The sequence below is a fragment of the Petromyzon marinus genome, chromosome 2 (genome assembly GCF_048934315.1).
Source record: "Petromyzon marinus isolate PM22_M1 ecotype Great Lakes invasive population chromosome 2, UKy_Petmar_22M1.pri1.0, whole genome shotgun sequence".
In the NCBI taxonomy this organism is placed as follows: domain Eukaryota; kingdom Metazoa; phylum Chordata; class Hyperoartia; order Petromyzontiformes; family Petromyzontidae; genus Petromyzon; species Petromyzon marinus.
In genome coordinates, this window is record NC_133668.1 from 20,572,802 (window position 1) to 20,861,159 (window position 288,358).

At 42.8% G+C, this 288,358-nt stretch overlaps 3 protein-coding genes and 1 long non-coding RNA gene across 13 annotated transcripts; 3 read left to right on the top strand and 1 right to left on the bottom strand.

The window, feature by feature from the left end:
- Nucleotides 1–2,469: 2,469 nt before the first annotated feature.
- Nucleotides 2,470–41,365, top strand: LOC116950837 (uncharacterized). The gene is made up of 4 exons (XR_012945844.1): nt 2,470–5,081; nt 30,518–30,633; nt 39,218–39,365; nt 40,328–41,365. It is a non-coding gene; the product is annotated as an uncharacterized LOC116950837 (long non-coding RNA).
- A 247-nt stretch (nt 41,366–41,612) lies between these two features.
- LOC116945242 (catenin beta-1) lies at nt 41,613–66,449 on the top strand. Its single transcript, XM_032959583.2, has 17 exons — nt 41,613–41,783; nt 48,891–48,948; nt 49,900–50,124; nt 51,008–51,261; nt 52,334–52,572; nt 53,439–53,640; nt 54,744–54,888; nt 55,097–55,200; nt 56,328–56,462; nt 56,990–57,193; nt 57,534–57,689; nt 58,677–58,796; nt 59,759–59,909; nt 62,611–62,732; nt 63,397–63,457; nt 63,857–64,077; nt 65,849–66,449. Exons 2-16 carry the CDS (start codon nt 48,936–48,938, stop codon nt 64,057–64,059), a joined length of 2,334 nt encoding a protein of 777 aa, XP_032815474.1. The 5' UTR covers nt 41,613–41,783; nt 48,891–48,935; the 3' UTR covers nt 64,060–64,077; nt 65,849–66,449.
- Nucleotides 66,450–68,594: 2,145 nt separating this feature from the next.
- Nucleotides 68,595–155,135, bottom strand: ULK4 (unc-51 like kinase 4). 4 transcript variants are annotated; one of them, XM_032959493.2, is made up of 38 exons: nt 155,045–155,135; nt 149,129–149,215; nt 148,087–148,233; nt 147,541–147,640; nt 143,630–143,769; nt 142,822–142,957; nt 140,890–140,991; nt 140,146–140,229; nt 139,527–139,602; nt 138,895–138,987; nt 138,681–138,796; nt 137,806–137,875; nt 134,038–134,167; nt 133,307–133,393; nt 132,191–132,251; nt 130,250–130,428; nt 129,089–129,135; nt 127,959–128,037; nt 126,870–126,977; nt 124,989–125,072; nt 122,090–122,251; nt 120,052–120,234; nt 119,239–119,366; nt 118,629–118,765; nt 117,339–117,460; nt 116,275–116,331; nt 115,438–115,489; nt 112,648–112,742; nt 111,789–111,840; nt 110,910–111,051; nt 108,525–108,617; nt 103,010–103,058; nt 85,077–85,182; nt 84,783–84,943; nt 83,498–83,596; nt 80,394–80,582; nt 71,903–71,991; nt 68,595–70,749 (listed from the first exon to the last, which is right to left on the bottom strand). In XM_032959493.2, exons 2-38 carry the CDS (start codon nt 149,210–149,212, stop codon nt 70,689–70,691), a joined length of 3,900 nt encoding a protein of 1,299 aa, XP_032815384.2. In that variant the 5' UTR covers nt 149,213–149,215; nt 155,045–155,135; the 3' UTR covers nt 68,595–70,688. The 4 variants fall into 4 exon arrangements, with proteins under 4 accessions (XP_032815384.2, XP_075927427.1, XP_075927426.1 ...); XM_076071312.1 differs by lacking the exons at nt 68,595–70,749; nt 71,903–71,991 and adding an exon at nt 76,659–78,816 and having other exon boundaries at nt 139,527–139,599; XM_076071311.1 differs by lacking the exons at nt 68,595–70,749; nt 71,903–71,991 and adding an exon at nt 76,659–78,816.
- On the top strand, nt 154,895–227,323 carry TRAK1 (trafficking kinesin protein 1). 7 transcript variants are annotated; one of them, XM_076071345.1, is made up of 19 exons: nt 187,853–187,997; nt 197,283–197,536; nt 198,452–198,655; nt 210,189–210,265; nt 210,926–211,042; nt 211,483–211,589; nt 212,215–212,329; nt 212,617–212,695; nt 214,275–214,405; nt 215,010–215,084; nt 216,172–216,312; nt 216,493–216,560; nt 217,245–217,532; nt 217,903–218,216; nt 220,012–220,176; nt 220,658–220,759; nt 221,722–221,827; nt 222,606–222,691; nt 224,248–224,384. In XM_076071345.1, the coding sequence occupies exons 1-18, from the start codon at nt 187,978–187,980 to the stop codon at nt 222,673–222,675; spliced, it is 2,433 nt and encodes an 810-aa protein (XP_075927460.1). In that variant the 5' UTR covers nt 187,853–187,977; the 3' UTR covers nt 222,676–222,691; nt 224,248–224,384. The 7 variants fall into 7 exon arrangements, with proteins under 7 accessions (XP_032815440.2, XP_032815430.2, XP_075927439.1 ...); XM_032959549.2 differs by lacking the exons at nt 187,853–187,997; nt 222,606–222,691 and adding an exon at nt 154,895–155,172 and having other exon boundaries at nt 224,248–227,323; XM_032959539.2 differs by lacking the exons at nt 187,853–187,997; nt 222,606–222,691 and adding an exon at nt 155,076–155,184 and having other exon boundaries at nt 224,248–227,323.
- Nucleotides 227,324–288,358: the final 61,035 nt, after the last annotated feature.

Below are 288,358 nucleotides of genomic sequence, written 5' to 3' on the forward strand. Positions count from 1 at the left end.
TGATCATTGCAGGTTCAATAAACATTTGTTACATCTTTTTGTGAATGAATGTCCCGTGGATAGACAGGTCCGCATCAAAGGAATGTGGAATTTATACCACCGGCCTAGAATTGCTAACAAAAGTAAGCACCACCCAACACCCAACTGAGCAAACATGCACTTTGAGATTGAACTACAATTGCATTTGTAAATAAATGCGGTAAGTTTGACCAGTACAACAGTGAATATTTAATGAGATGGGGGAGGGGGGACAATGTTAGACCACCCATCAACGCAGCTCCATTTCAAACAAAAGGTTCAACCATTCCGGCCCATATACCAAAATGCGCACCGACATTCCTAATTGTCAGTCTCGCTTGCGAAAGATAGCTTGTGACTAAGCCTGCATTCTGCACCCTACCGAGGTACCAGCATCCACGAGCTCTTTGGTTTTGCAAACATGAGCACGCCACACACAGGGCCACCGTGTCTGAAAACGTCTCGTGTTTCTGGGCCCTGCATGACATGGGTGGTATTCTGGTGACAGCTCCACTGTACTCTCACCCGAACACAACTGCAACACTTGCACCGTAGCAGAATTGGTGACCAAATTCGAAGATACAATTGTGACCCCGTGGATTTCGCTGCCATTTTCACAGAGCTGGATTTTTTTAAGTCCCTGCCAAGCAAATGAGGAAGTTTCACCGATAACTCAAGATTGCTAATATAGAAGAGCCCTGTCCAATACCTGTTGGATAGTCAAGAAACTCTGATGTTTCATTTTGAGACTTGTCCAAGCCAGTTATATGCTAAGAAACTTAACCCTAACATCAACAAAAATCAATAACCGTTTGAGTGCTATTACTAAATCCATTACAGTTAACACAGATCAATTATCTATGGTTCAACTAGTTAACAAGTAACCAATGTACATTGACCAAAGGTTTATTAACGTTACACCAATTACCAAAGGGTCAGGACTTATTTCTAAACCTGTCTCAAAACATCCGACTGGCCAGGTTGTGCTTTGGTTAATCTGTGGTTCAAAATCAAGAGGTCATAAGTTTAAAACCCAGTCAGGAGGTCGCCATTCTTTCTTGGGTTGATAAGATATTACTTTGTTGGAAACCGACAATGGTCCCCATGTTATAAATGTAGACTTTATACCACTGACTAAAGACGAACATCACTGTGACACCAGGCCAGGTTGTAATACAGTGATAATAAAAGTCCTTTATTCAGGGAATCCTCACTTAGGCTCCAGGCTATTCTAGAGGAGAATCCTGCATTGAGATGTTTTGAACATTCCATATTGATTGACATCATGACTGAGGTGACCATGTGACTCAGGGGTAAGATCACTGAGTCACCTAGCAGCTGCCCGTGATTGAACCATGTTCTTACTTTTATGAAGTTGATGGTTTCAGCCGAGTCACCATTAAGGCTTAAAATAATCCACCGTGTTACATTTTTACTTTTCACTTCATTGGGTTTGTTCTAGCTTCTGAGAATAGCAAATAAAATAGGATTTAAACATGATCAGCATGTGGCAAACACCTTAACAGCAAGGGCGCATGATAAATCGCAGTGTCCCGAGTGTAATACGAGGCAATTTGATGGGATGTCGTAGGCAGTGCGATGGCACCTTTTTCAGGCTGTTCTCTAACGCAGGCTGATGGAAATCTTTGCACGTTTCCCCCGGATGTTTACGTAACTAAGGACGTGACGCCGATAGTACAATTGGAATAAACTCGTGAATTTGTTTTAAAATAAAACATAGGCGGAGGTCAAGAAGTCAAAGGTAACAGCGGAGAAATGGCACCGAAAGCGGATGTGTACCGGTAGTTGGTGTCACACATACAGCCTTTGCTGAACAGTTCCTGAACGGCCTCTCACAAGCCGATGCCAGTGTACCGCTCTGCTTACTGGCTACAGAAACATAAAAAGTGACAGCATCACGCGGTAAAGTGGATAACATTATGGTGGTGGGTGGGGGGGTGGGCAGGCTTGGCGGTGGTGGGTGGAGGTGCTGATAGCAGGGCTGCAGGCTTGGAAGCTGCCCTCAGGTGTCACAATACCAGCTGAATGAAACACTGTTTCAACTGTTGTGTGCCAGTCATGGTGGCGCATGCCTGTAATCCAAAACGATACATGTGGGGCTTGTGGGTCACAAGAGGATCGCCGTGTGAGAAAGACACCCACCTGGAGAACAGTATCGTAACAATAAAAAAAAACATGATGGTGATTTAAAAGGGTGGTTTTGAGTGATGCCCCCTTGAGTGCGTGGTTCTTCTCTGTGTAGCCTGGTATCCATCCACCAAATAAAAAAAATACACATCAGAAACATGGACTTTGAAAAAAAAAGGAAGAAAGGAAAATGAGTGTAGCAGAAATTTGTTTTTTATTAATTATTGTTTGGAGAAAAAACTCAAAGGGGCTGAGGAAATTGTAGAAAAAAATAAGGAAGAGCATGATTGAAATGTAATGAACACATCAAAATAATGGGAAACAGTAGGTTGCCAAAATAGGTTGTCAATTGGAAATACATGGGAAAAGAACGAGGGGCCATTAAAGAAAAAGATAGAGTGAAATGTTAAGAAAGGATATGGAAGAGGTGGCCTGGTGGCTCAGAGGTCAGAGCGGTGAGCCGGCACCACGGAGACACTGGGTTTGATCCAAGCTTCAGCTGCCTTTAATTAAACATGGCTCTCAAGCGTAGTGAGTTGATGGTCTCAACCCGGTCACCAATGACTGATCGCAAAAAATCCCATAACATTACATTTACGCACTTCATTTGGCAAAATTACAGCTCTGTGAATTAAAATATTTGTCTGAAGGTCACGTGCCAAACAGTGCTCTCGTATGGGGCAGCGAGTGTGAGGGTCAAGCCGTCTATTTTGTGGACTATGTCACGTGAAGGGATCTCGGAGGTAGATGCGTGCCCCAAAATCTAAGGATTCTTATAGCACGAAGGCATGCACTGCTATGCAAGATAAACGATTGGATACATTGTCTTTATGGCACGATGGCGATAGCGCTATCGGGACAAAATTGGGGGGAAATTATTAGATTTTTTTTATTTTGCAGAAGGACGCGATAGAGAAACGTAGTTGAGAGTGATGGAGGAAGAGGGGAGATGAGAGGATAACAGAATGTGGAAAAGCTTTGTACAATCACCGACCTAGCTACACACTGCAGCGACGCATGATGATGATAATAATAAGATGTACAAATATCCTTCCTTAAAAAGTATTTTGAAAACATCCTAATTCTACATATGTAATGTAGATTTGTTGAATTAATTCTCCCAGTGCCAGAATATCTGAATCTCAATTCACATTGATTCCAGAATCTAATTGTCAACTCTCACCTACTTTACCTTACTACATCTCTCTTTTTTGCTCACCTCTTTGCAATAAAAACCTAGGTCCTCTACTTGGAAACTGCGATTAATATATATAACATTTAAGCACCCGTTCATCAAAACAATTTTATTATTATTTTTATACAGGAAAACCACGTTGAGTCCAAGGACTCATTTTTTAGGAAGGTCCTGCATCAGATGCTTATTTTTGAGTGCTGACACATGCCAGGCGAAAACCGGAGCACACGGAGAGAGAATCCACGTGCATGAGGGGGAAATACTCTAGCCACCGTACAAATGGAAAAAGATGGCAATCCATCCACTTGCTAGACCGCCTTCTCCTGGCCAGCGAGGATATTGCACCTCGACAACCCACGGCATGGTTGTTTCACCACGTGTGTGCAATCCACCAGCCCTCGTCTCCACAGCACTGGACAAACAGGCGTGCGCCACCACTGAAAGTGTACAATAACAACAACAACAACCGCTATTCGCCACGAAGTGGCAGTGACGTCACCACGGCGCTTGTGCCAGGCTATGTGCACGTTAAGCCCGCTGGCAGGAGGCCACGGGACAGAACCAGGTGCCATTGGTTCACTGACTGAGATGCCTGGCCTATGCACCACCTGTGCCCCCTATTTTGCCAACTTGTTGTGTACAATGGGCAGTGTCACAAACGCGAGCTCTTCACCTCCCCGCTCATGTTTAGGACGATCCCAGCCGACAGTTCTTCTGGCACGTGTTGGTTCATGAAGTATCTCCTGTGAATTGGCCGCCCACAGTGAATGTGGCTCCTTACCAACCACACACAAGGCTTCTGCTGTGCTATGGTCACTGCATTTATTATTACACTGCTGGACGAACGACACTGACAATCATTGATTGCAATTAGGGTTAGGGTCTCTATGCAGGCATAAAGTAAAGCAAAAGTTTTAAAAAAATGTGTATGCCCAGTCAGCTGAGCATTGGCCGGTACTCATAATCAACAGTAGTTTTAGCCAGTGGTGGAAGTTCCGCATTTCTATGGTAGAGACCAAACTCCCCCTTGGGGAAAGCACGGTCGTATTTAACATTAAACCTTCCGATTGTGTCAAATAATTATACCTATAAAGCAAAGTTGACTCAATGTCTGAGTTATAAAGGTCTACTATGATATATCTTATTTAACTTTTAAAACATATAAATGATAGACAATTAAAAGAGGAAATCATTGCATTGACAGCGAAGGTCAAAATGAGGACAGTATCAGACTAGCGTTATTGTTCTCACTAGAACATTTACAAATGCAATACGGCGCCGTCATTCGTAACGTTAAATCAACGTGCAGTAACAAGCCTCATGCCAGTTTGAAGAACGTAATCATGAATTGAATCAATCGGACCGTTGTGTGACTTTGAATGACTGAATATGGTGATTTAAAGACGTAAATAAATCAGTAATCACAGCCTGATTGGACTGTATAATGGATCCGCAATGAGACACTGATTACTTTTCACAAATAACGCTCCCGGCCAGCACTCCCAGTCTGTGCGGCCGAACAGGAGAGTCTCTGTCCCGCGACTTGTGGCGTTGCAGCGAGCGTTGGCGTGCGACGTTCTCTATTCGTGTGTCGGAGGATGCGGTGGGGGAGGGGTCAGAGCACCGCTGTGTCTGCGGCGTGTGTGTGTGTGGGAGGCTTGCGAGCTTCATCAAAGGACTTCTCGCCAGGAAGCGCGGCTCTGTCAGCATCCAGAGTCAGGTAACGGACACAACTCCCCCACCGTGCAGGTGGTGGCGTCTCATCGGCGGCTCCCCACCCCCCTCCAGCCCTCCCCGTACGTGGTGTGACGCCCAAGTCTCTCCGTGCTATCAGCGGAGCGTGCTGTTGTCAATGGGAGTGGTGCAGGGTACGGCGGGGGGGGGTGGTGTCAGGGCCGGATTAAGATTTTGTAGACACCCTGGGCTACAGGTACTGTAAAGGCCCCCAGTCATATTTTCAAAAGGAAAACAACAAAAAAAGAAAATTTATTTTTACAAGGCTAGCAAGAAATAACATTCAGCATTCACAAATGAAATAACTTTTCACTTAAACCCCTGGAGGTCCTCCAGCTGGTGGAGGCCACTGAGCTGCAGCCCCTAAAGTCCATGCCTTAATCCGGCCCTGGGGGGGGGGGGGGGGGGGCAGGAGGCGGTAGCGTAGTGGGTTAGCGCTAGGGCTGAACGATTTGGGGAAAATATCTCATTGTGATTTTTCTGACAAACATTGCGATTTGATCTGCGATTAAAAGTTTTTAAGTTAAGCTTCAGTTCAATGTTCACTTTGTAATACATTTAAAGCACGTGATGGAGCATTACCACGTGATACCATCAAAATATGAACTGTTCTATATATTCTAATGCAAGGATGAGAACTTAAAATATATTAATTGCTTCCAACATGTATTTTTTTAAATTTAATTGAAATAGAACAATCAAACATAGAACAAGTGTTACGTTAAATAAAAAAAAGTTATAATAATAAAAAATCAAACAATTCCAATAAGAAAGTAATAGCACTCTTCAAATCGTAAAAATATCACAGCCTTTGCGATTTGCTAATCACATTTTTCCAAATTGAGATTTCGATTTGAAATCGATTAATCGTTCAGCCCTATTTTATATTCTTAGTTCTTTTATTTCAGGAATATTTTGATGTTTTTTTTTTCCTGGATTTTCTGTTTGCACAGTCACATGATCACTTTAAGATGTTTTTCTTGTTCGTGTTTTTGTTTTTTGTTTGTTGCGGTTGCACCCGATTCAAGAGCCGAATGGCTCACGGGGCTATACCTAATAAATGGAACTATGGAACTATGGTAAAGTCACGTTATGCCGCGCTGCGAGACCCGGCGACCCGAGTTCGATTCCCGCTCGCGGTCACCGGCAGCAGCCTCAAATCAGTAACCATCTCGTTTTGCGGTGTGTACGCATCGAGGGAGACAAAGGCGGCCGGGCGTGGTTGCTGACCCAGCCACCCCCTCGCGTGCCGCGCTGGTCATCTTGCTCGCTAAACAGGACTTGCCCCCAAACGTCTATTTTCAGGGTGCACAGGGGGGATCGTTGTCTCTGAGATCAACACACTTCAATCCCGGTGGACCTAGGTTTGATTCCCCGCAATGCCCCATCGAGAGTGGTATCGAAAGTGTCGACCCAGCTGTTGATGCAAGCAACAGGAAAAAACAAACCCCCACAACTCACGTCTCTTGTTATTTACATCGGCCTTTTAACAGAACCATATAAGATCCCTGGTTTTTTTTGGGGGGGGGGAGGAGGGGGGTGACCACAGGGGTAGTTATATGCCTAAAATTTCTTGTAAAATACCCTCCACCACCTGACAATATCTTCACGTACGCAAAGGAATAAATTATACGTGCCAATTAATAGGCTGAGCGCGTTACGTGCGAAGTGTTTAACAAGCATTGGGAGCGTGCAGCGTGGAACGAACATCATTTGAATGCGGGGGGGGGGGGGGTCTCGAGGACTGGCTTTTGGATATCCTGGCAATAATAGCATCTCGTTATGGGCAAGGGTGCTTCTTCAAAGCGGAGAGGAGGCAGCCCCAGACGTTGCTGCGTTACAGTTTGGGGGGACCAACAATCTGGCTGCACTTTCTGCTCAGAATGTTGCTTTGTGCAACGCATTCCACGACTACAGCGTCTCGCTTTGTTACGTACTAGCTTTCCTACCCCGCGCGGCCGCCTTTGTCTCCCCAGTGGCGATGTTCACACACCACAGCAGTTACTCGTTTGAGGCTGAGTAGACCTAGGGGAGGCCCAGGACCGGTTCAAATAATCGTCACTGGTGGTGGCCGTGAGCGGGAATGGAACTCGGGTCGCCGGGTTCGTAGCGCAGCGCGTTAACGACTACACTACAATGCGTTACGCTTCCACACACACACAGACAACAACCGCCATTCGCCACTAAGTGGCGGTGACGTCACCACGACGCTTGTGCCAGGCTATGTGCACCCTGAGGCCACGTGAAGTGTCGAACACCCGCTGGCAGGAGGTCACGGGGCAGACCCAGGTGCCACGGGTCGACTGACTGAGATGACTGGCTGGTGCACCACCTGTGCCCTCTACTGTGCCAACCTGCTGTGCTTTAGCCACCCGGGGCTCCGCTCGTTGTTCTGAGCGTCGCTCCTCCGCCATCCGTTGTTGTTGGAGGGCGACTGCCTCCAACTGCCCAGTAGCATCCTTCACGAGCCTCCTCCACAGAGGCCGATCTTGACACCGCTGGTACCAGTCATCGGCAAGTCCACTCAGCTCCACGTCCTCCTGTACCACATCACTCCATCTCTTCTCTAGCCCGTGCCGCGCCCGCTTAGCCCCCTCAATCCGGCCAAACAAAAGCTGTTTCGGCATGCGGTGGCTGGGCATGCGGGCTACATGACCCAGCCATCGCAGCCTTGGCTGCCGGAGGAGCTCACCGATGGGACCCTGCCCAGATCTTTCAAGGATTTGTGAGCTCCTCACACAATCCAGTCTGGTTAAACCCAGGATGGATCGTAGGCAGGCCAGCCTAAATGTTTCTAACCGGCGAAGATGTTCCATTAGGGGGGTCCACGTTTCGCAAGCGTAGAGGAGGGAATGACCGTGGCCGAGAAGACCTGAAACTTAGTGCGGAGCGACAGACCAGGTAGCTTCCACACAGCGTTACGCAACCGATGAAAAGATATTGCCGCTCGACTGATTCGGAGTGAGACCTCTGCTGTTAAACTGGAGCCAGTCATAAGCACACTGCCCAGGTATGGGAAATTTTCCACTCTCTCCACAACTGCCCTATCACCGATTGGGAGTTGTGGGGGTGGAGTGTCCGATGGTACAAAATACCCAGGCAGGTGCTTAGTTTTGGTGGGGCTGATGGTAAGGCCCCACCTCTTAGTGGCACGCTCCAGTCTCAGCAGCAGCAGCGTCTCCAACTCCTCCTCTGAATGAGCAGCTATTACCAAATCATCGGCATATATAACATGGTTGAGCAATAGGGAGCCATCCCTTGACCGCACCCGGGCATAGATCAACCTCCCATTATATCTGTACCAAATGTTGATTCCCCCCGTACAGCTATTGAAGGCTTCACGAACTACGTGGTCAAAATTGTTCAATAATGTGGGAGCCAGAGGACATCCCTGTCGCACCCCAAGGTGTACAGGGAATGGCTCTGACTCCCGGCCACGTAGTTTTACCCGGGCCCGCTCACCATCATGAAGGTCCTTAATGATCGTGAGCAGAGGGTCAGGGACTCTAAAAGCACGAAGAACAACCCAGAGCCCAGGACTACTGATGGTATCATAGGCCTTGACCAGGTCAATAAAGCAGAGATGTAGGTCTTGTTGGAATTTCCTACACCTCTGCTGTAGCAGACGGACAGAAAATATGGCATCTGTGCAGGACCGCCCTTTCCTGAAACCGCATTGGGGCTCCGCAAGCCTCTCCTCAGCGTGTCTGGCGAGGCGATGTTGAATAATCCTTGCCAGGACCTTTCCCGGCACACTGAGGAGTGAGATGCCCCTGTAGTTGTTACAGTCTGTGCGGTCCCCCTTCTTAAAGAGGGGGACCACCAGGGCATCCTTCCAATCCTGCGGAACCCGTCCAGTGGTACAGACACACACACACAGACACACGCACACACAGACACACACACAGACACATACACAGCGCGCTAACCACTACAATGCGTTACGCTTCCACATGCGCGGGTCACGTGACAGATTTGACGTCACAGCTCACTTGCCATGCAAAATATATAAATGAATTATTGAGCTCCCCCCCCCCCCCCAAATAAAAGTGCATTTTTATAATTTTTCCATGGTGTACAGTCTGGAAAGTACCCACATGGCAAATTTCCAGTTTGTTGCATGTCGGGAAGTAGGCTAAACATTTTGAACAGACACACATATTCACAACTTTGCCTTATATATGGAGATAACGCCATACAGTGTTACGGACAGTGTCGGTGGGGGTTTGTGTGTGTTCTGCCTGTACTATACTACTGTCAACGCCGCCCCTTTGAATGTTTTATTCAGCCTTAAATGAGCACCTGGTGTAGAGTGTGTTGACATCGGCACTTGGGAGACAAAGGTGGCCAGGAGTGGTTCTGACCATACCATCCTTGTGTGCCACGCCATAGTTATAGAGTAGTAAGGTCTTTATCAGTTTGCACGGTAAGGGGGTACAGCTGGTGGTGCATCTGCCGGTCATCTCAGTCAGCCAACCCATGGGACCTGCTGGGTCTGTCCCGAGACCTCCTGTCGGCGAGACTTCGACACTCCACGTGGCCTCAAAGTGCACCTGGCCTGGCACAGGTGCCGTGGTGACGTCACTGCCACTTCGTGGCGAATAGATATTTGTGTATGTGGCCGTGAATTGCATACTTAGTAACGTGACTTTACCAACATTCTAACGAAGAACGAGGCACTTGTTAACTTTGTTGGGCTTTTTTTTCCTTTACTTTACGATCATTGGATATATTGAGGATGCAGAAGCGTAATACGAGTAGGATATTGGTCGATCTAATAACAGTCAATCCATGTTTGGCGAAATAAGAAGCATGCCAGGAATGTGGTCAAATTTAAACACAAATATCAGCCAATACAGGCACGTCAGAAACGTCGTTCACAGTGATCGTGGTGACGTTTTTCACTAAAAGTAATTGTATTTTGTGATTGTTTGATATTACGTATTTTTGTTCGGTACTCGGAGATGATTGTGGTGATTGTTCAACCCCCGAGCACATTTTCCATATGGGCGCTACTTGGTGGTAAGTCAGCACTGGTCGTCCTATATACAGAAAGATCTAGACCCTGTCACAGGAATGTGGAGTCTCCACCATTGACTGAGGACCTCGCTGAAGGTAACCATCACTCGACGCTCAGCAGGGCACACGGAACCTGTAAATACATCGTTTGAACGGATTTATTTGTTTTATTTTTTCAGATGTCTTTTGAAAAGCATTTTAAAAAACCATAATAGAGGTGTTTTTTGGCTTAGATCGCGTAAATATATCAATGTGTCGTTAAAACCCGCCACCACCCGACACAGCCAACTAGTAAGGGTTGTCACGTAAACAGAACGCGCCGATTCGTTTCTAGTACAGCACACAGGTGTGTTGGAGAGCCAAGCCACAAAATTTACAAACTGAGTACGACGTTTCGCCAGTAATTACAACTAGCTTAATCAGGCGACAGCCAGATTTGTGGAGAAGTCTAACTGTTTCGTTCCTTATATGTAATTACTGGCGAAACGTCGTACTCAGATTGTAAATGTTGTGGCTTGGCGCTCCAACACACCGGTGTGCTGTACTAGTGACGAATTGGCACGTTCTGTTTACGTGATAACCCTTACTAGTTGGCTGTGTCGGGTGGTGGCGGGTTTTAACGACACATTTAAATATTTACGCGATCTAACCCAAAAAAAACTCTATTATGGATGATATTGGTCGCAAAAGCCTTCTCCGTGTTAAACATTTTAATGAAGGCAAGATTCAAACAAAACAACAGATACCTGAACTTCTTTTATCGTCTGTCTTTTAACTTTTATTATTTTTGAAATGAGACTGCAACTGATTACCATTTGTGAGTAGGATGACCACATAATACGCCCAAAGACTTTTAAAACTGTAAATAAATGCCATTGCCATGTGTTATATGGCATATTTGATCATATTTTAAGGTGACCGATGTTAATTCCCTTGAAAGAATAGAACTTTAATAATAACAACACTTCTAAAAAAATCTATTTTGAAGATTTCTGTGTTTGCATTTTGCTGTATTTTTCATTGCCAGGGGATTTATGCTGTCTTCATGTCACAAACTTGAGACTTAGCACAAGCAGATGTGGAGGCACTGGCAATTGAACAGAGCAATGCAGACATTGTTTATATCAGCTGCCCATATGCGTTTGTAAATGGCTTAACCATCACTCAAAATAATGCAAACCCCGCACGCTGTGAACATCTGGAATAAAAGCAGTAACAACTGTTCGCAGTAGTTTCATATGACTGCACGAGCCATGATTTAGAATTAGCCCCATGTGTTCGTATAATTTACAAGCAGTGCTGAGGAGTAATGTGTAACAGGTACCATGTGATTGTAATCAGATTATGAAATACCGAAACTGGGAAATCTGCTGTTACTCCATTCTTTCGGATGTAATCAAATTACTCAACTTGTACAGTTGGATTACATGTTATGATTACTCTTATTTTAAATATTAGAAAACCAATTAACAAAAAACTATTCAAATGGATGAAGGAAATTGCACAGTCGGCAATCTGAGTTGTTGGGAAGACAGTAGCAGCAGACTCTGCATTCAGATTGCACAAGATAACCAACACCGGTGACGTGGTAGTATGTCCCTTGTTTCATAACAACACAATGTGTAAAATTTTGATTTAAAGCTTTCGTGACTGCAGGGATTCATATTCTTGGTTCTTTCGGTAAAGTCACGTAGAAGGGAAACAATAAAATAAAAAATATATAAAACAATAAAATTATCACGACGTTTCGACTGCAACACAAGCAATCATCATCAGGTGTGAAAACCACAGCAAGAAAAATTGAAAAAAGTGGCGGTTTTTTTAACGTTAGCACCACGGAGAGCGATTTGGCAGTTATTCAGTTGGACGAGTCCATCTATGTTCGGAAAAGAGGAGGGGGGGAGACGAAAATAATGGATGCGGTCTGAAAGCCACCGTAAGCGTGAACAATCAATTAAGACCCGAAATGGTTTATCAAATCCTTCCAATGATTGCTAAGCCAGAATCCATCTTCTCGGTTGAAATTGTCTCTGTGTTTGTATATGTGGATAGCCTCATGAACGAATCTCTCATGGTAGCCAGATGACTTGCAAAGAACCTCTGTCTTGGAGAAGTCAATGTCATATGAGCCTACTGAATTATAACAGTGATCTGCCACGGCCGAGGTGTTGGTCCTACCGTGTTTTAGGTCTGCTTTGTGTTCATGAATGCGGTCCAAGACATGTCGTTTGGTTTCTCCAATGTAACTACTACCACAGAGGCAACTTAGTTTGTAGACACCAGGGTACTGTATGTCCGGAATCACATCTTTTACAGACGGAACCAGATCACGGATTTTATGTAATGTGTTGAATCGGACCTGGATCTTGTGTTTATTCAAGATTTTGGAGATCTTTTTTGTGATCCCCGCAATGTAGGGTAAAGTGATGGTTTTGAAAGGCTCCTCAAGAGAGTCCTTCTTCATGGTTGGAGTGATAGCTTTGCGGATTGTGTAGTCGGAGTAACCATTAGCCTTAAGAGCTTGGTGTACCTGCTTGAGTTCACTGGCTATGTGTTCCTGGTCGGATATGCATTGGGCTCTATGGTGCAGAGTCTTGATGAGGGAATTCTTCTGGGATGGATGGTGGTGGGAAATCGGTTTCAGGTAAGCATCCGTATGGGTAGCTTTCCTGTAGACAGAGTGGCTCATTGAACCATCAGGTCTCTTTTTTATTAGGACATCCAAAAAAGGTAGCTTGCCATATTTTTCGACTTCTATGGTAAATCTGATGGCTGGGTGTATGGAATTGATGTGGTCGAGGAATTGGTCTAGAGCAGGCCGATTCGTCACAATGTGTGTTTAATACGAAGGAATTTGTCAAAAAGAAAATGTACAAAAATCTGGTAACATTCTATTAAATAAAAATAATAATTACCAATAACGCGATTAATTTGCGTTACTTTTACAACGTCAAGTTATCAGTAATTCGATTGCTTTGAAAAGTAACCCTCCAAACACTGCACATAAACGACATCGTCGTCCACTAAGGTACATATGCTTACACTGTTTAGTTGATCCTATTTTCCTGCCATCAATTAACAGTATTAAATGCAAATTGTTTATTTGCACAAACCACCTACATGTTTAGCAAATGTGTGCTATTTAAACCCACTAACAACGCTGAAGGTTATTGCACTCTGTTCTTGAACGAAAAAAAACACGTGATGCCCACACACGGACTACTCTATAACAGCATTTGCACAGATAAGTTGCAAATACTGGTTATTGTCAGATATATAATATGCATTGATATTCTGCCGTGTACACACTGGATTATACATGTGCAGTCCATATTAATTCAAAGTACGTATTGTGCAGTATTTAACGTTTTTTACGAAATATAGAATATTGGCCAGGCAGCTCTGTGGTTGGAGCGCATGGCTATCGGCTGGAAGGTTGCGAATTTAAATCCCTGTCATGGGTCGACTTTCCCCATCATTTCTCCAATATGGATATAAATAGTACCGATTTTTCGGGAAGTGAAATATGGTCAACTTATGCAAAGACTGGCCCCCACTCCAGAAATGTTAAATGTCCAGCAGTGTCTCAGGGCTACAAGCAGAGCTATGCACTGGCCAATGTGTATGGATACAATCTTACATGGTCTAATTTAAAAGGCCGCATCAATTGGACCCCCGAGGCTCAGAGCGTAAAGATTCTTCATAAAATGCCAAAGAATTGGCAGAACAGTCATTTTTTTGTGCGGAACTAAAGTTGAATTTATTGTGTTCCTGCCTGGACTGTGCAGAGTGGAGGAGTGGCATGTAACACGCATAATGCCATCGCTGTGTTCGCTGGGACCATCAAAGTATGGCCGGGCTGAATTAACCATGTCCTTTGTGGTATGATTGGGTCTTAAAAGCTGTCAAGCATGCACCACAGATTGTGAATGTCCAGCTGGGTAGCGCCGTGAATGTAGTGCTCGACTTGCATTCGGAAATATGTGAAGTCAATTTTAGTTGGGGGGGGGGGGAGGATTAACCCAGCTTGTTATCCCTTCATCAATACATTGAGGCACCACTTTGTGGGAAGTCAGCAGCAACTGGCCCCTGAAGAACCTGGGCCCGACTTTAGGAATGTTCACTCGCCACAAAGTGTTACTTATTTTTTTTATTAACCCCAGAATGATAAGTTGGCCCTTGACTGACCAAGATAGGGATCAATGTTCCTTCAACTGTAGATCGAGCATACTAACCACATCACCGCACGGCTAGATACAGCGATTCTCCAGTTTGCATATCAAAGTCGTTCTGCTACATAACCTGCAGTGCAACATTATTAGTATAAAGACCCAACATACACTGTAAATGTCACCCAAACAATGGTTACGTAACGTTCTTTGCAATTAGCGTTTGATTAATTAATTCGCTTCACAAGCTAATGAACCGGTCAATGCACTATGGCATGCAAGTATTTGGCAATTGCCAAGGCAGTCCTCAGTGACCCACGGTAACAGTAAATCCACGCCTGAGTTGCAGAGCGGAGATGTGTGGGTGACTCGCAGGGCTAATACTAAGCACTGAGCCGGCATCAATGCAACACTGGGTTTGAATCTGGGTTTCACCCGCTCGCAATTAAACTCGATTGTTAAGTGTAGGGAATTGATGGTTGCAAGTGCGATCGCGAATGATCGTGCACAAAAAAATAATAATACACATGGCTTTTCACGCTTTTCAGTTCTCAAACTCTAAAACGTGGCTTTTACTGTCATGTAATGAGCACTCTTTTCTGGTTAAATGTCTAATGTCCCGAGCGTGGATACAGCAACTCTGACACAAGGTGGTACACCGCTCACTATAAGCGTATCAAATGTAAATGTCTTCAACCTCATGCCATGACACCGATAGCACATTTGCCATGTATGTATGTATATTGAACTTCTTTCGCACCATACGTAGCCAACCGTGCTAATCGGTGTGCCATGAGGTTTACAACAAAAAAAACGACAGGACAGCCTCTTGGTGTGCTTTTGTGCCCGTATCAAGCACGCAAACAAAGCACCGCGCCAGAAAATCTGTCCTGAGCTCTGCGTGTCGTAAACAAACCCTCGCATTCCGCCACACAAGTCTCACGCTCATCGATTCGTATCACCGTCACGGAAATCGTAGTTTGTTGCTGTGCTTTGTGACGCGTATGCTCACGCTGCAGTGCAGATAGGCTTAAGTGGCGTGCAGATTCTGATCCAGGCAGAACAAATTTAAAGATGCATTTTCAGGAGTTGTACTACTGGCAGTTGACTCAGATCACCATCGTTATTCCTTCATGATTGAACAAATTAAGACCATATTGTGAGAATTCAACAATGGCTGTCGTACGGAAAGACTGGCTCCCCAAAATACGAATGCAGAAGAAGAGCTACTGACTCAGAATAGCCAAAGGCAATGAGCACTTCCATAACACGAACTCGAGCAGGGAGACACTTCGACTTATTTTCTGAGACATTGCTTGAATTATTGGGCTGTTGAGTGCTCAGTGTTCCCACCATTGGCATGCTGTGTGCAATTGCATGCGAGAGTTCAGTTATTTGACTATATAAAAAAAAAACATTGACAATGTACAAAAAGATCTCTTCCACAACCTTCAGCACCTTTCCGTGACCACCATATCTTCCCCTTACATCCAATGAGATATCCATGCAGCTCTGTTGCATGAACAAATGCTGCCGGCATGGACAGAGTACACACCCGAATTCCTGAAAAATCTGGGAACCAAGGTACGAAAATGGTTGTCAAAAAATATATTTGCTGTTATCCGTCGGATGGGGAAGGCACCATCAAGCTGGTGAGAGGCCGCGGTAAAGGCTGTCCTCAAACCCGGCAAACCTTCGAAGTGAGCTGCCAACTCCAGGCCGATATTTACGTAACGTGGAACTTCTTTCTCACCCGCACGCACGTAGCCAACCATGCCAATTGGAGGTGCTCCTCTCCACTCCATACAAACTTATGGGGAGGGCATTACTCTCCCGCCTTGCACCACGCATCGAGGAAGCCCTCCCCAACAATCACAACATCACTCCTGTGGCCCTCAACTGGCTCACCAACCTCCGCATCAACATAAACAATTGATAGTCACCCTACGGTGTGATAAGTAGAACATCAGCTCTGTGAACCATCTGGCGTGAATGTCAAGTCAGTGCATGTCCATGCTCATACAGATATTGGGTAAATCTTGACTTTAAGCTTTCGTGACTGCAGGAATTCATATTCTTTGGGTCTTTCGGTGAAGCCACGTAGATAAAAACAATAATAAAAAAATATCACGACGTTTCGATCGCGGCACAAGCAATTGGCAGATTTGGTCCAGTTGTGAAATTTTGAAGCTACGAGGGTGAAGACCAGTATGCCTTCAAGCCACCATTATTGATTGCTACCGAGGTGTGCTTATTTGTAGCAAATCTCTATTAGAGAGGAAGGGATGAGTCGAACCCTGACTGGGACGTTACCTGTGACCTGATGGTTGAGTCGACCAGTATAATCATAGCGCCACTCGGCCAGATTTACCTGCCGTGATGTGGTTGCTAAGAAAACCTCTGACCTAATTCTCAAGAACAGCCGATAGTGTGCATGTGCGTGTGTCATCGAGCAAATCTAAAAATTGTCAAAAATCACAAACAATGAAATTGCAGAAATATTACGCACTGTACGTATGGCTATGGCGTGGATAAGAGACCACGTGTTCCTGCTCGCAACATAGATCAATCTCACTCGGTTAAATACAGGGTATCGCAAAGGAGAGTGCCTTAGATATCCCAGACGATTGGGCGATCGTTACCTGTGTGCGGTTTCAGGAAGATAGCGGTTGGTTTATTTCCAACTCACGCACAGCAGCCACGCATGTGCCAAGATGAGGCAAAGCAAGTAGAGCTCAGTTTATACTCATATAAGTGCTCACTTACGGCGATGTGTGACGTTCAGCAGAGATCCGTGCGCACACCAATGGATCTGGCGTTCATTGAAACGATTCAATCAAGGCGTCGCTCAAGTGCCAAATTATCCTCGTAGCAAAAGTAGCTACATATGTAGTAGCTAGGGGCCCCGCACTTTCAAGGGCCCCGCGCTAAATGCTTTCAAGCTGTCAATTCCGGTTCAGTGATTGTGCACTTGCTCTATTACTATAGTACTATACTGTCTTCAACTTTTATGAACGACTGGGTGTTTAAGGTTAGCGATTTGTCGTATTATCTGGCTGTATAGAAAATGAAAAAGTACAATTACTTTACTATGCAAGTTAAACATTTGTGCGTTTTAATATTTACGTGTTTTTTTTTAAATTTAGGGTATCTTTATAACATATGCTACAGGCCCCGCACGAGCTTAATTCGGCACTGCTCCACTGCACTGGTGGTGCTCAACAAGTAGGGCAGAAATTCAACGTCCCAAGGCGCTGTTTATCCATACACATGACCACTAAAGCGAGCATTAGGCATAACCATGTGGAATACCGTTGTGATGGGGTTGTAACGATGATGAAAATAGTCATCGTGATGGTTATAATAATGATAGGTGGTAATTATGCTGGGAAGAGTGCTTGCCTCCCGCTCGAAATATTGTAAGTTGAATATCCCTCACGAGGGTAAATTCTGCCATCAACCCACATGGGTTGATGGCAATTTGTGGGAAGCGCAGAATGTGTCTTATCGACAGGTCTGGCCCCTGCCATAGCAGTGTAGAATTTCCACCATTGACTGATGGCCATCAACAGAGAATGATCACTGCCCCCTTGCCCGTTTAGGCACGGTACCAGTTGGATTTCACTTTGAATACTGGATACAACATTTGGAAACCACTTGTTTTCCAACCACGGAATGGAGCTAATTTAAAATTACGCACAAATTAACGAGAACAAGAATAGAGATCGTGAAATGTGCTCTGTCATGTTGCAGCCAGCATGGCTACGACAAACCGCCCGCGTGTTTATGTTTGCGATCACGCAAGGCCCCGCATTACGTGCAACCGTGAGCCTTGGATGCCCTTCGTTCACCCCCGGAGACGCGCGCACACACACAAGACAAAGATCTTCCGTATAGCCTTAACAAACAGTTGGGGCAAGTACTGTTAGCGAGCACCTATCAAGGTCGGAACGGCAGAAGAGAGAGGGGGGGGGGAGTGCTCAGCACCATGCCCGACCGTCTTTGTCTCCCTAGTGGCGGTGTTTACACACCGCACCAGGTACTCGTTTGAGGCTGAGTTTACCAAAGGGAGGCCCAGGACCGTGTTCAGATAATCGCCACTGGTGTTGGCCGTGAGTGGGAATAGAACGTGGGTCGCCAGGTTCGTAGCACAGCGTAGCGCTAACCGCTACCCCACCGCTCCCCACTGAGCTCATCGCAAGCACGCTCGTTGTCGCAAACAGCAGGGTGTGCACACCGCACACAAGCGCAGCTGCAAGTATGTCAACATGCATGCGCAAGTGTGAGCGAGCACACCTGGGTGTGCACATTCACAGGTACACGTCAATGCGCACGCTGGACACTCGCGTGAGCATGTGTGTGGATGCACACACAAGCACGAGCATACCTGGATGTGCACGCACCGACCACCTGATGTTGCACGCACACACTCCGCCACTCGGCGGGGAATGAGCAGGTGTCTTCGGTCAAATCTAAGTGCGTCTCTGCTGCAGAAGAGCGTTAGGTGGAACTCGTCACCGCAAGAGGTCCCAAACCAGCGGTGGAAACTCCGCATCCCTGTTGCAGTGGCAGTAATGTTTAACTGCACCAATACTCGCATTTACCATATCATGTTGTGAGTATGCATTCATCTAGCCCAGGCAGCGGTGTTGGTGAGGAGCGATTGACTCGCAAATTTGAAGGTTGCGAATTCAAATCTCAGTTGGCAGTCAAGATGGCCCATTATCATCTCTGTGGGTTTGATTATTATTTCATGAGAAGTCGAAAGTCATTGTTCAATAGATAGATTGTCCCCCGCCCGCCCGCTCCTCATAATAATGTAGAATTTACATCACTGGCTGAGGGCCATCAATGTCGATGAGAGTGTCCTATGCTAGTGTAATGAGCGACTTCTGAGACACAACGTGTAGAGGGCTTCTTATTTATTTCTCACACTTGGGCACAAACACTGGGCGAGATATAGAAACACATTTACATAGCTACACATAGCCGACCTTTCTACACAGTCCCATCATCGGCGTCTAACTACATAGCTGGCTGACTAAGGTAGCAATGACGACGATGGGAGCCGTGCAGGGAATCGGCCATGCGGCCGGACGATGAAGAGAGATGATGGCGAGCAGCGACGCAGCCAGGACCCACGACCCCGCGACAGCCCCGAACCTTCGGTTACATCTCCCCTATATACTTCCCGGTATGGCCAGGCCCCGCCTCCAGCCACGCCCCGCCTCCAGCCACGCCCCCTTCTAGAACCTGCGAGCAGGTTCCTGGAGCTTCCCGACCTTTAACCCAGGTACGCCCCCCTTCTAGTTGGTTATTATATAACGCGCCCATACCCGTGATTATAATCACGGGTATCCTGGCCAACAGGTGGCACCCTGTCATTACACTAGTACAAGCAGGGAAAGAATTTTCACTTTTTCACTGCAGTTACCAACGTCTCTCTTGCATAACAATAGGTGCTGGCGAGTCTACAGGTTGGCCCAAGACTCGGGACAAAGAGGGTTATTTCATTTAAAAAAAAAGTTTTTATAACTCAACGCGAGCCCAATACAAAGCGCCGGTTACCAAACGAATGGGGGGGAACAGAAATTCCGGGAAGTGCAGCCCCGAGTTCGACGTGACAGAGCCCAGTGAAAGGAGGATAATTGGGCTCATTGCGCCGCCCAGGTGGGGGCATGGGGAGCCTGGTATATTGGAGGTCGTGGGTTTCATCCCGACCCTGACACCTGTATAATTGGAGTTTGCGTGTTCTCCCCGTGGTTGCGTGGATTTTTATCCGGGTCCTCCGGGTTTTCCCTCCACATTTAGAAAGCATTCGTTGAGAGTATTTGGCTGCTATACATTTCCACATGATGGGCTACTTGCATTATGAGACCTCCTTTGCCAGAAACAAGATATAGGAATAGGTTTTACCCTTTTAACTGGCACAAAAACTGACACCTTTATTCAAGGCATCATGTTTGCAATAACCACAACACAAGCAGTCAAAATGCAAACAAAAGGGTAAAACCTATTCCTATATCTTGTTTCTGTCAAAGGAGGTCTCATAATGTAAATGCTCACCCCGAGCCCTCAATACTCTGATAGCGCGCTGTTTTTGAGTTGTACGCCTTTTGGCATCTTCTGGTCCAACACCAATGGAGACTAGGCTCTAAGAAAAGCTGTCTCGGGTGTGGACCAATCAAATTCAAGGACAGTGCATATTATTATCAGAGTTGTCTTTTTTGTTTGCATTTTGACTGCTTGTGCTGTGGTTATTGCAAACATGATGCCTTGAATAAAGGTGTCAGTTTTTGTGCCAGTTAAAAGGGTAAAACCTATTCCTATGAGCTAATTGGTTCAGTTATAATTTTGGATAGCCATGTCGCTTCTGAAAAACAGCTATTTGGCTCAGTGAGCCTTACCTGGTGAAATAAAAATAGTAGTAATCGTAAATATGGGGAGGGGAAAAGAGAAGGGGGAAAGGTAACGAACATTCTGAGGGGAAAGAAAGGGACAGGGGGAGGGGGGGTTATTTCATTCATTTAAACGCTGCCGTTAAAGCATTGTGATTGTATATTCTTTAAGGTAATATTCCATCGATTGTCTTAAATAATACAGATTTTTTTTCGTTCTCCTTTTCAGATGGCGTTTAAAAATGGAAAGAAAATTGATGAGAGACGACCAAGTTAAATTCGTTCTTTTTATGCATGCTAAAGAAGACGGCTGTAATGTTTAAAACAAAGTCCAAATTCAATTTCAAACGATAACTCATGCGTGCATTCATATAAATGGAAGTCAGTTTGAACATTTTTTTAAGCAAATTAAATAACTGTACATTATTTGTTAAAATAAATATAATAACCATATGCGTCAGTTTCAAAGACAATATATTATCACTTGCTAGGTTATGATGGTCGGAGATGCATCGAGCTCTATGGTGTAGAGTTTTGATGAGGGAATTCTTCTGGGATGGATGGTGGTTGGAGTCAGGTTTTAGGTAGGCATCCATATGGGTGGCTTCCCTGTAGACAGTGTCCCATTGAGTCAGCTGGTCTCTTTTCGATTAAAACATCCAAAAATGGTAGTTTGCCATCCTTTTCGACCTCCATGGTGAATTTTATGGCTGGGTGTATGGAATTTATGTGGTTGAGGAATTGGTTCAGAGCTGGTCGGCCATGTGGCCAGATGACAATTGTGTCATCTACGTACCTCTTCCACAAGGACGGACGTAATGTGGATGCCTGGATGGCGTCTGTCTCAAAAAGAAAATTTCCATGAAAACATTGGCTTACAACCGGAGATAAGGGAGACACCATAGAGCTCGATGCATATCCGACCATCATCACTAAGCCAGTGAACTGAAACATATGCACCGAGCTCTCAAGATGAATGGATATTGGGACCACACAATCCGTAAAGCTACCACCCCAACCGTTGGGAAAGAACTATCTGAGGACCCAATCAAAACCATCACCTTGCCATACATAGCAGGGGTCACCAAAAAGATTTCCAAAATCTTGAGCCAACACGAGATCCAGGCTCGATTTAACACAGTACATAAAATTCGTGATCTGATCCCATCTGTGAAGGATGTGATGCCTGACATACAATACCCTGGCGTCTACAAACTAAGCTGTGTCTGCGGCAGTAGTTACATTGGGGAAACTAAGTGACATGTCTTGGACCGTATTCGTGAGCATGAAGCAAATTTGAAACACGGTAGGACCAACATGTTGGCCGTGGCTGATCATTGTTTTATGCGGTTGGCTCACACGACATAGATTTCTCTAAGATGAAGGTACTTTGCAAGCCCACTGGCTATCAACAAAGATTCGTTCATGAAGCCATCCATATATATAGACACAGCCACAATTTCAACCGAGAGGATGGGTACAAACCCAGCAATCATTGGAAAGACATCACCAACCAAGTCATAACTGGCTGTGATGTTCCCATTCTGCCACCTTCCGATGTTATTTTTTTTTCCTTGCCCGTGGCTTCGGCTCTCCAATTGCACATTAACAGGTTGAATGTGGCCAACTCCGGACACCGACCTCTACGTCGCGGCGGCTCTGCGATCTTACATCTACATGCTAATGTATCACATTAACATCACTAGCCCCGCCCACTTCATTTATGACCCGAGGACGACACCAAATTTTAAACCTATAAAACAGTCTGCATTCAGCAGCTTTCCGACCTCTTTCCTCCTGATGACGATCGCTTGTGTTGTGATCGAAACGTCGTAGTTTTTTTGGTTTATTTTATATGTATTATCTTTATTAATTTGTACCTATTTACGTGACTTTACCGAAAAAGACCCATAGAATATGAATTCCTGCAGTCACGAAAGCTTTAAGTCAAGAATAATCTGGATTAAATGTAATACTTGAAAATAAAGATAAGGGGGGCATACACGGATGCGAATTACCGATAAGTAACATAACGAGCGCCAGCGTTACATAACCATGAACGTTTGCATTAAAACACTGTGTAAATGCAAGGATGTTGTGTATTTGTATGATTATGGATTGTCTGTGTGTTGTCTTTGCATACAATATGTACATCCTCTCACGTGTCGTGTGCCAGAGTGCTGTCAAAGTTTCAAGCTGCTCAAACAAAAGTGTCTCCCTGCCCTGCGCTTGTGGAAACTCCACATTCACATGCCAGCCAGGGCGACCACTGCAACCTCGTGTCATCTCAATGTTATACAGTGCTGTACTGTCATTGTCGCGACAACGTATTACAGAAACGAGCACATTTCCTGGTTTTGTGAATTTCGAGAACGGCTCAAAAAATAAAACCCTCGCTAATTTTTTTAACCGAAATAATGTGCGTGCCTGAGCAGACTTCTCTTGCATCTGCCGATAAGCGGCCCTGCGGCTTTGCATCACGAGCGCTGTACTTGTGACAGCAGGTGTTGCACGATGCCGCACGCACACAAAGCGTTTGCACCGTGTAATCTTGTGCACTATTTGTGCAGGTGTCCGCTCTTGTGCGCGTTTCTGCACACGGGCACACTCTTGTTTTGTAGCGTAATGAGCAAACAGTATAGATTATGTATGCGTTGATGGAATGTGGTCGTTTCGGAGCTGCGTGCGCCTAATTGGATGCAAAGTTCACATTCTCTCTCCTTTGTGAGCTGAGCAATTTGCAATTCAGTTGTACGGCTCTGGCACACCTATTTCTGTTAAATTGGCGCCATAGAAAAGTGAATTATGGTGGAGGAATGCGCAATAAGATCCATCCCAGGAGGTGTGGGTGGGTAAGACACGGTCAAGGACGAGACTTAGCAGTGAATCTTTTCATCAGTAATATGTCAGACCTCAGTTGGCACATGGCGTGCTATCCACAGTTATCCAAAAGTCCGAAGTTAAAGTCTCCCCATGCTCAATTGAGCAATGGGATAAAACACACCCTGCAGTACTCTTATAAAGATCTAGCCAAGTCACTTTGTGAAACAGAAACCATCTCCGTGCTCGAGTGACTATTGGTTGGCACTCATTCCCAATGGCTGCCCTGAATCATTCCCCTGGTCAGGGCCAGTCTCCATAGGATGATCACCGTTACCGTCCCATTTTGCAGTACTTTGTCAACAGTAGAGGGATGATGGACTGATCCGACCTCTAAACAGAATTTGAACTCAATAGATTCAAATGTTAAGATGTCACAGTGACAAACAATTCTGGCACAGATGATCGAGCAGTGCTACAGAAATTGCAATAAGTTGCCACAAATTGTGATGGCTTTAGTTGTGACTTGCTGGAGATGAGTGAATGTCATTTTAATTCTTGGGATTTCCAGCTCTGTGTGACAGGTGAAACTGTAATACTGCAAACAAATGCATCACATCCGTATGTTATGCTTGAACCACCGGACTTATTTGTCGCCAACATTTCTGCATGCTCAGTAAATAAGTGCTGACTGTGGGGCTAACTGATTTTCATTCAGTGAGATTGAATGCCATGACCAGTAGGTGTTGAATGTGTAGGGCATGCATATCTGCACTACACTCATGGCAGCAAGCATCTCATTCAGAAGCGGGATGTCAGCTGGCAAGGACAGAGTAACCAGGGGAAGGGCAGGCAGGCTGCTTAGTATTGTGTACATGTAAGAATCATACAAATTGCAATATTAACAAAATTTCATGGACATCAATGACCGTAACTCTGAGATGCAGCCTTAATCTTAGCCTCACTCAAAAGCAAGGTGAAAGAGGTGGGTGCTCTTAAGCTCAAACTTCAGTGTAGATTGAATGCTGTAGATGTAAAGCGAGATGGCGTTCCAGATCGAGGGGGTTGGCACGTAGAAACGACACCAGGCAGTGACGGTCTTGGTTCTTAGTGTGTAGAGAAGAGATTGTGAGATGCATCAATTAACATTGATTCTTATACTCACCATACTTGCGGCAAATCAGGTATGTGCTACAATATACCACAATGTTAAATAAAACGCTCTATTATTGATACGGGTTGTGATCCTCTATCATGACAATCCATGGTATTGGGATGGGGACAAATCATTTATGGGTCGAAGAATATGGAGGGGAAATAGAACTCAGCATTGTAAAGATCAGCTGCAGTCACATTTGTAATTACACTGGGTAGCCCTGTCTTTTAATGACATCATATACACACTTATTTGTAAGGGCTTTTTTATTTGTATTGGGTCGTATTTGATTGGTCTAAGTCTTGTGACGTCCGAATGAAAGGCACTTTAGAAGTGAAAATTACTTTTCTTAATATTGTGTGGTCTCATTCAGTTCATATTTCTTTTTTTCATACAATCGTTACCGAGGTATTTTCATGTTTGGTTGAGTGTGATGGCAATGGTGGAGTCTGTAATCAAATAGTTTAGAAGTGGAGTTGTTGGATTACCTAGCAATAGCACCATCATACATATGCTATCCACCTGAAGGGCACTGAGGTACCTGTAAAAAGCAATAAAGCAAGTCGGTTTACTCTCCAATTTAAGTCACATTCATTAAGCTCTGGCTTGCTTGAGCTCCAGAGAAAGTTTCCACATCAACTTCTGCTAGTGCTGTCCTGAGCCCTTGCCCTACACTTAAACTTAATGCTTTCCCCAAGCAGAACTAAATATGTGTGTGGTATGTGTTACCTGAACTCAATAGATGGTGCCCAGAACTGCACAGACAAAACACTGCAATTTTATGGGTAATCTTGGAATTCAATAAGGAATCACTAGAAGAAGACTTGCACTGTACTCTCAAAACCCAATGGCTTATCATGCAACTTGATTAGATAAACACTACAGTGCAGGATGCAGCGAGACTTTTAACGTTAAAAGAAAACAACAACAACAACACACAATGGTTATCACGGCAAATTGCGGCCAGACTAATTGCTGTGGGCTCATTATCTTTTACTAGTGGAGTGTAATTGCCTGTTCTGTTTACTCACAAGGGATCAAAGCTTTGGCACTGCATTTGTCCTCTCGCGGTCTGAACGGATGGCTTGTGTGTGCGATCAGCAGCCGTCAAGGCGATTGTGGCACACTTCAGTGAGCAAGGGTTTCAATCTGGGCGACACATTTAATGCCCTCATGCATTGTGGTCAAATAATTTTCAGTGTTTTGAGAAGGTGACTTGAACGTGTAATGTAACGTAATTCCATCTTTGTCAGTTTTACTTTACTGATATGATAATGCTGAGTTGCTTTCATGATCGAAATAACAGCAACGTGAGGCACGTACTGCTTCTTCTCCTTCGGCATATTAACCAATTGACACAATTTGGGGTCATGATTACATTGGGAAATTCATATTTTTGCTTTTCTTTTACTATCACGTTTGTATTCCTTTGCATTTTCTTGACATCTTTGTTGAGTTTTGTCTGCCCCATTCACCTAAATGTAACATTCGCTTGTAATTTGCTGACGGAATTGAGAATAAAACATACATTCTTAAATGTATAATTATATGCCTGCATGGTATGCATACAAACCCATTTTAATCCATATTTCACTAAATGCCTAACCACAATACTATAATTATAGGCATGTAGGCTATGGCTGGTGCTGTCCTTGTATTAACCCAAGCAACTGACTCAATCATTTGTCTTTTTAAATTGTTTTGGAATAACTTGCAAATACATAAATAAACAAAATAATTATGAAACGGAATGAACCAATATCTGGTGAAAATAAAGTCATAATACAAGATTACACATCATTCGCCCAACCCCCAATAACACTGACAATTCGTCATGTGTGGTTATTTGTTCACCATATTCAAAAGCCAAGGCATGTTTATTACGTGGAACCTGGTTTGTTGGAATATTAACGAGCGTTGTAGATTTGGTGAGGGAATCACTAAAAAGGAATTGCTTAATACGTCACCGAAAACATAAAAGAACCTTGTTATCTTCATTATTAACACTACTCTCGAACAAAATATGGATTTTAAATACCCAATTGTCTTGAAGCTTATCATTGCTCTCAATGCAATGAATTGTAAAGAGTCATCTGGCAGTCCTTTTTCTACTCTGAATATATGTCATCACCCGAAATGTTCGCCTATTACTGTCTATAATTTTTGTTTCTCTCGACATACTGACACTATTAGTCAGTATGTATGTGTATATATATTGAACTTGTTTTGCACCATATATAGCCAACCGTGATAATCGGAGGTGTGGTAGAAGGACAATAAACTAAACACAAAAAAACTGGACAATGTCCCTTTTCATAAGATTTTTGGGGGGAAATGTTTTTTCCATGTCTATATCACCAACAGTGAGGAAACTTGCCAAGGAGAAGTGGATCTACCATTTCATCAAGATGCTAATCTAATGCTGTACTAATATTGCATGCACCGGTGTACATTTACCAGACATCCCAAGAAGAACTCTCATGGAAATGAGACTTGAGACGCTTATCTGGTTAAACAAAGTCAAAAGAGCATTGTGCTGGTGCTCATCTTCATGGATGGCTGAGCCAGTGGTTGAAATCTTTCAAAATTCCTATGGTGGGGGGCAAATTTCTCCAAAGTATTTCCACTTTGACTCACCACTTTAAGGTTGATGGGCTGAGGCAGTAGCTCTGAACCAGCATTTGCAATATCAACCTTCTGCTTGTGAGTCAAGCACTCCGATCATATGCCACCAAGCCAGTTGAATAAAGGACTAAAAAGTTGTAAACTGAGTGTACCAGCCTGCAATAGATTAATGTGTCCGTCCGTCCGTCCGTCTCCTTTCAATACTTTAACGAAGTGAAATCTCGTGCTGTTGGGGTGTAAAAATAAAATTGCGCAAAATTCCAATGTTCCTACCAGCCCACCCTGCAGGGACCTGTCATAATGTTGTATACCATTGAACACATTTACTGCATTCGGCCACATGCAGCCTGTTTACAAAGATATAATTTGCCCAGAGTACAGCGCATAGGATCAGTTGCTTAATCTGCAAGAGAAACATGGTCTCGTTCAGAATGAAATGTTCATCTTGATGTCTCCTGTGGAGAACAGCAGCCTGGAAAAAAAATGTTCACATTACTCTGCCGAGTTGCATTCAACTGCAGCAGACAGATCACACTATCCCAGCAAGAGCTCTGGCTTTAACGGCATGGATTGGGAACGTTTATGAATGATTTTAGCGCATGTAGCACCTGCCGTATTCGTTTCGCCACTTATTTCTCACAACTTGCTTTTGAGGCAAAGAAATAACCAGCTGAGGCAGATGAGCCTTGGAGGAAAATGTAAGCGTGACTTATTAATTCACTCATGGGAAGCTTGAGTTACGGGAAATGAAATTAGCACTGTGTGATTATAACGAATGGCAGCATAATAGATACGTAACTCACTCCACCGCGATCTCCACAACCTAGGTTTGATTCCTGGTCATGATAATTATCGACCAGCCAACACTGAATATTAGCAAACTAGTATAGATCTGTGCTATGAAGAAGGGCCATTGCAGAAATAATCACCTATGTTATATATTGTTTTTTTTTATTTTAAGGCCACAGTTTTATTGATGAACGTGAGGGTGTGCTTGAGGTTCACTCGGCCTAAAATTAATGAATAAGTAGTATGGTCATTACCAGCAGCACTTGTGGGCAGACACGTTTGTGACTAATCAGATGAACCTAATCTGTGCGGTTCAGGGCCTTAATAGGTAGATGCTCATTAATGCTATACGGGAGATCTCGGTCTGTTTTGGTATTGGGGAGGGGTGATGGTTAACGCACACATTTTTGCAACCTATATTGAATTTGTGGTCTTGCACACTGATGCCAATTTGACAGCTATATGCACTGGGGGCCTCCCTGAGGTCCATTCAGCCCAGATAAGTATATGATGTAGGTATATCAGTAAACACGATTTAATGGAGACGAGGATACGGTTTTCATGCCATGCTAGGCACATTAACAGCACTCGCCTGAACGGGTTTTACGGACTATAATTGCAATCTTTCTGAATATGTGTGTGCAGACTGTGCACGCGTTTGTGCGCGTGCTTTTGTTACGTATTTGTGTAATCTTGTGGATGTATCCGCATGCATTTTATGTGAGTGTGCTTGAAAATGTATGTGGATGTGCATCAATATGTGCAGCTTGTGTCTTGTGTGCACCTGAGTCAAGAGTTCATACAAGTGCACAAGTGTGGGTGTGTGTTCAGTGTGAGCGTGCTTGTGTGTACGTACATACAGGATGGGATGCATTGGCTGAATACAAATTACTTTCAGATTGCAGTCACTGGAAAACACAGCTGCAATAAAAATGCATAAAATAACCTGTGGATGTGTTGCCGCAATGCCTATCATTTAAGGTGGAATTTTAGAAAAGAGCAAATCTGATTTCAGTATGAAACGCAAAAGCATTTATATTATATATCCTGCTAATCGACTTTTTTAAAAATTACATCTGACATTAAGGCTGTGGTAAGCCACGTAATGCGTTATTATTTCACAGCCAATGTCCAGATCAAGAAGTGATCACGCCACACCGATGTCACCACGCCACACCGATGTCACCACGATGTCACCATGCCACACCGATGTCACCATGCCACACCGATGCCACCACGCCACACCGATGCCACCACGACACACCGATGCCACCACGCCACACCAATGTCACCACGCCACACCGATGTCACCACGCCACACCGATGTCACCACGCCACACCGATGTCACCACGCCACACCGATGTCACCACGTCACACCGATGCAACTACACAACATCATTCCTTCCATGATTCTTCCAGATCCTACAACACTTGTACAGCTGACACCCAATCAACCACGGCCTGCTCGTTTTCGTCGTGTTACCGCTCCCTCGCATCGAGACTGTCCCACGGTCACTGATTTCTGAGTGCCACTCAATTTTTCACCTCATTAATCTGCCTGTAAACAAAAACACACCGGTAATTGTGTCGTGACGTTAAGGATGTCGCTATGGTGTTAGCGTCCAGGCACTGTCTCGAGAGTGCTGCTGTGCGTCTGGAACCTCTCCCTGGGGCCAGAGTGAGTACGGCATGCGAGCGGGCCCTAGGGGGCATAGTCCTGGTGGCGGCCTGAGAGAGGGCAAGTCAGGACATGGTCGTCTGGGTGAACCCGAGAGGGCACGTGACCGGGACAGGGTAGTGAGAGGGGCCCGAAGGGGGCTTGAGGGACAGGTGATGCTCGGTTGAGATCCTTCGGGAAAGGTCTCGAAGGGGGCGTGGTCGAAGGCGGAGCGAGGCCACGCTCAGGGGCATAAAGGGGCAGTCCCGAGGGCGTTCTTGGTTGTTCTCTGGAATCAACCGTCGGTGCTATGTCTCTCCGATCTTCGGTCTCCGCTCGGCATCGTAGGTCAGTCAGGACATTTCTGGATGACCCGGTTATGCAGTTACCCTGTTAGGGTCTAGTGTGTGTACGTGTAATAAACGTGTTGCCTCCAAGTCAAGTGTGTGCCTCCGTGTTCAACACTACAATTGCAATTCCTTGCAGTAATCATGAAGACTGACTCAGTGGAAACAGACCGGATTAATGTATCAAGTGAAGGATTAATATGTTTTGTGTTAAGAAAATGAATTTTTGATGTTATCCCTTTAAAAAGCAAATACGATGATTGGGTAGCTTAGGAGGTTCATAAAGGCCACATCAGAGACAGTGAGATGAAACCACAGCTACAGGTTTTTGGGTGTAGCGAGCGTGATGGTCTCATCACAGTCACTGACGATTGCGTAATCAAATTTGGCTTTTGTTTAATTCTACTTATTCTTCTTCTTCCATGCGTTTGTCCCGCTGAGGTGGGGTCCGCTGTCCTTGTCAACCTTCTCCACGCTGCCCTGGCCTGCGAAATCTCTCGTTCCGCTCCTCGGGCCACCAAGTCCAATCTACTTCACGACAGAAAATCAAGATACTTGTACGTACTATGTGACTGACGCGCCGAGAACAGCAACAACATTGCCGTCTGGTGTTGGGTGAGAAAGCATTGAAGTAACTAGAGAAGTCATTCAGTGTTGCCATCTTCCAGGGTCATCCCCTGACATTGCTGCAAAAAGTTCACGTCATGGCATTACTCTGAAAGCACAATTGAACATAATTGTACATCTCTTTGTGTCTGAATTACAGTTGACTGTGTTTATTTCAATCAATTTGGGAAATATATTATTGGGAAATATATTATAATAAAATGTATGCCTGTTCTTCACTCTGTGTATATTAACTGTCATTGGACTTTATTTCTAATTTACAACCGTTTGTAATTGCACACCTACACTGAACACGAATGTTGCAAAACAGAGTCACACACTCCCTGCTGTCTGTACGTCCTCGCGCGCCAATCGGTGCATTACTTCTTAACATTTCACATGAATCGGCTACCGGTTCTTGACTTTTAGAACTGTAATCAATAATATAAACGGTTCCCAGTTTAACAACCCTAGTTCTATAAAGCCAAACACAAGGTGCGGTTCAAAACATGCCTTGTCACCTTGTCACCCCACTGCTGATGCTTACATACTGTACCAGGCCACCTCGGTCTTAAATAATTACCCGGTACAGAATGTACAGCATATACCACTTACATTTACCAAATGCCACCAGTGTGCATCATTATCAGGAGTCGAATCCAGGCTTCCAGGATCCTTGCAGTGCTCAAACCACTGCACGCCCCCGCTTCACAAATATCACGAAGACACACACACGAAATAAAATGTATGTCCCTCAAACTGTGACAAAATAAACCTCCACAACCCTTTGTTTTCGTTTTGAAGCTCTGGATGTTGGTAAGCCTTTGCTGTGTTTTCACTAGAATCGTTTAAAGGGGGACGTTTGTCGTCGTGGCCCCAGGCTTATGCAAGCCCCACAGGGGTCTGATACTTAAAAAAATAAACAAAGGGATGTGCTACATTTTTGACTTAAAGCTTTCGTGACTGCAGGGATTCATATTCTTGGTTCTTTCGGTAAAGTCACCACCACGTAGAAGGGAATTTTTTAAAAAAAGTTTTTTTTTCTTGCTGTGGTTTTCACACCTGATGACGATTGCTTGTGTTGCAGTCGAAACGTCGTGAGAATTTTATTGTTTTATATTTTTTATTATTTTATTGTTTCCCTTTCTACGTGGTGACTTTACCGAAAGAACCAAGAATAGGATGTGCTTACAATTCCTACCCACAATGCTGAGCTGGGAGCAGAGGACACGGATCACTCCACAAATAAGCCAGTGCATTTTCATTGTGGTGCTTTTCTGGCAATGACCCCAACAACATTGCAACCAGCTGGTGCTTTGAGTGAATGTGCACAGGTAATTGTGTGCATAGAAGCCGCAGCGAGTGGTAGCGTAACGGCTTCGTGCACTGCGCTACTAACTTTGGCGACTGATTTCAATTCCCAGTCACGGCGAACATCAGTGGCGAATATCTGAACTGGTTTTTTGCCACTCAACATTGAGTGAGTATTCTTTGGGTCTTTCGGTAAAGCCACGTAGATAGAAAAATAATAAAATCAATAGAACATAAGATATATTTTTCTTGCCTCAGCAGCTCTCCCGCTATATTTTTCACCTGGTGACGATTGCTCGTGTTGCGATCGAAACGTCGTGATATTGTTATTATTTTATTAATTTTTATTAGTTTTCTATCTACGTGGCTTGACCGAAAGACCCAAAGAATGTGAATTCCTGCAGTCACGAAAGCTTTAAGTAAAGAATTACGTGAGTACCTGCTGTGAGGTGCAAACATCAGAACTGGGGAGATAAATGCGGCCACGCGGGTATTGTGTATTGTGCCAGTCTTAATAGCTGCTCGTCCATAGCATTTCCGAAACAGGCTGTAAAAAGGGTTATATGGAAGATATTTGTTTTCGTACTGTATAAAACTGTGGGTTGTGGTAGTGTAATGGTTAGCACATTTCGCTCCAATCTCAGCAAACCTGGGTTTGACTCCTAACCATAGATACAATCAGTATTATCCGAACTTATCCAGGAATGAGTAAGATTTAAATGAGTACCTGGTGCCGAATGAACATCAGCCACTGCAACTGTTTAAATCGGTTATCGAGAATGAGCTTTTGACATTTCTACATTGAAAAACATCTTTAATGGGTTACATTTAAATTTCAAAATTATATTGTCTTAATTTTATTGTAAAAAAAATGTAAGCGCATATTGTACAAGGGAAAATAATACGTGTGGGAATTTGTATACGTGTGTACTGGGTTCTACGGAGGCACACACACGAATTTTGTGGCAACACGTTTATTACACGGCCCCAACAGGGTAACTACATGAACGTACACTGGTTAACTAGACCACAACGGGGTAACTACATAACCGGGTCAGTCAGTAACACACTGCCTGACCCACGATGCCGAGCGTAAAGACCGAGGATCGAGGATTGAAGAGACGTAGCACCGACGGGTTCCATTCCAACAGACAGCCCGGATCGGCTCTCGGGACTTCCCTTTTATGCTCCTGAGCGTGGGCTCGCCCCACCTTTGGCCACGCCCCCTTCTGGATCTCACCAGAAGGGGCGTGGCCTCGTTCCGCATTCGGCCACGCCCTCTTCTGCATCTTACCAGAAGGTTCTCGACCGAGCATCACGTGTCTCTCAAGCCCCCTTTTGGCCCCCCTCGTTACCCATTTCCAATCACGTGCCCTCTCGGGTTCACACAGACTGTCACGTCGTTACTTGCCCTCTCTCTGACCGTCACCAGAACCATGCCCCCTAGGGCCCGCTTCCATGCCATACCTACTCTGGTGCCAGAGAGAGGCTCGAGACGCACAGTTCCATTCTTGTGACAGTAGCCGGCGCTAAACGCCACAGTGACTCCATTTACATCACTACACGTGTATATTTAAAACAAAACCACATTTATTTCAACTAAATTGTTCTTCGTAGATAACGGCAAGGACACATCGTAATCTGCTCTGAATCTCCAACAAAAGTATTGCCACACACTTTATTGCAGAATTAATTGGAAGCAATGCAAAGCATGCTTGTAACATCCTTCAAAGACCCATCGTATGAAAACCCATGTGCATGAAGGCCGAATTGTAATCATGTCAACCAATGACCAGCCTAAGATTATTTTGCGAGTCCCTGGCTTTTTGAAATTTCGGCTGAAAAATCTCAGGATGCGACTGAAGAATCTCAGTCATGCAGGCTCAGTATGGCCATGACCCACTGCCATTCATGCCAACGCACTTTGCCTTAATTTCCTCCCTTGTGCCAGACCTCACATTTATTACACAGTTGAAATTCAACCTCCAAGGTCGTCTCTTATCGTATCTCACCATGTGACTTCAGTTCTTCCCCGTGGAAGGCAAGCGTAACAGCACTATATTCTTTTGGTCACAATTAACCACTCCATTGGTTTATTTCCATCAAACAAAATAAGTAGATGAAGCGCTAAATATGTGTTTAATTGCTGAAATCATATAACATGCAATGGATTTACCGATTTATCATTAACCACCATCATTTATCCACTGCTGGATGAAGGCTTACCATAGCTGTTTTTATAATTGACTATCTTCTTATAAAACACTTAATCTAGCTTCTGCACATGAGCTGAATTCATTGCTCCATGGTGGATGGCCTCTGGGACATTTCCCCGCATTTGATTGCGACTGGTGTTATTCTACATTAGTATATCCCTCTAAATAAGCGCATTGATTTTATAATTAAAAGCAGGGTCACTGTGAAATTCATCCCCCAGATAACAAATATTCTGAGGAAAAAAACACAGCCTATTGAAGACTATTATAATTTGTGATTTGAATTTGAACACATTCTTTCATGAATACATTACTGTGTGCTTTTCTGCAGGGCACACACACACGCGACGTCCATGCGTAGAACAAATAAATAAATGTTGTCTATGTTGACATGAGTTCATCGAGTGCTACAATAGCATGATTATTTTTCAATGGACAGGAAGCAAGTGATAACAGAACATTTGGAAAACCTTCATGTTATTATGGGAAAGGTGACTGGTTTTAAGTTAAACAAAACTGAGTTTATTTTTAATCATATTTTACATAAACACGACTCCATATAAAATCCCCAAATAAAAAAAAACCACACAATTTAAAAACAATTAATTTGGCCAGGTAGTCCTGTGGTTGGAACACTCGACTGACAATCGAAGGGTTACATTTTAAAACCACTCTGGGGACGATTTGTGGGAACCCTGCAGTGATTGTCCAATGGAATAACTGCCCCCTGGAATGGGAATGTGGAATGTCCGGCACTCATTCATGGCTGTAATTGTAGATGACCACCGCATCATGCTCATCGTGCACGCACTTTGACTCAGAATCAATCCATACTTCATTTTACTCCTTGAAAAATTGTTCAAAACCACAATATACTCTCTATAGTATGTGCATATTGGTATGTGTATTAAACGTCATATAACATTCATAAAATCGTATTCCAATTCGAAAACAGTGTGGATAACATTCACGGCGTGATGCATGATTCTTCTTTGCCAAAGAATATGAGAGCAGCGTGACCTCTAGTTACAGTGTTCTGAGCTGTGCTCATAAGGGTGTGCAAAATGAAATGAGTGCTGTGTCACCCCACCTACACTGAGTTTCACTGGCAGCCCTGGAGCACTGCATGGAAGAGGGGTGGGTTTGGGTGGGATTGCCTATATTACACGTATCTGTGTGCTTGTTATTTACAGAGGTTTGGGAAATGACCTTAATTACTTTTGTAAAAACGGAGTAAATGGACTTCCAATTAAAACCAATTACCACTCCACATTAAATTACAACTACGCACTTACTACTTTGTGGGAAATCAACAATGGTTGTCCTGTAAGTAACTTTCCCATTACTTCGTACATATGAATGTACGATGTAGGCTCAAACTTGCTTAGTTTCAGAGATCTGGTGAGATCGGTGCATTCATGATGATTTGATCATGATGAGGGCCAGTATCTTCAAAGATAAAATCATGAATTGGTTTCTGCAAAGTGGCACTAATTTGATGGGCTCAGAGGGATGATGAGCTGGCTGAGCTAATCCCATACCAGGCAGGAATTGAACCCATGGCCAAGTGTGAGTGAAGCACTCTGGCAGAGTATCACCTGACCAGATATTGTTATCATGACCATAACCATATGATTCTATATTATGCCTTGCCCAGCTTTCATCGTAATAACACCTCCGATTAACACGGTTGGCTAGGTATGATGCGAAATAAATTCAACATGCATACAACAATTGTAATTTAGAGCACTTTGCTGATCCACTGCTGGATGAGCAGTTTCCCAGGATAGCTTTGGATCTCATTCGTTACCAGGAACATACAATTCCTCCAACCAGCTTAGGGCGGCCCCCACTGCAATGCTCCATGATTGTTCGAGCAGGCAGACACTTTGATTTTTAATTGAACGTAACGGATATCAATAATGCAACTAATACCAGCGCACGATTTATTTAGAACTACTGTAATGTCACACAATTTATGTACAATATTATCCAAAATGATGAGCCCATGAAACGAACAAAAAGTGGTGATGCTCATGTGTAAACTGAACACCAGATGGATTGCCTGGGATGCTAATGGATGCAGTGCTTATCTGTGAAAGTGGGAAAGTCTCAGACTTTCTGAATTACAATTCTGCAATCGTTCTGTTCGTATGTAAGGCGTTTCCCTGGACACATAGCTGAGATGCAACACCTCGTTTTGCAGTGTGGCGAATTAGCCAGGCATGGGGTCACAGATAAGCATTGTAGCCAAAACACGGATATGGCGCTGTGCCGTAAATAACGTGGATTCAGGTGCAGACGCCTATTGCTGAGAAAGACGTGTGAGGCCATTATAGCATAGAATTATGATGTATTTGAGACACAGTGGCAAAGAGGTTTTAGTCTATTACATGATATATTTATCTCATTGTCAGTGTTGTTGCCAATTTTTACATGTTATTCTTGAGTTTATTTTACAGATGGACATTCTACAAATGTGCATATTTGAATAGTATACACGAGTTGTCAATATTCTATCCCATTGATACTGTTTTTCGACTACAATACTTATCTAACAATCGGAAAGTTGGGAGTTCTTATCTTGGTTGCCGGTCCACCTCTGCCATTATCCCTCCATTGCAGGTAAAATGAGTACTGCTTTATAGAAATCCTACAGTGCTTGTCCTATGTCATGATGGCTACAATTGGCTCACTTAACGCCAAATTTAATTAGCAACACTCCGCACTCCTTTGAACATGACGGCATGTTGACCTTTGACTTATGTTCCCAAAATACACATTAAAATAAATATATATTTGTGGCTTTAATAGAATTTGCCCTCTCGCAGCAAGGAATTAAGCTGCAAGGCGCATTATGAGAACTAATGTCCGTATCGTTACTTTCATCAGCTCACAAGTGGCTTTTAAGTTATGTTTAATTGCCAGTTCTTTTATTAGGGCCATGGCAGTGGCGATGTTAATCGAGGTGCCTTGCAGCGACATGAACCAGGGCTGTCTCCCATGACATTTTGCCAGGACAAGCCTTGCAGGCTTCTCTCCTTCATTCTCACACTGACAAATGTGTTGCTGGTTCAGCTTATTACTCAAAGTTTAACACTGATCTTAAAAGGCTTATAGTTCAGGAAGTCACATCTTTTTTTAGCTCAGAATTAAGAAATTACTTTAACGTTTGAAAAAGAAAATAAGTAAGTCAATGATGTAGAAAACATGTACTTTAAAAAGCATTTGTAGTGCACTTTGAAAAGGCATAAGTTGAGGTTCAATAGGCAATGCTCACCCTCATTGACGGTCCTAATCCAGTGTTGAGAATTACAGCTTTCAGCGATATGGGGCAGTCTCTCCAGGATGCAGCTTCTTACAAATTGGTACTTATTTGATCAACCCTGGAGTGATGATAGGTCGAGTCAACCCCAGAGTGGGATTTCAACTTGTGATCTTGACAATGTTAAAGCACAGCACCAAGTGGTCGGTAAACAAACTAAAAAAAAAATCTGTATTGCAAATTGTATTATAACAAGTGTACTTTGGTAGGGACAATCACTCACGAAGACTCCGAATACGAACACAAGGATGTTGGACTCTATCACCAGCAGAAACACCATTTTTTGAGAGCATAGCAGAGGAAGGAAGGGCGTAGTGGGAGAGAGTGGCCGCAGAAGTTTACCTTACTCAAACATAAATTGTCTTATGGTTGTTATTGTTTGTCTTGCATCACACTGGGATTTTTGCACACAGCGTTGTAATACGGTGTTTTTTTTTTTCTGGAAGATTTGCTGGTTTATCCCAGGATGTTTCTGTTGCGCGTCGTCGCTTTAAGATGTTTCTCTGTTCATATTTTGTTTGTTGCGGTTGCACCCGGCTCAAGAGCCGCATGGCTCACAGGGCTACACCCAATAAATTAAACTTGAAAACTTGAAAGCTCAGGTAGTGTGCACAGTGCATAAAACAAATCACATGTTGCAATGTGCATCCTTTAGTCTCCTCAACAGCGTTACTTGCACCTGCAATCTAGTCGTTACACGAAAAAGTAGGCCACATTCTTCGTTAAATGTGTGTGGAATCTCAGTCAAATGTGCGATATAGGAAATGTGCGATATAGGAACAGGTCCCTGCAGGGTGGGCTGGTAGGAACATTGGAATTTTGCGCAATTTTATGACATTGTTACTTCCAAATGTTGGGTGCAATAAGATATATCAAGTCTCTGCGCTGTCTATTGCTGATTTTACACCCAACAGCACGAGATTTCACTTCGTTAAAGTATTGAAAGGGGACGGACGGACGGACACATTAATCTATTGCAGGCTGGTACACTCAGTTTACAACTTCGTTCCTACCAGTATGAGGTCTGTACAGTATTGGGTGCTGTATTTTATATTTGGTTCTGATTGGTTATTTCTGAATTCATGTTCATTATTGTATTAGTCACATAGGTCACGATCTTATGGGATTATTTCAACAGACTTGCGTTAAATTTCGGTGGTGCTTGGCTCCTCTAGAAGAAGACTGGCTCCTGTTGAATTCCTATCACTGGGTCAGAGCTGCCAATGGAATTGAGTACCACTACACACTCGTTAAGGCACCATTACTTGTTCTATGTTATTGATATTTCAATCCTGGGAACTTAGAGAGAATGTTGTTCGAAAGGTGCAAGAATTAATCAAACACCAACATTTCCATTTATAAGACTAGAATGTCAGGAAGATTCGTGGATTATGTTATAAGTAGGCAATTGCGTCTCATTTTACTACATTACTCCTTAATGGGCAGGTGTGTTCATTCATCCTTTAAATTGCCTTCGGAGTGTTTTGGTCCAGATTGCATTGAAGTTGCAATATGTGGCTGCAGGGTGTTTCTACATATCATGGCCTCATTAAGGGCACGTGCAATTTTCAACATCACTTTAAAAGAGTAATAATGTGTGTGTTAATGCAGTACTGTGCAGTATGAAAAATGAAATCAAATGTAGGTTTTACGCGGGACGGTTTCATGTGTATTACTTTTCAGTGGCTTGCGAAACGTCGTTGGAGAGAGCGATGTTGAAACAATTACATCATGGAAGAGGAGAGAATGTAAACGAGAAGAAATACAATCTCACAGCCCTTGTGGCAGGAGCTGCCAAAAACAAGGGGGGAAAGGCAAACATCCTATGCAGGTTTGTGCGCATGTACAGACAGCCCCTTGTGAATCCATTGCTGGATGAGGACCTTCGTATGCCATGAGGGTAGGTTGAAGGATGTAGGAGCGCACGAGTACAGTACAACAATGGATTTTGCTGGCACTGCCCTCTGCTGCCCACCACACGGTCATTATAGCCTATGACACTATTTTTCATGGTGACCAATACAAGTGATACCTACTCTGATTAGCTTTTGAGATATGAATTAGAAATTGAGCACATTCCAGGTGATTTGGCCATCAATCCCTAAAAAAGGGTCTTGAGATTGAATTATGCTTTCTCGGTTAAACATAAATAACTGGTCTATCTGACGATGTGCTGCTGTGGTTATGGTGTCTCACAAAATGCATGAGTTCACATCATAGTGGAGGTTAACTCATCGCATCATCCCTCCAAGGCCAAGGAAATGAGAGAAGCCTACAATAGTCATCATGCACCATAAATAATGCGGAATTTCCAAAATATAGGCTCAAAGCTACGAGCGGATATGAGTGGCATCCCAATATTAGATCTAGCAGTTTATACATGTTGACTTACCTAAGACTTTGATTTCACCAGCAGTAGCTTTTGCACAAATCCATGCATTTAATCGTGCATGTGAAAAATAACATTTTGTTTATTTAAGCAAATTGCTGTGTATGCAAATGCGTGAACAGTTCTACATGTAGGCAATGGGCAACAGCCAAAATGGTCATATGAGACAGACAAAAAAAAAGTGAAACAGTGCACAATAAAGGTAGTAAAATTTTTTTTTAATCTGACTACAAAATACATCTCTGGATCGAATCGTGGTCCCGAGTTGTGAAAATTGATCTAACCACCTTGGGGCGTGAATAATGACAACCTCAGTGGCTTCTTGTTCGTCTTAGTTCAAGTGCGGGCATCTTGCCTGGTGTGCTCGGTTCCACGTGCGCTCTCACGGTTCACTCCCACGCCAGGTGAGCCTGTGGGCCTTTGTGACGCACCGAGCCTCATCACTGCCGCCCGCCGCCTCCTCCTCCGCGTGCCCCACCAACACAAGGGAAGGCGACACCACCACCAACCACCACCAATGACCTCCACTGATTAAAAAAAAATGAACCACACCTCAAACTGCGCTAAAGGCGTCCACTTTTGCACCCACCGCCAAAATAAATAACTAATAAATTTGTACTAACAAGTCATATTGTTCTAGATTTGAAGCTTTCGTGACTGCAAGGATCCATACTCTTTGGTTCTATTCGGTAAAGTCACGTAGGTAAAAAAAATAAAACAACAAAAATCACTGTTGTTTTACCTACGTGACTTTACCGAATAGAACCAAAGAATAAGTCATATTGTGCATCTCATATGTTAATAATGTAAGTGGGATTTTTCAAGGTTTTTTTTTGGGCAGTAGAATTGACACTTTCTGAGCCAACTCCAGAGCGCGCTAATAATCATCGATAAAGGCCGCTTGTGTTGTGGCCAAAACGTCGTGATTTTTGTTGCTTTATTTTTTTTACCTAGAACCATGGACCCTTGCAGTCACGAAAGCTTCAAATCTAGAATCATAGCAAAGTCTCTTATCGGGTTTGTTGCAAACGCCGAGTGCGGTCACCCGCAAGCAAGCACGGTGGTTCTTCGTGAGTTGTGAGTGTTGCGTTTGATGTCTCATCACTTTATTTTAAAACTATCATTTGTATTTCTAAGAAAGCTGTTCAAGGTGTGGAACATACTGTGGCTGAAACGTAGCGCAAGCTTTTTTTTTTTAAACATGAGATGAATGAACGGGAACACGAAAGATCGTTTAACGAATGTTTGCTTACCGAGAGACAGATTTGCGGAACGTATCTCCGTCGTTAAGCGAGACACGCCTGGGAAAAATGCAATAAAACTCATCACATTCGCCCTTGAAACTACAGCTTGGTATATAATAGGCGACGTTTCGTGCAATGGCCCCTTTTCGCGGCACATAAATAGAGAAACCTGAAGGCTTGAGCGGACAATAAGGGTCGGAGACTTGCGCGAATCGTGTAAAAGTATAAAGTTTAAAACGCAAAGGGGGGTGGGGGGGTGGGGAGTAGTAACATCCCTTTGTAAAGCATAGCCTGCATAGGCGCACGCGTTTGGATCTCGTAGTCTGCATTAGCAGCCCAGTGGGAGAGTGGAGGAGGGTGGGAAGGGCGAGTTGTGAGGGTGGGGGTGCACTACTTTTCTCGGCGCCGCGCGGCGCACGGATACACTCGCCGCGGTGCTCCGCCCCCCCCGCCCGCCGCCGCCGCCGTCGTTACCCGCTGCCGCCATTTCGCCTCGGGCTCGTAGACCGAGGCGGCTTCCAGCTGCTGCTGCTGTCTCGTCGTCCTCATCCTCATCCTCCTCATCCTTCTTCTTCCATAGCCACCACCACTACCGCCACCGCAACATTCCCTCACGGTCAGTGTCTTCCCTTCAGACACACAGACAGACATTGTCCACAGCCGGAGTCGAACCGTGGCAGCGTGTGAGCGAGTCGAGTGGAGACTTTGGTCGTGAGGCGTTGAGGCGACGTTAAAACGAAGACGTTCGTGTAATGATGTTATTATCGATGTTACATGTCTCGCTAACCAGTCGCTCGCGTCGTTCCTTGTCGGATAAACTGGTCGTCGTTGGTGGGTAACTCTTGTGTGTTTTGTTACGATAGGGACTCGCAAACTTTTAACTCTCTTAGGGATGTCGCTATTGTGTTGTGTGTGTTGTGTGTGTTGTTGTTTTTACATTCCCAGTCCTTTAAAAGTTTGAAATCCACTGCGTTCTGTCATTACGGTGCTAATTGTACCGTTGTGGATGAGTTCCTATCGTTGCACGTGAAACTGCATTTGCGTTGAGGGAATGCGTGTGTGGTGGTGTCCTGTGATGGCAAGTGATGTTACACTACCGCCTTTTAAACTACACACGGGTCAACGTTGTTCGCGTTACTTGTAATGCAATGGTGATGTGTGTGCGTTTTGTGTAATTGTTTATCGATTGCTTTGGTTTAATAGATGTATCATTAACTCATTACTCGTGTGATTACCACCACAAGTTAAGCATAACTTATCATTTCGATAGCAAGTGCTGTTATTAGATCGCATTTTAAATGCGAGGCGCTTAAAAGTTGTATTGGGCGCACGGTTATATTTTTTTATACTGCACAATTGTGTACGCCACGCGTTGCACACACCATGTAGAGTGTCTATGGGTAAATGTTTATAAGGCAATGTGTATGTGTATTGTCTTGGGTTCATTGTGGCTGCTGGCTGGTGAGGAGAGAGGGGCTCGCTCGCTCGTGTTCAATATCAACATTCGGAGCAAAGCAACGCACGCCTCTAGGGGAACATAATCGTTGGTTCTTTCGGTAAAGTCACGTAATTATAGGGGAACCCCTACTGAGTGAGTCTCGTACCGACTGTTTGTCTCATAAAACTCCAGGTGTAGGGGAAAAGGGTGCTTTGCAAAGTTTGGCTGAGACATTTGAGTGGTGGTGGTGGTGGCTCTAAGGAGGTGGAAAGTCAAAAGTAACGAGGCTCTTCCACGCGTGTCTTTTTTAACTAGTTATTTTTTTTTGTGCATCTAATTTTGGGTTATATGCTCTTGTTGACCTGCACACGTTTGTACATGCGGGCTTGAATTAACGCGTGTTACACACGATGTGTTGTTACATGGCTGTTGCACATGTGCTTTGGGAGCACGGTGTTAAGGGAGATAGATGGGTTATGATCTCAGTGACTTGGGTTAGATTTGTATCGTTGGTGCACAACAGCATTGGCATTTTGAATCTGATGGCCTTGACGAGATAAACTCGGACATCAATGTACTATCTGGGCTGGTTTGAGATGGAATAGAGTGAATCACGTTAATAGGTTCTCGCTAACAGCATTTATTCCAACAATTTACAAGGTGAAATGGGTGATGTACATTTACACGTTATAAGTATATTTCTCAAAACAAAAACAGTACCGTATGTGTACATTAATGCTCCTATTGTTGGGCTTAAACGAGCACTTGCACAGGCGTTGTAAGGTTTTATTTGTGGTGCTCCTAATTAGGCTTGCATTAAAGCATTGGTTTAGGCCCGGTCTTTAAATGCTTAAAGACTAATCCAGTGTTGACGTTAAGGGGGACAAGCCAACAAGGTTTACAAAAAAAGAGATGTCTAAGCTGCAGTCGTGAGCGCACCCCAGATTTCTGATCGGTGTTTCTTTCCGAATAACCCATTTGTAATAGTTTCACATGCTTTAGCTACTTTCATGTGAGAGGAATTTAGTATCGTTTAGTTCTTTGTTCAAATTAAAATACATTTCTAGGTGGTAGTACTACTGTAATATACATGCATTATTGTCTTGCTTGGCAATATTCATTTAGTGGCCACCAATTGTATTACTGTACGTTACATCTTCTCAGAGTTATGCTAACTTTTGGTAGGCTCTACATGTGAAGCTTAATCTATGTTATTATTAAACATATGTTTAATATGGCAAGTGAAGTTGTACTTTACGCAGTGGTCAACAAGTTATGGTAAAAATATATTTGCACAGAGTGGTTGGTATTTTGCTGACTGTCATGTTTTCTAACAAGCTATTAAAAGTGCATACTATTTGAGGATAAAAGTACTACTACATATATTATATACCCAGGAAAATAGTAATTTCCTTAAAGCCCACAAGTGATAATTGAATGCTATTTTTGCATCCGTTTTTACTTCTTCACCAAATCAGTGTTGGCGTAATGAACTGCAATTGTAGCTTGGTAATCAAGTGCTATTTGTATATGTAAATAAAGATACAATGTAATTATTAAGTATGATTCGTGTACTTGGATCAAAACGCACCTTTACCCCCCAATACTTGTGCTGCTGAAATGCACAACTTAATGAAACATTCGCTCAGAAAGAACCAAGGAGTATGGACCCCTGCAGTCACGAAAACTTCAAATCTAGATTTTATTCGCTCAGAAGTTTGGCTTCCAGCATCAGGTATGTGGCTTGCAAATGTTCGTACCAGCTTCAGTGGAACTTGAAAATAAACCAACAGGGTGGACGTCAATGAATGGATCATCTGGACCATCGTTTTACAATATATATTTTTTGTAAAGAAAAAGGCAAAACACTGGACCAGTTTTTGTTTGTCTTTAGTCTCTTTAGTAGTGTTCAGTTAAAGAAATGCTCTTGGGGTTCTAGGCAAGAGCCGTTCGTAAACACATAGGGCCCGAAGTCATATTCAGCAGAGTACAGGAGATATCGTATTAATGAGTCTTAAATGTTTTTTTGTTCCTGCATGCATAGGCAGGTTTAAATTATAACTGGTCTGAAATTGTTACGCCTTTTGGCGTTGTTGCTGATTCAGGTTTCTGGCATTTATTCATCATTGCCGAACACGTCAAACCCCTTGTCACTGTGTTTTAGTTCAGTGTGTTGCTGTTGCTGAAAGAGCTGAACATTCTTACATCCCCCACAGCCTATGGGAAATTAAACTGCACTCGTGGGTTATGACGAAAGTAAACCATTGGGAAAGAATGAGATGAGTAAGACGCGGTTAGGCAGTCTTTGTTTGGTGTGCTGTGAAAACGAACCTGTGAATAAGGGGGTTACTTATGTTTGTATGTTGAACTTCTTTCGCACCGTACGTATCCATGAGCAGGTTTCCCTATACTATTATAGTATCTAGTTTGTGTGTAACTGCTTATGTGTTTTTGGGAGCAGTTGTTTGCATTCCCCAAACAATTCTGGCCTGCTGCATGTATTCCTTGTCATGAATAACACAAGTAAAATGTGTTATTTGAACCTTTGAAGGGCCTCTCCTGGGTCAACTCAGTCTTAAGTAAATATCTGCGATGGAGGGCAAGGTGGATGTGGGTGTGTGTTCTGACCACCGAGTAAATACCTAGTGGGGAGCGGTGGAGTAGTGGTTAGCGTGCTGCGCTATGAACCCGGCGACACGAGTTCGACTCCCGCTTACGACCAACACCAGTGACGATTATCTGAACCGGTCCTGGGCCTCCCCTAGGTCGACTCTGCCTCAAATGAGTACCTGGTGCGGTGCGTAAACATTGCCACGAGGGAGACAAAGGCGGCCTGGTGTGGTGCTAGCCACCCACCATCCATAAATTCCAAGCAGACCGTCATAAGTGTGCGCTAACGGCACTTGCCCCAAAAGTCTGTTAATGCGATACCGTCGGATCTTTGTCTTTTTTTATTGTTTCTGGCCACACCACCCTGTGCTTAAACGAGCGTTAATAGGCGCTCGCTCACAGCACTTTGCCCCCTACAGTTTATAACGCCGAATAGTGGATCATTGTTGTGTTTGCTAAGTAGCGTTGAGTCAGAACTGTGCAGACAAGTGTTACTTGGATGGCGATGAAGTCATTGGTGGGAGTGGTGTGTCCAGACTTCCTAAGCCATCTCCCATCCCCCGCCCTCACTTCATTGCCATGTGAAGGGAGCGCCGTATCTGCGTTGTTCCGAATAAGGAGGGCTGTTGTGTGGATGGTGTGGCGCGGAGGTGGGGGGGTTGAAGGTTACTGAAGGGGCCGTGTGGTATGGGGGGCGGGCAAACGTTGTATTCAGTGCAACGTTTGACCATTGGCTCTTACAAAATCTCAGGCGTGTTTTTGTTGCATTTCATTCTGCAATGTTTGAAGTTTGAAAATCGTCACCTGGATTAGTGAGCAATAATGCGCTGTCTGTTTCCGGAACCGTTCATGGGATATGCATTTGGGAATGCGGGGGATGGTAAAGTAACTTTACCAACGCTAATGCTTTGGTATTGTAGAAGCAACTTGTTTTTCTTGGTAACTGTTGCCATTTGATTGTATATTTAACAATCGCATTCAGGATAATGGTACCTTGTGTCTTACATTGTTTTTTTATTGTATGGTTAAAATTAATAAAATTTGCCTCTTCAAACAAACATGGGGGTGGCACTTACCTCCTTTGGCTGCCCTAAAACTATGGCGGTGTTAAGTCTGTATAGGACAGCCGCAAATATTCACGTATTTTGTCGACCAAGGAAAGATAGGTTGAGTTCACTCCCGATTCGGATTTGAGCTTGTCCTATGGTTAAAGCCTATACGAGCTGCTTTTAGAATCGGCCATTGTGCACATTCCTGTTAAAGATGTAATGGGTCTATCTTGATTTGAAGGTTTCGTGACTGCGGGAATTCATGCTCTTTGGTTCTTTCGGTAAAGTCTCACGCAGGTATAAAATAAACCTACGTGACTTTACCGAAAGAACCAAAGAGTATGTAATGGGTCTATGAGCCATTAAACAACACGTGCTGTGCCGATCAACTGGACTCGCTTGTCTCCTTCCAGGCCGCTTTGTAGCAGGCTCTTTTCAGGGGCACTATGAAATTTGTTGGAATGTGACGCTGTTTGTCAGATAAATTGCTTACAGATGTAGGCCCTTGCCTGAAAAAAAAAGTGTTTTATGGGCTAGCGTTATATGAAGGTTGTATGCCGCTAAGCAGAACAACTTTTGGGGATAAGATTTAATGGGCACTTGAATCGGCAGTGAGCACTACTTTTCCTGGCCACCATCATGCTGCATTTTAGCATTTTGAGGTTCTACGTTGTACCTGTTTAAACATGAACCTCTTCACTGTTCTCGGTGGCCTGGAATTGTAACAGTAATTATTTAGCCTGGAAAGAATGATGTGAATTTCAAGACTTTCAGGAGAGTCCTGCATTAGGTTGTTTGTAACATTTGTAAGCAGTATTTTGCAATTGCAAGGCAAACAAAGTACCTATCGAAAACCAATACGTAACAATAGAATAAACGTCCGCAATCCAAGCTCTTTCCTGCCATATCCTGGTGACTTGCAGCCCAGCTGGTTGGGAGTATCGCAGCATATGATTTATGATCAGCTAACTTTAGAATCCAAAAATCTAGATTTCATGCATGTGCCCACCATGCCTGATTTTAACCATATTGTGGAAATGTTTATATTTGTTCGAGTTGCAATTGCATGTTATGTTTATAATTTGAATTTAGGGACTACAGTACCTTTTGGAAGAGGCCTAGTACCGACTGCCACAAAAGTATATGTGTAGGTGCCTAATATCCAGTTATTTTTTTTAAGACTGTTTGTACTATTGTTGTAAATGCACTCCACGCTGTTTGGGTGCCAGTATTCATGTGTTTTCATGAAATAACACAATGATTATCACATAGGTGTCCTGGGTTCTAATGTGAACAGCCACGTGATTAAACTAAGCTTAGTTAGTGGTAACATGTAATTTTCGATTTAAAGCTTTCGTGACTGCAGGGATTCATCTTCTTGGTTCTTTCGGTAAAGTCACGTAGAATGGGGATAAAATAATAATGAAAATAAAATAAAAAATAATTCTCACGACGTTTCGGAGGCAACACAAGCCTCCGTATTCAGGTGGGACAGTCACAGCAAGTCACGTTTACCGCGCACCTGAAGACGGAGGCTTATAGTTGCCTCCGAAACGTCGTGAGAATTTTTATTTTATTTTTATTATTTTATCCCCATTCTACGTGACTTTACCGAAACAACCAAGAAGATGGTAACATGTAATTAAATGCATAAAAGCATCTTGTTAGGATTACAGGGCAATAGAGTTGTGTATTTATGTTCTCTATGTTTTGGTGGGAGGATGATGCAGTGGTAACATTTACCGCGCACCAAGAAACCCTGAGTTTGATTCCCGACTTGGGCACCTTTCTGCATGGAGTTTGTATGGTCTCCCCTGCTCTGCATGGGTTTTCTTACATTGAGCAATACACATACAATATAACTTGTATTGGCCAAACATAACAATGCAACACATTTAACTTCAAATTACTCGTTTGGATTACACATAGCAATATTGTCCTACTCCTGAAAAAAACTTGTCCAGGACCCTCCTGAATACGTCTTGGGACTATTGAGAGGCTTTCCTAGATAAAAACAATACAATAAAGATTAATAATCCTTCATTCACAAAATTGAATGCAAGATATATAAACACTGCTTAAACCTTTTACAACAGGTGTTAAAAGGCCCACGTTTTGAGCACCTGAAAGTAAATGCCGTATTGCTCAGAAAAATTTCCAAGTAACTTTTTCAACACTTTAGAAGTTTGCTTAGTTGCAAAGTGTCCGTGAGTGTTTCTGGGGCAGTTGCAGTGGTCAAGTGTGCATATTCACTTTTTCCTGCAGGGGATTTTCCTACGGTGGTTGTGAATGGGCCCCGACTTACCACATCCTCAAGAGCTAACCTGGCGCTGTGCCCCACCAATTTTCGGCTTCTTAAAAACAGAATTGGCTGAACTTTTGAAAACAAAAAAACAAGGCACGCCGAATCTAGGTCATTGGTGTTGAGTGAATTAACTGTTTCAGTATTTCAGATAAAAAAAAGGGAGGGGGTTAGTTAGTATTCTGATTAGCCACCGTGTCGCTCCCTCTGCTTTAAGCACTAAGCTGTTGGGTACATTTGTCGATGGGATTTGTGGATGTTGTACTTGCAATGAGGGCATTCGTTAAGTGTCCATGCTCAACAAAATGACTTCTCTTGTTGCAGGAACTTTTCAAATAATCTTTGGTGACAAGGAACTTTCAACGAAAGATGTCCTTACACGGTAAGAGTTTTCTCAGATACACTGAATGTAACTGTGCATATGTATAGTGATCATCAATTTTATTTCATGATTTTAATGTAAATACATTGTGAATATTGTTCACAATGCCTTTTACTTCGCACGCACAAGAGTAGCTATTGTGATGCTTTTTCGTTTTTTTTACTTAACTGTTTCACATCCAAGTAAATGTTCCAGGATCTGAAATAGTCTTTTCTTTGTTCAAAGTAAAGTCTCTCAAACATTTGTATTTTTGTTCACATCCTATGTAATGCTTACTGATGTTAGTCAGACTAACATTAAAGTCCCTTTTTTTAATCCATTTTAAGGTTGAACTTTATAAAACCTGTTGTTTGCACCAGCAGTCTTAAGCTGGTATCTCTTTAAAATCCAAAATACACTTTAGAATAGATTATCAGGAGCACGGGTTTGGAAACCCAGTTTTAAAGAAAATTATATGATGGGGAGTAGGTATGGGAGTGAGCAGTGGTGTAAATATGAGTGAAGGGCAGAGGTGGGTACATTATTACAAGTTTGCTGTCACCCAAAGTAGGAATATGAATAAATAATTTGCCATGTACATGGTGTTTAGTGAGTTATCGTTAATTGAAAGTCTAAATTGGTCATCCTATGAAGAGACTGGCTCGCACCACATAATTGTGGAGTTTCTGTGATTGGCCTATGGGTGTGCCACTGGTTACAAGTGTCATCCAAACTAATTTTTGGTTGGAGACACTGTCAGCAAAATTTACATTTATAGAAAATGGCTGATATACATTGGTTTGTACAATTAACCTCATTGTAGGTTATGGAGACAAAGCAACTTTTCATTAAATTGTGCACAAAACCTTGCAATTACCGATTGATTCATGTCATGGCCTGTGGTCCAGAGTGATATTTGTTGGGGAGTGTATGTGCCAGAGAGAACCACACACCGAAGTGTCACTTTTGCAGCCGACCTGATGGAGTTGGACATGGCGGTGGATCCTGACCGTAAGGTCCAGGTGAGCCAGTGGCAGCAGCAGTCCTACCTGGACTCTGGCATCCACTCCGGGGCAGTCACACGCACTCAGTCACTGAACGGCAAGCACCTGGAGGACGAGCAAGCCGACTCGGCACTGGGCTTTGAGTGGGAGCAGGGCTTCCAGCACCAGGGCTTCAATGCCAGACAGGTTGCCGGTGAGTACAACGATCGCTCCGTAAGCATGGCGTCTTTCCTCTCTTATTTCTCCATCTACCCGGCTTCCCCCAAGTTATAGTTTTACTCACAGGCCTCAATATCAGTTCACGATAAAGCTGTCCCATATTCTTAACTTAGTCTTTGTTTGTACTTCCATGGTTCTGATTGTATGCAGATGATGTGCCTCACAGCCAAACTGACTTAGCTGGAAACTTGGGATTCAACATAAACACCCAAAACTGATTCTTCAGGAGATTTTGCATAGTAGTGAGAGAGACTTCCCAGATCCTCTTGCATGACTGCCTTGTTAGATTCTTTGGATTATTTTTTGTCCCTTATAACAGCGTGAAATATCTTTGCTGTTGTCGTATGTATTTCCCGTGAAATATTTCAGCATTATACCCTGGCAATGCAAGCCAAACAACAGATGCCTTTGTCTTCTGTAAATGTGTCCCTGGCCTGCTGTGTATCATGGCAACCACTTATCAAAAGGAAAAGTGTCTCCATGCTCAAACAAGTGTGTGGGGCAGCGCTCCTCTCCATTGACAGCCCTGAGCCAGTGAGCGGGGATCAGTCATCTCATAGCACAACCACAGTTTACTTCCCATAGTGTTACATATACCAACCTGAGAGGGATGATACTGATAGACTTGTTTATACTTCAACTGAGATATGAACTCTCAAACTTCCAATTGTTAGTAAAGAACTCGAACCACAGCTGTCACCCAGCCTCGCTTTTGCCTTTACAAACTATTAAACGAGCCAAGCTGAAATGCTAGCGCAGTCTTCTTGATCACAATGGCTATGGTTGTTCTCTGCGTGTGCACAGCTGCTTCTGCGTCATGGTTTAACACTCGCTCTTCTTCCCTCCACCCTGCTCAGAGGTGGAGACATCGTATGCGGCGACGCGTGCCCACCGCGTGCGCGGTGCGCTGTTCCCCGAGACGCTGGAGGAAGGTGTGCAGGTGATGCCCACGCAGTTCGACGGGAACCACCCAACCAACGTGCAGCGCCTCGCCGAACCCGCCCAGATGCTCAAGAGCGCCGTCGTCAATCTCATCAACTACCAGGACGACGCCGACTTGGCGACACGCGCCATCCCTGAGCTCACCAAGCTGCTCAACGATGAGGACCAGGCACGTGAGGGGTGACAGGGAAAAGCTGATAATGCACAGTAAGACCTCTTAAGGATTTGCGATTAGACTGGCAATCTTGTGCTTATTAGTCACGCATTAAATTAAGATAGTATGAGGTGGTACGGATAAAAAAAAGTGCAGATGAGCCAATTCGAATGGATTCTTGAATTGACTTGTAATCGATAATTGATTGCAGCAATTATTTAAAAGTGGGGGTGGTTGAATTATTTCATGCCTGTGGTCAGCACATCGCCACTTTGTGCCAGTGATTACTCCCCTGGACTCGTGGTTATTTTCTGGCAATAGGATTTTTTGTCCAAATCTTGGTCAAGAAGAACAAATTTATTGGAGATTGTGATACTTGATTATCAGGAGACTTTTTTTTGTATAGGTAACAACTATGCAAATACATTGTGCAATTAAGTTATCTTTTGGAAAATTATTAAATCTCATATTTTCATTGACTTCTAATTTTTAAACTCAGAATTAATATTTTGATGTGCCACTGGTCAATATTGTAAACAGCACAATAGAAGTAAGGTTTGTATTTCATGTGTTGAAGTTAAAGTCAGCCAATGAGCCTGGAGTGACCGCGTAGCACTATTGGTCTTAATTTCACATTCTCAGGTGTTGGCCAGGTTTTCCATGGGATAACCACTGTTGATTTCCCACAGAGTGGTACTTATTTTATTGACAATGACGGAAAAAATCATCATTTCTGACCCCAGGCAGCAATTTTAACTCGTGTATTACCAATTGTCAGCCAAGCCCACTAACTATTGTGCCACGGAGCTGGCATTTATAATGAGTGCCCTTTATTTATCTCAGAACACCTTTCTGATGCTCAGGACTTTTTCTCAGGGGGGTCATAGTTTGGGATGTTTGGCCAATTTCTTTATAAGGAGTGTTTTACATGGGGAGGGTGGAAACTGTAGATGAGCAACATACGTGAGGAATAACACTCACACAAGTCTCTTCATTCTCTTGGCCACCAACATGTACCCCAGCTGCACTTGGAGAAATGTGCACTCATTGCTTGTTATACTTACTTTTTTCTCCCTTGTCTCGTCAGGTGGTGGTGGGCCAGGCAGCCATGATGGTGCACCAGCTGACGCAGAAGGACGCGGCGCGTCTCTCCATCATCAACTCGCCGCCGCTCGTGGCTGCACTCGTGCGCGCCATGCAGAACACAGGCGACGTAGACACGGCGCGCCACACTGCTGGCACACTGCACAGCCTCTCCCACCACCAGCAGGGCCTGCTCACCATCTTCAAGTCTGGTGGCATCCCTGCCCTTGTCAAGATGCTCAGGTGTGGCCTGCTATGCTACGGTATCGGCTGTCTAGTAATAACGCTGGTTTGTTTTATGTTGCGTGTGTTAAGCCTGAACTTCTGAGCTATACGTCGAGCAACCGGTACATGCGGTGGGCATCTGAACGGGGCAAAAGTTGATGCGTGAGAAATGCGGATTTAATTTATATTTTTAAAGGTTCTTTGCCCTGTCCCTTGTGTGAAAAGCCTTTGAAAAATCCTACCAGAGTTACTATTGGTCAGTATGTGTGATCTTGGTGTGCTGAGCATATTGTTTGTTGTGGAACTAATGCAGGAAGGACGAAGGGGGCAAGGCATTTTAATGTCATCGCTTTTATGACATTGCTCTATTGTGCATTGAAAGATAAACCACATTGTGCCTGGCTGAGCATGCAACTGCTTGCACAGTCTCTAGCAAGGACATCTTAAGCATTGTACACCGATTCTGGTGTCCACACCAGATATTCGAGTGCCTTCGGTGAATTGTATGTATGTTGAACTTCTTTTACACTGTACGTTGCCAACCATGCTAATCGTAAGACGTACATAAAATCATCACTTGAGTCCTGCATTTAAATATTTTGCCAGTTTTTGTTCATTGCATATGTTCTCACATATACATCTTCAAACCCACATGCATATAATAGATGACTCAAAATCTATACAGACAGGTTCAGAGCTCACTAACTGTATACTTCCACCTCGCAGCTACGCCGGTTGAAGATTTTCTTAAAAGATAATGCCGATCTCTGTATTTATTGTCCACGAAAGCTGCTTTCAAAACACCCGTGTAAAAATTTGCACGATCACTCAGATCGTTGTATCTGGGCTTTAGCTTGAGGCGTCCGCGTGTGTTGCCCCTGCAGCTCTCCCGTGGAATCGGTTGTGTTCTATGCCATCACCACCCTGCACAACTTGCTGCTGCACCAAGAGGGCAGCAAAATGGCCGTGCGCCTGGCTGGTGGCCTGCAGAAGATGGTGGCGCTGCTGAACCGCACCAACGTCAAGTTCCTGGCCATCACCACGGACTGCCTTCAGATCCTTGCCTACGGCAACCAGGAGAGTAAGGTTCGTTGGAGAGCAAGTGGAAGTAGTCCAGGGCTGTTTGAGTTGTGCGAGGCCATGTAACTGAAATTGTTAAGAATAAATAGCGACATGTAGCCTAATACAAAGACCTAAATATATGTCGACATTTATAGAATTGTGGAATCCCTTTATATATACGTGAAGCCTTTGTCTCCAAACGCAATTTCAGGAAAATCTTGCTTTCGGAAGTTTTTTCTTGTTTTTTTGCATGCGGAAGAAAGTCAAGAGTTCCTAGAGAAAGCACACACATTAAACGATTGATATCTTTATATCCTGATTTTAGATTGTACGTTTTCATCTGCTTAGAGTAGTTAAGTGAGGTGGAGCTGTTGTGGAGTGCTTTACTCGCATTCGGAATGTCGTGAGTTCGAATCCTGGTTTTTTTGACTCGTAATTCTCTGGGTCAATAACGTTCATGTCGCGCATATCGTTTTACTGTCCATAGAGCACTTGAATAATAATTAGGTGTGAGATAAACATTTGATGAGTAGTCAATTTAGTCTTTCATTTTTCTCGGGCTAATTAAATAAATACCTTTTTGTGGTGAGTCAAGAGTGGTTGTCCTATGGAAGGGTTGCCCCTACCACAGAGGAAGTGTGATATTTGCACCATTGGCTTAGGCCCCAACCGCAGATGAGTATACAGTCATTGACTTACAAACACAATTCGTTCCTGGGGCCCGTTCGTAAGTCCAACGGTTCGTAAGTAGGAACACAGTAATCTACTGTATTTAAATGTCCACACACACAAACAGTCACTCCTGGCACGAGGCTAACTCGTTACATCTCGCAGAGGATCACTCGGCGAAACAAATTAGTTCCACGGTTCAATTTGCAAGTGAGAGGTCGCATTTTAAATCAATGTATTTTTCAATGTAAAAAACAAATATTTCATCGAAGCTGGTTCACAAATGCGGGTGTTCGTAAGTCGAGGACTGCCTGCACATCATAACACTTGTTTGAGAGTGGAGATTCTTAGACCTAAATAAGTTGTGAATAGACATGTAGCTATTTTTTTTAAAGAGTTCTTGTCATGCAGGACTTTTCAGATTCAAATGTTCGATTTGTGTCTCGCAACACCCGCAGCTCATCATCCTGGCGAGCGGCGGTCCTGCGGCGCTGGTGCAGATCATGCGCACGTACAACTATGAGAAGCTGCTTTGGACCACGTCACGTGTGATCAAGGTCCTCTCGGTGTGTTCCAGCAACAAGCCAGCCATCGTCGAGGCTGGTGAGTTGGTTCGTACTCATGATGTGGCTTCATAAAGTGGTCTCTGCTAATAGCACTTGCACTATGATGTATGAGCGTATATGCTTTCTGTTTATGAATTTGTGTGTCCATGTTTGTGGGTTTGTTTGCATATGTGTGTTGAGTTGCGTGTGACTATATGTATCTGAGAGAGGACATTTGTCTTTGTGTATGTGTGATGGGTGTGCAGGAGGCATGCAGGCTTTGGCTCTGCACCTGTCCCATCCAAGCCAGCGCCTGGTCCAGAACTCCCTGTGGACTCTTCGCAACCTTTCCGATGCTGCTACTAAGCAGGTATTATTCGACCTTTACAGATGTCTGGTCCAAAGTGAACTCCTTACGAATTAAGTAATTGGAAACGTTCGTTTTACATTTTGCTTTGGCAACTGAGAGTAACCTAGGTATAATTGGTACTGTGCTGCAAGCAAACGCTGATGTTTGGTTGGTTAGCAAGCATGGGATAATTATAGATTCTGGATTTGAAGCCATGGCGTAAAATTGTTTCCGGATAATCACCACTGCATTTTTGAGTGGAAATACCGATTTAAAGAATCTAAATAATACATGGATTTGCCTCCATGGAAACAATATACAAATTCATATTCTTAGTTTTTTCGGTAAAGTCACGTTGAAGGGAAACAACAAAATAATAAAATATATATAAAACAATAAAAAATTCTCACGACGTTTCGACCATAACTCAAACGGTCGTCTTCAGGTGTGTTGGTCCGCACAATCACATTTATTTATTTATTTAATAAATAAATGCGCCGTTTAAAAATAAATTTACGCGAACCAACACACCTGAAGACGACAGTTTGAGTTATGGTCGAAACGTCGTGAGAAATTTTTTATTGTTTTATATATATTTTATTATTTTGTTGTTTCCCTTCAACGTGACTTTACTGAAAAAACTAAGAATATGAATTACTGCAGTCACGAAAGCTTTAAATCAAAATATACAAATTGTTGAATAAAATGGTTTTTCGCCACATGACCAATCATCACCCAACAGTGGCTGTACTCAAATTCAAAAGTACACTTTACTTTGCTTGGTATATAGGCCTAAATGGGTAGAATTAGGGTAGGAATATGATATGGGTATGATAGGAGTGGGGGAGTGCTATGGTTGAGGTTGGAGAGGAGTACGGTTGGGGTTGAGTTGAGAGTATAAAAAATTAGGGTTAATATAGGTAGAGTGTGGGTAGGGTAGCATAGGGATATAAGGTAAGTTCAGGATTGGGGTAATGGTAGGCTAATATTGTAGGGTAGGATAGTGCATAAATTCAGGAGGTGCCTTACAGTGAGCACCAAACAGCTTTGACCTATTCTGGGATGATTCTCAACAGCAGTGATAGTTGTGGTGCACCTGGAGCTTGTGGGCTGGTGCCTCCCCTAAGCAGGCATGTTGCGTTCGCCAGGACAACATGGATGGGCTGCTTCAGATGTTGGTCCAGGCGCTGGACTCCAGTGACCTGAATGTGGTGACATGTGCTGCGGGCATCCTCTCCAATCTTACCTGCAATAACTACAAGAACAAGCTCATGGCCTGCCAGGTGAGACAATGCCCCTATTGCCCTGCTGACCCTGCACTCATGCAACTCCTGCCCATTTGCTGTTTGCTATACAGTTGATGCCATTTAAGTGTGTTCAGTCTTAACTACCAGGTTTAAAAAAAATACATCTACTGTGTTGTTGGTTTCATGTTTGTACAATTACTTAGCAGTAACTCTTGATTCTCAATTGGAAGGACACATCTCATATCCCAGCTGGAGGTTGACTCCGACCTATTATCCCTGTGAGGTTGATAAAATTTGTACTTCTGTGGGAAGTCGGCTCTGATTATTTCCATGTCCACTACCATGGAAGTGTGGCTTTCAATTGCTTCCTTCCAGCTGCAACAGATATTACTGCTACCCCCAATACTTGTTGATCAGATATTTTTTTTATCTTTTATATGCATATACATAACTTAATCAAATAGCAAAAGCCTGGAGTGCCTGCACTTCAGTGTGCAGATCATATGGCCACAGTTCATCCATTGACCCAATGACATAATTGAAACAACATAACTGTGTTTCAGATGGGTGGCATCGAGGTGCTGGTGAAGACCCTGATGCAGGCTGGCGACCGTGAGGACATCACAGAACCGGCTGTCTGTGCTCTGCGCCACCTCACCAGCCGCCACCCCGAGGCCGAGATGGCCCAGAATGCCGTGCGCCTGCACTATGGGCTACCTGTTGTGGTGAAGCTGCTGCAGCCGCCCTCACACTGGCCACTCATCAAGGTGATTGGTGCTCGCCCTGTTTGTTCAATCACCCTCTTATAGACTGTTATCGTCATCTTCAGTAAGAACCCATTGAGGGAAACATTTCTCCTTTAGAAGACTGTAAAAAATATAAAATGAGTGCCAATTTGGAAGAGGTTGTGTGTTTGGGAAAACTTACTGACACGATAACTATGTGGAATTAACATAACTTGCTCCAAGCTACCATTGAACAGCAGTGCTGCTTGATTATAGGCATTGTGACTTCACTTTCGAGGAAAGTAATAATGCCTTGATAATTTTCAGCCAAGCGGGTGGAGCTGTTAACATTGTGCTTGGTGTTTGCTGCTGTCTTATGCAGGCCGACGTGGGGCTCATACGCAACTTGGCGCTGTGCCCTGCCAACCACGCGCCCCTGCGTGAGCAGGGCGTGCTGGAGCGGCTGGTTCAGCTGCTGGTGCGGGCGCACCAGGACACGCAGCGTCATACCATGGGAACCATGCAGCAGTCGCAGCCGGTAGTGGGGGCACCCCACACAAATACGCACTACACGTCCTCCCTGTGTGCAGCTGTGTGAATTAAAAACTCATAAACGTGTTGCCTAGTAATAATATGGTGATTCATGCCTGTACTTTACGGACTTGGTTCGGGGATGACACAGGGATGGAACCATCATATGGGAAGAGATACTCGGCACACAGTGCAGTGATGCGTCTCTAGAAAGTAGTACGGAAAATAGGTCTATGATGAATGTTTACATAATATATTCCTATGTTTGTGGAGATTTATTCTCTGGGCATTCTGGTATCCTTGAACAAGGAAAATACTCAAGGAATTAACCAATTGTCCGAAGGCCACTCATCGTCCAATTCTTAACTCAATGAGGCTATCCTGAATAAATGCAAATGATTACTGGATTTACATTGCTCATATATTGTAGACTATTGATATCTTACCAGTTTAGGGCTTATATTAAGTGCATTGATTAATGTATATCTCTATAAAACATAATTGTAAAAGTTAAACATTGAAAATCTATTCAAGTGCTTTACATTAGCACGTGTAATTTTCCAACAGCTGGACAGTCCTATTGCCAAGAATGTTTACATTGTGGTGACATGGGGTAGTGCCCTCTTTAAGCATTACAGATTTGCCACTGCTGAATTATAAGGTTGTGTGTGCCCATCTTTGTGCATGAGCAGTAGTCCAATTGTAGTGCACTGCTATGAACCCGCTTCCCGAGTTTAAATCCTAGCCATGGTTTTTCTCGTTATTGGCACTGAATCTGTTCTGGGTTGCCTGTGAGTTAACTTGCACTTAAATTATTACTTTGGTATGCTGTGTTAAACAGCACTGGGAAGCCAAAGCAACTGTACACTGTATTGGCTACACCAGCTCCTTGTGGACCATGCCAGTTTTACTGTGCCTCTTATGGTATTTGTCCTAAGAACTGTGACATTTAATGGGGGATTATCTTCTTTGTATGTGTGTGTTCGTGGTATAGGATGGCATCCGTATGGAGGAAATAGTGGAGGGTTGCACTGGTGCTCTGCAGATCCTGGCACGAGATGCTGCCAACCGTGAAGTTATCTACAGCCTCAATGTCATCCCCGTTTTTGTGCAGGTGTGCCACTGGCAATGATTCCGTTGTTGCAAAACACTTTGCTGTTTGTGTTAACCTGTCACCTTTGGTTTAAATAAATAGGACATGTGCGGACTAATTATGAAAATGATCCAAACATTTAACACATGATGAAGATGCATGAATTAGTAGTAGGATGACTAATGGGGTTAAGCCATCTCTGTAATTCTAAGTTTAATTTCTCTGCTCGTTCAAGGTAAAACAGACTTTTGTTTGCAATGATGATTGATTCAGCCCATACAGCAATGTATCTACATTAATGTGTATTTAAAAGTTGCACTTCTGTTTTAACTCTAGGTGTCACAATTAAAAGGTCATAGACGCATAAATCAACTTGCCATATTCCTCCAGAGATGATAAAATGGATACCACTTTGTGGGAAGTCAACGATGGTCATTCTGTGTAGACACTGGTTCCCCAATAAGATTGAAATTTCGAACAGTGGTTCTGGAATGGCAACAGTGATCACCATCAATTGACGATAATTTGAGGAGCAAGTCATGTTGCACTTTTTAAAATCGCATGTTGGAGTTTAATCCTTATTTTAATAGATAAGCCGCAAATTCAAACGCTCATACTCGTGAAAAAGGTGCAATTGAGGTGAAAGATTGATTTCAGAGAGCAGAATTATATCGGTCATGTCATGTTTCAGGATCGTTCAACATAATCTGTCCAGATATAGGAGGCCTACCTGAAATAGAATTATTGAGAACTGTAATCTGTATGATCCCTCAATATCCAAATGCTATGCAAATGCTATACAAATGTAATACACAACACTGCACATGTACAAACACTGTCATTGAATCTACTTTGCCCATGATAATGTCCAACAGATGTCGTCGTTACCCACGTAGGGTGGGTGACTTGACTGCTTATGTATACCTTTTTCATTAATGCACAATGTTAATCTTGAGATGGTGCCACATCCCTCTTCGCTGCAGCTGCTGTACTCGAACAACGAGAATGTGCAGCGCGTGGCGACAGGGGTGCTGTGCGAGATGGCGCAGGACAAGGAGGCGGCCGATGCCATCGAGCGGGAGGGCGCGACGCCCGTCCTCACCGAGCTACTGCACTCGCGCAACGAGGGCGTAGGTGAGATCCACAGCGTCTGCTGCAGCTGGAGCTATATCAACAGTGATGATGCCAACGGCAGCAACAGCTGCCAGGCAATTGGTGCTTTGAGGTCACCAGGAGTGGATGGCAAGTGATAGAGGGACAGACGCAGGCAATGTGCTTTGGAGAGGTGAAGTCTCTCAAACGGGCAGGAAGTAGGAAAAAACACTGGTGTCATGGGTTAACAGACTTATGTGAATGGCATATGTACAGTGAGGGAAAAAAAGTATTTGATCCCCTGCTGATTTTGTACGTTTGCCCACTGACAAAATAAATTATCAGTCTATAATATTGATGGTAGGTTTATTTGAACAGTGAGAGACAGAATAACAACAACAAAATCCAGAAAAACGCATGTCACAAATGTTATAAGTTGATTTGCATTTTAATGAGGGAAATATGTATTTGACCCCTCTTAATCAGAAAGATTTCTGGCTCCCAGGTGTCTTTTATACAGGTAACGAGCTGAGATTAGGAGCACACTCTTAAAAGGAGTGCTCCTAATCTCAGCGTGTTACCTGTATAAAAGACACTTGTCCACAGAAGCAATCAATCAATCAGATTCCAAACTCTCCACCATGGCCAAGACCAAAGAGCTCTCCAAGGATGTCAGGGACAAGTTTGTAGACCTACACAAGGCTGGAATGGGCTACAAGACCATTGCAAGATCTCACCTCGTGGAGTTGCAATAATCATGAGAACGGTGAGGAATCAGCCCAGAACTACACGGGAGGATCTTGTCAATGATCTCAAGGCAGCTGGGACCATAGTCACCAAGAAAACAATTGGTAACACACTATGCCGTGAAGGACTGAAATCCTGCAGTGCCCGCAAGGTCCCCCTGCTCAAGAAAGCACATATACATGCCCATCTGAAGTTTGCCAATGAACATCTGAATGATTCAGAGGACAACTGGGTGAAAGTGTTGTGGTTAGATGAGACCAAAATGGAGCTCTTTGGCATTAACTCAACTCGCCGTGTTAGGAGGAGGAATGCTGCCTATGACTCCAAGAACACCATGCCAATCGTCAAAAATGGAGGTGGAAACATTATACTTTGGGGGTGTTTTTGTGCTAAGGGACAGGACAACTTCACCGCATCAAAGAGACGATGGATGGGGCCATGTACCGTCAAATCTTGGGTGAGAACCTCCTTCCCTCAGCCAGGGCATTGAAAATGGGTCGTGGATGGGTATTCCAGCATGACAATGACCCAGAACACACGGCTAAGGCAACAAAGGATCGGCTCAAGAAGAAGCACATGAAGGTCTTGGAGTGGCCTAGCCAGTCTCCAGACCTTAATCCCATAGAAAATCTCTGGAGGGAGCTGAAGGTTCGAGTTGCCAAATGTCAGCCTCGAAACCTTAATGACTTGGAGAAGATCTGCAAAGAGGAGTGGGATAAAATCTCTCCTGATATGTGTGCAAACCTGGTGGCCAACTACAAGAAACGTCTGACCTCTGTGATTGCCAACAAGGGTTTTGCCACCAAGTACTAAGTCATGTTTTGCAGAGGGGTCAAATACTTATTTCCCTCATTAAAATTCCAATCAATTTATAATATTTTTGACATGCGTTTTTCTGGATTTTGTTGTTATTCTGTCTCTTACTGTTCAAATAAACCTACCATTATATAGGTAACAAGCTGAGATTAGGAGCACTCCCTTTAAGAGTGTGCTCCTAATCTCAGCTCGTTACCTGTATAAAAGACACCCTGGGAGCTAGAAATCTTTCTGATTGAGAGGGGGTCAAATTCTTATTTCCTTCATTAAAATACAAATCAAATTAGAACATTTTTGACATGCGTTTTTCTGGATTTTTTTGTTATTCTGTCTCTCACTGTTCAAATAATACTACTATTAAAATTATAGACTGATCATTTATTTGTCAGTGGGCAAACGTACAAAATCAGCAGGGGATCAAATACTTTTTTCCCTCACTGTAGTCCACTAGCTGCACCTCCCAAGTGTTACATTTGTGAAATTGGACATTGGGCTGTTCTATACTCTAACCCTACAATACATTACAATACCGTACCTGAACACCAGCAACAGCACGCAGACAAAATTATCTTTTGTAACCTGTTCACTAAACGAATGTTGAACACGTCATGACATGCCCGTACCACACCCCATCCTTAATCACTGGAGGTTTCGTGTGTGAAATCCAAGAGTGGGTTTGCACTCCATCTCTGGTAGCTTAATGGCCTTGCCTCCACCTTACCCTGAGAAGTAACAGTGATGGTTATTGAGATGTCGGTGAGGAAGACCTCATGGCTACTGGGATAAGCTGTGAACAACTCTGCCTTGAGGCACATTGCACAGTTATTATGTTATAATTTAGGATGGCATCATTGAGTTGGCGGAATACCAGTAGTTGAAAGTCTACAATTATAAGACCCGTAGCCATCTCTTAATAGGAATGTCCACTGTCGATTTGTCAACAAGTACTACTCATTGAGTTCACAAGGAAGATGATGTTGACCCCATACGAGGTATTGAACTTGTGGCCATCCAGTTTGAATATCCACTGACTGGATATCTATATTGCCTGCTAGAAACATGTATTGCCTAACACAGGTTACCTCCTTTGTACTGTGAATGGGCATCTCACATGACTGCTCCATGTCTGCATGAGTCATCAACCCTTTTTATGCTTCTGTCCTGTGCTATGTGCCCACAGCGACATATGCAGCAGCTGTGCTGTTCCGCCTGTCGGAGGACAAACCCCAGGACTTCCGTAAGCGCCTGTCAGTGGAACTCACAAGCTCTCTGTTCCGCCATGACCCAAATTCCTGGCACGAGGTAAGGGGGGAGCCTCTCTTTCTATACTCCACTTTTATACCATAGGGTGATGCAGCGCTGAATATCTTGCTGGGTTATGATAGCATTTTAACGGTTTTGTGAGCGCTGGCTGTGTGGCTTGGGGGTCTGAGACATGAGAGTCATACCCATGGTAACCACAAGATCTGTCATGCTCTCTAGAAAAATATTTATACTAGAGGAATCCGATGAGCTATAATGCTGTTTTTTTACATATGTCCAGTAGATATTCCAAATAATGATGGTTAAGTAGTTATAATAAATAAACTTCCTCGGGCCTGTATCATCACCATGAAATAAAAGTTTGATTCACCAGCCAGTATGCTTTCCAGACTACTGTATTCTAGTAGCATTTAAGTAGGCTAGACCTGGATACTGTTCCAAATGTTGTGGAGTTGCCTGGTGATATCGGCAAGAGCCCTCAATTGACACCATGGAGCTGTTAAACATAATATTGCAAAAGTGGATGGATTCATGCACATCGTGAATTATGGGAAGAAAAGTCAATTTAAAAAAATGTTTTCGATTAATTGTCCGAAATAGTTTTTGGTGGTGAGGTGTTGGGTCTGAACCAGTAAGAGCATTCTGGTCATGGACAAATTGCCCTAGTGTTTTATGCCTATGTTTGGTAATGGTTTCTGTTCAGGGAGGTGACATGCAGATGGACATGCTTCCTCCTGGAGACCCGATGGCCTATCATCCAGAAGGTATGTGGCTGTGCTCTGTAGGGGAATGTGTGCATGGTTTATGTTATTTGAAATAGTGTATCCTTGGAGCTCTATGACTAGCACAATAAACTCAGGTTGAGAGAGCTCAAATCCATTAATAAAATGAGTAATCTTTCTTAGGGGTTCTATAGAAAGACTTGCCTCTCCAATGGAGATGTGGCATGAACATTTTTCTCTTCCAAAAAAATACTACTATTACTGCTTTGGAGGGACAGTGTTCACCTGAATTAAACCATAATCAGGATTTTGAGTCAAACGCCCTGAATAAAGAATATTATGAATAACAAAAAATTCAATTGCAATTATACTAATTTGCTGGCTGTAAATTAATGAGTCTTCTCCCCGTTCTCTCTGCCCTCCTAAATGGCCCGTGTGTAGATACTGGCTTCGGGCCATACCACTTGAGCCCTGGTTTTGGGGGTGCGGAACTGTCAGGTGTGGAACCCATGCTGGAGCACGCAGTTGCTGACTTTGGGGTGGAACCTCTGCCAGACCTGAGGCACCACACTCAGGACTTGAACTTCGGGCTCCCTCCACCCCCTGACAACAGCCAGCTTTCCTGGTTCGATACGGACCTCTAGCCTGAGCAAGCAGAGGTGGTAAGTGCTGCATTACATATCCTGCCACTTTTATTGGGAATAGGTCATGGTTTATTTCTCCCAATACAACCATTAATAACATTTGTATTTTGTAAAGCAGCTAAATTCAATCAAATTTTCAATAGTCAGGGTGCTCTGGTATCCTCGCATATAAAGCACTTGAAAAGAGTACATGGCCAGACATCTGAAATTGCAGACGACATGAGGGTTTTCCAGATGGAGGTCATGATATACTAGTGCAAAGCCCGTTGAGATTTAGGAGGTATTTAATGTACTTTGAAGTTTATTCACCTCTGAAATGTCATGAATTAAATTTACTGAAAATTATTCATTATAATTGCATAATAAAACAATTATAATATATACATAGTCCACCTGTTAAGAGGCCACCACCTGCTCAATTGAGATCCTGTGTATCCACGATAATACATAACTAGAACAGAACCAAGCTGTTTCTGAAACAGCTTTGCTCAAATATTGTTTTCAAGTGTGGCCCTTTGAGCTTAGTCCCTTCCCATCTTCCTCTTATGGAATATCTTTTAGTACTATCTTATGAATATAATTGTCTGGTTTCAAATACAAATTTGGGCCTTATTGATATTGTTTAATTCATGTCACTGATCCATCGTAGTTACTTAGAACCCCTTATATATTTGCACTCAAGCCTAACCTGTATGGCTTTGTCATGTGTTATATTATGCTTACCTGACACAATAAGCATTATTATGCTACCTGTCAATTATTGTACCTGTGCTGTTGTTCCTATCCCCGTTATTTTTTTCGAGAGGCTGTTTAATATATTTTGCCTTGGTTCTCAGTTGCAACTTGTTCTGATGGGGGATTGGTAGGGTGTGACAATGAAGCCTTGGACCTATAAGTGACTGTTGGTAAACAGTAAGCTACTGAAGGAAGTCATGGTTGCTTCTTCAATGCACTGCTCAAATCCTTGAGTTCACTGTTTCTTGAGCAACAGCTAATACAATTCATTTTTGTGCTCCAGAATAGAGTACTGCTCCCAAATTTCGGGCTGCAAATACTAAATTCTGATATAATCTAAAGTAGTTCCTATTAAGCAGCCTTGTATGACATTAACTATTTACAATTACCAACAAATTCCTGCAGGACAGTAATCTGTGTTGCCCTCATGGTTAAGCAGAGGTCGAAGGAAGTCTGAGGGTTCACTGGATGTGGAAGTTTGAATAGATATTCATGGGTTTTAAGAATTTATTTTATGTTTACAGTAAACTTAAAATAATTGTGAACAAATTTAGAAGAACATATGGCTTTAAAATTGCTGCGCGTATTTGCATTCTATATCTACAGCTTAACCCTTTCCCGTTCCGAGATGTCTGCAAGTTGCAGGGTGTGGGTCCTGTTCACCTCTGAATCTCGGAACGCGGAAGCGGTTAGCGTTAATTTTATTTAGAGGCGTTGCACCGTTGTTTTTAAAGACATAGTACTCACTGCAGAGAACTCTTAACGACACGACCGCGCTGCGCCAAACTGTGCCACACACCCTCCCGCATGGCCTTATGGGAGCCTTAGTATGTGTTCTGACCTGAAGACGTCCCGATAAAGTTATTTTATATTTCGTTTTTCTTACGATTCCATTGGGAAAAGGTTGTATCCATTTTGAAAGCATTATGGCTTGCCCTGAATTCTGGCTTGAATCTGGCTTTTAGAGGTTTTACTGAAGATGTAAGCCATTCATCAGCAACTTTAAAAGTCCTTTTGATGCCATGGTCTAATCATGAATGCATTTTGTTTGTAGGAAACTCAAAAGAAGGCCCTTAAGAAACTGTTGCCGATGAAGGAACAAAGCAAGTGAACTGAAGGGTGCGGAGGCAATGAGTTGGGAAGAAGTCGAAGGAAGTGCCTGATATTCAAGAAATGATTGTTTCGGACAATTTTGTACAATGGTGTACTTTGGCTGAAATGGAGGCGGTAAAAGGGAAGAGGGTTGGCCTTCTTACATGGTGGCTATTTCAATGATATACTGTAAGCTTTTAATTAAGACTAGTTTATTATGTAGCTCGTGTTTTTTAACTGGTTATTTTCCTTGTATTTTTAGGTCATAAAGACTTTAGTGTAATTTTGTATTACATTTGAATAAAATATCTTTGTAGCATTAACATACACACAAGTAAAATGAACAATTCTTATAGAAATCGATATTCATGGACTTTTTTGTTCCTTTTTACTTATGACGCTTGGTTTTTAGGTGTAGAGGTGCCAAAATAATAATCTTTTGCATGACCTTTTTTTAAAACAATTCTCTGTATAACTGCAGTTGGTTTGACACTAATTGATGAACATTTTTTTGTAAAACGAGCATTCCAGTATTAAACAATAAAGAATAGTCGTAGCTCTGACATGCTGTATCTCTTGTGATCTTATCTGATGTGGATTTGTCAAACGAAGTGTGCTTTTGCAAGGCTTGTCTGGGACCATGTCTTTCTTGATGGTGGCCTCCAGCCATTGTCATTGTATAATTGTCACCTTTAAAATATATTTCAAAAGTCAGGTGCTTGAGGCAGCAACTTCAAAGTTAACTTTGAAATTTGACTCTTGGCCATGCTTAATTCTAGAAAGTAAAAAATTGCGCCTTGTGGGTAAATTTGGTTTTTTTAATGTGGTTTTGTGTTTGCATTGCTACTGTTCAGTAAACGTCTTGGTTGTGGCCTAGCCTTACTTTGTGATTCCATCGTTATTCCGTGATGATCATGTATCTTGGTTATAGGTGTGTTAACATTTATACATTTAACAAGTACTGTTTGCAGTCAAAGCGGTGAGAAATATTTTATTCGTGTAAGGTGTGGTAAAACTAGATTAGCGACCACTTATTACCATGTCATGATGTTTAAGATATGTTAAATGCCATTGGTGGGAAAATGTCTTCGTATTTTGTTCAATGCCAATCTGCCACATTGGCAGAATGATTTTCAGGTAAAATGTTGAGAGGTTTATTGCATTCAACTGACTGATTTTACATCACTTAAGTCATTCGCAATGATATGCATCTGCTGTAGCATTTCATTTTAACTTTATAATTTTGTTGAACTTAACATGTTTTTAATCCTTACTGGGTAATACTGTAGGAGTTTTCAACTCAAAAATTAGGTTGAGTTAAAATCCTCCATTTGGAGGTCAGCTCAGTCATATCATCCCACTGAGGTAGTGGGAAGACAAGTGGTTGTCCTATAGTAAAACTGGCTTCCTATAATTGCAATATGGAATTTACTGCCTTGGCCTCTAACAAATTACCACCACTGCACATATTTGTATATGGAGACACTGACAATATAGTATTAATACTGCCTTGCACAGCTGTTAAATGACATGAGCTTATCAGTCGCCTATTTCAAAGTCCCCTTAATTGCTGTGTCAATTTCAAATGCCACAATGCATATAAATATATACACTATCGTGCCGTGTAACTTATGTTAGGAGTATTGGATGTTTAACTATATTAAAACAATGTAGGGCAGTTTAACCAATTGACCTGGATTTCAATGTCACGTCCACAATTGTTTACGGCTGGATTAAGTTGACAGCAAATTTGTAGATGCAGCACTTGCTCCTTTGAAGCTGCTAACCCCTGTTAAAGCCCTGTAGCAACCAGGTGTGTTTTCACGAACCTTGCCATATAAGGACTCTTGCTTGATCTGAAGCTAATGTGGTTTGAGCTCAGGCCAAAAGCTAAAATTGCAGCAATGAAAGCTGGGCCCAGCCCCTTATGGAAGAACTGGTTTGCTCCAAGGTGAGAAGCCAACTGTAACCAATGTTTACACTTGCTGGTCGTCACTGTTGCTGTTTTAACACCGTTGCACAGCATTAAGTGACTGCTGCATGTCTTAGGACAGCTGACAACTGAGCAGCTGACAAAACTCGCGATACTGTGTGATCATCATAGTCTATTAACGAGCAATGCCCACCTGTTGATGGCATATCCACATGTTTCCATAATATTAGACATTGGGCTCCAGCAATTCACCTTGACACAGTGTCAGACATAATGAGAACATTAAGGAAGCCTTGTATGCTGACCGAAAAACCTTGTTACATTACAATCTTTTCAATAGTGGGAGTTAGCCTCAAAAGGATGTCTGCTGTTAAGTTTGTACAAAATTACATTGATTTTTACGGCTAAAGAGCAGTGGTTCTTAATCTGGGGTGCACACCCCCCCTGGGAGTGCGAGATGCCCTGTCCGGGGGTGTGAGACATGCCAGCTTTATTAGAAGGTAAATCGTCAACAAATTAAGCACGACTACTTTTTTAATTAAACCTATGTATTAACATACTTTGTTTTTTACGATTGAGAACCAAAGGGGTGCAAGGCTGCACTAAAGGTTAACAACCACTGCTATAGAGGAATCTCGGTCTGGGTTAATCCTGGAATGGGATGTCAACTTGCAACCTACTGACGGTTAAGTGCTCTGCCACAACAAATTCTGGCAGAATTTAATATTGCTCGTGTAAGCAGTGCATATAATCTAATCAAGAAGTCTTGAAAAAATAGTGGGAAAGTTTGGATTTATTTTGGCGACGGACAACAGGCTCAAATACAAACTTCATCTGGCATTCAGAAGTGTAAAACAAAGCCCATAGTGACTCCCATGGGGTCCTCCACAACACAGCTGATGTAACAACTGATGCTCTGTCATCTGAATGTTTTTAATTTCTAGCCCTGTCCCTCGAAGGTTTTTTTTTATTATGCAACATTGACAGGACACGTATAGTTGGACTTTCATTCCACAAAAATGGGCTGTTCACCATGGCAAATAAAGCCAGCGTTGACTCAATCGAGGCCACATCTGCTCGTGAGGGTGACCACTGGTGCCAAGGATGGCTGCCGAGCACGGTGTGGGGATGCGAGGTGAGTAATGTCTCTTTAAAAGCAAACGATGCCTGCTGTTTTTCGTGTCCTGTCTGTGGGGATGCCATGGCAGAATGCTCCCCACGATACCAAGAAGAGGGAGCGTGAAGGCCCCAGGAAGGCAGTGGCAAAATGGTGGCCCGCACAGACCAACGGTTTAAAATGTTGGTCATCTGATTAACAGCATGTATTTTTTTTATAACACGAACTAAACCATGGTGGCTTTTTATTATGCAGCCATTGTTCAAGGGGCTGAAACTAACTTCTTCCATCTTCACGTGACTGCAGGAATTCATATTCTTTGGGTCTTTCGGTAAAGCCACGTAGATAGATCTTCCATTGACATGCTAACCTCTCACAATACAATGGCCACTTCCGCAGCTTCGTCGTCGTGGAGGTGGCTCTCCGATTTACCCGATCTTACATTTACATGCAAATTTCATCACTAGCCCCGCCCACTTCGCTTGTGACCCTTGGGCTACACCCATCTCAAACCTTTATAACATCCTGCCTCAGCAGGTCTCCCGCTGTTTTTTTCACCTGATGACGATTGCTTGTATTGCGATCAAAACGTTATATTTTTATTATTTTTTCTATCTACGTGGCTTTACCGAAACACCCAAAGAATATGAATTCCTGCAGTCACGAAAGCTTTAAGTCAAGATTTAACCGCCTCTACTGGGAGAGTTTCCACGACTATTAGATCTTTTAACAAACTTGGAGACAAGAAGGCTCATCTGATCGAGTCGCTCGATCAGATGCCACGTCACTAAGGTAATACCGATCGCCTTTACACTGACATCTGCTGCTGTCACTTCTTCTAATGCTAAATGGATCTTGTTCAGGGCTGGCCTAGCCCTGACCTCCATTTAGAGAGAATAAGATTGCTCCGATTTAAACGAGACAATCTTGATTTGAAGCTTTCGTGACTGCAGGAATTAATACTCTTTGGTTCTTTCGGTAAAGTCACGTAGATAGAAAATTAATAGATCACGACGTTTCGATCGCAACACAAGCAACCATCATCAGGTGGGAAAAACAGCAGGAGGACTGCTGATGCAAACATCAGCAGTTCTCGTGATCTATTAATTTTCTATCTACGTGACTTTACCGAAAGAACCAAAGAGTTTGAACTGGACAATTTAGACAAGACTCTCTTGCAATCACACTTAACATTGACGGACATTTTTTCTTATTTTACGTGGCTTTACCGAAAGACCAAAGAATATAACTTCTTCCATTTGATAACAGCAAGCTGAAACCCGTATCTGAAACGAGATTTTAAACCTAAGTTTGGGTGGTGCCACTGGCTCTCGAACATGGCCATTGAGACCATTGAGTGATTTTGCCACCTCTGGGTTTTGTTGATATCTTTGTGCTTTTACTTGTCGACCATATCGCAATTTATTTTCAAAATGGAGAAAAAATTGCTGTACTGTGAACAGGATCCATGCTGTTCATGGGCTTCCTCAAAAATAGGTCTATAAACAACGATTTTCAAATTTCATACTAATTTAGAGGTATCATTGGATCCAAACTCATTTATTTTGTAATGTAATGCAACAATGCAGGGCAACATCGTAAAACAAAGACACTTTGTATTCACATAATTTACTTACATGATTGACTATTAAGATAATTTTTTCTCTCCCAAAACTAAGTAATTTAACTTTAAAAAAGTATTTACATAAGGCACACTTTGAGATGGAAGAAGTATATTCTTCAGTCACGTTTTCACAGGATGTGCTGCAGAATCTCAGAAGCCAGGGATGCCACGGTCACATCTGCAGTAGAACTGAAAAAATACATAATGTTCAACATACATTCATCCAGCACATCTTCCATAGACTTTTCGCAAAATATGAAAATGTTAACACCTACATCTGCAGTGTAAGACAAGGTGGACTCTCAACCAATTAGAGTTCGTGAAAAGTCCGTGTTAGTCTGCTCAAATTAAGGGTAGTCATCTCCGTTGACAGCCCTGAGACATTTGTAGACATTTTACATTGCCATACCCATACCCAGTATTTTCCATAGGATAACCACTTTTGACCTCCCACAACGTGGTACGTATCAACCCGGATAATTTACGGAGCCAACCCCTTGAGATTTCAACATGTGACATCTGATTCTAGAGTTGAGGATTCTGACCACAGCGCCACCTGACTAGTACAACTTGTGAATAATGTGCGTGCATTGTGTTTTTCTCATGCTAGATGGGCACAAGGCCAAACAAGGCCAAACAAAGCCACTGAGTCAGACGTAAAGCCAGACAGTAGTTGGCTATAGGAATAACCCAGACTGGTTCGTCTTGTTTTTGCACATTTCCTCAAAAAGTCTAACACTCACAAATGACTGTAAGATGCTTCATAACATATGACCCCAAGTGAGTAATAATGGTTACTCACGCATACATATGAGTTTATACATGTTTGCGCTGTACAAATTTGCTGTGTGCTATGAATCGTAATTATGCAGGTATTACGAGGAAATACATGTAATAGAATTGACTTTTCATCTCGGAAAATTTCTCTTTCCCAATATGTTAATGGCCATAAGTACAATTGCAGAACCAAAGCTTATCATTACTGCACAAGTCAATAGCCAAAGTGTCTCCCTGCTTAAAACGGAGTGATGTCCATCTTCATGGTGGAAATATAACATTCAAGATAACCACCTACGATACCCATATAGGAGCGTCATATGGAATTTGCAACATTGGTCGTGTACAACTATTGTTGTTTCTAATCTAGATAACACACGTGTGTGTTTCAGATAACACACGTGTGTGTTTCAGACAACACACGTGTGTGTTATTTGAAACTATTTAAATAAAATGGCATAAATATAGATTTGAGCCAGGAATCTCAGTGCTGTTGGCTTGGTACTCTGACATAGCCATTATCGGCTCCATTGTTAAGCCAATGTTAAGCTTGGCTTCATCTCACCTGGCAGTGATGGCCAGCTGCTGTAGCGCTGAGGTGAGAACATCGCCGTGCAGCCTCACGCTCTGGGTGTGCTTCTCATCGGCAGTCACCTGCTCACACAAAGCGGCAGATATATTGATTGTACACTGGTGCTTTTTGCTGCGGTTTTTCTTCGTGGACTCGGTGATGATATGTCAATGCCAATATCAAAGTGTCTTCCTCTTTATTTTGTTGTTGTTTTCTCTTTAGTTCATTGCCGTGCTTGATTTTATTTTTATAATTTCGAGGCTATCTTGGTCTCTTGACTTCTCACCTGGTTAAACAAAACAAACTCAAGTGATCTCCCTGCTCAAACAAACCTTTGGGGTGGCATTCTTCTCTGAGAACCCATGAGCCAATGGTCAAAATTCTTTACAAGAACCATTTTACTCAAAAGACAACTGTTGCTGAACTCCCACAGAGTGATACTCAATTCAATGACTCAACTGTCTATCACATATAAAACATCACTCAAATACGTGTGTCAGGAATGGAAATGAGTTATTGTTATTGCACTGTATGGGCATGTATGGATACATTCTAAATATCCTGCTATATTAGCACTTTTCTGTGTTACCAAATATATTTTTTTAAGTGGCTGAAATCTGAATTTGAATCAGGAATTTCAATGCCAGTACATACAGATCTATTAGAGGCCTAGATGGGGCAGGCAATGGGCTATAGAACACCGATTTGTGGGATGGTTAGCATCTGCCATAACACAGCGCTGGAGGTTCAGTTTTAACCAGAGTAATAGCACAGGAAATGGACAGCTATTCAGTGTCTTTCCGATTATTACGGTTGGCTACGTACGATACGAAAGAAGTTCAACTGACAATGCAATCTGGCCGTGGAGCCGTGGCGCAGTGGTTAGCACATAGCACTATGAACCCGGGGACCTGAGTTTGACTCTTGGCCACGGTGGTATCTTAACTGGTACTGGGCCCCTTTCACTAACCAGCACTGACCAGACTAGTGAAGTATGGTCAAGTAACCCGCACGATCGACATGTTGTAGTGAGGCCGTCATCCAGCAGTGGAGTGATAAAAGGGCTGTGAATTATTATGGATTGGTCTACCTTCTTCACCAAGGTGTGTAAACATCCATCTGTCAGCATCTACAGTTAATTTGACACAAAATACAAGCTTGGTTGCACGTAGCCCAACGTTTAATGAGGATTCCTGGAATTACCAGCTGGGTTTCTAAGTCTCTTAGCCGTTTGTGCCGACACACCCATCATAAATTACTGAATCCTTAATTACATTTGCCAGTGAGCAATGACGCAAAGAGATGTTTGCATTGTTTCAATGACCCCTGAGACAATAACAAATATTTTCTCTGGCCACTAGGTCAGTCATCAAACAAATAACTTTTAATGATTGCAATTTCATAATTTTCACGACTGGTACTTAGAAGTGTCCAGTATTTAGGAAAACAAATAACGTGAGGTGTTTTATGCAATTTTTTTTATCTAGTTTCCAAAATGGTAAATTAATTATTTGCACCTCGAAAAAAATTGTTAAGGCTTCATGCACTGATGGGTTCGTCGAATATTTCAAAAGTAACTGCACAATGCCAGGTTGTTGTCAAAGAGAGCTAATGTTGATGTTGGTGACACCATTCCCCATGGAGCCTCTGACTTGATTATGTCGGTGTCTACCTGATCAAATTAATATTGGGGAGTCGGTCGCGGAAATGCTACGTTCCCTACAATAACTATCATCATAAAAGCTATGTTCAATCTACTGATGGATGAAAGCCTCCCCAAGCTGGTACCATTACTCTGCTTGAAACACTGTCAACATTCCACAAAAAGTACAAATTTGATCAAGTCTGGAGGGATAATGGATGATGTCCCTGATTCGAATTTGTACTCAACATATTCTGATGAAGAGTCAAGAATCTAACCCAGGCAAACCTTTGCAAGCTGGGAAGTGACTGAGAATTGTTTTCACCCATCACAAAAACATATCCATATTTTAAGCATGATATCTCAGCCAGACAGCATGCGGTTTTCCTACAATGGGCGTGTCCTGCTTTTTGTACATTGTTTTGATATGCTGATGCTTTGAGATGTTATATAAGTCCAAATATTACGTACATACAAATTTTATTAAACAAAAATTAACTAGCCACAATGGGAACGAAACAACATTTTCATTTATAAATGCCATTGATAGTGAATAATTGCAATTGGACCTTATTGAGTTATCATATATCACACACATACTCCAGAATCCAGATGCATTATTATACCAGTCACTACTGAATTTATATGTTTCAGTTTTTTGGGGCGCCATGGTGGCGAGATGTTAACTACCTCGTCTGGTATACAGGAGGTCGTGGGTTCGATCCCAACCCTGATGCATGTATATTTGGAGTTTGCATGTTGTCCCTGTAGTCACATGGACTTTTCCCTCCACATTTAGAATCAATATGCGTTGGGAGTATTTGGCTGCTATACATTTCCACACGATAAGCCACTTCCTTGAGCTATTATTTGTGGCCAGGTCGCTTTTTAAAAGAGCTACATAGCTAGTGGGCCATACCTGCTAAACTAAAATTAGTTTAGCTAGTTTAGTATAATCTGCATACTATAATTATATTTCTTATATGGATGTTTATATAATTTCTACCACTGGCCAAGAGAAATGGGTGCCACCCACTGCTCGTTTCGGTAGGCAAACTGAGTTGGATACTTTTTTGTTACCCTGGGATTCATTTGCAGAGTAGATGAGATATTTCATTATCAATTATGTGGCCTTACCAATATATACATTATGAAGTCAAACAAAGTTTCAAAGAAGCACAAAATTAAATTAAATCTTGGTGCCAAAATGTAACGTAGACTAGGGGCCTGTGTTTATACTACAGCTGTGTCTCCCATTGTGTGGCTGCTAAACTTTTCCTGATGTGCAGAAGTTCCAGCCACTAACCCACCCCCGGGAACACAATGTTATTATATATACCTAAAAATTATGCTGTGTAAATTCCCTTCAAAAGGACCGCTACACACCACAGGACTGCCTGAACATGTGCATTCACGCAAATAAGTAGCCACATGTGCTTGCACGTACACAGTCACGTGCTCAAAAGTGAATTCACATGCTTGTACACAGATACATGTGTGTGCATAAACATGAATGCCAAAGAACATACGCAGGAGCTGTGCCAACATGTGGCTGTCTGCTGCTCACCCCATAATTAGCAGGCAGCTTCCCGGGGGGCGGGAGGGGTCCTGCCTAATTTCGGAATATTACAAATAATACCTGACCTTTTCCTACTTCCCTACCCTAACAAAATGCCATGCACACAGTACATGACATGCTTGGCACCATCATCGAGCTAAAGGAGTGAATGTTGGCTGGGTAAGAGAGGTGCTCCTCGTAAAGTCTTGGAATGTTAAGAATTCCAACACTGGTGCAATCAAATATAAGCACACCTGCACATCTCACGCTTGTGTTCGAAACACGAATGCAGTCCAACGCTCATGAGCTTTATAGAGCATATAACCTCTGATTAGCATGGTTGGCTATGTACGATGCGAAATAAGTTACGTAACATACAGTGAGGGAAAAAAAGTATTTGATCCCCCACTGATTTTGTATGTTTGCCCACTGACAAAGAAATGATTAGTGTAGTATTTTAATGGTAGGTTTATTTGAACAGTGAGAGATAGAATAACAAAAAAATCCAGAAAAACGCATGTCAAAAATGTTATAAATTGATTTCCATTTTAATGAGGGAAATAAGTATTTGACTCCCTCTCAATCAGAAAGATTGCTGGCTCCCAGGTGTCTTTTATACAGGTAACGAGCTGAGATTAGGAGCACACTTTTAAAGAAAGTGCTCCTAATCTCAGCGTGTTACCTGTATAAAAGACACCTGTCCACAGAAGCAATCAATCAATCAGATTCCAAACTCTCCACCATGGCCAAGACCAAAGAGTTGTCCAAGGATGTCAGGGACAAGATTGTAGACATACACAAGGCTGAAATGGGCTACAAGACCATTGCCAAGCAGCTTGGTGAGAAGGTGACAACAGTTGGTGCGATTTTTCGCAAATGGAAGAAACACAAAAGAACTGTCTCTCCCTCGGCCTGGGGCTCCATGCAAGATCTCACCTCGTGGAGTTGCAATGATCATGAGAACGGTGAGGAATCAGCCCAGAACTACACGGGAGGATCGTGTCAGTGATCTCCAGGCAGCTGGGACCATAGTCACCAATAAAACAATTGGTAACACACTATGCCGTGAAGGACTGAAATCCTGCAGCACCCGCAAGGTCCCCCTGCTCAAGAAAGCACATATACATGCCCGTCTGAAGTTTGCCAATGAACATCTGAATGATTCAGAGGACAACTGGGTGAAAGTGTTTTGGTCAGATGAGACCAAAATTAAGCTCTTTGGCATCAACTCAACTCGCCGTGTTTGGAGGAGGAATGCTGCCTATGACCCCAAGAACATCATCCCCACCATTAAACATGGAGGTGGAAACATTATGCTTTGGAGGTGTTTTTCTGCTAAGGGGACAGGACAACTTCACCGCATCAAAGGGACGATGGACGGGGCCATGTACCGTCAAATCTTGGGTGAGAACCTCCTTCCCTCAGCCAGGGCATTGAAAATGGGTCGTGGATGGGTATTCCAGCATGACAATGACCCAAAACACACGGCCAAGGCAACAAAGGAGTGGCTCAAGAAGAAGCACATTAAGGTCCTGGAGTGGCCTAGCCAGTCTACAGACCTTAATCCCATATAAAATCTGTGGAGGTAGCTGAAGGATCGAGTTGCCAAACGTCAGCCTCGAAACCTTAACGACTTGGAGAAAATCTGCAGAGGAGTGGGACAAAATCCCTCCTGAGATGTGTGCAAACCTGGTGGCCAACTACAAGAAACGTCTGACCTCTGTGATTGCCAACAAGGGTTTTGCCACCAAGTACTAAGTCATGTTTTGCAGAGGGGTCAAATACTTATTTCCCTCATTAAAATGCAAATCAATTTATAACATTTTTGACATGCGTTTTTCTGGATTTTGTTGTTGTTATTCTGTCTCTCACTGTTCAAATAAACCTACCATTAAAATTATAGACTGACCATTTCTTTGTCAGTGGGCAAACGTACAAAATCAGCAGAGGATCAAATACTTTTTTCCCTCACTGTAGCTCCACACTCAAACAAGATTCAGACAATGTTCTTCTCCACTGGCAGCCCTGAGATGTGGAGAACAATTCCAAATTCCATTGGCAAAGACCAGTCTCCATAAAACAATGACGACTGACTTCCCTTATAATGGTGGACAGAACACATGTTTGTATATTGGCCCCGTTGCTCTGTTTGGGTCTACATTCACAGACAATGAGGCTGATGTGGAGGCAGTATCATGCCAGGTTCGTTCATAACATTACACATACAATCCCCAAGCAGTGCTACATACAATCCGAAATGTTAAGAATATTGTGTTGCCACACTGCAAAATATCACCCATTTCGCCAAATGGGCTGGCAGGGAATGTGCTGTTAGTTGGCACTTGGCATGGCGATCTTGGCACAAAGAGGTGACTGTGTGGCCAGAACCATGCATGCTCGGCTAACTTGGTCTCAGAATTGCTGATGCTGACCACACTGCACCAGGTACTTGTTTCAGGTGTAATCATTCCAGGTGCAGACATAAGTTGTCTCTCATGTTGTTCACGGACGAAAATTTAAGCAAGTATGAAGAGATATTAGCAGATTTTGCTATAACTACACAGTTGCTCCCTCTCCTATTCTTCCCCACACAAACACAAAGATCCCCCGTATAGCCTTAACAAACTGTAAGGGCAAGTGCTGTTAGCATGCACTTATGAAGGCTGGCATGGCACATGAGGGAGTAGGTGGCCAGCACCATGCCCAACCGCCTTTGTCTCCCTAGTGGCGATGTTTACACACCGCCCAGGACCCGTTCAGATAAGTCACTGCTGTTGACGGTGAGCTGGAATCGTAGTGCTAACCACTACACTACCGCTCCGCCCACACACACAGAGCCTCGCACACTTAACACACTTAAAGGACCACCATGGCTAGAAACAAACTCCCTTCTTCAATTGCATTGTGCAAAGAAAATGTTGGGTCACGAATTATGTTCGCACCAAAAGAAACACATTTCAAAAACATGCTGCCATACCGTTGTAAGCTGTTTTCTAAAAAGAAAGGGTGTGCAGAGGCAATAGCAGCAGGTGATGGCTATTTATCACATGTAGCGACCAGTGACGTGTGGTGAGGTCAATGGCTGGGGAGGCACTGGCTAGTGTCAGAGCCAGATTCACGCACTGAGGGGGGCGTGGCCTCACTGAGGGGGGCGTGGCCTCACTGAGGGGGGCGTGTTAGACACGTCCCCCTCAGTGAGGCAGATGTGATAGCTGCCTCCCCTGGTGCTTTTTCATTGCAGTTTCATGACGAGACCAGCGAGCCTAAATATCTGTATACACATACGTGAAATAAGTTACCTGGAGTATGGAAGGCGAGGACATGAAATGAAGGGGTCTACAAACATTACATTGGTGACACACTGAGATAGTAACAGGCACGCGCTTATTGCCCGCGCTCCATCCAGTTACTGAGGGGTTGCGCAATCAGAGGGGAGGCTGAGCTCGTCGCTGCCTCACCTCTCGTCTCTCCCTGTATTTGCAGCGGAGCTCTGCACATTTGGCGATTTTGACTATAAACATTTCTTGGAATCGTAGAGAAATGACATTTATAACAGATCAGTGGAAAAATCTTAATATTTATTTGATTATTCTTTTTTTTACTTTCCGTAACAGCTATTTTCATTGGAGTATGACAGGTGAGGCTCTGCCTCCCCTGCCTCCCCTGCCCGCACGTCCCTGGTAGTGACCCCATCCACTCCACGAGGTGCTTGGGGAGGGGAAGGAATGAAGACTTTCTTTGGTATTTTTTTTTCATACAACATCTTACTCCTAAGTGGGATGTGTTAACATTTTAAGCAATTCATATATGTAAACATGCAAAAAAGCTACCAAAACGGTCAATTTGTCCTTTACAAATAGTCAAAGTAACAAACAAAGTGAATGTTTTAAGTAGCCGGTGTTCATCTTTGTTGGCAGCACTCAGACAGTGGTGTAAATTAAACATTTAAATGGTGCAAACCGTTCTCCCCATAGAAAACCCTTTGTGATTCATTCAAAGTGGTCCTAATTGTATCTATACAAGGGAAATAATGGGTTTAATGAACTTCTAACCAAGATTTAAAATCGCAACAAGAATTGCAACATTTTCAATGCTTTTGAAATTCATTTTGTATCTTAATATGTATGAAATGCTCTTGGTATATTTTATTTGACCATAATTAGTATAAAATCTAGCATCTACATATCACGTACCCTCCTGGTTGGTATTGTAAAACAATTAAAATGTTTTTCCTCACGTTTGAAGAACCAATCATTGTAGAGAAAGGAAACATTTCACTTAAACTGCTTTACGTATTTGGTAACAGGACACTCATAAAAAAAGTAATGTCTCTGTTACAAGACTTCCAGGATAAACTTGAATTCATACAGATGTAAATTAATAAACACATGTACTAAGACACCAACACATGTTTTGTCACCACCATAAATGCTGTACTCTGGTGAAACAATAAAATACAAAGACAATGCAATGCCCTACGTGTAGATATACTAAACATAGGTACTAGTTAACGTTGACACCCATAAAACAATCGCAGCTCTTTTTTTTTTTATTCCTGATCTCTATACAGTATTTCATTAAAAAAAAAATTGCACAAACAGCAAATGGTCACATCTTGTCAAGTGCCTCAGAAGATCGCAACACACAAGCGACAACTGCTTATGCAGTCACTTCCACCTTTCTCGCCAGGTGCTATACGGCGCTTCTTTGCACCCTTATGAAGCAATGGTGGACAACCTACGGCCTGCAGGCTACATACGGTCCATGGAGCCCCTCCTGGTGGCCTGGTCTAAGCGTTGTCCATGGTGATGCGTGGGGTCATGATTAGCGCACAAACACGGTATCAAGCTTGCAGCCTACTGAGGTGAAGGAGGGCCGCTCAGGTGGCTCATGAACTCGTCTAGGTTGCCCATCGCTGCTATAAAGCACGTGTTTTTTTTGTGTGTGTGTCAACCAACAACAAAAATGTAACCATATATTTTTTTATCATGGTACATTAGATCAGTGGATACACTACTCCCATTGGTTGCTACAGCTGAGGCCATCAACTCACTTCACATGAGAAACCAGTTAAATCGTGGGTGGTTGAAACCTGAATTCAGGCCTTTGATCTCAGCCGAGCTTGCTCAATCGCTTTCACATGGCCATTGCAAGTACGATGAACCACCTCTTGGTTGCTTTTCTGTATGGTAAAAGATTGTGGGTCAGCTTTAAGCTCCTGGTGCTACAGCCTAGCTTCGACATAACTTAGGCTGCTGGGCCCTGCAGCATACTCTGCCACTCACCAGCCTCTTGATGATGCGCAGGAGCAGCTTCTGCTGTTTGGGGTGTGGAGCGGTGGCTTGCAGAGCGGTGGCGAGGTGTGCGGCGCTCTCGGGACCCGTGCAGTCGGCATCCTCCGCACCGTACAGCTGCACTACCAGCGACAGGCAGCTCAGAGCGCGCTCCCCCACCTCACTCTCCTCCACGCACAGCTGGCAAAGACAAACAGGGGTGGAAGCATGTAGTTTTTGTTTTTGTATGTGTCTCTAAAGTGGGGTGCGGTAGTTTGGCAGTTAACGCGCTGCGCCCCGCTCATGGACAACACCAGTGGCGATTATCGGAATCGGTCCTAAGCCTCCCCTAGGTCGACTCAGTAGGGGGTACAGGTGGTGCATCTGCCAGTCATTTTAGTAGGTTTGACACTTCACGTGGCCTTAAAGTGCAAATAGCCTGAGACAAGCGCCATGGTGACATCACCACCACTTTGACGAATGGCGATTGTTGTGTATTTGTGGAGAGTGGTAGTGCAACAGTTAGCGCGCTGCACTACGAAACTGGCCACACCAGTTCGATTCCCGCTCATGGCCAACACCAGTGACGATTATCTGAATCGGTCCTGGGCTTCTCCTAGGTCGACTCAGCCTCAAATGAGTACCGAGTGCAGTGTGTAACCATCGCTGCTAGAGAGACAAAGGCAGCCGGGCGTGGTGCTGGCCACCTACCCCCTCGTGTGCTGTGGCAGCTTTCATAGGTGCTCGCTAACAGCACTTGCCCCAACAGTCTCTTGTAAGGCTATACAGGGGATCTTTGTCTTTGTTGTAAAGTGGAGGCACAGTGGTTCACAAGCTGAAATTAGGACCCCCTGTGACCTCGGTAAATTTCCTGGCTATGCATAACCTGTTCTAATTCACTCTGAGTTAAGTTGACTCAGTATGATGTTTCAACATCACTGTTGGGAAGAATAAGGCCAAACTACCATCTGAAGTGCACTGCACTTATAATCACCATGACCTGGATTAAATTTGTGGTTGTTAACAGCTGGGCATTAAATTAAAAGTCACCAGAATCACATTACAGTGAGTGAACTACTGATGTGTTGTGCATGGTAGTATAGTGGTTAGTGAGGTTAGATTCACAACCATGAAACTCACTGCTGGAAACTGGTATTTTAACCTCGTCTAGTCTAATAGTAACATGGCCATGAAAGTTTTTGCAGGCGATTCATATCAGTATGGAGGTAAGCCCACAGTGGAATAATGCAATAGATTTCGGGAAAAATATGGTAATACTGCAAGTGGTCAGAAGCACAATGCCAGCAGGAGATTAATAGTGTGTGAATGGCAGGATACTCGTTAGAATAAGCTGCTTTCATTATTTAAGTACTAAATATGCAGGGAATCTTGCTTCTATCAATTGATTATGGTCCTGCCTATTATTCACAACAGCATGTTCTGATTAGTGATACATTGTTTACATGAGGTCCAACGCATAGTTTGTCAATAAAATGGAATATCTTTGCAGTATGCAGTTACGTGAGATGGGTATGATGCACCATATTCAATGGTGTAATTGCGCAGTGTGTTGTGAATAGCACAAAGCTACAAGTAAAAAATAGAGTGCTCTACAATATATTTCAATATTCATGCAATATTATGCAGTTTAGAGTTATGAATGAAATGTACTGCTATGCAATGCATAGCAATGCAAGTTGTGCATTGTTATGGGGCAAAGTATGGTATTGTGCAGTGTGCTTATTTAATTACATATTGTACATCAAAACCTTGTCCATTACGAATTTGACTATTCGCGCAAAAGTTATCGAAGTACAGTTGGCCAATCGCGCCCCTGTGGCTCGACCTGTATGCACTGTAACTACACTGCTCGCTCTGATGCTGCCGCGGAAGAACACACAAGCTGTCTTGTCTCCTGTAAAAACCCATTGTGGATTCCAGCCTCCACTAAGGAAGTAAGTTTCAGCCGCAAGATTTTTCTTACTTTATCAATGCCCTTATTGGTTACTTTGCAAATGGCCCCTTAAAGAAAATGAAGTGGAAGTAAATCTAGTGATACAAAATCAGAGGAAGGTGATGTTTCTGAGCGAGTTGAATGACTAGATAGACTTGCTGCATCAATAACCTCGTCTTTATTTTCAGGTTTACTTTTACGCATACGTGTCCAGTACACGTTATTCATTCTTTACGTGTACAAGTTATATTTAACAAGATACAAAATATTAATCATATTTCCATTTAAATACTTCCGGTTTCATGTTTGGGTTGATGTAGGGTAGCATAAAACAAAAGGAGGGGGTGTTGTATGACGAACCGTGAACCAAACCCTATTATTCCCCATTTGCCTTCGATTTTGCAGATCGTGGATTTGCCGATTGCGGCTATTTTCAAGAACGTAACCCCTGCGATGGGCGAGGGTTTGGTGTATGCTATAGTTTGTGCCTTACAATGACAGTGTCATGCTGTTGACGTGGACACGGAATGTTGAGGTCATGGACTGCTCTCAACAGTGGCAGCGTGCTCAGGATAGGCTCGCGGGGCAGCATCTCATGGGGACCGCTATGCTCCAGCCAGGGGCAAGCAACTAATGATGACAGTCATGCTGTGCTCCACTATGTACCATATGCAGTGTATTTAAAACATAGTACATTTATGTGCAGCGTGCTGCATGAGATTGCCTACGCCAAATGAAAAGAAAACCAATACATTCGTCAATTGACTATGCCAAATGGAAATTTTGCCATTAAAAAATGTCTGCAGTTAATTACCAAATTGCAGTATTCTGTGAAGTGGATGTTAAATGCCCTGTTACATCAGACTCTACCGCATCAAACTTTGCAAAAGTAGGCCACTGTATGTTGTTGTCTTGGCCAAAAATTACAAAATGACCTGACAAAAGATTGAAAAAAAAAACTTTTCTTACATAACTAAGGTCATTTGGCTCTCTAATGAAAACAGAGACAAGTAATGAATTTCGCTCGACTGTCACCTGATTTGAGGACATCAATGATTCAATAATATTGGTGCGTGCTGCACTGCGATGCAGTGCATATACAATGCAAGCCGGCTTATTGTTATGAAATGTAGAGCGTGCTTGAAGGAGGCGCTGCACACACCAGCTGTATGAAGGTGCAGGTCAGCTGAGTGAATGGCTTGTTCACAAGTAGCATGTCCTCCGCAACCTGCGTGCTGCGTGAATCCCCCAACTTCTGTTGCTGTGGAGACACGTGACACACACGTAGATTTACACACACACATAGCAACATAAATAACCTGCTAAGCCTGCAACAGACTGCTGGGACAAGTGTTCTTGGTGAGTCCCGATTAAAGCAGCAACAGCGTATGCGAGGTTGGTGTGACTACAAGAATGGATGCCTAGCCATCTTTGCTAATATTTTAGGCAATACACCAGGTATTAATGTTAAGGCTCAACCAAACTACAGGAGAAACCTTGCCACTAATGTTGTACATGCCCAGGAATTACACACAGGCCATCATGATCACAGTGCAGCGAAAACCACTACACAAATTTTGCCCATTAACACCAAATACAATGATCTCCCATTCAGCCCTATAGATCATAGGGGAGAGTGGTGCTTCTGAATGCCTACGAAGGCTGGCATGCCAAAAGAGGGAGTAGGTGGCCAGCACAACATAGACAAAGATCCCCTGTGTAGCCTTAACAGATTGTTGAGGCAAAGGCTGTTAGTGAGCACCTATGAAGGTCGGCATGGCACACGAGGGGGTGGGTGGCCAGCAACACATCCAGCCACCTTTGCCTCCCTTGTGGCGATGATTACACACCACACCAGGTACTCATTTCATGATGAATTGTTCTTGGGGAGGCCCAGGACCGGTTCAGACAATCGTCACAGGTGTTGGTCACCGGATGCAAAGCGTTAGTCTGCTAACTACTGTACTACACACACAAAGATCCAAACATCCCCCATATAGCCTTAACAGACTGTAGGGGCAAGTGCTGTTAGCGAGCACCTATGAAGGCCGGAACGGTACACGAGGGGGTGGGTGGCCAGCACCACGCCCGACCGCCTTTGTCTCCCTAGTGGCAATGTTTACACACCGCACCAGGTACTCATTTGAGGCTGAGTCGACCTAGGGGAGGCCCGGGACCGGTTCAGATAATCGTCACTGGTGTTGGCCGTGAGCGGGAATCGAACCCGGGTCGCCAGGTTCATAGCGCAGCGCGCTAACCGCTACACACACTTAAGCACACACATACACATCATTCCCATTAGGCTTATTACTGCTTGCATTTAAATAATTCCTCAAGCCTGACTGACATCAAATGCCTCGAGTGCACCATGACTGCTGATTGAGCACGGGGCTCTTGTTGCGGAGAGTGCACCGGTGGTGCTTGAGCAATGGGGAGGGGGCTGGCACCTGCAGCGCACGCCGCACCATATCCGCCGTGCGTCTCAGCAGCTCTTGCAGCATCTCCAGCAGTACAAACAGCAGCGGAGAGGCCGGCCTGCTGGTGCTCTCCCCCTCCAGTACCAGCACACCGGCGTCCATGCACGCAGGCACCAAGCGCTCCACCAGGCCTGACGGTGGGGGCGGTTACGGCAAAGCCATCGGCAGGCTGCGGGTGGTGAAGCGCGGCAGGTGGTGGCTCAGTGGGACCGACGAAATCTGTGGTTAAGAGCAGTAACAATCTGGTGTGCAGTTTTAGCCTACCTTGCTGATAGAGTGCGGTCATGTTGGTGTCCTTATTGGCAACCAGATTGCCCAATAAGCACACCACGTTGTACATGCTGCTTCCCAGCATGCTCTCCTGGTGCTCCTGCAGCAGTGAGCAATGACAAAAGTCAACTGCGTGTTTAATGATGTTGAAGAAGCAAACGGTACAGATGAAGATGCTTTGACACGACATGAAGAGGGGATACAAGAGAAGGGGAGGTGACCAGGTGACTCAACTGGCTCAAAATACGCATGAGCCATCACCGATGCTGAGTTCCTGTGTTCAAATGCAGGTCTCACCAATATGTGATTAAACCAGGTTCTTTCATATAGTAAGATTATGGTCTCAGTAGTCATTTTCATATGTAGATGAAAACGCTGAATTAAAGGTTGTATGAAACGCATTTAGGTGATAACTTAAATGAGAAACACGTTCCCATTTTTGCAAAGGAAATGTTTACTCTGGTAGCAAATATGTTATTGTTCATGACCTGCATATTTTTAAACGGCTAATTATCATTTTGCTTAGTACACGGTTGAACATCCACCTTCTCTCCACGTGTTTAACATTACGTTAACTCTGATCAATGTGTGGAATACATTACACCTTATTAGCATCGCCAGAACCTCAAAGTGTGCGATGATGATGTAAAAATATAATTAATGTATGACAAGAGGACATTTCGTACCAAGGAAAATGCTAAAAAGTGAATAATTACTGAACAGTGAATAATAATGACTGACACAGCAGAAAATCTTCAATTCCAAACACCTGTTTAAGGTCCAATTCACATTCCACAGAGATAATGCAGACTGTGTATCTGTAGAGCAGGGGCATTTAATTAAATTGAATGAACTTTTGTTTCAAATATACTTCACGGGATTGGAAGTTTAACTGTGCACACAAAAATAAACGTTGGCTGTATCCATTGGTGCTTAAAATTCCTCAATGCCTTGACAATAGTGTAACCCACGCTACCACATTACCTGCAGATTAGGGATGGCCATAATCGGGGAACGCGCAATTTGTGGCAGTACTTGAAACTCGTAATTTAAAATGTGCGAAAAAATATCTAATTTAAAAACAAAACAAAATTCCACGCTCTGCGTTAACATGTTTTTTTATAGCTACTTATCGCCATTCAGCAGGGCCAATTTTCTGCTGTGGACTGCATAAACATAGCTCTAAATGCATTAATAGGCAGAACTGCGGATGGATCAACACAGCAGGGGTCCTGAGACAATCCCTGCTTCATGAATTCTGAACGGCAAGCAAGGTACTTATCTGCTCACAGCAGACAGCTGCAATAGCTGGGCTCGCATAAGTGCAGATGAGCTACAGTGAGGGAAAAAAGTATTTGATCCCCTGCTGATTTTGTACGTTTGCCCACTGACAAAGAAATGATCAGTCAATAATTTTAATGGTAGGTTTATTTGAACAGTGACAGACAGAATAGCAACAACAAAATCCAGAAAAACGCATGTCAAAAATGTTATGAATTGATTTGCATTTTAATGAGGGAAATAAGTATTTGACCCCTCTACAAAACATGACTTGGTGGCAAAACCCTTGTTGGCAATCACAGAGGTCAGACGTTTCTTGTAGTTGGCCAACAGGTTTGCACACATCTCAGGAGGGATTTTGTCCCACTCCTCTTTGCAGACCTTCTCCAAGTCATTAAGGTTTCGAGGCTGACGTTTGGCAACTCGAACCTTCAGCTCCCTCCACAGATTTTCTATGGGATTAAGGTCTGGAGACTGGCTAGGCCACTCCAGAACCTTAATGTGCTTCTTCTTGAGCCATTGCTTTGTTGCCTTGGCCGTGTATTTTGGGTCATTGTCATGCTGGAATACCCATCTACGACCCATTTTCAATGCCCTGGCTGAGGGAAGGAGGTTCTCACCCAAGATTTGACGGTACATGGCTCCGTCCATCGTCCTTTTGATGCGGTGAAGTTGTCCTGTCCCCTTAGCAGAAAAACACCCCCAAAGCATAATGTTTCCACCTCCATGTTTGACGGTGGGGATGGTGTTCTTGGGGTCATAGGCAGCATTCCTCCTCCTCCAAACACGGCGAGTTGAGTTGATGTCAAAGCTTCATTTTGGTCTCATCTGACCACAACACTTTCAGCAAGTTGTCCTCTGAATCATTCAGATGTTCAGTGGCAAACTTCAGACGGGCATGTATGTGCTTTCTTGAGCAGGGGGACCTTGCGGGCGCTGCAGGATTTCAGTCCTTCACGGTGTAGTCTGTTACCAATTGTTTTCTTGGTGACTATGGTCCCAGCTGCCTTGAGATCATTGACAAGATCCTCCCGTGTAGTTCGGGGCTGATTCCTCACCGTTCTCATGATCATTGTAACTCCACGAGGTGAGATCTTGCATGGAGACCCAGACCGAGGGAGATTGACAGTTCTTTCGTGTTTCTTCCATTTGCGAATAATCGCACCAACTGTTGTCACCTTCTCACCAAGCTGCTTGGCAATGGCCTTGTAGCCCATTCCAGCCTTGTGTAGGTCTACACTCTTGTCCCTGACATCCTTGGAGAGCTCTTTTGTCTTGGCCATGGTGGAGAGTTTGGAATCTCATTGATTGATTGCTTCTGTGGACAGGTGTCTTTTATACAGGTAACAAGCTGAGATTAGGAGCACTCCCTTTAAGAGTGTGCTCCTAATCTCAGCTCGTTACCTGTATAAAAGACACTTGGGAGCCAGAAATCTTTCTGATTGAGAGGGGGTCAAATACTTATTTCCCTCATTAAAATGCAAATCAATTTTTTACATTTTTGACATGCGTTTTTATGGATTTTTTTAGTTGTTATTCTGTCTCTCACTGTTCAAATAAACCTACCATTAAAATTATAGATTGATCATTTCTTTGGCACTGGGCAAACGTACAAAATCAGCAGGGGATCAAATACTTTTTTCCCTCACTGTAAGCGCTTATGCATTGGCCCTGTGTGCAATGCCTTCGACTGCACTATTTGCATCTAAGATATGTGTCAAGCTACATACATTTATATTTGATCAAGCATATACTTTTTTCAAATTTTCTTGCTGTGGTTTTCACACCTGATGATGATTGCTTGTGTTGCAGTCGAAACGCCGTGAGAATTTTATTGTTTCCCTTCTACGTGACTTTACCGAAAGAACCAAGAATATGAATCCCTACAATCACGAAAGCTTTAAATCAAAATTAAAGCATATACTGTTGGGTCCCTGTAAATGCTAGCAGGAAATAGACAAAGCAAAAAGATTGAAAGTATTGTTTTTTCCAGATTTTCTGGAGTACTGGAAAAAGGTGTACAATGTAGGTTTAAATGCTTGCAGAATTACCAGTGGTTGAACTGGTCATGTCTGTTTCCTCAATACAAGCCTATATGTATAAAAAACAGATATGAATGTGAGAAGTCCCAGGAAGAAGGGAAATTAAATTATACATTGTTTCCAGATATAAAATAGAATATCCCAATGTGCTATCAGTGTCCAGACACGTAGTATTTATTTTCAATTTCCAAAACATTTAATAAGCTGGAGCCACACCTGATGAACCAAGATTGGAATTATAATACCTTCAGTCAATTACTTCAAAGACCTGCCTTCTATCACCACAAGACTGAGCTCATCAGCTCTGCTAATGGCTGGTTTGCTATGTCTGTCTGGCAAATCAATCTTTATTGCTGGATTTGACTAAATTTATTTAAAAATAAAGTATTTCTGTATGTTCATTTGTAGCATAAGTTGACCATCAAATATGTATATACTCCGTAGCCAACCATGCTAATTGCACCTCCGATTCGCACGGTTGGCTATGTACCATGTGAAAGAAGTTCAACATACACACATACATATAAAAATCTGCTTTTAATTCAAGTTGGAACCTGAACATCAATGCCAAGGCTTGTGAGGTAAATTTTACATAAACTAAAACAGTATTAATGTAGACATGATAAACGGATAGCTAATGTAAAGCAGCAGAGGAATAATTTGTACATTTGTGTACAGGTATACATTTGTACACTTGGGGGCATGATGACCTGGGGGCTAAGTACAGAAAATATTCGTAAAAGCCACCAGGTTGCCAAACTGTGTAGGCTGCCAAACGGTGTAGGTGAAAATGCAGAGTATTTGGTCACGCCTTCTTGAGATCTAAAAAATGGGCGTACGTCAGTGGTTGCTAGGGATTATGTCATCACTCCAACTATACCAGCCAATCAGCTGCCAGGAAAACAACCCTGCCGCAACATGACCACAGTGAAGTCCCCATGCACTCCATGCATTTATCCGACCTGTGGCTTTACATTGTTTTTAAAAAGTCATTTAGGTGTAATGTTGTGGTCATTTATTTGTGTGAATGTAGATGAGTGTGTGCAATTGTTTGAGTATGTTGCTTTGCGTGATAACTTCTTTATGTGCAGCCTTACTAGGTGCTCATGAAGAGTGTTAAAAGGCTATATATATGGTGGATCTTTGTCCTTATTTATGAAAGTGTGTGTGCATGGGGAGAGTATTTATATGTGATTGTGCACACGTGTGTGTTTGTCTTTGTATTTGTGAGGAGTGGTAGTGTAGCAGTTAGTGCGTGGCGCTACGAACCCGGGGATCCGAGTTAGACTCCCGCTCAAGGCCAACACCAGTGACGATTATCTGAACTGTTCATGAGCCTTCCCTTGGTCGACTCAGTTTCATATGAGTACCTGGTGTGGTGTGTAATCATCACCACCGTAACGGAACATCTTCGCTGGTTAGAAACATTTAGGCTTGACTGCCTATGATCCATCCTGAGCTTAATTAGGCTGGATTGTGTGAGTTCACAAACGCTTGAAAGATCTGGACACAGTCCCATCAATGAACTCCTCCCGCAGGCAAGGCTGCTATTTCTGGGACACTATTTTTTCCAGGGGTGTACTTAACTCCGTGACTGGGGTACCAATCAGTCCAAAATCGGTGCTACTCCGTGATGTCGAAACGCCAAACATTAGCATAAGAAATCCGTTATCGAAAAATTCAACTTTTAATAGTGCATCGTGTACAGCTCGCCGAGATCAGTCGATTGCCGCATCGCCGACCATTAACAGACTAAAAATTACTGCATCACGGACATTATGCAAGAGCCGGGGTACTATGGTACCCCGAGGCACCGCCATGAGGTTAAAATGTCGCCACTGGGGAGACAAAGCGGCCAGGCGTTGTGCTGCCCACCCACCCCCTCATGTGCTGTGCCGGCCTTCATAAGTGCTTGCTAAGACAATTTGCCCCAACAGTATGTTAAGACTATATGGGGGATCTTTTTGTATTTGTGATGGTGCATGTGTGTGCACATAAGTAATGACGAATTTGAAGGTGGTCCCCACCGTCCCTAAGTTTTCACGGAATGTACACAATTTCTCTCACGTAAATCCAGTAAGGAATCAAGAGGTAGGACAAGTCTGAGCTTAAGCATGTTTTTTTTTTAATTGCCTCAGTCGTTTGTAATCAGGCAGCTGGAAGAAGCTGTTTTAACTCTTCACGATCTCAAACTAAACATGACTAGACAAGCCTGTTGACAAACTATTACTCTTGGATTTTCGCAACACTTGTGCTGTCAGCTTTGCTTTGTAATGCTATAAATATCGTATATTAAACTTCCTTTACATTTGAATCATTGTTATCCTGAAGAAAATGCCGTCCAATGCTTAAATGCCTTAAACTATATATTTAAATGTGAGCTACATATTGACTAATATTAATTAAAATATGAGATCTGTTTGTAAAAACTGAGATAAACCCAACACAACCAATCCTCAAAATATGTATTGCACATTGACATTCTACATGGTGGTGAGTGGGTACACACTAATCTCCATTCACAAAGGAAGTGTGCTCAGAGTCACGTGCCTGTTTGCAATTTAGCCTCATTTGTTTTTGTTGGTGCATGGTTGATGGGATCCTCTAATTCATATCAATTTAGAAGCAGGTTTTGCTAAAGTTAAATAAAGGTCCCTTTACAAAGTAAAAGTGCTATGGTTGCTATTAATTATACAGGCTTGGATATTTGTTTGAGAGCAAAGCTTTCTTTCAGGCTGTGGATATCACAAATGCTGTAACTACGGTGTGCAATTTTCTGGCTGATGTAATTCTATGTGAATGCTTGCCCAATTCACACAGTGCAGGGACACGTTTTGGCCATGGAAACATTATTATATATATTTGATTTGAAGCTTTCGTGACTGCAGGAATTACTCTTTGGTTCTTTCGGTAAAGTCACGTAGAAAATAAATAAATTAAATAATAGAACACGCCATTTCGATTGCAACACAAGCAACCGTCATCAGGTAGAACCACCTCTACACGGAGGATGCAAGTTTGTTTTCCCTCTCTCTGTGTGTCTCTGTCAAATTTCACACTTAACTTTAAATTTAGCAATCTTTGGAGATCGTAATCAACCAGACTATGCGTTAACTGTGTGTTAACCGACTCTCTGCGTTGCATTGCATTACATTTCTAAATTTTTGCTAAGTTCGTTTTCTCAAACTTCCTATTTCTCTGTCTCTAAAATTTACCAGGCTTGCATCAGTCCATTCGCTCTTTCTCCCCCCCGGCCGCTTCGGGGTGGATTTCCACACAACTCTCTCTAAAATTTACCAGTCTTGTTGGGTCTTTCTCTCCCCCGGCCGCCGCGGGGTGGATTTCCACACAGCTCTCTCATTGACATGCTAATTTCTCTGCTCCAGCAGACCCACCTCTCTCTCTTTGCCCCCCCCCCTCTATTTAAGGCCTCGACACAGAGGCGTTGTTTCTCTGTGTGTCTCTGTGTTGTCTCTCTCTGCTTGTGTGTCTGTGTCTCCGTGTCTGTGTTTTATCTCTCTCTCAAATGTAGTTCTACCTGATGACGGTTGCTTGTGTTGCAATCGAAACGTCGTATTCTATTATTTAATTTATTTATTTTCAACGTGACTTTACCGAAAGAACCAAAGAGTAATTATGATATATTTGAACTTCAATGGCAATGGTCTAGAATCACATTCTGAAAATACTTTACCACTGTTATAATTTTGAACACTTGCTTTACAAAACATTTCAGGCAATGGGCCTTTTTCACAGCAGACAAAAAGGGAAGGTAGATGTTTTTAATGTATGTATGGTGGCAGCATTATAGAATGCTTTGTCATGCCAAAATTGTGAACTTTGTGAAATCAGTTGGAATACGACTGATATTAGGTACTGACTGTACTTTTCAAAAAGTTATAATATCAATATTTGAAAAATACATTCAAAACAAACCATTGTTTTTTAATAGGATTGCTAGTAGGAAGTTCATGAGGTAGACTAATTCATAAGAGTGCTGTGGTTCGAGTATTCAACCCAGAATTGGAAGGTTGCCAGTTCAAATCCCAGTTGGGGGGAGTTGACAGGACATCATTCCTAGTTTGGAATTCAAACAATGGTGGCCCTATGGATAGACTGGCCACTGCCAAGAAAATATGGAATTTTCACTGTTGGCTAAGTGCTGAGAATGGAGGTGAGCAATGCTCAGCGCTTGTTTGAGCACACACTTATAATAGCTTTGAAATGTGGTGTAACCCTTGATATAATTCAATGAGTAGAAACTATATTGTACCGTTGATTATTTCTACATGTGTAAATTTGGGCCTATACGTGTGCAACATTCACATTTATCACGTTCAATTCCTATTCATATATAAGATATGCTTTGAATTAAGTGTGCACAAGTTGATATAGTTCGTTCAAGAAAAATACAATGTATAGGACACATTTTTTACAAAACCCGAAAAAAAATACATCTGCTAAATATACAAAGCTACCAGTATTATGGACATGTTCCACTGAACCATAATATCATGCCATGCTCTCGAAAAGGCACAAACTGGTTTTCCATGCTCAAAATGCCAGCCTCCTGGCAAAATATGCACACTGCCATCTGTGAATTATCATGTGAAAATGTCCACTGTGCCAGCACAATAGACAGGGAAACTCATCAGCGTCTGATGAGATTCACTGCGAGGTGTGGTATGCACTTATATGTGAATTGCCTGACGTGTTACATTTCATGGCAAGTTAACAATACACTCTGTTGTAAAATGAAAACTATTTAACAATGATGCCAACAAAACATCAGCTCACTCATTCGCTCATGAAGACTTACTTGCTGTGAGTTTTGAACTACATCATGTAAACGCTGGAATATATAATGTTGTGTATTTATTAATTAATTTTAACTCTCTCTTGTGGAAGTTACAAAACAAGCATGTCTTTACCTTTCTATCTGAAACGAATATGTTAACAGCAACATTGAGAAAAATACACAAAACAAATAATTGCATGTTACAGGTACATTGTATTTGAATATTTTAACCCATGCTTGTTGTTTTTACACAAATGATATTATCTCAACACAATAGAAGATATTAATTTACACTATTATTGCATGGCAGTATTAACAAAATGTGCATATTGACAACACTTAAAATTACATGTGCCTACCCCGAATTACACTATAAGCAAGGTATGTATTGCATGTTCTTGGTGCATCCTGGACAGCCATACACTCCAAGGAATTAGTGCAATAAATTATCCTTTCAAATGCCATTCATATAGATAGGTTGTTTAGGAGGGAAGACTTGACCCCCTTCTCTTGCATGTTTGGAACCGATCAGGCTACAGCTATTTGCCTGCAAGGGAATTGTGCTACGAGTGGATGTGTTCTTTTTGTCGGACAGGGATGCAACGTGAAGATCGCTCACACATGCCAATACCAGCCTGCCCAATGTGTTTGCTAGCCAGTGCATGAACGTTTGTGTGCAGGGAGCGGTAGTACAGTGGTTAGCGCGCTGCGCTACGGATCCTTTAACCCGAGTTCAATTCCCGCTCACGGCTGACAGCGGTAACGATTATCTGAACTGGTCCTGGGCTCCCCCTACATCGACTCAGCCTCAAATGAGTACCAGTTGCAATGTGTAAACATCACTACTAGGGAGACAAAGGCAGGTGGGCAAGATGCTGGCCACCGCCTCCCCATGCCTCATATGCTGTGCCGGCCTTCATAGGTGCTTGCTATCAGCACTTTCCACAACATTCTAAGGCTATAGAGGTGAACTTTGTCTTTTGTAAATGTGTGTGGGTATATGGCTACAATCCAGGTGTCTGTGTACTTATGTACTCACAGAGATGTGTGTCTGTGCATGTTCTAATGGGAGAGGAAATATCACGATTACTGAACAGAACTACGATTATTGTGATCCACAATAATAATTCCTGCCAATACATGTCAAAAGAAATTCGTACTTGTGCTTGGTATTGGCCTTCCCTTTGTTGATGACCCCTAATGAGTATCAATTGTGAATTACACATCAATGTGGAGCAGCCAGCTCAGCATATAAACTCACTTGCAGCTCTATCCCCTAACAGCTTAACATGACCGTTTTTTCAGGAACATTTGTGTCCAAGTATATGCATATATGAGAGCATTTGCAGTGTAGTGGGTGTAGTTGTACTAACAAACTATTAAAACTATTTTTTATTTTACCAAGGCCCACTGAGCTATTACAGCTATTTTCAGAAGCTACCTGGCCACAAATGATAGCTCGACAAAGTGGCTTATCACGTGGAAATTTATAGCAGCCAAATACTCTAAGCACATGTTTCTAAATGTTGAGGGAAAAACCGGAGGACCCGGAGAAAAATTCACGTGACCACGGAGAGAACATGCAAACTCTAAATATACAGGTGTCAGAGTTGGGATTGAATCGACGATTTCCTGTATACCTGGAGAGGAAGTTAACATCTCACCACCGTGGTGCCCAATCTCAGCATCAAAAGTTTGATGCCTGAACATGCACATCAGTGGCAGATTGTATCTAAACTTGTCCCACGTATTGCGTTATTCGATTGCCTGGTGTGGTTTGTGAACATCCATACTGGGAAAGCAAAGGCAGCCAGGTGTGGTGTCAGTAATTCTGTCCCTTCATGTGCTTTTCTGACCTTAACAAGGAGTTGCCAACAGCATTTTCCCCTGCGGTCTTGTAAGGGTAAATGGATGATCTTGCATTTGTGAGCAGGTTGGCTTGTATAGAAGCATAGTGGACCATCAACTGATTAGTCCTGTGTTATACTTCTTGCAAAATTGGTATGAGCAAATTACACGTATTAGCACAAGCACCATGTCCGCACGTGCACCAATCTGTCTTCTACCCTGGTTCAAGCATGTGTGGGACAGAACACCAGTGGCAAGTGCGGGTGTGTCTCTGCATATGCATTATTACTGTCAATGCTGCGGATGTTCTGCGTGCCGTCATGCATTTGTGGGACACCGTGGCTCCTGTGACGGAATCCGCCACATTCGTGTGCACGCTGCGTTGCCTGTTTGCATGTGCTGCAGTTGAGCTGCAAGACCCGTGGGTATGCGTGTACATGCGCATGCGAGTGTGGGTCTGTGTGTTTTTTGTATGCTTTGGCAAGCGAGTGGAGTGGGTGTATCGGCATGTGGCCCCATGGCCTTAGGGTCTATTCCTGGCCAGCTGCGGTGGATGCTCACCCACTGTGCTCATGCCAACCATTCATCCCCCTTGGTCCACATTCATGCTGTGTTGCTGTCATCCATATGCATACTTGAACTGATCACGTGCACTGCAATATGTACAAGTAAAAATAGTCAAAGTGTATCTCCCTGCTCATGTAAGCAATGGGGCAGTGTTCGTCTCTGCTGATGACCCTGAGACAGCAACTAGAATTCTATATTCCCATGGTGGGGCCCCCCTCTCTCCATCGGACAACCACTGTTGAATTTCTAACTTAGAGGCATAAGAACATTTTCCTCATGACAATGACCTGCACGTAACAATAAACTGTATTAATCAGCTATGAGTTCTGTTTCCAGTAAGGGCATATTAGTAATATGGTTTACAAATCTTGTTTTTCATTATTGGCACAGTTTTATTATGAAGTGTGCTGGATTAACTTAACTTTTCATTTATTTTTGTGCGTGGCTGTGTTTCACTCCAGCGCTGTCCTCGAGACAGCCTGGTCCCTTCACCTGATGAAGGCCGCTTGTGTTGTGGCCAAAACGTCGTGATTTTTGTTGTTTTATTTTTTACCTACGTGACTTTACCGAATAGAACCAAAGAGTACTGAACCCAATGTAAGAATGTTTTGCATATCAATGAAATTTAAATTAAAGCGATAGGTGGACAAGTGTAGCACATTTAGTGAACTCAGCCTTGTTAACTAATCACCACAAAAATAATAAAACATTGGTTCAACATGATCAATGCAGCTGAGAACGAACACACTCACTAATCTCCACAGCCACACAATGAGTAGTCTTCTCCCTGCGTAAGACAGGTACTTGAAGGATGCCAAATCGAGCCCTGTGCTGTTACTTATGGGGCATTTGCCAGTGAGGCATGCAGTTCTACAGCATGGGGTTGATTTCCAAAATGCAATAATTATTTGTTTTGCACCTACATGCTGATAGGACAATAGGTTAACAAGAAGAACATATTACATTTTTTTTTACATTTTAAAGATAAACTTGTATATTAATAAAATGTGTAAGTGGTTATATAATTGGGAGTAGCAACTTACAAGTCACATGCTCATTTATTCAGCAACTAGGAGATGAGTTTCAAACAACACAGATAAATGTGTGAAGAGTAGACAGCCTTTGAGCATATGTACAGTGAGGGAAAAAAGTATTTGATCACCTGCTGATTTTGTACGTTTGCCCACTGACAAAGAAATGTTCAGTCTATAATTTTAATGGTAGGTTTATTTGAACAGTGAGAGACAGAATAACAACAACAAAAAAACAGAAAAACGCATGTCAAAATGTTATAAATTGATTTGCATTTTAATGAGGGAAATAAGCATTTGACCCCTCTGCAAAACATGACTTAGTACTTGGTGGCAAAACCCTTGTTGGCAATCACAGAGGTCAGCCGTTTCTTGTAGTTGGCCACCAGGTTTGCACACATCTCAGGAGGGATTTTGTCCCACTCCTCTTTGCAGATCTTCTCCAAGTCATTAAGGTTTCGAGGCTGACGTTTTGCAACTCGAACCTTTAGCTCCCTCCACGGATTTTCTATGGGATTAAGGTCTGAAGACTGGCTAGGCCACTCCAGGACTTTAATGTGCTTCTTCTTGAGCCACTCCTTTGTTGCCTTGGCCGTGTGTTTTGGGTCATTGTCATGCTGGAATACCCATCCAAGACCCATTTTCAATGCCTTGGCTGAGGGAAGAAGGTTCTCACCCAAGATTTGACGGTACATGGCCCCATCCATCGTCCCTTTGATGCGGTGAAGTTGTCCTGTCCCCATAGCAGAAAAACACCCCCAAAGCATGTTTCCACCTCCATGTTTGACGGTGGGGATGGTGTTTTTGGGGTCATAGGCAGCATTCCTCCTCCTCCAAACACGGCGAATTGAGTTGATGTCAAAGCTTCATTTTGGTCTCATCTGACCACAACACTTTCACCCAGTTGTCCTCTGAATCATTCAGATGTTAATTGGCAAACTTCAGACGGGCATGTATATGTGCTTCTTGAGCAGGGGGACCTTGCGGGCCTGCAGGATTTCAGTCCTTCACGGCGTAGTGTGTTACCAATTGTTTTCTTGGTGGCTATGGTCCCAGCTGCCTTGAGATCATTGACAAGATCCTCCCGTGTAGTTATGGGCTGATTCCTCACCGTTCTCATGATCATTGCAACTCCACGCGGTGAGATCTTGCATGGAGCCCCAGGCCGAGGGAGATTGACAGTTCTTTTGTGTTTCTTCCATTTACGAATAATCGCACCAACTGTTGTCACCTTCTCACCAAGCTGCTTGGCAATGATCTTGTAGCCCATTCCAGCCTTGTGTAGGTCTACAATCTTGTCCCTGACATCCTTGGAGAGCTCTTTGGTCTTGGCCATGGCAGAGAGTTTGGAATCTGATTGATTGATTGCTTCTGTGGACAGGTGTCTTTTATACAGGGGAGCACTCCCTTTAAGAGTGTGCTCCTAATCTCAGCTCGTTACCTGTATAAAAGACACCTGGGAGCCAGAAATATTTCTGACTAAGAGGGGGTCAAATACTTATTTCCCTCATTAAAATGCAAATCAATTTATAACATTTTTGACATGCGTTTTTCTGGATTTTTTTTGTTGTTATTCTGTCTCTCACTGCTCAAATAAACCTACCATTAAAATTATAGACTGATCATTTCTTTGTCAGTGGGCAAACGACAAAATCAGCAGGGGATCAAATACTTTTTTACCTCACTGTAAAAACCAGTATTTCCTAAGAAACTGCACTGTGGGTCCTTTGGTCTTAGATTACCATCAAAATAAAAAAAATGGTTCACGTTGCCGATTACTGCATCACTGATGCTTTCGGCTGGTCATATTTGTTCATATTAATTTTGGTGATGATGTAAGACAAAAGGACCACAATGCAGTTCGTCAGGATATGCTGATCGTTTTTGCAATTGCACAAAGGCTGTGTTCTTTATACATTTCTGCATATGTTTTTTTCCAGCCGGCACTATTATTGTTTCAATGGTTTTTTTCTCATCCTTTTCACAAATGATCCTCCCAATTGTTGTGTTCAACATGCACTTGATGTGTGCCCGTGCGAGAGAGCCCTTGATTTAATGCATTGGCGGTCCCCAGCTCAATGCGAAAATTCACAGGTGCGGAGGACATGTCGCAGCTGGGTGCCGCTCACCATCATGGAACATAAGCTCATCCCGGTCGCTGAAGCGCATCTTTGTTTTGTTCCTTGCAGAAGATGATCGCACTCAAATTAAATTTAATGATTTTATCTGCTCCCGGGCAAAGATTCCTCCCGCTAGCACGCCCCGATACGTGCAGGGTTTTACAAAACTATCTTTTCTATTGATGTGGCCATGGCGCAGGTTACAAATGAAACGTAGCAATGACCAAGTATCCTGTCGTAGAAAATGATCCCCAACTATGCAACAGATGTAATCATTTTGACTTATCACTGATTCAAATATCAAAGTGGCTCGTTGATCAAATGAGAAATGGGATGGCATTCATCTATGCTGACGACCCTGACTTAGTGGTGCAAATGTAACGTTTCCATAACATATCCCAATATCTCCAGAGGATAAACTATTAAATAAAAACTTAAGACATTTATTTTACCAAGTAAGGATATAGACCTAAGAAGGTTGATTGGCTGAATTGACCCCAAATTAGGTTCTAACTTTTGATCTAAAGCTTTCGTGACTGCAGTAATTCATATTCTTAGTTCTTTCGGTAAAGTCACGTTGAAGGGAAACAACAAAATAATAAAATATATAAAACGTGACTTTACTGAAAGAACTAAGAATATGAATAGGTTCTAACTCTTAACTTAAAATTGTGAGCCCAGTTCTCTAATCAGCACAATTTGGCCAGATCAGCACTATATTGAATACAAAAATATTGTTATTTATCAATAAAAGCCTCATTGAGAATCAAAACGCTTTCTCAGAAGGATTATGTATATATTCGCGATGTATAGTCCATTCTTTTTTGTCTTTTATGTGGGAGGAAGCAAGGGTAGCTGAATAAAACCTACACATAAGAGGTAACACTCAAAGGTCCATGCATATGGCTCAAGAACCAACTTGCTGTACTATCACCCCACAGACTGAGAGTCTCATACAATGTGGTTTCCTCTTCAGGAATCACCATCGTGTTCTCCCAAGAACCAAATTTAAGATGTGTGCCCCACAACTCCAAACTTGTACTTATGTTACTAAACTTCTCAGTTCTAAAAAAAATCTACCTCATGCACTTATTTTTTTAAATCAACTAATGGCCATCATAGATGAAGAGTACATTATAATGAGGACTGTACAGGTATTCATGCAACCAAATAAAACTGAGCATGTACTTGAGCGCATACTGCACACGTGAATTTACACAAGCTGTTCCAACATCTGGCAAGCACCGCCTTGTAGACACAGCTTGTTTGGCATGAAGCCATGCTCCCAAAGATCAAACAGGGGTGAACGGCAGATTCAAGGAGTGTTTTTGTTCCCACTGCGAGCGGTGGGAGGATCTGTGAGTGCCACTCCAGGGGAGCGTATTGCCACTAGAGCTACCTAAACGTCACAACATTTGGAAGCAGAGCCTCAAACAGCCCCAAACAGTTGTAAAAAGCACCATGGAATAATCATTAGCACAGCTTGCCAGAAAATTAAGGTGGGGTCGTTCGGGGTGTCTTATGGGATTAAATATAATTTGATTTGAATCATTTGTAAAAATGTTTCACTCTCGTATAGCATGATCACTCAATGGGAAGGAATGACATTACTCAATACCAAAGTGGTGATAACCCCCCCCCATGCCATCCTTATCCCATATGGTCTTGCGATGCCACAATATATTTAACTCCTGCACATTAATTGATTTCATGACTCCAACTCTGTAGTGGCCATTCTATGGGGTACATTCTTCCATAGCTGCCAATCCATCACAAGTTTTGTCCATCGGCCATCATCCCTTCGAACGAGGTGTCCTGTCCACTATCTTTCGTTGACAATGTGTCTGATTTGCACTTGTTCTCTGATCCATGTGCTTCTCTACCTGTCTCTCAGTGTAATTCCAAGCGTGTATATTTACATGCTTCTTTACAGACTTTTTAGCTTTCGTTCCATTTGTATCAGTATCCATGTACCTAATGTCATAGCTGACAATATGTACTGACTGACAACTTTCTTCTTCAAGCACGTTGGTAAGTTGCTTTCATTATCAAATTCAGATTTCTAAAAGTACTCCATCCTGGTATCCAGCTAATATATTACATTACTGTTAACTGATTATATATGTTTACTTTCAATGTATAAAGTGTTCTACCCGGTTGTATGTAGTTGTGGTTAGAGTGCTCAACTTACAATTGGAAGGTCGATAATTCAAATCTCAGTTGGATGATGAATCGGGCCATCAATAGGAGCTCCAATATGTAGTGATTTAAAGACCCTGTCCTATGGAGAAACTAGCCCCATGTACAGAGGGAAAAAAGTATTTGATCCCCTGCTGATTTTGTACGTTTGCCCACTGACAAAGAAATGATCAGTCTATAATTTTAATGGTAGGTTTATTTGAACAGTGAGAGATAGAATAACAAAAAAATCCAGAAAAACGCATGTCAAAAATGTTCTAATTTGATTTATATTTTAATGAGGGAAATAAGAATTTGACCCCCTCTCAAAACAGAAAGATTTCTAGCTCCCAGGGTGTCTTTTATACAGGTAAAGAGCTGAGATTAGGAGCACACTCTTAAAGGGAGTGCTCCTAATCTCAGCTTGTTACCTGTATAAAGGACACCTGTCCACAGAAGCAATCTATCAGATTCCAAACTCTCCACCATGGCCAAGACCAAAGAGCTCTCCCATGGATGTCAGGGACAAGATTGTAGACCTACACAAGGCTGGAATGGGCTACAAGACCATTGCCAAGCAGCTTGGTGAGGTGACAATAGTTGGTGCGATTATTCGCAAATGGAAGAAACACAAAAGAACTGTCAATCTCCCTCGGCCTGGGGCTCCATGCAAGATCTCACCGCGTGGAGTTGCAATGATCATGAGAACGGTGAGGAATCAGCCCAGAACTACACGGGAGGATCTTGTCAATGATCTCAAGGCAGCTGGGACCATAGTCACCAAGAAAACAATTGGTAACACACTACGCCGTGAAGGACTGAAATCCTGCAGTGCCTGCAAGGTCCCCCTGCTCAAGAAAGCACAAAAACATGCACGTCTGAAGTTTGCCAATGAACATCTGAATGATTCAGAGGACAACTGGGTGAAAGTGTTGTGGTCAGATGAGACCAAATTGGAGCTCTTTGGCATCAACTCAACTCGCCGTGTTTGGAGGAGGAGGAATGCTGCCTATGACCCCAAGAACACCATCCCCACCGTCAAACATGGAGGTGGAAACATTATGCTTTGGGGGTGTTTTTCTGCTAAGGGGAAAGAACAACTTCACCGCATCAAAGGGACGATGGACGGGGCCATATGCCGTCAAATCTTGGGTGAGAACCTCCTTCCCTCAGCCAGGGCATTGAAAATGGGTCGTGGATGGGTATTCCAGCATGACAATGACCCAAAACACACGGCCAAGGCAACAAAGGAGTGGCTCAAGAAGAAGCACATTAAGGTCCTGGAGTAGCCTAGCCAGTCTCCAGACCTTAATCCCACAGAAAATCTGTGGAGGGAGCTGAAGGCTCGAATTGCCAAACGTCAGCCTCGAAACCTTAATGACTTGGAGAAGATATGCAAAGAGGAGTGGGACAAAATTCCTCCTGAGATGTGTGCAAACCTGGTGGCCAACTACAAGAAACGTCTGACCTCTGTGATTGCCAACAAGCGTTTTGCCACCAAGTACTAAGTCATGTTTTGCAGAGGGGTCAAATACTTATTTCCCTTATTAAAATGCAAATCAATTTATAACATTTTTGACATGCGTTTTTCTGGATTTTGTTGTTGTTATTCTGTCTCTTACTGTTCAAATAAACCTACCATTAAAATTATAGACTGATCATTTCTTTGTCAGTGGGCAAATGTACAAAATCAGCAGGGGATCAAATACTTTTTTCCCTCACTGTATATGCATGTCAATATCCACACCTGGCTCAGGCCTACACAGAGATTTGAACACTGTGCAATGCTTAATTTTGTAAGTGGACAATTTTTACGTTGGTTGACACAAATTCTAAATAAAAATGTTATTTCTATAAGGGGTATTTTATAGGTTTAAAACAAAGCATTAAAGTTTATTTTTTCATGGTACAAAGCCAGGTAATGCAGATACATCTCTGCTACACGGCAGTGAATCATACTGAAAATAATTGTATTCCCAGTGTTCTGAGATATGTCACAATAGAGCCTCTTCTTAGCGTTGGTTCATAGGTGATACTTGTAAAGATGAGTTGCCCCACATACCTGCAATACTTGCAATAGTACTGGAACAAGGTTTAACTCCTCCAGGTGCCTGGGTGGAGGACACAGAAGCCATATGTTATAAAGAGGCAACCACAGACACTCACTGTTGCTTCAGCACATGCTGAAATATTAAATAACAAATAATGGCCCTACCACCATTCATCAACATTAAATTAACTCCTGTACAGTGAGGGAAAAAAGTAATTGTGAGAATATTATTGTGTTATTTTATTTTATCAATTTATTATTTTATTCTCATTCTACGTGACTTTACCAAAAGAACCAAAGAAGATAATTGATCCCCTGCTGATTTTGTACATTTTCCCACTGACAAAGAAATGATCTGTCTATAATTTTAATGGTAGGTTGATTTGAACAGTGAGAGACAGAATAACAACAAAAAAATCCAGAAAAACGCATGTCAAAAATGTTATAAATTGATTTGCATTTTAATGAGGGAAATAAGTATTTGACCCCTCTGAAAAACATGACTTAGTACTTGGTGGCAAAACGCTTGTTGGCAATCACAGAGGTCAGACGTTTCTTGTAGTTGGCCACCAGGTTTGCACACATCTCAGGAGGGATTTTGTCCCACTCCTCTTTGCAGATCTTCTCCAAGTCATTAAGGTTTCGAGGCTGACGTTTTGTAACTCGAACCTTCAGCTCCCTCCACAGATTTTCTATGGGATTAAGGCCTGGAGACTGGCTAGGCCACTCCAGGACCTTAATGTGCTTCTTCTTGAGCCACTCTTTTGTTGCCTTGGCCATGTGTTTTGGGTCATTGTCATGCTGGAATACCCATCCACGACCCATTTTCAATGCCCTGGCTGAGGGAAGGAGGTTCTCACCCAAGATTTGACGGTACATGGCCCTGTCCATCGTCCCTTTGATGCGGTGAAGTTGTCCTGTCCCCTCAGCAGAAAAACACCCCCAAAGCATAATGTCTCCACCTCCATGTTTGACGGTGGGGATGGTGTTCTTGGGGTCATAGCAGCATTCCTCCTCCTCCAAACACGGCGAGTTGAGTTGATGCCAAAGAGCTGCATTTTGGTCTCATCTGACCACAACAATTTCACCCAGGTGTCCTCTGAATCATTCAGATGTTCATTGGCAAACTGCAGACGGGCATGTATATGTGCTTTCTTGAGCAGGGGGACCTTGCGGGCGCTGCAGGATTTCAGTCCTTCACGGCGTAGTGTGTTACCAATTGTTTTCTTGGTGACTATGGTCCCAGCTGCCTTGAGATCATTGACAAGATCCTCCCGTGTAGTTCTGTGCTGATTCCTCACCGTTCTCATGATCATTGCAACTCCACGAGGTGAGATCTTGCATGGAGCCCCAGGCCGAGGGAGATTGACAGTTCTTTTGTGTTTCTTCCATTTGCGAATAATCGCACCAACTGTTGTCACCTTCTCACCAAGCTGCTTGGCAATGGTCTTGTAGCCCATTCCAGCCTTGTGTAGGTCTACAATCATGTCCTTGACATCCTTGGAGAGCTCTTTGGTCTTGGCCATGGTGGAGAGTATGGAATCTGATTGATTGCTTCTGTGGACAGGTGTCTTTTATACAGGTAACAAGCTGAGATTAGGAGCACTCCCGTTAAGAGTGTGCTCCTAATCTCAGCATTGAAAATGGGTCGTGGATGGGTATTCTAGCATGACAATGACCCAAAACACACGGCCAAGGCAACAAAGGAGTGGCTCAAGAAGAAGCACATTAAGGTCCTGGAGTGGTCTAGCCAGTCTCCAGACATTAATCCCATAGAAAATCTGTGGAGGGAGCTGAAGGTTCGAGTTGCCAAACGTCAGCCTCGAAACCTTAATGACTTGGAGAAGATCTGCAAAGAGGAGTGGGACAAAATCCCTCCTGAGATGTGTGCAAACCTGGTGGCCAACTACAAGAAACGTCTGACCTCTGTGATTGCCAACAAGGGTTTTGCCACCAAGTACTAAGTCATGTTTTGCAGAGGGGTCAAATACTTATTGCCCTCATTACAATGCAAATCAATTTATAACATTTTTGACATGCGTTTTTCTGTTTTTTTGTTGTTGTTATTCTGTCTCTCACTGTTCAAATAAACCTACCATTAAAATTATAGACTGATCATTTCTTTGTCAGTGGGCAAACATACAAAATCAGCAGGACATCAAATACTTTATTCCCTCACTGTACATGACTACAGTTATCAGGGTCTCCCTTGTAAAATAGATATTGAATCGTATTGGGTCAGTACAGTAAAAAAGAGAACACTCATCGAACACGTCGAGCAGCTGGTGTAATATCAGGCGCACAGAGGGAGTGTATACACATTGTAAAGGGAGGTACAGAGTGAGGTGGCTATTGTATTGTCTGGTTGCAATACAATAGTCAGAGACTTCCCCCAAAGTGTTTTCGACGACCCTTGCACAGAATCATATACGTTACACTCCACAAGCGAGTCTGTTCGCTCCAAAATCACAAAATAAATAGGTAAACATAAGCCCTGACTAACGAGCAAATATAAGAAAACTGCAGTTGGTTGGCCCTGTAACATGACATCACAGACTGGCAAACACAATACCGAATGGCAGAATGCAAGGATGGAGGAGTCAAGTCAAACCACAAGGACAAGCTGAACGACCATTATGAAGGACTGGACCAGTCTGAAAAAGGTGGATGCTCTACAGGCATTAGAAGATAGAATAAGATGGAAAGGAATAACTAGCCAAACAACTCATGTATGTACATCTCGTGTACCGCTGGTTATTGCTAGGACTAGACCTGACAAAGGGAAGAGGTTCCACCTACTGACCACACGTAAATATTATATCACACGTACACACACACTGGGGAAGAAAGGATATGCTGAAGGAGTGTCCGAAAGAGGAATATGCTTGGTAATATGCACATACAACATTACAGTAAATGTTACTAAAAAAAAATGCTCTACCATGTGGAACAACTCCGGTGGCACAATTTGTATATAAGGGTAGCAACAAATAGTTAATTCAAACACTTTCGGGTGTCATACATTGTTATATTTAGATCAAATGGTGTGCGATCATAAATATTTTAAATAAATATAAATTAGTAACTAGTTAAAGCCAAAGTAATCAAGGCAATGACATTATTTGTGTGCCTTTCAGGTGAACCATAAGGAGGTGGGAAAACTCTAGTGGCAAATCAGCCATATGAGTTCAGATGAAGACACAACAAACCCCCAAAGATGAACAAAATACTCAGACATTCCTGCTAACCCACACGTACGCCCATGTCATAAAACCCATCTTGAATTACATAGGAGTGGCTTTTGTCTGGGTAAAAAGAAAACTGATCATAGATGAAGTAGGAAGGTTTACTGGCGGTCATTTTTTGGAATGTTGGTGTTTGTCCAGAAACTATTAAATCATGTAAAGACAGTCAGCTGCTGTGTAGGATGGTACATTTATTCTAATATACTTTTCAAGGCAAACAAACATGTTAAAGAATGGTAGCAGTGACTTTATCCACTTGGATGGTGCTGTGGTTCAAGCACTCAACCCACAAATATAAAGTTGCGAGTTTGAATGGTTGTAGGTCAATAACATTATTGCCACTTGCTGGGAGGTCAACATTGGTTGTTCTATGTAGACTTTTTTGCAGCTAGCTTAGGACCACCATCGGAGATTAAGCACTGCCCCAAAGCTATGTTGAGCAGGGAGATTTTGATTTCTTGCTGAATAGCTGGAAGTTAAGATGGATCATTGCAGCACTTGCTGTGTACAACCAATACAGCACTTCTATGTAGCTTAGTGAAACTGTCACGAGGCTTATAATACAGCTACCTAGTCTCTTAATGTATGCAGTTAAACAAACATGCAGCATATAATTTGTTTGTAAAACAATTGATGTATGGCTGTGTTAAGCATGATACATTCTAACCTCACTCGTAAAGCTCTCTTACGGATGCTATATGTTTGATTGGTACTAGGTGCCTCTGTGGATGTGTAGGCTTTGACTTTAACATAGCCATTTCTGTGACCAGTCACAAGCTAATCACGCAGCTATTTCAATGCTAAATTATCCGAACTAAACATTAAACTAATTTTCAATGGTACAGTATATTTTTTCAAGTAGTGGTATCCCAAACTTTCGCAGCAGCTTAAATTCCCTTTTCACACCATCAATATGTAAACTCCCCCTCCCCCCCTCGCCGGTCTGCACATGTTCACCCCCTCTACACCGTTCATCATGCTAAGTCCGCTAATTAAATGCTAATTTTTATGCTAATTCCTTTGTCAAGGCGCTTTGTTTCTTCTCACACAGCTTAAAGGTTGCGGTCTGAGCTTGGCTGTGTTCGCTCCAGCGCTGTCCTCCAGACAGTCTCGTCCCTTCACCTGATGAAGGCCACTTGTGTTGTGGCCGAAACGTCGTGAGCATTTTATTGTGTTATTTTATTATTTTTTTATTCTCATTCCACGTGACTTTACCGAAAGAACCAAAGAAGGATGCTGTAGGCTTCGGGTTGGGGCAATGAAGGGTCCGTTGGTCTAAAACAATTGGTTGCAATGACATCATATCAACATCTGCTGAAACCACATTGAACACTTGCCTAACACTGCTTTAATAATTGCCACATGTATTTGTCTTGCCAGCATTTGCATTTGATAAATTACTTAAGTGGCTTATGCCGCAATAAACAATGATAAATGTTGCCCCTTTTGCACCAAGACCAACAATTATGAATATATTGATTTAATCAGAACTTTTATCATAGTACCCACAAGCCACAAATGTTAATCTTTCCATGTAATGTCTGCTTGACTTTAAAACCCAGAGAATGAGGCGTTGAAATAACAGCGAAAGACAAAACGAGGGTGTCAGGTTGACCTCATGTCTCATTGTAACACACGATGCACAGAAATGAACTTATTGGAATTATGACCTTATAAACAGCACACCATGTGTTATTATAACAAAGTTAAAATAATTATTCGCCAAGGTCACATGTATTATTTTGACAAAATTTGAGTTTAAGATTACACAGCTAAAATACTAATTCATGTTGTTTATGTTATCAAGTTCGTTTGCATAGCATTATTTGTACTATTATGCAAGTACTGGGTTGCCCTGTATTCAAGCTGTTTTAGACGACATGAGTTTGAATCTTGGTTGATTTTGCTTGACTTAGCTCATATTTCCTCTAGGGTCCACAAAATAAGTGCCACTTTGTAAAATTCAACAGCGATTGTCCCATAGAGAAAGTGATTGTGAAAATTATGTTACTGGCTCAGGGCTGCCAAACGTGATTAGCACCACCTTACACTCATCTGAGTATAGGCACGCTTCAACTTCTGAACCAGAGAGTATTGTAAAAGCAGCCTTGAAATAAAGGAATAAATATTGTGAAGAGCAAAGGCAAAATGGGATAATTACACGACATAGCGCGGGTAAGTGTCAGGGGATCAGTTAGAGCCAAAATAATTATCTGTGTGACATGGTAGGGTAAGGGGCATGTTGAAAAACTGAATATGGGATTGTAATGTGGGTATTGTACCGGATAAACACAGGACTGTAATCCACCAGGGCGAGTAGAAGCTTGAGAGCGTATGCTGGCACAGGATCTGGTTCCATCAGCAGGTTCTCATACCTGCTCACCAAAATATCATACCACCAGGATTGGGTTAGCCACTGCTATAAGACGTGCAAGCAGACCAACATTATTGCGTATAATTGTGCATTTATCGCTGAATCCTTATTAAATCCCAGCTCTTGAGTGGTCCCACAACAGCAGCTTCAAACATTATATATTACTATCCATAATTCTATAGCTGGACTAAGAGCATGTCTACACTCGAGCATCGCCACAGACCTCAGCCTCTGAAGTACGGCACTGGACAATTAAATGTGCTTATTGTGTCTGTCAAGGCAAAACTAATGGAATGAGTAGGCAGAACGTGAAACAGCTATGTTAAATATGGGAAGGTGATATGATCAAAGAAACATGTAAACGGTGATAAACCAATATGATGTTGTTTTAAGGAAGAATATGACTTTAATCTGGATTAGTATGCCACACGCAAAGCTACAGTATACTTTCAGACACACACCACAGTGCACATGTTATACAAACAAATTAAACCACTTCAAACACACCACTCACTCACCCACCCACGCAAACACTGCATAGGGCTCCACCAAATACACACCCCCTCCACACATGCCATAGGAACTGCACAAATTACATCATTATATAACATACACAAACCATACACCACATGTTTAGGAACACAACGAGTGTATTGCATGCAGACGTGTACTGAAAACATGCAAGTTAAGTCAAAGTGTCTCAAACAATGAGGTGGCAGTCATCTCGGTTGAAAGCCAAGCTAGCGGTGAAAATTCCACATTAATCAGGCAGAGACAATTTGAACCACAGGATAAGCACTAAATTTCGATTTAAAGCTTTCGTGACTGCAATGATTCATCTTCTTTGGTTCTTTCGGTAAAGTCACGTAGAATGAGAATAAAATAATAAATTGATAAAATAAAATAACACAATAATATTCTCACGACGTTTCGGCCACAACACAAGCAGCCTTCATCAGGTGAAGGGACGAGACTGTCTGGTAGGACAGCGCTGGAGTGAAAGAGCCACGTTCAGATCACGGCCTTTAAGCTGTGTGAGAGGAACAAAGGTGCTAAAGTTGAGGGCGCTTTGTTCCTCTCACAAAGCTTAAAGGCCGTGATCTGAACGTGGCTCTTTCACTCCAGCGCTGTCCTACCAGACAGTCTCGTCCCTTCACCTGATGAAGGCCGCTTGTGTTGTGGCCGAAACGTCGTGAGAATATTATTGTGTTATTTTATCAATTTATTATTTTATTCTCATTCTACGTGACTTTACCGAAAGAACCAAAGAAGAGGATAAGCACTGTTGGAAATTGAACTCACAAAGTCTACAAGGAACAACTCTGTACTTGTGAGTCGAGCACTCTCCACCTAGCCGAACCACCTAGCTGAACGATTTTAAGTAGTCCCTCGATTTACATTTTTAATCTGTTCCACGAAAACTGTTAACCAAAATAACTGTTAATCGAATATAGGAATTACATGTTAAAAGCATTCATCTGTAATGTAAACAAAGCTAGTCGAGGTCTAAATGCTCATAATTGGGCGTCCCTCATTGATTGAGGTAGTCAGTCCACTTATGAGCGGTCGGATTGGCCGAAATTGGCGCTCGCGTGCATAACGTAATCATACCGTTAATCAAAATATTAATGTTAGTCGAAACCATGGGGTCCTATGGGAGGTGAAACTTTACCGAAAAACCATTAACCGATGTCACTGTTAACCGAGAGACTACTGTAGATCTGTTGTGCTATCTAGTGGAGCTGCAGTGGTAATGCAGATACCCAACTTATTTTACTTACCTATATAAGTATCACCAAATCACAGAATATAAGTAAAAAATATAAGCAGATGTCTCCTTCATATATCTGTCTTGTCAGATAAAAAATACAAGTATATTTTACACAACTCATTGGCCCCACAGCCTTCTGGGAGGGTATATTTTCAGCAACATTCATTCACTGCATGAAAATTCAAGACCGGTTTCAATATATGGTGTCACATCAGCAGTCAAGCTTTCTTGAATAAATGAGTATCAGCACCCTACCAATGTGACTCAGTGATATCAAAACCAGTCCAGGCTTTGCCTTCTAAAAACTAATTTTACAAGACGTTTATAAACAGATAAGGGTTGATAGGTGAGGTATCCATCAATCCATGGACCATGTGGATCAATGTTTTCCATCAGCAGTTAAGTTGTAAACCTCTGTACTTTCATCACTAGCGTGTGGCCTGTTTCAACTGCTGTTGACTTGCCTGACATTATACTTAGGAACCCTTCACAAATGGGGGATCATTGTGAAATGACACTCACTCTGGTAGAAGGGTCTCCTGGACGAGGCGGAGCAGGCCGGCATTAGGCGAGACACCGCTGGCCTTGCTGCTCACAGCCTCGTGTCCAAGCAGCACAGATGCCGCCTCTGACAGCAGCCGCAAGCTGAACATACGGCGCTCCGCTGGGGGGAACACACAACGGAGACGGAGGGGAGGTAGAAAGAACATCGTGATATGTTGTACTCGTGTAATTAATCGAGAGCCGCTGTTCTAGAATCTCTTCACCAAAAAACACTAGTGCAACTAAGCAATACGATACAATTCACCACATCAGTGGAGACAGTGCTATTTAATTGAAAAAGGTTTAGTTAATTGAAAATGGTTAAAGACTATGCCTCTTTTAAAAATATATCCCACTCAAGACCAAGATAAATATTTACAACTCCTTGTTTTCTCAAATAAATGCATTTAAGACACAGTGAACGAAAAGGGGAATACATGTTATTCTTTAAAGCGAATTCATATCTCATACTTCTATTGAGAAAATCAATGCATTCATGACGAGGTGGCAGGGTGGATCCGCGAATCAATGCCAACATCACTGTAATCCTGAACACACACTATAAAAGCAAGTTCTTAATTTCAGGGAGCTGAGTTTTGCCACAGGTGACCAGTGACTCAATCCACTAACCAATTTGTAGTCCAGTTTATACTGTTAAACAAAGGATTTTCTTGATCTTGTAGAGTGCTATTGATACACAACAATGAGTAAAAGCTATTTAACACCATTAATAATGCAGCAGCAGTCATTCATTTCTCGTATACGGCTGGTTTTCGAAATACAGACAAATCTACAGCCCTGACATACCAAGGCCATTTGTTTATATTGCACAGTTAATATAGCATCACACAGCCTTACCACTTTGGCTCAGAACAAGAGCAGTCAGAGGAGGCAGAACAGAGTCCACAACCTGCAAACAACAGCAGTCATAAAAAAGACTTCCATGAGAAGGGACATTCTTAAAGAGTCTAGATATGCCAGCAAAGGGGATGTATATAACTTTCATGCCATAAATTCAAAGTGCCTCCGTGCATAAATGAGTGTGAGATGGCACTCGTATGTTGGCAGTCCTAAGTCATTGGTTGAAAATTCTACATTGCTAGGTTGATGCCAGTCTTTCTTTTGGACAACCACTTTTGACTTCTCACAAAATGATGCACGTTTTATAAACCAAAGATCATGGCCCGAGTCAATCAGTGAACGAAAGTTTAACTCGCAATCTTGCGATTGTGAGCACTGCACTCTGAGACTAGTGCAGATTGTTTGTAAATAAAACAGGTCATGCAATTGTATTTTAAAGTATTTTAAAAATAATCCTCCCTGTGTATTTTGTGTAGAAAGTGCAAAAATGTTATGGAAATGTTTTTCTCAATGAAGGCTCTTTATGGAGATTCTAATATGAATAACATAGTAGCTATCCTCTTTCCAACATGGAAGACATACACAACTTGGCACAAGTTGACAGCAAAACATTTAAGCACTATATGCCAGAATGACACAAATGCCTCTGCAACATAAAACATTTTCTGCTTCATTTGAATGAACACGATGCTGATATCCCAAATGGGCAATGTGTTCTGCAAAAAAAAAACTTTTTCTCACTCCACAAATGCCACCGAATTAAATAAAAGTAAATTAATAGAGCGATGTGCATGATGAATTTTATTGGCCTCGTGCCGCAAGGGCTGTGACTGAGGCTGCCCTCACTGCCACTCACGGCAACGTGGTGCTGAGTCAGCAGAACAGGGTGCTGGGTGATGGCCTCGAACACCGATAGCGTTACTCTCATTGCTTCGTCCGCCTGTGCCTGGCCTGGGTACAAAATATGGGAATGAGCACCGCCACTACACCCACTCATCAAGCAAGCCTTTTAAAACACAATAAAATGTCCCTTTATTTACCCAGGAAATGCTCACTGCATCTCAGTGCTCTTTTTTCAGGAGGGCCCTGCACTGGGAGGTTTGGCAATGAGATTTTGCATTTGGGAGGAAAGATAAATACCTGCAGAAAACCTATAAATACTACAGAATGGCAAAGAATATCTATGTATACAGATCAACGAGCCATTTTCTGTACCACCATCACTTGGATAACTCCCAGCGCAGCAGATTTGAAAGTCTTATTGTACACAAATAGTAGCTTTGGTGAGAGTGCATCTCCTTAACTTATTCCTGTTCTGATTAGTATTTTGTTTCGTTCCTTGCGTAATTTCAAGTGTAGCTGTCCCTTGTTTATTAATAAAACTAGGCTTGGGTAAGATACATCACTGAAACGGATGATGATTGATAGGAAGGCTAGTACTGGAGTAGCAGCCAAAGGAGAGAATGTGCCAGAGGGAACAGCAACTTCAGAGATGGAGTGATGAGATTTAACTAATGTGCAGAAGATGAATTTTGGCATCAAAAGAACCGTGATTCATGGCATCGGTATCAGGGGTGGGGGAGCGGTGGATAGATCATGGCTGATGATGATGGCCATCAGTAAACAAAAGTGTGATCTTTTTCGATTTAAAGCTTTCGTGACTGCAGGGATTCATCTTCTTGGTTCTTTCGGTAAAGTCACGTAGAATGTAAATAAAATAATAAAAAAGCGCTGTCTTCTGGACAGACCTGTTTCTTCACCTGAAGCAGGCTACTTGTGTTGTAGCCGAAACGTCGTGAGAATTTTATGTTATGTTTTATTTTTATTATTTTATTTCCATTCTACGTGACTTTACCGAAAGAACCAAGAAGATGAAAAGTGTGATCCACAAACACCCTTCTTTTCTGTTAGTTCCAGCACAAACTGTAAACCACCAAGTTGCTTTTACTGTCAAGGCTTTAAGTCAGTTGCAGGTAAACAACTCACACTATTAGGCTGAGCTTCACAAGGTCTTGTCTATTTCTCATATAATGGCAACATATTATTTGATGATTGTATATGTCTGTATACATTTAAAGGGATTAAGCTCACGCTGCATTCAACAAAGGTCTCTTTATTGATGACCCACAGGTTACCCGGCAGGTAACACGTGCTGCAGCAGACTTCACACCCAGAACTCCCCTCCTCCTCTTTCTCTCTCCCCTTTATTCACTCCTCCTTTTGCTCCACCCCCTATCTGCACTCGCAAATCCTCCTTCTCTGTTCTTCCAACCGTCACTTTCCCTTCAAGTTTCCCACTCCTTTTTCCCACTGTGGCTGTCCCCCAATCTCACCCTCCTTGCTCATTACTCATCGCCTATACATACGTACGTCTAGGGCTATTGCCCAGCGCCTCCCTCTAACGTCTGATCAGAGTGGGCTTGCCAAGACGTCTGTATTCCCCTACACTGTTGAATTCTGAAATTAAATCCGGTGCCTCCTCATGCTTTAGGTTATGAACAGCAGTAGCAGCATCCTCTGTGAATGTATGATCCCCTGACATACAGCCATGTGCATTAAATATCGGGAGACTTCTGGTAAAATCTGTGGTTGATATTAATTTCAGCATATAAAATGTCTGGTTATTTCTGGGCCACATTTGATCAAAGAATTAATTGCATATTACGTAAACATAACTATATCTTTTAAGTCTCATTGTCTTGTGTGTTAAAATGTTAGTTGTGGTTCATGTTTTTTTTGTATATTTGAATCTTATTATCAAATACATCTAAATTGTGCCATTCTAGTCCTGTTATCAGGTGAAAATGTTTTACATTGCAGCCTCTTTGACCCAATGCTAGAAAGTGCTCCTTCATGTTCTTTTAACGCATGTTAATTAGAACATATACATGAATTGTAATCATTTAATTTATTATTTAGGCCAACTTCAGTTCGATGAAAAACCATGTGTATGCCGATACCAATATTTAAATCTCCCACAATTGTTGCCACTCTGGTTACTCACTTTAACATAATTATAACTTCAGTGTGCATGCTCTGCTTCACGTTAAAACTACAATCGCCACCAATTGTTTTCCATTTTTATGTGATGTGCAATATGGTTAAATGTAACAACCAGAATACAATATCGGCTTTATCTACTAAATTATTTGATATGTAAATCATGCAGCTTTACAGGAATGTCTAATTGGAGTCCAGAACTAGTAAATTATACATTGTATGCACATGTGTGCATGGTAGTCATAGGGGTGATTTGACTGTACTTCAATTCAATTGGTCATTGCAGGTTGGATAAATCGGGGAGCATAGACGTAGAGGCATATAAGTGCAGTATAATAATGTATTTTCCTGCCCTGCTTTCTGCTGCTGACTACACAGCCCTACAGTCTGAAACTTATAACACCTGCCATGCATTTTGGTTGCCCATCCAAGTACTATCCATGTTCAACTTATCTTCCAAGATCTGACGAGATCAGGCACATTCCAGGTGATTGGTCATCGGCTAATTATGTTTATCGTAAATTATATTTACTTTAAATTAAAATATAAGGTAGAATATATTTTCTCCCTAAGATACAGTCAGGAGCTGCCAATACTGGCAGAAAAGAAAAAAATATGCTAATTAAAAAATTACTTGTTTACGTACCAACAGCGCCATCAATGCTGGTCTCTCCATAGTCGATTGATTTGATATACCCCTAAGAAAGATAAGCCACTTCTTTAATACATTCACAGCAAGCAGTTCATGGAGAAAGAACATTAAAATGCAGGCTTTGAGGCTGTGCAATTATTTTGCTCATTGTTAAGACTGTAAGAGCTCTTGATCTTAATCATAAAAAGTAATGTTCCAAATAAAATAATGCCATATTTCACTGGGAATCCTTAAAAGTGAAAATGCATCTCTGCAAGGCTCAGAACATTATACACGTCAACCATATCTCAGATACATGTCCCCTTCAAAGATAACAATTACATACTGTTTAGAAATGATAGATATGCCAAGCTGGCAATAAAAAATACAGACGAGGAACTGGTGCTTTGCAGGTGAAATGTTACAAAATACACAAATACATGTAAAACCTCACATTAAATTTACATTGCATTATCCTTGTTAATCCAGGAAAGTATCACCGAGCATGGTTTTTATAGGTTTTAGCAGTAAAGGGAAATGATTGCTATGTGTTTCCCAAATAAGTAATTTGTGAATAACTTTTCAAATTTGGAACATTACGCCAACACAAAATATTAATCAGGGTGACCACCCGTTTCTAGCCATGCACTTCTGCAACATGCTGCAAACACACTACTGCTGGGCCATGTAACCGTGTCAAATGCAGATCGTGTACATAACACAGAACACACCACCCGAATGAAGCCTAAAAGCTCTGCATTAGTTTATATACAGAGTTTTATTGAAAGTGCAGTTATTCAAGGGTAACCAAACAAGAAAACAATTAGAACAATTGACTGTATGTATACCTACCAAGAGAATCCCATACTTGAAAAGAAACTCATCATTCACAATCTGTGGCCTGAACACCTGGAAAAGAGCACAGGGAATTAATATACAGTGGTACCTCGGTATACGTCGTTAATTCGTTCCAGAAGGTAGGGCTTATACCGAAAATGACGAATACCAAACGATTTTTTCCCATAAGAAATAAAGGGAAAGGAAATAATCGATTCCAGAGTATAAGAAATGATATTTTATATGGCGTATTATACATTAATGAGGTTGTATACAATAATGTAGACATTACTTATTACTAAAATGCATACATAAATTAAAATGACATGTATACCAAATTCGACGTATTCCAAAGCGGTCGTATACCGAGATATGACTATATTTTTGGCACACAGGACTGCTGTACACAACTCATATGTAAATAGCTGTGATCATGATCAATGATCATTCATTGTTTGTGAAGTCATGTTGTGCTCATGAGATTAATGAGTATCAGCTACAAAAAGAACAAAAACACAATTCTTTCCACGAGCACAGTGGTTTTGAATGATACGTAAATATTTGTTTTGAACGATCACTGAGGAAAGGATTGGAAGAATAGTATGCGTGAGGTAATGTGCATCAGTTTGTGATACTTTATTTACCGTGCATTACTTTCATGCAAAAGGAACCTTAAGTGACCTCACAAGGCAAAACCACTTTCTTTGTGCCTCTTGTCATTCATGTAATATTTTGGCAAATATATCAGTGCTAATATTTAGCTCAAACATTAAATAATATTTTATGAATTCAAACTCATGGAAACATTTTAGTCGAATTAAGCACGTGACCCATATTTTGCAATAGTTTTTGCCTGAGGATTATGTTTTTGTAGCAATAAAATTCAATGTGTTCCCCAGATGTGTACAAAGTGAGATGAAGATGGTTCATGCTCCGGTGGTCCATTGTGGGGTGACCACTGGGCACAATCTCACCAACATAAAGGGAATACTTGGTAATCAAAACTAAAATTGACTCGCATTATAAACAACGAGCGGTTGGCTTGAGTTGGAAATAAATGCTATTGTGTTCACACTGACCTGTGAGGTGACAAGATGTAAGAGGACTGGCAGCATGGGCAGCTGATGCTTGAGCTGCTTGGCCTGGACTGTGGATGGGTGCCGCCTACCGGACACACTCTCCAGGGCTGACACAACCTCACCTGTCCCACAAAGACCCGACAAGTTCACGCATGCAATAGAGGTAAGTAAATGCAATTGCTTTGCACACAAATGTTGTGTGATAATATTTACAGGAGCAATGCATTATTTTGAGTATACTTGACAAAAATGTCTTTCCCATACTCAAGCAAGTATTGGATGGTGCTCATCTTGGTGTGTGGTCTTGAATTCCACATTTGTATTCCACATTACTATGGTGGGGGCCAGTCTATCCACAGGTCAACCACTGTTGTCTTCCCATAAAGCAGTGCTCATTTTACTGACCTCAGAGGGTTGATGGGCTCAGTCAATCCTCAACCAACATTTGAATGTGGAACTTGATTATGAGATGATGCTCTTACCACTCTGCCACTTGGCTAGATGAATTCAAATAATATTTTCTTTGCTTTGTCTAGAAGGCCTCACTGAGTTTAAAGGCACACTTTCCTTAGGGTGGTACTTTGAAATATGTGTTTAATTTCTAATTATGTAAAAGTATTTTTGCCTGTGGGAGGAAACAGGAATGTCCAGGGCGAACCCATGTTTATGAAGTACAGTAATAGCAAATATCTTACTGCACTGCCCCCTACAGACCTCTCATTACCATCAGGCTGGTGTGTCAATGTTCGTATTCAGTCATACCCCAGCTACCCTGATTTCGTACTTAGCCGGTCCAGAGCAACTAATTAAAAAGAAACGTCCGTGTATTAAATACAAGACCGTAGAAAATAGAATAAAAAATGTTACATACTAAATACCTTAGAATATGTTACGTAAAATAAAATGCAAGAGAACATGTTTAATTGTACGTAATCTTATAATAAATGTCGTTAAATTGTATTCAATTGTAATACGTTAGTGGTGGAGGAACGATGGTGGCGGGTGGCAGTGATAGGGGAGGGGTGGTGGGGATTGGAGGGCCCTACATAACTACTTTACAGCAGACAATTATATACCGTACACACTCTTGAATTTGGGTCTGCATAATAACACGCACGTACACTACATACACTAACATATGTATGACATATATACACATATACAGTAAATAGGATAATTGTCATTTTACACTTATTTTAATTTCAGACCAAGGCTATGGTTTCACTGTACAGGAGTTCATTGATGCATTCACAACCCATGCAGTTCATTCCACATTCACAGGTTCCTTACCAGTAAGCTGGGGCAGCTGGTGGACAATGAGAGTAGTGAGGATCTCCAGGCACCGGGACAGGTATTCGTGCCCCCACTGCTGTTGATCCTTACCCGGAGTTGTGCGTCGAGAGTCCCTCTCAATGTACATCACCAGCCTGTCAAGGATTTGAACGAATTGCTACTGTCAGTATCATCATCATCCCCATCATCAACAAGAAAATGAAGATCAATGGAAACAAACAGATTGGAAAGAGAGTGTCTCACTGATCATGAGATGGGCGCTAGGCAAAGTTCATCAACATTGGTACCCCTGAATCAGTGTTGAAAATTATAGATTACTATGGTAGGGCCATCTGGTTGGATGATGCTATCATTTGGGCACCTATCTCACAGTCTGAAAGCTATGAGTCTGAATAATCGTTGGTGGTTGACTAAGTAGATCAACTCCCTGGAATTTGACATTATGAATACCCCTTTGTGGGTAGCCAGAACTTTAATATTGACTTTAAAATACAAATATGGGTAATTAAGTTTGATGTGATAAATACCAGTGCGCTCCTACCTGGTGATTAAACTACACTGCACTAGGAACAGAGTGGTGAGCGTGTGTGTGACAGTGCTCACTCACCGGGACTGACAGCAGTAGAGCAGCATGTCGGGGTTGTTTTGCAGCACCTGATGGAGTGCCAGGAAAGCCTTGGCTCGGATTAGCACCGACGGACTCTCCAGCAGACGCACGATCTTTGCCACAAACTCCTGCCACACACAAATGGGGTCGTCAGCAGAGAAGCTTATGGGAGGACACAGTCGAATAATGAAATGGATGCTTTTTTATTTCATTACCATAGCTACATTTGCCTGTATCAGAGTGGCAGTTTTAGTCAGTTCCTGTACATAATAAGTAATTGAATCATCTCATATAACTGTTCTTTGTTCAAGACAATACATTGAGTTCATTCTATTTCCTCATTGACAAATTTTCAACATCATATTACATAGCCTGTGATATGCAGCTTAGAGAGGTACCTACTGCTGCTTACCTTTTTTAGGTTGTGTCAAACACCTTTTTAAAAATAAACCTGTGCCCAGCTCACAATGGGAAAGTCATAAAATAAAATACCAATTGCGGCTATAATCTCTCAGGACCTGATTAAAACAGAATCAAGTAACAGTGGGTGTCCTATGGAGACAATGGTGCTGACTATATTAAAGTGGAATATACAGCCATAGCTCAGGACTCCAAATGGAGATGAGTTCCGGCATCTATTCTTGAGTTTTGTTGTAGTAGCAATAGCTCATGACTCCAAATGGGGATGACCACCGGCATCTGTTTTTGAGTATTGTTATAGTAGTAACTCAATATCAATATAAAATGAAATCACTTTGGAGTTATTAGTGATACAGAATGGCAGTGTGTACACAGACGGGAAAGAGAGAGGACCTTCTCATGAACAAGGCGCTGGAGGTGGCCACCCGACGCCAGCATGATGCAGAACAGGGTGAGCAGGCACTGCTGTACGCGCGCAATGCTCGACAGCAGTGCCTCAAGCACAGGTGCCAGCCCCACCTTCTCCAGCACATTCTGAAAGCAGCTTGGCATGCGGCGGCTCACGCGACAAAGTGCCTACCAAACCAGGATGGGTGGAGGGGGGAAGGGAGGGCGCACACACAAGCATACACACGCCACCATAATCACCAATGCCATTTGCTGCGTATCCAGAGCCAATACAAAATATAGCCTCGAGCTGTAATTTGGGCTGAATTAAAATGTATTCCTATGAGCTGCATGGCTTTGTGCCATCCTCTATCGCTGCTGCCAATCCCTCCACGCTGCATGGTAGTGTTTACATTCGTAAAACAACAATTTATGGATGAAAGTCCAACTAATGCTTCACCTCCCATTACCACGGTTGGCTACATACAGTGCGAAAGAAGTTCAACATACATACATACACTGCACTTGAGAAACTTAGAATATTAACAATAGCCACAAGTAATAGTGAAAAGTTGAGTACATGTATGTGCAACATTATAACTGCAAGTCATCTTATCCACTACAATACATACATAATTAGGAATATTGTAAATATTTTTAATAAACATTGTGATTAATCCATGGGGTTATTGCTTATTTTATTGTCATTTACTTCTATGGTTCAAATTAATGTTGAATTGTTATTTTCGTAATTGGTGGCCGAGAGCCACTGGTGGAAAGTTCACATTACTTTGGTGGATGCCAGTTTATCCATAGGATATTCACTGTTGAATTCCAACACAATAGTGTTCATTACTTTGGCCTTACTTGATGATGGGCTGAGTCAATATCAAAGCAGGATTTGAACTTAAAACCTTCCAATAGTTGGGTGCTCTACTAACAGTACCACCTGGCTGGATTTATCAGTTAAAGGTACAGTGTTGCATATGCAATCAACTAAACATGTAGTGCTATTCCTTGCATCATGTGAACATACTAATTTAAACTGTACAGTCACTCTGCACATAACATGGAAATACAACTCACATAAACCATACAACCATCACCACAGGACACACGATGAAGAAATTATCATGACAACACACACATGGCACGAGCACATGCACATCAAAAGCACCAAAAAAACACGGTAACATCAAAGAAATATATTTGGGTGTATTGTGAATGTGGTGAGCAGAGGGAAGGCATCTAAGTGTTAGGATATATTGTAAAAGGGTGTAGCCAGGGGGCAGGTGTCTGCCTTGTATTACTATTGTTTATGTTTTGACATCAATTTAACAACCACTGACTTTTTTGGGGCTGTAAGCCAGCACATCTGTGCTCCTGGATGCAAGCCTTTGGGTGAAGATGCCAAAACTCAATGGTTCCTTCAACAAGGGTTTTCAGATGGATCGAGTTAAAATGTGTGAAAATGTGAAGTACAAAGATAATAATGTAGTTATGGAACTAACAGGTAACATATTTTTTTATTCTTTACAAACACTGCATTGCTTGCAGCGGTAGAGCAGGGGAGTGAGGAGTAAGCACTTCGCAAGATGCATGCCAAGTCAGCTCCAATTGTTGCATGTTTAACTTTCCAATATTTGTAATAAGGTCTGTATTTTTTACTTAATATTAAAATGTTTTGACTTGCTGTGTTTGGATATTTGAATGTCTGATCAGATTGCATATACATTAACATATTTTAATATGTGCATATATATTTATCCACAATTCACAACTGCAAATGAAAATGAGTTAAGGGTTGGCTCAGTCCAACGCCAATGCAGGTCAACAAAATGGTATTAACGCATTGCATGAAGTCGACATTGGTCATCTTAGGAAGATAATGGTCCCCGTTACATGAACATTTTCACAAATGGCTCAGGGTTGTCAAAGTCGTTTGAGCAGACACTTGATTATTAATATTTATATAATAATTCATTCAATAATATTAAAACGTATTAACTCAATGTACAAAAAAATGTTGCGACAACAAACTCACAGAGATGGCAGTGACACGCAGGGAGTCGACGGTGCAGTGGGTGAACAGGTACCACAGCATGGGCCCCACCTCTGCCGTCTGAAAGCCGCTCGTCTGCGCAGAGGCTCCACTGCACACATTCTCCACTACTTTTGCTGCCAGGTGGTTCGTTAGAGGCTCCTCCTGCTCACCAGGTTTCCACAGAGCAGCCCATGCAAACCCAGGAAAAGCACCACTATCTCGAAATGGTCTATTGAACTCCTTTAATTAGCTTGCTGACCTGGTAGTACATTGCTGAGATAAAGTCAATCTAGATTTGAAGTTTTCATGACTGCAGGGATCCATACTCATTGGTTCTTTCGGTAAAGTCACGTGACTGCACCGAAATTGATTTCTCTAAAACGAAGGTACTTTGCAAACCCACTGGCTATCAACAAAGATTTGTTCATGAAGCCATCTATATATACAGTGAGGGAAAAAGTATTTGATCCCCTGCTGATTTTGTACGCTTGCCCACTGACAAAAAAATGATCAGTCTATAATTTTAATGGTAGGTTTATTTGAACAGTGAGAGACAGAATAACAACAACAAAAATCCAGAAAAACGCATGTCAAAAATGTTATAAATTGATTTGCATTTTAATGAGGGAAATAAGTATTTGACCCCTCTGCAAAACATGACTTAGTACTTGGTGGCAAAACCCTTGTTGGCAATCACAGAGGTCAGACGTTTGTTGTAGTTGGCCACCAGGTTTGCACACATCTCAGGAAAGATTTTGTTCCACTCCTCTTTGCAGATCTTCTCCAAGTCATTAAGGTTTCGAGGCTGACGTTTGGCAACTCGAACCTTCAGCTCCCTCCACAGATTTTCTATGGGATTAATGTCTGGAGACTGGCTAGGCCACTCCAGGACCTTAATGTGCTTCTTCTTGAGCCACTCCTTTGTTGCCTTGGCCGTGTGTTTTGGGTCATTGTCATGCTGGAATACCCATCAACGACCCATTTTCAATGCCCTGGCTGAGGGAAGAAGGTTCTCACCCAAGATTTGACGGTACATGGCCCCGTCCATCGTCCCTTTGATGCGTTGAAGTTGTCCTGTCCCCATAGCAGAAAAACACCCCCAAAGCATAATGTTTCCACCTCCATGTTTGACGGTGGGGATGGTGTTTTTGGGGTCATAGGCAGCATTCCTCCTCCTCCAAACACGGCGAATTGAGTTGATGTCAAAGCTTCCTTTTGGTCTCATCTGACCACAACACTTTCACCCAGTTGTCCTCTGAATCATTCAGATGTTAATTGGCAAACTTCAGACGGGCATGTATATGTGCTTTCTTGAGCAGGGGGACCTTGCGGGCACTGCAGGATTCCAGTCTTTCACGGCGTAGTGTGTTACCAATTGTTTTCTTGGTGGCTATGGTCCCAGCTGCCTTGAGATCATTGACAAGATCCTCTCGTGTAGTTCTGGGCTGATTCCTCACCGTTCTCATGATCATTGCAACTCCATGCGGTGAGATCTTGCATGGAGCCCCAGGCCGAGGGAGATTGACAGTTATTTTGTGTTTCTTCCATTTGCGAATAATCGTACCAACTGTTGTCACCTTCTCACCAAGCTGCTTGGCAATGATCTTGTAGCCCATTCCAGCCTTGTGTAGGTCTACAATCTTGTCCCTGACATCCTTGGAGAGCTCTTTGGTCTTGGCCATGGTGGAGAGTTTGGAATCTGATTGATTGCTTGCTTCTGTGGACAGGTGTCTTTTATACAGGGGAGCACTCCCTTTAAGAGTGTGCTCCTAATCTCAGCTCGTTACCTGTATAAAAGACACCTGGGAGCCAGAAATCTTTCTGACTAAGAGGGGGTCAAATACTTATTTCCCTCATTAACATGCAAATCAAATTAGAACATTTTTGACATGCGTTTTTCTGGATTTTGTTGTTGTTATTCTGTCTCTCACTGTTCAAATAAACCTACCACTAAAATTATAGACTGATCATTTCTTTGTCAGTGGGCAAACGTACAAAATCAGCAGGGGATCAAATACTTTTTTCCCTCACTGCACATATACAGACACAGACCCAATTTCAACCGAGAAGATGGGCACAAACTGAGCAATCATTGGAAGGACGTTATTAACCAGTTTAGGTTGTGTCAAGTCATAACTGGCTATGGTGTTCCCTATTCTACCATCTTCCGATGTTAGTTGTTATTTTCGGCTCTCTGATTTTACATGAACAGGTTAAATTTCTCACACTAACACAGCCACCTCGCTCGCTGACCTCGAGGTTACTGCTCTGCGATCTGCCATTAACATGCTAATCTCTCACATTAACATAGCCACCTCAGCGTGCTCGCCGTGGAGGCCACTCAACAATCTTACATGAACATCCTAATTTTTACCTGGCAGCCCTTTGATGGTGAAAAACCCACCACTGTCGCGGTCACTGCCCACCACTTACATTAACATTTGCTGCTGACATTTGGGCTCCGCCCATTTCAAACCTTTATAAAGAGTTTGCCTTTAGAAGCTAACCCCCGTTTCCTGATGACGACTGCTTGTGTTGCCATCGAAACGTCATAGTTTTTTTGTTATTTTCTTTGAACCTATCTACATGACTTTACCGAAAGACCCAAAGAATATGGCTTGAATATATTAACAAGACTAAAGTCACTTCCCATTGCTCACTGGACCAGCAAGGCACCTTGACTTATTATTTTAATAACGTATTGATTGATTGATTGGAGAGATGCATGAATCAAACTGTCAACCAATAGTAAAACTGGCTCAGTAATAAGGGTATTCACAGTAAGATTACCCATCTATCTGATATAAAAAAAAATGGAACTCGAATGAATTCAGTGGTAATGTAAACATTTTTCCGCGTGTAAAAACAAAAGGGAAGTGGTGAACATTGCAGGCCGTACCCCATCACGTAAGCATCGCAGTACCACAGTGAATGCAGCACTTGGGATATGCCAGCTCTCATTCGATACCCTTCTCTTCTCCTCCTGCATGGTAGATAAAGACAAAGGTCCTTCATATAGCATTAACACACTTTTGGGGAAAATGCTGTTAGCGAGCACCGATGAAGGCCGGCACGGCACATGACGGGGTGGGTGGCCAACTCCACACTCAGCTGCCTTGTTTCCCGCATGGCCATGTTTACACATTTCACCAGATACTCATTTGAGACTCAGTCGACCAGTACTGATTAAAATAATTGTCACTGGAGTTAGCGTGAGCGGGAGTCGAACTCGGCTCACCGGGTTCATAGTGCAGTGTGCCAACCGCTCTGATACCGCTCCTCACATGGTAGAAACACACACACATCTATATAAAGACTTTAATCTGTATGTCTCAAAAACCTCGAGGGTACTTCTCGACAAGGTAGAAAGCTGAAATGTGGTACATAGGTAACTTTTGGGACACATACAATAGAAAAAAAAATCTGAATATCCAAGATTTTTTATTTTAAGGTCCCCAAATCTCGATTTTAAGTACCCTATAAAATGTTTGCACGTGTCATTCAGAAACTGTAAAAATATAACATTGCGTTTTTTTTCTTTTGATAGAGCGTTTCACAGAAAATAAAAAAGTTAAAACCATTGTTCTATCTTATATTGTTTTTGAGATATTTTGGATTAAACCGGTTTTGAATGAAAAAATACGCATTTCATTACGTTAAAATCTGAATATTTAGAAAACGGTAAAAAACAGGAGCTTCCTCTCAGAGAGTATTAAGTTCATAATTTATGGTTCTTTCTAGCAAAAAAAGGAATATTTAAATTGAACGGTTTCCGATAGGTACGTCTTTAAATTGAAGCAAGTCGTCAACAATTTTAGTTTTTTTGCAGAAAAATAAAATGTTTTGACTAGTTAGTGTCTGTAGATAAAAATTGTAAAAAATCATATCTGGTTAATTATTATATTTAGTGAAAACTTTTGCCTGGTGAAGACAGGCTTCATGAACTAGTACAAAATAATTGACAAAAAGAGCATTCATCTTTAATATATAAATGCCATGGTGCTGAAGGTAAATGATTTACTGAAAGGTATACAAACAGTGAAGTTAATGCTTTTTAAGCACTGAATGACACAGCTAATAAAACGGACCACATAGTAATTGATATTTGTTACTGATGAAACACATTTACTCTGGTTATTTTTAGACTCCATAACACATCCATGACACAAGTGTTTAAAACATCTTCTTGAAGAACATCGATCAACTATTCCACATGCATTCTCCTCCAACTTTTCTTAATAAAGTCGAGTTTTTTGGAGATTTCGGCAGCTGCCACATGATAAATGGTTAACCAACACACAAGACATGACCACACGTGTCACCCTGCTCCAACCAATTACATTTTCATACAGCAGCCATACACATCGAGCACACAAGACAATTCTTAGATCGGTGCTAAAGATATCATAAAAAGGTACTGTACATGGGAATATCATAGGATACATTTTACAATGTCTTTTTGGATGGCTGGCTAGATGAGGTTGGTTAGATGTTTGAGATTACTTGGAAGTTTGGGCAAGTTTTATGCAAGAGGAAATTAAGGTGGCTGGGTAGCTGGTTGGTGCTGGTTTGCTGGATGGGGTTAGTTATCTAATTAGACAGCTGGTTTGGGGTGAATTGTTACAGTTAGCTTCAAAGTTGCATTACTCGTTGAGAATGGGGTCAAGGTTTGTATAATGTTTTTTGGTTGAGGTTGGATGCCAGGTAGTTTATTTAGGCAGTCTTGCTGGTGGTAACTGGCTTGTCTATTGGCAAGATGGGTGGGATGAATAAGGCTTACCTGTCTCGTGGCAAGGCACATGAGTTCCCCTAGTGCAGGCAGCAGGCACTGCTTCAGCTTGCTGTTCCTATAGCTCTCGCGCACCAGCTCCGTCACGGCAGTCATGGCCTTCCATCAAGAACATGCACACAATGGGATAGTCTACACACTTGCCTCATTCTATGCACCTATAAGCCCAAGAAATTTATATTTACTAGAATTTCTGCGGCCTATGGCCGCCTCATTCTAGCTCCTGCGGGGAGCTTCTCGGGGCTTCACGCCTCGCCTATCGACCCCACTGATGTCCTCTTCTCCCCCCGCTTCCCCCAATGTGTGCAGATACTACTGACTCTATTGGATGTAGGGTGTGTAGGCATATAAAATAAATGTATTTTTTCGGGGGTGGTCAAATATTTTTTGAGGGGGTCGGCAATTTTTGCAAACCTGTTAGATCAACTTTTTACCCACACATCTGGGGGGTCCACTTTCTGTAACTTTTTCATTCAGGCCTTCTTAAAGGCTCTTATCATTTCATTGACAAACGGACAAACGTAACGCCGGGCTTTTATGATAGTGCGATACGCTATTAAATGTATGTTTCAAATGTGCAATGTCTGCCATGACATGATACATCATGGCCTATGCTTTTACATGTCATATATTCATTAACATTTTCTTTCATGCAGCTAGCATTCTCTGACTAGGCAGCTGTAGGATTGTTCCACCGAATCATGTAAACTGCATGAGTGGTGGGTTCACTGACTGGTGCCTGTTGAATAAAACTCTAATGTATATTTTTCTACTTATAAAACAAAAAATTACAAAGTCGAAATTGAACTTGAGGTGCTTTAAGGAACAACGCTAGGCTGTTCATATGACAACATGTGTTATTGCTTTACAAAATTGTACAAACTTCCATGACTGCAAATGGATGACAGACTGACTTAAACCCACTAACCAGGATTTGAACTCGATTATAAGCCCAGCACATGCTATCCACAGTGACACATGGTCATCTGGACGGCCGAGTTGTTGAGTGATATTTTAGCATCTTTAACGATATTCACTCATCATCTCGGATCACCCACTGTGCCCATTAAATTTCCACACCTCAGATATCACGGTGGTATCCTTGAGCTCCGTGGCATGATGGGCCAGCAAAGCCAGAACACGAGCCGACTTCCCCCGGCTGAGTGCGCACAACCACACCACGTGAGACACCAATCATGCACAACATTACTATCACAGCAAACACGCCACCTCAAGCAATATTCAACCATCATATGATTAGAGTAATCACACCACACCAATATTATAATTGCATAAAATATCTCACATGGCACTATCATGACCGACAGCACACTTTGTAAATAGTATAATTATATTTCCACAGTCATACTCAGCAAGCAAAGTACAGATACAGCAATATAAATACACCACGGCACAGCAAGCACAATTGAGATTTATGATACATTTTATAAGGAAAATATGTATAGTCATTATAATATTGTATTTTTCCTATTTTGGAAGTGGGTAATTACCTATTTGAGATTTCCAAAAAATTCCAATTTCTACTTTTTCATTTCTAATACCGTTGTAAAATAAAAATTGGCAGCACTGTTCAAAAGCCCTTGACTCGCAATCAATAAGATTGTGAGTTCAATTCCTGGTCTGAGGTTGATGAAATGAGTACAACTTTGGGAGCCAATCGGCAGAGACTGACCCCTGTCATAGGAATTAAGAACTTCCACTCCAGGCTCAACACTGTCAATGAAAATGAACACCACTCTCATGCTTGTCTGAGCAGGGATACACTTTATCGTCTGAATCAAACATATACATACCTCTTCTTTGGTTCTTTCGGTAAAGTAACGTAGAATGAGAATAAAATAATAAAATAACACAATAAAATTCTCACGACGTTTCGGCCACAACGCAAGCGTCCCGACAGTTCTGTACCTTTCACCTGAAGACGGCCGCTTGCATTGTGGCCGAAACGTCGTGAGGATTTTATTGTGTTATTTTATTATTTTATTATCATTCTACGTGACTTTACCAAAAGAACCAAAGAAGATGAATCCTTGCAGTCACGAAAGCTTCAAATCGAAATATACATACCTACGAGGTATATGCTGATTATCTTCCTCAAGAGATTGTGTATTTACATAGGATGTCATATGGTTGAAATAAACACATGTATTAATTTCATAATTAAATGAGTAGAACAAACAGGTACTCACATGTCCCAGTTTTGAGCAGACTGCAGCTGCTGGATCAGCACTAACAACTGCAAACACGTAAATATAATTATCGATTACTGAACATACCATGTATGTAATTTAAAACAGTAAGTGTACCCATTTTAAAATTACTCCACTGATAATGGAGAATATGCGTGAACCATGTAAACCAATTTACTTAGATTTAAATGAAAACTTAGAATTGTACCCTTTGAAACGATGATTTATGTCCAACTTTGCCCTGAAGTGTTTGAATAAGTTGGTGCCCTAATTTAGCAATAGGTTTAACACTGAGCAAAAGTTGTGCTATGTGTAAGCTGGTTGTTGCAAGGGAAATTTAAGAACGAAACAGGATTTCTACACAAATCTGGCTGTCACATGATGATACTATTATTTGTAATTACTGGCGAAACGTCGTACTCTGATTGATTGTAAATGTTGTGGGTTTACTCTCCAACACACTGGTGTGCTGTACTAGTAACGAATTGGCATGTTCTGTTTACGTGACAAACATCACTAAATGTCCGTGTCAGGTGGTGGCGGGTTTAACGACACATTTATATTTATGCGATATAACCCAAAACAAAAGCTGTATTATGTAAATGTAATGTGTTCTGCACTGGATTAGAACCAAAAAAGAGAGATGAACATTGCCTGATTCCTTATTTGAGCAGGAATATACTTTGAAATGAAATGTTGTACTTTTTTTTGCAATCTCCATCTAATTGAAAGAAACACAGGTACTATGGCATGCTCAAATTTGTAATTTTATGAGTGCTATGCGCAGGGGACCATTTCACGATGAGTGTGGTGAAAGAGATAATATTCGTGCTATGTAGGGGTGAGCATTTCAGAAACAATTCTAGTTTCACCCAGAAAAACATCCATACGTTTGAAGACTCTTTTCAGGAGGGACATTCTCTGATGTTAAGCCCATGTATTTATTGTGGCAAGATTCATGCAAAAAGATATACCTATGCATATCAGGACAGAACAATCAAACTGGGCCAGATTTTTCAGCAACCAACTTGCTATACTGTCACCTACACGAACCACTTTCATAACCTCCAGGTAGGTGTCTTATGTGCTATCTCATCGCATCAACCCCCAAACATACTGCCAATCCGCTGAACTTCAGGCGTGCAAATGACACCCCCTCACCAAATGTGAGTTGAGAAGACGGTTGGCGGCATGTGGATGCGTGCTGATGATGCACAGGTAGCACAGGAGGTTGAGTCGTGTGCGTGGAGAGCCTGACTTGTCAGTGGCTGCCATCGTGCCGCACAGCTGCTCCAGATACCGGGCCAACTCCAGTTCAGGCAGGTACGCAAGCTTCTCTCCTTTTCACAGTGGAAAACAAACTTACCAGATCAATATAATGATAATGCTTTGTGTGTAAAGACAATGAGGATGTTGAAAAATAACGAGAACAAATTGTTTGGAAGTGCATAACTTATGATACATTGAATAACAACGTAGTTTAAGTGGCTACATAAAAATCCAGGGTATATATACAAATGACTTGACACACTTTTCTTGAGATGGCACTTTATTGAAGACACGTTCACTTGACATCAGGCGGAGACCCCACTGCAACAGCCCCGAGTCTCCCGCGCAACTCCCTTATATATCAACCGAGGACACGTCCCCCTTCTTGATCATTCTCGCTGACTCTGGACGTTCGCTCCACCTGCAGACTCTACCGTACTCTTCCGTCGCCTGACAACGCTCCCTTCTCGATCATTTCCGTAGCCACCAGTCCCTTCGCACTCACAACTGATACCCCTGCCATTACCTCCCGCGGCCACTAGTCCACTCACAGCGCATGTCGGCTCTACTGTCATTACAGATACATCCCATCAATAGTCTTTCTGTGAATAATTAGACCTCCTTTGCCAGTACCAAAATGTAATAATAGGGTTTTTCCCCTTTTTTCTGGCAACAAAACTGAAACCTTTTTACAAGGATTCATGTCTGCATTAACCACAATACCTGCAGCCAAAATGCATTTTGACTGCAGTCAAAATACCTGCAGGTATTGTGGTTAATGCAGACATGAATCCTTGTAAAAAGGTTTCAGTTTTGTTGCCAGAAAAAAGGGGAAAAACCCTATTATATCTTTCTGTGAACTTTAGTTCTTTGAACTTTGATGGCTGTTGTCCATATTTTGTGTGTGAGTTCATCGTAGTTCCACTGCCTCAGTGTTTTTATGTTTCTTGTTTGCATTGTAAAGCAATTTGATGTATTAGTTCCATATTTAAATGCTCATAGGAATTAAATACAACTTTGAAGTACCCATGGTTAAAGCAATTTCTGAAGTATTGTGACTTGACAAACTCATCCCTGTTTACCAATTACTTCACAAAAACACTATTATAACTTTAGTTTCTAAATTCTGTGTATTAAAGTTGTGTGGACTTATAATTCTGGTGTAATTACCTTGAAATAATGCTGTTTATAGGGAATACATTAACCACCTAGTCTGGATTATATAATGATGTGACATCAAACATATTTCTGTGTTGTCATCTTCCTGGTGCTGTTATCTGACATTATGTGGTACACTGCTCAGGGTGAGTTCTGAATGCACATTTTTTGCTCACATGACATAATGCTGATAGCAAATTAGAAAAATAATGTATATATAAAAAAAAGTTAAATAGTATACATGCTTTTGCACATTGTTTACACTTTTGATGTAACCACTTTTTAATCATCATTAGCCATTATCTATCGACTAAAATGATGAGGACCTAGCAATGCCATCGCGAACTCTCACGGTGAAATGCTGTTACCATTCGCCTCACTCTTCACAGCAGCCACCCTCTTGGATGCATTCTTTCCTTTGGCTGCCATTGTTACCAGTCTCGTTCATCACCTAGCATGCAATCTTGTGGTGTATACTGGCCAAGCCTGTTTACATGTATTTATTACCAATGTCTATAATGTGTGTTTGTTCCCTGATCCACATATTCCTTTTTCAGTCTCTGAGTAATTCCAAGCAAGGACATATAATGCCCATTACATTATTGTAGTATATCGAAGGCTCTTCCTATAGTCATGTCTTTAATGTTTTCCTTTCGCAAAGGATTAGCTCCTCACCTGTAATAGCAGGGACACCAAGGGTCTTTGGGTCAAACTTTACTGGTACTGGCTTCAGGATCTATGTGAAAAAAACAACACATATAAGAAACGATAATTTGTTTTTAATAAAAAACGTTCAAGTAAACATACTATTTTAAGGGATATGTTAATACAACAAAGAAAGTCAACAACTACACGAGTTGCTATACAAAAGCTGTATTAAATTCATGGCAGGCCTCAAATATTACACAATAGTGACTCGGGGCATCAGGTTTTAAACTCACCCATGACAAAAAACATGGGCCGAGATGACAACAAGATTACACTGCAATATAATGAACAAAATTGTTCATGAACAACTAATTCCCAACAAAAATACCCGATAGAAGTACACAAAATAACGCATGAACATATTTGGTACAATGCTTTCGGTGGAAAAAAATAAAGGTCTTCATTTAGTTAAGAATTAAAAATAAGCACAGAAACAATTAATCAGTGTCGCACAGGCATTCTTGGTTCAGTGTTACATCATGTTACTGGGCTTGCCAGCATCAGCAGTACTAACCCAAATGTAGGCGGTCATGCTGATGCTGCTGATGAGCATGCATTTAAGTGATACTTTAACAACAAACCAAATAGCCTTTAACAAAAACCTATTTGTGTGATATATTGCATTTCAGTTTCAAATACAGCAGTTAGTAGTGGTAATGAACTTTACATTTATATGTAAATGAGTGTATGTCAATGAGCTTTGAACCGATTAAAGAACAACTTATATGTAACATGTAGAAGCCAACTAACATACAGAAGAAGACAACAGTTCAATGTTTATTTTTCAATTATAAAGCAATATTTTATTAATTTTCCTTTTAAATTAAGCGTTTGTATATAGTCTGTGTAGGATGATGACGTTTTAAGACAGTCGTGGAAATTTTACATTCCCAAGGAAGGAGATAATGATCTATATAGGAATGAATTCCTGCACAGTGGTACTTATTAAATGACCCCCAATAGATATTGGGTTTAGTTGACCCCTTATGAGGATTTTAACTTGCAAACCTTTAATCGTGAGATAAAAACGTCAATAACAGCATATTTAGACACTGTTGATTCCTATTCCTATTAAACAATTACCTTGGGGTTATCAATTATTGGAGTGATGAGCAGGTCTGACTCATGAAAAATCAGCTCCCATGTAGAAAAGACCTGCTCGCTGGCTTGCTGAAACAAGAAACAACCATTGCAAAGGGCTTCACTACAACTAGCTACTAACATGCAAAGACCACATATTCATGGCATGTTCAATATTAGCATGACTGCAAAACATGCACAGAGCCTGGTATGCATTTGTGAAATTCTGTACAATCCATTATATTAAAATAGCCATTAATATTGTATACAGTTAAATCATGTTCACTAAAGGAGCAAATGTGTGCCTTCTGCTGCTCAAGGTATTCATCACAAAGAGACAAAAATAACAGAAGTACATTGCATGAACAGAAGAGTAGCCCTCTCGTGGCTAGCAGATGTAGACATTGGCATTTAACTCCTGAACATATTCCAAAATGCATAAATATACCAGAAATATGGACTTGTATATGCATAGCGTGGCATGATATTTGCAAACTCATTTTCTATTGCATTTCCTGCAAATTATAACGTCAGTCTCGAAATGCCACAGACGGCAACCCATCTGCCTACAATGAGAGCACGTGGTACATTCCATTCAGCCCTGACTTGAATCATCCATGAGCAAAACAACACCGAGTGAACTGAAACCTGCCCAGCCACATTTGAATGTGGCACAGCGTGTTTGCTCAAAAGTGCAATGTAACGCGCATTAAGAAACGCGTGAGAGCACGAACCTGCGAGGCTGTCGATGCATCTGCAGTGCCTGCCGTTCTGGGAGGCTGTCTCTGTCCGGCTGACCTGGCCCGGCTTGGGGTACCTGGCGGAACGGCAGCACTTGGACCCACACCTGCCCGGGATCGTGAACTAAGGGAGATCAAGGGCCACAGCACAAATAAAAAGGAGCATTGTCCAACATTTTACCATATTATGCTATGTATTACAAGGAAGTGTACATGACGGACGTTTTTATCATTGTTTGTGCACCAGTGCCAATGGAGTTCTATAATTTACGTTACAGACCACAGGTTAATGATGAATGTCATCTTAAACTAAAATGCAATTCAAAAAATAAAACTGAAGGATACTCCATAAACGTCAATACAAAGTAGATTCGAAGCTTTCGTGACTGCAGGAATTACTCTTTGGTTCTTTCGGTAAAGTCACGTAGAAAGAAATAAAATAAAATAATAGAATACGACGTTTCAATTGCAACACAAGCAACCATCATCAGGTACAAATGAATGAGAAAACAAACATAGTTGACTTGGAAATATAATGCAATACAACACAGAGAGTCGACCAACACAACAGTCAACTCCCCACCCGGTTGATTCCTTTCTTCCAAAGAGTGCTAAATTTGAGAGAGAGACAAAACATAGACCCGGAGACACACAGACAGACATACAAGCAGAGAGAGACTCACACAGAGACAAACAGAGAGAGACACACACATAGGCACACAGAAAGACAACGTCTCTGTGTCGAGGCCTTAGATATAGAGAGGGGGGGGGGGGGTTGGGGCAGAGGGGGAGGTAGATACTTCTGTAGAGTCGGGAGATACTACTGCAGTCGGTAAATGCTACCGTAGAGTCAGTAGATACTGCTATAGAGTAAGCAGATACTGCTATAGTCAGCAGATACTGCTATAGAGTCAGCAGATACTAATAGAGTCAGCAGATACTAATATAGAGTCAGCAGATACTGATATAGAGTTGGTAGTTACAACTATAGTCAGTAGACACTCCTATAAAGTCAATAGATACGACTATATATTAATTAGCTACTACTGTAGTCTGTAGTTACTACTATAGTCAGTAGATACTACTATAGAGTAAATAGATACTACTACAGATTCAGTAGATACTACTGTAGTCAGTAGTATCGCTATAATCAGCAGATACTGCTACAGAGTCTGCAGCTACTACTATCGAGTCAGTAGATAATACTATATAGTCAGTAGATAAGAAGATACTACTATAGTCAGTAGATATGACTATCGAGTCAGTAGATACGACTATACAGTCAGTAGATACTATAGTTATTAGATACTACTTTAGAGTCAGTATTCACTACTATAGAGTTGGTTGATACTACTGTAGTGACATCGTGGGATGTCACTGTGTGATGCCGGCCCTAGAGAGGCCCGGCGTGCGGTGTATTGACATCGCGGACACCACTTGGATGTGGGTGCAGTACCGGCCCTAAAGGGGCTCGGTGAGCGCTGATCGATAGCGCTGGATGGCACCACGCTTGACGTGCAGTGCTGGCCCCTACAGGATAGGGTGTGGGAGTGCCGGCGATGGAAATGGAATTACTAAGGGCCGTGGCACTCTGGTTGACCCCAGAGGCCACATGACCGGTTAAGTCAACACAGGGGCGCCTAGTAGGGGCTTGGGGTGGTCACGTGTCAGGGTCGAGATCCTGCTTGAGGATTCTGTAAGGTGGTCGTGGCCAAGGGCGGAGCCAGCCACGCCATAGAGGATATAAGCCGGGTCCCCCAGAGGGACCGGCGCTGTTGTTCATCCTGAATAAATCTTCGTCTACGTTATACGTCCTGCAGAGTCTCCAACACGTGGACCTGGACCCAAGCTGTGGTCCGGTCCGTTGTATCTAGTTACGGTGTAATTAGTGTAGTTAGCCTGGTGGTCACCAACATAGGTTGTTATCCTGTTACGGGGCAGTTACCCCGTGTGTTGGTGTTAATAAATGTGTTGCCTCCAAGAGTACGTCTGTGATTCAGTTGAACTCACTACACTACTATAGAGTCAGAAGTTACTACTATGAAGTCAGAAGTTACTACTATAGAGTGAGTTGCTACTATACTCAGTGGATACTACTATAGAGTCAGTAGATCATACTATATCGTTAGTAGATACTACTACAGTCAGTATATACTGCTGTAGAGTTGGTAGATACTACTATAGAGTCGGCAGATACTAATGAGTCAGTAGATACTACTGCAGTCAGTAGGTACCACTACGGTCAGCAAATACTACTACAGTCAGTAGCTACTACTATACAGTCAGTAGATACTACTACGGTCAGTCAATACTACTATAGAGTCAGCAGATACTACTGTAGAGTTAGTAGATACTACTGTAGAGTTAGTAGACACTGCTACAGTCAGTAGATACTACTATAGAGTCAGTAGATACTACTGTAGAGTTAATAGCTACTACTACGGTCAGTAGATACTACAACAGTCAGTAAATACTACTCCAGTCAGTAAATACTACTATAGAGTCAGTAGATACTACTGTAGAGTTAATAGATACTACTACGGTCAGTAAATACTTCTACAGTCAGTAGATACTACTATAGAGTCAGTAAATACTGTAGTGTTAGTAGTTACTACTAGTCAGTGGACACTACTATAGAGTCAGTAGTTACTACTATAGTCGGTAGATACTACTATAGAGTCAGTAGATACTACTGCAGTCAGTAGATACTTCTATGGTCAGTAAATACTGCTACCGTCAGTAGATACTACTGTACAGTCAGTAGATACTACTACGGTAAGTAGATACTACTATAGAGTCAGTAGGTACTACTGTATAGTTAGTAGCTACTAATGTCAGTAGATACTAGTCAGTAAATACTACTCTAGTCAGTAGATACTATAAAAGAGTCAGTAGATACTACTGTAGAGTTAATAGATACTACTACGGTCAGTAAATACTTCTACAGTCAGTATATACTACTATAGAGTCAGTGGATACTACTGTATAGTTAGTAGCGACTACTATTGTCAGTAGATACTACTACGGTCAGTAGTTACTACTACAGTAAGTAGATACTAATATACAGTCAGTAGCTACTACTGGGCTCAGTAGATATTACTATACAGTCAGTAGATACAACTACAGAGTCAGTAGATACTACTATAGCGTCAATAGATACTACTATAGAGTCAGTAGATACTACTGTAGAGCCCGATACTATTGTAGAGTCAGATATTACTATAGAGTCACTAGATACTACTCTATTGTATGTAGGGTGTGCCTACGCAGGGGTAAATATTTTTTGAGGGGGGGGGGGTCGACAATTTTCGGAAACCTTTTAGATCAACTATTTACCCCCCACTTTATTAACTTTTTGGACTTCAGCAAGACTCTTATAATTTTGTTGACGGATAAATGGACAAACGGCACACCGGGCTTTCACAATAGCTTAGTATTTGTGTATGCATATGTTATGTTTCTAAGAGAAGTTTTGAAATATATTTTTACCCCGGGCAACGCTGGGTTCTTCCCGTGAGTGTCATATAAATGTGCAATTTTCACCTCTGACTCAAGGATAGCATTGGAGAAGGGCACCAAATCATTGCTTCTTTTAATACAATACCTTATTCCTGGTACAAGCATGACAGGCAAAGAATAAAACTACATTTGCATACTGCCACTAAATGATCAAATTAATCTCAACGAACCACGGTTAAGATGTTAAGAGTGTACAGGTAACAAAAGGTATGAGATGCAATATGATAAAAAGTAATGTCAAACCTGAGAGAAAACATTGACTCATTGTTCTCCGTGTCCATGACACTTTTAGGCCTCAATTCATCCGGTTTCTCTGTAAAATAAACAGAAGCAGTAACAGTTAACAAGGGAAGTGAATTAAATCATATATAATTTAAAAATATTCCTCTCACATGAGAAGAGAACACTGAAATTAGAGCTGGCTGGGTGGTTCAATGTCTAATAGTAATGCATTTATCTGAGCACTAAGTCAATACAACTGAGATTATAAGTTTATGTCCCAAGTGTTAACCAAGAAAAAGACAACTTCTCGTATGGAGTAAGTTGGATGAGCGACTTCTGAAATCTCTTCAATGGGGCTCAGCTATACTGTCCTTTATACTTTGTAAAATGTTGCATGGCATAATTAATTTAATATATCCTAATACTTTATATTTTCGATAACCAAGATACATTTCAGTAAAACAGATATGCAGTCACTGGTGACCAGGCATAGATAATCAACTCAATACACTTAAAAACGTAGTCTAATCACAGATAATTGAAATCCAGATTTGAAAATGTAAACCCAGGATGATTAGCAGTGCCATTTAGGTGTGTCCCCAATTGTCAGATTCATCTGAAAAATCTGAAAATTAAGCCTAGATATTACATTTTCGGATGATCAGATGTTTTTTGTTTTGTTTTGGATGGACCAGGATGTATGGCCTCGCAGAAAATGCTATCACCTTAAATTTTTCTGACCAAAAGTGTTGATATCAGGTCACTTATGTTAAAAGACACGTTGAAGTATTGTATCATGTAAAAGGATCCTAAAATCCAAAAAAGAAGACCTGATAAAGTCTGTAAAAATCCAAAATTCATCCCTAGTGCCAGTTCAGTGCTGCCTCAATCCTTACCGAGCTTGAAGGACCGGCTGAGGGTGCTGCGGTCTAGGCTGGTGGCTGTGGAAGCCACGGAGCTGCCCTTGGGAGGCGATGCAGATGAGGCGTCAACCACATCCTCATTTAAAGCACTGCACAGGACCACATGCATACACATATATATGAGCACACCCACACACTTTAGAAGTGCCAGCACATGGACCTGTGTTCAACAGATGAACAGCGTCACCTCTTCCCTGCAGGCTTGCCGATATCACCGGGGAGTGACTCTGAAAAGGCGCCCTTCCAGAATGGGTGCTCTAGCAGAGCCTGCCTCTCCGGCCTGCACCCATGCAGAGATGAAGTGGCAACACTGTTAAACACCAACCAAAGGAGAGCTCGCTAGCCCAGTAGTTATCTCACCCAATGGGTGCCAATTGATGTTATATATTTTCCAACGACATGTATTACCATGACTACATGGAGACAGTGAACAATATATTAATAGTGATGAGTAAACTGACCATGATGCTAACATGCTGCTGTAATACTAGTAAATGTGTGCCATGTAGCTTTTAAATATTTTAGACTCAAATCATAACTCATGAAATTAATTTGATGGATGAGTATTTAACTCACAATTGCAAGGTCGAGAATTCAAATCGCAGTCAGAGTAGGACTCGTTCCGGTCATATAAAATGATCATTGCTTTCTGGGAACCTATGCTGCCATATGAACGTGTAATTTCCACGAAGAAAAGCGCAGAGCCATCCTTGTGTGATCAGGTGGGCACTGTGGTTTTGATAAATTTACTAATATGATTCACTCAAAAACTCGATATGAAGTGAAATAGGCAGTTTTGAATTCAGGCACCTAAGTTACCTTTTAGATGGATCTTTCTGAAGCAGTTGTTTCAGCAGGTTGACAAATTCTGGAGAGGGTTTCTTTGCATTTTCTCCTTATACAGTAAACATAATTACATAATTAAAAGCCTTCGTTTATTGAAAGCCAGCAAAGCCATGTTGTATCATACTTAAAATGTGTTTAAATTTCGATTTAAAGCTTTCGTGACTGCAGGGATTCATATTCTTGGTTCTTTCAGTAAAGTCACGTAGAAGGGAAGTAATTAAATAATGCAAATAAAACAATAAAATTCTCACGACGTTTCGATTGCAACACAAGCAATCATCATCAGGTGTGAAAACCACAGCAAGGAAATTTGAAAAATTGCACAGCAAGTGCATATTTTTTTACCAGAATTGTATTGTTGCTACCTCAGTTACCTTAGACAATAATGGACAGGTTATGTATAAACTATTATCGGTGAATGGAATGGTTGCTCAAGTTAATACGTTATACAAACACATTTTATATTCTTGTTTTTTTCGGTAAAGTCACGTAGAAGAGAAATAAAAGAATACCCACCACTGGCTCAGAGTTGCCAATGTATTCCCAAATATATTCATAATACATAATAGATAGGCCACAAAAAAACACACACCTGATACCCTTGGGGTAGCTGGCACCTCATTGAGAATATTTTCCATAAGCTCTGGGAAGTTTTCAGAATAAAATGGAGGGGTGCCTGGAGCAAACAATAGGCATCACAAAAGAACATATGTTAACCATATTACTTTTTGTAATGTTTGTTATACAGAGTTTGCAGTTGTCGAACCGTTTGGCTCTTGCTTAAAAACATCTACCAGTGATATAGGGCTTTTGTGAATATTGTAAGCTAGCAGATATCTTAAGCAAATTGCCTATAATTGTAGCTCTACATGCAGGTAGCTTGAAAGATAATTCGGTGGTTCACATATACAGTATTGCGTGATAAAACACTGCCAGTTATTCTGATAAAAATACGAGTGTAATTTAGTCATATTTTTTGCAAAATTATCCACAATTCCTAGCCTTTTAATTTGTGATTGTAATACAGTATGGTAAATCTAATGAATTCAAGATGCCACATTTAACCAAATGGTCAATGTTGACCAAAGCACATGTTGTGGTACGGTACAGTGTTGGGTGGATAATGGTACCTTGAGAGGTAACAACTCCTCTCCCTGTGTTTGTAGATGCAATTGACCTATCGGAAAGAATATGATTATCTGGGGTCTCACTACTGTATTGCATTTGCCATTGGCCTACCAAATCTGAGTTATAACTCCATCATAATAATAGTTTCTCTTTTATTAATCATAGGTCAACAGAGGTAAACAGACATAAATTAAATATATATGGTTACCTGTAAACAGTTCATACAGCATACATCCCAGGGAAAAGAAGTCACTGGCAACACTGAATTCCTCTCCCTTGAGCACCTCTGGGGCCATGTAGACTGGCGAGCCTGATGAATGTCATCAAGAAATACAAGCACTCATGCATAAATGAATTTAACTCATTCATAAGGACCACCCGGGAGCTCCATTTGATTAATATTGCCCGTGAAAGTTAATACAAATTGTCTTTTTGATTAAAATAACATGGGGCAGCATTCTTCTCCTTTGGCATCCCTGAAACGGTTGGTGGATAACATTCCCAAAGTAGGGTAGGGGTAAATCCATAGGTGGCCAGGAGCTGGAAGAACAGAAACAGATAGTTTAATTTATCTGTGTGGAGCTCTGAGTTTAATATCTTCATATGTACAGATTAGCTCCAGGTACTCCAGTTGTCTCCTAAAAGCGAAACACTCATTAATGGCATTAGCAACATACACCAGCATTGCAGGAATCTCTTGTAAAGAGTTTTGAGATTCAGTGAGGCATTCTTGGGTACATTATGCACATTAGTATTGCATATGTACATAACAAATTTAATTTACCACTCATGTATTAAGAGTTTTTTTTATTGTAAATTGTGAAGGGCTCATTATGACCAGAATAAACCAGGCATCGATAGAATTGTACATAACCTGTGCATGACCTACGACCCTTGAACTCAGTAAAAATGTGACTGAATGCCAATCGCAATGAGTGCTTGAATGCCTTGCATAAACATCACAGCAATGCACTCTGTGCAGTGACACCTTTGAGCGCTGTTTAAATTTGTAATGTCATTCTGACAAAACCCTGTCCTCTCTCTATTGCTTTTAAAATTCACTGAATCCAAGCTTTAACAGACCATTATAAATACATATGAAGTCTGAATAAATAGTTTCTTTGGAATACATATGCTACTGACTTTCAAGTTATATATTTTTCAGTGTTCCATAATGAATGCCATATTACAATAAACTGTAATGGCACTTACAGCACAAGTATTTCTCCTCTGCACTGACTGCACTTAGCTGTTCAATTTGATTAACTTTAAGCTTTGAAAACCTGCAACCCAATCCATGTAATGAGCTTCATCACTGCACAATCTACAATTCTCCAAACACATTCTCCGATATTACTACCAATATGTTAAACATCATCTCAAATCCAGTTTTCTTGGAAATAATAAAACCCTCCTTTATTCCGAAACTGCAATGTACTGCCAATAATACAGCAGATTGGTGAACATTATAATGATCTCGACAGGCAATGTGTAAACATACTATATGGATTAAATATCTTCATAAATGTATGCCTTTCATAACAAGTATTGTACATGTACATTCATTATATACCCCATTTCCTATCTCTTGCTTAAAGTTGGATCTAGATTACCTACTTGAGATGTAATCAATGTATTGTGAAATAACAGAATCAATAATTTAATAAGCTACGTTGAGTGCAGATGACATTTTCTCTGTATAACCAAAGATGGCTCATGTAATTATAACTGGAGGGGATTGCATAGTATATCTATTGCATCATGACACCTTGAGACTTTTTGTGAAAGGTGCCGAATATGTAAGTGCAAATAATAGTTATTATCACAGCTCATAAACACAACTATTTTTTTCTGCTCAAAACCAATATAGACGTGACAAATACCCCACTCATCTGGAAGAACTGTGCACAGTATACATTTATGTTAGCAATTAAAGGTGACATTACACGTGTCAATGATATTGCCCAAAAACTCAGTGCATCATACATGCAGAGTTGATAAAATTAGCATCATTATTGGAGGCAGTCAAAAGTGGTTGTCCTATTTACAGAATGTGTCCTGCCAATGTTTTTTAAAAATAAATTGTGACATCAGGTTTAAGTCAGCCAATGGACTGTGCTCATGAACATGAGAACCTAACCTTGAGCAGCCTCAGGGTCAGGTGAGTCCCCGTCCTCTCCGGCCACCAGGCTGAAGAACTCTTGTAAATTCTCCCCCTCGGCTCGGGCCAGGGATAAGTTACTGAGCTTCAGATTGCCCGGTCCATCGAGCATAATCTGTGGATATCAGTGTCATTGGCAAGTGCCATTTCACAATTTGATAGACCGCATTATTTTGTCTCAGACACCACGGTGTGTGCTCGTAGCCAGGACATTTAGTAATACTTTTGCTGTGTTCAGCTTCTATTACTTGTACATTACACGTATTCTAAAAACTATACATCATTCAAAATGCAATTAATGAAATATATAAACATCAAAACAAAAAATGTACAGATTCATTATTTGCATAAATGTATTGTTATGGTCATTATCATCATTTCCTATACACTTCTAAATTCAGGAATTCCCATTTTGACAAAATACCATGCTGTCCTATACAGCTGTAATTCATCTTCTTCCCAATCCAGCCATCATTTTATTGCTTAGTGCCACACTGTTTATAAGCTTTACTATTTCATATATAAAATTGCAATATGGTACAATATGGTACAAAGGACTTTTAATTAACGTTTTGTTAGTGGAGCTAATGTGGGTGCATTTAGAGTGGAGATGAGTGCTGTCCAGGTGCAGTGCGCATTGTGCAAAGGAGATACTTTGACTTTGTATACTGTATAAAGCCTAATGTCGGAGCTTGCTTTACCTGTTTCATTCAAACTAGCAAATATAAAACCTCTTAAGTATCTAACACAATAAAGTACTGTCAATTACAACGAAATAACATTTAACCTTTGCTGGGGTGAGGTCACTGAAGATGATGCCAAGCTCATGGATGTGAAGCAGGCCGCTCACAAGGTCAATTCCAAATTCCCGCACGACATCCTCTGGGAGGTGCTTGTCCTGGGCAATCACGGCATCCAAAGAGCCCCCTTCCAAACAGCACACAAAGAGACTAGCCTTCATACAGCCTATGATCGCACAAGGTTCACATTAAGTAGCACAACAGGTGGTGAAGCACTACTTAGCATTACAGATCTATGCAGAGTACGACAGAAATTTAATGGCAGGACAGGTTAAGCAACTTGGAACGTTGACTTCATGTCACTTAACATAGGGGTTCTTTGTAGAACGTACCTCCTGTGACTCTTAGACATGCTACATTCACCAAGGAGGGTATGCGGTGTTGCTGTCATGCCAACCGCATGGCGGCGACTGCTGCTGCCATGTCATGCTGACATGCACCATGTCTTCGGCAACAACCATACAATACTTGTGACCTGTGGTAGCTGGAGCCGGGTGTTTCTCAGTGTTACAAATGACGTTGCCAGTGACCACGTGCAGTGGGAGGAGAGGGCTTCTAGGTATTAAAGGCAAAGTGGATGAGTAATACTCCACCCATGTTATATGCAGGTTATGTTCACAAGCTCTCCATCTGGAGTTATTGAGTGCTCGTGAAACAAGCCTTCCACAAGTCTTGGAGTTGGATTCACAACACATGTGAGTCAAGTTTATATTCACTTTGCTGGATTTATTTTTGTTGTATTATATGGAGAATACATTTTAAATGTATTCCTCCTTTTAAAGTCACTCTACAAATTCATCATTTAACAGTTTTAACAGCATATTTTGTACTATATTTTTTTCTTAGAATAGATGTAATTGTTCAAATACAGCCTGCAAAAAAGTTTAATAAAACATAATACTGTAATGTTTAACAGACATAAACCATTGGTAAAAAAGGGATATGTTTAATAATTTAGACCAAAATTGTTTCAGTGTATTTCACACAATTATCAGTAGAATCAATTCCCATGAGAGACACGTGGAGAGGTGTTAATCCAGTAATTGTTATTATATGTATGTGTAGTGACATCGGGGATGTCACTGTATGGTGCCGGCCCGGGACGGTCGTGGCGTGCGATGTTCCTACGTCGCGGACAGCACTGGGTGGGTTGCTGTGTGATGCCGGCTTTACTATAGCACGGCGTGCGATGCACCGTCATCGCGTTACACCCCGGAGATGGGTGTAGTACCAGCCCTAGCGGGGCTTGGTGAGCACTGGGATAGCGCGGGCACCACTCATAGCGTGTAGTGCGGGCTCCCACAAGGGGGAGCGGGAGAGTGTCAGCCCAGGGACAGGGTTGCCGTGGGCCATGGCACTCTGGTTGACCCTGTAGACACGTGATCCAGAGTGTCCACAGAGAGGGCCCCAGGTGGGGGGGCTAGGGGGTGATCACGTGTCCGGGGAGAGCTCTCGAGAGGGATCGAGAGGCAGCTAGAACGCTCGAGAAGGCGGGCGGGGCCTGGGCGGAGCCAGCCATGACCCGGGAGGATATAAGGTGGGTCTCTGAGAGGGACCGGGGTCGCTTCGTTCTACAAGCTGGAAGCTCCACGTCCTACAAGCTGGAAGCTCTACGTCCTACAAGGCATCAACATGTGGCCGGGACCCGAGTGAGGGTCCGACCCTTTGTAGCTGTAACTCCTCCGTATAGTGTAGTTAGCTGGGTGGTCACCACCCTAGGCTGTATCTGGTAAAGGGGCAGTTACCCCTTTGTGTATTACGTGTTGATATAATAAATATGTTGCCTCTAAAGAATAACATCTGCGACTCAGTTGGACTCACTACATATGTATAAATTGGAATAGAAAATTAGTTTACCGATGCAATATTAAGACAATTTCATCATTGAACAATGCTGTCATTCTATAATGCTTTAAAGATTTTCAAAACCTTTATTAAGGATTAAACTGCTGTTAACACATTTACAAATGTTTTTTGTGACAATAGTGTGAATTATGTTTGTACTTGTACAGCTGTACTGTGACCTCAGATTTTTTACTTTTTTGGGGAACAAAAACCTAAAATTCAGCACTATAAAGTGCAGTGGCATCACATAAAGTTAGACAATTCTGCTGCATAATTTGTTTACTTCACTACCTTTACTAATGCCTTAAACTGCTAAATAAAGTGCTATGGATTTTTTCAAAATTATTTTAATGGAGTTAATAAGATTCATGGAAAATAATATTTGAGTCGTGATCAAATAAATGACTTCATGTTACTGCATAGGTTTTAAAAGTTGTGTTATATATGTACTAGCGGAAAGTAACCGGCATTGCACGGGGGGAAAATATACTTCAAAACTTGTCGTCTCTTAAGAACATAACAGAAACATACACAAATACTAAGCTACTGTGAAAGTCCGGCGTTCCGTTTGTGTGTCCATTTGTCCGTTAACAAAATTACAAGAGGCTTGCAGAAGTCCAAAAAGTTATAGAAATTGGGGGGTAAATAGTTGCTCTAAAAGGCTTCCAAAAATGTCGACCCCCCCCCCATATCCTACATACAATAGAGTGAGTAGTATCTAGTGACTCTACACTAGTATCTGGCTCTACAGTAGTATCTACTGACTCTATAGTATCTACTGACTCTGCAGCAGTATATACGGTCTGTATTGGTATCTACTGACTGTAGTAGGAGCTACTGAATCTATAGAAGTATCTATTGATGCTATAGTTGTATCCACTGACTGTAGTAGTAACTACTAACTCTAAAGTAGTATCTGCTGACTCTATAGTAGTATCTGCTGACTCTATAGCAGTATCTACTGACTGTAGTAGTATCTACCGACTCTATAATAATATCTATCGACTCTATAGCAGTATCTGCTAACTTTACAGTGGTATATACTGACTACAGTAGTATCGACTAACTCTATAGTAGTATCTACCGTTTGATAGTCATAACTACTGACTATTGTAGTATCTAGTGAGTATAGTAGTGTCTACCTACTCTACAGTAGTATCGACCTACTCTATAGTCGTATATACCGACTCTATAATAGTATCTATCGACTCTATAATAGTAGTAACTACTAACTTAACAGAGTGCCGTGGTGAGGCCTAGTCCTGTGCACAGCCCCGGCCTCGCCTAGATTTCCCAGCCGGCCGAGGTGGCACCTTGGCTGGCTGGGGCTGGCCTGCTACCCCCCCCCCCATCCTCTTCCCACTCTACAGTAATAGTATCTAAGGACTATAGTAGTATCTACTGACCCTAGAGTAGTAAGTTCACACATTGGGGTGGGAGGGGGAAGAAGAGGACATCACACTGTGAAGAATTTACCTCAACGTGTTATTTTTGCATTTTGAACGTGAATGAGAATTTCCCCCCCCCCCGGCCCCACCGACAACGTGTGTTGCTAGGGGCAATGATGGGTATGGGTCAGCGTTTGCCGAGCATGCGCAGATGCGTGCTTTGACGCCGCCCTCAGCGTAGTAACATAACAATAAATTGTTAATTTAACTACTTTACATTTTAAGGATGGAAAAAACAAATAGCAATGTTTCGTGGGGGGGCTTATTGCGTCGTATGTGTGTAGTTTGTTGAAACGTAAACTCAGCAGTTTGTCAGTTTAAAGCGTCACAAGGTGTGTCCACACACACACAGACAGATAAATGACAGACAAAAAGTGACTTTTATAGGTAAGATAGTTCAGTATGATGTCTAACATTTTGGTTCATGTGTTGTGAGCTTCTTCCTTCTGTTCCTGAAGCGCTAAATAGCTGACGGTGCTACATTGCCAAGGTTGCGTCACATTCACCGGTTAATTAATATTAAATACTGCAATACTAGATAATATATGTAGCTTGGGGTAAGGAAACACAGGCACTTCACAAAGTTTATATGGTTCACATGGTACCTGTACAGAGCTCCACCACCAGCCACAAGTGATTGCTGGTCTCGTACCACTCAAGAAACTGCACAATATTCTCATGAATAACTTCATGGGTTAACCTCACCTGTAATCAAGTCAAATAGGCAAGTGTCAATATTATCAAACGAGGCACATTATTGTGTATTATTGTATGTGGCTGGGTGGCACTGACTCAATCAGAAAGGTCATGTGATCAAATCCTGATCAGAGGTCAACTCAGCCTATCGTCCTTACGAGGTTTTTATATTTGTACTACTTTGTGGGCAGTCAATAGTGGTTGCACTAAAGAGAAATAGCCCCCACCATATAGACGCATGCCTCTGTCTAAGGAACACACATAGCAGCTGTCCAAATGCTCATGGAAAAGAAAAAAAATTGTAATACGAATTTGTTTTATGTTAAGGAAAATATTTCTATTCCTAACATATTTTGCTTACAATAATTGCATTTTATGCAATTACGGGACAAAAAAAACAAATATATGCTTTTTAGATCAGCCGAAGAAATCGGCACCAAGAGCCTGGAACATACCCTGTTCGTAATTTGGGGGCGTTTGCACTTTTCAACGCACAGGATAGCCACAAAGTTGATCGTTCCTTTCCGGCGCCCCTTGTAGACCACGGTGTGACGGCCTCGGCCAATCTCCTCGTAAAGGACGAAGTTTTCCATGCCACTTTGCTGCAATAGAAGAGCCAAACAAATGGCAGCACAATTAACGCACCGGGTTGTTTCAGCACAATTAACGCACCTTGAATTGCTTCGGTTTACTTTACAAAAAAAGAGTACAGGGTTATTTCAGTACTGCTTCGTTTAAATTAGTCGATGTAGTAAACAAAAAAAGAATTCGAAACCATATCAGCTTTCTCACATGTTTGTATTTTATCGTGAAACCTACGCCTTGCAAATTGACCTATTCCAGGGCAAACGAATCAATCCATAATTTATCCAGGGCCACTAAATTACGTACCGATGAGACTCTAACAGAGGCGGTTTCATTAAATAAAACCTCCCCACCACGGGGAATTTACTTTTCAGCACCGTATCGATTACTTGAATGGGGAGCCACTTTGGCTATTGAGGACTGCCGTGTATACAACGTACAGCACTGTACACAAAATAGTGCATGACGTAGAGTCCAGTACAGTACACAATATACGGATGAGAGTAGTGGCATAGTGGTTAGCACAGTGCACTATGAACCATTCGACTCTTAACGCAAACAATATAGTAATCAATCACGTTGCCTGTCCCACTCTATGACGGGGACCAGTCCATCCGCGTGGAAACAGCAATACAGTATTGTACAATACAGCGGACACGCTCTTTAATACCACCGCATTGTATGCAGTTAATTAATGCGCACATATAAAGTTCAGTACATGAACCGTAACTAGTAATGGTACAGTACGTACAGTGCAGCAGTAACAACTCCAGAACTGCTGTCCACCATGAACCGTGTAAACGGCGACACCAAGTGACAATGAGGCACTAGAACGCAGGTCTGGGTGATAGAATAACAATCAAGAAGTAATTAATGTAAACATAACCACAAAACGACAATAAAATGCAATGCCTCTCTATTCACGATGCCAATGAAGAAGAGGCTTGCAGTGGTGGGGCTTCCAGCGCGTCTCGCTCGGCCGTTGGGCTCGACCATTGCCTGGGTGGAGGGGAGGGTTTAATACCAACAACGAAACGCAACGTCATTAAAGTACAATATTCGTTACTCACGCCCATTACAATTACAAACAAAATGTAATGGATGTGAATTTGTTACAATTAATCGCAAAAAACGCGTTTTCGGGTGTTTTGAGGTTGTTTTAATGTTTGGCTATTAAGACTACCCCCCCTACCTCAAATGTAGAATGGTTTATTCCTGCAATAACGGTTGCCATGGTGTTTGGCTCACCATGGCTCGCAGAGATGGACTGGGCGAAGTGGAAACGCAATCTTTATTATGGTCGTAAACTAAATAAATCATAACCTTGTTATTCCTGTAGTTTATTGAGATAACTGTTGTGATGGAAGTATAAGCCGTTGGTTATATTTTCGAAGGCTGTAATTAACAGTTAAAATCTTTGCAGGAATTCATATTCTTTGGGTCTTTCGGTAAAGCCACGTAGATAGATCAAATAATGAGATAGACCCATCTCAAACCTTTATAACATCCTGCCTTAAAAGCTCTCCCGCTATATATTTTTTTACCTGATGACGATTGCTTGTCGTGATATTATTATTCTTTCACACCTGATGATGATTGCTTGTGTTGCAGTCGAAACGTCGTGGGAATTTTATCGTTTTATATTTTTATTTTATTGTTTCCCTTCTACGTGACTTTACCGAAAGAACCAAGAATATAATGAGTAACAGTTTTAACTTTGACATTACATTTCTGTTTCATCAAATGCATTGCTGTGATAATATACTGCAACGGTGATGTGGTTAAATCGTTCTCTTAGAATTAACGCAAGGCATTTTTAAAGTGAGATGAGAGCGCAGACACGCTGGAGTGTTCCATAATAGAGGTTTTTTTTGGGTTAGATCGCATAAATATTAATGTGTCGTTAAACCCGACACAGACGATTAGTTTGCTGTACTTGTAACGAATTGACATTGTTGTGTTTACGTGACACACATTACTAATTGGCTGTGTTTGGTGTGGCGGGTTTAATGACACATTGATATTTATCGCGATATAACCCAAAAACACCTCTGTTATGGATAATGTTGGTCGCGAAAGTGTACGTGTTACACTGGAGTTTCCCCCCCCCCACCACATTTAGAAACATGTGTTTAGAGTACAGTATTATGCCGCTTTATATTTGCAAAACACGTTCCTTCGGAGTGGGGCAGGTAGGAACTTGGTTGGACAGCGCATTCGTGCAGACAAATAATCCCTGGTAGGCAGTGTGGAACCTGTTGTTCCTACCTGTAAAATGTGTGTATATGTACGCAATCTCCACACAACTTTTTAAGTATTATGGTTAGGAATGTTTGGAGATGTACTATGGTTCATATGGTATTTTATTGGCGTAAGCAGCGCACGCCAATTCCGAAACCAAGTTTTCATTCTTTCTCGCGGGCTCTAAATATGATTTGCGTACGAAGGATATCATACTTTGTTCAAGCTAAAAACAACACTCACCAAATACGGATAAAATTAGTGCCGAAACTCCAATTATGCGGATGGAATTCCGGATATGCACGACAGACAGACAGACAAATAATCCCTGGTGAGCAGTGTGGAACCTGTTGTTCCTACCTGTATAATGATAAGCCACTTAGTCGGGTTATCATTTGTGACCAGGTCGCTTCTGAAAAAGAGCTGTATAGCTCAATGGGTCTTACCTGGTAAAATTAAAAATTGTTTAGTTTGTATTTTATTTTAGTGATGTGCTTACCTTTCCTCTACTTTGCACACCTATTCGTGTTTTTGTACTGCTGTGAAAAATATCTTTATAGCTCATCAGATTCCTCCAGTATAAATACAGATTCTGAAACTTACTTTTTCTGAGTTAGGGTTATTCCTTCATGAACATATTGTATATCATATATCTGTTGGGTAACTTTTATAAAAAACCTCGTCGTGGCCTACGGTTGTGTGGGAGTTTCGATGATGATGTTTGTGCTTGGTGTTGAAAAAGCGATGTGTAATCCTTGCGTGTGCATGATTTTTTCCGTCTTGTTTTACATTGTCATTTGCATATACATTATTCTTTAGAGGTTCCGTTTCAAATAGGAATACCTGTGCTTCATTTTGAATTCTAAATCTGGATTGTTTTGGCCTTGACATGGGTTTCCATTTCAAAGCGCCGTACTTTACCAGTATTGTTTAAATTTTGAAACATTGCCACTGGTTTAAAAGCTGTTTTGCTATGTAAAGTGACTGAAGTGCGCTTGCTTGTAAGGTTCGTTGGTATACTGTCGTTGAATTGGAAAGTTTATGCTCTGGCTCACGCAACTTCTGCAGCACTATTCCCACGTACTTCCATAGCTGTCAACCCATACGGTTTGCCCGTATTCTTGTATAGGGAAATTTAGTGTTTCAAGTCCATTCGGCATACAGCCGTTTCAATACGGATAAATAGTTTTCGTCTATTTGTTTGTGTTTCTCCCTTGTGAGATGGGACTTTAAGGGCACGGGGTGACCAATAAGATCTGAATTGGTCTGTACCGTAATAAGGTAGGCACTGATAAGGTGTTGACAGGTATGTACTTAAGTGATCAACATTTATCTCTTAATATGTTGCTGCAACTCATTACACATGCCTAAGGGTATTTCGAGAGACAAGTACAAGCATCGTGTGATGCTTATGTACGTGTCACAAGATATGGCATTGGTTATTTTTTTGTACGTACGGTATGTGGTACGAAAGCAACGATTATATTTATTTTATTGACAGCAGGGGGCAGCATAAGAGTACCAATGTTTCTCAGGCAGTGTTCTTTTGAAGCGACCATTTAAATCTTGATCAGTACTGCATGTAGTCGTTTCAAGTTGGATATTAGGGCCACCCTGGCACACATTCGCCTACTCTTGCAAAAAGCGTTGAGGGTTTTTAATGTTCACTTTAGAATTTCAAGGTGACTACTCTTTGGATATTGGACTTTCACAAAATTGACTCAGTGCCTGTGCTTCAAATATATTAAAATGTGTTTAAATTGATTAATTGCAGGCCTTATGGTCTGAAACCAGTACATATTTTAATGCCAACCAAACTCTATTCACATTTAAAGTGGAACAAAGTGTATCATGAATGGGGGATTATTGATGTGAAAGCATGGACCAACCCAGCCCTTAAGGCCAAAAATTACCCATCCCTGTCTAAGCATCAAATGTCCCTCCTATTTCACGTGACATGACATCTCTAGTGGTCTTTGGCACACTATGCTTGCTTAATATGAATATAATATTGCAGTATGTTGTGTGAATTGTGAAAGTTGTAGTTACATATTGTATTGTTTTTCACGGTAATTTATATATGAACTCAGTCAAGTGACTTCCTGGTCACATTACCATGGAGTGGTTTTCATATTGGCAGCTCCTGAGCCAATAGAAGATATTCCACATTTCTAATCAGGAATTATGCAGTTTCTCCATAGGTCGAGCACTTTTGGCTTTTTATGATGGGCTAAGTCAACTCCTGACCATGAATTGAACCCACAGGACCACACCCAGCTGCATATTCCCGATATGGATTTAACTTGTATCAACACCAAGTGTATTCGATTTACACAAACCACAAAACAATAGTTGTACAATGTTACTAAAAGTACATTAAATGGCAATTATAACACCTCTACTGTCCTGTACTGTAACGTTGTACCTGTTCTACACAGCATTTATTCACTTCTGCCACACCTTCCCCCCCGAGGGGCAGTTACATTTCTCCTTTGCACAGTAAAAGCAACTCGAAAGTGAGGTGTGTTCTATAGCCTATGTAGGCGTAGGTTCTCTGAACTTAAATAATTTTTAAATATAAAAAAAACATGTCAACCTTTTTAGTATGTCACGTCCTAAAAGCCACAGCCAAACACCCTTTGTGTTGCTTGAAACGTCACTCCAAGAGACTGCCTCTCAATATATTCAATGGGCACACTACTAGAGGGATGTGGCTCCTTCCTAGGCATGGAGACAAGTTCTATTTATGGTTTGGAAGACGATAATGATCCAGTTTGGTTGCACTGTGGAAAGTGTTCCAATCAGGTTGCAAGTTAAAAAACCTAGTTGTGGGTAGACTTCACACAATCGCCACACTTATACAGTCGTCAATGAATTAGAACTGCACAGTATTTAGTGGGAAGTCAGCAGTGCTCCTCCTATGAAAAGACTATCGGAATGCGGTATTGCCACCACTGCCTCAAGGTTGCCAATAGAGATGAGTACCGCTTCACTCTCATCTGTTCAAGGAAACAAACTTCGATCAAAATTGTATTGAATGCTCGCCCGCATCACGAGATGGAAAGTAGTACTTTGCCTGCATGGCACCCTGCGGTATTGCGCAATCCACAGCTCTCACTGCACGTGTGACGCAAGCCGCGCGTGTGATGTCAGTCGTGTCAATAATTGACTGGGGCACCACCGGCGGTGCTTGTCCCGTTTTGCGAGATCCGGATCCATCGCATCTATCTTGTTAGCACTCGGCGTGTGTTAATAACGCCTGTTTCATTACATTGGATCATTTAGTCTGTACTTTTTTATGTACTGTGTCGTTTGTTCTGTCTGAACTGTTGCACTGCACGTCTCTCTCTCTCTGTCTTGATTGCATGTTCTGTACTGGCCCGTCATGCACATATAAGGTGTCCTTTCTGTACTGTGAACTATTTCGTTTGTACTGATTTTCTCATTTGTACTCTCTTGTCTAACCCGCACTTATCTTATGACAAGTCTGCACTTATTTGAACAACCATCCTCGTTTGTACTGTTTGCCTTGTATCTAGTTACCTCGTCCTGCATCATTCTATTTACTTCTTGTGTTGCTTCGCCTACAGCAACTCTCTCTGCTCTCCACAAAACCCTAATCTGCAAATTGCAGACTTCTCACCCACACCGACAAATTAAGACTGCATCAATCCAATCAATTACACACTGCACTACAATTACCGTACTCCATTGGCTCCCAATACAATCCCAGATCAAAGTCTGCCCCGCGTATCTTCGGCCACACTTGTCTGTACTGCCACACATGTCAGTACTGCCCGAAGTGCCTGGACTGCCCCATGTGTATGTACTTCCCACACGTGTCAGTATGTACTGCCCCCCACGTGCCTCTAATGGCCCAGGTGAGTGTACTTCCACGCGTGTCCGTACTCAAGTGTACCGTAGTAGTGCCACTCGCTGCTTGTACCAATCTCAACCATCTCAAACCCTATTCTTTGGTTCTTTCGGTAAAGTCACGTAGGTATAAAATAAATTAAATCACGACGTTTCGATTGCAACACAAGCAAATCATCAGGTGGGAAAACCACAGCAAAAAAATATTGCTGTGGTTTTCCCACCTGATGATGATGATCGCTTGTGTTGCAATCGAAACGTCGTGATTTAATTTATTTTATACCTACGTGACTTTACCGAAAGAACCAAAGAGTATGGATCCCTGCAGCCACGAAAACTTAAAATCTCAAACCCTATTCAGGGCACAACAATGTCCACACACCGTGCAATGCGTAAACCCGAATCGTAAGCGCTCGACTCCGCCCCACGATTCCTAATCGCCGATGTTGGGAGCTCCAGCGTTAGAATCGTCCCTGACTTTAGCAAGAATGTGTTACTAATCTAGAATCGATCCACGCCCCTCCCACCACCCCCCCCTCCCACCACCACCGCCTTTAGCTTCGCGATTGGATCACGGTTCTCTGCTGCGCCCGGACGGTTCCGGCATTCACCGAGCCGGTCCCGGTCGGCTTGGTTGCCGCTGCCGTCGTCGTTTGGTGCTGTTGCCGGCTTATCCACCCCCCCTCCCCACCACCACCCCCTTCACCACCTCACCTCGTCTCCTCCGCCCCACCTCGACTGCTATCCCACCCCGGAGGCGTCCTCGTCCGTCCGTTGTGGAATGTGACCCGGGGAACGAGGGGAAGGCAGAGGTCGCGGCGGGGTCAAGGCGCCGTTCGGCTGTGAGCCCACACGTGAGAGACGCACACGCGCACACGCGCGCGTCGATTTTGACGCTGTTTTTCTATTCGTTGACCCCCAATTGTCCAACGACGACCACAGTCATATTTAAGCGTCGTGCCGACGGATATCGCGAAGGATGATGAGACATTGAATGCCTTCCTACATGACCGGTTAGAGTTGCGCTTGTGTTTTTTTTTTAAATCAAATGTTGCTGGGATTACGCACTCCCGAGAAGGCGGTGTGGTTTTGGGGATGTTAATTTCGGACTGGTTTTTGTGTGTGTGTGTGTTTGGATTCCTATACACTCTGCTTATTTTTGAACGTCATTCTAAAGTAAATTTAAAAAGTTAGTGCAGAAGAGAAGTGCTTGAGTCTGAACAGGGGATAAAGGGAGTCAGCACGAATTAATATGGGAGGGAGGGTGTTTCATATCCGTATGCAGAGAACGAATACATCATTCATGTTTTCATTCTCACATTGACATATAAACACATGCACATTGCACATTGACAAAAGAGCTGTACATATTAAATAATACGTTAACATACGTTGGAGTCGGTCACGCGTTTATATATTGTACTGTATATACACGCACACACTTAACGCATTAATATATGCACGTATATGTACACTGACATAAATAGCTGTCCATTTACATATTCATACGTGAATTTATACTTTAACACACACACGCACACTTAATGCACACCCCCGTGCATAAAGTGTGACTGTGTTAACCGTGTTAATGTTTGCACGCCTTATTTATACGCCTGGTCATAACACTGATATAATTTGCTTGTACAGCCCTTCAGACCATTTTGGCAGTCCACTGCTGGATGAGTACCTTTCCATACTTGACGCCGGTGAATGCGGGAAGCATAGGCCTTGTGGCATAGTACAGTACAACAACAAGGTATTTGGCTTCACTGCCTTCTGCTGACAACGAAGCCCCACAGCCCACAACACCTGTCATCGGAGTGCTTATCCAGGCTCGAACCTGCTTGTCTTATTAGCTGTGACAAATCGTGCATTCAAATTTGCTCATAGTCAAATTTGAACGCTTACACATACTCTAAAATAAGCGCACAACTTTGTCTGTGATGAACGCTGTGCACTTTCCGTCGTTTTCATGCAGGGGGTGCTGCAAATCTACGCGCCCCCTGCATGAACGACGTTAGGCTCAGGGATAGACGTTCGATTACGTTGGAATCGATCTGCAGACGGTGGTCTTCTCGCACGGCCAGCTCCGTGTCGCCTTATCTCGATCCCGCAATCCCAAACAGGTGAAAGTCCGCATCGAACCGAACCCCCGGCAAGGCCATCTACTTAACGACGAGAGAAAATTCACACGAAATGTCATTTTCAATTGCGTCTTCCAGATGTAAAATGATATAAGCTTTTAATGAAGAAATACAATTATCTAATTAAAAACATAAAACAATTCAAAGGTGTTTCATTTTAAAACTTCAAAACGGAGCATCGGGTGCTTGCGTGAATGCGTCGTTTGTGTGCAATTTTTTTCGTGACTTTCCTGGCCGAAGGCCGAACAACCCCGAGTTTATAAAAAGGCATGCACTACCAAGTTGTCAAACCACTGCTGGATTAAGAGCTTTAAACGCCACGTAGGTCATACATTAAAACATAAACATTCGTACACTCATGTACGGTATTTGTAATACGTATGTTGATATTGGAAACAGACATATCAAGCTATGTACCTATAACAACAGCTATGCATTGTAGTGATATCCATGTATACGCAGTGAGTAACATAGACTGCACGCGTCCTGATTTTGATTCCCGAACCAGTCCTGGGCCTCCGACTTCACTCAACAGCACTCGGCAGTGCGGTCAACCATAGAATTGACAGAGGGCTGGACAATATACTGTACTCATCCATTTATGTATGTCTGTAGGATGTTTTGTCTTGTAGTCGGACGGTTTAATTTTAACCTACCCCATTCCTGGCAGTGGTAAACCCATTTGAAAACACAATGACATTCACGCAGAGGTGGTTCGTTATCAAGATTTACAGCATTGACTGACAAGTGAGTAGACTATTAATCAGATGGCAATTAGTGAAAGCTGACTGCGGCCTCATCAATGTAGGTGGAGCGTGTATCCTTTAGTATGTTCTGTAGATCTGAGAGAGAGAGGCTCCCCCTATCTTGTTTACATCCATAACCCACGAGTGCAGTGTGTGCCAAATGACCTTCAGAGTTTAAAGCTGAAAATAGACGTCTTCTTAAATCAAACGCTGCACTGTGGATGTGAGAGCCATGACGTAAACCATTATTAAACATGAGAGCAGATTCAAATATTGGTGAATGTAAAATCTCAGGTTCTAACCTCTAAAGCTTTGTTTCTCATGCCTTATTGTGACAGCCTCTCAATTCTGATACCGCACTGCGCCCGCTAAGTAATGGCAACGCGGTGTTTTTCCCAGCTCCCACACTGCAGTTGCCACCAAATGGCATGGAGCGGAGGAATTAAAAACACAGGAAAACATTACGGAATTTTGAAATTGGCTTTTTGTCCTGATAAAACTTGGGCACATCAGGAAAACACTGATGTAAGGTGAAATGGAAAGCCAACAACGTTGACATTTGCAGAAACTATACCATCACTTGCAGGAGGTCTCATTATTTCATAGCCAGTGGTGGAAATTCAGCGTTCCTATGGTGGGTGTGAGTTTCGCAAAACGACGACTGCTGTTGACTTCCGCACAAAGTCGTTCTTATTTTATAGACCATGGACGAGTGGTGGGCTGAGTCATCCGACAACCAGGATTTTAACTCGCACACCTTCCGATTTTGAGCCACTCGCTCTTATAGCTGAATAACACATTAACATCACTGTTAAACTATATTACATTTTAGGTGATTTAGGTGAGACAACGAGGAGAGGTCATGTCAGTCAGTGCCATCCATAAAGGACCAAGGGTCACAAGGGAACAAAAGGTTTCTGCTCACTCCATCCTTCGTGGTTTCAATTCTCGGCCATTACTTTTTTTACACTGACCAGCAACATATATGATGAAACTTGCCTACATTTCACTAAGTCACTGAAACGTTTTAAAGGGGTTATTTTAATTGCAGAGTGTTTGGCTACTTTGCAAATGGTCCTCTGGATAGACTGGTCTGCACCATAACAATGTGGAATTGACACCGCTGGTTTCATTTTAATGGATCTTTTTATTCGAGATATTTGATTATCTGCATATATTTGTTTTTTTAATAGCTTAAAGTGAAAAATGCATCACAGGCCAATATTGTTAATGGTCATAATAATCGTAAGATCAGTTATATGAAGGCTGTGTGATTGTAAAGTACTTTCTGACCCATGAGTCACGATTAAGGGGAAATATTCACGTAAATATTTCAGCTTTCACCTTGTTGAATTGTTTATATTTACTTTAATGTTTTGACTATCATGAGGATAGCTGCCACTTGTCATTGCAGTGGGTTTCACACAAGCACCTTAACCATTCAGGACGTATTGTACATCAAAAGCTAACGTTTTTATTTATTTGCAGTCACCCCCATTGTGCAAATATGATGCTTAAAAACTGTGTTTATGCACACACAGAAACCACACTGAAACCTCCACACAGATCTGATAGCAGCTGAGAGGAGTGCAGAGGAGGAAGTGACAAGGAGTGGCAGGGAGCAAGGGTCGGTTGCCTTAGAGAGAAGAGAGACAAAGTACAGTCGGCGTGTGACTGTTAGTGATGTGATTGCTAAGATCTGTGCAGCGAGTGTGTATCTCACGTAATTTGTTCATATATTTGGAACAACCAACTAAGAAAGCTATTCTTTGGTTCTTTCGGTAAAGTCACGTAGATTAAAAAAAATATGAAATGAAAAAAAATAAAAAACCACGACGTTTCGATCGCAACACAAGCGGTCGTCATCAGGAAAAGGGGGGTTAGCCTCTAAAGGCAAACTGTTTATAAAGGTTTAGAGATGGGCGTAGCCCAAGTGTGTCAGCAGCATGGGCGGGGCAGCTAATGTTAATGTAGGAGAAAGGAATGCCAACGAAGTGGCTCTCCACCAATCAAAAGGGCCACCAGGCAATCTTTTGCACCTCGCTCCACATACCCACACTGCTGACGGTGGAGGTTGACAAGAAAACACAAATCAAGTCATGACCGAAAGTGGTTGACATCTTTCCAATGATTGCTGAGTTTATAACCATCCTCTGGGTTGAAATTGTGTCTGTGTCTGTATATATGGATGGCTTCATGAACAAATCTTTGTTGATAGCCAGTAGGCTTGCAAAGCACCATCTTTTTAGAGAAATCAATTTCGTGTGAACCAGCCGCATTAAAATAATGATCAGCCACAGTAGAAGTATTGGTCCTACTATGTTTCAAATCTGCCTTATGCTCACGAACACGGTCCGAGACATTTCACTTGGTTTCCCCAATGTAATTGCTGCCGCAGATACAGCTTAGTTTGTATACGCCGGGATATTGCATGTCAGCAATCTTGTCCTTTACAGATAGGATCAGATCACCAATTTTATGTACTGTGTTAAATCGGACCTGGATCTTGTGTTTGTTCATGATTTTGGAAATATTTTGGTTACCCCTGCTATGTATGGCAAGGTGATGGTTTTGATTGAATACTGAGATGGCTCCTTCCTTACGGTTGTGGTGATGGCTTTGCGATTTGTGTAGTCAGAATATCCATTAGCCTTGAGAGCTTGGTGTACGTGTTTGAGTTCACTGGTTAGGTGTTCATGGTCGGAGATACATTGAGCTCTATGGTGTAGCGTTTTGATGAGGGAATTCTTCTGGGATGGGTGGTGGTGGGAATCAGGTTTTGGGTAGGCGTCAGTATGGGTTACTTTCCTGTAGACAGAATGGCTCACTGAGCCATCTGTTCTCTTTTTGATTAGGACATCCAAGAAAGGTAGCATGCCATCCTTTTCTACATCCATGGTGAATTTGATGGCTGGGTGTATGGCCTTGATGTGGTTGAGGAATTGGTTCAGAGCTGGTCGGCCATGTGGCCAGATGACAAACGTGTCATCCACCTACCTATGAATTCCTGCAGTCACAGAAGTTTTAAGTCAAAATTCAACCAAGGAACATTAGGATTTTTTCGATCCTCTTAAATTGTGTATCCCTTGCAGTTTTGGGACGTAAACCTCGCTTTTGTCTATTAAACATAACAGTTTGCATCATCTCTTATTTGCAATACGGTGATACATACAAGCTTCATATTCTTTATTTCTTTCAAGGGAGATCTGGATCACAAAGCAACACACTAAACATCTACACAGCATATAAACAAACAGTCCAAACATCTAACATCATAAACCTGAAATTAATATTAAACAACAACAAATAAGACACATAAAGGTAGTTGACAATTTTTTTATGTAACTTAATTTCTTAAACGCTTTGTTATTCTGACTCAGTGACGCATGTGCCAATCACTAAGCTGGCTACCCAAATGCAGGTCGTGCCATTAAAAATACGTACTGTATTACAACGTGCAGTGTATTATGTACTCTGCCAAACTGTAACCGTTTGACATTGAATTTGATTAACTTTTAATGCCTGTGGCCACTGAGGACCATGGCAGGGGGACAGCATTGTGGAATGGTGAAAGCCCTAAGTGGCAGAGGGTTGACAGGGCTTTGGAAGAGAAGAGCTTTATAAAGGAAGCAGCTGATCAAAACTATGGCCCTTAATTTTCACAATTGAGAGAATTATTGTCAGGCAATTGTTATAATAATAATGATAACCACAACTATTTTTTGTTTATAAAACTGTAACATGGCAACCCATTGTAAGGGTGCTGAACAAACAACAGAAGCAGTATACTTGAGTCGCAAGTACGTTCAAAATTATTCCTAAATAATTAAAAATGTCCAAGCTTGGCCTGTCTTCATGAAATTAAAATTAATAACTGCATTTTGACAGATTATAAAGTAATGTAGTAGGATCATGTTTGAGCATTGATCCTTTAGAGCTCAGAAAGAGAGCAGCTATCGGGTTTTGTAATGGTTGTAGAGCATATTGTAAGGACACAAATTACTTCTAATGACTTAAATGCTACAGCATCTCAAAGCAGGTTATGCATACATAGTTAATGTAAAACACATCATGGCAAAACTAAGATAAGAGACAGCTTCGATTCTACTAAAAGAAGAAAAAGGCTCTTATCAACGGCAGATGGAGGTCATAATTACCAATGCCATTAATTCCCTACTCCTCGCCATCCCTTAGACTAGATCTTGCATTTGTTTGTATAATCAACATCCAAACTCCATGGCCCACTCTTACAATCGTTAAAATATTCTGGGTTTAGGTGTTCTATTTGGTCACATCAATTCTGGTGGTCAATTCATAATCTTTTCTTCGTGAGTTCCCTTCTATTTTGTGCATGTGCTCCACCAATTAATCTTTTTATTTACATCTACAACACTATTGCCCCAGATGTTCCGAACTATAAATTTGCTATCTCTGTAGTCATGATATTATGAGAGCCCTCAATTGGCATGCATTGAAAATGCTGGAATGTTTGAATAAAGTTAACATTTTGATTTAAAGTATTTGTGACTGCAGTAATTCATATTCTTAGCTCTTTCGGTAAAGTCACGTTGAAGGGAAACAATAAAATAATAAAATATATATAAAACAATAAAAATTCATCATGACCGTTTGTGTTATGGTTGAAACGTCGTGAGAATTTTTATTGTTTTATATATATTTTATTATTTTATTGTTTCCCTTCAACGTGACTTTACCGAAAGAGCTAAGAATATAAAGTTAACATGTAAATAATTTGCAGTTGTGCAGTCTTCTAAGCTGAAGAGACATAAATAGTCTTGAAACAGACCCTATTAAATTTTTGATTTAAAGCTTTCGTGACTGCAGGGATTCATATTCTTGGTTCTTTCGGTAAAGTCACGTAGAAGGGAAACAATAAAACCACAACAAGAAAATTTTAAATTGTATTATCCACAATCCTCAAAATTTTAAATTTTCTTGTTGTGGTTTTCACACCTGTATTATCCACAATCCTCAAAATTTTTAATTTTCTTGTGGTTTTCACACCTGATGATGATTGCTTGTGTTGCAGTCAAAACGTCGTGAGAATTTTATTGTTTTATATTTTTATTTTTTTGTTTTTTTATTGTTTCCCTTCTACGTGACTCTACAGAAAGAATCAAGAATATGAGACCCTATTCAGTTATTTAATCTTGAATTGTATTATCCACAATCCTCAAAGTACATAATAAATAATGTGATAACATTTACTTATTCAGCAGAATGGCCTATGATGTTTGTAATTGACATCCCAGCAGCATTCAACTTGGGATTTGAATCCAATAACCTTCTGATTATGTCGGGCACTCTACCACAACATTAAATAGCTGACAAAAAAAATTAGTATAAATAAGAAAAAGGTTGCGCATAGAAGACCTGATAATGCGGGCAGTGATGAGAAGGAAAATGGCACTTTTTAGACACATATGTAGGATGGACAACAACAGAAAAATGAAAAGTGTGTTCATCTTCTTTGATTCTTTCGGTAAAGTCACGTAGAATGAGAATAAAATAATAAATTGATAAAATAATAAATTGATAAAATATTATTTTATTCTCATTCTACGTGACTTTACCGAAAGAACCAAAGAAGATGAATCTTTGCAGTCACGGAAGCTTTAAATCGAAAAGTGTGTTGTTCGGAAAAATGGAAGGAACCGGAAAGAGAGGAAGACCTAACAGAGAATGGCTTGACAAAAACAGATGAGATTGGTGCCAGAAAGATGTGCACTGCTTGAGAATATTGGCACAAGACAGAGGAAAGTGGAAACAAATGACGAAATGTACAGTGGACACCTATGGGATATCTGGCCATGGATTGTGATGATTAGTAAAGTGTGCCCCTGCTCAAACAAGCACTTATTACAATTGACAGCGATGAGCCGATGGTGGAAATCTTATATTCCCATGTCTGGAGTCAATCTCTCCATAGAGGATCATCACATTTGACTGCACATGAAGTGATACTCATTTTATTGACTCCAGGAGAGAGATGAGTTGCAGGTAATTTTCTCTTGCATATTGTTGGAGAGTTTTGAATGGCGGCTTTACAGAAAATACCACGCTGCATTAATTTCTCTATACATAGCTGGGCTAAATCAAGAGTTGAACCATTGACTGTGCTAATTGGCTCGGTTGCAAGTTTGTGGATCAGTAAACCACCCAGGAGTAACATTTGTGCTGAAGTACTCCGTGTACAATGTGGCTGAGGGCAACTGGAGTAGATGGTGCTGGATGCAGGGTATTTCATCCAGAAATTGTTTATGTCACTGAAATGTGAAACCTTATATGATATATTTTTCAAAGCATTGGCATTTAAACAAGGCATTTCACTTGGAGGACACCACGACAGCTGTGCTTGTGGAATTTAAACTTAGGGCCTGGCCAGAAATAAACAAATAGAGGTTTAAATATGCCACCTACAAGTGGCACAGTGCAACACTGGACCATCTTATTTCATTCTTTATGTAACTGATTCTGCTCGTCCTTTCATAACTTGACACTGATATTACGGCTGGGAAAGCATGCTTTTGTGCATTGCTTAATCACCACTCTCACTGTTGCATTATTGCTGTAATAGTCCCCAGGCGCGTGTCTTAATTATAGCAGCCTGTAGACTAAGATGTTCGTGTAAATATCATCATGATCAACAAAAAATACCTATTTTGTTTCAAATCTGAAACATGTAGAAAAGTCATTCTCTTCACCATCAAGACTCAACTGATCATATATGAAAAAAGTAATGCCTTTACTGAAACTATGCATACAACATGTAGAAAATGAAAACAACACACAGCTTCAGAGTAAAATATAAAATCTGCGATAATGTATATCTTTGAAGGATGCCAATAAAAGGCCTGTGATGTTACTTGAGAGTGGTTCTCCAAATTTCACAGTGTGTTCCAGCCCAAACCAGTGTAGGACAATGCTCATCTGAATTAGCAGTCTCGAGCCAGTGATGGAGAATCAACATTTTCATGGCAGTGGCCATGCAGTCTTTAAAATTACCAAAGTTACTTGTCACAGTGATATTTTCATCTATCCCAGATTCGTGAGAGGCTGATTGGACCCCTACTAACAGTGATTCATGTACTCTAACCAAGGTGCAACCTTGCTGGATAATTCCTGACAATACACTCAATTTTAAAGGCAGAAATCTGGTTTACATCTTACTGAACGCCTATTATGGATGATAAAAAATATAACACATGGCATGCTCGGCTCAAGCTGAGCACTGATTTTGTCTGATTCATTTATCTCTATGCTATCGACACCGACTTTAACACCGCTATTGCCAAACGCCAGGCACATGAGTGATTATTTTTACTATTTGGACACAATGTCAGCCAAGCGAACTGAGTGCATCCATGCTGCCAGCTTTGGCATGTCGTTGCGTTCCGCTGGTCTTATTTTAGCATAATTTGTACGAGTGCAGATAATTCATTATCGACCATATGTTCATTGCTGGTGCTATTATGGAGAGGTAAACTCGTGTGTAATGTAACTTGTGTACTGTATTAAGCACCTTTATACAGTATAATGAGCATCCAATGTAATTTTGTAATATTTATCTCAGCGTTGCTATAGCTAGGTCATTAATTTTATTACATAATCGCTTCCATTTATATAGCAATTATATGTTGAGAAATAAACTACTGTATTTGAGAAACACTGTTAGAAAAATGTAAGCCGTAACATGTTTTATTTATTATATTTGTATATTTAATACATTTTAGCATTGGGTCAAATAATAATAAGAATTATGGTAATATAGTACATAATAGAGTGATGATTGACCGTAAAGCACAAACCACAGCTGCCAAGGTTTTTATATGTTCAGTGAAAGGAATAGAATGTGTGTTGACATTGCATGCCTTTCGTTTACATTACGTATATCCTTAACACGGCAATAATAACACAGTACTGTGAGTGTCTGAAGATTGCTGATGCAGCAATCGTAAACACTTTAACCTCAAAGCCACGTGACTGAAGTAGCACGTATTAAAAGTCTGTATGCTGGGGTGATACCTGGAAAAGGATGATCCGTCAATTGGTGATCACAAATTAAATTCCAAAAAGACATCACATTTTTAGAATGACACGTGTAGTGGTTCAACGCGCGCATATTCGAGAACGGCTGCATGTCCACGCTGGGCGGCCAGAAGAGGCGGTTGGTGAGCATCATTGTGGGAGTGTCAAGAGCAGCTAGGGTCAGAATGACCGTTGGGGTAATTCTGTTGGGGTAAACAAGGGGGGAGGTGGACCGGAATCCAAAAGACCGGTATCTGCCAATCATAGAGGGATCTTCTGGAGAATGTTCTGGAAGGGGTCGCGAGGGATATATAAGATGGGCAAAACGAGCCCGAGTGGCAGTATGATGAAGACAGAAGACAAGAGAAGCTGAAGCCGGACCCGGCAAGCTAGTTAGAGTAGTCTTGGGCGAGAGTAGTCCTGTGTGGACCTGGGTAGGCTAGGATAGGGACGCTAGGGGCAAGTGCAGTCCGTACGTCGGCACGCTTGACCCCCGGGGCTACCGTGGCATCAACCCGCTGAGACAGCGAGACACGGCAGCCGAAAGGGGTGAGGAAAGGAGAGTAGAGAAGAGGATAGGGAAGCGGCGAGTAAGGGAGCGAACGAGCGATGGATGGCGGATCCTCGGCATAACTAAAACAAGTGTTATACAAACAGACTGTAATAAAGTGGCCCGGGAAGAAGACAAGAAGTCGTCCGCCTTTATTTACAACACTACACATGTATCGTTAGTGTACCGACTGGCACTCCTGTGGTGTTGGTAAAGATTATAACAAAGCAACTAGAGGTTTATTGCCTTTTGAATATAGGTTATTGCATAGTGATGCTCGAAATATCATGACAAGACAGTAAAACTAATTTAAGAAAGTGCTGTAGGTGTCCCGTAATTGGGAAGAAAAGGTTGTGTTGGGTGGGGCACGTGTGCACGGTGGAGGAGGGTAGTTTACCGAGACAGAGATTGGAGTGGCACCCAAAGGTAAGTAACCAAGGAGAAGATGTTAAGCCAAATGTTGGGTTACATTCAGAACAGACCTCGCCAGTCAGGTGTTAAGAGCTGAGGAATCTAGCGGAAGCGAGGAAGCAGTGGCCTTCTTTGTGACATGGACGACATTGGGCTCCTAGCAGCTACATCTGTCATCAGGGCACCTGATGGAATATCAAATGGAAAAGTGACCGCCTATTGCACAAATCACATTTATGGGTGAAAATAATTATATTACAGCATGTAACTTCAGAAGCGTTGCTGTCGGTGAAACGAGGCTATTTTTAGCTATGTTAACCTGGGTTAATGGAAGCTAATGGGCAGCAGCTATCTTTACAAGCCAAAATTAATCGATTTCTAAACACGTAGTTAACCACGATCACAAACTAACATATTAAAGTATTAAAGCTTTCGTGACTGCATAAAATTACTCATTGGTTTTTTCGGTAAAGTCACGTATGTAGAAATACAATAAAATTGTATTAAAAAAGCAATCACGACGTTTCGATCCCAACGCAAGCGATCTTCATCAGGTGTCAAGAACAAATCACGGAGGTAAATACAACAAAAAGATGAGAGACGAGAATTCAACAAACCTGAAAAAACATTATGTGAAGCACATCCAGTCAGGCCAACAACACAGACACTTCCTGGCGGACCACGAATTTCAGAAGTGTTAAATTTCGTGTTCAACCTTTGGATTGCACATATCAGCATAGATAGAATGAAAAATACGAGGTACACGGTCAGTAGAAATACATATACAAGTCCACCAAGAGGTAAGGAGGGAGGAAATATGGACAGGGAGGCAGAGAGAGGGTGGGGATGAACAGAAGCTTAAATAGGAAATATGGTTGGAGGGGGGGAGGGGCCAGAGCGAGAGCGGCAGCTCAAACACGCACATCTTACACATACAAAACGGCAGCTCAAAAAAGGACCACCTCTTGTAAATACAAAACGGCAGCTCAAAAAATGACCACCTCTTGTAAACACAAAACGGCAGCTCAAAAAAGGGCACATCTTACACATAATTACAATGGTAACTTCCCCGTAGAAGTGTGATAATAAAGTATTAAAGCTTTCGTGACAGCATAAAATTACTCATTGGTTTTTTCGGTAAAGTCACGTATGTAGAAATACAATATTATATTAAAACAAAAAACAATCACGACGTTTCGATCACAACGCAAGCGATCTTCATCAGGTGTCTAGAACAAATCACGGAGGTAAATACAACAAAAAGATGAGAGACGAGAATTCAACAAACCTGAAAAAACATTATGTGAAGCACATCCAGTCAGGCCAACAACACAGACACTTCCTGGCGGAACATGAATTTCATAAGAGTGTTAAATTTCAATCGGCAGGTCTTGTGTGGTAGGGTAAAGTGTGGGTACTCCAACCTCTTCCAAGATGTTTTGGCAGCGTTGAATAGGAGGCCAAAATATCCTCTAAAGGGGCTCTCTAGAGCTCCTTTTAGTGGAGACCCTTCTGGCAGCAGTGGCATAAAACATGACATTTCAGGGTTGCACCTTTCCCTTCACACAGGGCCACAATTGTAAATCAATATCATCCCAGTGATCATATGCGCATTGAAACACTTTGGCTTTGAATGCATTAACATGCCATGACAATGTGTATAATAGCACCCGTTTGTATTCTTATTATTTGCCATACAGTTTATGCAAACTGTATGGCAAATAATAAGAATAAAACATGCAATTACTTCCGTGAATTAGGCAATTTTGTTAATAAAAGAGTCAATGAACCCGCAAAACATATAATAGTTGTGCATTTGCCTAACGGTCACATTTTATTGCCTGCTTCCTCATATAAGGATATGTCTTCAAGTCATAAACCCTATTCCTACACAAGGGTCTGTTATGTGTTCATATTCATGCATGGTCCGCCATGAAGTGTCTAACTGTGTTGTTGGCCTGACTGGATGTGCTTCACATAATGTTTTTTCAGGTTTGTTGAATTCTCGTCTCTCATCTTTTTGTTGTATTTACCTCCGTGATTTGTTCTTGACACCTGATGAAAATCGCTTGCGTTGTGATCGAAACGTCGTGATTGTTTTTTGTTTTAATATAATTTTATTGTATTTCTACATACGTGACTTTACCGAAAAAAACAATGAGTAACATATTAAAGTTCGGAATACATGAGGCATTATTTAGGTCTTTCGGTAAAGTCACGTAAATAGGTTCAAAGAAAATAACAAGAACCTATCTACGTGACTTTACCGAAAGACCCTAAGAATTCCTGCAGTCATGAAAGCTTTGAGTTAAGATTTAATACATTACGGAACTGTTCAATAAGATTATTACTTTGAAACAGGATTTGCACTCCTTCTGCCTGTAAGGAATCCATGAAGTATCCCTACTTCAGTCTGTTTCTGGCTGATAACACACTTGAGATGCATAAAGACATTTTTTTTTACTTTGACTCATCTTTAGCTGCCGCGTGAGCAAACAGAAGTGCATAGGATAAGCTGTGAAGCCGATTGTAAGTATCGAATAAAACCTCCAACAAAATGTGTTAAACTGGTATGAAATAAATAGGTATATGCTATACGAACATGAACACATAACAGACCCTTGTGTAGGAAGTGTTTATGACTTAAGATGCATCCTTATATGAGGAGGCAGGCACTAAAATGTGGCCGACATGATGCAAATCTACAGCTATTATATTACCTATTTCACGGAAGTCATTGCATGTTTCACCTTTATTATTATTTGCCGTATAGTTTGCATATTGAATGTTACATGGGTGCGATTACAAACGGATGCTATAATATGCATTGTCATGGCATGTTCATGCATGAATATGAACACATAACAGACCCCTGTGTAGGAATAGGGTTTATGACTTGAAGACATATCCTTATATGAGGAAGCAGGCAATAAAATGTGACCGTTAGGCAAATGCACAACTATTATATGTTTTGCGGGTTCATTGACTCTTTCATTAACAAAATTACCTATTTCACGGAAGTAATTGCATGTTTTATTCTTATTTGCCATACAGTTTGCATAATGAATGTTACATAGGTGTGAATACAAACGGGTGCTATTATACACATTGTCATGGCATGTTAATGCATTCAAAGCCAAAGTGTTTCAATGTGCATATGATCACTGGGATGATATTGATTTACAATTGTGGCCCTGTATGAAGGGAAAGGTGCAACCCTGAAATGTCATGTTTTATGCCACTGCTGCCAGAAGGGTCTCCACTAAAAGGAGCTCTAGAGAGCCCCTCTAGAGGATATTTTGACCTCCTATTCAACGCTGCCAAAACATCTTGGAAGAGGTTGGAGTACCCACACTTTACCCTACCACACAGGACCTGCCGATTGACTATGATGTACTCATTTACACCGCTGGGTGGCCATAAGCAGGTTAATTTAATAATTATACTTATTTAAATTGTCATGTGATTGTAAATTCTCCTTAAAAAGCACTGCTGTCGTCCTTACAAAGTTGTATCTATTTTATTGACCCCAGAGCTGATGGTTGAAGGTAAATCGTCGACCACCTTTTGAAATTGCAATATTTTGATTGTTTCAAATGCAACTCCACCCGACTGAGTATTGAATCATTTTTAAGGGATGATTTCATTATGAAAATATAAACGCATGTTACATGTTGATTTGAAGCTTTTGTGACTGCAGGAATCCATACTCTTTGGTTATTTCGGTAAAGTCACGTAGGTAGAAACATACAATAAAAATAACATATTACGACGTTTCAATCGCAACACAAAGCGGTCATCCTCAGGCGGAAAAAATAATCCAGCAGCGGAACTGCTGAACCAGCGAGAGAGCTGTTACAACAAGAGGTTATATATGTGGCGAAGGGCAAGCAGGCGGAAAGGAATTCCATGCCCACACACAAGCACGTCAGTTGTGTTAATGGGGGAGATTAGGGAGAGAGAGATTAGGGAGAGAGATTAGCATGAAATGAGCTTCTGTCGCCGTATAAGAGTATCGTCCCCGCATATGCGCACAACAGCAGTGTTAATGGGAGATTAGCACTATGTTGATGGGAGAGATTAGCAAGTTAATGTCATGTCTATGTGTAACACAAGCTGCGGCGATGCCAACTGAGCTGTGAGAGGCAAGCACGTCCACGCAAGAGAACCACCGCAACAGTGGTCTAGCCAGTGAGACACAGAGCCCATCACACAGCCAGAACCATCGATACATCGAGGCTAAGGGAGCAGAGGTGGCCATGTTAGTGAGACCCCAGCCCGTTAATGCAGAGGCACCTAACAGGGCAATGCAACTCAGAGAGTCGGAGATAACAGCCAAGCGGCAGGGAAGAATGGGAGCACCCATTCTTCCCTGCGTGATGGGCTGTGTGTCTCACTGGCACGACCACCGTTGCGGTGGTTCTCTTGCGTGGACGCACTTGCCTCTCACAGCGCAGTTGGCAGCGCTGCAGCTTGTGTTACACATAGCCATGCCATTAACTTGCTAATCTCCATAATCTCTCCAATCAACATAGTGCTAATCTCCCATTAACACTGCTGTTGTGCGCATATGTGGGGACGATACTCTTATGCGGCGACGGAAGCTCATTTCATGCTAATCTCTCTCCCTAATCTCTTTCTCCCTCCTCTCCCACATTAACACAACTGATGTGCTTGCGTCCAGGGATGTAATTCCTTTCCAGTTCCGACCCCGCCTGCTTGCCCTTCGCCAACATATATAACCTCTTGTTGTAATAGCTCTCTCGCTGTGTTCTTCCTGGTTCAGCAGTTCCAATGCTCGATTATTTTTTCCGCCTGAGGACGACCGCTTGTGTTGTGATCGACACGTCATGATATATTATTTTTATTTTACCTACGTGACTTTACCGTATTAACTAAAGAGCATGGTACATGATTTGTATACGTACATATGTAAGGACAGTACAGGGTGATGTAGGGACAGTACGCCTCCCTGTGGCCATGGTTATGAATTTACATAACGGGAACAGAGAGGGTCACCTTAGGGTAAGGTGGGACCTAAGTGGGACCTAAGTGGTTGCTAATAATGATTGATGCGACAAGCATTGACAGGGTCGCGTGAGGGGAAGCACGGGACCTAACGGTCGTAAATTGTGATAAGGGCAGAGACGGACAGGGCCAGGTGTGGTGAGAGATGGTTCAGGAATAGGGGCGAACGGGGCGCTCGGCGGCTGTTGTGCGGAAATTGCCGTCGCCGTCTTCATCATCCTGGAGTGGGCACTTTGCAGTCTTGGAAGGCTAGAGTTATGTTGTCTCAGAATAGAGCTATCTAAGTTACCCAAGTGTATATAGTCACTCGCGGTTACTCATGAACAAGATGGTGTCTCTGAGAGCTACATTACAGTGGTGTCAGAAGTGGCTTGTATAATGCCGAAGAAAGGAAAGAGTAAGAACCCACGTATAGCATCTTTAGAAGAGGAGAAGGAAGATGACCAAGGGGTCCCCTCAGCAGTCCCGGCAGCTGGGGTCCCGGTGACGAAGCCCGCGGGCGCACAGAAAACCGTGCCGGTGACAGAGGGATGGCTTTCTGGGCTTTCCCTAAGGAGAAGAGGGCTACACTTCAGGAGGCCTACAGGGAGATGTCTGTAGTATATGACCCACCGTCGGCCCCGCGTGGTGCTTGCAAGCGTACGAAACCTTGCGAAAACGGACTTGGGTGGCTGTATGGACCAGGAAATCTTGGACTGGAGACGAGTGGACCGGCCGACCATCAAATATTGTCTTGGAGCCATCGGAGGAAGAAGCGGAGTCGATGGGGGAGGTGACATCAGCGGATGGGGGAGGTGACATCAGCGGATCACGGAGGGGACCGGCGGCGAGGAGGGACGCTGGGACGGCACCGGGAGTGGCGATCCCGGTCCGAATTGGCACTTTCTCCACGGGCACCCAGGCTCGCCTGCTTCCGCTGCGGCTAGCTTCAACACTTCGCACGAGGATGTCAAAATTTGCAGGGACATCGTGGAGCCCCTCACAATCCACCGCCCTGTCGATAGCCACGGCCCAGCCCAGGCGAGCCGTGATGCACCAGACACCCGACCGCTGAAACCACCTCACGCATCTGGCCATTGGGTGTCATAGAGACCAAACTTGAGCATGCAGTGGCGAAAGCTGGTGCGCCAAGTAGTAGCAGCAGCGGCTGGTTCATTGGGAATAGTCGGGTTTTGTGCAGAGTGTGGAAATTATGTGTGAGGGAAGACGGGTGCCTTGGTTACTTTTGTATCTGAAGTTGTATTTTGTTACATGGCCCTTTAAAACAAGGGATCGTTGCGGTTCGCTTATGGTGATTGCGTGCGTAGCGGCGAACGGGGGAGTTGGGGTATTGTAGCCCTTTTCAGATGGAGGCGAGATTGAGATATGGAGGCAGTGTTGGGTTTAAGACACTGGCTGTGGCCTATCTCTTGGGGCAAGGATTTCAGAGCAGGATGCCCCTGTAAATTGTTGCCGACCAGGGTTGTGGTCAGATGCCGTCGGCGCCACGGATGTTACATGGACTCCCCGCATCGGCGAGTAGAGTCTTTCGGTTCAGGTTATGTTCAAGGAGTCTTTGGAGATCCCGCCTGACACGCAGGTAGTGGCCCCATAATGTTGCAGCAGACGGTTTGACCTGGCGGGCCTGGAGACGGAGGTCCTCCTTGGCCCGTCTAGAGCGGTGGGCCGTGGGCCCATTGCATTGCCGCATACGGTTTGACCTGACGGCCCGGAGGTTGAGGTTCTCCTTGGCCCGTCTGGAGCAGTGGGCGGTGGGCTCACACTGCTCGGGGGTAGTGGTCCCCTTGCGTTGTTGCGGCCGGTTTGACCTGGCGGGCCCGAGGCGGAGGTCCTCCTTGGCCCGTCTAGAGCGGGGGGGCCGTGGGCTCGCACCGCTCGGGGCGCTAACACTGTTAAAGGGAGATTAGGAACTGTTCCTGCAAGTCCCTAATGTGGGTATGGAATAGGCGGTGGTTCAGGTGGGAACGGTGTTAGCCCGTGCGATGTTAGCGGGGAGCGACGCGTTCGGCTCCACCGCAGAGATGGGTATGGGAGAGGTGATGCATGCTGTGAATGCTGACGAAGCATGGAAGGATGAGTTGTGTGAGGTGAAACCTAAGTATTCCAGGGCGCAATGGGTTAAGTGCGATCCCTGTTGAGGGAAGTATGGCCGTGGAAGTACACCCCTATTGATGTCTGATGGGGTCCGGCCTCGGGAAGGAAAAGACCTTCTTTGCCAGTAAACCTGCGGGTTACGCTGGATAATGTATCGGAAGTATACGAGGCAGCTAAGGGGTAGTAAGGGATAGAGCATGGCTAAACGTTTTATAAGTGCCATTGCATACCTCCCCTAAATTGCATTGGCCAGGTAGGTGTCCGGTGGAGGTCGTAGAAATTCGATGGCGGCGGTGTGTGCAAGAGCGAGTGGGATGTTGCCGCTGGGTTGTCCACAAGTCGCGCTTAGGGCCGTATGTTCATCCCCGTAATGGGTTATTCATCCCCAGTGTTTGTGCGGACGGGGAATCGGGTGTTGGACGGGTCGGGGCGGATGGCTGGAGTAATCAGACGCCGAGGGAAGTGTGTTGTGCCACCCGCAGTTTACGAATCCCTGACATGAGGGGTGCCCCGAAGGCCCGCTACAAACGAGGGGCACCGGCAGAGGACCTGTCATCCTTTCTCATGAAGGCCTCTGATGACCTCATCCCCCCCCCCCCCCCCCCCCCGGGGCTTGAGTGCAAGCCCTCTTGGCCGGAAAAGGCCCCAAATCCGCCCGGGGAGAAGGACCGACGTCAAGAACTGAACATTTCGGTGACGGATCACCTGTGGAATTGTGTTTTTAGTTGTGTGTTGAAGGGCGACTGCATGTTCGAAATGTCCGTTGCTTGTCGTGACGATTGCGGGAGTTGCATTGCATACGTTGTACGGATTTTGGCGTTGTTATTGTTCTCATGGTTCTTCTGATGAGTTGGATTTATTTCGTTTCCTGCTATTCAGTCCTAAACATTGTTTACGCATCGCATTGCGTTAACCGTACGGTTTTGCCTGAAAGACATTAATTTTAAATTGTGTTAGCCGGGATGGCTATGTTTTTAAGAGGGGGGGGGGGGGGGGGGGTGATGTAGGGACAGTATGGCTCCCCGTGGCCATGGTTACTAATTAACGTAACGGGAACAGACAGGGTCACGTTCGGGTAAGGTGGGACTTCAGGTTACCACTTCCCATAGTAAGTTTCATATTTACGAAGAATTGACCTCCTAAGACACAGGCCTTTACATAGTTGTCATGGTGAATACGCCAATAATCCTACCTGCTTCTGCACAAATTCAATAATAACAAGTGTAAGTGTCTCCGTGGTCAAACAGACATAGTTGGGCAGTTGGTTCATCTCCTTTTGGTGGCCCAGAGCCAGTGGTGGAACTTTCACAATCAGAGCACAGACGTTTTCTTATTTTTAAAGCATTAATATGTTGCATACATCATTATATTTGCCTGTAAAATTTCAAGTATTCGGTCCTCTATCTCCAAGTCCTTATCTCTAACGACCAAATAATGAATACATCTGTTAAAGTAAATGAAACAAAACACTTGACTATAGTCAGTCAAAGTGTCTCCATTCTCAAATAAACATTGGGTGGTGCTCATCCCTATTGGCGACCCTGAGCCAGAAATTTGGTAAGCCTCAAGAGGATTCCGTACATAGAGGATTTCAGTAGCTCTGAAAAGGGCCCAATAGTCCCGAATGTGTCTACCACCAGTAATTAATGTATTTCACACCTCATGTGCCATCATAAACAACTATCAGTAACAGCTCTGCTTTCACATGCTTTCCAACAGCACCTTTTGGAGGCGGAACAACCGTGAATCACCTGCCCCATTTGTCAGAACATCACCCATGTGTGTGTTGCTCACTTTTATGGCCATGGCTATTAGTCTGTTGCAATCACCAGTGTGTAATAGTTCTACAGGTCACGCGCGTTTATGTCCCCGACAACGTCAAGATAAAGCACAGCCCTTGCTGAATTTAAAAACATGTTGATGAATGCAGCACTGATTCAGTATGGGGAAGTTACTGACGTTCAATCTACAGTCTGGTTATTGTTTTCCCTAAACCTATTTCAAACCTCCGCTGGAGTCGTATTGCTATCTGCGACAAAAACACGGGCCAAGCAGCTGAATTATGAAACCCTGTAGTGTTTGACCAACCTTTAGCATGCTGATCAGTGCCGGTTGGTGAAGCTGGGACAAAGGACCAGTTCAAATAGCACTGTTAGTAGCAGGACATTCATCGAAACAGTCCTATTCAATGTTAGGAACCATCTTGCAGCCATTCTCATTCATCTTGACATTTGCTCTGCCTTTGACACTTAATCATCCCACTCTTTTTCCCACTCTCTCCGACCTGAGCATCTCTGACACTCCCCTCTCCTGGCTCAAGTCTTACATTTCTTCTCGCCATCCTCGGTTTCCTTCAATCACTCCGTATCCCCTCCCTCCTGTCTCAGTGTTGGTGATCCTCAGGGTTTGGTTCTGGGTCCCTTACTGTTCTCTCTCTATATATTTTGTTTCTTTTCTGTTATTTCTGTAGCATTGCATTCCATTTCCAAATTTTACTAAGTTTGTTTTGATTTAAAGCTTTCGTGACTGCAGGGATTCATATTCTTGGTTCTTTCGGTCACGTCACGTAGAAGGGAAACAATAAAAGAAAAAAAAATATAAAACAATAAAATTATCACGACGTTTCGACTGCAGCACAAGCAATCATCATCAGGTGTGAAAACCACGGCAAGAAAATTTGAAAAAAGTGGCGGTTATTTTTAACGTTAGCACCACGGAGAGCGATTTGACAGTTTGTTCAGATGGATGAGTCCATCTATGTTCGGAAAAGAGGAGGGGGGAGACGAAAATAATGGATGCAGTCTGAAAGCCACCGTAAGCGTGAACAATCAATTAAGACCCGAAATGGTTTATAAAATCCTTCCAATGATTGCAAGCCAGAATCCATTTTCTCGGTTGAAATTGTCTCTGTGTTTGTATATGTGGATAGCCTCATGAACGAATCTCTCATGGTAGCCAGATGACTTGTTTGTCTATAGGTTCATTTTCTCCTTCTCTCCCCCGTCCGTTACGGGGTGGATTTCCACGCAACTCTCTCATTGACAAGCTGATTTCTCGACCCCCCCCTCTCTCTCTGCCCCATCCCCCCTCTCTCTCTATTTAAGGCCTCGACACAGATGCGTTATTTCTCTGTGTGTCTATGTGTGTCTCTCTCTGTGTTTATGTGTGTGTCTCTCTCTGTGTGTCTCTGTGTTGTCTCTCTCTGCTTGTGTGTATGTCTATGTGTCTCCTTGTCTGTGTTTTGTCTCTCTCTCAAATTTTGCAATTTTTGGAAGAACGTAATCAACCAGGTCGAGTGTTGACTGTTGTCTTAGCCGACTCTGTGTTGTATTGCATTATATTTCTAAGTTTACTAGGTTTGTTTTACCTGATGAAGATTGCTTGTGTTGCAATTAAAACGTCGTATTCTATTATTTAATTTATTTTCTTTCTATGTGACTTTACCGAAAGAACCAAAGAGTAACTCTTTTTTCTGCTTTCCTCATAATTTCTTTGACAATGACATCCATATATTCTTCTCCTTTCCCTCATTTATCCATAATCATCCCTCTCGTATCTCCTATCTAGCTGCTATCCAATTATCGATGCATCCACAGGGGTTATTTTCAATCTCCCCTTTAATTCTCACACTTCGCCTCCTCTTCCAACTCCACTGGCCTCCCGTTTACTACAATACCTGACACTCATCTGTAAATATCTTCATTGCCTTACCCCACCTTATCTTGCCTCTCTTATCTCCTTCCATGTCCCCTCTCGTCCTCTTCATTCCCAATGTTTTCTCTGTCTCCCTCTCTCTGCCCCTCCTCCCTGTCTTCAGTCCTGTTTTCGTCCCTTCTCCCTCCTTTCACCTCTCCACTGTAATAAACTTCCTCTGTATATGAAGCATTCCCACTCCTTAATCTCTTCTCTTAAAGGCTCACCTCTTCTCTGTTGCCCATTATCTTCCTTTTCCCTCCCCTCGCCCCTCCACTCCTTCCCGTCCCTCCCCTTCCCTTTTGTGATCTTAAAGTATTGTACCCTCTATCCGGGTCACTCATTCCTCAATCCTTGCACGTCCCTGCCATCTAAATCATTCCATTCTCTCACCGTTTTTTTTTACTATATCAAGTGCCTTGAGTGAAGGCACTCTATGAATATATAATTAGATGAGATTGAATGTGGCATGTGGTCTTTGTTTGTCTGTAATTGCCTCTTTAAATTTAACGTAACTCGTTAAATAACATTCCTGAACACTTTCCTACCATCTAATTGTGAAGGACTGGGCAAGAGGCTGCTGCTTCGTTCAATCTAACACAAACCACGAGTACATTAAAACGAAGAGTAACATGGACACACATTGTATTGCTGACAAATCTTGACTTAAAGCTTTCGTGACTGCAGGAATTCATATTATTTGGGTCTTTCGGTAAAGTCACGTAGATAGGTTCAAAGAAAGAACAAAAAATAACAAAAATTACAAAAAACTACGACGTTTTGATCGCAACACAAGCGTTCATCATTAGGAAGAGGGGGTTAGCCTAAAGGTAAACTTCATAAAGGTTTGAAATGGGCGTAGCCCAAATGTCAGCAGCCAATGTTAATGTAAGTGGTGGGCAGCGACCGCGACAGTGGTGGGTTTTCCACCAATCAAAGGGCTGCCAGGTAAAAATTAGGATGTTCATGTAAGATCGTCGAGCGGCCTCCATGGTCAGTGCCCAGAGGTGGCTATGTTAATGTGAGAGATTAGCATGTTAAAGTGAGCGATTAGCATGTTAATGTGAGAGAGCATGTTAATGGCTGTGTTAGTGTAAGAAATTTAACCTGTTAATGTGAAATCAGAGAGCCGAAAATAACAACTAACATCGGAAGGTAGGATGGGAACATCATAGCCAGTTATGACTTAAACTCGTTAAGAACGTCCTTCCAATGATTGCTCAGTTTGTACACACCTTGGTTCTGTTGCGATCGAAACGTCGTCGTTTTTTAAAAATCTACGTGACTTTACCGAAAGACCCAAAGAATATGTATTGCTGACATCTGATATTTTTGGTGTCCGGCAACCTTATACTACATTGTGAGGAGTCTGTTCAAAGTCCAGTGTAATATATTGGGCTGTTTTGCATTTACAAATAGAAAAAAATAGTATCCTACATGGAAACGTTGCTCTTCTGAGAGCAGGAAGTATTTGTGGGGCTATAAAGGAGGCCGTGCTCGCGTGTCAGCTGGAGCAGCCTCACCTTGCGCCAGGCAGGCTGCAGAGTGAGATAAAGTGTCTTTGTGCACGCACGCTGAGCAGAACAAGTGGGATGCCTATGCTGGAGGAGACCCGACATAGGTACTGAGACGCACTCTGCAGCTCTTTTTTTGCGTGCAGGCAGGCAGACGAGTCAAAGTGTCTCTCTGCTCAGGTGAGCGTTAAGTGGTTTCCTCGCCAGTCATGGAAATTCAACGTTCGCATAGCAGGTGTTAGTGACTAATTGGTGTATCGATAAAAATTTCGTCGACGTCAGGTTTCTAATTTTATTAAAGGATCAGTTCTCTTTTCAACTTTGTTGTGAATGTATTGGCCTCTAGTGGCTGCACAAAAGGTAAGTCTCTCGCACTGAACCTATCATATGGAATAAATACATATATGTATTTACATATGCATGTACGAGTCAACTTAGCCAATAAATTTTTTTAATTTATTCAGCACAGATTTTGTAAAAAATAATGTCCTGTAATGTCTTTTTCGACCTCTATGAAGCCACAGCCAGGTCACTGTGATCCATTGCTGATGTTGGTTTTATAATAATGAGCAGTGTTGAATGCGGTTTTTGTAGCCTGTGCTATACCCTCCAGCTGTGTGTTGTGTCTATACAATGTGCTGTTGTGCCTCTCTGATATCAGTAGTCTGATGTTAAATCATAAACACAATATCACTCTGTTATGGTCAGCCAAAGTAAAGCATTGCCATTTAAATGGTACACGCAGACTCGTACAGATTGGTCAACAAATAGTTTTGGTAAACTTTTAACCAACTTGATATTTAGTTTTGATGGTCTAACCTTTGGTATTTTCATTGGGTTGCGTGGTATAACCCGAGTGAACAGTGTGTACTCCACTGAGCCAGTTTTCCAGGTCTCCATCGCAAAATAATTCATATCTGGGTTTTCATGTGGTTTTTGATATTGGAATTGAATAGGGATTTCATCTCACTACAACAAAACACACCGCAAAAACAGTGTCCAAAACAGACAAAAATACCCAGTTTTTGTGGATTTCAAACAAATATTTCAGGCATGTGTTTGCACGTGATGAGTTGTGGCAAGGCTGGATTATGGACTGGGCCAGTGGGGCACCGCCCGCGGCCTCAGGCTTCCGAAGGAAGTTGAACCCTAGGTCCCTCAGTGCGCACAGCGCAAGCTGACCACGAGGCCCCTGGATGCTTATAGCGTGAGCTCACTACTAGGGCCCCCAGACCCCTCAGCACTTACAATGTTACGTCCCCCAGACCCCTTGGTGTTTAAAACGTAAGCTGACCACGAGGCCCCTGGATGCTTATAGCGTAAGCTGACCACTAGGGCCCCTGGGCCCCTCAGCGCTTACAGTGTGAGGGCACCCAGGCCCCTTGGCATTTAAAGAGTGAGCTGACCACTAGGGCCCCCAGGCCCCTCGGTGCATACATCGAGCGTAACACCTGGGGGCCCCTTGGTACATAGAGTGCATTCTTAAAACGAGAGCCTCTCGGAGAGTACAGTGCTTCTGTACAACTGAGCCACTGGTTGGCATGCTGCAATATTCTGTGACATGATACAATATTCACCAACAAATCAGTTCATTCTGCAAAACAGAACAGTTTGAAGGGCGTCATGTTATGGCAAGCCGGTCGTTATTTCACTTACCGTAACTAGCTATCCCTTTATTTTAACTAGCTGCCCATTTTCCCGGGCTAGCTGCCCATATGATTCATTTTGTTAACAGAAATTAGTTAGCTAGCTGCCATTTTTGCCAGCTAGCTGCCTTTGCAACCAAATCAGGTGCACTAAAAAGCCACCTCGTGAGACTGAGGGCTCGTCGTTTGTTAAGAGCCATTGACAAATCAATTATTAAAAATACACCGCAGTTTTGTGAAACATTGAAAAAAAATAGGCCAAAAGCTATATTTTTTCATACACTAATGCATATATAAGAGACCCATTCTATACTGAAAGATTAAGGAAAACTCCATTAATTTTGTCCATAGACCATCTGTTTTTAGGTCCACGGAAGTGGATAATGCTAACGTTGACATGCAAATTGTCGACAGCTCTTACGAGGTCTTTTTTTCCCCTTCCCATCGATGGGGTGTGGCCAATATGCGTAGTCTCCACCAAGTTATTTCACTGACTTATCAGAAACCTTTGTTGTTCAGCCAATTTAAAAAAGTTATCTTTTTAATTTCAAGCAACATTATTAGCTCTGTGTCAGGCAGGTATATAAGACATTTCTTGGTAGGAAAAGACACAGACAGATGCCTGTTTTCTTGCTTGGTATGCCACAGTAATATATTCAGAGACTTTTTAAATATTTTTCTATAACAACAGCCTTTTTAAAGGCTATTTCAACAATCCCCCCTAAGGGCAATTTTCTAACAGCCTTTTTAAAGGATTAGGGTTATTTTCTTTTTGCTTTTCTCTTTTTTTCTTTTATCTACTCAAAGCTGCCTTTTGGTACAAGTAGACCATAAAATACTACCACTTGATTGTATTTTCCAACAACAGTATTTGAAGGGTGTTGTCATTATTAATATATATTAATTCAATTATTATTTAATAAGTATTGAGATAGGCTATAAATATATTAATATAAATAGCATAATAGTTCTGAAATATGGACCACAAACGTTGGAAAAGTGGTGCTTCCAGAAGGAAAGCCAAAAAAGAAAAGTAGGCACGAGATGCAGTTTTGCTTCAAAGTGTTCCACTCATTGCCAACTTCTTTCAAAAACCCTTTGATTGTAATAATGATGACAGCAGCACTATTGTCAGCTGTGAGGAAGGAACTAGCACTTGTTCAGTTTCCAGTAATGTCACTCCCCCAGAGCCATCCTTTGAAGGCGAATCCTCAACAGCTAATGGTGTACAAGAACCATAATTTCCACCTTAGGAGCAGTTGGGCAGTTCACAAGAATCAAATCAGCAACCAAGCCATTCCTGGTGCTATGAGGTCACTGACCCTGCATTATGGCAAAGCACTTCCAGTGACATTGTTAAGTCGGTGGTCATTAAAAGAGGAGCAGTCCCCTTCCAAAACTGCAGTGAAAAATACCCAGCTTCAGTCCAAGATAGAGTGCTTGGTGGAAAGACTACAAGTTTTAACAATGAACTTCTAAATTGTATATTGCCAAATGGGCAGAAGGTTTCTAGACAGTGGCTACTGTACTCACCCTCAACAGGTTGTGTGTACTGTTTTGCATGCAAACTATTCTCCAGCAAGCTCGGTGGCTTTAGTCAGGGGTTTAGTGACTGGAAGCACTCTGAAAGAATAGGGGAACACGAAAAGAGTGCAGAACACATATCATGCATGCTTGCCTTGCACCAGCGGACAAATGGCACTGCTATAGATGCAGATCTCATGCAGCAACTTGATGAGGAACGTAAATACTGGAGGGACATTTTGAAAAGAGTTGTAGCAGTGATCAAGTTCTTGGGTGAAGAGGACTTGCGTTTAGGGGAGATGATGAACGGTTTGGGTCAACCCATAACGGTAATTTCCTTGGCATCCTGGAATTGCTATCACAATTTGACCCATTCTTAGCTGAACATCTAAAAAAGTTTGGCGGAAAAGGAAGAGGCAGAGTGTCCTCTTTGTCATCGATGATATGTGAAGAACTCATTGAGCTAATGGGTTAGAAAACTCGCCAAACAATAGCAGATGAGATTCGGGATTCCAAATATTTTTCAATAATTGTTGACTCCACCCCAGACCTGTCACGTGGACCAATTGACGTTCATATTCTGGTTTGTTAACAGCATCGGGAATGTGGTGGGGCGATTCCTCGGCTTTGAGCCAAATGAGAGCCACACTGATAAAAGTTTAGCAGGCTGTGTGACTTTGATGGCGGAGGGCCTTGGGTTGGACCTCTCAAACTGTAGAGGCCATTCATGACAATGCAAGCAACGTGTCAGGAAAATACAATGTTCTACAGGCCCACCTGAAACAAAAAAACCCTCTTGATAGAGTATGTGCCTTGTGCAGCGCATTCACCTAACTTAGTTGGTGTTAACACCTTCGACGGTAGTAGCCCAGAGACTGACGAGTTTTTTAACATGTTGCAGTCTGTACACATTTTACTCTTCATCCACACACAGATGGGGGAAAGTCTTTCGGAAGACAGATGTCAGACTGACATTATAATCGCTGTCCAGTACTCGGTGCAGTGCTCAGGCAGAGTCAACCAGGGAACTGTGGAGAAATTACACCCACATTAGAGAGGCCTTCCGTGGTATATGCAATGATGATAAGGAGAAAAGAGATACTCGATTTGAGGCTGCTGGACTATGTGCTAAATTGGACACCTTAGAGATGGTGTTCATGGCACATTTTTGGGACGTCATACTTGCCCGGTTCCACGCTACAAGCATGCACCTACAGAAAAGTGACATTGACATCTCTGTAGCAGCACAGCTTTTGTCTTCATTGAGGGATTTTGTGGCGGGACAGCGAAACCAGTGTGAGGCTTTTGAAAGGGCAGCCTTAAATGTGACAGGTGTCTCTCAGTCATATAAGCACAATCCTCAAAGAGGAAACGCAAAACATTTGCAGATAAGAGCTCAGAGCCAGGTGTGACATTGATAAGCTAGTGGCATGCGTTGAACATGGCTTGGATGCTTTCAAGCGTTTGAACAGTCTCTTTGGAGTCCTTGTTTATGTCAGATCAGGTGTCTTACAGTGATATCATAGTGGAAAAGGTAAATGCACTCTCCGCTGCATATCCATCAGACCTGGATCTGAACTATGCCAACGAACTCATCCAATTCAATGTCTGACTGAGGGTGAGAAGTGCCCAACTAAATTGCTTGAGACGTTGCAGGCACTTAATCTGCAGTCAGTGTTCCCCAAACTGCCAGGGTGAGCGGACATTTTCCCTTTTAGGCAGAATAAAAAATGAGCTGCGGAGTAGCATGAGCCAACCACATCACAGCTCATTGTCACTTATGTCAATATAGTCAGACCTTGTCAGACAGCTAGATTTTGACGATCTAGTGGATGACTTTGCGAGGAGGAAGGCAATAAAGACACCAATGTAGGAAAAAGGGGGGGGGGGGGTGCTCCTAAAGACACGTTACCAGGGGCCTCACGGGACTATGATCCAGCCCTGAGTTGTGGGCTTATTTGCAAACATGTCTTTAATAAAGTACATCAATAGCTATAATCGTGTTGTGGTGTATTCCCAGCTGTATTCACCATCTGTAGTGTGACCTTGTAGTTTGCTGAAAACTATATTTAACTTAGATGATGTTTGACTACAGAGGGCCTATTCCCCTGGTCTGTGTAACGATCTTCACTATGGGAATTCCTCTATATTAGAGCACCTGTCGAACAATCAAAAGTTAGCTATGGAAATTCTGACCAGAGATTGACTGAGCCCATCCTACCTGTTATTTATAACATTAACATCACTTTGTGGAAAATCCTCAGCGATTTTTCCATGGAGTGACTGGACCCCATAATAGGAATGTAGAATTCCCACCATGTGCTGCGTTGCCCGATATGTGCATCATCCCACACTTGACTGAACAGTGGGACACATTAACGTGACTAGGAAATACAACTGCCAACACTGCTGAGTTATGCTTCGTATGCTGAATGTTAATATTTTTAAGTTTAAATTCAATTTACCCCCAAATTGTATTTAGTTGCAGAAGAGTTTGACTTGCATCGCTGACAGTGTTAACGATGTAGGACAATGGTCCCCAGCCTGTAGTACTGTGTGTACCCCTCTGGGGGTTCGTGACATCCGTAGCCGGTTCGTGAGACAATTCACGCTGTGGCGCCGGTCACGTTGGGTACGGTCAATCCTGGTTATTAAACAGTGCTGCTTGTGCACTAGCTTTTCTAAAGCTATATACCGACGTGTTGTGTGGAATTCGAAAAACCTGTACACTTGAACTCCGCAATAATCCACATGCTCTTTAAATTAATATACTTTTCATTTATATGTCCGCCTTCTTTTGGATGTCGACTGCTCTCTCGTCATTTGGGAGACACTCAAATTTCAGGAGTGGTCGGCAGAAGAGTTGTGTTTGACAGCTTGCTTGACCACTTCTAGCGTTTGGCTTTTGCACTTTTTTTCTTCTGAATAAGCCTTGCGCTTATTTGATGACCCTGTCCCGTAGAAAAAAAACTGCATTGGAAGGCCACTCAGAAGGTTGCACAAGTTGATTGAACACATCACGTGTTTTCTCGGATTTCCTGTGAATAACAGGTAATGAGAGATGACTGCGTGATGCCTAATGTCCACGCTAGAGCAGTGAGCCAATAATGCTAAGACCCTGGGTTCAAATTTTAAGTCACCATAAACATTTAAATGTGACCATCCAGTGCTGTGGTTAGAGCTATCAATTGGCAATCAGAAGATAGTGAGTTAAATTCATGGATTGCGGTAGACTTTCTGAGGATGATGGTGACCTTGGGCCATTGGTGATCATTCGAGATTCCTATGGCAGGGGTTAATCTCTCCTTTGGGCGATCGAAGTTGATATCCCAAAAAATTGGTGCTTATTTTATCAAATGCATAACGATAATGGATAGAGCTTACATCAAACCAGGATTTGAACTCGTAACTGTTAAAATCTTGTGGGAGTGCTCGAGCCATAGTGCAACCAGTTCGTTTTGGTCACCTGTTATTGTGACCCCAATGATGAGGTCAAATTTTTGATTTTTGTTTTGCTTTCATATTTTTTTGGCCTGAAACATCCCGAGTGGCTTGAGGCCATTGGGACCGAGGTTATTAGCATTAGTAATTCTCTCAATAACTCACTCTCTGTTCTTTAATGCAGTGGTCCCCAACCTTTTTGGCACCAGGGACCGGTTTCGTGGAAGACAATTATTTCACGGACCGGGGGGGGGGTGTTCATCATTGAGTCTTTCCCCCTTAAAGAAGCTCTCTAGCGACGTTTGTTTTTTACTCGTTTTGGCTAGGGTTAGCTTGTGGGCTTACCAAAACTGTGACAGACAAGTGCGCAGTGCGGGAAAGAGGCGCGGACGGAAGTGATAAATAATAAAATAATGGGCGGGCCACGCGCGGACTCACCGCTCACCTCCTACTGTGCGGCCCGGTTCCTAACAGGCCACAGACCGGTACCGGTCCGCGGCCCGGGGGTTGGGGACCCCTGCTTTAATGTATGTAATGAGATATAATATGGCAATGCTCATCTTAATGTCATGGCTTATAAGTGCTGCGAAGTTATACTGTAAATAACTAAATAAAACAGTAAGCTGCATACATCCTTTTGATTTGCTTTTTTGGTTTCTTGTTGTGGTCTGATAAAACAACCAAGATCTGCAGGTCTGAGCATGGGGCAGCATGGATATCTTCTGATCATTTAGTGTGGCAGCCTTCTCAGTGGATGCTGAAAAAAGGACCTTGCATTTCTTTAATACAGGTTCTAGTATTGGGGAGTGATGGCACAGTGGTTGACATACTGCTCTATGAACCCGGAGACCGGAGTTTGATTTATGGACACACCTTATACCAGTGACAAGTTATATTTGAACCAAATCTGAGCTCCCTTACCAACCCATGCTGACTGGAGTGGTGAAGTATAGTTAAACCACCCTCACATTAGATATGTCATGGGGAATCCTTCATCTGCCAGTGGATTTGACAGAGTTGTATATAGTCTGTAAGGTTAGTGAAGTATATGCTTAACATATATACACGTAGTGGTATCATCGCTTCTGAATCGGTAAGAGTGCAGTGGTAAATTATAGAAAGTGTAACAAGTATAAATTCTGGTTCAGGGTATGCTGGTTTTTGTTATATATTTGCTAAGTAATTGACAATTTCTTTTGAGGATAGGTCTTGCCAGCAAGTGTTTTAAAGTATTAGTTATGTTGTCTGAGTGGTCCTCCAAGTAGTGGTAAATAGGTAATAACCTTTCATAAAGTATACATATTAGAATTAAGTAACCTTTCAGTACATTATGTACATACAATTTTTCTTATCACTCCCTACCTCGGTGTTGCTTAATAGTGTAAGTAATAACACTTTCTAAATTATCAATAACGGTCCAAACAAGCATTATTGGGTACTCATTTCCATTGCTTACTCTTAGCCATGGCAGGGGCCAATCTCTCGACAGGACAAGCACCGTTAACGTTCCACATAGTGGTACGTATTTTATTTTTCCTGGAAAGATGATGGGCTGACATGTACGTTATTGAACAAAATAATTAGTGCTGGGTATGGTGGTGCAGGCCTGTAATCCAGCACATTGAATGCAGGGTTGGTGGATCACACAAATTTCATCATGTGCTGTGATACTGCCAACGTGCTGCACTGAGGTGTCTAGGAGATTGCAGTACAGTAGGTGGGATTGTGACCCATATAAGTGCATCTTTGATTCTTATCCACTCATTTGTGTGTGTTTTTTCAAGCGTCATTCTACAAATGAAACATTCCTTAAAAAAGGAATTGGTCAAAAAGCCCAATCCGGGTTCTTTTTGATAATGAGGCTTGACCCATAGATAAACAATAAGCATGTAACAATGCATGGATTCATAGATTAGAATTGATTGTAATGGGAAAGATACATGCATTGAATAGTGCAGGTGAAGGAATTAATTATTTGCAATTCATATAATAAATTGGCTCACAAAAAACCCTGCAGACAATAGACACTCTACATGCATCAGAATGGCAAAGAAATTCGAATTCTTGAATCATAGCATGACTATTGGCATAATTCATTGAATAACTTGGGCGGAAGGTGGTGAATTGTTTCATGCCCAACTAATAATATTAAGGCACACATGTTTATCGTAATTTACTGAGTGATACCCGAATGCTGCTTGCCACATTGCCGGTGGCCCTTCAATCAAGCCCTGCCAATCGGCACATCTTCTTCCGCCGCGAGTGTCACAGGTGGCCGTGCCAATTTGCCGGTGCCGAAGTTCAGCCGAGCGTCCGTGCCGGTCCGCACGTAAGCATGCGTCTACGTGATCGCCGTGTTTGTGCTGGTTACAGCACCAACACGGTCTCGCCCGCCACGCGATTGGCTGTGCCCTGATAAAGCGTACACACCCTCCCACCTGCACGTTCATATACGCGTAGCCTTATTGAAGGGTGGACGAGGAGGGAGAGGAACGGGAAGGGAGGGTTCTGGTTTGGTTTGGGTGGGACCCCGAGAAGGTTAGTTCTCCAATCGGGCTGGTCCCAAAGGTGCTTTCCCTTCAGCTCCTCACCTTGCTGAGGCAGGTGCTAGTTGCTGGGGCTGGGGGGGGGCGTTGGTTGGGGGGAGTGAAATGTAGCAGCCAATGGGCTTTGTTTTCATGAGCTGATTTGCAAGTTGGATTGTGCCTGTGTGAAGTGCGGGGCACTTTGAAATACGCTGCCATCCCGCGCAGAATTTAGTAGACGACTCAGCAATCCCGGCGAGGGTTGGGTCGCTGCTCCCAATTATGCTGTACTCTCACCTAAGGTCAGTGCGGTTGGTCGTTTAAGGAGGATGTTGTGATGGGGACCCGGTTCGCCATGTGAAACGTCGGCTGCAGGACTTGTCTCGAGCCTCGGTCGACTGCGTACGCGGTGCGGTGACCCCACACTGTAAAAACGTGGCCGGCAATGTCGTTGGAGGTCAGTCTCCACATTTGCTGTGCCATAAGAGGTGCTTGCTAAGACCATTCGGCATCCAGTCTATAGGACAGACTCAATGGGGGCTTTTATGAAGAACCATGCATGGCTGTGTAACAGCCCTTGCGGTAGCATAAATAGTTAATCAGATGTAAATACACTCTGTTCACCCTATGACGGTGTTTAAATGCTTTAATGTGCAGTCTTATTTTTTAATCATACCTCGGGCTCATCAGCATAAATTACTTTCTACAGTGTTTTATTGTTATATTCTTAGCTCTTTCGGTAAAGTCACGTTCAAGGGAAACAATAAAATAATAAAATATATATTGTTTTCATGAGTAAAAGCCACAGTGTCCTCATGCTCAATGCATCGGTCAACTCTGTTGCCTCTGAACCACATATGGAAATTCCACAATCCTTTAGCGGGGCCGACTCTTTCCATCAGCAACCACTCTCGTCCTCCATTACAGCGGCAATTATTTTTTTATTTACCTGAGAATGATGATTTGATTGAGTCGACCTAGGATTTTAACTCACCCCCTCAGTTTAATCAGTTAGCGCCGCAACATATTTACCAGTGTACTTACCGGAGTAACACTGCACTCCGAGCGGGGAGACCTGGGCACGTGTAATGGAGTCGGTGCACTGCAAGGTGATGTCCAGGGGACTGTTATAAACGGAGGCATGCAAATCGAAGCCAGTTGCTTTAAATCGCAAGGCACCTGCAAAAATATCCATGAGCTGTGCAAACAAACTGACAAAGGCTTCGGAGTAGTTGTAAGGATGGCGGGGGGGAGATGTCGAGTCCTGTTGATCCTCCCGACAGAGAGAGTAGACATTTCTTATGTTGGTGGCTGTGGTGCGAGTATTGGTTAATGCAATTATTCCGGCTAACTTTGTTTAATCTCTGGCCACGGACAACATCAGTTGGTTTCTGAACCTATCCTTGGCCAACTCTACTGTTGTGAACATAGAGAACACACATGCTGGAACATCAGGGCTCGCCGGGCCCTCCCGTCTTTCCCTCCACATTTATAATCAACGTGCCTTTAGAGTATTTGGCTGCTATAAATTTCCACACAATGATAAGCCACTTTGTTGAGCTATAATTTGTGATAGCCAGGTCACTTCTGAAAAAGAGCTATATTGCTCCAGTGGTGGCATTACCTGGTAAAATAATAATAGTTTAGTGAAATAAATGCTCTGCGACAGTAATCATCTTCAGGAGAGACTGACTGGTCGCCATTATCAATGCGTGATTGTCTTTACATATGCTATTTTCTTTAAGTATTTTAATTCCTGACAGCGTATGGGAAAAACGACAATAAAAAATATACGTAGCATATGCCCATTCAATTAGTGCAAAATGCTATTACAAAGTTATTTGGAACTAGCATCGTGATCATTTTCATGTCCAGAATTTAAATATCTTATCGTATCATGAGACATTATATCGCACGACTTGTGAAAACAATGATATCACGGCAACTACTCTACTGGACATCTGTGAAAAAGAGCTTTATAGCTCATCGGATTCCTCCAGTATAAATACATATTTTAATAGCTTTATTCTATGGAATCAGACAAGATCACCCAGGGGCAAGTATCCTTTTGCGATGTCCCCTCGTAACCTGATGTGACTGACGTAAGGACATGAGAACATGCAAGATGCTGGAGCACCTGGACAGGTGGCAGTGCTTTTTTATGCTGAGGGCTATTTCAAGTGTGCAACTCGCAGCCAAAGGGGAGTCCACTGGAGTGAACAGCGCCACTTGGAGGCAATGCTGGTCTTTAGGACTGCAAGATGCTATTGATTGGCAGGGCTGAGTTCAGTGCTTTGAGGGTGGTTAGCTGGAGACTGATCCGAGGACGGGTTGGCATAGTGTCCCCTTCGTTATGTAGTGGTTATATATAAATAATACATTGTGAAGGTAGTAAAAGGCAGCACATAAGTGGCTTGCTTGGCTCGTTGATGGAGTGGGGACCAGCAGAAATTGATCTCAAGATCACCAAATGCTGGTGACTTGCGAGTTCATAAACAGATTGGCATCGACATAATGAGATCAATGGTAAATACGTTCAGCTTTAAGGAGATACTCGTTAAGGATTAACATCTTAGGAAACACAGATTACAGCGTGAGACGTTGGTGACCAACACTGATTTCTATGCTTTGTTATGTGTGTGCGAATAGCGGTTGTTATATGGGGAGCGGGAGTGTAGCAGCGCACTGCGCCACGAACCCGACGACCCAGGTTTGATTTCCGCTCACGGCCAACACCAGTGACGAATATCTGAACCGGTCCTGGGCCTTCCCAAGGTTAACTCAGCCTCAGTTGAGTACCTGGTGCAGTGTGTAAACATCGCCACTAGGGAGACAAAGGCGGTCGGGCGTGGTTCTGGCCATCCACCTCCTCGTGTGCCGTGCCGCTAACAGCACTTGCCCCAACAGTCTGTTAAGACTACACGGGGAATATTTGTCTGAGTCTATATATATATTTGTGCAGTGGTGGATTAGTGGTTAGCCAACAGCTGTTATACCAGTGACCGGGATTCGATTCCTTACCAGGCAGAACATTGGTGGCAAGTGGTGGCCTTGGCCTGCGATATGTTTACTCAGCCTAAAAAATATATTGCCTGGTTACTTACGATATGTAAATAACAGGAAATTATTGAGACTTTAGGTGATCGGTCATGGTGCTAGTTATATATTATATTAATAGGCACTCACTAAATTACTTACCCGACCGCCGCTACACCTTTACAAGGCGTGTGTACAGTGTCAAGTTGACCTCCAATATATGTTGAGGTATAGAATCTGACTTTATGAAGGCTGTGCATTGTACCATAAGCAGGTACTAAGCCATGTTGTCACACTTCCAGGAATTAAGTGAAGTTTTCAAAGATATATTAACCTTGAATTTCTGATAGCCTGCTTGTAATCGGTAAAACCAACATGTCTCAACTCACAGTCTCGCTCTTGCTCCCCGATTCGTGCCCCGTTTTGGGTTATTGTCGAGTACATTCGCGCTCATGTGATGGCACTAAATGACGCACATTTTACAAGCTCGGAGGCACTTTTATCTTGTAAACTTTTTTTTACTATTTAACCAGTGAACTCTTCATGTGAGTCGAGCTTCGTTTGCTGAAGTATTTAACACTATCCCCTCAGATGTGTTGGGGGGAATTTTTTTTCCTTGGGCACCCCAGATTCCTCCCATATTGCAAGGACAGTAAAAAAAAAATATGCAAAACATCACAATTCAGGATCCTCCAAAAGAAGAGCTTTGGTTTGGACTCACTTGGGTGAGTGGAACCACTCTTGATTGTATTTGTTTTCATGGTGTTAGCATTGCTTGACTCTTTTTATGGTACTGCGATTTCAACCCCTTGTTGGGGGGGGGGGGGGAATAATTAATCATCTCTCCAGAATCTATCAAATGAGTACCAATTCGTGTTGCGTGAACAGTGACCTTCCCATGGACAGAATGCCTCCCTGATCTTAGGAACAAGCAGTTTTCACCCCTGCATCAGGATCGCCAATAGAGGTGAGCGATTGCTCGCCAATGCTCATTTGAGCAGGGATACACTCTGACCTTTTGAATACCGGTTTCAAGAAATTAGTTATTCACGATGATTTAAAAAAAAATAAAAAAATATATATACCGTGCTGTGCCATCACCTGCCCTTCGTATCTCTGCCCTCATCTACATTGTGCTTGCATTCTGCTCAGCTCTTCCTGTAGTACTCAGTACTACTGCATGGAAACTCTGCATCAATAATTGAGCTCCTCCCCCTGATGCCTGCCATGATTAATGCGGCTGAGTGGCTGCGTTGAGTAAAGCAGCGCTACCACTTCCTGCACCACCGCCAAGATGGGCGCAATGAATACAGCCCCGGAGAAAGCTTGTGCTGCAAATCTATATCATTCAGCAGCGGATTGTGCTCTTTCCAGCTGAGTGCTGCTGTGATTAGAGTGATACACTCAAAAGGGGAAGCTTTGGGTTTACTCAGCCGATCCGTCATCTTTCCGCGATAAAAATCCTTAATTCCTTTCAAGTGCAATTTTCTTCCAGTAACATATAACAACTCCCAGTTTTTACTTAAAATTATTTATTTCGCACATTCACCAAAATAGCTACACTTTAATTCTGAATATGCATCTTAACAGTGCTTGCGCTTTATAATGTGGAATTCCAAACACTGGCTCTGAGCAGCCAATGGAGATGAGCACCTTAAGATGTGTGAGGGTTGTTTAGTGTCTCCAGTTCATGTTTGGAGGAGTATTCGCCCTTAAGCTTCATCGTGTAGTTGAAACTAGTATGTGGTCGCTAGGCTGTCCTGCTTCTGCATAATGTTAGGTCCATAGTTTGGGTTGCCTCGATGGATGCTGAGCGTGCAACGTTCTTGGCATGGCTGTTATTTTCCCCATTCCATTACCACAGCTACCTGTATGTTTCTCCTCTGCCTCTTTATATTCAAATTGTATGTTTTTCTACTGTAAAAATGCAATGAATGTTGATATTTGTTGGAAAATACCAACTTTTTCAGAAACTATGTACTTTAAGTTTATTATATGAATCCCTGCAGTCACGAAAGCGTTAAATAAAAATGTAAGTTTATTGTTTAGATTTCCTAAATTGAATGTTAAGTTATTTCGTCAAGTAACATGTTTTGGTTTTAATTTCAGCCAGCATTTGATGGCCATGCTTTTCATCTTAATTTAACTTTGGTCATCCCCCCTCACTGGGAGACGTGCCTGAAAGTGCATTATAATTCTCCATAGTGTCCGGTGTGCTGCCAACGAGCAAGCTTTCTCATCATGCATCCAATCTCATCATAATGCGCCTGTGCAGCACAAACCAATTGGCACGCTCTAAAGGAAGTGCCAAGTTTACTTTACACAACGTGAGCCTGGCCCTTTCAAAGGGCTGCACTCAGATGTGGCTAATTTGCAGGTACATATCCCATAATTTTGAATTAGGGGATATGTACATGCAAGGGGACATGTAACAGCAGGACCATCCATATGAAAAGGACTTTGGACGAGGTAAGTACAGCTAAACCCTATGGTTTATTCGCAGATAACGCGCAAACACATAGAGACCATGACCATAGTTATCGAGGCTTCACTCTAGAATGCGCCCCGAGCTGTCTCTCGGGCCACCTTGTATATCCTGAATCCCCCTTTCTAGCAGGTTCTCCTCTCTTCCTCCAATCCCCTTTTCCAACATTTATCAACCGTCCCTTATTAATTATTTTAATCTTGTGAGTTGAATGCTCCGATGCCTTTCAATCAGATTGGTGTGGTGGCGTCACCGACCAAGTCGGTTGGCAGTGGCTCTGCTACTTTTAAACTTGGCCTGCCTGTGAAGTCCTTAAGACTCCTGGCAGGCTACCCCACACACAGACATAGGGTTGGCCGCCGGGCCTAACCCTTACACATAGAGAGGTGCGGGGCCCGGGGCAAATCACAATTTGAGGGCCTCCCTACGTCTTTAAACTAAACCAGAAGTATCACATCTGACACCTTGACGTCGAAGCACGCCCCCCCCCCCCCCCAAAGCACGGGGCTTGGGGGATCGCCCCAGTTCGCTGTACCCTAGGGACTGCTCTGTGTACCTGTGCCGTTCACTTTGTTTTCTTAAATGTAGTTTTCATCAATTATAATCCTAATTGTGATATATCAGGAGGTGTTCACAGACAGATGCATTTTCCTTTTTCAATCACTCTGCCAGGGTCTATTACCACAATGCCATATCACTGAAGAGACAGCTCTTTGTCAATACATTTGTCTTGGTCATGGTGATTGCTAGATCATATTTCACCACAGTAGTGTGAATTGGACAGGACCAGTTCAGACATCACTTGCCACTGTTAGCCAAGGCGAGTCATTTCTGTACCACTGTACCACTGCTCCACCGCAGATACGTGTAAATAAGGTTATATGCTCACTGTCCTCATGCTTGAAGGAATGAGCAGGCCTGGGTAAATGTTTGTGAAGGCCCTAAACACTAATAACCTTCTCCCGGCCTCATCTCTTGGTGGCAGTGTCCTGGCAACGTCACCTCAAGTATTGCACCCAGAGTGCTGCCCACGTGTGTAACGTGATCAGCATGGAAATCGCACTGCTCTTTATTTGTACCCATTGCAATGCAGCAGGAATCCAGGCATTCACTGATGTCCATTCAGCCGGCGCATCCAATCCAAAAGGGAGATTTCCTTGGAGGAGTTGTACCGACACCATTCGGTGGGATAAAAGCATAGCTGCTCATTTGTTCACTGTGCTGGACCGGTTTGCAGTACTTGTGCAAGGGGTTTTTTTTAGACTGGCAGTGCTGATTATACACATTTAACACCTGTCAGCCAATTCAAATTGTCTCCCTGATAAAATGACCAATCCGGTGGTGCTCAATGCATTAATGAAGGGGCAATTTTATTTCTAAGTATGACAATTGTTGATTAAGACTTGCCCAGCCCAGGATTGTTCACCCGACGCTGGGGGGACAAAGCCTTCTTGAGCACAACCCCAAAAATCTGCAATGTCTCCGAATTCCATGGTCCGTGCAAGACACATCTGTTCAGACTTACCGTCTCGTAAAATAAAATGTTTTGAATAAAAAAAACGTCTCTTTACTTTCGTTTATTTCATTTACCACCATTCTTATGCTGTTTGTTGCACACGATTGCGCTTTAATTTGCACGTGGTTTCAATTTACTTTGTTCAGTCGGTGTTAGCCGCTGAGGGCGTGACGCGTTTCTTTTCTCATTTCTGTTGCTATCTACCTGTACCGTTCCAGTTCCGTTGTGATGTGCACTGATGGATACTTTATTGAAGACGATATTGGAACATAAAATAAAGATTGATTGGTTGACTCCCACAAAGTGGTCATCATTGCATCATCAATCCCCTCAGAGGAATAATGGTTGCACTTCAGACAAGCGGACACATTCTCTTCAAATGTAAATGAAAAGGTAGCACAAATGCGGAGAAGCAGTACAAAGGGACCATTCCTGTGAATATTACACTAATGCCGGGGGCCTTGCATCGAGCCGGGGATTTGTTTATTCTCTAGAGTGCACGTGTTAGATGCAAGAGAGACATGCTTCGTGAATGAATAGGAATGGATGTTGGTAAGACGAGCGGAGGGAGGTGGGCTTCCTCTGGTAGAGGCTGCCATCTGGTGGGGATGGAGCGAGTTGCTGTTACCTGCTCGCCAATGAAAATAACCTCGACTTAAAGTTTTCGTGACTGCAGGAATTCATATTCTTGGTTCTTTCCGTAAAGTCACGTAGATAGTTTCAAAGAAAGTAACAACAAAAATCGATGACGTTTCGATCGCCAACACAAGCGGTCGTCTTCAGGAAAAGGGGGGGTTAGCTTCCAAGGCAAACTTTTTAAGGGAGAGACAAAACAGACACGGAGACACATAGACACACAAGCAGAGAGATACAACACAGAGACACACAGAGAAACAACGCCTCTGTGTCGAGGCCTTAAATAGAGAGGGGGGGGGGGTAGAGAAATTAGAATGTCAATGAGAGAGTTGTGTGGAAATCCACCCCGTAGTGGACGGTGGAGAGAAGGAGCAAATAGACCTATAGACAAACAAGCCTGGTAAACATTTACATTATGAGACCTCCTTTGCCAGTTGCAAGATATAGTAATAGGTTTTTACCCTTTTATCTGGCACCAAAACTGACACCTTTATACAAGGGATCATGTTTGCAATAACCACAACACAAGCAGTCAAAATGCAAACAAAAAGAGAGTTATATGCCTTTTGGCGTCATCTGGTCCAACACCAGTGGAGACTAGGCTCTAAGAAAAGCTGTCTCGGGTGTGGAGCAATCAATTTCAAGGACAGTGCATATCATTATCAGAGTTGTCTCTTTTTGTTTGCATTTTCACTGTGTTGTGGTTATTGCAAACATGATCCCTTGTATAAAGGTGTCAGTTTTGGTGCCAGATAAAAGGGTAAAAACCTATTACTAAGCCTGGTAAATTTTAGAGAGAGAAACAGGAAGTTCGAGAAAACAAACTTAGTAAAATTTGGAAATGTAATGCAATGCAACACAGAGTCGGTTAACACAGTTAACGCATAGCCTGGTTGATTATGTTCTACCAAAGATTGCTAAATTAGAAGTTAAGTGTGAAATTTGAGAGAGAGAAAAAACACAGACACAGAGACACATAGACAGACACACAAGCAAAGAGAGACAACACAGAGATACACAGAGAGAGAAAAACTTAAATCCTCCCCGTAGAGGTGGTTCCAACTTGATTTGAAGCTTTCGTGGCTGCAGGAATTACTCTGTGGTTCTTTCGGTAACGTCAGGTAGAAAGAAAAATACAATTATAGAATACGACGTTTTAATTGCAACACAAGCAGTCGTCATCAGGTATAACAAACCTAGTAAACTTAGAAATATAATGCAATACGACACAGAGTTGGATAACACAAAAGTCAATACCCGACCTGGTTGATTACGTTCTTCCAAAGATTGCAAAATTTGAGAGAGAGACAAAACACAGACACGGAGACACATAGTCAGACACACAAGCAGAGAGAGACAACACAGAGACACAGAGAGAGACACACACATAGACACAGAGAGAGACACACACATAGACACACAGAGAAACAACGCATCTGTGTCGAGGCCTTAAATAGAGAGAAGGGGGGGGCACAGAGAGGGGTGGGGGGTAGAGAAATTAGCATGTCAATGAGAGAATTGTGTGGAAATCTACCCCGTAGCAGACGTTAGTCCCAGCCAACTTCAACTTGAAAAATACGTAAAAAATGAGTGTAGGTGATTCTTATCTTAAATTGCAGCCTTGAGTCAGTCCCAGAAATAACACATTCTGTTGATGGAGCCCATTCTGCTCAATAGGAGTTCCCCTGGTGACTTCCCATAGGCGATGCTCTTTGTGTTGAGCTCAAAGAGATGATTGTCTTAGTTGACCTAAAAACTGACATCTGAATTTGCCACCTTCCAACTTTCAGTCTCGCACTCTAACCAAAGTGCCACCCGACTACTTCAGCCCAGTGCGTTGTCTCCTATGTGATCACGTCCATCACTGTGTTAACCGCCATGCTGCCGCCCCTCCCCTGCCATGCTCCTGGACAGGTTCAGTAAGGGTGCCGCCAGGCTCCAGTGGGACTCTTGCTGCCTCTACTGCATCCCTGACAGCACACTTGCACCAGGAGGGCCTCATGGGCCGAGCCCAGGTGCCTGCGTGAGCCTTCCTGCCACCCTGGAGGCTCCCGGAGGGTGCCCCGCCAGGCGCCCACGTCCGTCACTGCGCCTGCACGATGGCCCCATGGAGAGCGAGGAGCGGGAGGCTGCGTGGAGAGACCGGAGGGACGTGGGCACCATCACGGGTGCGCGCCTGTGCACATCACTTCCTGTTTTCTGGAACTTCTCAGAGCCGGTGCATGGTTGACACTCAACCTCCAACATCACAAGACCTGATATCATATCCATGCAGGATGCCCATAATAATTGAGCCTAACAGCTTATTGGGCCCTTTCTGCTGAAATAAATAAAATCTAAATCGGTCAGGATTTAAATATTGTATCCATTGCCTAGGTGCCACTCCATTCCCTCTGCCTTGATAGCTTGCCCTACTCCATCTTGCACACTGATAGATTTCCTATCTATTAATGCCCGACCCCAAGGCCTGCTTCTGCAGTACCTGTCGTTTGGGTTTAGCTCTTCTCATCTGCCTCGGTAACTTGTCCTGCCCCATCGTGCACATGGGACCCTATCATCACAAGCTGCTCTCCCTGAATTATTTTACATTGATTTCCACGGAATATCTCTTTCCTAGGTGCTTTAACATCCATCTGTCTGACCCCTTCAGTAATGCAAAAATTATGCCGCTGCCTCCAACATCCATCTATTAACGGTGAAATTGAAATCTCAAATTTTCCTAAAGGAACTTATCATTGTATGTGTACAGTCCTTTTTTCATTTCACTACTGGATGACTTCCCCATTGTGTGGATTGCGAGAGTTATTTCACCATACTTCAGTGTCAGTTTGTGAAGACAGAGAGCATAGACATAGAGGCATAAAAGTCCAGCATAACAATAGATTTTGCAGGATTGCCTTCTGTTAACCACAAACCAGCAGCCTATTATAAGACTTGTTATGCACAGTAGTCGCCCATCCAAGCCCTACCCAGGCTCAACCCAGCTTACCTCCCGAGACCTGATGAGGTCGACCGTCTCCACGGAGTGAAAGTCCAGAAGGTGCTGCGCAATGACCATGATTTCCTCGCGCTCCCACCTGCAGACGCGTACGGCAGTGGAGGAGGCGGTGACGAGGCCGAGGTGGAGGTCGTGAGCCTCATGGAGGAGCGGCTGCCGCTGTTTAGGCTGCGTGCCGACTCGGTGCTGGGCTACGACCGTGACGACTGGATCCGCACTCCAGTGCTGCCCCCGGACGCCGAGCTCGAGCTGGGCCTGGAGCTCGTGGAGGAGACGCTCAAGTACATGCGTGAGTGCACGCGCGCGCCCGTCCTGCACATCGCTCTCTCCATCGATAAACTGGTTTAAGCTATTAAACTAAACATTTTTGTATCTTACCAGGTAAGGCCCACTGGAGCTATATAGCTCTTTTTTCAGAAGCGACCTGGCCACAAATGATAACTGAACGAAGTGGCTCATCACGTGGAGATTAATATCAGCCAAATACTCTAAACGCATGTTTTTAAAACTCCAAATATACAGGCGTCAGGGTAGGGATCGAACCCACGACTTCCTGTATACCAGGCAAGGTAGTTAACACTTCGCCACCATGGCGACCCTTGTTAATGTTAGCCACCTGAGCAATTAATATACTCAGAAACACTGTGCATCCTATTTATGTTTCAAGTCATTATTCATTATTTAATGTACGGGATTGTCGAGGGTTGCAAAACCCTTGCTGTACTGTTGTAATGTTGGCACTGACAGTGTCGTCAATCATTGGGATTCTGTACAAGGCATTCTGTACATGATGTATATCTTGTTTATTCTTGCTGTTCTGGAAAATCCACAATTATCTTGCTGCACATAATTGGTTAATAGGTCCATGCCTTATTATGTTGCTGTACTCTTTACAAGGTTGGGTAGCTGACACTTGCAAGCTGTTGAATGTGTGCATGTTCATGTGGTTGGGGAGCGGCGGTGTAGTGGTTTTCACACGACGCTACGGATCTTAGAAACCTGATTGAAATTTTTGGACTAATAAAATTGGAAACTGTTGTCTAAACCTATTGTGAGTCTCCCTAAGTTGACTCAGACTCAAATGAGTACCTCGTTTGGAAACTCACTACAGACAGACAAACGCAGCAGGCCATGGTGCTGACCACATCAAACTTTTTTTTATCTGTACACCAGCCTTCATAGATGGTTGCAAACAAGACTTCCCCTACAACATGAACTTTGTTTTTTGTGTGTGCATCATGTGTGATTTTTTGGGCAGGAAGCCAATGTTTTAAAGCACCTTATGAAAACATAGTTTATTAAACACATAATGTCTTGATTTAAAGATTTCGAGACTGCAGGGATTCATATTTTTGGTTCTTTCGGTAAAGTCACGTAGAAGGGAAACAATTAAATAATAAAAATATAAAACAATAAAATTCTCACGACGTTTCGACTGCAACACAAGCAATCATCATCAGGTGTGAAAACCACAGCAAGAAAATTTGAAAAAAGTGGCGTTTTTTTAACGTTAGCACCACGGAGAGCGATTTGGCAGTTATTCAGATGGACGAGTCCATCTATGTTCGGAAAAGAGGAGGGGGGAGACGAAAATAATGGATGCGGTCTGAAAGCCACCGTAAGCGTGAACAATCAATTAAGACCCGAAATGGTTTATCAAATCCTTCCAATGATTGCTAAGCCAGAATCCATCTTCTCGGTTGAAATTGTCTCTGTGTTTGTATATGTGGATAGCCTCATGAACGAATCTCTCATGGTAGCCAGATGGCTTGCAAAGAACCTCTGTCTTGGAGAAATCAATGTCATGTGAGCCTACTGAATTATAACAGTGATCTGCCACGGCCGAGGTGTTGGTCCTACCGTGTTTTAGGTCTGCTTTGTGTTCACGAATGCGGTCCGAGACATGTCGTTTTTTGCAATTGTTTTTTCTTCCGGCATCTCTTATTTGTCACGTGACCAGAATAATCCTTACAACGAGGAGTTGATGAGCCTATGATATGAAGAGTTTAGTTGCTGAATCCAGACTCCAGTTTAAGGCATTTAAACCATGGATTCTTTATTCACGCATAACTCTGTTGTTTTACCCCACATAACAGTAAACAATGAATGGATGTATTTTATCAAGTCACTTGGTAAATTACCTATGGTGGGTTGAAGTGTGGGTACCCTAAGTAAAGTTGGTTTCAGACAGCTGTTTTTTCTGTGCTGGTATCTTTAAACACACTGTGCCCACACTCCTGGGGTTGCAATGCTGAAAGAGCGCAGGGCATATAATGGGTTCACCACAGAGTGATAGATAAGACACTTGCATTTAAGTAACTGCAGAAGTCATGCTGTGATGTGAAAGTCTGAGGGAGAAGCCTTCCTTGATATAGTACAATATTCCACTGCTCATTGCTGGTGTTCTGGATTGACATTTCTTCATCTCATTCATTGACGTTGCCAGCACAATTCGGAATTTAGTTGGGATTAAAAAAAAAATGTATTCAACTGCGTTCCTCCCTATGTGCTCATTACCATCGAGAACACTCACGGCACGCAAAGTGATTGTGAGTTTCCCCCAATCACTGCCATTGGTCAAAGCCTTACAAGCTGAGAAACGCTCATTTGCATGCCAGGCGACATGGAAGCACACACACTTGCAAAATAATTTATTTTGTTTTTATGTTAGTTGCCTTTCTGTCCACAAACTGCAAGGCCAGGCCGGGGTTAATCTGACCATAGTAGTGGGGGCCGATGATGTAACTTGCAAGTGCGCTTTGGCCGAAAACGTATTTACAAGTTCAGGTTCTCTCGCTGCTAAATCGGCATGTCTGAATGGTCGTTACTGTGTGAAGTTGATTGAAAATATTTCAGTACAGAATCACTGCATGTGCTTGTGTAATTATTCACGAAAAGGGAGGAAGGTACCCCTCATCTTCTTGGTTATTTCGGTAAAGTCACGTTTCCCTTCTTACGTGACTTTACCGAAAGAACCAAGAATATGAATCCCTGCAGTCACGAAAGCTTTAAATCAAAAGTACCCCTCATAGTTTAGAACGTGATCTCCTGCTGTCTGCGCTCTCATCCAAGGCAAAACTAAATTGCCAAATAAATTACTGTACACTGAATAATATTGCTAGGTATTATGCTATGTATCCTTCACAGGCCAGGCGAGGCAGAGCCGAGCATGAAGGCCGTCCAACAGTTTCGATGGCATATGGAAAGTTGTGTCCTTTCCGAACTCACAAAAGGGTCCCTTCACAGTTACGCGAATCTTACAGCCAACATGACCAAGAGAAGCAGCTTTGCGAAAAATGCATTCATTGTTTGGAGGAAGAGTTTGAACCCCCGTCATTTGCATGCAAATAACTGCTCAGCCACCCCCATAGTTCTGAGTCATTGATCACACTTGGCTGGTTCTGCAGTGCTGAGCACTTTGTTAGTTGTGACTGGATTGTAAGGAACTGGCCCGGTTTATCCATAGGACAATCACCATTAACTTCCCATAAAGTGGCATTCAATGTATTCACCCTATATGGATGATGGGCTGAGTAGCCCTTCAGTCAGGAATAGATTCTCAAGTTAAAGGTTGTGGGGCAAAACTCTAAACACAACGTCACTTTAATAAGTTAAACTCACATTTTTATTCTTGAATAGTTATTATTTATCCCGGAAAGTGTTATGGAGTCTCACGACCCATTTTCAGGGGTTCTTACTTGGATTGTTTGGCCCACGCTTTACTGGATCATTTCTGTTTATCAGAGGAGACTGAAATATCTGACGAAGACCCATAAACTGAGGAGCACCTAGACTCCAAACAGACACCGTGGAAGATGTAATTGGAAGTGATAAGTCCTTGCTTTCATATACATCATACAGATCTCTATGAAAGAGACTGGAATTTCCTTGAAGCGATCTCTGTTAAAGTGAATGACAGTGCTTTCATTGTATACATGTACATTTAAAAAAAATCGTGGATGCGTCAGGATTTAATAGATCTACTTTGTTTTGAGAGGTTGCTGTAATATATTACTATGAAAGTAAATATCATTCACTTACATTTGTTAATAGAGCTCTATCAAAGTGAAGTCCTCATAGATATTCATGAGAGTAAATGGTGATCAGTTTTAACAAGGTTTGCCATTTTAGTCCTTACCCCTGCAGCACCAAAATGTGGTATCTTGGAGGATTATAACGAAGTCGCCCTTAATTTTCCAGAAGACTCGACTGGAGTGAATCAACGGTGGCTTGCCATGACTACACTGAACCTTATCGTATCTTGTGGCTTCTTTTTAAACTCTCTGCTCTGCTGCACATTGGAGCGTTTCTGTAAACTGTTCAGCGGAATGGTGAGCGACCAGGGCATGGGTTAGTGCCCTGTGTTGTGTTACATCTTCAATTCGCCATCTCTGATTTGGTGGAGCAGCGGCACAGTGTTTAGTATGCAGCAACATAAGCCAGCTATGCAAATTACATTCCAGGTCACAGCTAGTGATTTTAGAACTGGTCCTGACTTTTCCCCCCTTCACCAATCAAACACCCCCATGATCTAGGGAGGCCTTTATCCAATGGTGGATTGAGACTGGCTGGAATTTATTTACTTTCCTCATAATTTTGAAATGCACATTATCACATGTTTGGAAGGTGGAGATTGTGTTTGCAGGCAAACGACTGCTCATGATTTGTCTGTAAGAAGGCACCTTTTATGAAGTCACTAAGCGGGGATAAATCCTGAATGAGAAATCAGAAACAGTGCACGCTGGCTCGGCTTTTACCGTTGTGTGGTCTCTAGAAGGGCATCCAAGCTCCAGCGAGCGCGGGGTGTTGCCCATCTCTCTGTTTGCAGCCCTGAGACGATGGTGGAAATTCCTAATTCCCATGGTCGGGGGCATTTTAACACAGCGCAATAACGTGACGTGTCAACCCCTGAAGGATGTGGTGGATGGACAGTAGGCTCCCGAACTGGGATTTAGGCTGCCTACCTCAATAAGCCACCAGTAGCACTTTTGTATTGCAGTCGTAAACCTACCTGTCGTAATCTTACTTGTATATCTTGGCAGAGGTTGTAAAATATTTGTGTAAATTTGTAAAAATTAAGTAAAACAAAATGCCTAAATACTAGTGAAAGTAAAATTCTTACAAATTATCAACCTCGGACAAATAATGATGATGAGCTGCATCAACTCTCAATCAGGTTGTAAACTTTCAACCTTTCAGCTACAGTGCCATGTGGCCGATTAATTTAGTTTTTGAAATGTACACGCGTGTTAATTAATTCACATCCTGCTCCATTTGAAGCCCGGTATCTTATGCACTGTCGTGTTGTTTGTCGAGCTATTGGCATGGCAAGCAGCGTCATAGAACCAGAGGAGCTGCACATTGTGCGTGAGGACACGCCTTTGTTATGTGAAACGTGACCTGCATACAACAGTGGTTCGCGCTGTTAGTTTCCCCCCACACTCCTTAGATAGTTATTTTCCCAACCACGATATGCTACGTATATATAGCGTATACAATACATACAGTGAGTTTATAGCCTTTTGTCACTCCCCTGCTGGGCCAAGGTTACATGGCGTTTTGGTCACTGGGGTGGTTGGTGAAGGGTGGAGGGCCATGACCGGTGCAGATATCACTCACCACTTATGTTAGCCATGGCCGGGAATCAAATTCAGGTCACCGGATTCATAGAGCAGTGCGCTAACCACTAAGACATGTATCCCTTCATTTAAAAGTTATACAGTATATGAAATATAAACAAAAGCTAACTGTGTAGGTGCAACTTTAACTACAGTGCAATCAATCTCAATGAGATATAAAATCCTCAATATGAAAATCAAAGCATCTGCTTAGTTAAATGAGCATGAAGAGGGGTTCCTCTTCACTGGCGGCCTTGAGCCAGTGGTGGAAATTACACATCATAGCAGGTGCCACTCTCATCATATGACAACCACTGTTGATCTCTCACAAGTGGATTTTAATTCACATTTTTATCGTTGCGATTCGAGCGCTCTAACCACTGCGTCGTCCAGCTAGATTAACACGTTCGTCTTAAATAATGTTGATTTCATTGTAACGCAAGATCTCTAATTCATGGCACGTTACCAAATCTTTCTAAAGTGTTTAGTTGGGCAACATTGACTGTGGTACAACCCAAGTCTCTCCCCCTTTTCTGAGGAGCTTGATTGGACTGTGCCAGGTGTCCATGCCGCATAAATGTTTTGCTTGGGGCTTGAGTACAGAGGCGGAGGAGTTGAGCGAGTCAGGGCGAGGCACTGCAGCTCCACACACTGTTTGCTTCTTATGTGTCCAATAAGTGAGAAAACTAGGTGCACTCGGGTTCACATTTAGCATGCGCTCTGGCAGCCACTGCAAATCTCTTGCGTGTGAGCATCTAGAATACGTTTAATTAATGTTCGGTCTGCGTTGAGCTTAAATTTCGTTTATGGAGAAACCACTTGTTACTCTGTTATTCCTGCGAGTGGGTGTCGTTAGTGACTGATCAGTGCAGTTCACCTGCGGATTTCGACTAATTCGCAAAAATAGCCCAACCAAATAAGCAGCCTGCAGATAATCGCAGCGCTTCGGCCCGACTTGGCAGCTGAACTTGAATCCCCTTCCTCGGGTGGATGCACTTGTTTTGTCTCTTCGGTGACGGGCAGCTGGTCACGTTCGTCCGGACAGAGCGACAGATATAGCGCGCGAGTGAACGAGAGAGGGAGAAAAGACAAGTGCAGTCCGGCCTTCTCCCCCTCGCCTATGTTCGACACGGGATGGCGGCGGCCAGGAGGTTGAACCCTCCGGCGAGCCGCTCTGGCAGAGGGAGACGTGGACCAACTGCAGCAGCAGCAGCAGCAGCAGTCACCTCAACACCAAAGCTGGTGCTGAGCAATGGGGGTGCTCAGGTGCATACTAACTCGGATTCCAGAGAGACGAGCTGGGATTCTCAACACAGAGATGGGATTTGGCTTTCCAGCGACGAGGGTACGGGTAACACGGACGGTGCTGTGCGCGAGCACGGGGCGGAGGACGTGTACGAGGCGGCTCCCAACGGAGAAGCGATGCTCATCTGCGACGGCAATGAACTCAGCGCCTTGGTTGAGGAGGTCGCTGCTGACGACGCGGCAGGAGATGTCCCCTGGGAGCAGGTCCAGCAGGGTACGTGGTGCCACGTCGTGTTCTCTTGCTTTGTTGGAAAGTTTTCCGCGTGCGTTAAGGTGGTCAAGCGGCAGGGCGATCGGTATGCTCGGCCAGTTAGCGCCACAGTGATGGTTACTTTTGTAAAAGAAGTTGAGGTGTGAGGTTTTTACGTTGGGGAATTGTTCCGTTGCAGACCCTATAATCATCATTCGCGATGTTTGTCCGTTTATTAGAGGCATGAAAAGAATGGCTTTTATACTCACGTCATGCTTGACAGCATTACTGAAAATAATTGTTTGGATGGCTAATGCGTTAGACTGTGACCAAATCACCAAAAATGTATCTGATCTCGTCTGATTTCAGAAGCTAGACAGGGTTGAGCCTGGGTAGTGCTTGATGTGTGATCACCAAGTCCTAGAGACAGCTGTAGTAGACGTTGTGGGCAGTAGAGGCCAGTGCAGTTAAATTCGTTGTTCCACCCCTCTACTTGAGCCCCCCCTATTCAGCAATGGATAAAAATTCGGGCTAGCTATATATGTGTCAAAGGATTGCTCGCACCAGCCAAGTATTACCGTGATTAGAGCACATAAGTCACAATTGGAAGATCATATTGAATGCATTTAGTACCACTTTGTGGGAAGTCAACGATGGTCATCCTATGGAGAGAATCGCCATCATTATAGGAAGTGCTTAATTTGATACACATATCATGCGCGTAAGAATCGATGAATGCGTCGTGAACATTATAGGTGACTTTACTAGATTAACGGATGCATCGTAACACGCATAGGTAGGGGCAAGCACCACCATGCCAGCGCATCTGTAGCAGTGAGTAGTTTTGTCTGCAGACCTCAATACTCTGTGCCATTCTGGGGTACAGCAATGCGCATTGCATGTTTTTTATGTTGATGTGGCTGGGTTAGAGAAGAGATGGACTGATTGGACATGCTGATGACTGGTACCAGTGGTGTCAAGATCGGCCTCTACAGTGAGGGAAAAAATTATTTGATCCCCTGCTGATTTTGTACGTTTGGCCACTGACAAATAAATGATCAGTCTATCATTTTAATGGTAGGTTTATTTGAACAGTGAGAGACAGAATAACAACACAAAAATCCAGAAAAACGCATGTCAAAAATGTTATAAATTGATTTACATTTTAATGAGGGAAATAAGTATTTGACCCCTCTACAAAACATGACTTAGTATTTGGTGGCAAAACCCTTGTTGCCAATCACAGAGGTCAGACGTTTCTTGTAGTTGGCCACCAGGTTTGCACACATCTCAGGAGGGATTTTGTCCCACTCCTCTTTGCAGATCTTCTCCAAGTCATTAAGGTTTCGAGGCTGACGTTTGGCAACTCGAACCTTCAGCTCCCTCCACAGATTTTTGTTTATGGGATTAAGGTCTGGAGACTGGCTAGGCCACTCCAGGACCTTAATGTGCTTCTTCTTGAGCCACTCTTTTGTTGCCTTGGCCATGTGTTTTGGGTCATTGTCATGCTGGAATACCCATCCACGACCCATTTTTAATGCCCTGGCTGAGGGAAGGAAGTTCTCACCCAAGATTTGACGGTACATGGCCCCGTCCATCGTCCCTTTGATGCGGTGAAGTTGTCCTGTCCCCTTAGCAGAAAAACACCCCCAAAGCATAATGTTTCCACCTCCATGTTTGACGGTGGGGATGGTGTTCTTGGGGTCATAGGCAGCATTCCTCCTCCTCCAAACACGGCGAGTTGAGTTGATGCCAAAGAGCTCCATTTTGGTCTCATCTGACCACAACACTTTCACCCAGTTGTCCTCTGAATCATTCAGATGTTCATTGGCAAACTTCAGATGGGCATGTATATGTGCTTTCTTGAGCAGGGGGACCTTGCGGGCACTGCAGGATTTCAGTCCTTCACGGCGTAGTGTGTTACCAATTGTTTTCTTGGTGCCTATGGTCCCAGCTGTCTTGAGATCATTGACAAGATCCTCCCGTGTAGTTCTGGGCTGATTCCTCACCGTTCTCATGATCATTGCAACTCCACGAGGTGAGATCTTGCATGGAGCCCCAGGCCGAGGGAGATTGACAGTTCTTTTGTGTTTCTTCCATTTGCGAATAATCGCACCAACTGTTGTCACCTTCTCACCAAGCTGCTTGGCAATGGTCTTGTAGCCCATTCCCTGACATCCTTGGAGAGCTCTTTGGTCTTGGCCATCCATGGTGGAGAGTTTGGAATCTGATTGATTCATTGCTTCTGTGGACAGGTGCCTTTTATACAGGTAAAAAGCTGAGATTAGGAGCACTCCCTTTAAGAGTGTGCTCCTAATCTCAGCTCTTTACTTGTATAAAAGACACCTGGGAGCCAGAAATCTTTTTTATTGAGAGGTCAAATACTTTTTTCCCTCATTAAAATGCAAATCAATTTATTCAATTTTCGACATGCTTTTTTCTGGATGTATTTGTTGTTATTCTGTCTCTCACTGTTCAAATAAACCTACCATTAAAATTATAGACTGATCATTTCTTTGTCATTGGGCAAACGTACAAAATCAGCAGGGGATCCAATACTTTTTTCCCTCACTGTATGAAGGAGGCTCGTGAAGGACGCTCTTGGACAATTGGAGGAAGTCACCTTCCAATAACAGCAGATGGCAGAGAAGCAACGCTCAACAACGAATGGAGCGCCGGGTGGATGAAACGCAGTGAGGTGGTGTAGTGGGGAGCACAGTTAGTGCATCTGCCAGTTATCTCAGTCCGTCAACCCACAGCACCTGGGTCTGTCCCGTGACCACCTTCTGCTAGCGAGCCTTATGCATTTCACGTGGCCTCAAAGTACACCTAGCCTGGCACAAGCGCCGTGGTGACACTGGTGCTGTTTAGTGGTGAAGGGCGGTTGTTGTTGGCTGGGCAGGGTGGGGCGTTGGGAGCGCCCACACGCATGTGTGTGGTCATGCACGTAGACCTGGCTGTTATGCTGTTACGCCGGTTTCCCTAGCGATCACAACACACATTTCAGATAATTAACCTGTCAACTAAGAGACCCTGCATTCATTGATGGGGCAACGGGTTGTCGGAAATACGCATGATACCATAAAATGTAAGGAGGGTTATCACGCCATGCCACTTAAAAACTAGGTGATCTCAGAAGTACTGTACAACTTCACGTGAGAACTAATCTATGAATCTGACAAGGCGACGCTGTGGTTATGATACTCGACTTACAGTGGTTACGGTTGCGAGTTCAAATCTTAGTTGCGAGTCGACTCGGTCAATAATCCTTCTGGGGTAAAAGCTATAACACTTAATGTGAAGAATCAATGTTTTTTTCTATGGTGAGGATGGCCCTGCCTTGAGAGTCTTTCACTGCTTCCAACCAACGTGAGTGCTTATCCCTCCCTTTTGACTCTTTATGTCTGAGTACTGTATATGTACACTAAGTTATTCAATATAGGTTTGCTGCATCAATATGCTGCATCAAACTGAATCTAAAAATGCACATTGCAAATAGAAGTTTGTTTTGCCGAGCAAGGCATTGAGTGCTTTGAGTGATGCTGAAGAAAAATGGTGCAAATTTCCTCCGCGTGACTATTTTGCATTCTTCAAATGTTTCGCCACAGCCAATCTCCAACATTGCAACTTGGCCTCCGTCATTGAACATAGCTGCACATTACTGACCCATTAAACTAAAATCCCGACCCACGTGTCTGATGTTTAGTAAAGTGGAGGGCCTTACTCCTCCCCTCCAGCCTGAGTGATCTAGCCTAGGGTGGCTGGCAGGGAATCTAGGCGAGGAAACCTCCTGCTCAGCCTATGAATAAACACATTCAATGATAAACACAATGCCGTATTTACCCAGGAAAGCCAATTCCCTTCATTGGGATGTTTAGCCAGCACCAATTACTTAAAAAAAAATGTTTAGCTATGACTGACATACATCGACTCGGATGGCTTAACGTCTGATAGACTTGGCATTTTTTGAGATATTAAATACGATGAGTTGTGACTTGCTTTATTTGTGACATCGGATGTGTTTATTGCAGCACCCTTTGCACTGACAGTTTATAAACAACTTCACAGTTTTGCTGTTCTAAAAAAAAACCTCTCATACAATGACAATGACTGATACATGCCAAACACACTTCAAAAGTTATCATCGTATTCACCAGTTCAGTTTGAGTTCATATTACGTGTGTGCCTGTATCCACTTGTGCTTCCTAGGTTTGCTTAGTGTTACAGTACTGTAATAGATGTTGACAAAACCACTCCACGTCAGTATCTTTCGGTCCAAAGGTTGTGTACCACTCCCGGATTTTTGCCGCGAATTGAACTGTGCAGTCATTTTAACAAATACAGTGTTGCGCTTTTATGGTGGCATTCACGGTGGGAGGCTAATACCAGGTCAGTGGTGGATGTGACATTGGCGGCAGTGAACAGAGATTGAAGTCCTGAAGGTGATTGACCAAGGCTTTAGCTGTGACGTGCGTGTTGGCTGAAGGGCTTTACGTTACAGCGACTTACATGCGCGCGTGCGCCGCCGCGTTGTGTTGAAGCGCATTAGCTTGGTACAGTGAGAGCGGCGTAGGTGGCATATCTGCAACCCACCACGCTCTGTGCACTTATAACGCCTGGGTTTGTCTCGTCGACCTGCGACTTCAAGGTGCACTTAGCTAAACTAGCAGCTGATTGTGCTGGTATTGTTGCCGTGTTGTCTCCCGTAGTGCTGTGTGCCGATAGGGTGGGGCAGATGACCAAGACCTACAGCGACATCGATGCTGTCACCCGTCTGCTGGAGGAGGTAATTGTGACATGCAATCCATTGTACAATATTTCTTGCTAGTTAAAACATGCGGCCCTTGGCAACCCAGCCAGTGTTGCCCGACTGGTTTTTAACTTGGGCTGTAATTACACTGTTGCTGAGTCAATATGGAATCTGTTCTCCAGACTCATCGTGTTTGAATGATGTATAATTCCTTGTAATATGAATAGTAACATGTTAGGTCGACAGTACAAAATACAGGTGTGGGTAGATCGGTGCGCATCTCCATCTCCCATCTTATGCCAGTAGTGGAAATGCACATTCATGCGGTGGGGGTCAATCTCTTTATTAGACGACCGCTGTTGACTTCCTGTGAACTTTATATTCACTATTCAATATTCACATCACTGCAAACTTCAGAGGGATGGTGGGGAAGAGTCGACCTTCGGCTCAGATTCGAACTTCCTGATTGTGAGTCGAGTGCTCTCACCTTGGTCCCATCCAGCAGGATGAAATCTTATTCGGCATCGTTAATTTACAACAGCCTAAGTACTGTACCTTACAGGCATACATTATTTTTTTCACACCTTATGGAAGTGGTCACGAGTGAGGAAGGGAAGCCGCCCTGTTTCTGTAGCCCATTCGCAGGGCAGGTATGGGCTACGGAAGCGGTGCGGCATCACTGTTCCTCTCCTGCAGAAAGAGCGCGATGTGGAGTTGGCGGCACGCATCGGGCAGTCGCTGCTGCAAAAGATCAAGGTCCTGACGGACAGGAATGAAACCCTGGAAGAGCAGATCGGGCACGCCACGGAGGAGGTGATGTGCTCTGGCAGCGCTGCTCGGGTGGCATGTGTTTGACTGCATGTTGTTGGGGGAACAGTGGCCACAGCGTTTAATTTCTCACTTCACTATTAACCCAGCGACATGTTGATTCCCGGCTGTGGCTAACATCAGTTTCGAATAGATATCTGAACTACATTTGGGCCTCCCCTAAGTGGCCTTAGATGAGTACCTGGTATGGTCCGTTAACATCAGAACTGGGGAGACAAAGGTGGCGTGGCATGTGTGGTATTTTGCCACCCTACCCACTTGTGTGTCATTAACAGACTATAAACAAAGCCAGTGATCTTTGATTTTGTACTTGTGTGTATGTGTGCCATTGTATGTGTGTATCTTTTTGATTGCGTACATTTGTGCGTGTGTGATTGCGCATGTGTATAATTCCGTGTTTGTGTACGTATGCGTGTGTCGTACAGGCAGCCCAGCTGAGGCATGACCTAGCCATGAAGGAGGAGCTGCTTCAAATCTACACGGGATCGTCCGATGAGAATGACAATGCACCCAAGTCATCCTCCCCATTACCGTGAGCCACTCAGAGCCACACACTGTGGGACTCGCTCCACCACCAGTATGATGCACGTTACAGCCACTACTTATCACCCTTCTCTATTCAAACAGCTATCTGCTAATTATTATAAAGCATATAAAATTAGGTTTTTAAGTTAATTTTACAAATTCAAGCTCTGAGCCCTTACATAATTAGTGTTTGATTGCCATGCGACAAACACTTTTCAACGCAGATAAGGTGTCTACTGAAGTGACCTCAGCAGTAGTTATATGATATCATCTTCTTGAGATGTTCCTTCTTATGGAATTAGATTACACTGAATTTTAATCCGTGTTTCAGCTGCCCGTGATTATATTCTGTTCTCAAGTTCAGTGTCTCATGCATTCATTGGGCACCAATGAATGCATAATTAAAACCATCAGATTGCATTTTCTTTTTCACCTAGTTTGGTATGCGCCTGGAGTGGGTGTGATTGTGTTTAACCTAGTTTATGAATGGCTGTTGCCCAAGTACAAAACCAGGGTGTAAATGATGCTGGTTCTTTTCTCTAATATGGGAATCATTACGAGCCACCGGGGCACTTGCTGCTGCTGCTGCTGCTTGTGTTTAACATGGTCCCCGGGGGATGTTGTATGCACAGGGCGGTGAGCTCCCCATGTCCCACGTTTTCACTGGGGTCTAGCGGGCTGCACATGGACACAATCCACCGCAAACTGCGTGACCTCGAGGAGGAGAACATCTCACTGCGCTCAGAGGTAACATAGCACATGCCCCCGCTACCCCCCCCCCCCCCACTCTCACCGATACAGACCCCCATATCCAGACTTTGGAAGACGAAGATGTCAACTGTACCACAGTCGGTTTCAACGACACACCCCACAAAAAAACGCGCACCGTCTGTTGCGATGGATTTTCTAGTCGTTTACAGATTTGAATCTGTAAACTACTCGGGCGTTGACTCTGAAGGCCTTTTGTCCTGACCGTGAATGTTGCACCGTGTTCCAGAGCTTCACAGTGAGGTGTCTGCCCGTGTGTTTTCCAGGCATCTCAGCTTCAGAATGAGACAATTGACTACGAGGAGAAGGAGGACCAGCTGGTGAACGACTGTGTCCGAGAGCTACGTACGTAACAACGAGCACATGGACGGGTGGGCGGGCATGTGCGTAGGTGTCGGTGCATGGCCTAGATTTACTTGAGCGTACCATGTTCACTCATATGTTACAAGTGAAAGTCACAGCTTCTTTCTGCACAAACAAGTGCTTGGCAGCCCTGTTCCATGAGTGCAAATTTCACGTTACCATGATGAGGCGCAGTCTTTCCATAGTATGATCTTTGTTTATTACCACAGTGGTAATATTTTTTTATCAACCATGGAAGGATAATATTAGTCGACCACACTATAGGATATTTACTCGCATTATATTCATTTAGACATGTTTTTTTTTACATCCGCAATACTGTAAACATCCGTCTGCCCTCTGGCTACCATTGGCTGAATTTATGTTTTTGAGCATTGGAAATTGTTCATGTGTTTGGCAGTGACATTGCTGAAGCACTTAAAAAGATCATTGTGCTCTCTGAAAAAAACATCTTTGGCCTGGATTGAGTTAATGAAATGTGTTTAGCTTACTCTAAGGGAATGGTGGCAGCTATATTAATATTGCCGCAGCCTCGTTCACTGAATGCTTATTGCGTGAATGGGCGTCGCCCCTTTAGCATTTTTCACACACCCCGCTCAAAATAACTTTGGCTACTTTGCTGGATGTATAGCAGATAACACTGACGTGTACACACTCATACAAATTTTGAATGTGAGTGTTTGAGTGAACATCCCAAATCTCGATTTAAAGCTTTCGTGACTGCAGGGATTCATATTCTTGGTTCTTTCGGTAAAGTCACCATGTAGAATATGAATCCCAAATCTCTTTGAACAACCAGTGCAATGTGTCGGATTGCACGCACGCAGCAGATATATATATTACATACACCTGTTAAGGTCCGAGATCCGGCAAACCTTTGACCAATCCATGCGATGCACAGCCGTGCTAACCGCAGCACGCCTGGACGTGTGCGCATGTTTTTAAATGTCGCTTGTCTCTCAGTGTACTCCCTGTGTTGTGAGTGTATATTTTGCGCTTGTGTCTGCATGTGTCTCTTCGTTGTATTTTCATATTTACGCATGTCTGCGCATGTGTATTTGAACTGGATTGCCTTGGATGGGTGTGTTTGCTTGCATCTGTGTGTCTACACATGTCTGTGCCTGTACGCGTTAAGGCACAAGTCTGCTTCTGCATTCTCTGAATGTGTGTCTTGCCATGTGACTGCGTGTCTCTCATTGTCTCTGAATGCCTGTACAGGTCCACCTGTGTTATTGCATGTGTTTCTATCTGTATCTCAGGCAGGGTGGCACATTGATTATACTTTTATTTCACAGCAATAAGGGCCTGGGTTTGATTTCTTACTCCTGTTATTTTTTTACGTGGCGTTTGTATATTTTTCCCTGGTTCTGCAAAATATACCAATGCTGTAATATTACTGACACATTACTCAGTTGGGATTACACATAGTAACATCGCCCCTACTGCGAAAACTTGGCAAGACCCTCCTGAGAAAAAAGTCTTGAGACTCAGTGAGGCTTCCCTGGGTAATCAAGCATAATAATAATAAATAATATCTGTGCTCGTGTCCACATGTGTGCAGGGGAGTCCAACTCCCAGGTGCTGACCCTGACAGAGGAGCTGGCCAGGAGGAGCGAGGACGCGTCGCGGCAGCAAGAGGAGATTACGCATTTGCTGTCCCAGATTGTGGACCTGCAGAAGAAGGTCAAAACGGTGAGCAACTTGTCTGGGTTATAGGGGACTTTCCAGAAAATAAAACGTGGATTATTTTTTATTTATGTAGCAAATGCATGTAAAAATGCATCTCAATGTTGTACAAAACAGTGGAATGTATTCAACGCGCCGAACATGGAGGGATTTGTACACCACATTTATCCTTTGGAGATGAGGCGGTCAGTCATTGGCATCGAAGAGTCTGCACTAGAATTGAATCAAGAGCACAGATTGCTGGGGGTGAGAGGATATTTTGGGGGATGCATTTAAATGAACATGGCACAGGACAGGGCAGCATGGAGAAGGTTGGCAAGGACAGCGGACCTCACATGAGTGGGAAAAACACGTGGAAGAAGAAGATTGAAATGAATACGAAGAGATGACCCTTTCTAGCACTTTGTAAAGGAAAGGGAGGTTTGAGATGGGGTGGAACTGGACAATTCCTGGTTGAATGATGAATGAACTTGATCCCTGACCGAGATTTTAACTCTTACCCATCCAATTGCGAGTTGTGCTCTGCTCTTCAACTGCAGTGCAGGCTGTGTCATGTGATACACGTCTAAGTGCCCAGGGTGATTGCCTGGATCTCTGCGTGTTCCCACAGTATACAGCTGACAACGAGGAACTCACTCAGCACCTCTCTGCTGCCAAGGATGCCCAACGACAGCTCACGGCTGAGGTGAGGGTCCTCATCAAAAACAAAATCACCTGAACCGAGGTTATTATTGCTTTTTAGCCTCAATTAATTTCGAATTATGCAACTACAGGTGTATTTTTTTGAGACAAGCAAACTTTCATCTGAAACTCTTGCGGCAAGCAATTAATCACCTTATGTTAGAGAGCGGTACCTGGAAGATGACATCACAATCCAATAGGTTTTTTTTAATCTACAGTAGATAATACACTGTTTTATGCTGTACAAAGAGTGGTCGTCACTTGGAAATGAATTTGAACTTTACTTCGTGCTCAGATGATATATTACAAAATAAGTGATGGGGGTTTTCATGCAATTATTGTCAATTTTTCTAAGACCATCGACTCCCTATACCCTGGTTTCAGTCATGGGTGGCCCAAATGAAGTGCTCTGACACGGTATTAGCCTCTTGAGCTACCTGGCCACCTCTGACATAGCCATCGCGAGCCCCCTCACCCACCCATTCATCTGCCAGGCTTGGTTTATCAGCATCTTGATTTATTAACTTTTTTTACCTACTCTCAATGACGTTGAGTATTTCCTTAGGCTTTTGGCAGAGTGAGATTGTGGTTGTCTGCTAGTTTAAGCATACATGCTTGATAACACAAGTGGGATTTGTAGTGATATTCAAGAGATTATTATTATTTGGTTTTGTAAGGCTTCTGTAAACATTTGTATCGAGTTATGTAATTCACTGGCTCGATTGCTCAACGCGATTGGAAGGTTGGCGAGTTCACGTGACGGTCCGAGGTTGGCTCAGCCCATCATTCTGCTGAAGTTGATCATTTGAGTACCACTTTGTGAAACGTCATAAGTGGTTGGTCTATGGATACATTACGAATATGGAATTTCCAACAGTGGCTTAGGAGTGTAAACAAAGCTAAGCACTACCCAAGACACATTTGAGCGGGGAGACATTTTTACCTTTTTGGAATTTGACTTGAGCAATTTCCAATTTACGGAACCTCACATTCACTGAAGCATGGGTCATGGACCCTCACCCAAACAGAAATGAGCTCACTTTGTTCCATAAGCCTATGTTAGATGTGTGTTTTCTGCATTGCATTGTTAGCTTGCCGAGCTGCAGAACAAGCTGGTGGAGTGCACTGAGATGCTGCACGAGGCCCAGGAGGACGTCAAGAATCTGCGCAATCAGACGGCGCCCTCCACCAATGCGGAACGCTGGCGGCACTCACACACGCACTTCCCCATGGTGAGCGCTAGCGGCTGGTCAGCTTGGCCGAGTGGCTTGAGAATGCCTAGTGGCTTAAGCTGGCTGGCCTCTTGGCATGGCGGCTTTGTCGTTGTTGAGATTACGCCCTGGGGTGAATGTAGCCGTGTTGAGCGAACTGTGCTCTGTCCCCCCCTCCCATGGCCGTGCTTCCCCCTTCAGGACTCGCTAGCGGCTGAGATTGAGGGCACTATGAGGAAGACGTTGAAGCTGGAGGATGGCGTGCCCAAGTACTGCATTCTTACTGCCATTACCACTGTGACAAACAGGCCAACGCACACACACAAACGCATATCTCAAGTTCAGTTCCATTGGCTCTAGGGGCAAATGCTCTTTAGTGAGCATGTGTTAAGGCGGAACCAATAAATTAAGAGGTGGTGTGATGTGGCCAACGCCACACCTGGCCGCTGACATTTATAGACGACACCAAGGAATTGTTTAGGCCGGGTTGGCTCGGAAGAAGCCCAGGGAAGGTTTATTTCCTTACTGAATCAAATTCTGGTAACCAGTTGCGTTATAAATTATACTAGCCACTTTATAACCGCTTGAGCGCACACATATGTATATAACACACAGAAAAACACAAAGATAAACAAGGAACATGTTTCTCTGCTAAAATTAGTATTAGAGCAATGCCCATTTCTGTTAACTCATAATTCCTAGTCGTTCAATTTTTTCTAATTCATTAATAAAAGAATTACCTTTTTTGGCAAGTCCACGGTGACTATTTTACAGTGACTGTCTCTACCATAGGAATATAGCATATCCAACCACTGTAGATGATTACTGCCCCACTCTCCCTCATCTGAGCAGGATACAATGTCATCTTTTGCCCCAACCCTCTTGCTATTGGCGTCGTCCATCTCCTCGCGGCGCGACGCGTGAGTGACTGCCGCTGGCGCGTGTGTCGGCAGGGCCTACCAGCGGCGAGTGTTTGAGACGGTGCGCACGGCGAATCAGGCGACGGCGTTGAAGCGCGCGTCCATCTCCTCCTGCCTCTCGCCGCTGCCCATCCCGGGCTCTAACCAAGGCTCGGTGGTGTCGTCGCGCCTGGCCAGTGCCATGAGCTCGCCCCGCGCCTCCAGGAGACAGAGCGCCGCTGGGTCGCCACGCTCCAGCCTCATGACGGACGGGACGAGCGTGTCCCCCGAGTTGCGCTCGCACGGCCTCATCGACACCACCGAGTCTGGACCGGTGCACACGTGAGTCGTCAAATATAAGTGTTGTTGGATATTAGCGCTGTGAGTTGTTGGATATTAGTGCTGTAAGTGGTTGGATTTTAGTGCTGCGAGTTGTTGATTATTTGTGACATGCCCTGAGTCTGTTAGACAGTATTTTTCTAAAAGGGTAATTTTTCCTGGGCCTCACACAATGGGCCTATTTATTCGTTGCAAACAAATTAGTGGGACCCCCACATCTCATTCTGCCCTGGGCCTCTAGCTCTGCGCTTTCAGGAACCGCTGGGCAGCCCTGCCTTCACTCTGACCCTCTATCTTCCCTTATACCTATCATTGCCCAATACCTCTTCTCACCCAAACCACCTGACCCTTTCGCCCTATCCCCTTGCGGCAGCGATGAGAAGCGCCCGGGCCAGCCTGGCACTCCCGGTTCACATGACCTGGAGGCCGCGCTGCGCCGGCTGTCGCTGCGGCGCGAGGCGCACTTAGGTGAGCGGCGCTTCATGGAGGAGGAGTGGGAGCAGCAGTTGTCAGAGCTTGCGAGCGGCCAGCCCAGTCGGCCGGCCACGCCACCGGGCAGCGAGGGAGGCCTGTCGGATGGCGAGCAAACGCCGGGTGGATCGTCCTCCGAGGACTCGCACTCCTCCATGTCACTCGCCTTCCGCTCATACCTGCCTGAGAGGTTGCAGATCGTCAAGCCCCTCGAAGGTTCGTGCTGTGTTCAAAAGGATCGAGTCACAGTCAAAGAGTCCTCTGTACTGGAGTTGGCCGAGTTGGGTGGATCATGTCACTTGTACTCTAAATTCTGTGTTGGGGAAGTGAACTGGCACTGCTGAGGTCCTACATTTCAAATTCGAATCGGGGTTTTAGCCACCTGTGATTCAATCGGGTTCTTGAGCAAATGTTTGAGGTTTGCACTCTTGTTCTTGGATTCGTTTAACAATAACTGCGCAAAAAAGCAGTTGTCAAAACTTGTTATTTTTCCCCCCACTTGGGGGGAAGTGCCTTTCTAAGAGTGGCCAGCAGGGGGCAGCATTACCTTTATATCTACATGAGCCCTTCCAGACTTTTCAGATATCTGAATTATCCACAGCACCAGTTGATTCAGAATTTCAAGTTTCTCTTGTATATATGAGCTGTAAGGATGTAGTTTTTAGTGAGTGGCATGCAAAAGCCACTGTCATTGGTGTGGATTAAAAGTTATGCTCAATTAACTTTAGATGTGATGGCATCTTTAGATTATGTTCTCTGGCTCAAGGTGGTGCACTGTTTGCTTCCTCTACTGGCATGATGCCAATATTATAATTGGGTTTCGATACATACTACTACTTATGATGGTGATGCACGTTGTGGTCATGATGGTTATGCAGTAGGCAGTCCCACTCTCCACAAACGCACATTTAAACACTCTTCCCCATGAAATTACTTTGGGGAAGGGCAGGTTGTGATGTGACAGGATCGGTATCTGGCTCAGGTTTGGCAATTGCTAAGGTGATTTCAAAACTCAATTAGCACTTGTAGCACAGAGCCATGCCTTTCACGCCAGCCCAGCTTGCACCAATCACTTTCCATCAGCCAAAGGTTGCAGGCCTCCTATTATCAAAAGTTTTAACACCGGTCGTTTATGCAGAGTTTTTAAACAATGTGTGATTTATAAAATAAATATATATACAAAATCCCCCTTCTACCGTTGGACATTTGTAGTGCTTAGTTACACCTCACTGCCCCATTCCCCCCAGCGTGCCTTCACCCACCTGGGCTACACCTAAAATAACCACCGTCCTATTTGTGTAAGGTGCGGTGTGCGGGTGATGTTTTAGGTGCAGTTGGCACGTGAAACATTATCCTTATTTGTTTAAATTTTTAAAGCATGGCGTTTTTTATTGTACCCATTGGTATCCTATTATATGTAGGGACAATTGCCTCTGGGAAATGTAATGCAAGTCTTTGGCTTCGGTTACGTTCTTGTAAATATTTGAGTTTACCCCTCTTGTTCATTGTAGCCGTTGCTATTAAGTAGTAAAACTTTGGGCAGGGCAGGTTGTGATGTTTATATTATGTTTCTTGTTCAGAATAGCGACGTCCATTGATGCTTAACATGTTTATTATGGTGGTATGTATCTGAGTGCACATGTAGGTGTGTGTTATAGGCATGTAGTGGGGAGTAGTAGCGTAGTGGGGAGTGGTAGTGTAGTGGTTAGCACACCGCTCTACGAACTCGGCGACCTAAGTTTGGTTCCCGCTCACAACCAAGATCAATGACATATCTGTACCGATCCTGGGCCTCCTCTAGGTCGACTTATCCTTAAATTAGTACCTGATGCAGTGTCTAAACATCAGCACTGGGGAGACAAAGGTGGCTGGACGGGGTGTTGGCCACCCACTCCCTTGTGTGTTATGCCGGCCTTTGTAGATCCTACTCGTGGACATCATTTGCCCTATCCGTTTGTTAAAGGTTACACGTGGGATCTTTGTCTTTGTGTGCCATTGGTGGTGACTGCAGGATCAGCAACGCTGCAGCATTGGCAGCAGCTGGCGCGGCCACACCTAGGCGGGATACTGGACACTCGCCCGGGCGTCATCGTCAAAGACTCCCAGCTACTGGAGCTAGTCCACCCCAGCAGTTCGGCTGTGTTCCGCATCACCGACTATGAGGAGGACGAACCAGGTCCCTGCTTTGCCTCCCGCCCCTCCCCACCACCTCAGGGCCAATAGGATGAGCACCACATTGCAGGAATTCAGGATTGGTCATCCTATGGATAGGCTGGTCCTTGTCACAGCACAATGGAATTAATGGCCGCCCATACTGATTTATAGCCATGGCCCAAGATGGATTTCCATCCTTTCATTTTATGACTGCGCCCGTCGGGAATTTACCTATTGCCAAAACTACTGTTGTTCACCTCTTCTGTAACCCTTGTGCATGGTGTCCCTTAGCTGGTTCCAGTCGAGCACCTCATTTTTTGTGACACCCCACATACTTTTGTTGTGTGTGCATGTAAATGGTCTTCATTTTGCTTTTGCTTTTTTTTACATGTGTAACTCACCAACTCACCCAAACACAAACGCTTTCATTTGCTTACTCGCTCGCTCACTCACTCACTCACTTCCTTGTCAACCTAAACACCCACCCACACACTCACACACAGATGGCAAGCCAGGTCTCGGAGATGCACAGAGGGCAGAAGCTGCTAGTGGTCACCCTGACTCCATGCACAACTGTGCTGCAGAGACAGAGGATGGTAGCTCAGGTATACATCTCATCCCACAAGGCTACCTGCTCCTGGGCCTCACCTCTATCCTTGCTGACGGCTCTCAAACTAAAGTCCTTGTGCCTCTCTATTTATCACCGTTTAAAACGCCGTACCTGTTTATTACGAGACTTAGGCTATTGTCTATAACATCAGGCAACCTAGCGATGTGACTGAACTAGTCCAGAGCATTCCTTTTTTCAACAGATGCGGCTGGGGTAGTCAACAGTGTTTTTCCCATAAACATACATGTTTTATTTTGCCAAGGTGGCAGGATGTTAACTACCTCACTTGGTATACAGTAGGTCATGCGTTCGATCCTGACCTTGACACCTGTATATTTGGAGTTTGCATGTTTTCCCTGTGGTCGCGTGGATTTTTCTCCAGGTCCTCTGGTTTTTCCCTCCACATTTAGAAACCTGCGCTTTGAGTATTTGGCTGATATACATTTCCACGTGATGAGCCACTTAGTTCAGCTACCATTTGTGGCCAGGTCACTTCTTAAAAAGAGCTATATATCTCAGCGGGCCTTACCTAGTAAAATAAAAAATGTTTTAGTTTAGTTTTATTTTAGGCCTGAAACATTATTTAATTGTGTTTTTAGTTATTTACCATTGCTCATTTTATGGTGTTTTTCTGCATCTTGAATATGAGAATTGTGGCAAACTTCGAAACGTTAACATTGGGAAGGTGCAATTACTTGGATGACTGAGTTGAAAAACAAATGTTATGTTCACTTTGTGGGAAATCAACAACGGTTCTTAGGTAGATAGACTGTCTGCGGCCTTGGGAATGTGGAATTTCCACCACAAGCACAGTAGGTGTCACGAATGGAGATGACCACCTCTCTCCCCATATTGATGTGAACAGGAGAAGAGAAACAATTTAACTTTTATTGGTTTTATTTTCATGTACTAACGTCTCAATTATGCCTTCCCTGCATCTGTTTGCTCACTCTACAGTTCACTACCCGGGCAAGTGTTTGGTACAGACCAACTACACGTGCACTTACACCACGTGCCGCATCATGCACCCGTCTGACGAGCCAGCCTCCGGCACACTGCCCAGGTCAGTGCCATAAACCACCACGGTCAGCACCACCATTCACACTGCTGCCACACTCACCATCAAGGATCCCATGAGCTCATGGTGACATATTCATGGTGACGGAGCTGTTGGCTCGTATTTATTTAGCCCTGCTAAACCGCAAGGATGTTGTACGCTGCATTCAGTATGCTCAATGTGGCGAGCAAGCTAGAAGTTGAGCGCCGTTGAACGTGTTGCATGTGTTGGGTTTTAATGGTATTTGTGTGTTTAAATACACTGGAGGACACGGACGCCTTTCATTTGCAAGAAATGCAATCTCATACGTGGATATTTGGTTCCTGTTAATCATGTAAAGGCAGTGGTTGCCCTATGAAGGGACTAGCCCCCACTATATAAATGTGGAATTTTCACGACTGACTCAGGGTTGTTAAATGAAGTTTGGTGTCACCCCATGCCCGTTTTGAGTTTGTAATCACGTTAGCCTTAAATTGATTAGTGTTAACGGTCAAACCTTGATTGGATTTTAACTCTGCCGATCATACCGTTTCGTGGAAGTCAACATTTCCCAACCTGTGCACTTTCCGAGCACTGGCCAGATCCGGTAGAAATAGGCAAAACATCAACAAATAAAATATTTAAAAAAAGTTTGTGATGTTTGATGCAGGTGGAGTTTCCATGTGCTGATTTCCTCCGAAATGAGAAAAGAAAAGAACAAACTTCCATGAAAACAATTGTAAACTTGTGGTGGACTGTGAGACGTGAATTTCAAACACGCTGCGGTGTGCGTAACTGTGCCCAGGTGTGATGATGGGGCCTGCGGTGAGGAGAAATCAACACAGCCCCAGACAGAGTTGCTAATAGAAGATTAGGCTGGGTCTGCAGAGAGTAAGGATCCGCAGCATGCTGTGGCGTGCATGAGGTCTTGCGTGATGCTGCTGCTCTGCTTGAATTTGCGTCTGTTCAAATCCTCGGATATGAACTTTAGCAACATGGCCAAAACAAACAAACTCCCTACAAGCTGCTGTACAGTTGTCTTATGAGGTAAACATGATTTATACCATGCAGGACTGTTAAAAAAAGATTTGGCAACTAACTGCTCTTAATGCAAACTCACAAAGACCTTGTGCAGCCCAGCCGTAGATAAGACTGCTTGTATGAGGAATGTGTATGTGGAAATGTGGTGCCTGCGTGTTCGTGAACATTATTTCAATTGTGTCGAGGATCAAGAATTGTAATCCCAACAAATCTATTTAAAATGTCCTGCAGGGCTCACGAGCATTGGCATATTCAAAGGTCCTTGAGCAGAGGGCAGGCAGACACTCAAGTGTAACCCCAGGTCATTTTGGTGTGATTGGTAACTTACCCTGACATCTTGTTGAGTGGCACTGGTTAGAGCACTCAACTTACAATTGGAAATACTGAAATTGCTGGTCAGGGGTCAATGAAGCTATCCATCCCTCAGGTGTTGGTAAAATAAGTACAACCTTTTTGGGAAGACAACAGTGTTTTTTTCCAAAAAAAGGCTAACCCCTCACAATGGAAATGTGGAATTTCAAACACTGGTTCAGGGCCGCTATTAGAGATGATTGGCCCCATTGTTAATGTTGGCTAGGACTCACTTGACTTTTGACTCGCCCTCTCCACTTATGTATATGCCATTGCTCACAACAATTATCTGAATCGACACGAGCACCCCCAAATCTACTGCTATACCACCTTACGAACTTGCAATGTTTAATCGTCTGCAATCAGAAGCTTTGTTTTGCCTGATTTTTCTGCAGTCTGCTGAGCGACAGGCATGCCGGAGTATTGAGCTCCTCCCTGCGACAGCAAATCTCACACGCAGACTTGAGACTAACCCCATTCGTTCGATCATCCCAAACTACCCTCTCCACTAACATGGCTACAACGAGTGTTTCCTGATGCTCGCTGTAATCCCATCGGCGGTTTGTGTTGCCAGGAACCTCTGCTCCGTGGAGTGCAGGCTTGAGGCTTGGCTACCCCTTGACATTCTGACTGCCTCCTTCCCGGTCTGGCTGCAATTTGCAGACCCCAGGAAAAATCGAGCAGCATTCCAGAACCTAGGCACTTATGATTGGGCCAAACATTATTCATGTTGTGGTGTAGCATGATGGTTGTGGCTGGGAATGAGAAAAAAAAGTTGGCATAGTCAGTATTAATTGAGATTGGCTCGTTGAGATTTGCATGTCATTTGTAGCTATCAAGTCACACTCGTTACGGAATGCTGCTCGCAATGTAGTGTTGTCCTTTCAACATCACAGGCTGGGTGGCGAACTGACTCTACAACCCCTAAACAACACAGTAATCCAGGGTGGTGGCTTCGTGATCCACGGTGATGGCTTTCTCGATTAACCCTCTCCCGTCAAACGAGTGTGGCATGTGCACTCCTCTGACATGTCCTGTGTGTTTCTTAACTCCAGCTTCTGCGGCATATCCACCACGTGCTCTTCGGACACCGCCATCTCCTCCCCGTGTCCCACTCGCCGGCCCAACTTCATTGAGTCCTTCACCAATGCTCGGGAGTCAACGAAAACCTGCAGCGTGGCGCTGGGACTGGCGCACCTCCTGTGCGAGAGGGGCATCTCGGCCCACCTGCCCATGACCCAGTCTTGCCCGGCCGTTGGCAGGCCGTGCAGCCTGGCCGTGCCGTCCACTCCCGTTAATGCGAAATTCAGCCGCTCGCCAATTTACCCGCTCTCCCCCATTCCCTTCCCAGCCCTGGGGAAGCAAATCGAGATCTTCCTGGCTTCCAAGCCGGCCACCTCCATGCTGAAGGAGATGATGGGCCACCGAAGGCGGACGAGTGAGAACAGGCGGAGGAAGAAGCCAGAGCTCGGCCCCCCTAGTTCCACTCTGGTGGAGCGGCTCAGGAGGATGGGATTCAGCCCCGTGCTGAGCAGCAGCAGTGGCTCTTCCACCTCGCCGTTCTACCAGGTGCTGCCCAGCGCTAGCGGCGAGTGCAGCGGTAATGGGCAGCGCTCAGCGGGTTTGGGCGACAGCGCCTGTGAAGCGAGGCCCAGTTTCGTGCTTGGGACGGACGATGGGGAGGAGGAGGAGGAGGAGGAGCCGGCATTCCCCGGGCTCGATGCGCGGGGGCACGACAACACCCGCGGTCTAGCGTGCATGCTGGAACCGCCGGTGGGTGGGCCCGGTTCCCCACAGAGTGCCACAGGGGACTCGCCATCCGTGGCTACGCTAACAGGACACCTCGATGAAGTTGGCGAACCCCCGACGCTGGTGGTCACAGCTCCCGGCCACAGTGTGGGAAGGGGGAGACGAAAATTTCGGCAGAGCACGGTGGGAGAGACACTTGAGCGGCGCGATCCTTGTGACGCGCCAAGCACTGGAGAACTGTAAACCGGATGCACGCGGGTCGTTTTTTTAATTATAAGACAACACGTACGCATTTACATTTCAAGATGTACTAATGTATGTGTTTTTTGTGTGTGCGTGCCTACCGTATAATACTGTTATGCGACATGGCGTCGGGGGAAGCTGGGTTTTTTTGTTGCGAGTAAGCTGCGCGTGTTGTGCGTCACTGTCTTTTACATATCTTTTTGAAATTGCACTTCACGTCCGTTGTAAACCACTCTTTGGTGTGTTCCTGAGTTGCACGCACTTCCTTGAAAGAGTAACCTCGTCTGAAGTTGTATACCACGATGACTCATCACGAATGCGTACGTGTCCGGTCTTGGCTGCTTGTGACCTTTTGACGATGCCAAATGCGTTTCACTACTGACATCAGGGTTCGTTGTGTTTAAACACAGTTGTGTTATTAACGTCTATATATAACAAAACTGTGAGGTGGGACGTGCTGTGGTAATTGTCAAAACAGTAATAAGTATTATTTGCACTTGCTATACTTTGTTTTTAAGTACTTGAATGTAATGTACTTGTAGCTATGCAGGGGGATTAGTGCAACTTGTATATAAGGAGCGAATGAGAGGGGTGTAAGATACAGGTGAATGCATTAGGGGTTGTCAGAGTCTCCGGCCTCATATCAGTGGGCTTGCAGGACCACCGCTATAGAATATTGGCCGTGGGCCTTTTGATCACTTCTCATAACTGTGGCCTGCTGGCCTTTGTATGAATTCGAATAATAAATATAATTTGAAGCAGGGCAGAGCAAATGCACCAGACTGCTTCTCCCTTTCACTTGCAGTCACGTTGGAGGTTTGGCAATGACGCTTACAAGAATACAACCACAGGCTTAGCTGGTAGAAATCTGTGGCAATGGTGGCACCATTTACCCAACAATTTTGTTCAAATTTGTAATAATTCATGTTTTCAGAAAGGTGGCTCTTAAGGAAATAATTCAGATGAAATCCTCTATAATACACTGATGAATTCCTTACAGTCACCTTCACTGGGTGAAAGACATTTTAATGTAAAATTTACTCCTAAATACTGGTCAATATTTTCACCACTAGGCCTTGTATTCTGTAGATTGCTGCTTTTTAATATATATTTTTTTATTTTACCAGGAAAGACCCACTGAGCTATATATCTCTTTTTCAGAAGCAACCTGGTCACAAATGATAGCTTAACGAAGAGGCTTATCATGTGGAAATGTATAGCAGCCAAATACTCCAAGCGTGTTTCTAAATGTGGAGGTAAAAAACTGGAGGACCCGGAGAAACGTTCACACGACCATGGGCAGAGTATGCAAACTCCAAATATACTGGCATCGGGATCGCACCCATGACCCCTGTATACTAGGCGAGGCAGATAACATCTCACCACCGCTGCTATGTACAAGGCCCATTATTTGTGAGCTCGAGACATTTATTGGCAGTCTGTAGTTAGGAATGGCTCACTGGTGAGCCCTTTACATCAGTCCAAGTATCCTCCTGCTCAAGAGAACAATGAAGCAGTGGTATATCTCTGCTGGCAGCCCCAGAACCAGTGGTCTTCTATCTTTTCAGAGGGGGGGCGGGGGGGGCGTTCTCATGATAGGTTGAACACTTTTGACGTCTCACAAAGTGGTACATATTGTATTGATGCTCAAGGAATTATTTTATTGGTGCTGGAGCCGTAGCCAAGTCTACGATTTTAACTCGCAACCTGAGTCCAGCTATCTAGCATCGGACATCTCTGTGAGGAATTGTATAGCAATCTGGGATCTCCTTTGCAATCAGAAACAAGGCATGGCTTAATAATAAGGCTCTTAGGGTGATGCATATTCGAATGTGCTTGCTGTGGGTTCCCTCATGTCTCGACTGAAGGCCTGTTAGCAGAGTCAATTTCCCTTTCGGAAGAATTGCATCATTAGATCATTGAGACAGCATGAACGTAACTCGTTGCCATTTGGTATATGAACACTTGCATCAGTTTAATACCTTCATTTATCTCGATGCTGTCACCGGTTTCTACCGAGTCTACTGCCGACTCGTGAGGTTTTATTCTGAGATGTTTGAATTGGGCACAACCAAGTGCCGTATTTATTTTATAAAATCAATGATTTTTTTCCACGTAATAAAAGGTACCAACCTTGCAGAGAGGGCGTGCTGTCACTTTGTGCGGTTTTTGTTTTGATGATTTCTTTTTACAATTGATCTTCACATTTTTGAAGTGCATCACCAGTTGCATCCTAGTTCAGACATTCATGAGCCCCATTTTGAAAAATTAGCCTGCACGATAGCACAAACTACCATCAGAGTGCTGCCTATATAAGACTTAATTTTCTAGCCCTATATCATTGCTTCTTCTCTGTGAAGTGGTTTGCAGCACGTGAATCATACAACATTGTTTTTAGTTCTTGAAACTGAGGAAGGCTACATTAAGCGAACCACTCTGAGTATACTGTATCTTCCAACGGTATATTTGTGTTAGTGACTGGGCTGACAGCAGCCACTCACCACTTGAGAACTTGCTTTAATAACAGGTGGCTGAAGCTTGAGAGGTACTAAATGTCTGCACGGGATGGGATCATGAACCCATTTGTGAGCTTCCAAAGTGCCATATTGGAGGAATGGCCACCAACACTTCCAGCTGAGCCCCCTCAATGTTTCCTCGCAGCAGGACTATACTGACTTTGACAGTGTTCAATAAATGGCCCTGTGCTGTGTGGCCCATCTCAGGCGTGGCAAATTAAGACCTATTTCACATCGTACAATGTTCTGCCATTGATAAATAAAAAATATAATTGATTCCTTGGCGATCGGTGAACATGGCAGTGAAAAGATGGAAAGGCGCCATGGATAGGTTCAGGGAACTTAATGCTTGGACTTTGCGATGGCTAATAAGGAAAGAGATGTGAATATACAATTTAAAGCAGCAAAGGCAGGAAATTATTTACCGACTCAGGAAAGAAATTCAGATTTGCAGAAGCAGATGAAAGGAATAGTGCAAGGCAATTATTCTTTATAGTCAAATTTAGTGGCAAGAGTTTTAAGAATATAGGTTGGGGACCAATGATCTAAACGAGCTAAACTTAATTTTTAAAATTGTATTTTACCAGGTAAGGCCGACAGCTATATAGTTATTTTTCAGAAGCGACCTGGCCACAAATGATAGCTCAACGAAGTGGCGTATGTGGAAATATTTCGCAGCCAAATACTCAAAACGCACATTTCTAAATGTGGAAGGAAAAACCGGAGGACCCTGAGAAAAATCCACGCGACCACGAGGAGAGAGAAATGCAAACTCCGAATGTACAGGCATCGGGGTCAGGATCGAACCCACGACCTCTCGGATACCAGGCGAGGTAGTAAACATCTCGCCACAGCGGCGCCCCGTGAAGGATGGCAGCATCGGAGACCAGTGAGAGGAGGAAATCTTCGAGGTTGGGCGAAGCTGCTTTCGCCGTGCTTTTGAACAGGGGGGAGCCACAACTCTTCGAGGCATCACTGCGGAACATCAGAACAAATCTGGAATAAAATGTGAAAATGTGGTTATTACTGAAGAGCTGGAGAGAGAAGCAATCTTAGATGAGATTTGAAGAGCAGTCGTGCTGGAAAGGATTAGGGTTGTTTCATGACAACCAGTGGACCGTGCTTGTAGCTTTGCAAAGTCCGGTACCGCTAACCGTTTCCAGTGGAATTCAGGTAATGAGTACCATGATGGCGCAAACGTGCACACCGCGTGATAGATTTGCCCTCGTGTCCCAGTTCAAAAATTAAAAGGTAAATGTGCGGGCCTGCAAATGCTTGCTCGTGCTACTGCAAGGGCAAAGCCCGACACTGGAGGGAGCTCTAGATAATATTTGGTCTCCTCTTCCATGGTGGGTGGCAGATCCAGGGTGACATATCGCCACAGCAGCTCCCTTCGTTTCTTAGTTAAAGAGATAGACGCGTTGTGTTCATTGCTCCAGACATTCTATATTTGCGGCAAAACCGGTAACTAATAATAACAAAAAATCGGTTACCGCTCGTGGAAAAAAAAAACGATTTTAGCAACCCAAGTTGGGGTGCGGTGAGTGGCGTTGCGGTACTGTCACGTGATGTCGCTCACAGGGGGCTCGGCAAACCAAAATAACAAGAAGAGACATTTTCATATTCTTAGCTCTTTCGGTAAAGTCACGTTGAAGGGTAAACAATAAAATAATAAAATATATATAAAACAATAAAAATTCTCACGACGTTTCGACCATAACACAAACGGTCGTCATCAGGTTTGTGTTATGGTCGAAACGTGAGAATTTTTATTGTTTTATATATATTTTATTATTTTAATGTTTCCCTTCAACGTGACTTTACCGAAAGAGCTAAGAATATGAATTACTGCAGTCACGAAAGCTTTAAATCAAGAAGAGACATTTTTGGGGGGGGAATTCTGTAAAAAAAAACAACCTTCAATATTTCAAGAGCCGCAATGCCCGTGCATACGAGACGGTGGTCCTTCGTGAATAACGTCACGAAGCGGTCCTCAAAGAGCCGCATGCCCCTCCGGTGCCGCAGGTTGCCGACCCTTGCTATAACATGGCACTTGCTTCACTGGCCACCTGGGGGCGTAATAGTAGCATGCGGCCAGAAGGCAAATGGGCAGTAAATGTTTGAGCCTGGCTCGATGTGAATTTCCTAATTATACTTAAACAAAAATTATGTTGAAATTATGTTATTTTTTTAACTTTATCTAAAATATAAAAGACGTCTTCGTGCTCAAAGAACATCGGGGCAATGTTGAGTTCCATCCATCGAGGAGTGTCAGCTCCAGCCTTGGAGGTTGATGGTCAGTTGTGCCAGCACTTCTCTGCACCAGCTTTCACGATGTCCCCCGTGCTGAGCTGGGCCTAATTCTTAATGTCATCCCACCACTGGGTTGGTAAAATGTACGTATTCCCATGGCCGGGACCAATCTCTGCATAGGATGACCATGGTTGACTTACTTATTTTAGTGTTCCTTAAAAAGATGATGTGCGGAGTCAACCAGTGCATGAACTCGCCAACATGAACTTGTAACCTTACAATTCTGCATCGAACACTGCCTCTGCAGCACCACACAGCTGGGTGTCTTCATCATATCAGCGTATTTCGTGTTAATTTGTCCTTTAGAGAGTCTGACTGTATGTGGTCAAGGATAGAATATTCTTATTTTCTGGGGATATATGAAATGCTTGCTATACAACAAATAAAATAACACTTTCCCATACTGGTCTCTCCACAATAAAAAATATAATAGTACATTTTACACGACCCATAATTCAACGGTTCTGAATTCCTCTCATAAACAATGGAAAATGTGCATAGCAATCACGTGAAACAAATACAGAATAAAACTACAAGCCTGCTTCAAAAGATGAACGCAAGATCAAAATACACACATGATATCACCATTCTCTGATGTGAATAATAATGACGGATAGGGAAACTATGCATTCAAATCAATGCAAGTAAGAACATTTTATTTATTATTCTATCATGTACATGTAATTTTGCTACTCGATGCTGTGTAATGGCATGTAGTGACACTTGATTGCTAATATATTTTTCTAACAAGAACAAGCTACTTTATACTTGTACGGCTTTAATTTGAATACATGTTATTTATAAAACACATGAAATCACCTCACACTGTGTGGACACGTGTGTGCGTCCAGTTTAATTGCAATTTGTTAATGATGTTGGCCAGGCGGCCTCATGCCCCTCTCTCTCTCTCTGTGTCGTTCTGTGGCACAGATCTGACATCTCTTCCACTTACCGTCCCGGGAGCAATGCAGCTCAGTCTTGTGATGCCCGACTATTCTTCTACTGCTGCCAGGATTAGGCGCATTTGGCAAACACCGACACGGATCTTGTTGTAATTTTTTTCGACAGTTTTATTTCTTTCCACATTCGCCCGTTGAGTTCTGTTGACATTGAATGCCTAGTGTTAGCTATGCTTTCCCTGTTGTGGATGGAACCACCCTGGATAGTTTATGGCAATAAAATGCACAACTTTGGATTCTGAGGAATTTTGCATTCAAATTAAGCTTCCTAAATCGGCCAACACCGTCATCATTAACATTGCCTGACAAAATAAACATACAAAGTACGTTTTTTGGACAATGCCCCTTTAGAGCAGGGACAGAGGACAGCCAAAATATGTTTTAATGGCTTAAAAGTCAAGAAAGTATTTTACAACATGGTTGCTTCAAGCCATTCTGATATTTGTCGAAAGTTGATCTGTGCACAATTTATGTCTGTGGATAGGGTGGGTTACCATCGTAAATGTATTTTGTTTATAGAAACATAACAATTCGAAACTGTGAATAGCATCATGGAAGGGAAAAGTTTAATTATTAATTTTATTGGCAATATACTAGATTTTAAAAATTATTTACATACAAATCACATAGGCCGAGTGAATAATACCCGAAATGATAGATCACCTGGTTAATTGAATGCCTCAAAATAACACATTCCAATTGAACGGCAGCTTCAGCCTTCCATTGCTTTGTGACCGATAAATAAGTACCATTTGTGGAAAGTCAATAAATCAGAAAATAACAATTTCCAGCTCTCTGTCAATGCACTGCTGAATGTCAATTTGATTTTGATGGCTGTTTGACCATACTTCACCATGTTGCTGAGTGCGGGTTGGCAAAGGGAGGTACCCGGGGCCGGTTTGGTTATCACTGACTGCTGATGTTTGCCAGCTATGGCCAGGAATTGAACTCAGATCACTGGTTTCATAGCTCAATACATTAACCATTGCACGACAACTGCATGAAAAGTCAATGGTGGTTGTCACATAGACTGATTCCTACCATAGGTATGTGGAATCTCCACCCCGAGTGCAGAGGAACCACTAATGGAGTTGATCACTGCACCACATTCATTTAAGCATGAGTCCATAAGCCGACACCAAATATATACATTTGTTGGGTCCACGTCAGGTGGCATAACTTTAGTGGCTTCAATTTCTTTACGTGGCCAATAACAGTGAATTATGTGATAACCATGAGAAATGAGTGGGGTTATCAAGTAATTCACTCTCGTTAGTTGCATAAATATATATGGTTGACAACTCGTGTCACGACTTAGGTGGTTCTGATTTGTGCTCTGGCATACGGACTACAAGGAGACTGACTTTGAATCAATTGCTTGTATTAATCAAGATATTTGCCCAAAGCTAATAAGAACAATACTGATCATTTGTAACCACATTTGGCTCATAGAATAACGTGTTCACTCATGCGCTAAGCTCGTGTTGATATTAATACACGTACGTTAAAGTCACTGTTGTATTTTTAATAAGTAGGCAAAAGAATTGTTCTGTTTATTCATCACATGATATGGTCAAAGTCACTGACAACAACTCGGAACCTGCATATGAAAAAAACATTTGAAACATGTTACGGTATTAGTTATGTTTTTTGTAGAAACTGCATATTGTGCCAATTTTTTGCAGAAAATAACAAAGTTTGCTTAAAATAACAAAGGCATGGATATTTTAGGCTAAATATCAGTAGGAAGTGCCTTTTTGCCAACATGTGAAGGTCCTGTTTTTTTTAAATCACGCTCACAAAGTGTCTAAAAATTATTGTGGGCAGTGCTGATCTCCCTTCGAAGCCCCGAGGCAGTGTGGGAATTCCACTTTACTGTGGTCGAGACCGATCTATCAATAGGACGACCGCCAAAGTCTTATCTTCGTTTATAAACGAGATATTGTCAGCGAGAACAATGGGAGAATGCGTTTCAACGTACACAGTTCAGTGCAGTGCGTGCCGCTTTAACCAATGTGGCTTTTGATATCGTGAAGGCCGCTGTCTTTGGTCAGTGGCCTGTGCTTTTTCGTGCCGTTCACGTGGCGTGGCTCTCTGCGGGGTTTTTTTTTTTAAATAGAAACCTCATACCCCTTTCCCAAAATGTTCCAATCATCTCGCTCGCCGCTGCTTACGTTACAAATTAAAGCGAACAGTGACAAAGCCCAATGGGAGTTTCCAAGGTAAATATAAAAATTCCAACATCAACCAGGGCTGCTGTTTTAACAAATGGAAGTAATGATCACAATCTCTTTGTACTTTACAAGTCGCCCGTCTCTGAAACGAGAAATATTACAAGTAAAGTGTTTTAACTTCACGTGAAAAATAATTGTCGATTAACACAACACGGCTTCTCGGTGTAATGGTCCTAGGCACCTGCTAACCGTCCAACAATCCTGACAAGCACTGACAACAAGCTCTTCGGGCGATATCAATCTTATCCGCTACTGTTACATAGTTCTCCGAGCAAATGTTTACATAAAAAATAATGAAATAGCTGCCCCGAACCAAGTGGTTGTCCTTCCGGCCGGCTAGCCATCTGCGTTTCTCTTGTTTCTCGCCGGTCGGGTAAAATGCTCAATGCGGAGGCCAGCGTACTGCGTGTGTGTCTCTTCGTGTTTCTCATTAGCCCCCCACCCCTTCTCTCTCCATCGGAGGAAGGCGTCCAAGCCAAGATGTGGTTATGTGATCTTCACTCTTGCTCCCACTGCCAGATCTGCAAGGGGTGGGGTGGGGGGGATTTGTTTTTTTTTACGGAATTCCGGCTGACAACAGGAATGGCATTTTAAATTTCTGCTTCAATGCACCTTCCCCAAATTTCTGTTCGATTATTGTTTTTGTAAAGTAACTTTCGATGAATGGTGCACTTTACCAAGATTCTTGTCTCACAGCGTGTGATAATTTACGACGTTTCAATTTTCCACATTGGATTAATTTCAGTCTCTGCTTGAAGACATCAAGAGTTTTTAACGCAATAAATCTTTCGTGTGTGTGCGCATGTTTTTTTTTTGCTTAAGCTCACGCTGTTTGGAGGAGTAATTTTGACAGGTGTGTGGCAAAAGAGGGAACAACTATCTCCATGGGTGCTGTGGATGATAGATCTCAGATTTCGGTGTTCTTTCCATGTTGTGCCGTAGTGTTGTCTTTGTGCCGTGGGTTGTTACGCGATGCCGTTTTATCTTTCAGACAGAACAATGAAGGGACCTTTCAATAATAATGTATTCACTCATAGAACAAGAGGCCATGTAATTCAGCCAACCTGTCTCCTATTTAATAATTATAACCCAGTCGAGAATATGCAATGTCTCCATACTCAAACAAGGAATATGGTGGCGTTCGTTTCCCTTGGTGGTCTCAAACAAATAGTGGAAAGTTCACATTCTCACGAAGGGGGCCACAGTTTCTCCATAAGATAGCCACTGTTGATTTCCCATAAAGCAATACTGACTTTATTAACCTCAGTGGGATGATGAGTGTTGACTTCACCTTCTGATTGTGAGACATTTGCTAAAACCATAACAAAATAAAAGCGAGATAAATGTATGTATTTATTTATCCAGGAAAGCCACACTTAGTCTCAAGATTTTATGGAGGGTTGTGCATTAAGATGTTTTAAAAAAAACCGCCACTTTTTTCAAATTTTCTTGCTGCGGGTTTCACACCTGATGATGATTGCTTGTGTTGCAGTCGAAACGTCGTGAGAATTTTATTGTTTTATATTTTTATTATTTTATTGTTTCCCTTCTACGTGACTTTACCGAAAAAAACAAGAATATGAATCCCTGCAGTCACGAAAGCTTTAAATCAAATGTTTGGCCAGTTATATGTTAAGGAGTGTTTGGCATCATGGAGGAAACCTAAGCGCTCAAAGAACACTCAATGTGTACGAGAGAACAATAATCCGAAACCCTGCACAGACGTGTTAGGAATCTGCTATCTGTACTGCCATCTGCTCTCCACTTTGCAGCATAGCAAGTTTAAAATTGTGGGGAGCACATAAAGAGAACTGCTGCGAAATACCAAAGAGCCTCCAAAATACTGCATTAGATGTGCAAATGACCGTGGTTGGCCACGTGGAATTTATAACGCTGCAGTCTTTATGTCTGTCTGTCTTCAGTACTTAATTAACTTCAAATGTTTTGGAACTAGGTTGAAGTTAGTTTAAATCTTGCACAGGTTATGTTATAATTCCCTTAAGTATAAGAAAACGTGAACACTCTTTACACAGATAATCAAGTCCGATGCATCAATGCCATACAGCTGCATTAATTTGACGCCACATCTAACGTTGAGTTTTCAGAAGTAATTTTGGAAACTCATTATGATGACGATTTTTGGTGAACATTTTCATTCTTAATCCAACTTCTTGACGTATTCGTTGTCACTTTCACTGCACGATGTCTGATCATATTTAATCTGACCTGACTTGGATTTTTATACAAGGGACTCATTACATCAATATAAAAAAATTGCACTGGAGTTGGAATTTAATTGGGCTTGCTATTAAATGAGATCTGAGTTCGGATAAATGAAGCCACCTGCATGGCTAAGTATGTCTACATCAGGCTGCTCAGACAGCAGTATCTGCTTCAAGCTGTTATGTTTAATATTTCGTGGCAGTATGAAGCTTAAGAACAGATTCACAAGGCAGGTTTTGGTGCTTCACAAGCCTGCACTGTGGAAGCAGGGAGCTAACAGCTGCTGAGTGCTGGGGTGACGCATGGCCCGAATCCTGCCCCTCACAGTCGGGGTTGTTGGATCACATAGAGATTAAGATATTTCCTGCATGAGATATCCATCTTCAGGCGAGACAGATTTTTCGGAGGCAGTACAGAAAGTATGTTGCTGACCTCGATGTGTTTGAGTGTTCTCTATATGTACAGCATTCTCTCGTTATTCGCGAGGGATGCGTTTTATGGATAATGATATTGGCCTACGAATATCATATGCGCAACATCTACTTATAAAGCTTCGAGAAGTTATCTCTCTCCGTCTCTCTCACCTCTTTATCTCATCACTTTCACTCTCATCACTTTATTTCATCACTCTTTCTCGTCATTTTATCTCAATACTTTCTCTCTCTCTCGATGCCATCGTGTAGAGTTCCAGATGCGATTCGCTGATAGCCAAAATAGCGGATAGCAAAATTGCGAATAACGAGGGAATGCTGTACACACATGGGGTTTTTAAATGCGCACCCTGGTTTTTATGCTGATATGAAAAATATTTGATATGGAATCGTTAAAATGTTCCATGCTGCACCCCACTAGCAATGATGATTGAGACTCATTGTGGCTTACGCACATAATTGTCATGAAGATTATTAACAAGTGGAGCCTCTTTCACTCGTAGTGGGATGAGCAAGCAATTGTAGGGCTGCACTAATTACCTCGACCCTTAATAATGCACATGCTTTAATAGAGATTGAACAGCAGTTGACGTATTTAAAGACTGGCTGCTACTAAGGAAATGTGATATTTACACCACTGGTTCTCGGGAAGCCATTTTTACTTTGCTTTTATCTAAATGTACAAACACGGACGCCGAGATGGTCTTTTTCGGGCTAACTCAATGTTCTAAAACCTGCCAAGAATCCTGGCAAGAATTTGAGCTGAGAAGTTGTTCTGGCTTCTGTGGGTTAAGAACAGAAATCCACAAATACCATCTCAGCACTAAACACTGTAATAGTGTCTTGCTTGTGAAGTTATATTCAGATGATCTATACCACAAATCAATTCAGAAAGAATACATATACACAATAAAAAGGCCAGCATTGTTCACAGGAGTGATTGACGGTGCTAAATCAGTGTACATAACACGGGAATTGTGGGCCAGCCTTGCGTGTGAAAGATGGAAACAAAACAGACCAATTCCAGATATTTATATATATAATGTAGAACTGGAATATGACTGAAGTAAGTGTACCATAAAAATAACAAGATTTTCATAACTCATGGAAAATTGAATGAATGAAAACAAAAAGGACTGACAGACTCGTACACATTATACACATTAATTTATTAAATTCTGTTCAGCTGGAAATTGCCTTTTGGCACAAATTTGCCACAAACTTCACTTCTCTGCCACTCTAATCTCATTACTATACTTGTTACTAGCGAGTACAACTAAAAAGGAAATTCTTTACATTTAAAATTACGAATCTGTCAATTATTAGATGTATTGTGCTCAAACAAATGTATTTGACTGATGACATCAAAATCTCTCCTGTTAGGTGACTTGCTTTCTTTGCCTTTTAGAATCACTGCCGAGGGCAACAGCAGTTTGAAACGAGATCACAGGAAGTTGACTTTCAAACCACTTTTGTGACTCAAAACCAGTTTGATTGTGGTGATGTCACAAGTGCCAACCAATTCGACAATAAAAGATATTAAATGCGAGGCTTTTGTAATTCCCCACAAAATGTATTGAATGGTGGAATCCAACAACTGACCATTACAAGTAAACAAATTATTGAGTGATGCTGCATTGGCAGCGGTACACAAGCACAACTAATAAAACAAATCAACACATTGTCAATAACACCGCTTGAAGATGAAAAAAATCGATATTCATTGTTATGAAGAAAGGTAATTTGCCGTAATGTCACCAATTATACATGTTTCCTTTTAAGATCACAGTGTTATTGACAAATGTAGAGTTTTTGTTTCTTGAATGCAAACTAGCTCTAAGGTTATTGCAATAACCCAAGGTTATGCTGTTCTATCTCTAAATATAGACATGCAAACTTCCCCCATCTGGGATCGCACTGCTGTCACAATCCTACAAGAACAGTGGCGAAGCAGAGTGGAGCAACTCGAACGTCCAGAATAAACATCTCGTTCGAGACACAAACATCGCACCTCCTGGCCTCTGGAATTCCTCGAAGACACTGGTGTACCATCAACCGCATCAGAATGTCAGCAGTTCAATGTACACATATCCTGCATGAATAGAAAATTAAAGACAAGCCACAGTAGGATTGTGCCCATGCAACACAAAACTATGAACTCGATTGTAAACCATTATAGTGTGTGCTCCTTCATCGCAGAAACAGCAGAATTACACAAACTCTCTCCTGAATCCATCTGATGGCTTAGCGGACCTCGACATTGACATTTACCTCCTGACCGTTTTGGCATACACAAGAATAGAATGGAGCGGAGTGGTGTCATAGTCGGCACACTGTGCTACGAACCTGTCCACCTGATTTTCCTTCCTGGCCACGGGTAATGTCCACAGCGAGTGATATCTGAGCCAGTTTCCCCACCCTCATTCACCAACTTGCACTGCCCATTGTAAAAGTGTCAAATAGCGGTTTTTCACACTTTCAGAAAATCAGGGCAATACCAGCACAGTTGGATTATATAGCAGTCGGTACAAAAAACCTCAACGTGCCAGCATCTACATAGCAGAAACACAAGGGTATACCACAACACAGGACACGCATTGGCTGGTACTGTCGAGGCAAGTCTGGGCGTGCGACCTGACAAATGAACCTCCTGGCATTTCGATCACTTGACCTACAATCAGAAGATTGCTACTTCAAATGTCGGTCAAGCGTCAAAAATTGCCCATCTGACTTTACGGAGTCGACATAACGTGACGTCTGCTGTAGCTACCCTGTGGAATGGCTGACCCCTGTCATGGGAAAGTGGAATTTCAGCCACGTGGGTCATTGCCGCGCGCAGAGTTCAGTGGCACCGCTCTCTCATTCGAGCGGGGAGACACTTTGACTTTAGTATAACAAACCCCTTCCCTTAAGCTGCAAAGGGGGCACATTGCTTGCTTGGCAGCCCCTAAGTGGCTCATTAGCACAAACGTCAGATGAAATTACATGTTACTATCCCCGCTGACCGCTGCTCGGCCCGCTCTCCAGCGCAGGAAGGCTTTGGCACGTCACCGTGAGTCGTGAGTGCCGCACCGTGTCTTGCCAGCCTGCATCAGGTGCTGCTCGACGATCATTAATCATCCACATTACAAGCGACCTGACAAATGCACCTCCTGGCATTTGTCAGGACGCACGCCCAGTCTTGCCTCAACGGTACCAGCCAATGCGTGTCCTGTTTGTGGTATACTCTTGTGTTTCTGCTATGTAGATCCAGGCACGTTGAGGTTTTTGTACTGACTGCTATATAATCCAACTGTGCTGGTATTGGAGTTATTTTTTTATGTGAATGTACTTTTGGAGCTCCTAAAACAGCCAGCAGTACATCGTGTCGTGCCAGGGAACAGCTCTGTAAGATGATATTACAGATCTACGTATGCAGTCACTTCAAAGGGTTTCTCTAACCCAACAGTAGACACTGACCAAAATATTCTGTAGAGTTGATTTGCCAAATGTCAATCATGAGATATAGATAATTTATACGTTTACATTTTTAGAGCTGGGTTATGGTAGAAGTGAAACGTTGTGTTGTGTGTGCGGTCGTTGGGTGACTGAGTAGAGACAAAACAAAGATCTCCCGTGTAGCTTTAACAAACTGTAGGTGCAAGTGCTGTTAGCGAGCACCTATGATGGCCGCTACAGCACACGAGGGGGTGGGTGGCCAGCACCACGCCCGACTGCCTTTGTCTCCCCAGTGGCGATGTTTATACACCGCTTCAGGTACTCATTTGAGGCTGAGTCGACCTAGGGCAGGAGGCCTAGGACCGGTTCAGATAATCGTCACTGGTGTTGGCCATGAGCGGGAATCGAACTCAAGTTACTAACGGCTACACTACTGACTCTCACTTTGTCACATTCGAATAGCTGAAACCAACCTGGATTTGAACTCCACTCCTCAGAGTTACCAACTGATTGTCTCTGCTGTTGGCATTCTGAATTATTTGAGTGGCCGAACCACTTCTCACAATTAATTTGCCATAGTGGCAACATCGTCCATTACCCGGGACCCTGAGCATTTACAGTGAGGGAAAAAAGTATTTGATCCCCTGCTGATTTTGTACGTTTGCCCACTGACAAAGAAATGATCAGTCTATAATTTTAATGGTAGGATTATTTGAACAGTGAGAGACAGAATAACAACAACAAAAATCCAGAAAAACGCATGTCAAAAAAGTTATAAACACGTTTTATAATTGGTTCATTCATCTCCATCTATGAAAGAATATGTTTTACAATAAGATATCTGAGTTAACTCCAACTTTACCGAAATCAGAACCTCCGAGTTCCATTAAACCTGAGCTGCAACTGTAACTGCACCGATTCATATTCACTCATAAACAGAATAAATAAGCTCACTGTTGCCAATTCAGCAAAATTTAACAACTCTTTGAAGCTCAGCATGGGTTAGCGTAATATGAAACAATGCCACTGGTAACACCGCTTCGGCATTCCGAGCTAGTTTCAATATACACAATAGCAGAACTTAGACCATGCGTACTCCCAATCCAAGCTGCAATATGAGTTTGAGCCATCATTTCATACAATGTAAGTGGCATGCCGCATCGTTTTACTCTCATTATAAGGAAATACTGCACTGCAGCATGGATATCCGGCCAGGTGGCGCTGTGGTTAGAGCACTTTACTCGCAATCGGGAGTTCGCAAGTTCATATTCCGGTTGGGATCAACATCCTCTTGGGACTCATCAAATCGACAACACATTTTGGGAAGTAAACATGGGTTGGCCCCTGCTATGGGAATGTGGAATTTCCACTGCGTGCTCAAGCGTGCCAGGTGAGATGCGTGCCAGGTGAGATGAGCCTCCACCCTTCACTCGTTTCAGCAGAGGCACGTTTCGCTTTTGACTTCCATTAGTTCACAAAAAAGTCCACTGAAATGAATGGAACACCAGCAAACTCATATTGAAAATAATAAGTAATCATCAAGAGTGGTAGACGTGGACTTCACCTTCGTGTATTGTTTGTAGGACAACTCTGTTTTCAATGAAGTCAAGAGGGCATCAGAAATCAAGTCAAGAGGCATTAGACTGGTGTATTGGCCATATCCAATCCAATTTATTGACCATATCAGTACTAATATCATTCTCATCTTGTGGATTTGTGAAACCTGCCTCTTTCAGACAAGTACATACAGTATCTGCAGTTCAGTCTGCTAACTGGAGCATGTGGTTTTGAGAATACTTTTAAATGGGACATACCGGGCTGTACTGCCATCAAATTACAATTCTCCCAGAAATCGAAAATACCCATGAAATCTGGCTAGCGCTATAGATCACACTTTGTAAAAAAAATACAGTTGTGCAAATTCATTGACAAAAAAGAAATTTCTTGCAAGCACGACACGAGGACAATCTGTTGATTTCCTCATGGCATTGCTACTTCGGAAGCTACTGGATTATGCCTTTGCTGCTTTTCCTATATCTGCCTCTTTTCACAATATAACCCAGAAGCTGACGCATGTGTGGACGATCCATCGCAGTGTTCTGGCAAATAAATCCATAATAACATATTCCTTTGTTAAACGGTTTGCTGCGGCACACCAAATCCCACTGCACATGTGCAGCTTTACCGCTGGTTTTATTTCCGTTTCCAGGATTCGTGATGAATTGCCACGTGCTGTACAGCAGAACGGCAAGATCGGGGTTTGAAACAACCCCTCGTGGCTTCAGCCGCACCAAATGAATAAGACTGAGCGATCAGGTTCTCATGAACTGTTGCGTGGCACTGTGTTGGTAAAGCACCTGACTTCACAAGTTCAAATCCAGTTCGGGGAGTGACTCAGCCCGTGTATTCTCCCCAGGAGTGATGAAAGTTCACGGCAATTGTGATAAGGAAAGAGACTTGCCCCGTCTATCATAGGACTACCAGTCTACTGTAGAATTTTCACAACTGGCCACCAAAGGAGTTGAGCATGCAAAATTTTGTAGTTAGATTTTTAAAATTGATACACCTAATTGAGACCAGCTGAGTACTTCAGAGTTATTTCACTGCACAGGGATGACATGAGGGAATGGCAGGTGCTCTTCACAACGCACCGTGGATGCATCCTCAGACCGTGCCCATGGGCTCTATAAATGTTCTGTGCATTGGCTTCCAATATGGTGTGCACGCCACCGCATGAGAGACGCAAAGGTATTCACACTATCCTGAATGCCATAAGTACACAATGTCTTCCTTATATTTGTAATAGCCCACTTTATGGGCTGTCTGTTTTAACAGTCGAACGTGTAGTCAAAATGTCTCCTGGCTGTCAGCCTTGGGTAAGTAGTGCTAACTTTAGTTTGTCTATTGCATGGCCCACCGTTAACGTTTACCATGGTCGTAGTGTAATTCCGGAGGGACAATGGGTTAAGTAAAATCCCAGCTGGAATGATTGTGAGTCGGGCACTTTAGCCAATGCACTTTATATCATTATCTTCATCATACGCCACATATTATTCACTGCTGGATTAAGGCCTCTGCATGTTATTCGTATTCCTGATTGTTCTGCCACAATTAATCTCGCTATAATGTAGTTCGTGAGCTGACCACATTACTTCAACACCACAGTTGTCATCTTCTCAGGTATGTTTCCTTTGGCAGCCATTCCATTACCAGTCTCATCCAACAGCTATCATCCTTTCTAGTGATGTGTCCTGTCAACACCTAGTTATTGTTCTTAACAGTGAAAATTTTGAATTTTGTAGACCTAAACAATTCATCTTCCTCGTGATGAGATGAATTGTCACCAACCAAAGCCATCTTTTTTTTATTGTGCAGAATGTAGCGCCCTCTAGTGGCAGCAGAGGTCACATTAACTCATTACACAGAATATGTATACATGGTAAATAGGGTAATAGATGCCTATGCGCAGATCCAATGCATATCTTGTAAGGATGAGAATTAATTTTATTCAGTAAACCAATGCATCGTTACACCCCGCGTGAACTGTGAGTGGGATAACACAAGAAGTCGACTTTCATAACTATTGCCCCAGGATCCAACACACATAACCCAACTCAACGCCTTATTTAAATAAGAACGAGACTTCTTCTTTGGTTCTTTCGGTAAAGTCACGTAGAATGAGAATAAAATAATAAATTGATAAAATAAAATAACACAATAATATTCTCACGACGTTTCGGCCACAACACAAGCGGCCTTCATCAGGTGAAGGGACGAGACTGTCTGGTAGGACAGCGCTGGAGTGAAAGAGCCACGTTCAGATCACGGCCTTTAAGCTGTGTGAGAAGAACAAAGCGCCTTGACAAAGGAATTAGCATATAATTTAGCATTGAAATGGCTGAATGATTAGCTTGTGACTGGTCACAGAAATAGCTATGTTAAAAGTTAAAGCATACACATCCGCAGAGGCACCCATTGTTAAAGGAATTAGCATAGAATTTAGCATTGAAATAGCTAAGTTAAGGCATACACATCCGCAGAGGCACCCCTTGACAATGGAATTAGCATAGAATTTAGCATTGAAATAGCTGAGTGATTAGCTTGTAACTGCTACAAGAACGAGACTTTAAATCGCACATTCTAATTAGTGCTGAAAAGTAATTGGTCACGTGAGTCTAGCAGAGGTGACGCGCGAGTGTAACGCGGCGGATGCCGGTTTTTCCGTGCGGGACAACTTCCATGCAAAACCCCGTCAAGGATTTATGGTGCATTCCACATCCGAGGTGTATCCTGTGCGCGGCGGAGCGAGGGTAATAAACAGCGCGCATTAAGCGCATTACTCTGTGACTGCCTCGCTTGGGTAGCGGAGCACAGTTGCGTGCAATCACGCCGCTCGCTGGCATCCCGTCTCTTTTATTATTTTTTGCTTCACTCACGCAGCTCCAACGGAGGAAGCGTGCCGCGTGCAGCACCTAACGACGCAGGTGCGTCAACACCTGCGTCGTTGAAGGGCGGATGGCGGCGATGGCGCGGCGTCGCCTGCCTCCGCCTGTCCAAATGCTGCGGGTCAGATGCGGCTCGTTAAGTTCACTCTGGGCGAGGGCTAGGGAGGTTGAAGGGGGAAGGGGGAGTTGCACCATTACATCATCAGACGTGCAGTCGTAATTGGACCAGCAAGCACCCTGGGTGTCAGGGCTTTGATGGGACATCTCGGAGCGTGTGCAGGAGTTGTCCATCCTGTTGGCACGCGTAAGTTGGAGAAGCTCGGCTTGCATTTCGAAAGTGGTTATTCATCTGACGATCGCTTTGTGGGAATTCAGCGGTTTTGTTGTGTTGTCAAAGAAAAATTTACCCTTGCCTCGGTGAAAGTGGAAATCCCGCCATTGGATCAGTGCTTGTAAATGCATCGATCGCTTGAACAGGAAGACAATGTGACTCAGCTTCCACCAACTACGGGGGACCTTTGTTCCAGTATCAAAATGATGAAAAAAAATAAGAATGTGTTTTCCAGTTCTCTGGCAATATCACAGGATGTGTTAAGATGTTCAAACACCAAATAAGTACCAATTGCAAGGAATTAAGTATGCGTTAACCACACCTATTTTTGGCAAAAACATGCTCTGAAAATAAAATGCATTGTCTTTGTTTGCATGTTTTAGCACAAGTATGTGTGGTTAATGCAAACTTGATGCCATGCAATAGCCATCGATGTGGTGTTTCAATATCTTCAATAACAGCTCCTCTTTTATTGCCAGAAAGGGCAAAGCCTACTCTTATTTTTTTTCATTTCCACCAACTAAATTCGAAGAAGAAAAAAAGAGATTGACTTAATTGGTTTCTCGACAACTTCAACCATACAGCTCTTCTTTACAACAGAGAAAATATGACAGTGTCCTCTTGGAGCTTTACTCATTAATGCATTCATTTAATTTTAATTGCAATGTTCTTTTGACTTCACAGAGTCTCTAGATTATTGTTCACAAGGGTAATTAATTGCGATGCTTGACCAATCAATGTTTAAAAAAAAAGATTATATGAGAAAGGACTCAGAGGATCTCTTTATTTCAGACAATACTGCTGAGAAGTCCACACAGACAGGTCTGTAACCTACTTGTTGTACTTCTATGTACTTCCCATTAGGTTTACGATCGACAAGATCCACCAATCATGTTTCCAATAGTGCTGGAGTGCATGCGGTGAGCTGGCTGATTTAATGCGGTAGCGGCGACTCAATTTAGCATGAAAGTCACGGTTGTTGCACTTTCGACTGACCGAAAATAAAAATATTATTAACCACACCTATTTTTGGCAAAAACATGCTCTGAAAATAAAATGCATTGTCTTTGTTTGCATGTTTTAGCACAAGTATGTGTGGTTAATGCAAACTTGATGCCATGCAATAGCCATCGATGTGGTGTTTCAATATCTTCAATAACAGCTCCTCTTTTATTGCCAGAAAGGGCAAAGCCTACTCTTATTTTTTTTCATTTCCACCAACTAAATTCGAAGAAGAAAAAAAGAGATTGACTTAATTGGTTTCTCGACAACTTCAACCATACAGCTCTTCTTTACAACAGAGAAAATATGACAGTGTCCTCTTGGAGCTTTACTCATTAATGCATTCATTTAATTTTAATTGCAATGTTCTTTTGACTTCACAGAGTCTCTAGATTATTGTTCACAAGGGTAATTAATTGCGATGCTTGACCAATCAATGTTTAAAAAAAAAGATTATATGAGAAAGGACTCAGAGGATCTCTTTATTTCAGACAATACTGCTGAGAAGTCCACACAGACAGGTCTGTAACCTACTTGTTGTACTTCTATGTACTTCCCATTAGGTTTACGATCGACAAGATCCACCAATCATGTTTCCAATAGTGCTGGAGTGCATGCGGTGAGCTGGCTGATTTAATGCGGTAGCGGCGACTCAATTTAGCATGAAAGTCACGGTTGTTGCACTTTCGACTGACCGAAAATAAAAATTATATTTTAGTGAACGTGTTCCATTGGCAATACACTTTCCACAATTCCCGAGTTGAGTCGCGTCTCACGTGTGCAAATTCACACCTGCAAGCTCTGCACAGCATCGCGTGGTCCCTTACAGGTCTGTACCTGCACTGCGACACGTGCAAAAAAAATATACACCCGAGTGCAGCCCTCTTACTCGGGGCGCGCTGCACGGAGCTGATAGAGGCACGGGGCAATCTCAGGTTAATCATTGGCTGCACCGGCCCAGTGGTAAAGGTCATGCAGCCCGTGCTGTCACAGGACGAGAGGTCAGAGTGGCCCGAAGACACGCGGTTTTCCAACAGGAGGTCATTGTGCACGCAATGTGTCGAGCTTACAAAACACAGGCCATGCCTCTTTGTTCATTACCTTTGCCAAAGCAGCAGGTGTTTTCCTCTCAAAATCATATCGCGGGAATGTAAACTGAAATTTAAGAAGAGTCTGGAAGTGTGTAAAGGCACCGGTAATTATAACTCCGACAACTAATAACCGGGTTTGTTGGAGCGATGGGAGGCGGGCAGGCGGGAGGATATTTTGAAATCTTTATACAAACTTAGTCATCATTTTTCTGATCACTCTGTATTACACTTCATAAAAGAATAATTGGTTTTAACTTCTGTTTTTTTTTTTGGCCGTCATGATGGAATAACGTGAGTTTTGGTTTCGTTCTTGCATTTTAAAAGTGTAGCTTTGTTGACATTTTTGCCAATTACTTATAGCTACCACCTGCATACATGGACTGTATCTGCTATACGTGCAGCATTTTGCAGGTGTATTATTCCATGTGTTTGGCCTGAAATATTGCAAATTTCCAACGTGGTGAATGCCAAGGTGTAACACCTGCCTTTAAACATTCGTCCATGACTTGCTATCATGCATCATTGTAAGTACAAACAAGACCTAAAAAAAAGATATATAAATACACAAAACTCAACATTGAGCCTCCATAGATTTTTCACTCAAAATCCGTGCGTTAGTTTTCATCGTAATAACTTTAACACTGCTTGATTGACAGCAATGAAGTGTGACGCTGTGAAATATACATTGTTCCTGTGGCACAGAGTGACAAATATAAAAAAAGGAATACACCCCAGAATTATTTAAGCTTGTATGATTTTTTTTTTACATTTTTAATTTTATATACATTAGTAAAGTCTATAAAGCACAAATGTTTAAAATATCAATACCGATATTGTATGACACCATCACAGCTACTGCGATGGTAATAATTACCATACTAATAAGCATTAGCGTTGCTTTATAATAATAATGAATAAAAGCAACGTGTTAATCCATGATAGGATTTTTGGGTCAGATCGCATAAACATAAACGTGTCGTTAAACCCGCGATTACCCGACACAGCCAATTAGTAAGGGATTTGTCACGTAAACAAAACATGCCAATTAGTTACTCGTTCACCACACCGATGTGTTGGAGAGTAAACCCGCAAAGTGTTAATTAATGGTACCATTTCCAGCCAGGTGGCACTGTGGCAGATTGCATAGCTCATAATGGAAAGGACATAAATTCCTGTTTGGCAGATGATTAAGCCCATCATCCCTCAAGGGTCATTAAAATAGGCACAATTTTGTGGTGCCTATTTTATTGGTGCAAACGCCTCCCAAAACTCATTGAATATGGGCACATACTTTGACTGCATTGTTCGTATGTGAATTATTTGTTATTCAATGTAGCCTAAATAATACGATGACTCTAATCATACCAAAGTATACCACACAACTGAGTTTATAAAAATATAACAATGCGACAATAGAAAAAAAAGCATCGAAAAACGACACCTTTAGTAGATTGTATGGGTACAAATGTATAATCCCGACCGTGTATCCTGCACTTTTAAGAAGTGTGTTGCATGCAGGTGAGTTATTGTACAAGGTTAAGGTGTGCAGGTGAAAGAGTTACAGCATCTTCAGATAACTAAACATTAAAACCTTACCTATCTACAACACCTTTCGTTGCCAATTTAGGCACGTTTTGGAAACTAAACAATTTGTTATATTACCAGGTAAGGCCCACTGAGCTATATAGCTCTTTTTCATAAGCGACCTGGTCACAAATGATAGAAAACGAAGTGCCCTTCACGTGGAAATCTATTGCAACCAAATATTCTAAACGCATATTTACAAATTTTAACGGGAAAACCGGAGTACCTGGAGAAAAATCCACACAAGGGGAAATGCAAACTCCAAATATACAGAAGTTAGGGTCAGGATCGAACCCACGACCTCATTTATACCAGGCGAAGTAGTTAACATCTCGCCATCATGACACCTACAGTTGAATCGATTGGCGGTGACCCGGGGTCACCATCGTGACCCGGGGGTGCCAAAACCTCCATAACTCCGAAACCAGAAGGCCTATGAAGACGGGAGATGTCACTGAGCCCGATACGCACGCCAAATATGGAAATAAAAAACACACGCAAAACACCCATAAAAAAGGGGGGCTGCTGGGGATTTGTGCGTGGCAACGGCTGTTTATTGCTTGTTTTGAAAGTACAGCAGGATGCTGGTCTGGTCATTCCCCGGCACGTTCTGCTTCTTACGGGGGCGGCCACCCCCTTATCTTTGGGAGCGAGACCACTTGGAGGCATTGGCGCACCAGGCGCTCTCTTGGTACGGCCGGCAGTCACGGTCGTGCTGGCGGGATCGACATCGTCGTCATCATCGCTCCCAGCGTCGCCCTCCGGCAGGACAGGGTGGTAGTACCAGCGATGTTCCCAGAACAAAAAACCTTAAACTATGCCCGGCCCACCAATATTTTGTGGTGACCCAGGCTACCGCCAATCGATTCAGTTATTAAACTAACAACACAAATACCAGCATAATTTTTCGTTACGAAATTTGTAGAATAACCACGTGAAATGTTAAGCATTTGCAGAACTGCAGATTAAACTTTTTTTGGAGGGAAATTCACAAACGCGACGATGTACAAACCTGATCATCATACTCTGGGCAGCATCTGCGACGATAACAACTGAATGTGACCAACGCGAACGGGACCCCTTGCTTTTTTGCTTGTTCAGAAATTACTAGCATTCATAATTATGGTTTGCACACCAAAATGCCGAGGTCGAGTATGCTCATAATTACGATAGTAATCATGAGGATCCTTTGCAAATAATTACCTAAAAAAAATACATGGGTGCACAGTGATATAATGAAGAGTATGTCGAGCGGCTGCAGTTTGCTTGGCAAAGCAGCACACCTCAGGGAGAGTACGTTTGAACGCGAAATGTTTTGGATTTCACTATTAATGGAAATAATTCTGGTAAAAATTATTTCTAAAACTTATTGTTGCAGGTTCATCGACTTTATATGGAAATACTTTTTTCTTGTCAACATTCTTAGCCATAATTTCTTGCTCCTCAGGGGTCACTTTAGCATAAATTACTTAAAAATGTGCTTTGCCAAAGGCCCAGCAGTGTTTTTTTATGCCTTTTCAATGTTGTTTTATTCATTGCATTTGTTGTTGATGGCACAACATGTATTTGTGTATACATTTACATTGTGCTTATTATATAATTCAAGATGAAATGTGTTTGTTTAACCAACATATTGGTGTATGTGTCACCTTAATAATGTTTCCCAGGTGTGTTTGTTGCAACCTGGAAACCTTGCACCAGTTTTGAATTCACCAAGCCTCGTTTTAGTGCAATTAATTATGCAATACGCAGCACTTTTCCCTTTTCATCTCAGACTGACTTTACTTCAGCTGGCGAGGCCCCGTTGAGCCGAGCGGCTCTGTTACATCGACGACCACGGCCCAAGACCGTTGGCAGTGGCGGTAGCTACGGGACATTGCAGGCTGGGAATGTGCAAACTAACAAGAGCTAAATCAAAATGTATTTACTCAAGTGATTATAAACAAATTTTGATTTAGAGCTTTCGTGACTGCATAAAAATATTATTTTATTGTTTCCCTTCTACGTGACTTTACTGAAAGAACCAAGAATATGATTATAAACAGTTTAGTTTTATTTTTTTTTGTCTCCGAATATAACATTCTTCTTGGGATGTGAATTTCAAAGGGCTCTCAACACGTTAAAGGTTATCACTCTGTCAAGCTGTAGTCTTTTTAAGAAGTTAATTGGTGTGCTTTTTATTTAATACAGCAAGAGAGGTAAATGAGGTGATTGGCAACGTTCAAATAATCAAACCAATTAATGGAATTGATGCGGATAAGCGATGCAATTCATAAAAAAATTGTGAGCACAACAAATACGTAGCAGCAGTGTCTATGCACACACGTCTACACTCATTATTCAGCTCAATGACATGGAGACATCGAGCGCTTAACGACGAGGGGGCTTTCTGATAATATATTATTTAATCAACCACATCATCCAGACGGTTTGCACTGAAGCAAAGTCCACGTCTCACTTTATGGGGTCATCTGATAGAGAAACTGGTCCCCAACATGTGAATGCTTACTTTCCACCACTGGCTAAGTGACCAGAACACATGCATAATGCCCAACAGTATTTTTAGTAAAGAGCACACCAATAGATGTATTTCTTTGACAGGCACTACAGTCAATCCCCGTCGGTGTAATGGAACGTGGTGATATGTCATGTTATGTTTGAGAGACGCATAGCACGCTCCCGAGAAGAAGAAAAAAAGATAAATAAGACGTGGCAAAATTGTGAAAAATGACATTGGACATACATATAGCACTCATTACTATTAGACAATTTCCCAAGTGCCAAATTATCTGGGACATACAACACGCACGTCCATCCTTGACTTCATCTCACCAGAGAGTTATCTGAAGACAGACAAAGGGCACAGCCACACTATTCAATACAACATGCAGATTTAACTAATGCCAGGACACAGCAGCTGGTTAGGAACCACGAGGCTTTGGGGGTCCTCTGAGTCGAAAACAATTACGCAAATGACAAGCAGACTAGCAGTCCATTACAATACAATGCAGTTGAGTTTCCTATTTTGGTGCCAAAATATGAACACCCTCTCTAGACACTACAATGACGTGAAAGTGTTCAACTTCACGATGATGAATCATGGAACTGGCAGATATTACCAGAAATGTAGCAAATTTGATATATGTGACATAAAATATAAGCAACCAAAGTTCAGGGTAAAGCAGGTTTAACAACAAAATATAGTCATGGTTTTGTCTGTTTTTATAGGTTAGTGCATGGGCATATTAAATATATCGTATCAGAAACAACGATATGTCACTCACATTCAGCTGTGTACTGTGGAAGTCACACACAAAGTATATCTCTATTTCAAGAAGATAAATAGCGAAGCTCATATTCAGTCCTGAGCCCGACATTCCTATAGTGGTAAACATCCTTTTTCAAAACCACTAGTGACACCCAATGAAAGTGGTTTTCATTTTATAAACCATAAAGGATATATGGGCTACACTGGTCCCAATGGGGAGTTGAACTCACTACCTTCTACCACAGTGGCATCCGATGTAACGCACCAGAGGACTAGTGTTACTTTCACAAAAAAATAAGCAAAGGCTTCACTAAGCGCGAAGTCACATGGCTCAGTTGCCAAGTGGTAAAGGATTTCATCTCACTGCTTTGTAACGAATCGTATTTGGAGCTATGTTAGTCATTCAATCAATCCTCCGCAGAGTAGACGCCCCAATCTCAATCCTGAATACCCAACGATCTGTACTATAACTCACAGGCAAGCATGGTTTTATTGACTACGTGGAGGAACTGGGCAGGGCCACTTGTTCAAGGCTGTGCCGTCCACTAAGCACTTCGAGCATTCAGCAAAAAACATTAAAGGTTCCATCGCAAGTAAATCGAAGGCATCCAAATGAGTCCCCGTAGAGCTGTCATGCTGCAACTTTGGCTGGCGTGGCCAGCAGATTCTGGAAAACAAAACGTGTTGCCAGCTCTGAAGAGTAATTGTAGCAACCCCACTTAACACTACAGCTCATGGTCACCATGACAGGACCTCCTGGGGCAAAGTGTGCAGCTTTCCCTTGCTTGCAAGTGTGTATTTGAAATGCCCTGTGTTTGTACATGTGAGGGTCTATTGACATTTTGCTGGAACTAGTTACAGATAAAGGAGACATATCTGGAAATGGTCCTGTCGCCGTGGACTCTCCCCAGGATATTTATTCTCTGCTTTAGGGGGATGCTACCAAGCTGTGATGGTAAGCAGAACTGGACTTTCAATTCAGAGTTCACTGGTTTGATCACCCGGAGTGGCAGTTGAAACAATGAATAATTTTCCTAATTCTCCCCTCTCTGTCCACCAAGAAGTACAAATGGGTACACCAAAATCAGTCAATCAGCAACCAGTGTGTGCTGTGAGTACTCACATTTTCCAAAGATGTCTGGTAAATGTTGAAGAGTAGGCCAAAAATACCCACTTGAGAGGCTCCCTAGAGCTCGCTTTGATTGAGGCACTTACGCCAGCAGTGGCGTGAGCAAGCGGGCGCAGGGCTGCACCTTTGCCTTGTTGCTCTCTGCTTTAAAATTAGCATTATATAGCCTATGACTCAATTATCCATCATATAGGACTGCTAAGTCAAATGTTCGTACATGCCAAACAACCCAAAAACCTTTATTATGAATGTCAAATAAGAAAAATGTAAGTCAGTGTCTGTGTTCAAGAGCACAATGTGGCATGGCTCATCATCATTGGCAGTCATGAGCCAGTGATTTGAAGGACACATTTCCATTGAAAATGCCAATTTTTCTCTAAAAAAACAATGACAGTTTTCCAAAGAGTGGTCAGTATTTTATCTACTCTAAAGCAATGAATGGCCACTTGAAATTTGATTGGCGCCCAAAGATAACATTCGTGGATCCCTCATTTCAATTACCCCTCACTGAGCAGTGCTGTGAAGTCTGATCACGCAACCCCCATAGCCTCAACAACGCGGTGATGCCTTCAGCCAGCAGTGGATTGACATAGGGGGTAGTCTCTGTTTACCCACAACCTGAATTTTAACCTGAGTTGATCGCAAAAAACAATTGTGAAAGCACTAAATATAGTGACTGGAAGAGGTATAACGAAAAATGTGGAAAAAAGTATCAAAATAACTGTGGGTGACTTGTGGACGGAAAGTGATTGCAGATCGTTATGTTTCCACCATCAGGTCACGTGTTGTGTAAAAACAACTCCATGGGTACTGTGCCCCAGTAGATACTGTCCCACTTGCGCAAATAACTTCAGTACATGGAAACATTTGGAACGAAAGTTCAACAGCTCTCTTTGTGAAATATTTGTCTGATCAGCTCCAAAGCCCTTTTCATGAACTTCTGTACGTCTTCCAAATATCTTTGTGACATGTCTGGCTTCCCCAATAAACGCTGCTCGAATAAACTCTCGTCTAGATGTTCCTTCTGATTTCGAATTGTTTAACTTCTCTACCAAGTCTTTCTCTGCTGCTGTGGACATGCTCCCGGTATGCGTGTGCCAGCTAAGATTCCATGGAACATTTTGCTATATTGTTGCAGCCTGCTTATGGCATTCTGACAATGGAAAAAATAATGTCCTGAAATTTGGCCTGGGTGTGGTGGTGATGCTGTAATCCAGCGGCTTAGAAGCCGGGTTGGTAGATCACATCGAGATGGAGCAAGCATGTGTGTGCGACACACATCTATGAGGAGGTGGCGTCCATGGTGAATAGCAGAGAAAGTAGGCTGCGAACCTATACGTGTGTAGTTAGTGTTTTTTTCCCCTTGTAGGTTTGGGTTTTCTCCAGGTACTCTGGTTTGCTCCTAAACTCAGAAATACTCAAAGAGGATTGGTCAAAGACGCACAACTCCGATTAGTAAAGTTGGCTATGTGTGGTGCGATAGAAGTTCAATGTACATACATGCACAGACCATTAGTGGGACAATTATTGCCTGGAGGCCCTTTTGGTGGAGACCCACTTCCAGCTTAGTTATTTTCTCCGACGTTAGCATTAGCTGCCTTTTCTTTCTATCTACGTTACTTTACCGAAAGAACCAAATAATATGAATTCCTGCAGTCACGAAAGTTTTATGTCAAAATTTAAACTGAATTATTAACAATTACAATGTAGCTCTTCGTGCTGAACGGCGAACCTCATGGCCGAAATGGAATGCTCTTGCCAATATCATCTGTCAACACAGCAGCATTTGTGTTGATGGGAGTAACTCTGCTGATTCGCACCACAAGGTTGAAACAAGTCTGCTTAAACAAATTCTGCTATCATACAATGCTTGAGAAGCGTACAGGGGAAGGACTGATTTGTTTTTATCTGTGGAGAGACAGACCTTGGTCTATTTATTTCAGAGGCCTTTTTGTATCAGGGCATAATCATACATATATATTTACCATTATACCACTGCTCCCCAAGTAAAACCATAACGCACACATTTAACGCTTATGCACATAAATCACCGAGTGCTATAGCTTTTGACGTACCATCTTTAAGATTCTGCATTTATTTGCTTGCCTTGTCCATCTAATGTCCTGGTTAAACGAGTGAGTTCAGGTCGTGCACTCTCCACACCTTTTTTTGACATTCGAGTGAGCCAACTTGACTTATCGCTTTAAACAAAAAAAACACACACACTCGCTTGAACGGCCTCTGAGCCACCCGTGAATCGTAGCCTTTCGGGGCAAAACAATTCGCCTGCAATGACGCGCGGCAAGAGCGGCGCAAGGTAGCGAGAAGACCCGAGTGCGTCATCGTAACGCCTGCGCGCAACTACAGCGGCACAATGAAAAAGGCACCCCGAAGCACAGACGCACAGGAGAGGGAGGTGGGGGAGGGGGGCACGACCTTGCGGAACGGCGTGCGCACATTCCCCTATAGAATTACCGGCACGCCGCACACTTCCACGGAGATTATTAATGCGTGTTTTGACATGGTGTAATAACGAGACGCGGTGAAAAAAAAATAACCCAACACGCTTCGCGCGGATCGGCTCCCGAGAAGTGACGCTCAACGCCCCCCTATAATAAACGTGTCTCGTGTGGAGGGGAGATCGGATGGGTGGCTCATGGGGGGGGGGAAGTTTGAGATTGTGTCAGGGTAAATGAGCCGGCAGCCCTGTGTTTTTGGAGCCAGGCCGCGGACCATCACTCAGGGTAAAACGTGTTCTCGTGTGTAGCAAGCGTGATGGTCTCAGTCTGGTCATCATTTGCTGCACAAATACAGCACGTCACAGCCTTAAGTGTATTGATGCTCAAGCATTAGCAGCCCTGAGCTAATGGTGTAATTCTACGTTCTTATGGCAAATGGCAGTTTTTTTTATTTTTAAAAGGAACACTGTTGAGTTCCTACACAGGGGTCAATTTGTATCAAGCCAGGAGACACAATGGGCTCAGCTGATCACCAATTGGCAGTTTAACACGTGGCTTTCTGATTGTGAAATTCAATACTTACGCCACCTGGTTAGATGTTTACATTCAAACAACTGGTGAGCCTTACAGTCATTATAGACCGGTACAGTTTGTAATAATTATATAGCGTGCCAATTTGGTAGAGCCAGCAAAAATTTGGGGGCAAAATAATTAAGTTATGAAATAGTTTGACGTGACTGTTGCACAATATGGCAGAGCGACTGCTGGTGAGGAAAGTCAGAACCATTGCACTGTTAATCAAGACAGACTGATCATCTGAATCATAAGTTGTGTCCTGTCAGGTATGGTTGCTCTGAGGTGGACAGGAGATTTTCCAGTATGGAATGAGCTTTGCCTTGAAAAAACACGTGTGGGGTGGGGGGGGAGAAGACAAAATAAAACCTCTGAAAATGAAATATGCTACTTGTACAATTTATTTTCAACTGCATGTAGAGGATTTGGTCATGGAGAGTCATTTACAATTAGGGCACTCGAGATAAAGGGAGATGATTAAATCACAACGCTCTCCGGGATTGTCACTTCTGCTAGCGTTTATGCACTGATATTATTTACATTCGGACTGTCTCGCTAGACGGTGGTTCTCGTGTTGCAAGAATTGCCAGCGAATGTTTTCATTGAACCGTCTTTGCTGAATTGCTGTTTTGGTAGCAAGATGGGGGTGGGAGAGTGGGACTAGTGGTGAAAAGTGTTACATTTGAGACTTTTGCCAGAGAAAACAAATTCCTTGACCTTAAAGACGACATTTCAAGATGCCATCATAGTGCAACAGTACTGTCTATAGGTATAAATGACTTATTAAGCAATAATATGGGTGATTCGAAGGAGCAAGTAATGGGACACTTAGTATGTCTAACATGGTGCTCTAACCAGACCTGTGGCCGCCATATCTTGATTGACAAAGATTTGCAAAAAAAATTAATTAATCAGGAAAAGAATTAGTCAAAAATAACCGAGCAAATGGCCTTTAGTAGGAAGAGGTTTATCTAAGATAAACAGTACACTAGTAGCGTTGTTTACACTTTGTCATGGGCATTGCCGTTTGATGCTAGTGACTCCTTGTTCGAATATATGTATGTTGAACTCCTTTCGCACCATACGTAGCCAATGGTGTTGATCGGAGATGTGAATGTTAAAGTCTTGAGCGATGACCTGTTATGAGAATTTCCATATTCTCATGATCGAGGCCAGTTTCTCAATTGGATGAACATAGTTAACGTCTCACACAGGAGTACTCATTATATCAACAAGATAATTGTGACCCCTACAATTATGACTAAAGCATAACCCGGCCTTATGGACATCAGGTAAAAGGGACAATGTTGACGGACAATTATCTGCTCTATTATCTCTTCATTGACCCGTTGTTCTTGTGCATCCCAGCATAGGCCCCTGTCTTTAGGCCTCTGGCCTTGTGCAAGGCCTCGTTAAACAGGCTCTCTCCCAGGTAACCTCCATTAAACAACCACACATACTTGGGGGCATAAAACCCCACCAGGTTTACGCCAGTTACTGTTTGCGCATTGCCAGCTGCCATTAGCGTTCTGCTGAGCAAACGCTTGTACAACATAACACGATTACTGGCCCAGGTGCTGCGAACTCTGCCCAAAAACAGCACATTCTGGCAAATGCGCATTTTGTTTTGCTATAAATCCACCATTGTTGTATATATTTTTTTTACAATGTCACATTTCACGTCACTTTTTATACAATGTTTTTTTTTGCAATGCACGTTTGAGTTATATGCTACATTTTAGATTCCTTTGATGGTATTTTTTCTTCGCTATGCAAACAGCTGCATTTCACCGGTCCCAAAAAACAAACAGCGTCTGATTTTTTTTACCGTGCAAGTATTAAGTGACAGTAATGTTTAATAATAGTCCCAGGTAGTGCAAATTAAACACAGGCATGAATCTATTGAATTTAGTTTAACACTAATTGTTTATAGAAGAAATACTTAAATTGCAGTGACTATACTGTACCCTGTTCATGTAACTCTATTATTTGTATTTGTGGGGGAAATGCATGAAAGGTGCTAAGAAATTCTGCTTGGTGTTTTTGAAGATTCCTGGCTGATGATCAGACATGTCACAAGGAGCGTGGACTTTCCAGGAACTTTTCTACAACACGGCATACCTGTGTTGTTGATTGACTTGACAGTTTTGTTGTAATTGTGCCAAATTATACAAAGTTAAACTTGTTCTATTCATACTTATGCGCTGGGGCCCCTTTGCAATATGTAGGAGTGCAACAATGCGCCAATGCGTCAATGAAAATAGATTCCTAAGCTTGCAATAGACGCAGTGAATTTCGTGTGTAAAAATCTGTTTTTTTATTCGTATATGTTGCATATATGAGGTCCCTGCAGCCAACAACGGTGCTTTCATTCACCACGATGTAAAAAATATATATATCCGTTTATAAATCGAATCTCAACATATTAAATCGTAATACTTCATATCTTTGCCAGCGGAGTTGGGATGAATATTATATTTAAAACAGGTATCACAAATGTTTACATATGTGTGTGCGGTTGAAGGTTTATTATTTAACTGCAAAAATAATGCTCACAGACATACAGACACATCGAGGCTGTAACTAAGATAAATTAACACAATTCTTTACTTCACCAGGTAAGGGCCACTGAGCTATAAAGTTATTTTTCAGAAGCGACAACCACAAATGATAGCTTAACGAAGTGACTTATCACGTGGAAATGTATAGCAGCCAGATACTCTAAATGCATATTTCTAAAGCTAAACACAACACTAATAATGTGTACGTTTTATATTATTTATGACAATAATGCTACGTGCTTTGCGAATATGGAGAAGACACGTGACTCATTGGTTATGTTTGTTTAGGTTCATGTTTATTTCATCATCAGCCATCCATGGTAAATCCACTACTGGATGAAGGCCTACCTCAGCTGTTTCCCATGATCCTGTGATGTAATAATTATTACATCACAACAATGATTACATCACAGGCTGTAACACCAATAATGGGTGGAATACATGTGAGAGTACTTCACCACGCTGGTCAGGGCAGGTTGGCACCGGTGACCCCAGCCACTTGGTTTCATGGCTGGGGTCACCTGTTTATCGTAAGATTTGCAAAAAAAATGGCCAGATTTGTAAATAAACAAACGAAACTGCAGGTATTGTCCAAAATTATGGTTTCTCTGTATGTTGCTCAATTAGCATATGAGGGGAAATGTGGTCATATAACATTGTAACAATAAAAAAAGTAAAAATGTCTCCATTCTCAAACAGGGCGTTCGTTTTCATTGGTAGCCTTTAGCCAACAATAGTAATTCCACATTACTGTTGCAGAGCCCAGTCTGTAGTGACAGCAAATACGAAAATATATGACAATGTGCGGTTACATTCCGTGACAAGTACATAATATTAAACTGATACAATGGATTAAGATATTTACAAACGGCAGTGCTGTTACAGATGCCTGAGTAATAGGCATGCATGGAGGATTTGATCGAACAAAAGATTGCATCGCATGTTGAACGGACGTGACAAGGATGTAGCTCAAACCTCCCCGCGCTCTAACCGAGGTCTTTGACCGAACGAGTCTGTGCCCTTGACCGGTGGTGATTGGCATTGGCAGCTGTTTGCCATCGGGCTGTGCAGGATCGGATCGGGTGTGGGAAACTTATCTGGTTCAGGATGAGCGTCCTCTCCTATCGCATGTGTGCATGCGCTGATGATCGTGCAATTAACTATTGGACGGAACCGGGCCAAGTGCGTCCAAATTGAATTAATTGACAGCAAAAGGCTTGCTTTTGTATATATATAAATAATTATGCTTTCTTTATATACACACGAGACTGTACGTGTATGATCATATCATTCATAATACACCCGATCTCATCAGATTTTGCAAGCTAAGCAGGAGGCTCCTGATGTTTGCTGTGAACCAGAGTACCCAGAGAAAGCATGTGTGGGAATGTGGGGCATACTCCACTCCTACTTTCGGTGCTGCCTCCTATTAACACCACCTTGTTTCCATACAGACAGGTCTTCACCTGTGCTTCACCGAGATGATACCTGTGCGCCACTACTCCTGACGTGAGTCAAAAAAAAGTACAATTTCAAAGCACCTATGTGAGTATAGGGCAGTGTCCATCCACTTTATTTGGCCCACAGTGAGCAACCGATCTCTCCGCAGGACAACTACTGTTCACTTGCCAGGTCGTGGTACTTGTAGAGGAATATAAAGCCGAGTCGACCCTTGAACAGGATTGTAACTTCACTTCCTCTGCGTTTAAGTCAAGTACTCTAACGGATGTGAATAATGATGCTATGTAGCCCTCATACAATTGGCTGCATATTCATGCCCTAAGTCTGCGCAACTGTCAAGGGTTTATGCATCGGTCCTGGTGAGTGGCACAAACGTTTGTAATAGCATAATGGCAATATTTCGGAGTTACTAATAATGATGTGAGAAACTTCTCAAGCGTGGATTAGGCGAATGCTGTCATGACGATTGCCAGCATCGGGTAATGTGGACTCGTAAATTGAATGCACGTGTCTGGTGTAGTCCGTGGCGTCGTGTTCTGCGTTATATCCGACAGGTGGATGAATGAACCAGACTGTTGCTTCCTCCCGCTGGCATTACCGCTAACTGGCTAACCCCAGGGCTTAAGTGCTTTAGTGTCGCTCGGCTTTTTTCCATTCGTCTCTCTGTCCACGTGCGTCGGGCCAGGATGGAGGGAGAGGAGTTGAGCACCCACAGGGGTTGTGCACAGGAGGTGGTGGCTGGGAGGTCGGGAGACCCTGGATTTATACAGTGGTGTGGGGCGAGGCTCATTGTGGTGAGATGTGAGGTGGGATGTAGCATCGACAAATACAAAACATCCCGAGCTACGAAAGAGTCAAGCTTAGTAAATGTAATTCCCAGCTCAAACAAGCAAAGGCGTTTATCTCTATTCATTTTCTTGGTGGACATAAATTTTACTTTCCTATAGTAAGGGCAAATGTCTGTGGACGTCAGGCAAAGTATTGTTCATATTATTGACCATAGGATTATAGAGTAGTCCTCTAACAAGGATTTTAACTGGCACACTTCTGATTGTGCTAACGTTGCTCATTTGGGCAGGGTTTGACGAGTTTGAAACGTGTCTCTCGGATCGTGCCACATTAAGGATAATTAAGGAATTCCCCATTTGCACTGCTAAGCTCTGGTCTGTCCCTCCCTCTTGTCATGCAAACGGCACCTGAACCTGACACGGACATTGAACAAATAAACTCCTTTGGGCAATCATTTTATACTACGTTTCCTAGAGGTCACTGAGGATTGTAAATGTACCAAATCGTTAGTTTATTTCAAATATATATTTTTTGGAATGTGTTATTACCAAAGTCTGGCCCCTATCACAGGAATGTGCAGTTTCCATCTCTAGCTCAGTGCCATCAGTAAAGATGAGCACTGCCAAATTATCTTCTGACCTGGCAGACAGACACTTTTTTTTTTACTCAAGTAACGTTTATCCTGGACAGCCTCAAAAATCCCTAAAACTCTTTTCAACAGGGTTTTGCTCAAAAACATTCTGCCAATTTCTAAAATATTTTTTTCAAATGTAAAATTAAAGAGAGAAAGCCAATAGATCTTATGCCCAGTAAAGTTTTACAACATGCTCCATTAATTTATTGTTGCTTTGTTGGGTTCATTTCCTCAATAACTTCAATTACAACTTTAAAAAGTAATCATAGTAAGCATAAGTAGATTTGCAGATTTTCAAAGCTTCCTGAAGATGAGCTGACCGGCTCATGAAAGTAACCCAATCATTGCAGCTGTACCTGTTATCTGATCTGGGCCTGTGTCTGCTAAAGAGGTGTTTTTTTTTTAAATAAAGTCACCCATAACTTACCATCGAGGCTCGTTTTAAAACCATTATCTTTTTTTTTAAATAATGTGCCTCAATGTCCACACTGCCAGATATGTATTTCACATCCGACCATACTGACTCTCGCTCGAGTTTTTGAGATTCCAAATGGATTTATATGGTTAAAAATGTCCTCAAATTTGTATTTTTTACATATGAATGCCATCAAATTCACATAGTGTGAACAATGGACGAAAATACAATTACAGATACTCTGTTCACATGGTGTCTAATCACGAATTAAGCCACTATTAATTCTACATTATTTAGAAACTTTTAATACGAATGTAAAACTTCAACACATTAATCATTCACAAAGCCACGAGTGGACATTGAGTAGCAAACCAACTTTAGTTTATTCACTTTGTCATGAAAAAGTTATTCAGTCACACTTGGTAATTTAAGTTTAGATTTGTTTTTGTTATCAGTTTGTGGCTTTCATATTTGTCCTTTTCAAACGGTTGAATGCTGCCCAGTGTCCACAAGTGGAAAACTATAAATTGTTCATCTTTATAAAACATTTCCCGGTTTTTTTCAAAACAATGTAAAAGCACTGTACGTCAGTACATCTGTCTGTCCCTGCATCTCCGATTGCCCCGCACCTCCGATGGGCATGGATGGCTACATATGGTGCGAAAGAAATTCACCATACATACTGCCCTCTTTCTTTGCTCTGAAGAATGGATATTGACCGACATGTCAGCTTACTGCAGCACGGTATATATATTTTATTGAGACAGTTTTAATGATGGTGGTGAGTGTAGTGATTTTTAAAATATATATTATTTGTGATTGTGCACCACTGCAAATGCAGTCCATCAGCTTTTTGAATCATAATAATGATTTTAATGGATATGGTGTCTGAATACAAAAGCCATCTTAAGACTTACAGAGCAATTCACAGGAGGGCCTCCAATCTGTGAGGCACATTAAGTTTGTGCTTTTTCTGACCAGAAACGTTAGAGGAGGCGAGGTTACCCACTCCTTACCCCACCATAAGCAAGATGTAAATTTTAATGAAGGTTAGGCAATTGTAAATAATAAACTTGGTGTTTTGAATGTGTTGCCAATTAAAGCAAGTACCTCTAAACGTTCAGTCATGTGTGGTAGTGTCTACATAAGAGTAGTTCATTTTATCATGTGTTGATATTGCATGGTAAACTGATACATCAATTTTGATTTAAAGCTTTCGTGACTGCAGGGATTCATATTCTTGGTTCTTTCGGTAAAGTCACGTGACTTTACCGAAAGAACCAGGAATATGATACATCAATATTTGGGTGTTTTTTTCCTGCCCATCTACCCATCTGTTGGACAATAAAAAAATATGTAGGCAAGGCAAAACAAAACGTCTGTCTGACATGACATTCAACAAATGGGATGCGAGTTCTGAGAGCCGTGTCAAAATATGCTTAATGAATTATGGGTATATTTCCACAATACTTTGTGGCATAACCCTTGCAAAAATATACTTCCCAGAATTCCTCATGCTGTATTCAGCACCTGGCAACATGCCTATATTGGCTTGTGGGTGTTTTCCCATATTGCTTTGCAGCTTAAATCGTCCTCACCTCAGCATGTACCAATTGATAACATTTACACGATCATTTTGGCTGATGCTCGTGACCTGTGGATACAGCCCGCATTGAACAAGGCAACACCAGTCCAGTCTTGTTTGACACCGCTGTGTTGTCAGTTATTTAAGCACCGCAGTAGAGCACACTGCTGGGCTTGTCCACTGCTGGCCTGGCCAAGCCACTGCACAATGAGCCCCTGTGGGCTTGGGAGAGAAGTGGCCGGCTACTGCTCGTCTGGCACCCTGTTTGCTTTAACAGGCAGCTGTGGTCACTTCCAGGGCCGCGGGGGTGACCTAGAATTTATCGGTGCAGCCAAAAACCTGCGCGTTGCTCGCCCCTTTGGTTTGCAATAAGGCACTCATTGTGGGAGCAACTCGCAATCCTCCAAGGACATGCGGCACAAACACTCTTCCATTCATCCGCGTAATCCATTTGTCCAGGACCATGCTCAGCGGCAGGCTTGGCACGTGCCAGGTCTGAGCGGTTGAGTAGCGGTCTGCGGCAGTGCTTCTGTGTGTTATGTTAGAGACGCTGTGATGTTATATACGGATGTCGCGTAGCTGGGAGCGTTGGGGGGGGGAGACCGCTGCTGCTTTGATGAACAGCAGTGCATGTGGGGTCCTACAGGAAGTGCAGCGAACTGTTGCGGCTCTGGTTGCAAGCGTGGATCACTGCTGCAGCACTGCTCACTGACAGGTGAGCGTGATGATAAGCAGTGATCGTTCCATGTAAACAGTGGGTTGCACCACTGGCATTGTTTTTACCATAGACTCAGGGGGTCACCATTGGAGTTGAGTAAACACCTGAATCCTTGCAGTCACGAAAGCTTTAAATCGAAACCTAATTCTCATTTAATAATGAAGACACGTTGACTTTAATAGCAATAATAATAAAGTATAATTCATGACATGACCTAACCAAAATTTTGTATCTGTTATGAATAAAAATATTTGTGGCAAAAACTTGCATTTTGAAGTATAATTAAATGCAAGCTGCAACTTTCACTGAAATAATTTACTAAAGTGACTTTCAATCCTTATTAAACGTACACATTAATTCAACGTCATTAACACAATATTGCAACTGCTGATAATTACGTAAGTTCCCGTGGTTATGCATTCAAAGCAATACTGCATGTTAGTTTCATAATCTATGCTTCGATATATTTTTATGAAAAATTATCCTCTTAAAGTCAGATGTTTACTATTATAAAATAACAATGCAATTGTGCAAAATGTCACGTAATAACTAACATTTCTATAGCGCATTTCATCTATATATCCCAATGCTGTGTGCTGCTGGCACTAATTAAATAAAAAATATTATATTCATCACAATGTGAAAAGATACAACCAAAGTTGCCACTTTTGAAAAACGTGTAATGAGTACTCTTTGGTTCTTTCGGTAAAGTCACGTAGGTAGTTACCGAAAGAACCAAGGAGTATGGATTCCTACAGTCACGAAAGCTTCAAATCCGTGCAATGAGTCTCAAATGAGCTCAAGCCATGTGACATAGGGGACATTGCAGAATAATGATATTGGCTAGCACCAGGCACACGCTCCTAATTCATTTGTTTATTATTCAAACAGCGCCATGTTGCAATGTACGCATCTGGACGTGCGGCTCGCCCTCGTTAGCAGTTTTATTTACCATGGCATTCTGGGTTTGCGTTGGCTGGCGCCACAACATTATTGCCACCCGCTTCTGCCGGAGCCAAAGCAACAGAACGACCCGTGGGAAGCCCTGCCAAGCACAGCACACAAATCGCGCTGTTTGGTTAGCAGCACAGACTTTACAAAGGGGAGCGTTTGCCAAAGATTTAGCTTATGAATTAACTTTTATAACATGCATAGTCAAGCAAGTACAGGAAAAATAAAAAGTGTTCTTACAGTGTCAACTTTCTCAAGCTTTTGTGATTTTTTAAAAATGTTTAATTGTGTAACAGTTGTGCTATTATTGGAGCCTTGTCATACGGTGAAGAATTGTGTCCTGAAAATTCTCAGTGGGTAAGACATCTTTGAAGATCGGAGAATGGCCCAGGAAAACGACATCGCAGAATTACTTCTAGACATGGCCTAGCCACAGCGCGTTTGCCGCTTGTTGCAGAGGTTCACGGTTCGACTCGAATGGTCGCCCTGTTATTATAAATTAGATTATACATAGCAATCATCCTCCACCTACTGGCAGACTAATGCCTGCTTGCAGGCAAGATGCTGAGTAAGTTTGTGCCCACCTGGACAGCTGCCATTGGGGGTGCCATTTCAAATGCTTGAGATGAGATGTCAAGTGTTCCGAGACACTATATCACAAACATTAGAGTCACTTTCACACCTGTAAAAAGTGTTCATGAAATGGCAATCATGAAAATATGTTCATCATCAAAGCTATGTTCGGCTCAACGTGCATTTCAACGTTTTATTTGTGGAATCAAAAGTGAACGGATTGAGACCATCAACTTACTAAAAAAAAACTTGGTTTCATTAGCGGTGATTTTGTCAGCCTTTTAAAATAGTTGTTTTAGTCTTATTTGTATATTACAATTATTATTAATTTTAGCATCAATATAATCATCATGGGAATCAAAATAAGTTTCAGTATCATATCAGCTGACAATTTAAACACGGTATTGGTTTCAGTTTTATTTGGACTGCTTTGCAGGACTGGCAATAATGTTTAATTAATCTTGAATTCTAACTTTCTTAATTAAAATGTACAATTTTTAAAAGTTATTAGTTTTATTGCCTTGGCTGGTTAACAGGGATTGGAGCTGCTGCAGTATCACGGATTGTTCAACTTTCTCTCGTTTGTCTTCCTCCTAACTGCCAAACAATTTGTATTTGCATAGTTTTGCAGTTTCGCAAACGCGGACACAATCCACAAATTACAATATCTCCCAAGTTGAATGTTTATAGATATCCTTTTTTTATGTATAGCTTCCCAACTAAGGTTGAAAACATTAATCCATTATCTCTTTAACACGTAGGCTTTCGCGACCAATATTATTAATAATAAAGGTTTTTGGGTTAGATTGCGTTATTTATAAATGCGTCGTAACCCTCCACCACCCGACACGGCCAATCAGCAAAAAAAAAAGTGTCACGTTGACAAAAGACAAATAATTCACTACTTTAGCCCACCGGTGTGTTGAAGAGTGAATCCACAACATTTTCAATTTTTGAGTACGACGTTTCGCTGGTAATTACATCCAGCATCATCAGGCAATTTGCCAGAATAGTGAAGCCCTCCACCTGCTCCCGGTCTTAAATAGAGCAGCAGGGTGACGTCATCATTATCCCAATCAGGTGCAGAGATCTAACTGATTACTAATAGATTAGTAATCAGTTAAATGTTATGATTAGTAATCAGTTGTAGATTAGTAATTAGTTGTAATGTAAATATTTAATAACTGAACCCAATCACTATACCCAATCAGGTGCAGAAATCAGAGGTGGCAGAGAGGGGGGGGGGTTATTATAATTATATAATAGATTAGTAATCAATTAATTGTTATGCATAGTAATCAGTTGTAGATTAGTAATTACTCTTTGGTTCTTTCGGTAAAGTCACGTAGAAAGAAAATAAATTAAATAATAGAATACGACGTTTCGATTGCAACACAAGCAACCGTCATCAGGTAGAACTAAATTTGAGAGAGAGACAAAACACAGACACGGAGACACACAGAGAGACACACAAGCAGAGAGAGATAACACAGAGACACACAGAGAGAGACACACAACATAGACACACAGAGACCCAATGCCTCTGTGTTGAGGCCTTAAATAGAGGGGGGGAGCGGGCAGAGAGAGAGGTGGGTCTGCTGGAGCAGAGAAGTTAGCATGTCAATCAAAGACCCAACAAGACTGATACATTTTAGAGAGAGTTGTGTGGAACTCCACCCCGAAGCGACTGAGGGAGAGAAAGAGCGAATGGACCTATGAGAGCCTGGTAAATTTTAGAGAAATAGGCAGTTTGAGAAAACAAAATTGAACATTTTTTTTGTAAATGTACTGCAATGCATCACAGAGAGTCGGCTAGCACACAGTTAACGCATAGCCTGGTTGATTACGATATCCAAAGATTGCTCAATTTAAAGTTAAGTGTGAAATTTGACAGCGACCGAGAGAGAGAAAACAAACTTACATCCTCCCCGTAGAGGTGGTTCAAACTTGATTAGAAGCGTTGGTGACTGCAGGAATTACTCTGTGGTTCTGTCGAAACGTCGTATTCTATTATTATTTTATTTTATTTCTTTCTACGTGACTTTACCGAAAGAACCAAAGAGTAATTCCTGCAGTCACGAAAGCTTCAAATCAAGTTTGAACCACCTATACGGGGAGGATGTAAGTTTGTTCTCTCTCTCTGTGTGTGTCTGAGGATGTAAGTTTGTGGATGTAAGTTTGTCTGTCAAATTTCACACAACTTCAAATTTAGCAATCTTTGAAGATCGTAATCAACCAGGCTATGCGTTAACTGTGTTAGCCGACTCTCTGTGTTGCATTGCATTACATTTCCAAAACATTTGCTAAATTTTGTTTTCTCAAACTGCCTATTTCTCTCTCTAAAATTTACCAGGCTCTCATAGGGCCATTCGCTCTTTCTCTCCCTCGGTCGCTTCGGGGTGGATTTACACACAACTCTCTCAAAAATGTACCAGTCTTGTTGGGTCTTTCATTGACATGCCAATTTCTCTGCTCCAGCAGACCCACCTCTCTCTCTGTCTCACCCCCCTCTCTCTCTATTTAAGGCCTCAACACGGAGGCATTGGGTCTCTGTATGTCTATGTTGTGTTTCTCTGTGTGTGTCTCTGTGTTGTCTCTCTCTGCTTGTGTGTCTGTCTGTGTGTCTCCGTGTCTGTGTTTTGTCTCTCTCTCAAATTTAGTTCTACCTGATGACGGTTGCTTGTGTTGCAATCGAAACGTCGTATTCTATTATTTAATTTACTAGCCTTTCGCCCGTCCTAGGATGGAAGTATTTACGACAATATTGAACAGAGTATAATTGTATCTTGTGTAAATTTAATTGCAGTGAATCTTGCACAAAAGAATGTCATCAAACACTACACTGCATTTCATTGTAGCACTGTATTAATGGCAGTGATGCTTGCACAAACTATGTCATAACACCTAACTTCATGTCACTGTAGCACTGTATTTAACTGACCTTCAATTAGCCTTTTCCCATCCTAGCACAGAAGCTGTACTATTAAAGATGTACATTCACGTTTTCTTGTGTGATTGTACATATTTTTAGGAATTGTTCCACGTAAATAAGTGTTTCTTAACTTAAAAATGAAACCTCGGTATACGATATTTTGTGTTAATCTCTTGTACTGTATTAATGGCAGTGATTCTTGCACGAAACTACGTCATAAAAACGCCTCACTTCATGTCACTATCACTGCATTGAACTCGCCTTCAATTAATCCGACATCACTGCTCTGATACTTTATTTTCTTGTGCTTTCGCTCGCTGGGGTTGTAATCAATTTGAATTCGATACAATGTCTGGAAAATCACGGATAAATTTATATATTTTATCATAATTTAGAAGCAAAAATTAGACTTACCTTTTTTTTCAAGTGCTGAAGAAGTAAATAAAGACACCAAATACACTTTGTTGCTGCTGTTGCTGCGTATAATTATTTATTTGATAAACTTTAAATAAAGATACGTCAAATTGAAAGCGAATTTGCGTAAATATATTTCTTGCTTATGATAGTAATGACGGGGAGGGGGGGGGCATGTGGAGTGACGTCACGCACGTTACACACATTTCTGGGCTATTATGGCCGTAATTTTCTTTCTACGTGACTTTACCGAAAGAACCAAAGGTTAATTCCTGCAGTCACGAAAGCTTCAAATGAAGTTTGATTAATAATTCGTTGTAATGTGTGTTATTTAATAACTCAACCCAATCACTATACCCAATCAGTTGCAGAAATCAGAGGCGGCGGAGAGGGGGAGGTTATACTACGTTAGTAATCAGTCAATTAGTATGTGTTTCCCCTATAAGGAATTATGATATGTATTATTTAATAATATGTTTCCAGGCCGCACTAAGCCTGTAGCTGTCTGAGCGATTAAAGTTATTTGTATTTAATCTAGATTTGAAGCTTTCGTGACTGCAGGGATCCATACTCTTTGGTTCTTTCGGTAAAGTCACGTAGGTATTTGTATTTCTCTCAATTTCAATGGATTCTCTTATTAGTCTTGGCCAGTAATAATTATTTTTACACGACACTTCAACGTTATCAAAATCAATTGCGTGGCCTTGTTGGCAAGCATGTTCTGCCACTGCCGACAGTTGTTTGAGATAATTTAATATTTATTTGGTGTTCTTTTAGTCTTACGCTGTTGTTACGTCCCGTCTGTCCAATATAGCATCTGCCACATAAGCAATTAATTCGATATACACCTTCTGTTGATAATGTAGGTAATTCATCTTTAGTACAAGATACTAGTTTTTGAATTTTGTGTACTGTACCAAATCTTACTGTAATCTGATCATTTTCAGCAGTGTTGCTTTACGATCGTGATTTGGCATTCAGTGCTCTGTTAATTTGAGCATTATTATAGCCATTCTGTCGTAGTGCTTCTTTAACATGTTTAATTTCTCTCCCTAGACTTTCGCCATCTGAAACTGTTTTAGCCCGATGTATGAGCATCTTGATAAGAGAGGATTTCTGGGCTGGGTGATGATGTGAATCTGCATTCAGATAGGCATCAGCGTGCGTTCCCTTTCGGTAAACGCTGTGTGTTATTTTACCATTTAGGCCATGTCCAAGCAAAATATCTAAGACCAGGAGCAGGTGGAGGGCTTCACTATTCTGGAAAATTGCCCGATGATGCTGGATGCAATTACCAGCGAAACGTCGTACTCAAAAATTGTAAATGTTGTGGATTCACTCTTCAACACACCGATGGGCTAAAGTAGGGAACTATTTGTCCTTTGTCAACGTGACACATTTTTTACTGATTGGCCGTGTCAGGTGGTGGAGGGTTGCGACACATTTATAAATAACGCAATCTAACCTAAAACCTTTATTACATGATCTCTTTTCGTCTGGCTATATATATATCATTAAAGTTGTTGAGCACACGCCCAAAAGGCCCAACAACAATCTGGGCGATTAACACATTTCTGCGGAGGGGGCTGGTAGGAAATTTTGAAGTAATTATGTACGGATATTTAAGCCAAACTTGTTAGGGTCGTGCGCAGAAGAAAGCAAAATGAAAAGTGAGCAAAATTATAAAACGACGACAGAAAGTGCAGTGTAAAAGAGGTCGCACCAGCAAGTGCAGTGTATAATCCCCTGCCTCCTGTGAATTAATCCCGGTTGGGCTTTCAGTCCATATAAGGGCACCACGGGGTGACCAGCCCCTCCCCACCCAGCCCCACCCCACCCCACCCCACCCCTCCCACCCCCCACCCAGCCCCACCCAGCCCCTCCCTACCCTCCCCTCTCCACCCAGCCCCACCCCTCCCACGTGGACAGACATCCACAGACATACACAATTAATCCCCTGTCTCCTGTGAATTCATCCCGGTTGGGCTTCCAGTCCACTACGTTTCCTACCAGTGAAGTTCTATTTTTACCTGCCATTTAGTATGGATCAGACAATATTGTCATTTGCAAACGACGTGGAAAGAAAGCGCAAACTGCCCAAGAAGCATGGTGAAGTGTATGCTTGGAATTACATTGAGAGACAAAATAGGAACGCATAAATCAAAGAACATATGTGTAGGTTTCAGACTTCGTATTGCCTGTCAAGTGGACTTGCACAGGACTCTTGGCTACTGTATAAAGAGTAATGGCTGGTGGGTGAGATTAAACGATGGAATATCAGCCAAAGAAATAACGTGCTGAAGAAAACGTCTACCGTTTAAATTGCAGCGATGAAATAAGCTCTTATATAGAAGCCAGACGTAGTGTGTCATCGCAAGAGAGATGAAGATGACTTAGAAAGGGATTAATTCAGCAGTGGATAGATCACGGCTGATAATGATGACGATTAAGGCATTAGTTTATATCTATTTTTTATATGGAAACAAACCCCACCTAAAACACTTGGGAGAGGGCACGATTAATGAAACGTGCTCGTTTTCTGTAACATTTCAAATGAAACACCCACGCACATATCCTTCCAAGCTGTAATTCAAGAGGTAGCGTTGCACCTGTGTGTGCGTGCGTGTTCTGTGTGACCATGCGTGGCCTCAACGTGCACATAGCCTGGCACAAGCGTCGTGGTGACGTCACCGCCACTTAGTGGCGAATGTCGATTGTTGTTGTTGTTGGGGAAGTGGTAGCATTCGTCGTTAGCGCAGTGCGTTTGTCGATCCTAGGCAACCTGGGTTTCGATTCCAGGCCATGGATACCAACGGTTGCCCATGCTAATCGGAATGCGTCCTCCCGGACTCTACTCGGTCGTCTCAGCCTTTAAGCGAGGGCGTGCTGACCTGTGCGAACACCAGGAAAACTGGGGACCACAACTGTGCTATTCCGGTCCACACAGCACCTCAAGAACGCCTCCGTGCATCATCCCTCGATAATAGGGCGAGTCAACACGCCCTTCCACAGGAACGTGGAATTCCCACCACTTACTCAGAGCATGGAGATAATTTTAATTTGGATTTTGCACAGCGCCAGCTCCAACTATCTATCCAGGGTTCAAACAAATAATCTCCTGTCCTCATGTGTTTTTTTTAATAGATGTGTTGTTACACGTACCCACGTAGGGAAAATGCTTCGAGTACTGTACTGTACAGTGAGGGAAAAAAAGTATTTGATCCCCTGCTGATTTTGTACGTTTGCCCACTGACGAAGAAATGATCAGTCTATAATTTTAATGGTAGGTTTATTTGAACAGTGAGAGAGAGAGAGCATAACAACAACAAAATCCAGAAAAACGCATGTAAAAAAATGTTATAAATTGAAATTATAGACCGATCATTTCTTTGTCAGTAGGCAAACGTACAAAATCAGCAGGGGATCAAATACTTTTTTCCCCTCACTGTATACACGTGGTGATGCTGTTGGAAAAAAAATGCACTTGGGAGTTGCTGGTTCATGTAGTGAAGGATGCTGTCACAGCCAGCGTGGTGCGGTGTTTAGCACGCTGTGGAGAAGAAAGCATGTCAATAAATAAATAGATATGTGTGGAAATCAATAATCAACAAGCAAACACTTTTATGGGTTGTTGGACGTGCCTAAAACAACACGGTGCCTTAGCATGACATAAGACGGGTCGGTTGATGTGTTAATTCCACACAGATGCTCTGGCTGAGGTTGGTGTTTCCCGACTTTTACCCTCCCATCATCATCATCATCCCGCACACAGCTCCCCCATCCATTACCCTTTAGTTCCCTCCACATATCTGTTAATTCTAATTAAAGCTAATGCGTCTGAAACACATAACAATTACTTCTGTTACTGAGCGACCAAATGCTGCCCCTTGTGTGCGTATGTGCTGGATTACTATTAATAGGCTGTTGGGACTCTTATGGAACAGCTGTTTCACACAGTATTGTTCGATTAAATTACTGTTTACTAGAGAAAGAGAAAGCAGTTGTTATACAATTGTTGTCTAATTATTTCAATGTAGCACTTGTACACGGTGCTTGGGAATAAATCATAGCTTATCCCCATGTATGGTGTTGGTTACAATTTACTTTAATCGATCTATTGTATTTGAAGCTCATTAAAGTCAACACAGGCATCATTTTTAGGCAACTAAAGGCAGTGGTGAAAAATCCGTATTCATCTGGCAAGGACCATTCTCTCCAAAGAACGACCACTATTGAATTCCCATAAAGTGGTTACTGATTTTAACCCCAGAGTGATGGGCTACGTCAGACGCTCTAATCACATCACCTTCCAGCCAGATATTGATAAAGTATATGTACAACAAGGGGAGTCTGAGTTAATGCCTGCCTTTCATTATCTATATTGCCCTTGCTAAAACATGCCCTGTCTCAACGGACCTTAATCTGATAAAGTAATTGGGACTAATACCAGGTGACTTAGCAATCAATAGAGTGAGCGGCTCGCAATTTAAAGGTTGCGAGTTCCAATTATGGTTGGGGCTTAACTCAGCCAATCATACCTCTGGGGTTGGTTAAATAATTTCCACTTTGTGGGGAAGTCAACAGTGGTTGTCTTGTGGGGCGCCGCGGTGGTGAGATTTGAACTCCCTCGCCTGGTAAGCAGGAGGGCATGGATTCGAACGCGATCCCAACCCTGACACCTGTATATTTGGAGCTTGCAGGTTCTTCCCGTGGTCGCGTGGATATTTTTCCAGGTCCTCCGGTTTTTCCCTTAAAATGTATAAATATGCGTTTAGAGTATTTGGCTGCTATAAAATTCCACGTGATAAGTCACTTCGTTGAGCTATCATGTGTGGCAAGGTCGCTTCTAAAAAATAACTACATAGCTAAGTGGGTCTTATCTGGTAAATAAAATTATATTTTTTTATGGAATTACCCCGTAAACGGGAAATGAACACTGCCTCAATTATTATTTAAGCAGGAAATCACTGACTTTTAAAAATATATTAGTACGACTGTATTCCATAAATCGCAGTCATTGTTTTACCATGTCACATCTATTCAAGTATATTGTCCATTAACACCACTGTTATAAATACTGTGAAATCAAATATAATTTCTTCTGATTCGACATGCTCTCTGCAATTTTACGAATTGTCATGAATTAGGATTTAGATTTGATGATTTTCTTTATCTTGTTTCTCTCTTACACCATTAGTTTAAATATAGCTATTGCATATCATTCGCATAAATCATAAGCAATCGATTCTCACAGCCAAGACTCTACAGTGAGGGAAAAAAGTACTTGATCCCCTGCTGATTTTGTACGTTATCCCACTGACAAGGAAATGATCAGTCTATAATTTTAATGGTAGGATTATTTGAACAGTGAGAGACAGAATAACAACAAAAAAATCCAGAAAAACGCATGTCGAAAATGTTATAAATTGATTTGCATTTTAATGAGGGAAATAGATATTTGACCCCCTCTCAATCAGAAAGATTTAAGAGCCGAATGGCTCACAGGGCTATACCAAATAAATTGAACTATGAACTATGAACTCTCACTGTTCAAATAAACCTACCATTAAAATTATAGACTGATCATTTCTTTGTCAGTGGGCAAACGTACAAAATCAGCATGGGATCAAATACTTTTTTCCCTCACTGTATGTGTCAATCGTGTGCGCGTGAGTCCACACATTTTTCAATAATAAATTCCCTCCGTAATGCTGTTCCTCTTCTAGTCCACCCTTGCAGCCTCCATCAACCCACAACCTCAATCTATTTTCGCAGTAACTTGCATCTAATACAAACGAGTACGATCCCTGAAGAAATCCACAGAGGGGTGGGAGAGGGGCTGTGTGATAATTCTCGGACACTCCGTGTCTGTAATGCTATGCTCAGCACGCCAAGGGGGGAGATTATGGTGATACGAATGTGAGCTTTATATCATTTCCTGACGTCGTCTTAAAGCGGTCAGCCTGCTGGACTTAGCTGTAAATCCTAGCCTGGAAAGTGAACAGAAGCATTTTAGGATTTTCATTTTAGCTGGTCTTATTGGAATATAGTTTTTCATTTTTGCCTTTATTGGAACCACATGGACCTAACAAAATGTTTCTGTTCACAAGGCAGAAAGGGCTTCTTATGTCCCGCCTTTGATTGAAAAAGTATTTTCAGCTAAACAGTGCACATATGCTGGGATATTTCCATGTTTGGCAGGTTTTGGTTTTAACAGAACTGTTTCAAGTGTACAACGTATTTTCTTGTTTGTTTTTACATTTTTATAGAATTGTTTTAAGGATTTAATGACAGAGAGAATAATGCTGTTTGTTTGTATATAAAGTATAAATTTTCCATGTACGTTACACAGAGAACATGCAATTATACAAAATTACACTTGTATTGGTGCATACGCTGCAACACAGTATATTGTGTTATTGAAAGTAAACGTTTAAAAATAAAGTACTGTACTTAAAATTTTGATTTAAAGCTTTCGTGACTGCAGTAATTCATATTCTTAGTTCTTTCGGTAAAGTCACGTTGAAGGGAAACAACAAAATATATATTTTATTATTTTGTTGTTTCCCTTCAACGTGACTTTACCGAAAGAACTAAGATTATGTACTTAAAATTGTCCATAAAAATATTTAAAATATTAGGGTACAAGATATAAACGCAATAAACGCTTAAAATATGACTAGATTTATCTTTGTAATTGAGTCAACAGTTGTGTTGATTGTATTTTAATAACACACAATGACTTTTCAATGATGTGGTTGCATTCTGCACCTCTGCGCAAGTTCTTATTGCAGGCAAAGGAAAAACACTTCGTTCTGCAATTGCATGTGGCTTGTATATGCGTGCTCTCTCGATGTCAGCGCAGAGTAAGAGCATAGCTTAAAACACCTTCTTCTCGTGCTTGCCCATCACTCGAAAACATGTTTTTGTGCCCCCCGCAGAGCACTCAGGATAGAGAACATACAAGGAAGAGCGAGTCACTTTGTTAATTACGCACCGCCCATGGCTGGAACGCTGTGATGACCTTAACATTTGTACATTTCCTTAGGCCAGCCTGGCAGAGCTAACACATTCCCACTGCTGAATACATCCACTGACCATCTTGCCTCAGCACACTCTGGTCTTTTGCACTTCAGAGCAATAACACACATCCACATGTACACAGTATTAATACAAACCATTAACACGAACAGGACTTTATCGCAATAAAATAGCATTTACAATATCGCAATTTCCATGACTGTATTATTGTTAATTAACTTAGTTTAATTATTTTTGTGCGGGCATTGAGAAAAATCATGATTTGAAGCTTTCGTGACTGCAGAAATCCATATTCTTTGGTTCTTTTGGTAAAGTCACGTAGATAGAAAATTAATAGATCACGACGTTTCGATCGCAACACAAGCAACCAGCATGTCAACAAGAGAGATGCACATGGAGAGAGAGAGACACGCAGAGAGAGACACACACAAAGAGACACACAGAGACACAGAGAGAGACACACACAAAGAGACAACCCACAGAGAGAGACATCCACATAGAGAGAGAGACACACACAAAGCCAACAACAACCGCCATTCGCCACTAAGTGGCGGTGACGTCACCACAACGCTTGTGCCAGGCCATGTGCACCTTGAGGCCACGTGAAGTGTCGAACGCCCGCTGGCAGGAGATCACGGGGCAGACCCAGATGCCACAGGTCGACTGACTGAGACGACTGGCTGATGCACCACCTGTGCCCTCTACTGTGCCAACTCGCTGTGCTTTATCCACCTAGCGCTCCGCTCGTTGTTGTGAGCATCGCTCCTCCGCCCTCCGTTGTTGTGGGAGGGCGACTGCCTCCAACTGCCCAGTAGCGTCCTTCACGAGTCTCCTTCACAGAGGCCGATCTTGACACCGCTGGTACCGGTCATCGGCAAGTCCGCTCAGCTGTACATCCTCCTGCACCACATCACTCCATCTCTTCTCTAGCCCGTGCCGCGCCCGTTTAGCCCACTCGATCCGGCCGAACAAAAGCTGTTTAGGCATGCGGTGGCTGGGCATGCGGGCTACATGACCCAGCCATCGCAGCCTTGCCTGCCGGAGTAGCTCACCGATGGGACCTTGCCCAGATCTTTCAAAGATTTGTGAGCTCCTCACACAATCCAGCCTGGTTAAACTCAGGATGGGTAGTAGGCAGGCCAGCCTAAATGTTTCTAACCGGCGAAGATGTTCAATTAAGGGGGGTCCACGTTTCGAAGCATAGAGAAGGGAGGGAATGACGGTGGCCGAGAAGACCTGCAGCTGCATGCAGAGTGATAGACCAGGTAGCTTCCACATAGCGTTACGCAACCGATGAAAAGATAATGCCGCTCGACTGATTTGGAGTGAGACCTCTGCTGTTTAATGGGAGCCGGTCATGAGCACACTGCCAAGGTATGGGAAACTCTCCACTCTTTCCACAACTGCCCTATCACCAATTGGGAGTTGTGGGAGTGAAGTGTCCAATGGTACAAAATACCCAGGCAGGTGCTTAGTTTTGGTGGGGCTGATGGTAAGGCCCCATCTCTTGGTGGCAAGCTCAAGGTTCAGCAGCAGTGCCTCCAATTCCGCATCTGAGTGAGCAGCAATTACCAGATCATCAGCATATATAACGTGGTTGAGCAATAGGGAGCCATCCCTTGACCGCACCCGGGCATCGATCAGCCTCCCTATGTATCTGTACCAAATGGAAATTCCTCCGGTACAGCTACTGAAGGCTTCACGAACTACGTGGTCAAAATAGATATTAAATAATGTGGGAGCCAGAGGACATCCCTGTCGCACCCCTAGGTGTACAGGGAATGGCTCTGACTCCCTGCCACGTAGTTTTACCTGGGCCCGTTCACCATCATGAAGGTCCTTAATGATCGTGAGCAGAGGGTCAGGGACTCCGAAAGCACGAAGAACAACCCAGAGCCCAGGCCTACTGATGGTATCATAGGCCTTGACCAGGTCAATAAAGCAGAGATGTAGGTCTTGTTGGAATTCCCTACACCTCTACTGTAGCAGACGGACAGAAAATATGGCATCTGTGCAGGACCACCCTTTCCTGAAACCGCATTGGGGCTCCGCAAGCCTCTCCTCAGCGTGCCTAGCAAGGCGATGTTAATTAATCATTGCCAGGACCTTTCCCGGCACACTGAGGAGTGAAATGCCCCTGTAGTTGCTACAGTCTGTGCGGTCCCCCTTCTTAAAGAGGGGGACCACCAGAGCATCCTTCCAATTCTGCAGAACCCGTCCAGTGGTTCAGACTGTTGTTATGATGTCATGTAGGGCAGTCTGTGCACAAACGCCACCCTCCCTCAGCATTTCGCTTGGGAGATCATCTCTGCCCGGTTCCTTTCCTGGTCTCAGACTCTGGATCACCTTCAGTACTTCCTCAACAGATGGCACCTCAGCCAGCCACTCATATGGGGTGACTTCCTCCTCCAATATTTGAGGCACCGCAGCCTCAGCAGGGTCATCCTCACTTTGTCCCACGTTGTTATCCTGGCTGAGGGATTTCCCCTCCCCCAGGACCTCACAGAAATGCTCTGCAAATCTGCCAACCTGTTCCTGGGGGTCGGAGATTGGATCACCGTTCTTTCCGCTAATGATGGTAATAGGTGTGACGCTGCAGGTTACTTTTTTGATGGAATTAAAGAGTGATTTGTGATCGTGGGCCACTGAATCAGACACCATCTCCTCAGCAACCCGCGACCACCACCCATCTTTGCAGCGCCTCACGGCTCTCCGAACCTCCGAGCGAAGGCCGCAGTAAGTCTCCTCATTCTCCGACGTGGGATGCTTTAGCTGATGAGAGTGGGCCTGTCGCTTTTTCTCAGCCAGCTTGAACACCTCCTCTGTCAGACAGGGTCTCTGGGGCGGTCTGGACAGTGTACCCAAAGCAGCCATTGCAGCTGCATGAGCTACAGTCCTAAACCTCACCCATTTGCTCTCGACATCAGGAGGAGTGGGGGACGATGCCAACCCCAGCTGCAAGTGATGATGAAATTCTCACTTGCAACTTTCATCAGCTAGCTGAGACCATGCCACTAAGGGTTTGAATGGGGTCCTGGGTGTACACCCACCACCGGAGTGGAAGAATGGCAGGCACATCTTACAGATGACAAGTCAATGGTCAGTGGACAGATCAGCTCCACGGTAGGTCCTGGTGTCAAGGATATGGGCCCGCATCCACTGTTCCGTCACTATGTAGTCCAGCAGATGTTCTTGCTTGGACCCGGCATGCATCCATGATGTTGTGTGGATGCACCGATGCTGGAACAGCGTGTTGGTAATTACAAGCCCATGTTCTGCACAAAAATCTAGCAGCCTCCTGCCGTTGTTATTGAGCTTATATGGCCCATGCCTTACAATTACCCCAGACCAGGTGTCAGCATCATGACCAACTCGGGCATTGAAGTCACCCAACAAGATGACTCTATCCCGAGGGGCCACTTTAGCTAGCACCTGTGACAGGAGGTCATAGAAGGCATCTGACTCATCGGCCTTGCCTGCATCCCTCCACGGATGTTCGTCTTAAGTAGGGGCATAAGTAACCACGACCACCACGCAAAGACACACACAGAGACACACAGAGAGACAACCACAGAGAGAGAGACACATATAAAGTGACACAGGCACATAGAGAGAGACACACGCACAGAGAGACACACACACAGAGAGAGAGAGAGAAAACCTAGAGAGACACACAGAGCGAGAGAGAGACACACGTAGAGAGAGAGACCCACACAGAGAAAGACAATTACGGAGACACACACAGAGACACAACACAGAGAGACACAGAGAGAGAGACACACACAGGGAGACAACCCCCACACAGAGAGACACATACACATATAGAGAGATACACACATAGAGACACATCAAGAGAGAGCTACACATACAGAGAGACAAACAAACAGAGAGACACAAACACAGAGAGAGACACATACCCAGAAACATCACAGCCAGTTATAGTCTAAATTTTGATTTAAAGCTTGCGTGACTGCAGTGATTCATATTCTTGGTTCTTTCGGTAAAGTCACGTTGAAGGGAAACAATAAAATAATAAAATATATAAAACAATCAAATTCTCACGACGTTTCGACTGCAACACAAGCAGTCATCAACACCTGATGATGACTGCTTGTGTTGCAGTCGAAACGTCGTGAGAATTTTATTGTTTTACATATATTTTATTATTTTATTGTTTCCCTTCAACGTGACTTTTCCGAAAGAACCAAGAATACAGTTATAGTCTGTTAAAAAAAACTCAGAGCTCCCGCCACATCAAGGGAAAGGGGCAACGGTAGCTGCAGGTAGAATAGAAACATCACCGTCAGTTAAGACTTTACCTGGTTAATAACGTCCTTCCAATGATTGCTCAGTTTGAACCCATCTTCTCGGTTGAAGTTGTGTCTGTATTTATATATCTAGATGGCTTCATGAACAAATCTCTAATGATAGCCGGTGTGTTTGCAGACTACCTTCGTCTTGGAAAAATCTATTTCGTGTGAGGCCACAGCGTTATAGCAATGATCAGCAACGGCAGAGGTATTGGTCCCACCGTGTTTCAGATCTGCCTTGTGTTCGTGAACACGGCCCGAGACATATCGTTTCGTTTCCCCAATGTAACTGCTGCCGTAGCCACAACTTAGCTTGTAGACACCAGGGTATTGCATGTCAGGAATCACATCTCTTTACAGATGGGATCAAATCACGGATTTTGTGTACTGTGTTGAAAGGAACCTGGATCTTGTGTTTGTTTAAGATTTTGGAAATATTTTTGGTAACCCCCTGCTATGTATGGCAAGGTGATGGTTTTGATTGGGTCCTCAGATGGTTCTCTCCCCATGGCTAGGGAGACAACTTTGCGGATTGTGCGGTTAGAATATCCATTCATCCTGAGGACTTGGTGTACGTGCTCCAGCTCGCTGGCTAGGTGGTGCTGGTCGGAGATGCAACGGGCCCTATGGTGTAGTGTTTTGATGAGGGAATTCTTCTAGGCTGGATGGTGGTGGGAGTCAGGCTTTAGATAGGCATCCGTGTGAGTGGCTTTCCTGTAGATAGTGTCCCAACGAGCCATCAGGTCTCTTCTCGATCAAAATATCCAGGAATGGTAACTAGCTTACCCTTGGGTTGAGCCCACCTAATGCCTATATAACCTATTGTTGTAGCAGCTCTTTCTCCTGCGTCAGGAGTTCTTCTGCTGTATTTGTCTCACCGGATGAAGGTTGCTTGTGTTATGATCAAAACGTCGTGATCTATTAATTTTCTATCTACGTGACTTTACTGAAAGAACCACAGAGTATGGATTCCTGCAGTCACGAAAGCTTCTCATCAAGATTGAACCGCCTCTACGGGGAGGGTTTCCACAAAATTGTTAGATCTTTTAACAGAATGCGAGACAAGATGGCTACTTGATCGAGTCGCTCACCTTTCTGAAGAGATGCCGCGACACCAAGGGAATACCGATCCCTATTACACTCACGTCTGCTGCTGTCACTTCTCCTAATGATAAATGGATCTTGTTCAGGGCGAGCCTAGCCCTAATCTCAGAGAGAATAAGACTGCTCCGATTTGAACTTGATAATTTAGACAAGACTCTCTTACAATTGCAAATCAGATCCTTTAATCACAGTATTCTCAATTCATATTTATAATATATAACATGTTTACATTTTGAGAAATATCATGTGGCACATTAGGAATGGACCACTCTTTTAGTGTGGTTTTGTGAAAGTCCTTATGTGCTGTGCAGTACATCAATGCACGTGTGTACACCAGCATGCGATAATTGAGTTGGGCCTGTGGGTGGCTGGCAGGGTTATTGAGTGACCTGACTTGTACACCAGTCACGTGGTTAATGGCGACTCGGTTGAGGATTGCTGTGTGTAACACACGTGCTGTTGCATTTTACAGATTTGCCCTCGATTTGGAGCACCTGCCCACGTCCTTCATTTCGAGTGTTCAACAGTCATGATAAATATTGTACTCTTACATGGCCAATTAGTAGCAATGTCTTGAACATTTTTACGACTCCAATGTGTATGAAAAGTTGTAAATATAAATTATTCTATCAATTCTATAAAACTAGAAAACGTAAAATGGTAGATCTGTAAAAAATACAAAACATCCCTTGTGATTGTTGGAATATTGCTGGAATTTGTCAAACTCTAAATGTATCCTGTAGAAGATCACATAAAGCAGCCAGGTGCCTCAACATAGCATTAATGTTTGCCAAGAGTGCACCTGTCTCCATTATAGAGGCTCCCAGAATACTCAACACGAGGGCAAAAGGAATGTAATGTACAGTGGTACCTCGGTATATGTCGTTAATTCGTTCCAGAAGGTAGGACTTATACCGAAAATGACGTCTACCAAACGAATTTTTCCCTTAAGAAATGAAGGGAAAGGAAATAATCCGTTCCAGAGTATAAGAAATTATATTTAATATGGCATATTATACATTAATGGGGTTGTACACAATAACTTAGACACTACTTATTACTAAAATGCGTACATAAATTAAAATAAATGCATAAATACATTAAAATACATTTAAATAAAAATAGAGCAAGGGGGTTGTGCACTGAACGAGGTCTACAGGCAGACTGAGGAGCGGCGCTTTGTCTCACTCGTGAACGGGGTCTACGCGGGTACGCGGTGACTCATCCCGACCCAGACAAGTTCTAGCAAGCGAGGCGTATCCCAAGCAAGGCGTCGTATCCCAAGACATTTTTTTCTCATCAAAACACGACGTATACCAAATTCGACGTATTCAAAAGCGGTTGTATACCGGGGTATGACTGTATTGTAAATAGTCATTTAAGAAACGCGAAATTATGCTAATAGCATCTCTAATGCGCATCGCTGTCGTAATCTCACAGACTGAATCTGGAATTATTGCTCCTTACGAGTGGACCAGGGTGGAGCGGTGGTGCAGTGGTTCTGCCTGGCGATCCGAATTTTGACCATGGCTAACATCCGTGTTGAGTGGTATCTTAAGCAATCCAGGGCCTCCCCTTCATCGGCCCGCACAAAGGAGCATGCTGGAGTATGGTCGAACAATCTCCATAATTGCCATTGAGTGGGGAGGCCTTCATAGGGAGTGGATTGGCAAAGGGTTTTCAAATATTACCACCAAGTCAGCACCATTTCGAGTAATGCTCCATAGCAACATCGCCTCAATGACCCGATTTCGACAGATGCCGAAGTTGATGTTGTTTAGTTAGCGCTGCACTCTAAAGTGTAGTCAGCACCAGAGGCCCCGTCTAGTTGCTGGCAGTTTCAAAAATCTCGATGTATTAACGTCATTAACACAACATTTGTCGATAATAGAATTCAACCAAGTTCTGGGCAGACTGTGAAATATCTCTGCCAGTATTTGATGTATTACGTTGCATTAATGCTGATTATCTGGCAGGGTGGCACTGTTCTTAAAATGTGTCACTCAAAATCAGAAAGTTGGAAGTTAAAATCTCAGCCGGGGTCAACACCAGCTAATAAATAATTTTGGGTTGATAAAATGAGTTTCACTTTGTAAGAAGTCAGCAGTTGTCTTTTGATAGAGAAACTGGCCCCCAGCAAAGGGAATGAGTAATTTCCACTCTTGGCTCAGGGCCACCAAGAGAGGTGAACACAATTCCATGGCTCGTTTGAGCGAGGAGACGCGTCGACCTCGACTTGGCTATCCTTGTGAAGAGCTGTGATATGTGAGGAGTGGTGGAAGGGAATGTTATATTTCCAAGACGCTCACCAGCGACGAGGGTCGTGCGGTTTGTGTATGGCTTTGATAAAATGAGGTACTTAATGGTATCTTGGCATGCTTGAGACACTTGGTCTCATAACAGCATTCACTGTGGGTCGGTCAAAGCACCTAACAGATCAGGTATCAGCCATCAAAATAAATTTCCCAGCTCGGCTCTCACAAAGCTCCCCTGTTGAGTGAATTTCAGCTTAGTAGTTGATAGGAACAAACATCCAGGTGCATTCGACACAGTGTTTATAAACTGGGCCATTCATTGTACAGGTATACCTGCACAGTCGCACTCCAATATGGGCTCCTTTGTCCGCCATACTGCCATAGAATCACACCCTCCTAAACGAGTTATTTTTCTTCCCTTCTTCATAATTCTACTAATCAAGCAAAACTAAGTCAGGGTAATGTTCAGTAATCACTGACAAAAACAATTTGTATGAAATTCTGAGCACTCTCCCTTTGGCTGGTATGGGTCGAAAAGTATGCCTCTCCTGATTGACAAGGCCTTGCTGGCCAATGCTCCAACGCTGGCTCTGCTTGAGGCTGCCGGTCTGAGCAGAGCGCTGCTGCTGCACTATTATTTCAATAAAACCTGGAATTCATGCGAACGCTTCCTGGAAGCTTGCGTAGAAAGTATACGAACATAGCAGTAATGGTTAAAGGTCCTCAGCAAACCATGGGCATGCCTGGCATTCTCCCAGGGGCCTGCGTTTTACCGTGTTCTTTGTATGCCCTGCAAATCTAACATGCCCTGCAATTCCAGCTGCCCTTGGATTGCAGTAGCCGGTCGGGTTTTCGATGTTATAAAACACTCACAATGTAACTGTATTTATTTTAAATAGTTAAAAAAACCGTGAACGTGTTTAATATAAAAAAAAATAATTAAACAAACAAAAGTGTGAAAGTTTTTTTTTCATTTTGCTGAACAAATGTTTTCATGTGCGTGGCTAAATGACCTGGTTAAGCTCCAAAATACTGACAGCACTTGGCTTTAAATGAAAATGTTATTAAATTCACAACACTGACAAGCATACAAGATTATAACACATCGCGAAAATAAAGTAACTTTGTATGAAGGGCATTCTCTCACTGGTTTGTCGGGAGAAGTGGGAGACAAATTCGCTCGGGCACGACTGATGTGTTCAGCACAAACGAGCAAACAGGACGGAAAGCAGGCAGGAGAGGTGGAAATAACAAAAAAATAAACACTTAAGGAGGGTCAATGGTGAAAGAGCAGCCCTTGAATGGAAACGCACCATGAAGCTCAAAGTAGTGAATGGAAAAGCTCCACCATGACTCCAATCATAAAATAACCCTGACCCTAACCCCATTCGCCACGCATAAATCTACGTTAACCAAATGGCCATTGCGTATAATTTGAAATGACGTCTACAAACCGGTTTCTATTTGTGGTCACTTTAATAGGCTGTTTTGATGTTTGGGGAGTGCTTTATGCAACGTAAACTTCTTGGGTGGCTGTTTCAGAAAGACCTTTGCCTTAGTTCTCATCAGGTTTTGTGCTTTTAAAAAAAAAATACTCCAAAGCAGGTTCAAAGTTGGCTTCAGGAACATGATGCCATTTCATACGGAATACATTAACATCATCAAAAAGTCAAAGGGGCTCTTTTAAACAAAAACAGTGGGGTAGTGACCAACTCCAGCAGCAGCCCTGAGCCAGTTGGGGAATTTCCACATTCCTGGTTAGATGTGCAGGCCCTGGACATGTCCAGACTCTCTCTTACCCTGAAAGCCCCATTATTCAATGCCACTGTAATTCTACCACAGCTCCCGTGAGACAATTAAAGTTCTATATCGAACTGGGAACCCTTAAAAGAGTCCGGGACAATCCTTTGATTATGATAACAGGATGTTTTGCAATTAACACTCTTCCAACCATGGGCCGCCAGAGCATCCAATAACAGAGTGTGTAAAAAAACTGCTTATTGTTTAGCATAACGTCTTGCTCCACCCGGGGACCTTCTTCAGGTCCTGAATTGCTGAAGGAAAAAAATAAATAGCCGGACCTATGTCAGATAGCTGAGCCAATTGGCAAACACCAGCAAATTGACGGAGGAAAGTGAACAGTTAAATTTGGTTCCTGAACGAGCTTCCTGCAATGTGAAATGAAATGTCGGACATCATATCGAACAAAACATGGTACAACCATTATTTTTCTATCTACGTGACTTTACTGAAAGACCCAAAGAGTATGGTACAATCAGGCAATACATCAGAGAGCTTTCGACTGTGTGTTGAATTCTATATCTAAGTTTTCTTAGTCTTTTTGTGGTTGTTGTTGTTTGACTTGCATCCCACTGGGATTTTTTGCACACAGCGTTGGTGTACGGTGCTTTTTTAAAGAATATTTTGCTGTTTTTTTCATGGATTTTCTGTTTGCACAGTCACATAGTCACTTTAAGATGTTTTCTTGTTCGTGTTTTTGTTTTTTTGTTTGTTGTGGTTGCACCCGATTCAAGAGCCGAATGGCTCACAGGGCTATACCAAAATAAATAAACTGAAACTATAAATACTCCATCATTCAGATGAGCACGGACCAGTCTCTCGAAAAGCCAAACAGTTGGTGTTATCGTTTGATATATATCTCAATCTCTCTAAAAATGTTTTATTCACCCCTTACCCATACAACAAAAATGTTTGCAATACACAAAAAAACCACACAGGCAAAAAATACTTCGTGACATTTGAAGCTGCTGCCATATTTGCCAGACATGTGATGCCTAAACAATCACAATATTTTTCTTTTTCCAAAACAAATGGCATTGTATTCAATGATAGTAATTGGCACGCTATGTGTTTAAAAATCATGTGATTTGTGCACTCGCCAGCACAACCTTTGGAATTTGGAGAGCGTCCACATTTTAAACTACTGACAGCATGACATTTAGTACAATGGAACAAGCACAGGGCCTTTTAAATTGAGGGCAATTATGATGAAGAAGCTAATTACATTTCTTTATTTAGCTGCACTATCATACGCAGCACAGGTTATACATCTTTCAAATCTCAAATTTCTTCACCAGGTTGCAGATTATTTCGCCAGATGGCGGGATGTTTGTTTGCAAATGTGGCACAGGACATTCTCTGACATGAATTCACTGAATTTCCATCTTGGCAATGATCATCAACACAGAAAGTAGCTATCTCAAGCTTAAGGAACGCCATCTCAGAGTTACTCTTCTGCAGAATTTGGCTCAAACTTACGAGTCATAATAAGTGCCTTTAGAACATATTTGTTATTTGCCCTCTCAAGGCCCCTACACATTACAATAGACATGCATTTGCGGTTGGAATCAAAAGCATGAGTTGTCTGGTTTCCTCCCACATGCAAACCACTGGCAAGTTAGGAACTGGATATACATCCCACAGCAGGATGCTCATGAACATGGGTCTTCAGACTAACTGAGCCAATCCTGGATAAATGCCTCCAGAATGATTACACTGTGTAAAAATAATGTTGGTCCCTGGGTAGTAAGTCTTGTTTCTTAATTGCTTATGCCTAAAAAGTACAGAAAATGGCTATTATTCCCCACAAACTTTGCTTTTGTGACCAGGACAGTGATATTTAGAAATTTACCGATTTTCCAGAACATTCCAGATAGATTCAGTGCTGAGTAAACTTGAAGTAACTTCTAGAAAATTCTAGAACTTTCCAGTCATATTAATAGTAGTATAAAACAGGGGCCTTAAGCCCACCAGTTCAGTTTAGTTCCAGCTGCCTAAGTGGATACATATCTTCATTTTTCTGAGATGGCATCAAGAGGCTGCAAGCATCCGGTAGACGCATTTTGCTATGTCTGGGGCCAATTTATCAAGACGAGCGAAAAAGTACTCTTTTGAAGCATCTGCTAAGATGTGTGAGGCCTACAAGGCATATTTTTGGCATGCCTGTTGGGGATTAAAACAAACCCTGGGCACCTAATTTCACCTGCGAGCAATGCAAAAAAACTCTGGAAGATAAGATGGACAATTGTTGCTAGGAAATTATCGTTCTAAGAGTTGTAAAAAAATTCTAAGTTGTAAAGTTTTTAATTTTAAAATATTTTACAATTTTCAATGTTATTGAAAAAAATATCATGTATGAAAAATGTTGGGAGAATCTCTTACACATTAGTCATGGGTGAAATAAATGTATTTTTGTAGGATGGTACAGAGGGGAAAAGAGAGTCATGAAGTTCACTATCCCAAGAATTTGGCGGGAACCCACTGACCACCCAAGCAACTGCTACTTCTGCATGGTGGAACCTTCCAAATGTCGGACTGGCAAGAATGCACCTGCTATCACGTATCCGGACCTTCCTTCATCCATCGCCCCGGTGCCACACGGCCATGAGCTCCCCGTACCCACTCCTCCAGAGAGAGAGCAGCCGTCTTTAGAAGAGAGCAGCAAATCAGAGAGCGAGGAAGACGTTGTAGATCCAGATGACAATTTCAGAGGTGGAGCTGAGGATAGAAACCCATACTACCCCAACCAAAAAGACCTCAACGACTTGATCAGAGATCTTAGTCTCACCAAGTCCAATGCTGAGCTTTTGACGTCTAGGCTCAAGCAGTGGAACTTGTTGGATGAAATTGTGCAAGTCGCAGATCAGAGGAAGCGTCACCAACCCTTTTGCAGCTTCTTCACCCGTCAAGATGGGCTCTACTTCTGCCACAATGTGACCAGTCTGTTCGAGGCAATCGGAATCGCCTGTAACCAGAATGAGTGGCGCATCTTCATTGACAGCTCATCCAGGAGTCTCAAAGCCGTGCTGCTCCATAATGGTAACACGTACCCGTCTCTTCCCCTGGCTCACTCGGTGCACCTCAAAGAGGATTACAACAGCATCAAGACCTTGCTGGATGCCTTGAAGTATGATGAATACGGCTGGGAGGTCATCGGAGACTTCAAAATGGTAGCATTCCTGATGGGTCTCTAAGGCAGTTTTACCAAGTTTCCCTGCTATCTTTGCCTTTGGGAGGGACACCAAGGCGCACTACCACAGGCGGGACTGGCCACAGTGGACCGATTCTCTGTGGGGAGGAACAACGTCAAGTGGGAGCCACTGGTGGACCCCCGGAAGATGCTGATGCCACCACTGCACATCAAATTTGGCCTTCTGAAACAATTTATCAGAGGTGTAGATAAGGAATCGGCAGCCTTCAGTACCTTTAAGACTTTTTCCCTAAGCTGTCTGAGGCAAAGGTCAAAGCCGGTATCTTCGTTGGAACACAGATAAAGAAGATCCTGGAGTGCATTGAATTCCCCAAGAAACTCACTAGTAGGGAGAAAACGGCTTGGAACAGCTTTGTCGCTGTGGTTTGTGGCTTCCTGGGCAATCACAAGGTCGAAAACTATGGTGGAGCTGGTTGAGACACTG

Bases quoted from the DNA above. Each gene is read 5' to 3' on its own strand.
- LOC116945242 (XM_032959583.2), top strand. The intron at 53,641-54,743 runs GTTCGTTGGAGA...CAACACCCGCAG, and splicing joins ACGGCAACCAGGAGAGTAAG to CTCATCATCCTGGCGAGCGG. The intron at 62,733-63,396 runs GTAAGGGGGGAG...GTTTCTGTTCAG, and splicing joins ACCCAAATTCCTGGCACGAG to GGAGGTGACATGCAGATGGA.
- TRAK1 (XM_076071324.1), top strand. From the start codon at position 187,978: ATGCTGTACTCTCACCTAAG. The intron at 214,406-215,009 runs GTGAGCAACTTG...GTGTTCCCACAG, and splicing joins TGCAGAAGAAGGTCAAAACG to TATACAGCTGACAACGAGGA. The intron at 216,561-217,244 runs GTACTGCATTCT...GTGTGTCGGCAG, and splicing joins CTGGAGGATGGCGTGCCCAA to GGCCTACCAGCGGCGAGTGT.
- ULK4 (XM_076071311.1), bottom strand. From the start codon at position 149,212: ATGGTCGAGCCCAACGGCCGAGCGAGACGCGCTGGAAGCCCCACCACT. The intron at 138,797-138,894 runs GTGACGCTGTTC...GGTCCTGTGCAG, and splicing joins GGCAAGCCTGCAGGGAAGAG to TGCTTTAAATGAGGATGTGG. The intron at 128,038-129,088 runs GTGAGTACCTGT...GTGCGCACTCAG, and splicing joins TCTGCTCAAAACTGGGACAT to CCGGGGGAAGTCGGCTCGTG.